Consider the following 245,706-nt stretch of genomic DNA (forward strand, 5'->3'; position numbering starts at 1 on the left):
GACATATCAGGATAACTTTTCACAGAATATTAGAATCCACCTCAGGCATGAAATGTCCTTTCTGCCCTTGTGTTTTGTAAAATAAGCCCCTTGCAAATGCAAATAGGATGGCAGTAAATGAGATAATTCAGCAAAACACGATTCATTACATTGAAAATGCATACTCTCTTCCCTCCTGCCATATATTCCAATGTTTAAATCAAGCTTCATGTTTCTTTTAAATAGTCTTTAAATTTGTCTCAATGGAAAAGTTATTTCAAAGTTTGAAAATATCCTCTGTCATATTATTTATGAACTCAAAATATTTTTCCAGGACCATACATTATTTCTAAGCTTGTTTCCCCAGGAGTCCCATTATTAAATGAACTTTAAAGCTACAGTTGGAAGGTGAATTTAATACCAGTCATATAAGATATAAAGTTCCAGTCCCACAAACACATCTGCGTCTAGCTTTAAGCCAGTGAGTTTTTCTACTGAATTCAGTGGAAGTATTCCCACTAAAGTTAAGTACATCTATTAAGTGTTTGGAGGCCTGGATCTGAAAGTACCACAGTAATATCATAAGTAAATATTTGTACAGCCTTTCCTTTCTCTAAATGTTTAATTCTCTGAGCATCTTTAGGATTCCTAGTTAAGTCTGTTTTGCAATATTAAAAAATCTGGAGCAAACCAAAAGCTAGGATTCTGCAGACCTTGCCAATTTTGATTTACATGGTTACCAAAAATTCTGGCTACTACACGTTCTGATTTGCATCCCTGCTTCAACTTAGTACAGACAAAGAAAATTTAGCAACTTCAGCTAGAGCATTATGAAATATAGATGTGTTTATTTTGGTTTTGATTGAAACCAGAAACAGGACAAATAGCTGCTTATTTGGAAATTCTTAAAGGTAGGTCAAATTTAGAAAAAAATAAGTTTGTTTTGGAGAGGACAATGTTTCCAACTTGTCTAGGCTTTAAAAAAAAAGAAAAAAAAAAACAGACCTTGACTGAAAACACTTAAATTCTTCTTTAGACAGAAATTTGAAGTTACATAAGTGTAAACACAGTTTCACACCTTTTAAAGTGTGTTTATTAGCACAAGCCCACATTTTAGTTGTAACTCGCACTTTGTTTTAAATATGACCTATTTTTCTTATCAGAGCCACAGAGAGACAAGAGGAAGGAAAAGGAGTATTCCACAAGTACACATTTCACAGGCACACAAACAAAATACCAGCTTTGCTTTATAAGATTCATTTTTAAGATGGAACTGTAGCATGTTGCATGGTCAGGAGGTTTAGAAATATGTATTCTTTTATCATATTCCATGTCTCTTTGTATTCTGGCTGCGCACAAGTGATGGCTGCAGCCTGTCACCATTAGAGATTGAGAGGCTGCCAGAAGTGTGCCGTAGACATACAATGCATGACAAGTGAAAGTAAGTACTCTTTGCCACTGTCCCAGCTACATTCCTGCGTAGGTCAGTACCCACTTCTGTAGAAGGTGCTTTGCAAATACAGAGGGGAACCGTACCTCACATGGGGCGTATAGAAGGTCTACAGATCTATAGGAATATCCTATCGCATGCCACACAGACGTGTGGGAGTGAGGGTCCATTGCTAACACAAAAGTGTCAAGACAAATGTAGCATTTTGCACATTTTGGGAAGGGGGGAGCATAGCTGCGGCAAAGGAAGCAACTTATTTTGGAACGAATGCCATCCTGATGGCAACAGGGTGTGTTTGTATATATGCAGAGTCTACTGATAGGTGTCATTGTCGGTGAGTGGAAGTTAGCTGTACCCGTCTGGCCAGGAGGCACTGATCACCAACAGGGACCAGAGAGGTCATTACAGAAGGAACTCCACCTCGGTCTGATTTGCTGAGTGTAGCTGATGGGTGAATATTAGGAAGCGATAGAATATGAATGGAAGAATTATCCATTAAAATTTGAATAGGCTTTGCAGCATAAACTTTTGAACACTTAGAGTATTTCATTTGTTGTCTTTATTTTTAAGCAAACTTGCACTTCACCTCAACATATAATCTCTCCAGAAGATCTTGGAAATCAGTAATAATGCTGATATTTTAAGCGATAGTAAGAAAGTTCAACAAAACATACTGGAAGTACTGTATGACTCATATATGAATTCTACCATCAGTTAAATAAAAAGCCACATTCAGTGTCTGCAATAAAGAGAAAATATCTGTTTGGATAAATCTAGACACCACTGCATTCTTAAAAAGAGAAAGAAAAAAGCAACAAATCCTACAGTTGCCACAGTCTTGCATAAAAGAAAACCCTTGCATTTTGAAAACTACAACAAAAACAGAATTAATTGTCCCAAAGCACTCCAAATCACTGCAGAATTCCCAGCCTCTTAAAGCATACACATGCCAGTTAATTCCAGATACCCCTTACTCTTCCAGCACAACATCACCTAGAAATCTCCCTTCCCCATGCAGGCCAGCGCACCTCCCTGCCACTCTTGACAGGCTTCTAAACACAATTTGACATTGGGCCTGATGGAGGGGGTGTTTTAGATGATCTGTATCTTTTTGGCAGGCAAAAATGTTTCTATTCCCATACCCAGGGTTACTGTAGTAGAAGAAAGGAGAAGAAAAACAGAAATGCATACAAGTCAGAGTCAACAAAATCTTTCTTTTTCACTTCTTGTTTTCCATGCTGAGCTGTGTTAGACCCTGAGACTGATTTCCTTTCCAAAAATGAAAAAAATGAGAAATAGAGGACAAGCATTCAGATGCCTTACATGACAAAGACTTATAAAAAAAAAAAAAACAACTGTCAAACCAACAAACTCTGGGAAATAGCCAAGGAAATATCATTTCTCCTAGCTTTATTCCTTATAATTGAACCTAATCTGTAATAGGTTTGCACTGGTAACAGAATTCAGTCTGCTGGGGTAAAGCCTTTCCTTGGAGCAAAAAAAGCTATCTTTTATCCATCTCTCGAATTATTCTTTGCCAAGAAAATCTACATAGCTCCAAAGTTAAACAAGATATTTTTGTTCCTAGCTACCCACGAAAGAACATCCTTCAATATTGTTTTGGAAATACTGCAGCACAATTAAGATAGAGCATAAATCATAGAAGGAATATTTCCTGTAGCCTTTGAAATGTTCTAAAGCAGCCTGAAGTGAAAGCAAAGACCTTTGCTGTTGCTTAATGCCAAGTGAATATTTCTGTCCAAGAAACCTATTTATGATTAAGATCTCAAAAAAAAATAAAAATTGTTCTCTTCTGTTTCAAAGGCAGAAGATATTACAGTGCTTGCTTATGTACTGTTTAAAGTGAAAGAGCATCCAGAAAGTAACAACCAAGAACAGCAAACAGGACTTCACGACCTGCTGGGAAACAAACAACTTTGGGCCATGCTCAGAACTCAATAGTCAAAGTCATTTTTAAGTGGAAAAAAATAATTGGGGTGAAGGAAGGAGAGTCATGAGAGAACAGGGGGAAGGGTACCAAGAGATTTAATAATTAAAGTCTCCAAATGAAGATTCTTTATTTCATCTCCACTCGGAGAAAAATGTGGGAAATCATGCAAGTCTGCATTTTCTCCCCTCTTCACCCAGTCAGATTGTCTGAAGGAGCTCTTGAAGAAATTGTTCAAGGGTCCTTTTGTGGAGGACCTTGATCTCCCTGACATCTCTCAGAGTGCACACTGGCTCAGCTTATTAACACAGGAGCAAATCCATGTCTCCGCTGAAGTCAATAGTCAAATTACCATTTAATTTCCTGACATTATTAAAGGTACTTCAGGAGTTTATCTCAAGATATTTGGTAGATGCACAAGGTTTCCACTCAGACTGTGGAAATTCTTGCTGCTTGCCTCAGCAGTTGTTCTCAGAACTGGCTTAAAAGATGGGAGTATCTCCCCTTGCATAATGAAGATTTATGAAATGCTGCTGCAGCTCCACGTACCTACTGCTGGTATTCTCATTTCTGGTCTTTGTGTATGTGGCAGTCTGTATCCACCAAAGGACAATCTTCCTGTCTGAGGTCAGGAGATATTATGTGAGTAAATAGCTGCACTGGATCCACAGAAAGGATAAGATCAAAGGGCAGACATACTTTTTTGTTATTTAGAAGGTGCTTCCACATCATTACCCCTTTTCTTTTTTTTGCTGAGACAGTTGTGAAGATAAAAGCAAAATAAACACCTGTGGATAAGAGGAGTTACTTCTGAAATTAAATGAAATTTTCAACCTATGCAAGCTGATTACCAATGGATAGATCTTCATTTGTTAGAAATGGAGGAAAGAGAGAAAATGAAGAGAGACACTATGTCTTCTTTACTGAATATATTTGTAATGGGCATTTGATTTTTAATAGCATCCTATAAACATGCACTGAAGTGATCAAAATTCTGACCTCAAAAGTCATCAGTACAGAAGCAACATTAATGACACAGATTCCTCAAATAGAGTTCTAGAAATTAGCAGTTTAGTAAATACAAATGTTCTAATTGAAGTGCTCCAGTGTTGGAGCACTTGGAAGCTAGACAGCTGAAACATCATTTAGAAAAATATTCGTAGCTAGATTCCTGACATTTTGAAATACAATCTGTTCTGTAGTTATAGTTGTGTCCAAACATTGCTACAGTGATATTTAAAAGATGTATAAACTGTGTAACATTAAGTTGATTCCCATGGAAATGGCTTACAGCCCCATAATGAAATTATCATGTTAGAGGGCTCTCTTTCAATAGCTTACACTGAACTACATTTTATGCAAAAGTGCACATTTCTTTCCCCAATTCCTGAAGAAGATAAGTAGCATATCAGAAAATGTGCCCCTTACACAATGCAAATGTCAACAAACTTGGAAAGATCCCCATTGGTGGCATTTTAAAGAAAAAAAAAAAATCCACTTAGAAGGAAAGAACATGGGAAAACATAGCTTAAAGTGGAGAGCATATAATGTAGGTTAGATGGACTAATCCAATAAAGATTGTTTTCAAGAGGCTTGCACCCAATATAAACACAATGACTAGGGTCACCAAAATCAACAGGACTAAGGCTAGCCTAATAAGGGACAGAGTGTTCAACACCTTGCAGTTCGACATCCCCAGTGAGAAATAAAAATGCAGAACTCAGCATTCACTTTCTAACCCCACCACCCTTTCCTTCATTTTCTTTATATTTGAGACAAAGATGTAGGTATGAGTGACATGCATAAGCAACGCATCTTTTCTTTATCACTTTTTCCATCTTTGAGAAAACTTAGAGAAATTACATTTGCTTGACACAACTTTTTGCGTGTTTGTGCTATAATTCAGCTTACATATGTTCTTTGCCTCCTACTTTCTCTGAATGAACATTTTCTTGATGACTCACAACTTGAAGTTGAGCCCAAATAAAATATATAAGAATAAATAAATAGATGACTCAGAGAAAGATATATTTTTTCTGAATGAGAGACTGTTTTCAGACAGCCCTCAGTCACTTTTTTTTTTCTCTTTTTTATTGCTAAGATTGCATATTTCTTCAGTAGCTCAAGAAACTGAAAGGGAATTACTTCCTCACTGAAGATCTGCTCTGCATGCCAAGTCAAGCGGTAAAAGAAACCTGCACGGATGCGTTATTTTCAGCACCTATAATAAAACAGTAAAGCATAGTCATAGTCTTCAACCTTGAGATCCGAATGCCCCTGTTTTGCTGTTCTGGCTCTGGTTTCTTGCCTCTTCTTGCTCCCTGGTCAGACGTTCAGAGACCGATGGCTATGACATGACCCCTTGCAGCCAGTCCTTTGCACTCATCCTGGAGCTGAGTCATTAGGCTTCTAATCTCAAGAGCTTTTTTTCATCTTTGGAGAAAAGGGCTGAATTTATCCTAAAGGCCTCCTCATAAACATTATTTTGTAGATTATTTTTCTATTTATCCGGAAAGTTGCATTACAAAAGATGATCTCACCAACCATTAGACTAATTTCTTAAGACGGCTCATTGCATTTTCGTAACAAGTAGCTTCAACGCTAGCCATTTAAAAATAGTTGCCTTTGTATTTCCCTGGGGTGCAGCTGTCTCACATCAGAAATGATATTTTGTGAGAGGTTTCTGTTGCTCTGGCAACAGCCTTTGACAAGTTCTATCTGTGAGACTGCAGAGAAGAGAAATTGCTCAGAGGAGAGGTCCATGCCCTTCTCACTGATGTTCTGCCTTTGGTACAAATGGTCCCGTGTTTCTGAGAGCTGCCAGTAAGTAGGTATGAAAGAGTACACTCCCTGACTGTCAGAGGGTGTTACAGGGAAAGGAATTTGTGAAATGACTACTCTAGTTAAGAATTAAATGGTTCTATTTCTGCCATACACAATACCTCAAGAAACAAAACTATGATATTATGCATCCTCTTGCCTGCAAATTTCACTTTAAAATGGTGGTAATAGAGCTGGTAGAGAGGCCCACCATGTACAAACACCATAAGAGCTGAGAGTACACAGACTAAGATGATATTTTGAAGAGGTAATTCCAGGCATGTTTATTAATTGTCATTGTTGCTATCAGAAAAGGTGATATTTCTTGCCATTTTCTTTTTTTTTTAGGCAAGATTATAATTATTCTTCTATGTTGCAGTATGTCAATCCAATCTGATTTGCTCTCTGGGTAAGACAGATGTTCTACCAAGGCCACTGTTTCTAAAGTTGCTTTCTGTCATGATCATGAGACAGTAGATCCTTCCAGATCACCTATTTTTCTTTGGACTTGGGTTTGTCAAAAAAGGATGATTTATGGAGCATCTTGCTACTGAAGTCCTGGGAGCTTCTGGAAAGAAGCCCTGAGCTTAACCCCTTCACTTGCTGAGTCATCTGTGTGCAGCCCCCAGGTCTCTAAAACCTGTGATGATCTTTAAAACTTTTTTTTTTTAATTTTTATTCAGAAAAATAAGACTGGCCAACATTATAAATTTAGTTTGAGCTAGATGACTGTACAAACTGGAGATTTCTACTCTATCTGTCATTGTAATTCATTTGCTGACAGAGTCAGGAAGCAGGTATCTTAAGAAAATTTGAACTCTCTGGACATACTAGGTAGCCACAGGATTTGGGTGTGACACAGAAAAGCCCATGACAAGATTAAGGAACATGAGGTCAGAGGCATGCTCTTGCCTGACAGCACTAAGCTGCAAAATTAGTTATTGGCTGCGGTGACAAATTTAGGAGCATGAAAAAATCAGATAATTTAGTAAGGAATCTGTAGGTCTCTAGTACCTGTTGAGGAGACTCTACTTACACTGTCAACAGCTTATGAAAGAGAGTTAAATGTAGGATGTAAGTAGCTACCATTCATCATTTTGTTCAGTGATGTTGCATAGAAAGAAAATACAATAAATGCAAGACCAGTGAGCAAAATCTTCCTGACATTTTCAAATGACGTTTTCCTACCACACTGTAGCTTCTTTCCCATATAACTGCACAACAGAGTTTGTTTGGGATTGAAATCACTGTGAATCCACACCAGATGTTAGTTATCCTGATCCTGCTTCCTAAGTACTGTGATGAAAGGTGCTTTTTCCCCTGTTCCTCTAGGATGAATTATTTTCCTAACTTGCAGTAACATTTTCAAGTTCTTCTTGCCACTATCATTCAGCTCAGTTTTCTCTTTGCTTTTAGACTAACTTTCTGCCATGCAGTGCTTTATGTTTCACAGTAAAAAGGCATGTATCAAACATTCCCATAAAATAAGGGCCAGATTCCCCAAGCTTTAGACTGGCTTTGAAATAAAATTTTAAACGCAAAAATATGAATAGTATTCTGGTTCTCTTTAATTGTTTCTTGCTGTCAGCATTTAAAGTTTCCAGAAAGCTAGAAGTTTTCCTTACTTTTGTTTTTACTTTTTTCTCTAATAAGAAAATCTGCAGTCTTTAAGTACTCTAGCTGAGAAGCTAGAGGGAACAACAGCAATTGCAGGACTGCTAAAACAGTTAAGAATTGGGAGCACTGGTAATTATGCTAATTTTATTAGGGCTGAATCCTTACAATTAGATTACCAATCAGAGGCAAGAAAAGAAGAGGTATAATATGGACTTTGTCTCTAAATTTTTATGCATTTGTATGTAAATGAGTGGCACATTCACAGTATGGTGATGCATATTAGAATAAAATCCTAACATAAATAATTCTAGCACTGCTGCTATATAATCAAAGCAGCTAAGAAGCAGCAGGAAGGAGGCCCCAATGATGGCAAAAGGTTAGTGCTGACAATGTGTTATAAGTGTACCAGCTATAATCAATGCTGAAAACTGTTATTTGCATTCTACCAATAGATTTTAGGAGGTGTAGTTTATTGAAGATGATATAGCTCAGCAGTGGTTTCAACAATTTGTGACAACTAAAAGCCTCAGAGAGCATGGAATTTACAGCAGGCAAGACGCAAGGTTTGCTTATTCATAGACTTAATTAGACGTAAATTGAAGACTCCCAACAAAGATTTTGACCCCACCCCAGGCTTCAGAAGCCCAGCTCACTAAAGGTTCTGTAGGCTGCTGCTGTGAAAAATCAGGAAAAATGAGCTTCTTTTCAGTAGGTCCGGGTCTTGCAAGGCCAGCAAGGATCTAATGAGATTTTTAGAGAAGTCACTGACAAATCTAATGATACACCATGCTGGATGAAATAGCAGTCCTGCAGGAAAAAAGTCATATATGATCTACTAATTACTGGTACTGCAAGTGTATGAAGGGGTGGGATTAAGGATTTGTGAACAATGTTGTTATTCCCTATGCCTGAGGCTATCAAAATGAAACTTCAGTGTTCTTTTATATAATTTTCACATACTTCTTACAATAGTGTGCTGTAAAGTATCCTCCATCTAACAGCTGTTCTACCGGTGTGGAAGTAAAATTAGAAATTATACAAGAGCAGATTTGTCCATTTTTCATCATAAGATTACATATGCTCATAATGATTGTTAAATTATTCCCTTTTTAAGGTTACATGTGTATAGTCAGAATAAAACTGTAGGAATGGTTACAATACTGACAGAAATATCAAAACAAACTCATATATGTTGTTTGAATAAATCTTAATGGTTATTTAAACATCTGAACTCCAGAGTGAAGTTTGAAGCTCATTAGAGCTAACTTTTTCTCTTTATAGGTAGACTTGAAGAAATTCACAGGGACTGTGCGTATACAGACCACTTAAATTTGTCAGTAGTCACAGTGAAAAAGAACAGATTCAGCTGATGGGTGCCATTCAGCTACTTTGTTGGTCCATGTCTCATGAACAATTTATTGCCTTCTTCCCAAGATATTCTTTCTGGCTTCTTGTAGCCCCGTTAAGCCTATGTAAGAGCTAGCTATGTGTTTGCTCAGTCACACCCCTAAAATCCAGAAACATCCTCCAGCATTATGAATAAACAAGTAGAGAATGTGCAGGAGAGGTAAGTAGACCACTTAGGTTCCTTTAAGGCCCCTTGGGTCTCAAATGTTTTGTGGTTTCAATTTTTAAAGAATGCCTTTTCATCATGAATTATGGCCCTGATGGCTGTGATTAAGACAAGAAAGTACCGTAAATACATATGAGTTTACTTACTGTCATCATTTCTAGAGATGCAAGTTTGAATTTAGCTGTAGAAGGTTTCTTGCTTTTCCTGCCCAGATATATACTTCATTTTTTTCTGACCAAAGAAGTGGACAGTGAGAAATCTATTGGTAGATTAGCAAATGAAACACCTGAGGACATGCTTCATACCACTAAGCATGCTAAAGCGTACAGTCATTCTAGGTATGAAAGGTTTGCAGCTCTCTGTTACAACAGGAGAACACAGGAGGGTTTCCTATTCCTCTAACAAGTTAGAACTTGCTGATACACATCCTTTGAGGCTATTGATTCTTGCCCATTATTCTCCTGTTCCCCTGCACTCAACCGAGTAAGAGATTTTTCAGCCAAAAGTTTTAAAATGCAGTTGTGGTATGTGCTGTATGGAAATTCAGTTCTGCTGAAAGCATCTTCATGAAAGTATCTTCTCTTATTAAATACTTCAGTTTTCCACCATTTTGCAGGAAGGAACTGTGCAAACCTTTGCCACAAACAGCAAAATTTACAGCAGAAGTTAGCTATTCCATTTTCAGTCTTAAGGAATTTTAAAGGACTTTGGAAATACATTGGGAAATGTTTTCTTCTTTTTCCAAAATGCTTATGCTTTAGCTATTTTATTTTATTTTATTTTATTTTGCAAGGTTTCAGTCTCCAACTGCTAATTAGAGCATTCTTGGGTGCCATCTGAAATAACAACAAAGCTGCTTTATGGTTTTCTTTATGGATGTGGAATCAAGAGCAGTAAGAAGGAGAGCATTTTTTCCATGTGGCTGATAATGTGACCTCGTAATAAGTTGCTGTGAGCAGTAATTAAGGTTGATTCTTCCTTTAATATTTCCTCTTTTCTTTTCTTGCTGCATCTGGTAACGATCCTAAAAATGTGAGTCACATCAGTGTCTTATACCCTAGCAAATGTGAACGTCAATTCAGCTGTAGAATTTATCCTAGAGATCCCAGAGAAAAATGCACATAGAAACTCCAGATAACATGTTTACTGTATTTCAGAGCCACTGGGAAATCATTCTGTTAGTCTCATAAAGCCCTAATTTTTTTAAATAAATAAGGCATTGATAAGAGATTAATCTTCTCCCCAGCTCAATGCTCTCATGTGTGGGAGAATTTATTTTGGAAAAAGTCACATAGTCTGTAAATGGGTTAACTCTTCAGTCCCCTGAGGTAAACTACTTGTATTCCATTAATACAGTTTTAAGTGGTTTCCTTTTATATAAAATTACTGTTTTCTCAAATATTCCGGTTTCATCTCTTACTATTTCATTTCCTCCTGTACGTGGAGTTCCTTGCTTGTGTGTCAATACACCCTGTCTGCACTGGGTGGCGAAAAGTTTCCAAACTTCAGGATTTTTGATTTCAGCTGTGAGTCTGCAAAACAAAAAAGTGAAGCCATTTACCTGAAAAATGTCTTTCTTCCCTCTATATTTTTAGGACTGGAATTTAATGAGACCTTTGAGCTTCGTTTTGTTCCCTTTAAATGATGGGCTCTGGTGTCTTTGCTTTCTCTAAGACAGGTCCTCATGTGCAGCATTCAGCCAGACCTCACTGCCCTCTCAGCCACCTGTAGAGGCTCTTTTCTCAGGAGCTTGTGGAGAAACTGGTAGAAGGATTTACAAAAAGATTCTGATTGCTCTAAAAGTATTGCTCATTTTTATTTCCTGAGGCATCTAGCATCTCATCAAAGTACCAGGGCATCCAAACAAATAGCCATCTAAGTGCCCAGTTCAGCCATTGAAAACAACACCCTGTTATAAAGACCTCTTCTCAGGAGCTCTTTTCTGACGGATGACAGACCACTGGACATCACCAAAGTGTCCACCCTGTGTTGCCCCTCTTTCCTCTGTCTCCATTTCCAAATACCAGTTAGTGTCTCACTCATACCTGACATCAGTGTCAGCACCTCTTTTCATCATTTTTTGGGGAAATGAGAGCAGACACATTCCTAAGCAGACTGATGGCACACACAGCGTGTGGTATTTGGCCTGAGGCTGTCACTTGGCACCACGATGCCCAGTCCCACATCCCCATTTTTCTTTGGAAGGAATTAAGGAGCTGCTGGGAACAAAACAACATTTAGCAGAGTGGAAGGCCAGCAAATCAGGACACAAAGCAAATGAGGGAAATCAATTATTCAATAACATGAATATACTGACAAAAATAGGTTTAGTGATCACACACATTATCATGCCCAAATGCCTTTCATTACCACTGCGTGGTAGTTACTCACTAGAGTGAGTGAACAGCCATGTTCATGGCTTTCTTTGGTATTTTGGAATAAAAATGTGTATGTTATAAGGCAATACGTATACATGTAGATACCTAAAACTTTTCATACTAGCCAGCAAGGAGAATTTCAGTCACAATGAGTAGCTAACTCTCCAACACTAAGGATCTCCAGGAAGTTGCAGGATGCTTTGCCACATTAAAATGTTTGACGCATTTCACATGTAAAATCCCAAATCGATGGGTGGTTGATATGAAATATTCTCTCTCAAGCATAATTTATCCCTACTTAAAGGCTGTTTTATACATTTAAAACAGCATCTTGGGAAGACTGGGAGGACTGGCCATTTGAAACTGCAATAGTTAGGCTGTCTTTTCTGTCTCTCTCCCCACTTATCTCTAATTTAAACAAGTCTGTATGTAGCATTGTCTCCGGGAACAGCAACAGTTCTGCTGAGTTCCACAAGTGGAAAATAAGAAACGGGGTATACAGAAGCTTTGGTGGTAAAAAAAGAGAAAGGAGAAAAGTGAAACTTGTGTTATGAACACAATTCTTTTTTCCAGTAAAGACGGAGATGTTTGAAGAAAAATGTTTTGTGCCTGGTCTCTTTTAACAGAGGTGTTTTGTACCAGTAAAAGTTCATGCGGTATTTACTGTGGATGTAAGCAGTCCTTCACTCCAAACCCAAGTACCCTTTGGCATCTCTACGTACTAAAATTATCCAAGCATTAAGAGCCTACTGGACTTAGGCTCCAGTGGCTCACAGCTTCTGGGTCCAATGCAGATTCAGTTACAATAGAAAAATGAAGAATAATATCTCTGAGGTAAACACCTTAAGTTTGACAGAAAAAGAATATCAGAACCAAAGGCATGATACAAACTGGATAAACTTTAGCTGTGCTGCATATAGACAGGAATTTTAAGGAGGAGCTCCAGAAAGCCTACTGCCCCAAAGTATTTAATCTTAAAAGTACTTAGAGATCTCAATTTAGACACCTAAATGTAGATACCGCACATGTTCGGAAGCAACCTAATCTGGGAATTCAGCTCTGTTGTTATCTAGCTCTTCGTGCCTCTTTACCTGTGGCCCTTCGTAGGCCTTATCTGAAAAGTGTGCCCAGAGGAGGCCTCGTGTATCGCATCTTCGGAGAGGGCAGAGCTGCCAGGCCCTGCCAGGAACCTGAGGAGGAATCGTGCCCCTTCACTTAGAGCAAGCAAGGGGGTTGCCCCCCTCCTTACAGCACTTGGATGAGAAAGAGAGAAACCCATTTCCAGGAAAGGATGCAGTTCACAGTGCATGGTTATTGGATGAAAGAAAAATTGAGGAAGCTGGAACTAGAGCCCATATGTGCCCACTTTCAGGGCTGAAGACCCCTAACACTGCAGCCTCTGGATCAAGGTTGTATTTTTTGGTTTCTTCCTGGCCTCACAACTCTTAAATTCTTAGATACTCAGCACAAAATGAAGGCAAGACATAGCTGCTCAGGAATTTGAATGCTCTGAGCAGGGATACTTTGGCTGCATGAGGCTCCTGAAAAAGTGTGTGTCTGCATGTGTGCACACATGTGCCTCTGTGTGTGTGCATGTGTGTGTGTGTGTGCACGTGTGAGATATGGCTTAGGGAGAGGAGGAGTGAGACCATGCTGAAAGAGAGAGAAAAAGCAGCTTTGGCAGCCTGAGCAGCTCTACTGTGCAGGCTTGTGGGAAGCTGGAGGGGTAGCTCTTGGATTAAGGTTCTGGCAGAAAGTCTTGAAGGGGTAAGTGAAGAAGCTGTCAGGTTGTTTGATTATTTTCTGTAGGCAAAGAAGCAGGATTTGTACATTCCTGTAAGTCAAGTTGCGTAAAAGACGTGTGATTGAATCCATGGCTGTTTTCTTCCCAATTGGCAGTCCTAGGAGGTCCTGACTTCTGAACAGCTGCTTAGATCAAAGCATGTTGCTAACAGCAGTAGCTTGTTTTCCTGCCCACTCGTAGGGAATGTGCAGATATTTTAAAGACTTTTTATATTTTCACCTTTAAGTGCTGTGCTTACTACTTACTCCTTACCTTATTACTCCTTTCCCTGTTTCATGGTATTCAAAGATGCTGTTATTTTATTAAACCAGTTTATAGTTCTTCATTTTGATCCCATCACTTTGAAATAAGTCTGATTCTTGAGCACTCCTTCTCTCCCAGGAAGGATATAGGCTGGCTTTCCATGTTGGCTGTGCTGCTGTGAAGTTTAATCAATTGGCTACCAACTGACATCAATTGACTCCAAGTTTGGAGTGAATCCTACAACTCAGATCCACCAAGCTACTCCAAATTTATACCAGAAATAAGTCTGGGTTGACAAGTATAGACCACAATGGTATACATGTATGTTACCTGCCTTTTCTAAATGTTAATTGCTTGGCAGGTCACCCACTGCCAATGAAGAGGGAGAGAGGCTGACAGGGAGATGTACAACTGGGAGTCCTAAATAGGCTGGGAGAGGCTAAGGCTGCCTCTTGTTCAAGGATGGTGGGGAAGGCAGTCAGATTTCTTGTGAAAGGAGCCAGGAAGCCCTTTTGTGTTTCTCTGGTCCTCCCTCTGAGGCAGCCCTCTGACTTTTGGAAGAAGGAACCGAGCTGCAGAGAGCTCAGGAGAAGTGAGTGAACTGCAGGCTGGCTGCCCTGCTGACAGCAGTGCTGGCTTCTGCAGAGATGAGGGAAGAAAGCAAATAGGTACCTGGTAGTACTGATGTCTTTTAAGATGCCCAATTTGTAAGTTTTTTCATCATGGATATAAGGTTAATGTATACACAAATGATGCACCCTGCTAGAAGTGAGGCAGTGCCTCACTTCTAGCAGGGTGCATCTAGCAGTGTGCATCTAGCAGGGTGCGTCTAGCAGTGATTCACGTTCCCAGTCTGCGTGAGCATCCAGGTGAAATTCCTCCCCCTCGCTGTCAGCGGTGGTCTGGGTCAGGCTGAGGCTTGGCTTCAGCTTCATCCCATCAGCTCCCAGTGCTGCAGACTGGGCTCAGTATGGCTGGAGAAAGCCAACACGAAATTTAACTGAATAAATAGTTTAGCAATGAACATTACAAAGTAACCTTTTAGTTGGTCTTTTTTTTTTTATTATTTTTTCTTTTTTTTTAAACAGGGGATGGATGTTTTGCTGCCAGTTTGTGTGTTTATTTTCCAGTTGCCATAGAAAATAATTGACCTATTTTCTTCCAGGAATAAATATCTTTATTCAAGCTCCCTAAAAAAAACACACAGCCAAGACTTGCAGCGAGGCCCCACCCATGCTGTCTGCTGCTACAGCCCACAGCGGACAGATTAAGCTTTGCCATTTTTACTGAGGCTTTTGAACTGTTGGACGAAAATGTGTTTCTTACAGTACATTTATCCTGCTGACTCCTACTGTTTCAGACCAGCGATATGGTTCTAATGAGAAGCCTGAGGAGATGCGAAATGTAAAGAAGTCAAGATGCTGAGCAGTGCCATTGCCCCCAGCTCATAATGATTTTCTTACCATTGCTTTAACTCCCCCAAACAGATAACTAAGCCACCTTTCCAAACGCTTCTCCCAGTCATTCCTGTGTCTTTTCCCCACTCTGGATATATAAAGGCTTGATCACAAGCCCACTGCATTTACAGGAAGAGTTGATTGCATTAGGATTTCCATGCTAAGTATGTTATCCTTTGTTTCTGGGTCACGTTCTGTCTTTTGCTCGTGGACATGAAATGGGTAGAGGGAGACCTTTGGAGATCCTCGTGCAGCTTCCCTCTGAGAACGGGGCCATTTGCTGGGTTAGCCTTTCTGTAACCCCAGACTGCGTGTGCTCAGGCACTAGGCTCTTTTTCCCCTCATGCTAGTCCCTTAATATTAATCCTCGTGCATATTTTTCATGTTTGCATACTGCTGTCAACTTGAGATCATTCTAACATTCTTTCTGCCAGATTATAGGCAGTGTTTCTATTTATATATTGTGGATTTATATTTTCATTGCTTCTAAGCGCTGCACTGAATCTTTGAGAGTTGTACCTATTGCCGTGTCCAGCAGCTTTTCTGCTCAATGTTCAGTGTGGCAAGTGAGGCAGGCTTGGCATGAGGGAGAGTGCCTGGAGCACTCCTGCCTTATTTGCTGAAAATGTGGGAGCGTGTGGTTAATGCAGCATAAGGGCACATAAAATGAAAGGACAGCCATATAATTCTGATCTGAATTTGTGTTCCTGTGCAGGCAGTTGTTACCAACAGCAATGGCCTCTTCTTCCATTCTTCTTGTGCAAAAGGACCAGCGCCTCGATGCCTGATTACTGGGCAGCTACAGATATGGCCCAGCACTGAGGTTAGGTAGAAAATCCCCCCAAATCATGTCTGTGTCCGTGTCCTTGGTAGGACCGTGTTTGAGCCCAGACTTGCTCCTTCATGTCTGAATGCCAGACCTGACTTGGTGGTGGGATCAAGCACATATTTTGGGAGAACATCAGGCCATATCCTGCACCTGAGCATCAGCTGAGGTGCACCTTCAGCTTCCCAGTGCTCCTTGACATGGCACAGAGCAAGGAGACTTCTGTGCCTGGTTCCTGAGCCCATCCATTGCATCTGCTCTAATCCACACCCGGCCTCCCACTGCCACTCACGTGGCATCGTGCCCGCTTCAAAATGCAGTTGTTTAAACCAGTCCGGTTTTATTTGTAAATTCCTTTTTAAAATATGCAAATATACCAGAATGCTTTCTTAGTGCACATTACAGGATTGTTTCGGATATTAAATTAAAATCGAGCATAGCTGGGATTCCTGAGGTAAATAAGATTGATGACCTCTGGGAAAAGGAAAGGGAAATTATTATTTACTCAATGTTGGCTGAAACGCCAAGTTAAAAAAGACACACTTTTGATCTTGTGTCTTCCCACTATGTTTTCATGTATAAGAGCTAAGTGATCCCAAAGATGCTCACGAGTCTCCCCACTCCAGCATTACAAATTACTTAGTGTTCTCCATGGATTGATAGCCAGATAAATAGAGGCAGTGTTTATTTTACCACTCAGCAGATCTTTCAAATATTATTACTGTGGCATATTTCCTTTGTTTTATTTTATTTCAAGTGGAATGCTATTTAAGACTTTAGGTCACTGCTTTATGCCCTTGGGCTGGGTACAGATCTTTAAGCAAGCCACTACAAATAAATGGTAGAGATTTTCGTGTGATTGTGGATCGTGACAATGCTGTTGGGAACATTTTATTTAAATGCCATGTCACTTTCACCTACTGCCTTCAGGCCAGTGCATGACATGCAGTAAGTGTCAGGCAAAATGTCACATCTGTAAGGAAGAGCTTGTGTGAATGTAAAACTGGAATGTGGAAAAATGGTGTCACATACCCTGTAATCTAATACGGTTCTGCCTTAAAAGGGATGTTTTCTCTATGGAGATGTGTGTTTAACCAGAATGACTTCTGCTTGAAGTTCAACAGAAACTAAACTTATCTGTTTATCCCCAGCTTTCTTGGGAAGCTCTTGCTACAGTGGTTCAATTCCAGGTCTTTGTATATTTTGCTGACATGATAAGAGCCTTTAACAAATAAACTCAAAACATGGAAAGAAGAGGACTGAAATTAATTTTTCTTATGGCATGAGAATAGCATCTTTCTCCTAAGGCTTCAGGGTAAAGCTGAGAATATATCAATTCCATGATGCATCATTTTCTACCTAGAAGACAGATGTTCTTCATTCTGCCCCATGGACTCATCATTCACTTAAGGAGTAGGTCCCCTTCAGGAGAAGTAATAGCTGAAAAAACAGCTGGAGAACCAATGGACGGAAAGACAGAAATGCTGTTTTCAGCCAGTGGCAGATGGCTCAGTACCCAGCCGGCGATCTTACTCTGCTTTACTTGACAAAATCAAATGGAGGTAGGGAGGTACCCACGCAGTCAACCAATACGATATTTTGTCCTTTGCCCATTTGCCAAGACCTTCATCCCTCACTATTCATCTCACTACCTGGAGCAGCATGCCATTCAAGACAGTGCTGTTTCACCTGTGGTGATCATTTTGCTTTCTTTCACCACAGCCAGAGCAGGAGCCCCAGTCACGCTCAGGAAGGGAATGTTTTCCTGGCAGTGACCAGGAGCAGAACCAATCTAAGAACAGGGCAAGCATCTAGCAATGTTTCCCTGGCACATACTCGGCTCAAGGACTGAAGAACTTGTGGTGGTGCATGATGTGTAGTATCTCTTTTCTATTTCTTTTGAATCTGTACCCTGCTAGGTCTTTTTGATATCCATAGGTCTTCTATTAAAAAAAAAAAAAAACATGGACAATTGCCTCTTACCTTTCTATTACTAATCTTTGGTTAACTGAAGTCTGTCACAGCATCCCTCCATTGTTTGTTTTTTGTGGGCTGTGTGCCTTTCTCCTCAGGGAAGTTAGCTTTTAATTTCAGCAATCCTTGTCGACCTTCTCTTTATCTTTCTGTTTTTACAATACACATTTTGAGATGAGGGTACTGAAAGTACACAGTTTTCACGTTTTGGGGCCACTATGGATTCATACAATGCCCTTTTCCAAAAAAATCCTCAGCATTTTAGCAGCTTAATTGATCATTATTAAAGAGTGACCTTTCAAAATCTCTCTCCTGAGTGATAGAAACCATTTCCAAGTCTAACATGTATATAGGATTGTTTCTCCCACAGGAGTGACTTTACATTTATGCATTCAGTTTCATTTGTTGTTTTATTATTCCCTTAGCATCATAAGGATCTCCTGCAAATCTTCAGAGTCAGCTTTCATTTTGATTACCCTGAACAATACAGTACCATCAGCAAATTTTGCCACTTCACTTTTTAACCCCTTTTCCATCTCACTGATTATATTCTCTGTCCCTCTTTTTACAGGTTTACCTGGTGTTTTCAGTGGTTTTGATTTCTTATTTCTGACAAACATATCAAATTCCATTTGCTTGGCATCGAGGTGGTTTTAAACAAGAAGTTATACTCAGCAGTTAATAGTTCAGTTATTTCAGACTTGTGTTCCTTTACAGTTTTGGGTATGGTGATTTGTTCCTATTCACTTTGGTGATGTTTGTACAAGGTCAGTGATGCATCCTCAGATACAGCCACTGTGAAGGAGTCTGATGGAGAAATATTCCTAAAGCCTCCAAAGAGAGCACAGCTACAAAAAAAAAAAAAAAAAAAATGTTTACCCTTTCTGTTATGACCTTATGTTCTCTGAGTACTCCCTTTTATGCTTGGCCATCTATTGCCCTGCAAACTTTTTGGCTGACTTTTCATTCCTCATCTGTTTGAAAAAGAATTTATGATGACATTTTATGTCTTTTTCAAGCTATTCCTCAAATTCTTTTCCAACCTGCCTTCCCATGCATTTACATTTAACCTGCCAGATTTTTTTATTATTTTCCATTTTCCTCCTTTCAGTGCAGCCTCAGATATTTGAAAACTGTCTTCTTACTTCAAATATCTTCCATTCACCTGATATTAAATCATGTCAACTGACTAATCTGGACTTAGGATGGAGTATGTTGTTGTTTTCAAATTCTATACATTTTAGCCTTTGATTTCTGGCCTATAAGTAGTATTCATGTTAACTGCAAACACTTATTCTTATAGTTGCCCCTTTTAGACATTTTTTCAACGAGATGTCTTATTTATACATACATACATATATATATATATTTTAATCAATGGTTACTGAAGACTTGCTGCTCCCCAGAATTTTGCTTCCTTAGATTCTATACATTATAGTTGGTGGTTCATTTTTGTCCACAAAGCGACTCCTCTTGGACAGTTTTTTTTTCCTATGCCATGTATTGTCTTGTCTGCTCACCTCTCTGTGTCTCATCTGGTGGCACATGCTGCATATGTTTTGAGTTTGGAGCTCCTTGTTCTTTTTACTAAGTAGCATTTGCTTTTTCCACATTTTGGCTGATGAGAGCTAAAACTGTTGCTGAAGGGAGTTTGAATGACTAGCAATGAAAAGCTTAAAATGTCTGTGGAGACCAAACTGCTCATGGATACCTATCGGTGATCTCACCAGCACTGATATGACATTCATTGGTATCAAGGGGAGCATACGTTATAATGATATTTTGCCTCCAAAACACCTATCTCCTTATTTTCCATTCCAGAGCCCTTGCCATTGCCTTTGGGACTGTGCTACCGCCTTCTCGCTTGTCTGAATACCTGGCCGTAACTGTTTGGCTTTATGTGCTCCTTTCAAATGTGAAGAGAGATTCTGTCCATGCCCTACTTTCAGCTGAGGTCATGCACCCAGCGATGCATTGCCTAATTCAGATGGGATTCTCTGCACTTCCACTGCACTTTCTTCCAGTGAAATACTCCCTTCTTCAATCTATTTAATTGCATCAACATGCAACTTGCCTGCTTATTTCTAGACAGAAGGATAATTATGTAGCGTCATCCCAGACTCTCAAATGAGCCTGTCAGTCATGCAATCGTGCCTTCTCACTGCACTTGATAAATCAGTCACGGGACTGCTCGTATATGCCAACATGTCAGCATCGTTACTCTGCCCTCAAAGTGATCATCTTTTCTGTATGCCCTCTTCATCTGTCTCAGACGCAAGTCTCTTAAACTCAAATTTTTCACATGATGGCATAGAGCAGGGCAGTGGGCTTACTGACCTCACTTAATAGTTTATTAATGAATAAGTAAATTATTAAAACACATGGAGAAAGAAGGAGAAAAAATGGAAACTATGCTATAAATAGAATAAGCTTGCTGCTTCAGAGTAAAGCAGTCATCCATACTCATCTTCTGAATTATTTAACTCACTGCTCTAATTCATAAGTTTTTTTTTCAATTATTAAAAAAATGCACTTGTTTCTATGGTAATCCTCAGAATTTACATTGAGATGTTCTAGAAAGCCCCTGATGTTTCACAGTCTGTTTTTGTTTGTTTGTTTGTTTGTTTGTTTGTTTTTTGACTCTTTAACCAAATCTACGAGCTTGAGCTTACTTCTAGTTTTTGAAGATAACCTCAAGGTTAGTACTGGGTCCGTACTTTGATGACAGCTACAACACAGTAGAAAAAATATTAAAGGAGGTTTAAATTGGTTTCATCGGGATGTTGCAGCCACAGTAACCTTGACATAAACCAGCTGCGAGTTTTTCAGGCTAAAACAGCCCTGAGATGAATCAGTTTTAATAATACTTTTGGCTTGTGCACCATTATAACTGGTCTAGAAGTCCTCTGGGTTTATTGAGTTCAAGAGATAAGGTTATTATTCAAACAGTTTTATTTGCATTAGTCCCACAAAACTCAAGCAATACGCTCTTCACATGCTATGTATTCTAGAAACTCCTAAGTGACCCGTAAAGGAGACTGTGGCAAACCCCATATCTCAGAGCTGGGCAGACAGGCCCAAGTGTAACCACAGAGCTCAGAACAAATCATGCATCTCTGTAAAAAAGGCCAGAGAAAGAAAATCTTCATTCTCAGTTGCTTCCTTTAGTTATCATTAAGAGGTGGGCCTGGAAATGCCAAATCCAGTAGGAGTTGTGCCACTGCCCAGAACCTTACAGACAGGGAAAAGTAATCCCATTTACCCACTCTTCAGGGAAGTCCACTTTAAGGTCAGTAAACGTATTTTCAGCTCAACTTTCCTAGAGTCCTCAGTGTTACTAAACCAGTCTAGGAGTGATTGCTATTCTGTTTGTTTATTGTCTCAAGTAACGCAAAGTATGCTTATTTTAACAAGCTTCCTTAGCGTACAGTGGACTTCTGCAGCTGTCACTTTGTTTAATGTTGATGAAGAGTGAACTGAAAAGTTTTGGGGCTGAACCTGTATTTTGGCTCAGTATGCACTGGGTCTCGCTTTGAAGACAAATATAGTTGGTTTACAGGTGAAGTTTGATGGTAGCAAATGTTTTTTTTTGATATTACCAGGACATTTTGCCTCTCCCTGCCTCATGTACTTCTTATTTCTTCAGTGGGGAAGCAAATCAGGAATAGCCTTGAAAAGCAAGTCCCATTAAGTTTTGATTTGTCTTGAGCCAGGCATTACTGAGACCTATTTGGATCATGAAATTCGAATCTGAATTTACCAATCATCTGAAATGTGAAGGATTAAAATCTTAAAATTCTAGTATACCAGTCTTTTTGCAGGCAAGAAAATTATTGAGGCTGATTCAGCAGTATTGCCCATAGGCTATTTTGCATTACTCTGAGACTCTACTTGGTGCAAACACACAAAACCTGAGAACTTCCATGTGCATGGTCTTGGTAGTAATCTTACTACTAAGGACTGCAGCATTAAAATAATGTGCATTGCACCACAGTTTTAAGTGGTTAAAAAATTAAATACAGAAAAAAAAAGAAAAAAATCCGAAGGCACTCCCTTGCTCTACCATCAGAATCCTTAGCCTTTGAAACAAAGGACTTAGGGTAAGGAAACTGGATGTAGTCTGTACCATATGACTAAGAGTTGCAGTAGTGGAATAGAAATAAATGTAGCTGAGAACAGGACATGTAGCATGGTAAGCCAAACAGGTAGTACTGCACACAGATTCTAAATATTCAAAGAGAGATGTTCCTGGTGAAGATCCCGCTTAGAAATATTGCAGGTGTTTGACTGCTAAATGTTTGGGGCCATGTCAGCTTAATCACAGCGCAGGAGGTGAGCTTCAGTAAACGCCTATTAAGTCTGTCTATGCCTACCTTACTGCACCTATTTGCCTTCAATCAAGACACAACGCATCCAGAGATGTTGTTTTTACATTTGTAGAATAGGGTTGTAAGTGTGTAAACACCTTGATTTCTTGATATTTGGCTCAAGGTAATCATCCTAACCTTCCTGTCCAAAAATTTCATCAACACTTGCAGTTTGTTGCATTTGAACAAATGATCTCACTATAAATGTATGTCTTTGGTGGTCCTTTTCCTCAGTATCCTGTGATTTTCACTTCAAGAAAGGGAAATTTGAAATGCAAATGGCAATTTTAAGTAGTAGCAAGACCCTTTGCAAAACCTTCTCACAGCTTGAGAAAGGTCCTTTTACAAAACCGCATGTGCTGTCTGGCAGGAGTAGATGATGATCTAATTCCTGTCACTGAACCAAAACAAAGACCTGACTGGAGCTGTTCAGGAATTTTAGGACAAAATGTAATGTCACTGGAAAATGCTGACCTGTCAAAGACAACATATTCTTTGGAAATAGTTTGGTTCCAGCTAACTTTTCTAAAATCACAGTCATATTACCTTTAAAAACTTGCCTCGTTTTCTGATGATTCATGTAAAGATCTGCTCAGGAGTTTGTGTTTCCAAGGTCTAAAGCTCTGGCCAGCTCTGGCAAAGGTTAAGATAAGTTGGGCTGGAGGGAGCTGAAGCCCCAAAGTTTACAGTTTCTGAACAGAAAGGTGGTTTGCAGAAGAGGACACTTGAGAAAATAGTCAGAAGAAATCCCTCTAGTTGGTTGTTGTTTGCTTCCCAGCCCCACGTCTGGGCTACAGCAGCTGATGAAAGCTTGTGCAGAGAGGGAGGAAGGTCCATTGCTTGGCCCTCCTGACAGGAGCTAGACCAGAGCAGTGGCAGCTCAGCACCTCAGGCTCTGTCCTGGCAGCAACAGGGAATTGTTTCTCTTGTTTCCATCCCTGTGGGGAAAGGGGAAGGAGCAAATGGCACCTGGCTCTGCCCAGTGTCAGGATGGAGGACAAGGGCACTGCTATGGAAGCTGTGGGAGGAGAGAGGCAGCACCTCAGAGAGCAGCTCTTCATAAATCTTGCTCCCACCCGTATAGACCTGATTCAGGGCTCAAGAGATCAAATTCATCTGTGGACAGGGGATGACTATTGGTGGGTTGGTGGCGGCCCACATACGTTTGCCCCATGTTTACAGAACACGCCGAGCACCAACCCCTGCTGTTCAGGCAGTCCCCAGGACTTGAAGCGTCCTTCTCCTTAACCCCCGGCCTGTAACACAGCGTGCGGCAGCACGGACAGCTTCAGGCTCTCGAGTTCAAGCAGGGGCTCTCAAGACTTCCAGTATCCCCGTGGCAGGATTTGGTGCCAAATGTAGACGCTGCAGTTTTTCGGCTGCCGGCTCTGGGGTCAGGAGCCGGGGGTGTCTGAGTGCTCTGGGCCGCTGCCAGGGTGCTGTGCGCAGTGCCAGCCCTCAGGGCCACGGCCGTGCTGCAGAGTCCTCAAGAGGCAAGTCAGCTTCGTCGTGCTTCTGGAAAAAATAATAACAGAGCAAGACAACCAGAGAAATCCGGGGGGATGACACTAGCTGAAGTTGCCATTCCAAATCAGGGGGAGATCATTCACATTTCAGAGTGTAAAAAGCTAAGTTTTAGGCAAGTCTAGCCACAATCTCCAGGCCTCAGTCTGTACAACTACTGAGGCATCTACAGACTCACTGGAGCAGAGCTAACCAGATACTTGTTCTGGTTATCATCTATTTGGTTATCATCTATTCTGGTTATCATCCACCTTCAATAGAACCTGCTGGTCTTCAAACTTTCTGCTCATGCTGGTGTTATGTCCATAGATGCTAGGAGCTTCTCACCATATTTTCATTTGAGCCTTGCGTGCTGCATGTAATCACTTGAGCAAGACTGTGAGAGATCACCCACATGCTTGGACCTTCCTGTGAGGACTTTCGAGGATCCTGGCACATAGGATGCAGGTTCCTGCTTCCTGTGATGGCCTCCACTTTACCCTCTGTCAGTCCCACAACAGCTCCTCAGCCTTGGCTCTGCACCACTCCACTCCTCACTGGGCCGGTGCTGTCCCAAGGGACCAGAAGTTAGCTTTGCAGGGCATGGTAAGGCTCAATGACAATTACACTTTGTGTTGTGAAAGCTGAAGAGTTTGTGAAGTACATGTATTTGGAGGGTCATAATATGTAGAGTGGTCTCTAAAGCCTAAAAGTCATCCTGGCCTTTGCTGCCTCAGTCAGAGTGAAAGCTGTTGGTGAAAGCGAGGGTTGGAAACCACAGTTTTGAGCTGTTCTGGGCAACAAGCAATCTTTTAAAACTGTTCACTCAGGAAAGATCTGCCTTCTGGAGCACACATTGTTTACAGGCTGAATTCCATCCTGCAGTTGATATTTATAGCTACTATGAATCTTTTAAAGGAGGAGGGCCTCTAATTGCCATAAGGTATGGGGTTTTAACAATATAATACTTACAAAGGTTGGATAAGAGATTAGATGTATGGCAGCCTTTTTTCTCCCCCCCTCCCCCCCCCCCTTGTTTTTCTTTTTCCTTTTCTTTTTGTAGCCAACGCATTGCAAACAAAGAAATATAAAACAACCTGCACCCTTGCTGGTTCCAGCAATCACAATAAAAATTGCATACAAAGCAAATTAAGATGTCTCTCTTTGTCCTAGGGCAACCTAGTTGGCTGTCTGCTTTTTTGATTGTTGGCTGTTCAGTATACAAGATGTCTTATTTTAATAGTTTTATATACACGAGAGAATAAGCAACCTGGCAGTTCCATTAGAAGACACAATAATTACACGCATTATAAGAAATTAAGATGCATTTGTTTCCTTTAATAAAGCAACCCCAATCTAGCTGTATTTGTAGAGAGACAGTGCCTCCCAGTGGTAGTTAAGAAATATAACAGGCTGACCCATAATTTATTTGACGTGCTGGATCAGATGACTGTTAACTAGCTCATATGCACACCAGGATCAAAAAAATAAAAATAAAAATCCCATGCATGTTGTGCACTGATGGAAATGTGAGTCTGTGTCCATCTCTATTTTATACATTTCATTGGAGCTCCTAAACCAAAAGAAAACAGAAATATACAGCACTAATCATGCTAAGCAAAAAACAGTAAAAAATGCCACAAGTCTCCATCTTCTTAGCTTACATTTTGTACTTTCTTCTGGAAAAATCCTTTAAGAAAATAAAACCCTACACCTCTTGATTTTTCCAGCTTCCCACACTTCCCTGAAGTTAATGTAATGTTTTCTCAGCACACTCACTAAATAAAATGCTATTGGCTTGAGTACAATTCAAATAATTCACTATTTTAATTTGTCATAACACTTTTGCTAAAGTCTGTTGGGAAAGCTATTTTATATTTAGGGCAGGAGATGAGATGTTTTAAAATCATTTTCTTCTTCCATCTTTATTTTAGCTTTCTGGCTATTGAATCTGCACTTACAGTTGAGAATGTGTGAACACCACTTCATATTTTCAAGTGCAAAGCTGTCTTTGCTCTACCTTTAAAGTGCAGATAGAAATTCTCTCGCATTTTTTTTCAGGAGTCGGATCAGGCTTCTAAATGGAAACTCAGTGCCAGGTTTAATTAAAAACAAATTGCTGTTGCTTCATGTTAACATAAATGAAAAGTTTGCTACTTGAAATGAGACTCATGTTGAGGAGTGTTTCCTAATCTAGCAATAGTAGAGTCATTGATCATTTCTGTAGAGCAGCAGCTCAGTAATTCATTTCTTTTCAAGGCAAAATTTTTGATTAACCTTTACTGAACATTTGCAGAGGTTATTCTTAAGCTCACCAGAATGAGTACAATAGTTTAAGGGTGGTTCTATGCCAGGCACAGACTATAACTGGTACACTGCAGAAGATGAGACAGTGCATATCCAGGAGCCAGACGAAGTGAAGAAGCGCTGAAGCCCAGGCTTTACTGAAGATCCAAGAAAAATTTGTGGTGACATCAGTGGAGCCTAACTGTAGGTAACTGCGTATAAGCATTGGTCCAGTTGAGTCATATTTTTGCAAATCTGCCAGTGAAAAATCCCTCAAGACTGGGGAATATGTGTGCCGATGAGTCTTCAAATATACTACAGTAGCCAAGGTTACAGATGGACTCTCTTTCCAAGCCATGGCTTTAATGAAATACTTGGCTTTGTCCTAAAGCCTCCTAGTCATCCTTACTTCCTTTCATGTAGTGCTGGAAAATATTTGCTTCCTAGCAATCACGCATGTTCACTCTCATCTGCTAATGTAATGTTCAGAACAGAGGTTGTTTAGGCCTTTTCTAGGCTTATCCATGAAATAAATTTGTAGATTCCCTTTAAATCTTCAATTGTGGCTGTGACAGGGCTGAGCTAAAGATGCTGGGGACAGCTAGAAAGATGACTCTGCAAAGTATCCTTATTTTACTTACAAAACTACAGCATATGGGATTTAGGGAAATCTTTAACTTCAGCTAAGTCACCCATGGAACAAATAGAAGGTATCTACTTTCTCATGTTAGCACTAAAGTTTCTTTCTCACAGTGATTTTGGCAGAGAGGAAAACAGGAAGTACTGCAGACTGTGTCTTTTAGTGGAAATTAAGGTGCCACTCTCATTTCTCATTTTGCCATACTGAGTAACCAAGGCTGGGAGGACTTGCAGGGCCAAAAGCTGGAGTCTTATATTCAAGAACCTCACTGAAGGGTTTCTCTCTTTCTCTTTTCTCACAAATGAAAAGAAAGCAGAGCCTATTGTAAAAGAAAAGAGAGAGATGTTGGTGATGATGTGATTATTGCCTTCACTGGAGTTAAGCCTAGGAACATGTTTCATGTACAAGACCATATGCCGTTAGGAATGGTGCAAGTACAGAACAAAATCTCCCTGCATCAAGGGCTCCTGCCCTCTTGATCTCAGTGCATGAGCTTCTGGAGTTTTCCCTAAGAGCCTAATGCTACCAGCAGTGCTAAGCTAGGTGTGCTCCACATTCCTGCATTCAAACCTTCAGTTGAAAGTGTTTTGGGGCAATTTTGAGGAGAGAACCTAAGGGATTGTGAGTAGAGCTTCTGAGACATACATGTACATATGCTATGAACCAGCGATAGGCCTAGAAGTAGCTAGGTTTCTGCAAGCATCTCCAGATCAACGAGATTTCTTTCTGGACACTGGTCTTAAAAATGGAATAACCCTTTCCTGTTTTCTCTGTTATATTTTTGTAGATTGGAGAACTTTTTCTGAGCTTTTACAGTGACAAACCCACTTTTGTTATTTTCTTAATTTTCAAAGGTGGCAAAACTTGATCCAAATCTCAAGCTAATTTTTGAAGTTCCAATGCAGAAAGAATTTGACCAGCTCCCACATAATAACTTGATCATTCTTCTTTCTCAGTTCCATACATTTAGATAAAAACCTCTTTGAATTAAGAAAAAAAAAAAAAAAAAAAAAAAAAAAACATTAGGAAGAGTCACGGAAGAAGAAAGGAAAAGGAATAGAAAGGAGTAAAGTTAAAGGAAAAAAGGAAAGCAAATACAGAGGAGTAAAGTTAAAGGCTTGCTTCCTGTATGTGAAGTTAGAAATAGTCCCAATCTCGTTTTCCTTCCACTGGAGCCCAGCATGTTTGCACACAGCAAAAGTAACACGATAAGGAAGTTAATGCTCTTCTTGCGTGCTAGCTAGTTATTAGAGACTCACAGTAAGGAAGGTGATCAGAGAATACTTGTCACATGCCCAAACTTCCCTAATTCAAGGAAACTGCCACCTCAGTGCATCATATGAGGCAGGTCAAGCCTCGGGTGAAGCAAGCTTTCTGTGTAAGAATTTTAATTAGCAATGAGCACAGTAAAATACATAAGCTGCTGAAAGTTAACAAGTGCTACTGTTTGAGATTTATGCTCAAATCCATGCCGTGGACTTCCCTTTCCTCACCGCCATAATGGATTAGCAGTATACTGGATAGTAATCTACAAATATTACAATCATCCTTCTAATCTTATGAAAAAACTTGTAAGAAGCATTAAGGACACATTTATACCACTTGTGGGAAACAGTCCAAATACAACGAACCCAAAGCTGCTTATCTGCAAGCAAAAACAGCATTATATGACTGAAGGGGGCCAAGTTAATCAGAACTATCAAGGGACTAATTCAGGTCCAGAGGGCTGGGAAGGCAGATTAAATGATCGTTCGTAAATCATTGAAAGCATACACTATACAGTATTGTAACAACAAACAATGATCTTCTGTAGGGTGCAGTTTCCTGCTTTCTATATATCTATGTTTTGACATTTTAAGTATCTCATCAGCATCGTTTTATCCCGAAGTTGTGAATGTGTAGCAATAGCATTATAGCTCAGCTTGTTAATCATCAGACCTTTAGGAAGGAAAGGGATAGACTGTAAAAACAAACCTTAAATTGGTCATGTTTACAGCCACTGCTACTGTGCTTAATAGAAGCATGTACAAAATGGAATATGATCCAAGATATTGTGGACAAAAACTGGGGAGAGCAGCTGAGGGACTGTGAAAAATCAGCTTTATATATACCTTAGGCTCCTTTGCTTTATAGCAAAGTGGGGAGGGCACTGCTGGTTAATTTTTTGCTTTTAACATGTTGTGTGGAAGTACTACATGTGCTGTTTTAGTTAGGAAATCAGCACAATAATATGAAGGCTTATCCACTGACTCCACTATGTTTGGCATAAGTTATCTTTCTTTACCTTTCTTCTAGTAGGATTGAGACTATCCACAGGCTATGATTACTTTTGACTCTTCTTTAAAACTGTCTTCCAAAGGCTCAGCTACCCATTTTTGAAAGTGGTTAAACCTTTTCTCTTTGGCTGCTGGCTTTTTGTCCCCTGTAACTAAAATAGACTTGTCTGCTACATACCAAAAATAAAGGATTCTTCCAGGGACTACAGGTAATAACGCTTAGTCCTGATCTCAAGACATGGAACAAGTTCCAGTTCTCTGTACAACATAATCTTCCATGTTTCTAGTGCCCGATTTTCCATTGCTCTATACTGTATGTATTTATTTACATCAACATATAGTGAGGGCAAAAGGCTGCCACTGCAAAGTGCTCTCTCTGGAGATGTGACACTCCAGGATAAAAGACAACACACTGGGGAGAAGAAGAGTAGTCCTTTAATTGCAGTAATTAAATTATGCATATTTTTGTTTGTTTGTTTTTTGATTGTTTCACAGAAAACAGAAGAGTCTTCAGACTGCAAGAATAAAGCTGAATAGCATGAGGGTCTAAAACAAGTCTGTGAAGACAGCAGTTCAATTACATAGCACTGTCAAATCAGACTTGTACAGATTCGTCCTGAACCCTATGAGCAATATCACTTGTTCGTTTTTATGACTTCATGGACTTGTTTTTTCCTTCTCTTCTCCTTTCCTTTTCTCCACTGAAAAACTCTACATATCCCAGTTATAGCTTTAGGCATGTGATTGCCTCAGTGCTGAGCACAGCTCTTTGGTTTTCAGCACAGCATCAGACAAGAGCCCTTACCTGGCTCTCTCCAGGCCTTAACTGAATCTGCCTCCTCTGTGGCTCAGGTTTCTAGCTTGGTCCTCTTATTTCAGGATGCCAACTGCCAATAAAATGCCACAAGCTCTTGGAGTATAAAGTAAATATTGTCTTGGTCATTCCCATTTCTCAGCATCTTGTCCTGGTTTGCTCTGAGCTTCTCCTTAAGGACTCTTAATAGTAATCATGCTCAAAAAAGGATCACAGCAATCCTTCATTCAAGCTTCAGGACTGATTTTTTTCCACCAATTATTTGCTTTCCTATTTTGTTTGTTTTCACAACTATGAATTAATTTATCTTCCTTTTTTTCTATAACCTTTACAATTAGAATTTATTTAAAAGTTTTATACACTGTCCTTGCTGCATTTTATTCCTGCTAACTGAAACTCATTGTGAACCAAAGCATTTCCAGCTTTATCCTTGTACGTTTGTGCTCAGTTTTCACTTCTGTCTTCTCGTACACAAATATGTTTTGATTTTCAAAATGCACATATTCAGTTTTAAAGTTACTATTAATATTCTTACCTAGAATTTCCACAGCATCTCTTGAGATACAGTAACTGGCTAGTTAGATTTCTTCAAGTTCACTCAGTTCATCAGAGACTGATCTTACATGTAGGTTATTCCATCCCCTACAGCTGCCAAATGACTCATGTATAATAAACATAGCTTTCTCAAATTTCTGATACCTTCAGCTATGAAAGACAAAAAAATAAAATAAAAAAATAAAAAATTAACATTACTAAGTGAACTATTCTGATATGTTTATAATATTTTGATCACAGCAAATGGATAGACAAGATTAGATGTTTCCTGCCTATTCCAGTGCATCTATTTACATTTTAGTGCCACCAAATATACAGTGGATTTCTTCTGCAGAAAATGATAAAAGCTGTCTCTTGCTCAGCTACTGTATCATGTAATTAATATAAACTGCACCTCAGCCCAGAGAAGGTAAGTCATAGAAGATCAAATGTGATCTTCCTGAACAAATCAAGAAGAAGCATTCTGTTACCAAGAAGCATATATCAAGAAGCATTCTGTTACATCAAAGGGAGCACTGGTAGACATATGAATTGCCATCTCCATTTCAGTTGCTGGGCTGTGTGGCCCTGGCAAGTATTATTCAAACTTTTTGGCCTTGGTATTCAGTGACTGCGTGTGCAGAAAGCTAACAGTAGGTCAGGGAAATGAACGGTATCACCTTTGCAACCTCCTGACTGCTTCATGCAGATTAGCCAGTCCGGGGATTGGTATGTCAGATCTCCGACTACAGTGTGCATTACTAACTTGAAAGGAGTACTCTAATACTTCATGAAAACCAGCATACAGAAGACATCAAAACCTCGATGCAATTATGTAAGAAGTGATTTCACTAAACTGTATGATAAGAATTCTAAGCCCTAGTAGCGTACAAACTTCACACCAACTTGTTAAAACATTCAGATTCTCAGCATTATATGCTTGACTATGGTGTGAAATAGCAGAAAGGAAATTACCTGATTTTTTTCATCACTCTCATCCATGCTTACATTGTCAAGTACAAGTCCTTCAGCATTAACAAGGTTCTTTATTCCATCAATAAGTTCACTTGCCAAAAAAGCATAGATTTATACAGCGTGTTAATTTAACACATTAAAAAAATTATTTCTAGAATGAAATACACTTCCGTGACCTTAGATTGTTGTGAAAAGTAACAGTTTTGTTTAGTTTAAGTAGCAGTTTTGCATGAAAATATGACTGTTGGAGACAACCAACCAACCAGCCGAGGTAGATGGACCTTTCATCTGAATAAGTATGGCTGTTGTTATATTCTTAAATGGTTCTCCCTAACAGTCTTGGCATATGGGTGCGTATGCAGGAAAAAGAATTATAATGTAATGTGGTTCCAAAATAATCTTGAGATAGATTCTATTCTATCATTAGATTCTGTCATATAATGAAAGAAAAAAAAAAAAAAAACAGGTTAGGACTTCTGAGGTCACCTAGTTCAATTTCCTGCTCCAAGCTGGGCAGATTTTGAAATTAGATGATCTGGTTGCTCAGGCCCTTTTCCAGCTGGGTTTTGAAAATCTTGGAAGTCAGTGACAAAGTGACCTCTCCAGACCCTCTTCCAAAGTTTGACCACTCTCCTGGTTAAAAAAAAAAAAAAAAAGAAACTGGAACTTCCCTTGTTCTTGTAATTGTTGACTCTTTTCCTTTAGTTGTGCATTTCTGAGAAAATCCTTCTCTTCTGCAGGCTAACCATGCCCAGTTCTAGCCTTTCCTTGTATGTTAGGTGTTCCAGCTCCCTGACCATCGTAGTCCTTCATTGGACTTTAACTAGATTATGAATATCCCTTTTATATGGGGCAGCCTGAAGCCATGCATAACACTCCAGCTGTGGCCCAATGAGTGCAGAATAGAAGGGAATAACCACTTCCCATGATACGTTATTGCTAATGCAGCCTACTATTGGCTTAGTCTTTCCCACTGCAGGAGTGCTTTGCTGACTCATGATCACCTGTCTGTGAAATTTGATATCATCTGTATTTCTGTTTCTCAAGAGAAGACACATTCACAAAAAACTTGAATGTTGAAAAGCTCAGAGCACAATGCAGTGGCAGATGCCCCAATCCTCCATTAATACCTTGCTCTAACAGTAGTGCTGAAGAATACTTGTTTGTGGGATTAACAGCACAAGGAAATGCATGTCCCTTATTGCAGAATCCTTCACTTCTGGTATGTCTGGAGCTTATAACATTCCTCTTTATTATGCCATTGTAATTTTTATATGAAACAAATATTCAGGCTAGAAGCATTTAATTAGTTATTCGAATTACTTATCCAAAGATACCTCAGATTTTCTGTCTTACAAAGTGTTAGCATCAACTCTAAACATCTTTCAGAAAGATGCTTACCCAGAAATTATGACTGGGATATAGGAAGCAATGAGGGCAAATTCCCATCCAATGTTGCAGGTCTAGATTAGGCTACATGAGCACAACACTCTCTGGCTGGTTGCCAAAAATAAATACCCCTGTTGTGAAAACTAAGTTGAACAGATGCTATTCTGTATTCCATCGCCCTTATAAAATTTAGTTAGCTTATATGTATAGTTGTCAGCTTTGTCGTTGCGATCTGTTGCTCATCTTCCACAGTAAGAGGTGTGGTATCCACAGCAAGATCATTTATCCACACTGGCTTGCTGTCAAATTAAAAGACTTTCTGTGAGCAGCAAATTGATCTTATGCTCATCAAAAACTGACTCCATATTATCTGTAGGTTTCTTTGCAAGTCTCCGATTACTTAATATCCTGTTTGCTTAAAGAGTATGTTGTACAATACCTTTCTGTTGCCAGAAATATGTGGACATAAAACAGCGTTCCGTGACCTAAAGCAAGTTCCAACACATAACTAGTTGAAATTTTCGGTTACAGCAGTTCTCAAAAGCCTAGCCTTTGGTCCCGGATTAACGGTCGAGTTAGTAAATCTTTCCACTACCCGTAGAAACAAGTGCATGGAGGAGGCATTTACATCCTGCCCTCTGCAAAGGCTCCCGGAGGGACGATGACTGTAAGTGAGCAGGGCAGGGTGTGCTGCGGCCCGTGCTCACTGCACAGGCAGGCCCAGGCAGAGGCCCGCAGCCCTGGACACAAACACAAAAGCCATTTCAAAGTGCTTGACTTGTGCTATTAGCATAAAGATTGGCCTAAACTGGTACTGCTCAAAGATGTTACCAGCAAGAATTGCCTGGCAGCTTCACCTGCTCCCGCTGCCACAGCAGCCGGCTCCAGGCTTCCCCCAGAAATCGGAGCAACACGCGTGCCTGACTTTTTTTTACAGAATCACAGAATTTTCACAGAATTTTCTAGGTTGGAAGAGACCTCAAGGTCATCGAGTCCAACCTCCAACCTAACGCTAACAGCCCTCCACTAAACCATATCCCTAAGCTCTACATCTAAACGTCTTTTGAAGACTTCCAGGGATGGTGACTCCACCACTTCCCTGGGCAGCCTGTTCCAGTTTTTTCACACATTAAATGTTACAAAATGCTCTAGTAAATTCGCATCCCACTCGATGCCATACTTCTAAAACTAAAATTAAACGGGAGCCTTTCCTAAAACAACCCTGCGTGGACAGACAGTGTCTGTGGAGCAGCCCTTACATGTGAGGAGCTCTACCAGCCCGAGCAGCGCAGCGGGCAAGTGGCAGCCTTCACGGTAGGAAGGGAAAAGGCCTGAAAAGGTCTGAAACCTATCTGCAGCATCCGGGCACAGCCAAGGACCTAAAAATCCTGATTTCTGTGTGTGTGTTTTTTTGTTTTTTGTTATTTTTTCCTCAACGCTCGGGCCGGGTCTCCCGGGCAAAAGCGGGGCGGGCGCGCCACCCGCTGGCCGCCGGGCCGGGGAAAAGCTTCGCGTTTGGGCAAACGCTGAGGAAAAGCAGCTCGGATCCAGGGTGTTTCTCGGTCTTTTCCCTTACATGACAAGAGGGAGGAGTGGTGTGTGGCTCGAAAAGCTGCCCGCCCTCCTGACTTTTGGTAAGCAGGAGCAGAACGGCTTCCTGCTGCCTCCGCCAGCGTGGCCTCTGTGGGGAACTGCGGCTGGATCTTAGCTGGCTAAAAAGGTCCTTGGAAAAGAAAGAACAAGCTTCTTGTATTATCAATGCCTTCTCTGAAACGAAGATAGTAAATGACAGCAAATGTCTTTATAAATAGACCATCAGAACCAGCTAAATAGAACTATTTATGTGCCCTACTTCATGTATAGATAGATCATAGCCAGGGTCACAGACAATGAGAAAATACAGAAAGTATTTCCAAATAGCAAACAAGATCTCTTCTTCATCAGGCATCCTGCGTGATGTTACAACATTGTCTTCTACGTCACGCCAGCCTGCACGTATTTCAGTTGTGCACAGAAAATGACACAGCACACACACAGCATTGAGCCTGCTGCATGACACAGTGAAAATAGAAGAGAAAGAAGCAGTCACTTACCATGCAGTCTGATTTGTCACTCCTATTTGGTGTAACTTCTAATAAAATGTGAGTTTGTGGCGTGACTCATCTTGTCACACAATATTCAGTCATTAAATATCATTGTTCCTAGTGTCTTCAACACTGATCTATTACTTTTGTCCCACACACGCCTTAAATCTTGTTCTAGTAGTGCAACATTACTGCTCTTATTAGGAGAGAGGTACCAAACCCCTTAAAGGTTTTGAGACCCAACATCAACAAATAAGGATTACAATGAAGCAAATTAAAATTTTACCTTAAGCACAAACCATTCTTTGACATGACACTCTTTGTTGTCATGGCTTTATGTTAGTCAATAATATAAAAACAAAGGAACCTAAATTTGTCCACTGACAGATGTGTCTGGCATGCTGCGGAGGGCACAGTTTCCAGAAGCATCAGAGATATCCCAGCAACAGCAGGGAACAGCACAAGCACAACTGTGTAGGTAAATACAAGTGTAGCTATAAAGAGGGAGACACATCGAAAATTGAAAGGAAGCCTATTGCAAAGGTCTGGTAACAAACAAGTTCCACATAATAGTCAAGACAATGAGTTACTCTTGCCAGATGTCTTGATTGCTCAACTATTTAAAGGGGGAGTCAAAATGCACGAAAAGCCGTAGGGCTATTTTGTATTATTAAGGTCTCAGTTAAAGGTTTTCAATTAAAAATAGTTTCCATACATTTTATATGTGATTTTTTTTTCTTGTTGCTGCAAGGAAACTGATAATCTCTTTAATATGTCCAAAGAGAACCCGAACACTTACTATATTTCATATAAGCCCAAACTTCAATTATCTTTGGATATGGGAAAAAAAAAAAAAAAGTTTCTGGTCATGCTCTCTCTGTGAAAACCAGATAAGCTTTTACTTGTTCAAAATTACTTGAGATGGAACTTGCAGTGTTTTTCTGTAATGGGACATGTATGGGAAAGGATGTTCCTTCTGCAAATCAAACCACTTCTCTAGTGCAATTTATCTTCTTTTAACTTTTTTGGTTCCAAATATATCAATATTTACAACATTTCTTTACAATGAGGGTAGTCAAACACTGAAACAGGCTTCCTAGCAAGGTGGTTGATGCCCCATGCCTGTCAGTATTTAAGAGGCATTTGGACAATGCCCTCAGCGACATACTTAAACTTTTGGCTAGCCCTGAAGTGGTCAGGCAGTTGGACTAGATGGTCTTTGTAGGTCCCTTCCAGATGAACAGTTCCTGTTAAATCTTAAGCCTTAAAAAGTGAGATCTTTGTTACTGATTCTTCAAAGTATAGACCACATCGAGAGCCATCATGCCTGTTCCCTTATTATAACAGGGACTAGCAACGGCACCTCAATCTTACTATTTTAAAACTACAGTGTATCACAGCAGTCTCATGAACCAGACTATGAATGGAGGATTTGGTGATGCTCTGCAAGTTATCACAGCTGCTGCTAACAAGGCCTGGCAAAGGAGCTATCAGACTGATGGACCCCTGGGGAGCCCTGGTGCAGCTGATGGCTGTCTGAAGACACCATTGATCCATGCAGGTGTGGGATGGTGGAAAATGAACACCATGGCAGCTGCATGTGGATACTGAGAGGGAGCAAAGCTGAAGGAATGGGCATCTCGTAGGTAAGCAGTGATAGGAGTAGAGGAAATGGCCTCAAGTTGCTCCAGGGGAGGTTCAGGTTGGCAATGAGGGGCCATTTCTGCTCAGAAAGAGCAGTCAGGTGTTGGAATGGGTTGCCCAGGGAGGTGGCGGAGTCACCATCCCTGAGGGTGTTCAAGGAGAGGTTGGACGTGGTGCTTGGGGACACGGTTCAGTGGTGACACTGGTGGTAGAGGATGGTTGGAGCAGATGGTGTGGGAGCTCTTGGAGGTGGGAAGCAAAACAACCTCCAGAGTTAAAAACCCTCCAGATTTACTTCTGGAGGAAACCTCCAGCGTTACTCCTGAGAGCTTTGTGCTTTGCCAGGACGTTTCTCCACACCTGAACTCCCAAACCCTGCTCCAGCACCACAGGCACCACAGCGCCCCCACCGCCCCCTGCAGGCCGGGCCCCGCTGGCCGCCTGCTGACGCAACCCCGGAGGGGCGGTGCTGTGAGAGGGGCCTCCCGCCCCGCCCACCGCCCGGCTCGCCCAATCGGCGGAAGCTTTATAGCGGGGTCGGGCGGAGGGGGCCGGCTGGCGGCCAATCGCGGCGCGGGGCCGCTGGGTGTCGCCCCGTGAGGCGGCTGCGCCGTGGCCGTCGGGCGCCGCTCAGCGCCGCGGCAGCCCCCGGGCAGGCCCCAGGCCAGGCCCCGCCGCCCGCACCGGCACCGGGAGCGGCCCCGGCCCCGGCCCCGCGCAGGGCGGGGAGATGCAGCCCCCGGGGCCACAGCCGCCGCTCTACGCGCCCAGCAACGGGGACTTCACGTTCGTCTCCTCCGCAGATGCCGAAGGTGAGCGCGGGGCCTTCCCTTCCCTTCCCTTCCCTTCCCTTCCCTTCCCTTCCCTTCCCTTCCCTTCCCTTCCCTTCCCTTCCCTTCCCTTCCCTTCCCTTCCCTTCCCTTCCCTTCCCTTCCCTTCCCTCACCCAGCAGTGCCGTGCTGGCACGCACCGCAAAAGCAAACACGCAACAGGCAGTGCTGTGCCGCCTTCTCTTGGCAGAGGGTGACCCTTTGGGCTCTGGCCGTTTTAAACAACAAACTTTCGACTTTGTGTGTTTAGTTTCAGTTGTAGAGAAGGTTAGGAATTGTGCACATCCTGGCCCTGGGGCCCTACCCTGGAGAAGAAGACTTAAAAACTACTGCAGAATGCTGAACTCCGAGCTTTGGTGAGCTTACCAATTGCTCTGACAAGGCATACTAATCAGTAGGTACAACCCAGGTTGCTTTTCTTTGATTTCCTTTTTTTCCCCTTTTTTGCCTTGACCTGAAAAGGGATCCAGGATCTGGATTCCGAGAGGTCCTTTGGTTTTCTCCCCAGAAGCATTTGCTGAGCACCCTGTTAGTAATCTGTCAGACCCAGTGTACTGTAACCACCTGCCCAGCAGGACATGTTGCATTGGACTCGGCTCTGTGTTTTTTTATGAGCACAAGTGAGGTGTAATCTCATGCCTGTTCGGTGTAGTCCTCTCTGCAAAGTGCCACATAGGCCTATCCTAACAAACAGACATTAGGAAAACTAAACAGCTTGATGTTTCTGAATAAAAACACTGTACGTTGCATTTTAGTTTCTTGTTATTCCCCAAGTCTTGATCTATACAAAGAATAAAACTTTTTTTTTTTAGTATTATTTCCATAGAGGTAGCTGTTTGTGGGAAAGAACGGCAGAGATGAAGTGGACACGTATGGGTTAAAGAACAGGCTGGTTCTTGTTTGTTTTTAACTTGTTGCGCTGCTTTGTTCCACCTGAGATATCATCTCACAATATAGACATAATGTGCTGTTAATAGGTTTCACAATTTAAAAGATGGTCGTAGGTATTTGCTAATTGCTGAGAGCTAACAGGAGCCTTGGTAAAAAAAGACGTGTGTAGAAGTTTTCCAGCCTCAGGATGGGTTGTTAGTCATTGCTGTGAAGACAGAAAGAGAAGGCTGATCGGACTGTTGTGGCTGTGTGTTTTGGCAGCCACAGCTGTGCACAAAGAACTGCAAGAACACCTCCTTGCCAAGCAGAGTTGTCCTGTAGCACAGCCAGGTAATTTTTAGAATGACAGAAGGGTCCTGCTGATAATAGAAAGCTTGTGAGGCTTTCCCTACCTCCACATTCAGGCATTAAGAATACATTTCTTACCCCAAGCAACAGCAGAAGGCTTTGCTTGCATCTGGTGGGAACAATGTGTATGTACTGATGTGTAAAGAGTGAAATTTCCTTCATTAAATAACGGTGATCTTTGTCAGGATCCTGTGCAGATGGTGTTCTTGGAATCGAAGCAACAGACCAGTAACTGTCACGATTATGAAATGGTTGAGAAGCACTAATGGGGAAGCTTAAATTTAAGCTGGCGTGGCCTAGCGAGCTGATCTGGGACAGAGCTCTGTTAATTTGATTGTGGTGCTGAGTGTGGAGTAAATGCTGCAGACATGCTGGCTGAACACTGTAGGACATTCTGTCACTGGGAGAGTGTGCATTCTGTGAAATTGTGCTGCATTCAGGTAGATGATGTCTCAAACATAATCCACAAATGTGGCCTGAATTTTCTGTAGGGGTGTTGCAGGAATATTTCAGAAGTACTTGCTGTAGGTAGGTATTTGGGGAAATTTGTACACGGGATTTTGTGTGTGTGTTTATAAAAACACACAATGATAACAGGGTAAAACAAGATTTTCTTTAGTGAGGCAAAAAACCTTGGGTAAGAAGGGAGTCTTTGCATCTTAGTATATTTGTAACAAGGTTTGTACAAATATTGGCTTACTTGTTTGTTGTGTGTTGTGTTTTTAAGCAAAAAAAAAAAAAAGGAAGTTCATGAATTCTTAATGGAATACTTACACTCCTTTCGTTTCCTCCTATTTTATTTCTTCAGTGTAGATTTTCATTTACTGTTTTGTATTCTTCATCTGTAGATAATCAAATAAAATGCAAATAAATCTTTTGACACAGACTGAACGTATATAAATTGGGGGAGGGGGGTTAACACTGTGATAGAGCAAGATCATAGTGTATTAAAGAGCGTTTCTTTTATCTCTCCTTATTGAATGGACTGTGGGGTTCTCTGATAGTATTCTTTTTTTCTACCATTTTTTAACCTGTGTTAAAAGCAGGCTATAAATCAAAACACCTGGGAATTTTCTGTTTGTGAGAAGTTGGATGTAAGGAGAGAATTTGGGTGAAACAATGCCAGTGTGTGTAGGAATGGGCTCTGAAAGAGAGAGTGTGGTAAGAAAAAATGGTAAATCCCCAACTGTCAGCATGATGAGACTTTCATACTTAACTCCTTTTATGCTTCTAAATGCTTAATGATAAAGCACAGATTGAAAGGTGTTGTGTCATACTGTTAAACTGTGTTGCCAAGACAAGTGCTTCATGCTAGAACTTGGTAATCTAAACCAACATGGTTACTATTCACAAAACCAGAAGTACCCTTTCAAATTACATTAATGTATAACTTTAAATATTTCATGGTGATGACCAGCACGTCTAGCTTTATATGTCTGTTTATCTTCCAGTGTTTTTGAAATCAGATATTCTTAGCAAGATAAAGATGTTTATCTTTCTCTCCCTTTTTCTCTAAGATCTTAGTGGGTCCATAGCAACTCCAGATGTTAAGCTAAATCTTGGAGGAGAATTCATCAAAGAATCTACTGCAACTACATTCCTGAGACAGAGAGGGTATGGCTGGCTTCTGGAAGTGGAAGATGATGACCCAGAAGATAACAAGCCGCTTCTGTATGTAATAATTATTTTTAGGTATTTATCTTTCTTAGTTGTGTAGGTAAAAGAAACAGCTCATAGGTTCTCAAATGGTCCCATAGCCTTCTGGAATTCTGTTTGATGAATTACTTGAGCAATGAGTCTCTTTTGGTGCAGGAATGAAAAACTTTTTTCATTATGGTGTTTTTTCAACTGTAAAAGAAAGACTTGTTATTGACTGTAGGGGAGGAAGGAAGAAGTAAAATCCAAATTTTATTAATCGGTGTAAGTACAGAACTTTCATGGCTTTTGTGCTCTTATCTGTTGATCTTGTCCTTTTTTTTTTAAAAAAAAAAAAAAAGACTGTTCTGCAAGAAGTAAAGCAGCATAAACTTTATATTCTTGGATGCTATTTTATATTGTAAAGTTGTGTTAAAAGGAATTATTGTTGAAAAACAGAAATGTCCCTAAAACTGCATATGTCTACATCCCTTGTTCTGTTCATAGAAACGTGATTGTCTGAAGACAGCTATATCTTAAGGATATGGCCCTGTGAGGCAGGCAGTCTGATTCTTAGTCTGTGTTCTGCACCTAAGCAGTTTCATTCTTGGTGTCTCGATGTTTTCCTGCATAAAAGAAAAGGATGCTTTTAAAAATGGAGGGGAAGGAAAGTACTCTGAAGAGTTCAAATGAGGGTGCTAGGAGAGAACAGATGCCTGGAGAGCTTTATGAAATTGCTACTTGAAAAGTACTTGAACTTAAAATGTGCAGGAGTAGCACCTGCATGACTAAGTCTATTCTGTAAACCTGTAGCTTTTAATTATGAAATAGGCTGCTGTACTGAGGTGACAAAACATGAAAGCTCTCTGTTGATGAATGTTGTATACCACAAAAAACAATTTTGTGAGCTAGGTGTTCTAGCTGCCTGTTGTGGAAAGTGGGAAGAACATGCCAGGGCATTGATAATTTTGTAGCAAACAGAAGGAATGTAATCTTGCTAACAGAGAACCTTCATCTGATTTATGTAGCAGTTTCTGTGCTGTTCTAATTATTCCTAGAACATGGGCTGTAATGAAGCCTTCTAGTTGGAATGCATTCATGGATTTAAAGAACAGCAGGCAGCTAAGACAAGTTTGCTGATGTGGTACCACACGAACGTTTTGTTCAATAATAGTGAGGGTTTTTCTTATTTGGGCAGCCTTGCTCTTCACACTTCTCTCTTGTTACAGCTACCATCTAATCTTTGATGAGATGACTGACAGCTTCAGGGGAAAGGCAATTTATTACACATGGAACTATGAGAAGCCTTAGGCAACGACAAGAAATTAATTCCAGAAAGAAAGTACTTCTGTTACATAACCTTCAGAGTAGCATATAAAAATGCTATATACTGTTTAGATAAACGCAGGAAAAATAGATGCTTTTAACACAACCCTGAATCTAAGGAGTGGGCTAAAGAACAATTTTCGGTATTTAGTTACAGATAAGTAACAACAATCCTGACATAGGCTGCTAATGGTGATCCTGAAACTACCTGGAGAGGATCAACCAGCAGTATTTCTGAGAATACTGAGAAGAGAAATTGCAGTGAAAAGTGTCTTTTTGCATTTATTTCTTGTTTCAGCTCTTCTAAGGAAAAAGATGTAAAGTAAAGCCCAGTACAAAATTTTCATAAACAGATTGAGAACGATATACAATTTCCCTACTGCTTTAGGGTTGTTACTAAATGTAGAGCAGAGCGATAACTGCCTGAAGTGTCTTGCAACTCTTCAGAGCTTCATTCATAACTGTGTAGGGGAAACACCAAGGTATGGTTCTGTCCCAAGGTTCTGCAGATAAACTTAAGCAATGGTAAAGGAATTGCCCATTGCTTGGCAAGTCTGCTTCCTTCCACCTGTGTTAGGAGAATCATGACAATTTACCCATTAAGAGCCTCCCTTACAGAAGACTCTTCTGGTTGATTTGTAGCTGCTTAGAGATGGTTTGTAGCCAGAGACTGGAAAAGGCAATTAGAGAGGAACAAGATCTCTTGCTAGAATTTATTGCCAGTTTAATTGGCTTTCATTTAGTTTTACTCATATTGGAAACAAGCCAGGGTTAACCAGTTGGCACAAACTGGTCTGTTGAAAACTATTGTTGCTGAAGCATGTGAAATGCCATTTAAAACAACAAAAAACTGATGTGCTTTGGTTCAGGAGTGGTGACTGGAAATGTTTTATTTCTTGTAGAATTGGAAACAAAACGTTTCTGTAATAAGTGTGCTCCTGGCAAACTGTTGAACACAGGAGCACACAGATGTCCCACTTCTTTGTGTGCATGTCTTTGACTTCGGTTTACAATGGTATGAATGTTACGTGTGTGGCATGCCAGAAAACAGATCTGCTGTCCTAATGTGGACTGCTCAGATGTGTTGTGGATGTTTGCAATTCTCAGTCATGTAATTGATTTTTGTATAAGGAAATATCTGTGTCATACTGGCTATTGAATGTGTGATGAAGGTAGGGCGCCGCTTCATGCTGGATGAACTGTTCCTTTGCTAGTCACAGCTACAGAAAGCCTTGTGGTGACAGGTTTACTTTACAAACCTGTTTGCCCTTGCCCTTACTTTTTATGCCCTATTTGATTCCTGTGATGCGTAGTAATGCTCCCTTGCTTTCCAATTTCAGGGAGGAACTTGACATTGACCTGAAGGATATTTACTACAAAATTCGATGCGTGTTGATGCCTATGCCATCTCTTGGGTTTAATAGGCAGGTAGTGAGAGACAATCCAGATTTCTGGGGTCCTCTGGCAGTTGTCCTCTTCTTCTCAATGATTTCATTATATGGACAATTTAAGGTAGGTATAAGCCGCTTGTGTAAAGGGAAATCTAAATGAAATGTGGGGACACAATTGCTAAGCAGTTTGCATTCTTAAGAAGGTAGAAAATGTTTTCCTCACATACTGATGTGGGGTGTTCTAAACACTGTTTCTGAAGATGTAGAAAGACAGCAGCAAGAAATGTATTAAATAACACACAGATACATTAATCATGGTTAAAATGTCAGGTTTTTGTATAAGAAAACAAAGTAAAGATGTGGTTTATAGAGGAAAGAGATTGATGCTGGTAAGTTTATAGTCATGTTAGTGAATATCTTAGTTTTAATTCTGACCTTTTGTTAACTTGCGTTTTACTACTAAAAATGTTACCCCAGAACATCCATGTGGATGCCATGAATTTTAACTTCCTGACAAATAAGGCTACTTGTTTAACTTGTACTGTATTACAACTGTTTAACTTGTGCTAGTTACGGCTGTTCTGTAGTATATTTGATCTTCATTAGTGCACATTGCTCTTCTGTCCTCCACGCTCAATTACAGTAACTTTCCCCTGGTCAATAGAATTTGTCCATAATTCCATTTGAACTCTACAGCGAACAGCTTTTTCAAAGGCACTGTGCAGATTTAATTGCCTTCCATAAGCACAGTTACCTTTTTTCTTTACATTCAACTTGGAAATAGAGAAGCGTTACCATTTGTAGTTTCAATTTGAACGAGAGCCTAGGTGGGCTTTTCCAGTAGTTAATTTTTGTGTACATGTTCTAAAGAGAACGTAGAATAGCAGTAAGCCATGTATGTAAAGTAACAGTGTGTGGTTATGCTAGGACTTCTGTGAAAGGTGAGGCAAAATCATTCCTTTTGTGGCCTCTGGCTTCCATTTGGTGTACCAAATGCTGACTAAGAGTTGGCTCTCAGTATCTTGTTTCTGTGAGGTGAGTAGACTAAACTCTGTAGTATTCAGGTCTTCTGGGTGGACCACATAGCTGTCTTTCAGACAAAGCAAGGACCATTCCTTGATCCCGTGGCATATCAATTCTCTGCTGTAGTTTGTGTATCTTCTGTACATGAACAATTGGCCTCATGTTTGTTAGGAACAGTGGATTTACCATGTAGATGTTAAAGTGCTGTACTTGTGGTAGGAGGGAAAGCTGGCAGCTAGCAACAGGATGAATGACAGCAGCGAGGCCAGACGAGCTGAATGGTGGCCTGTAAGCTGGAGGGATGAGTGATCCTGCTCTAAGACTTTAATCTGGTTCTCTTTTAGACAGTGGAGGAAAGCAGGATGTAAAAGGAGGCCATGTGCTATTTTCACAAATAGCTTAATGTTATTTACCTTTTTTTTTTTTTTTGAAGTGCTATGATTTTTATCTGTTCTCATTGATTAGTACTCAATTCATTTTTTTCCACTTATTTAATAGTTTCTGATTGACAGAAGAATTGAATAGGGGTAAAATTATTTTTAAGTGCAACAGTTGGAAATACAAAGAGGGGACTGAGATTGGTGTTTCCCTCTACAAACGTATTTCAGGAGAGTTTAATTTCTAATCTTTCCAGTAGCTCAGCTCCAAGAACAGCGATGTTACTTTGAAGGTTCTATTAAAGAATCTTAAAACCATGATGCAGCTTACTCCGTTAAAGAACAGAGCAATGAAAGAAGCATGAAAAATAATTCCAGACTATGTCCCAGGACTTTGGGTCTGTTTCTTATATCTCATCATGAAGTTCTACCAAGAATTAAAGGTTTATTTCTTCTGAGTGCTCTCAAATGGAGTAGGGAATAAAATTGTGTTTTGTGGACGAAAGAAGGAGAATCCCTTCTCCTTGCATTGGTTGGCTATGACTTCTAAAAACAGAGCCAACTTTTGGAACATGAGGATATGAAGATGTTATCTAGGGTGATCTTAGCTTTCCATTTAACTAATTTCTTCCTACTCCGATGCAGTATTATAATACATAGAAAATACTGTTAGAGCTTTCCATTTGCACGAATTTGCCATTACTGTGATTTTGTAAATGTAAGTTCTAAATTTTATTGTCAAGCTTTACTGTAATACTGAGTAAAACTATTCTTGCTGCAATTCAGAATTCATTGTTGTATGATGAAATTCTTGAGCGCAGTGAAAATGATTAATATAAATGAGTTATCCTTTCTCAGAGTGAAAAATATTAGAAATGAATTGTTCTTTCTCTTTTAAGGTTGTTTCTTGGATTATAACTATTTGGATATTTGGATCCTTGACAATTTTTTTACTGGCCAGGGTTCTTGGAGGAGAGGTAAGTACCTGTATGTGAAAAGGAGGTAGAGGGAGGTAATTAAAGTCTCTTGACTACATTTTTCAGTAGTTCTTTTGTGTTTTTGGTGCTTGGCTTTGGACACTGCAGCCAACTAAACATGGATGCAGTTGAGAACCTTAATGTGTATGTTTTAGGTTCCTGGCCTCCAGAAGTAGAATCTAAAACACAGAGGTGGTCAGCTACTCCTGTGCAGTGCATGGAGTGCTGGATGTGGTAAAGAATCTAGAAATACATGCTGCAAATCCTGGAGATTGGTACAGGTGCCTGTGATCCAGAGCTGAAGTCCTTTCTTGAGGACAAATGCTTTCAATTTTTTGGTAACAGAGCTAAATGGGGCCCTTTTTACTCCCTTGCATTGTCCTTTATTTCACTTTTTTTAATTGGGCTGACAGCAATTGTACAGCAGCATTGTACAGAGCACCCACCAGTGTTTGTTTTCAGCCTTGGCCTTACGCAGTTCAGACCCATTAAAGGATGAAAGTCAGTGTGTGTTTTTCAGCTGTGAAGCCAATTGAAGTCCTGGCCTACATCCCTGCCTCCAGCCGCTTGCATCAGCAGGGCTGTGTGAGCCAGCAGTGTTTATAAACTGAGTCACTGAGTGATTCAGGTGTGAACAACAGAAAATGCCTTACAGCTAGGCCTGCAAACTGCCACAGCGGAAAAGTCAGGAGGACAGAAACTTCTTAAAATGGCTCTGCAGCTTAAAACTGATTGAATCATCTTATAATAGGAATACTTCTATAGGTGTGATTGCAGGGTACCTTTGCCAGCATAATTCAGATACCCTTAAGTCAGTACATCTTGTGGCTCAAAATGTGAAATGATCAGGATGTATGAAGTGGTGAGAAAGGGGAGAGGCATCACTACAGAGCTGCAGAGCTCACTGTGAAGGATCAACTGCCGCAAGAGATGGGAAAAACAGTGGCAAAACAAGTAACTATCTTTCAAGCAAAGTTGAACCAAAGAAGCCCAGCTGGGCCAAGGGATATTCCCAACTGTAGTAGGGGAAAATCAGACATTTTAATGTCTATTTAATAACCAAACTAAAAGGATTTATGGAAGCACTTTGAACTAGTCTAAGATAATCAGTCATAATAAATTTAAGCTGGAAATCAGAAGTACCTTAGGGGGATCAGGTTCTAGGTCTTCTGCTAATGCTGAAAGCATTTAGGTATTTTGGAAATGGATATATTAATATCTTAATGCAGGAAATCATTTCTTTGCTGCCTGTGACAGCCAGGTCTATGATTGATGAATGAGAGGTCTGTTCTAGTTCTGTGCTCCTAGGTTTCATTTGCACACTCCATGGAGTGGCAGTTCTGAGCCACTTAAGGTGGGACATGACAATATGTAACACTACCCATCCTTTGTGTTTTTTGTATGTCAATGTTTCCTATGCGGGTGTTGAAAATGTCATTAGTTTGTTCTGTTTTTTTAATAAATACTTTTTTCCAAGGAATGATTAACTACAGAATTCTAGAGAATAGTATAGAAAAACAATTTTCATGCTAGCAAATCACCAAAAATTTCATGAATACCCAACACCTTATAGTTATTTGTACTTTTATAACATGATGAAATTGCTTGCACAAAGATTTTGTACTACAAAGTGTGTTTTTTATGTGCTTGAAAATTTCAGGTTGCTTATGGCCAAGTTCTTGGTGTGATAGGATATTCTCTACTTCCTCTCATTGTCATAGCACCTGTACTTTTGGTGGTTGGATCATTTGAAGTGGTTTCTACCCTAATAAAAGTAAGTTTGGTAACATCTATTGAGAATTTGTTTACAGTTATTCTAAGTCACTTTCCTAACACTTTAAGTATTAATCCCTGCAGGACAATGCAATGTGTCAAAATATTTATAAGTAGGACTTGAACTCTGATTCTTTTGGTTAACATGGGGGATATGACTGCTAAGCGAATTCTGTTTTAAATGTTTCTTCTGAGTACTTGGAGTATATATAGTCCCCAGGGAGATACAAAAATACCTGTGTTATCAGGTTAGCTTCTATTTAAGTATTTTGCTGTGTTATATTAGTTGTATTAAGAAAAGTAACTACGGCTATCACTTCAGATGCAGATGTGTAATTAAACATCAAACTGAAGAATCTGAAAGTAAGCTGTTCTATCCTTTCCCTCATCATCCAGCCTACTTTTAGTTATTGCAACACAAGTATGATGTTAGCCATTGTTCTGGGACCTTCCCGTAATGGTAGCAGTACAAATCTCTCAATATCCTTTGCAGAGTAGATGAACATTCCTCTGACTCTACAGATGTGGGGCATAGGGCACAAAGCAATACATTGCCTGATACCACCTGCTGTCAGACACCTTCAGTGAAACTAGCAACATTCCCGGATAGATCCTAGAAGTGCATAATGTTCTTGAATACTTCATACAACCCTTTTAGGTAGCCTGTGAAGTTACTGTTAAACTTCTGGAAGGTTGACTGAGAACAGTTACTGGCTAAGCTGTACGCTTTCTACGTTCTTGTTATGCTGATTTGATTAATTTCTGTCCTGTTGGCTTGCTGGTTTACAGCATAATTGAAATACAACTAAAGTATGATAAACAAGAATAGCTGTGTTTGTGATTTGTTAACTTGCAATTACTATTAAGTGATACATTCAGAAAGCAAATTATTAACTTGGCAGATAAGTAATATTAACTTGTATTTATTTTTAAGTTACTTGAAAATTCTGTTACCTGATTACTATTAGCAGTCTTACATCAACTTCAGGGCAAATCTGTGAAAGGTTCTTACCTTTGGATCATTAGTGGGAAGAGGCAGGACGAGCTGCCTATAGTCAGAACTGCGTGTGCTGTGACATGTACTGCTTCCTGTGGCTTAGGAGCTCTGTGCTTGGGGAAATGCTCCCCTGTCTTAAAGTTGGGGAACTGCAAGTGAGATTTCAATTCCAGTCTTTTTTTTTCAGTTGCAATCAGCAAAGTAAACTAGCCAAGTAATGCACCTTGATTGGTTTCATTGCTGCAGTTTTCCTAAAGTATCTTAGAGAATCTAGTCGTGATCCATCTCCACTGTCCCAGTTTAGGCAGCAAAATCATGAGCGTGCAGTTTTTTTGGTGTCTTCAGCAATGACAGTTAAACCAGTCGCATAATCCCTCAACCAACTTGAGCTACTCTGACAGAAGCATGGAAGAATTTTTTTGCTGAGATCCTATTGTCTGCCTTCTCCTGAACAGAACTTTGGTCTTACTGTTTGCAGGAGATTCATGGCTTTGTTCTCATTCAGTTTTAAGTATTTTTTTCTTTTTCCATTAATATTCAAGTTGCTGCCTGAGGATAATAGGTGTCTAATTACTTTTTGCTCTAACCTTGTTAGCTTGAGGCTTGAGTCAAGTTCACTGACCTAAAGACTTCTTTTTTTTTATAAAAAAAAAAAAAGTATGTGTAGTAACTTCATGTAACATTGTGAGTATTTACATGTAATAATACTTTCTACTAGTCCTTTAAACTAGTTAGTTGTTACCTGAGGAAGCAATGAAGTTTTTGCTACAGTTATATTTTGGAAGACTTTTCATTGTATCTGACTTCTCATTTTATCTGAAATGAATGGGAAGGTGAGTTTCAGTTACCTTGAGGTGGGAGCACTATAATTAAAGCCAGAAGTAAAAATAAATAAATAATTTTAAAAAGGTAATTTAACCCTCTGGTATATATCATTGGAGAAAGAGTCAAGTATACCGCTTGTCTCTTTTCTTAAAAAATTAAAAATAAATAAATAAATAAAATAGTGGGTTTTGAGTTGGAGAAGCTTACAGTTTACATTATGGTAACATCTTACATCACAAAAAGCTTACCATAGATCCTCAGCTGCTTAGCTCAGTAAAAAAAGAAAAGTCAAAATAACATGCCTCTCTTAAATACTTCCTTAGACTTGAATGGATATACATGGTATATTCTCCTCTGTGTGGAGGCAGAAGAATTGTTTGTGAAGCTTTTTTTGTACCACCTAAACTTTCTATGTTTCTTTCTAATTATATTGAAAAGACCTTTTTTTTTTTTTTTTCTGAATTGTGGTATTTAGAGTGATTTTCTTATGGTGTCAGCTAAGACTGTTCATCCTCTTTTTCAGTTGTTTGGAGTCTTCTGGGCTGCATACAGTGCTGCGTCCTTACTAGTTGGAGAAGAATTCAAGACCAAGAAACCCCTCCTAATTTATCCAATCTTTTTATTATACATTTATTTCCTGTCCTTGTACACTGGGGTGTGATCTAGTGAAAGATGTGGCCAAAAGCCATGTTTTAGTCACTTGCAGACTGAATACGTAAGATTAAGGAGGTTGCAGATAATACAAGTGACTGTTTTGTATCCAGTTGTCAAGATGTTTTAAGATTGAAGAGCATATTTGTGTATATTATTTAATGAAGTAATTGTAGCTATATAGATTTGTATTAAAGTTCTAGGTTTGTTTAAGACTCTTCAGATTTTAATGAACAAAATAAAAAGAATCTTGTGTTTTATAAGAAAGTGTAGCAGAAATACAACTCCGTACCTGTGCCAAAAGCACTAGGACCAGATTACTATATTTGAGGAGAAAAATGAGAAGTTAACTGTAACAATCTCCAAGTGCAATTTTTCTTTTGAGCTTAAACACAGCTGGCTTTTTTGGCACAGCAAATTCTGTAGATAATATATATATTTATGAAACAGTCCTGATTGTTCACAGAATAGCCTGTATAATCAAGACATGAAGATACTACTTTTAATTTAGTGCCTCAATTACTTTGATTTGGCTGTTGAGTTTTTATAAATTCCAATTTGTTTCAAAACATGTATATACTGTGTATTTTGTATCTATGGCTTGTGTGTAGCATAAGTACTCCTTGGTTAAGGATGTATATTGGGTTTTTAAAGTTTAAAAATTACAAGTATTTGAAGTCTTCACTCTCTCTGACCAAAGGAGCAAGACATTTACTGCGTGACATAATTAAATTGCTTATTTAGAGAATTGAATTAATTTACTGAAGTTTAAATTTACAGAGAAACAGGTGAACACTTCTCTCAGTTGTAGCTGGCTTAATGTCAGAAGAAAAAAAGATCCCTCAAATTTGTGTGACCTCTAAACAATGTTCTTTTCTGATGACAAAATAAAAAGAATGCTTCCCTAACTGTTCTACAACATCTTGCTCTGTTTTGTTTTGAGTAGCATGGTATATAACCTGCTTCCTTTTTTTTTTTTCCAACAGCTGCTAATCCCTTGCAAAAAGAAATAAGAGCTGTAAGGTCAGATTCTTCCCTTATAAGTAAGTTAGGACTGCAGCCTCAGTAACAATTACAAGTCTTGCTAATTTTGACTATCCAAGGATTATGTAATATGATGACATGTTAAATATTTCCTGTGTACTGTGTTGGTTGCTTATGTAATGGTCCTTATGGTAATGTTTCTTCGCAAGGAAACTCCACTGAAATTCACTTTGCATGGTACTTAGTCATTTGCAAGCTTCAGTATTTAGTATTGCCAAATAGATCATAAGTATCTTTTTTTGTAATCTTGTGTCTTGAGCGGGGGTAGGTGGAAAGCATTCCCTGTGTCTTTTTTTCCCTCTCAATGCTGGAAATAAAAATCAACCATGACAAGGTAATAGTAAGGGCTGTCTTTGATCCCTGATGGATGTATTTCCTTATCATAACTGCAGTTTCTCAGCTTTTTAGATACTACAACAGCAAGTTTTGTTAACTTTTACTGCTCACCAATTGAAAAACACATACTGAAATTCCAACTCTACCACAAGCCTTTACCTTACCCCAGCTGCTTTCTTGGCTGATGCTTGCATTGGTTTTAAACAGAACTAATTAAACTTGATCCTGGACATAAACTGTAAAATAACAAGCTAGCATATAATGCGTTAACGGAGAACAACTGGTTGAGTGACCAACACTACACCTGATTTTTTTGACTTCTGTGGAAGTTTTGGTGGAACTGCCATGGAGTCATACTAATCCAGTTAAGCTAAGCTGGCAGCCTAGTGCTTCTCTGGAAGTGTTCTGAGAGTATATTCATATCATGCTTTAAAAAAAAAAAAAAAAAAAAGATTAGTTTACCCAGGAATGCACATTGACTTTGGAGTCTCGTGTAAGAATCTGGTCATACCTCTCATGGCTATGCTTTTTTAACGGGAATGTCAAACTAGAAGACTCCAGCTACAGAGGCACAATTCATGCTTAACATCACTGACAAGGATGCATTTGGGTTACTAGGCTGCCAGAAAGAAAGCTTTCAGATGAGCTCCTCTTTGCATAGCTGATCATTTGATGTCCATAACAGATGTGTGTGTCTCAAATGATTCAGAGGGTGCAAGAATGCTCTACTTGATCTTGAAATATAATCTTGACATACTTTCACTTTCTCTCTACTAATGTTCTGTGAAATTTATAGCTGCAACTTACCTGTTCCTTCTGACAGATGTGGCATGTGTAATATGCAATGTCAATATGCACTTAACATGGTACATATTTTGTACACAATTGCAGATTTGCACCTTTTAATCTCAGTCTCTCTAGGGTCACCTTTTGCATACGCTGTGCAAAGAAATATGTACAAACAGCTCTCAAATGGTTCTCATAGTTTGTATTAACTTTGCATTCAATAAAGTTATTTTTAGATAAGGTATGTGTAAATATAAGATGCTTTTTATATATATATATAAAATCGAATTCAATTTGTTTACAGAATGTATGTTTACTGAATTCAGACATTCCTATTCCTATATATATATATATTCCTATTCCTATACCTGTCATTGATCTCAGGCTTTGGGCCTATGAATAAATTCTTGGGCTAATAAAGATATATGGTTTGGTATGCATGGAAACTTTATGTCCCTTTGGCAGAACGTTCCCTTTCTAAGATGAAACACCTGATTTCAAGGTAGGGAATTCTATCTGTAGAAGAGATTTGGACACAAGACAAGCTTTGGACAAGCTTCTGCATATAGCAGAAAGAAAAACGCACAAACCTGTCTCCCTTCGCTGTGTATCCTATAGGTTGTATTATCCAAAAGCTTACACCTACCTGAAAATTACGTGAAAGCACCTGTTTGGGCGTAGAGACGGGATGCAGGTGGGGGAGGTGTGCTTTGAACTTTGTCTTTAAGGTTTCTCCTGGAGTAGTGAGGCAATGCTTCAACGCTGCTTGGCTGTCAGAACAGCGTGGAGCAGCTCAGCCCCCACAGACAGCTGTGCTTCTGGGGGGTTTTTTACTCTTTCTTCAAATAGACACTTATTAATGTATTTTCATCCTCCTGAAACCTCTGCTAACTGGGGTCCTTTTACTAAACCCCCCAATTTGTAGGGGACCCCATTAGCATTGGAGCTCCGCCATGCCTGGGGTCAGCAGCATCCTCTGCTCCCTTCCTCCTCCCCTCCCCCTGCGCATGCGCAGCACCCCCGCTGCCCCCTCCCCTGCCCGCAGCCGCTCTCCCCCCTCCCCTCCCTTCCCTTCCCCTCCCCACTCGGGGCCCGGCGCTCCGTTCCGCATCCGGCGCGCTTGCGTCACTTCCCGCGCACGCTGGCGCTCTCCCTCTCCCCGTCTCCCCGGCCCCGGCTGCTGACTGGCGGCGGCGGCGGCGGCGGCGGCCGGGCCTGGCAGCGAGCGGCGCCCCCGGGCCTCCTCTCCTCAGGGCGGCGGCGGCCCGCGACATGGCGGCGGCCTCCTGCTCCTCCGCACCGGCTCCCCCAGCCGGGCCCGGCCCCGGTCCCGGCTCCGGCTCCGGCTCCGGCTCGGGGCCGGCCCCGGCGGCGTCGTCGGCGTCGTCCGGGCCGGGCCCGTGCGAGTGGCTGCTGCTGCGGGACGGCTGCCTGCGCTGCGACGCCGAGGGGCTGCGCAGCCTGTGCTACCACCCGGCCCTCAACGCCATCCTGGCCGTCACGGCGCGCGGCGCCATCAAAGTCATCGACGGCACCTCCGGGGCCACGCTGCAGGCGTCGGCGCTCAACGGTGAGCGGGGGGCGAGGGGCTAAGGGGGGGGGGGGCGGTGCCGTCCTGTGTGGGTGCCACAGGTGATCCCGCTCGGCAGAGGGGCCTTCCAGCTCCGTCCCTCATCTCTCGTGGCACAGAGTTTTTTAAGAGCAGAATCCATCCCAAAGCTATGTAGCTATTCATCTTAAATATACCTTTGCATCGCTCCTCAGGCTGCCACATATCTCGACTGCCTTTCATGCTAGTAGCACTCCCTCGGGTGTTATGGTAAGCAGGCAGGGTTGTGGACACCCCTGTGGACAACGTCTGCGGAGGCTAGACCCCAGCATCTCTGCAGCTGTGAAGCCGTGCTATTGGTCACCCATTTCTCTTTGTACCCTATTTACAGTCTAGGTCCATAGGAAAAGATCCACGTGTGATTGACACAGCTTTTCCCCCCCACCCCCCCCCAGTTCATTAATGGGTCTTAAGCTGTGGTAGTTGTCAAAATATTGTGGGGTTTTCTTCTGGTATGTTGTGAGACCAGTCCTTGGAACAGAAAGATTTGCTTTGTACTGCTTGTGTGTTTAGGCTCTCCTTAGAGTTGTATAGATGAGTGTAACTAAGAGGATCGGGTTTTGCTGAGGGATGTCAGTGAAGGATTGATGGTTGTCACCTGCACGGGGCACAGAAATGCCAGGAATGGTGCGGAGATGACAGAGTCTAGGTACTGCAGGTACTTCTGCTTTAAGAACCAGCAACTATTCTGTCAACCTGAAAAGAATAGAACAAAAAAATCTGTAATTTCTTTTCATGATTTAGAGTAGATGTATTTTTAAAAGGTTGGAGAAAAAATAACTTATGGAATTATTGAGCAGCTGTCGACTGCTTTTGTAGCTTGGTTGTAACGAAAATCAGACTCTTGTGTGGTGTTTCCCGCTTTCTTCGGAATTCAAATCACTCTGCTTTTAAAATTCTGTTTTTTTTTTTTGTTTTGTTTTTTTCTCTATCTTGCTTTCTCCTAAAGCGCTTTTATTGTTATTAGTAACTTAATTTCTTTATTTTTTTTAAACTATTGCCAGAATTTGAGAATTGCTTCTGAGCTCTGGAGGAAGAGGGCATAAATTTGGGGGCTTAATTTATAATTGGTTGGCTGTGTAGGAAATGTTTAATTCTCAGGGGCAGAAGAAGGCGTGAACTTTAAATCAGTCGGAGCTTTTTTTTTTTTTTTTTTCCATTTTACTGTGATAAAAGCCTTGCAAGGGATTTGATTTAGTATTCAAAACGCTAATGGTAATTCTTCTCTGAATAGTAACTATTTAAAAATAACTTCCTGCTCTGCTTCTGTTACGCACATTCCCCCTGTATACCTCCCTTACTGTCAGTCTTCCCTGTGACAGTCAGAGCGACTGCAAGAGGAGGATCCTACTCCTCCTCACACCAAACGGAATTGCTTGCAAGCTACCCAAATTTTTTCTGCTCCTGGGTGACTGATGATTACGTTAATGGAAAAAAATTGATAACCTCGGTTTAGCTTGAAGAAACTTGAAGCGAACATCCTTGCAGGTTCAGACTGGCGTGACTGTCAGAAGTCAGGTGCATCTCAGCAGTCGGTCCCCGAGGCTGTTATTGACTGTGTTCATTCCTGTTCTCTCCCTCTTCAGCCCTTCTCTGGGAAGAGGAGGAGAAGGGAATTCAACTGTTCTCAGATGTCCGCGTGCTCTGTACAGCACTAACTCTTTTCATGTAGGGTAGCAGCAGTTGAACGCTCAGACCTGTAGACTGGCTCTGTCCCCGTTCCCTCCACTGACATAAATGACAGGTCAAAGGATATTGTTGTTACAGGGACTTCTGGTGCTGCAACTAAAAATAGAGTCCCTAGGAATTAAAGCTGCCGCTCTTGGGAGACTGCTGCCCTCCTTGGTAACTGGGGCTTTTGCCCTGCCAAAAGTTTTCTGGTGGACAGAAAGGCTGTTGCTCATTACCTAAGGGAAAAAAAATAATAAAATATATATATATATAACCATTGCAGCTTCTCCATCTAGAAAGTGGAGGAAGAAGAAGGATCGCCTATTACGGGAAAGGGAAGAATAAAATAAAATACCACCAAACCCTGGTGTTGCTTTCATCTGCAGTTGCAGTTCACGGCACCTATATTAATATGGTTAGCTCTGAGCTCCTTCTTAGTGAAAAGACTGCACCTGTGGAGTACTCAGTCTGGTGGAGCAGCGGAGCCTGCCTTCATTAGGATGTAAATGCTGATTGCTTTATTCAGCGTGTTAAAGAACAAGACAAAAGACTGAGAGGCAGCAGGCAGTTCAGTTATAGATCGGGTCTTCCCTATGCTTCCGAAGATCCAGCTGTAGCCTCTGGCCTTAGTGTGTCAGTTTCTGGTGTTAACATCATTGGTCTGATGTATCGGATGAGCCAGAGATTGTTCTTCTGTGCCCAAGCTGTAGGAATTCAGTGAGGACTATTCACGCTTTTTGTTCCTCTCCCGTACTTTTATGTGATACAACTCTGAGCCTTCTTCAGACCTGCCTACTGAACGTGTGATCATCTTTCACTATTTCAGTCCGTTCCCTGGGTGGACGTTGCAGGTGTATTCAAGAGCACCAGGTCATTGCTTGGAGCAGCTCAGAGTTTGAGAGTGAATAAGAGCTAAGGGGAAAATCGGGTGATCCTGTAGCATTAATCTTTGTCTTACCTGGCTGTGTGGTTGTTCTTTCTGTTCTGCCAAAGCCGTTACATGATGGCTGGCACACGGTGCTCCTCAGAGAGGCCGGCTGGGAAATGCAAGGACAATTCCCGTGATAACTGGATGTTGGCGGTTCTGTGTTTGTTGGTAGTGGTCACTCAGGACTAACAGGAAGCTGTCCTGCGTGTCTGTCAGGCTCTTTATTCCCTCTTAGGGATTCAAGTATTTGTGTGCTTCCAGTTTCGAGTTGAACACTTGCACCCGAAGAGCACGAAGGGTCCAAATGTCAGTCTCTAGACACAGTGCTCTAAGGAAGAGCCTTCTCCTCTGCCTCAAAGAACAAACCAAAACAGACAAAAAGAACAACAAAAGTAAAGCAAACTTCAGTCATCTCAGGTGACTCTCGGTGTGTCCAAACAGATGTTTGATGGATCAGATCATTTTATTTACAAATCAAGGAAGAAAACTGCTTGAACTGGGAGAGTGCTGTGATTCCCAGGGAACCTTGACCAGGAGCCCGTTAAGGAACTGGAATGTACTGGCTGATGGGCAGTCCCCATCTTGAAGGTTTCTGTAGGTTTTTTGAGCTGAATTTGTCATAGTAATGGCTTCAGAGCCTTGTTTGCTAACATGCGTAGTGTTTCATGGCTCAAGTCTTCTAAATTACTCCAGAGTCCCTAAAAGTGATCAAAAAATACAGACTTCTGAATCCAAGTGCTTCATACAGGGCAGAATCTGGTCAGTGCATATACATAACAGTTCCAGCAGGGGAAGAAGAGGCTGCGTTATCACCAGAAGCTCCTTAGCCACCGGTCCTCCTACAGAAGAACTGAGAAGGAAATAGATCCCAGCCCAGGAGAGTCATCTGTGGCAGCAAACTGGGGAGTGCTGCTTGTCCTCAGCTGCGTTACTCTGAAGTACGGAGCCTTGGCAATCCCTCTGGGGATATCCTGTCCTGTTCCTTTTTGTTTCGTTTCCATGTGGTAGAAGAGGCAAAACTAGAAGAAAAGATTCTCCTTTGCAGTGCAGACCCGGTACAGCTTGGAAATTACAGAGGGAGCGTGCGCTTTGTGTAATCTCTTGGAAGAACCTATTGGGATACTCTGCCGTCCCCTTCTAGGCTTGGAGGAGTTGCAGGCAGCAGCACTTCCAGCAGTTCCAAGCTCACCGCAGTACCACTCACGTTGCCTAGGGATCTGCTGCAGCCCACCTTGCTTTTGAGTGTGCTTGGACGTGGCTGACAATGTTCATCTGGGAAAAACATTTCTCAAAGAGGTCATTCCATTGATGTATGTGATCCAAAGGTTATTCGTGGAGAGTCTTAAGCCCTAGAAAAAGCAGGATAGGAGATCTGTTGGATTTGAGTTGTGTTTAATACCAACAATGACTGTAGACCACCACGTGCTCTGTTCGTTTGCTAGCTTAATCAGGGGACATCACACTTGACACTCACCTTGCAAGACTATCAAGATGCTGTCAGCTGGTACTTCCAGCTCTGTGGGAGCACGTCTGGATTGTCTTCTGCAAAAGCTAACATAAAATAAAAATAGAGATCTCTTTGCATGTCTGTAAAGGAGTTTTTACATTAGGATGTTTATTGCAGGGATCCAGAAGTAACAACAAACAGTGATGCAGGCATATGCGATGTTGCCAGACAAGAGAGCAAAACTTGCCGGATTATTCATATCTGGCTGATGGATTCGTGGCTGTCATCACAACAGTAGCACTGTATGAGTAAAGGTTTCAGATTGCTTAAAGTCAGAAAATCAAAAATTTCCTAGACCTGTGCAAATGGACTCTGAAAAAGGTCTTCTGCAGGCAGGAAGATGTGTCTTGAAATACTTCTAGCTGACCTGAAGAGGAGATACTGTGCTCTGTGCCTGGGATTTGACCTTTGCCTTCCTGCTGTGTTCCATCCCAGGTAGTTGAGGTATTTCTGGTTGGTGTGAGAAGTCCCGACGTTTTCAACCTCAGTACCAGTTGTGGTCCATCTTTGGTCAGGACAGCTTTTAATATGCTTATGTGACAAACCCTACAGCCCAGCTCCCAGTCATGTCGCACACCAGATTATGCAAAACAGAGAAGAAACCTGGCAGAAGTACGTTGTGGCAGAGAGAACTGATCAGTTCAAGTCCAGAACGTTATGAAAGCAAGCAGATAAACCTCTGTTGGACCTCAAGTAAGGGCAGCATGAAGAAGGTTTTTGCTTTGGATTGCTCATCTTAGAAAGCTTATCTTTTGGTCTTTTGAATGCTGAGGTGCTCAATGATCTGGATCTGATAGACCCTCCTCTGCTATCACTGGTCCTGCCTAGCAGCTGACTGGCTGGGAAGGACACCTTTCTGAGCCCTTGCTAATACAGCTTGTAACTGTTTTTATGGTTCCTGCTGCATTGGTGTCTGTAACTGAAGTGATATGAAACATCAAGGATTTTGTAACACAGAGTATAAGAAAAATGTGTCCTAGACTGTAGATTCAGTCTTTGTTTCTGCTGATCTTTTAACAATGATTGTGTCTGGTTTTGGTGTGTGGCGTTGACCTGTTAGTGCAGGTTTTCTTGCCAAGTTACTTTCAAATCAGGAAACAAAGCTGTCTACCCTCACTGTTATGGGGATTCTTTAAGTCTCTCTGAACAGTATGACATCCTTCAGAAATGCTTCTTCAGGATGTCTTGGAAATGGAAATAAGGTTTACAACTCCAGGACAACCTTTGAGTGTATGATGCTGTGCCCGGGTGTGTTAGGAGGTAGCTCGTTGCATGTCGTCTGTTCCCCTGGGATCGGTAGCTGCTCACCAGTTCTGTATTTTTAAATAAAAGATTTACACGTGGATCAGCTCACTTTCCTGATGGGGCTTAAGTGATGCCCCAGGATTGCTTTCTGCCGGTAGAAAGCTGTGCTGTAAATAGTTAATGCTCCCTTAATTGCAGCAACCGCGTGCCGGCACCAGACGAGCACCTTGCACCAAGTGGACACTTGCAGAAAGAGCAGTCACTGCCCTCTGCTCTTCCTTTTGTGCTGTGCTTGTGGACGCCAACACCTGCAGCTTCTTTTGGGTTCTGTGGGGTCAGGTGTTGGGTTTGGTATTGGCCTGATGCCTTTGCTGTGGGAAGGCTGTGAGGATTTGGTAAGGCCCTGGTGCACACCACTAGGCAAAAAGCAGACGGGAAGTCTGGTATAAGCAAAACATTGTTTGAAGATTTGCATGTATGTCAGGGGAGAGAGCGCTGCGCTGATAAGGATGATGCACGAGAAGGGGGAAAAAGGCCAGCATTTGTTTTACTGCCCAGCTTAAAAGTGTAAAAATATGGAAATAACAACTTACCTGTCACATAATTACAAACATCATGATGCTTAAAAGTGTCTCAGGGTATCTGCTAAGGCTGTTCAGTGAATGTTTTACGGATATTTTTTGTGTTACTTGGAGGAGGAGGGAATTTGCATGTCAGTTAAGTGGTCTTGAAGGTTAGTATCATTCATGGAAACGTGTGTCCCTCCCCCAGTGCAGGTTAGTGAAGGCTTGCACAGCGTGCTGCCGGCCAGGCAGTGCTTCAGCCTGCTCTGCAGTTGGTGGAGGGAGAGCTCTTCAGTCCGCTGCACTTCCCTGACCTGAGTGAAGCAACCAAAATCCTGGCTGAGCATCTGGCAGCTGTAGAAGAAGAGTGTGATAAACTGTTCACTGGGTGACAGGCTACAGAAACTGGCAGGAAAAACTACTTCAAGAAAGTAAGGGTGTTTGTAGAGAAATGTTGTGGCAGATTCAATTGACCTCCCTTCTACTGGATCCTACATCCAGGCTAAGTTGTAAATGATGGCACACGGCACTGCTAGATAGACTTTCTTTTAATAGTGGATTTTTTTCTGTTTTCTATAGCTTTTGTAAGCCAGAATTAACAAACAGTTGTAGGTTTCCTCTCCAGGTAATAACGCAGAAGGCTGTACTCTGAACTTTTGGAGGAACTTGCCTCCCATTGAAGCAGCATGGCAAGCCCAGGCTTCCAAGGCTTAAGTTAACCTTTGGGAATGCCCCCTTATAGTGACAGTGAAGCTCAACTTGCTTGGTCACCATGTTCAGATATCCTTATGCTGTGTGTAGTTGTCTTAAAAGTAGTACAAGTTCCTTCATTTTTGCCAGTTCTTACGTAGCATTTGAAAATTCATCCTAAATAATACTTCCACTTGTAAATATAGCTTAAACACTAATGGATCTAGCCTGCTCTACTTCAGCTTTCTTATATGGAAGCAATTATCAGGGGAAGAAAAACTCCTGTGAGAATGCATTTAATTAATTTGAAGTCCTCATAAGAATTCAGCGGAGCCGGAGCCTGGTGTTCTGGGCTCTGAACTGACTCATAATGACAGAATGAGATCTTGCATTTGTGCTAGAAATATGAAATACCAGCTAAATGCTCAGCAGCGATCATGTAAGCAATTACTGGAGAAGTCAAAAAAAACAGTCAGAGAATATAAGTGCATCTCCGTGCTGTCACGTGTGCAATTTTGATTATTTCCACTCAAAAGGAGTCTAACAGAACTACAAATGTAAGGCAGGCAGTGGGTTACCTGTGCAAGACAACCCAATAGACCATGAATATTCAACCCAAAAAACGTGATGGAGAGTTGGAGGTGGGAAGGTAAGAGTGTGAGAGAGGTTTGCAAAGTTCTGGGTTTGTGGAAAACGTAAGTTTGGATTGAACTGTCTCTTCCAGCATGGTCTGGAGGGCATCAAAAGAAATGATCAGGTACCCAATTTAAACCAATTGCTAGAAACGGTACCACATGCAGCTCTTGGCTACAGACGATTGTGGATGTTAGATGTTTAGGTGGAATCACAGCAGCATTAGACAAAGAACATGTTGTACACGTACCTTTTCTTAAATGATTTACTGAACATTTCATTTAGAGCACAGTCTTGGATAAAATGTGCATCCTTCCTCCGACTCAGTTTGGTTACTCCTGTGTACAGTTATCTTTCTGCACGTGGCTTCAAAATCGTTGAGCAGAGCTACTGATGTTTGCCCCTCAACTCCTATCCCCTGTGTGGTGAGTTTAGACCCGTAAGACCTTGCACTTGTCCTTGTTGAAGTTCACAAGATCCCCGTCAAGCCATTTCTTTGGCTCTTCGAGGTCCGTTTAAATGGCAGCTCTGCGCTTTAATGCCTCAGCTGCCTCACTTCCCTCTCTCCTCCCATTTGGGGTCATCACAGTTGAGCTGAAGGTGCCTTCTGATCCATCGTCCAGGTCACCAATGGAGATAGCAAGCCCTGTCAACCTTTGAATGCCACCGTAGCTGTCTGCCAGCTTGGCGTTGAATCATTAACTCCCAGCTTCAGGCCTGGGAGTTCAGGCAGTCCTCCAGCTTGGTGTTTCGGAAGCTCTTTACAATTTGGGACTTGGACAAAGAAAGGGGGAAAAAACAACTAGACCTGTTCCTGCCAAACAGACCTGGAGTTTTAAAAGTGCCATAACTGGAGCTGTTTTCTCCCGTTAGAGACTGCAGGGTACGTAATGGGTGAACTCAGCTCCTCTGGCCATTTTAGTGACAGAAAGAGGAACTGGTTGTAAACATTTCAGCTGGCAACGGTTTTGTTGTGAAATGCTGTGATGGGAACCGCTCTAGAAGAATGGGGACTTCCCGGTGCTGACCTGCAGAGCGTTCTTTGCCTGTCTCTGGCTCCGTGTGGATGCCCTGTAACCTGCCTGAAATTTCCCAAATAGATCTTTCCTGAAAATCATAGTTCTTATTTGGAGAAAAACTGAAAAAGACACCATCTTTTTTTTTTTGATCTGGAAGCTTTTAAGAGTTATTGTTAACTTCTGTTATGAATTCCTTGATCGGACACGTCTGGTTAATATTCCTGTGACAGCCTCCCATGTTTTGGGCCAGGTCACACACCTTCCTACACCCCTTTAACAAGAAGTATTAAACCCTGCTCTCATACAGTGAAACCGATACTGAAACGATTCTGTCCTGCTTGAAGCTAAAGGAAAAGATAAACTGTAAGTCCCGTGCCTTGTTCTTGATTAACGAAATCCAATTTTGGCACATGCTGGAGTTGCAAATAAAGTGCAGGCACTTGGCAATGCTGAGCTGGGTGTTTCTGCCTCCTTTAGCATTCCTGCTGCTAGAGATCAATTTTAGTGTTTTTTTCCTGTTTCAGCTCTAAATGTGGTTTTGGTTTCTTCCTTCATTTTGGACTGCTGTTCCCAGTGATGTGGCAGATAGAGGTGTAAGTACGTAGTGGGATTTAAAAGTGAAAGCGTTGCTCATGTAGGAAACAAGGAGGTTTAAGCATGTCCAGTTCATTCATCTAAAATGGCAACTTCAACTTGTTTGCATCCAAGAGATTCCTTTCCACCCTTATCCTTCAATTTGGGGAGTTTTTCTCTGGGGAAAGAAGGGGTGCACAGAGTGTCTCCAAGGTGGCAGCAGAGTGCTTTGCTGAGGTGACGTTTGGTGCAAATCAGGGGCTGGAGCTGGACCTCGAAGGTACGGAGCGCTGCTGAAGTTTGCACTGAAGGTGCAGGAGGAATAAGAGAGGATTGACAGCTGCTAAATTCAGTGCTGATGAGCAGTCAGGGCCTGGTTTGTCCTGCCACATCCATATTCTTGTTACTGAGTTCCCAAATGTTCATAAGTGCTAGGTCTTTGTTTCCTTCTGAGCCACTGATGTAGAGCACTTCAGAAACAATCTTTTTTTTTTAAACCAGACCATTTCCGTGGTTTGCTTACTTGCTGTCCTTTTACTGTCTGTTAACCTGGCTTGTGGAAGAAGAATTTCACACAGCCTGTTCCCATGAGTGGTAATATCTCCTAAACTTAAAGCTTTACACCTACACTTGACAATACAAAGGGGAAGATAAAGTTTTGTTTTTAATTCTTATAGTAAATTTTAAGGACTTTGGCAGTTGTACCATTCTCTTCCCTTGAGTTTTTGGATTCTCTTCCTTTAAACAGCTTGAGATGTTGAAATCTAATGATGCAAAGTTAAAAGGACAGGCAAAGCTTTTGAACTCCAAACCTTTATGTGCTTTGATTCCCATGGCTGCAGTATTTTGAAGTGGGCGCTGGGATCTTGTTTGGGTGTTTTAGTTTAGATTGCAAGAGGAAAAAACGGTATCAGTGCACATGAAGTGTGTTTTGCTGAGCTGATGGGAGTTGTATTTCTGCAAAAATATTACTTGGAGTTCTCAATCAAAAGGCCTTGCTGCGTCCATAGGTAGAAGTGATGGATGTCCCTGTAGGTGGTTGGCCTTGGATCTTGGCATTATGGAAGCCTTGCTATGACGCATGCATTTACTGCTCTCACTTTATAGCTGTAGATAAGTCCTACTTGGCTGTAACTTAGATATTATTTGTGTTTTGTTTATTTTATTTTTTATTTTGCATGCTGTGCGTTGGGAGTGTCCTGTCAAGAGATTTACTAACTGCTATATGTTTTAGTGCCGTTCCTGACTAGCAGTATTCAGGGTGGTTTGACTTTTTTTTTTTTTTTAATATTGGAAAAGACCACAGGTGTTCCTCTCAACAGTAACCTGCATCTCTTCATGTTGGTGGCCACGCATGTTCATGTAACAGCCACTTTCTTTTCAGCTGTAGCCTCACTGGGGCTAAAACTCTCTATAAGCAGAGAAACTGCGAGAAGCTTTTTAGTTCTACTCCTTAAAAAGCCAGGCCAAATGGGTGCTTGGTTTGGTTCATCGCGATGCCTGCAGACAAGGGGGCACAATCAAAGCTGCTTAGATCTTTATGTATTCTACAGGCAAGCTGGTTTTCTCTAATAGATTTTTTCATAGGTCAAATTTCTGAGCACAGGAAATTGCTGGTCTCTGTTCTGTACCGTGTGACACACGGAAGGTGGGGGGGAATGTTCCCTTTCTCAAATTCTTCATTTTTTGCAATCTGTTGTTTGTTTGCTTTGCTTTCAGCTCCCCAGGTCACTGGCTGTAATGCTGCTGTAGGTGACATACCATAACTTAATGCGCTGTTGGACTCTCACTTCCAGCGTGCTAGCAGCCAGGTTTCCTTAAAGGAACTGACAAAAAGCTTAACAATTTCTTTGTGATTTGCAGTGGTATTAATCCTAGACAGATAAGCCAGAGATGTTGAGAGGAACTGCGATCTGCTTGTGCTAAGGCTGGAAAGCAGAGTTAGACAACAGTTCAGAGGCTACTCATGTTGTAAGCCAGATGACTGCAGAAGGTGTTTCCCTGGGTTTTGGAGCAATGCTCAACACCGATGGCATAATTTCCTTGAAGTTTCTTAGGCTCAGATTAAGGTAGCTTGTTTGGGATTTATGTGCTTCAAACAAAATGCAGCTGGCAACCGTAAGTAATGTTCTAGAGCTAGTTTAGCCAAAATCTTTCTGGCATGTAAATAACCAAAGTATTTGGAAGCCCCGTGAGAATCACAGCTGTTGGGACTTGGGCTGTAGTTAGAAGGTTTTGCTTTGTTTCGTAACAGTAAAAATAGTGTCTTGATTAGGCATGTTGTCTACCTCATAATTAATCTTCATTGTCTTGTAAAATTGGGACTGCTTGCGCAGAGGGTACTTGTTAGCCAGGTGGTGGTTTACACAGGAGATTTCTTTAACTTCGCTGCAAAAATGGTTTAAGAATAAAACAAATCTAGCCTTAAAAGCCATATGGGACCAGGGCTCCTACAGGCTGCTTAACTCATACTCATAGGGCATGAACATACTCCTGTGGTTGACAGGAAATCAGAAGTGGCTGTGCTGTTGGCACTGCCCGAAAAGGTGAGCTGCTTTTCTCATCTTCCCTAAAAAGAATAGGAGAGAAGTGATGGGTTAAAGAAAGTGTCCTGTTGTGATCTGGTAAGTTCAAACTTATATTTGAATTTTTGTAGAAACCATTATTTTTCTATAGAAGGATTTGTTTCCTTGCCTGCAGCTGTGTTGTCTGTAGAAATTCTTGTGTGAGGAATGCCAGGCTGTTGCCAAAAGGACCCTTTTTTAAAGGTGAGGTAGGACCAACAGCTTCTCCACTATCGAGTGATTCTAGGGCTCTTCAAGTGTTTCTGACTTCTGTAGCAATGCTTACAACTGAGTATACTTCATGCAGACAAAGGCCTATATTTTGTGTCCTATATTTTCAGTATGCGTGAGTCATTGGTTCAGAAAATTTGGTGACGAGGGCTGCTGACATTTAGTCTTGTACTGTTTTTGAGAGAGGATGCTACAAATGCAGCGTGGTCAGATTTATGTTTCCTCCATTCGAGAAGGTTTAATTTCTGTTTATCTGTATCAGAGTGTGGAGATGAAAGAATTTCGGATTGTAGTTGTCTTTATCTGGATGTTATCTACCAAAATTATGTCTTTTTAATTAGTTGTAATAAAAACAGCATCTAGCATCTGAAGAAAGAGGAGAACAGGGACAGGACTTGAAAGAGAACAGGGATGGGACTTGATTAACACAAAATTTAAGGAAACTCCTGTTCCTGTGCAACAAGAAGAGCTCTATGTTGCCTATCCAGAGGTTTCAGCTTTGCCCTTCGCATGATGTATCTCTGTGCTTTTAACATGTAGCAGCAGCTTACATTTTCAGTGAATTCACACACTTTGCTTTCTACACAGGTCGTGTATTACATCGCGTTAGTTTTACAATCCAGCCAGCCTCAGACACATGACAGCATCGAGTGTTTAAACATTTGGGCTCGTGCCCGTTGCCACAGCCTCTGTTTACATCTGCTGACAGCCACCCCTGGCAAACATCTCTGACCTCTCCCTGGCATCGTGTGTGCAGAGCAGAGAAGAAATAAACTACCTTAACGTCTAGAAGAACACATCTGTCGTGTGTCTCTGACGATGTACAGGTGGAGGCAGGGTGAAGCTTTGATGAAAGGTGTCGTAGCTAATATGCTAGTTTTGATTACCCTGGGAGGCAGAGATTTATCTGAGTGTTACATTACTTTCCAGAACAGATACTATAGGTCTCTTATAAAAGCTGTTTTCTAATAAGATTTTTTTTTTGTCTTTTGCTTTACAGCTAAACCAGGTGGACGGGTGAAATGTCAGTATATTTCTGCTGTGGATAAAGTGATCTTTGTGGACGATTACGCAGTAGGATGTAGGAAAGATCTCAATGGCATCTTATTGTTAGACACAGCTCTGCAAACACCTGTTTCAAAACAAGATGACGTGGTTCAGCTTGAATTGCCGGTTACAGAGGTAAGATACAGGAGGAAAAAAGTATGTAAATAACTGTCAATAATACTGAAACCAGATGTTTGTCCTGGGTTTCTGGTGTGCTATTAACAGCGTGTAATGGTTAAGTTTTTTAGTTATTGGCCATCACAGAGCAATAGCTTCTTGTGGTTATTCCTATCTCAAACAAATGATGCCTTGCCTCATCAGGAACACGTTATTTCAAACAAAGGAACTTCAGTGATCAGAAATAAGGACTCATTTCCAGAGTATTGTCAATGCTTATGTATAGCATATGCTCTTCTAAAAGTTGGTCTGGGCTGCTAGCATTCTTGGTCTTTTTTGATTGTTTTTTGTACAGGCTTTCATGGAAAAAATGTCAATTATAAAAGCAGTTAATATGACGTTGCCGCATGTGAAGAGTTAATGTTGGAATTTAATTTCTCTAATTAGGTCAGTTGGCCTGATTTGGAGGAAAAAAAAAAAAAAGGAAAGAAAAGACAAAAAAAAAAACAACACTTTTTTTTTTCCCCTGCAAAATATTTCTTTCTTTCATCTTTGGACCCCTACAGTTGCAGTAACATTGTTTGTGATTCTACCTGATTTGAGACAATATAACCCACCATGTAGTATCACTGTAAGGGAATCAAATGGATACATATTCCCTTAGGTGTATTGCTCAGGTTTGTTGCTTGGTTTACCTTGGCTAGTGAAGTGTTTATTAGATGAGGTCGTATGTACATCAATATTATGTTGCCTAATACAAGATAGCTGACAAGGTCTTTGGTGATGAGAAAAGTAGCTTTCACCTGTGGAATAGAGAAGGGATGTAGGTCTGTGCAACAATTCAAATTCTAAGCGAGATGAATTCTTTCTTTGGGAAGAGCATAGAGCATCTGCCAATGCTAATATTTAGACTAGTACATACAGTCCTAAAATACAGTCAAAAAAAAAAAAAAAAAGAAAAAGAGAACCAAGAAAAAAAAACTGGACTACTGGATCCGGATTCTGAATCTTTAAAGCACTTTGTGAAAAGCACAATTTCCAATTTGGGATGGGATAAATTTATACTGAACGATGCACTACCAACAAAACCGTAGCCTGAGCCATGATTTCAGACATTTTTGTGCTCTTGGAGAATTGAATGATAGGTGCTTAGTAGGAGTAACAGCAATAACCTGTTACTTCACAGAGGTTTCTGCAGAGACCTTTTCAGGTTCCTTACATTTGCTGCCACTGGCATCAATTTTAGACCCTTTGTGGTTACCTATGAAATCTTGGTGTGTGTGGCTAAATAGGAAGAGGGTGATAGGTCAGCATTTCCTTTTTTTTTTTTTTTTTTTTTTTTTCTCTGTTTTGCTGTCATTGGTTTGTAGCCTCACCTTTTAATACCAACTGTGTCAGTTTTAGCTAAAGAATCTTTTGGTTTTAAAGAAAAAATTGCAGGCCCTTATTTCAGGGTTAAGATAGTAGCATTTCTCTGTAAAGGTCCTTTCTGTAGAAAGAAATTGGAAAATATTAAAGTTTGGCAGGGACCGGCTGGGAGAGGTGAAGACCAAATTGGTAAGATGGGAGGAATTTTGTTAGCCATCTTTTAATTGTAAACAGGAGTTACATGGACCTCAGAAAGTTTTAGCAGATATTAAACATCATTCAAATGCATCAATCCAATTCCTTCATCACAGGAAGATTAAGAACCTTTATCCAAGCAAGAGTATTTTTTGTTAGTCTGTAGAACTTCTCTGCAAATCTTTGCTCTTTAAGATAGGTCTGCTGGTGATGCAGTGCGTTGTGTGTGCATTTCTAATCAGCGACATTGACAAGCTGTGATATTGCCTTTATGCTGTTTTTACTTCTCCCTAGAACACTGTAAAATTATAAACATTTACAGTTCATCTGTTGATCTTCTGTCTTCTGTGAGAGATTTGTGAAGTATGAGTTTGTTGAAATCTGAGGAACAGACACAGGCTTAGCTAGGCGGCTGAGTGGCCTTATTCTGCTCTTTCCCCCTGAGCTCCCCAAGCTTGTAAGCAAGCGGCCATTCTGTTTGGAGCAGTTCCTGAGTGTTTTTCAGATGTAGCCTACTTAACAACAGGTACAGAATGCTCTGTGCTTGGCCCAAAAGGTCTACCTTTAAATCTTACCCGTGGACGTGAAACTAACGCTTAGTGGGGCAAACCAGAAACACATGGGACATGGAAGAAAAAGAAGTTGTGTAAATGGATGTTTACAGTGTTCTTTTCTAGTTGCGTTAGTTCTGAGTTGTAAAAATTCTCTAGATTTCAAAACCAGCCCATTTCCTTCTGCCTAGTTTTCCAACTTAATTTATTATACTAGCATTGTAAGTAATTTATCTATAATTTTGCTAGTGTTGTTTTGCTCTGTATCATCTGTTACTTTCCTTTATATATAAAGATACTCAGAAAAATGTCAAAACTTGTGGACTCATTTTTTGTCCCTGAAGGTGAATGAATCATTTTGAATGAAAACCACTGGGTAATACGTGATTTTATTTTGCTTGGCGTTAATATGTGATGTGTTAATTGTTTATGTGACTGAGTTGTTTAACATTTGGTAATACAGTACCTGAGGGAACTTGCAATAATTACTGAAATTACTGCAGATATTTATCCATTGGTTGGGCTACAAACTAAAATCTGGAACTGCTTGCTCAACTTTGGGTCTTCTGTGGGATTATGCTGATATAACGTAAAACAAACTAGGTGTGCCAAAGTGCATTTCCCAGAATAACGAAACAGTTGTAGTTCTCGTCTGGAGCTATTTAACGTGGGTGCTAACTGCTCTTGCACATCTGCATTTTAGGCTCAGCAGCTGTTATCTGCTTGCATAGAAAAAGTAGATGTTTCTAGCACAGAGGGATATGACTTATTCATCACACAACTGAAGGATGGTTTAAAAAATACCTCACATGAAACAGCAGCAAATCATAAAGTTGCGAAGGTGAGAATTTGTTTTCCTACTGTCTAGCATGGATTCCCAACTCAAATTTGCTTGCATATCATTAACGAAGCATTCAGACTGCTTGACTTGGTGTGACGAATTTCTTTTGAAGAGGATGAAACATATTATGTGTTCCTTAGTTCTTCTGAGGGAAATTCTACTTATTCAAAAAGAAACTAGCAGGGTGTAAGCTTAACATTTTAAACACACAAAATTTCCTTGCATCATTATGTCCATGCTGCTTTTGTGTGTCTGTTCTTGTATTACTTAAATTAACTGAAATCATGAAAGAATGCAATACATGCATTTCTTTTTGCTTTTGACACCTTTGTGAACTATTTGTTGTGTACATGTTAAAATCTTAAAACATATTTACCTGTGCACTTTTTTCCCCCCTTAATTCAGTGGGCAACGGTTACGTTCCACCTTCCTCATCATGTTTTGAAGTCTGTCGCCAGTGCCATTGTAAATGAACTCAAGAAGATAAATCAAAATATTGCTGCCTTACCTGTAGCATCCTCTGTGATGGATAGGTTATCTTACCTCTTACCCAGCGCACGACCAGAACTTGGTGTGGGACCTGGTCGATCTGTGGACAGGTACGTTAAGACAAAATAAATGATGAATTTGACCCCTTAGTTGGATCAGGATAAGCTCTGAAATGACCTTATTCCCTGAAAGGGGGAAAAAAAATGAATTAGTCCTGCTCTGTATGTTCTTGCTCTTATACATACAGCTAATCCAGTGTTTAATGCAAAATGCACTGTACCTATTACTAAACTTAGAGAAACCTTTGAGTACCAGAAGACTTATGTTTGGATTCTGACCTCTGTGCCTATCAGATGAATTCATTTTGTTCTTACTCCCAACATACATGTTCAGAAAGGTGACATATGCAGCCCTACGTTTAGGTCCCCAGGTGGTACTATAGCATGTTAATATGTTGTGTTCATCCACGTTTTATTCTTCATAATGTTTGGTTATGGTTGTGTCTGGACAGTATAGTGCACGTGACTAGTTACTTGAGTTACTGGCTGTACTCAGGCTGGTACTATAAACCTTCGGAGGCTGCAATGTTAACATATTCAGAAACTGCATGGCTTTAAGAGCTGGTAGATGCTTCTTCTGAACACAAAGTGCACACATTTGTCTACCAAAGTTAGAGCATACACACTATGCTACATCATGAAATCAATTCCTTTTCCTTCATGCAGGAAGGAGTTATGCCCTTGCTTTGTGTTTTAGAGGATAAAGTTTAGGAAGTTGTTACCTTTGGGTGTAAATGCAACTTCTGAACTCTCTAGTCAACTGCTATGTGTTTGGGATCAGAGAAAATTTACCTCATAGACTGTTGCTTCATCTCTTTCTGATCCAAGTGATAATGTGTAAGTAAGTGAGTAACCTATTATTTTAACCTTCGTAAGCTGAGACTAGTTAGAATGCTGATAAATCTTCAAAGTCTATAAATGAATGCCTTCTTGAAAGTTTCTATATAAATACTGTTTTGCAAGTATATCATTATATGTTACGGTTCAAATAATTAAGAAAAAAATATATGATTGCATCTCTTACCTCCCCTCCCCAAACTTCCAGGTCTACCTGTACCTCGCCATATTGTATTGTTGGTTAGAGCTCTCTGAGGTCAGTTTCTGAAGATGGTATAATGTCAACTTACGACACCCCTTTAGTGGTTGTTAAAAGAATATTTTATTTCCTTGGTGGGAAATGTTTCATATAACCATTCTCTTGCAAAGCAGCAAGAAGCTCTTGACACTGAGGGGAAGAAGCAAGAAGTGAGGCACTTTTCCATTGAACAATGTTAGTTCTTACAGCCATACGTACCTTTCTGTGCAGGATGGCATCTTGTGGGATGATACTGGAGAACTTGAGTCAAGAAAAAATAAAAGATGATAGCTGTTTCTCACGTGCTATTTCAAATGAGAGATATGCACTGAAATTAAACAGGGAAGGTGGGGAAAAATTGTGCTTATTTTCCTTGTAGGTGTTGCATTTACAGAGGATTTCAGATTTTGTGATTAAATAGTTCGTAATTCTCAAATATTACAATATGCAGTAAGTGACAAACATTGGGAAGTTTGTACTGCATGTATTCAGTCAAGCTTAAAATATCCCACTGGGGTATTTTAAAATATGTATTTTCTTACCTGTTCAATTGATAAACCCAGATTTCTGCAGTAGTCATCATTTAAAAAAACAAACCACTTTATTCCACTTTTATTTATTCCACTTTTATTTATTCCACTTTTAAGGCCTCTAGGTTGTTGTGTACTGCTTTTGGTCCTTTGCTGAGGCACTTTAGGCACCTAAGTGAGAGAACTTTGTAACTTTCCTGTAACTGTTAATGATTATTTTAAATGTAAGTTATTGATAACTACCTGTGTTATTTCTAACAGTTGCTAAAGCATTGAAAATATCTCATAATTAGTTTACTTTGTTGGTTTTTATTTAGTTATTTAGTTTTGGATAATGTAGGTTTTTTTGCCTTTCTAGGTCTTTGATGTATAGTGAAGCTAACAGAAGGGAGACGTTCACTTCATGGCCTCATGTGGGTTATAGGTGGGCACAGCCAGATCCTATGGCTCAAGCTGGGTTCTATCACCAGGTAAAAGGCTTTGTTATTCGTAGTATTTGTTTCCTAAGTGAGGGTTTGGGGAGGAAAAAAGTAATTTATTTTTTTTTCCTTAATGGATTTCCAAAATAATTCAGAAGGCATAATGAAAAAATGTCATTCAGCTCTTTTTTTCTTACTGTTCCATATTTTCATGCCTTGAGGTTGCTTCTTTCTTGTACACATCACAGAAAACATTGTTCCAAATTAAGCATATAAAATGCTCATAAGTATCAGATAAATCTGAGTTAAATAAAGATGAACTGGGTAGTTAAACAACATCTCTTTTTCTCCTCATGAGATTGTTGAGTAAATATTCTTACTTTTTACAATACGAGTGAAGGAGAGAAAGCAGTAGGCCTGACACCAGATTTTTTTAACTACATTTTCCCAGTGGCACTTAAAGAAAACTATATTGTGACAAACAGCAGTCGTAGATCACATTACTAAATTATTGAGCTTACTGAATACTACAGCCTCAACATTTTACTCCACTACTCTTTTTTTCATTCCCATTTTTCATTTTCTGAGGTTATTTTCACTGTAAAATACTTACGTATGGTATGGATGTACATAGTACATGTTGTTTGACATCCATATTGTCTGCCTTATGTCATCGCAACATTTGATAGGTTCAAATGGATAATGTTTTTCTTAAGTGCTCTTGAAAAGAGCATGTTCAGGAATTAAAATACAGGAAAAAAATGTTAGAATTATATCTGCATGTTCCCAAGTGTATCTCAGTGACTTGAAAAGTAGTCATGAAAATGCTAAATTTAAGAGAACGGAAAATTCTATTCTTTTCCTCTGTCACTTCAGCTTGTAACAACCATCTTTGCCGAGGAGTTGATATCGAATGCTTTATATTTCAGCAGATTGAAGGCATAATAGGAAATGTTTTTTTCAAATTGTATTTTTACAAGCATGCAAATGTACAGTTAAAATTTTGAAGCTCAGCAGAATTTTTGAACCTTATGAGTTTTCTCCAAAGAAAAAAATGTCTTAGTAGTGAAGCTGTTCACTTATGTTCTCATCTATTTCTCTGTGGCTTTTAATCAGTGGCTTGGGTGTTGTTTCTTGATCTCTTCTATAGAAATCACAGAATCACAGAATCACAGAATTTTCTAGGTTGGAAGAGACCTCAAGGTCATCGAGTCCAGTTGTGTATCAAATTTTTTAATGTGAAATATTTCCACTTTATGTAATTTTTGTCTTTTTATAAATTTGATGTTGTGTTTTGCTATGCCACTAGAAGGAGTGGACTCGGTTACCCACTTAGTGTTTTGTGTTATATAGCTGTATGAATTTCAAGTGTTCCTTCTTATTTTTATAGCCTGCTTCATCAGGAGATGACAGAGCCATGTGCTTTACCTGTAGTGTGTGTTTGGTATGCTGGGAGCCTACAGATGAACCTTGGTAAGTTCAATAATATTTGAAGTAAGTAGACAGGTTTATGCTGAAGATGTTAGAAATCTTGGAGGACAAAGGTCTCCATATCTCAGTAGAATTTCTGATGAATTTAGGAAGTTGCACTGATGAGAATGACATAGTACAATAAAATATTTTTTGATTATTCCCATGGAATCATTCTGGAAATCCAAACTTCTGTATGATACTAAAACCCAGAAATTGCAGTTGTTTTTCTTAATTCTGATGTGGTATTTCATTTCAAAGTCTTGACAAAAATGGCAACCGACATTTCTTTGCCTGGTTCTAAATCCAGTCTTCTATACAATTGTGAAAAGAACGCAAGTATTTAAACTGCAGTGACCATGTAGTACATATTTGCCTTCTACATAAAGTTGCAAGCTCTGTTAAAAGTTGCCTGAATCAGCTAGAATCGTGCATACTGACAGAAGTGGAGGACCTTATATTGATTTAAAAAGGGTCCTTAATGTAATTTGTGTCATGGCTATTCGGTAATTTATAATCATTATTTCAACACATCAGATTCCTGACTTGCTGAAAACTTTCCTTTTTAACATGTTTCACAGTTGCCATCCTATTAATTTCCTTGTTAATTTCCAGACATTTTATAGTGGTGTAATTGCTCTTTGTCCTATCTCTGCTTCCTTATATATCAAGGTTAGAAATGTGTTGTGGTTTTTATGCTTCTAGGTCAATGTGTCATTTAGGGCTGTTTTCAATTTCAATTTTTGTGTGGGTATAGAAATAAAAATGGGACATTACAGCTTCGTATTAAGGCTACTTATAATATCTCATGGTATTGGAATTCTAATGTGTTTTTTTTGTTGTTGTTGTTATTCATGCTAATGTGATGAGCTACTGTGTGTAGAAGGTTTTTTTTTTTTAATGTATGATTTTTAGGACTAATTATGGGACAGATTCTTCCATTTGAATGTGAATACCCATTAATTGATCAGAGGCTTTCATACAGTTTGGTATTAAGAAATAGCAGGGGAAAATGTTTTAGTGAATTTCTTATATATTTGAGTACAATACGGTTCAAATGGTTCAGTTACAGGGCTTCAAGGGCTGAGTTTGTATATGATGTATATGCTTTTCAGAGTAAGAAATCAATTTTGATATGTTTTGTTTTTAATATGAAAAGGTCTGAACATGAGAGACATTCCCCAAACTGCCCGTTTGTCAAGGGAGAGCACACTCAGAATGTACCTCTTTCAGTCACACTGGCAACAAGTCCAGCACAATTTCCCTGCACAGATGGCACTGACAGAATAGCCTGCTTTGGGTCTGGAAGTTGCCCTCATTTTCTAGCTGCTGCAACAAAGCGAGGAAAGATCTGCATATGGGATGTTTCCAAACTTATGAAGGTATACAATATAACTAATTTTTATTAACTAATTACTTCTGATTAAGAATGTCTTGATACATGTCAAAGATCTCTTCTGCTTTTTGTTGTTTCTCAGGTCCACTTAAAATTTGAGATCAATGCATATGATCCAGCTATTGTGCAGCAACTTATGTTATCAGGAGAACAGAGCTCAGGGGTTGACTCAAGGAGACCAACACTAGCATGGCTAGAAGATTCATCTAGCTGCTCAGATATACCAAAATTAGAAGGAGACAGGTATGCCACTAAAAAAAAAAAAAAAATAGCAATGAGAAATTCTGCTTTGTAAATGGTAAATGCTGTTCCGTTAAGTCATGTTTCGTGAAATGTAACATCAGTATCTGTGGGTTTTTTTTGAGATTTTAATTCTTTTGTGTCTGTACACAATTCAACAATTGAAAAAAAAATCCATCTTTAAAGCTAGTTCCATTTTAGTTCCACTGTTTCAGGTATTTAATTTCCACTAATAGAGATACCAAATCTTATTGTTGCTCTATGCTGATGCTCCAGAGACAGAAAAGAGCAAGGAATACAAGTTCAGGAATAGCTTTTCATTTTAATTTTGGATTATGTATTTCAGGTTTTGAAAGTGAAGGGTACTTGCAGGCTTTTAGAATGTTTGTGTTTGTTGTTTGTTTGTTTGTTTGTTTTCTCTGATTGCTTCTCCTTAGTTTCTGCTTATGTTATTCTGAAAATAAATTACGTGGATGTGGTAGGAATTGCTTTCATTTGTACTTTTAACACATATATACAGACAATGAGACAGTCCTGTCACAAGCTTTTAAACAAGTTAGAGTATATGCTGACACTTAGTTCCATGTGAGAATAAGCAATATTCTTTCATTTATGCTTCTTACAGTTTGATACTGGAAATACATATTAATAAAACTCAAAGAAAAGAGTGAATCATTACAGGAAATCTCAGGACGAAAGTTGTGGGTTATTTTTTTTTGAATGTTTCTTCTTAAAAAGCAGTATCAGAAAGTAACAGTGCTGCTGCACACACAGGAGTATACTTTTTTTTTTTTTTTTTAAAGTTTGGTGTGATTCCTACAGTACTGAAGAGCAAATATGAAGCTTGCTGTTTTGAAGAGCATATGTAGAAACATGGGCAGCATTAGGGGATGCTGCCTATAGGCCTAACAGCCAATCATTACTAACAGCTGCTGAAACTTAGGCTCTTACTGTAGCTTTAGGGCTGTAAACTCCTTGAGAGTTAAAGAATTAAGCTGTTTTTAATCGGTGGTTAATGGATAGTACAATGGTGCTACTCAAGACTAGGCATCTTCCACTCTACTCAATCTTCATGAAGTTTGCTATCACTTTCCCACCCAAGGGGAAGCTGGGTGATGAAGAATTGAATCATTGCTGTCTTTAAGTGAAGGTTGATCAGGTTTGAATTTAAAAAGACTCTCTTTCTTGGGCCTGAGGAGAAAGCATCCGGTTTGTTGAAATGTGGGAATCTGACTGGTACTGAGAGTTGTTATACCCGAAGGTGCAAAGGCACTGCTGTACTTTCTGTATGAAAAGGTCTCGGAATAGCAAATCATTTTCTTCTATTAGGAAAGCCAGATGGGTTAAAGCTTCATATATTCTTAGAACTACTGAATGGCCTATTTCTCTTCAAGAGGGATCTTGACCAGAAACTGCTTTTGTGAAAACATGACTCATCTGGTAGTATTTTTTTTTTTTTAACAACGTGGTGTTTGTATGTTGTTTCTTTAAGGAAGGGGCTCTGAGGAAGTCAAAATTCATTCAGGTATTTTGAACCATGGAATGAATGCTCATAAATGGTTGTTGGTAGCTGCTGTGCTGTGGGAGAAAGTCAGTACATGTGAGTGGAACGGGACTACCCTGAACCATGACAGCTTCTGGGCTAGGCACAAAATTGCTTGGTAGAATTGGAAACCAGTCTGGCAGCTCCACCTTTCAGATATTATTTTGAGGAACTTTTGAAGAAGGTGTCATCGTTTTTTCTAAGTATTGAATGTTTGTTTGCTTTTGTGGTTTGTCTGAAAGATTTCTGAGAACTGGCTTTCGTTTTCATTCAATTTATGTCTGAATTATGGGGAATACAATAGTAGAATGAGGCAAATTGCAAACCGGTCTGCTGCCTCAATTACTGAGGAAAAAAATCATGATGTTTGTCTGACATCCAGCAATGGATATACAATACTGACTAAAAGAAACGCAGGATAATAACCAACATTTGATTCTCTTTACCCTTTTTTTTCCTAATTTATTGAAAAATAGGAATGCAGCGACAGTGTACATGGTGTCATTCATAAATTTTTTTTCAGTGATGACCTACTGGAGGATTCGGACAGTGAAGAGCATTCCAGATCAGAATCTGTAACAGGTAGGTTATATTTGCTCTGTATAGTACTTTAGAAATCAGAAAGAAAATTGTTTTTCTCAGGCTCTTAAGAAATCCCTGTCAAAAGCAAAGGATATATATTCATAGTATTTGGGGGGGAGGAAGAAAAAAATGACCTGAAACAGTGCCAATAGTTAAGTCATTATTTGTGTGGTGGAAGAGAGTAGATACAGGAGAGAGAAAAAAAAATCACTTTGGTTAATAAATGTCTTATTTGACAACAAGCATTGCTTATCTTGCTGTCAATAAAACACACAAACCAAGTTAAAGGAACTTACTTAGAACAGGAACAAATCAGAGCTGCACAAAACCCTTTAAATTCAGAGGACTGCTAAAGAAAGTTCCTCTATCTTGATTGTTTCTCTGTATGTATGGATTCTGATAGAAATTTATTTTTTTTCTCATCCTGAAGAAAGTTTTCAAATGGAAGCAGTACAAAGCTATATATGGTGTTTGCATTATTTTCTTAGAGGTTTAATCAGAAATTTTGATGGGTGGGACGATTGCATGCTTGCTTTTCATAGTTCGTTTACGCTGCTTAATCAAAAGCAGCAGGGAAGGAAGTAAAGAACATGTGCATGTGCATACACACAAGGGAAAAGACATTTTTTTTCAATGCAAGTATTTATGAAGATGATGCTTTATCATTTATGCTTCAGTCTCTGCTGGATTTTTCCTTTGTAATCAATTAAATTTTTGCATTACTTAATTGAACTCTTCTGATTCACTGTTATTCTTGCAGTGCTGTTTAATTTCATCATGCCTATCTGAACACTGTTGTGTTTTATAGCAGCTGAGCGAGCTCTTCATATTGTCTGTTACGTGGTGGTAACTCAAACTTCAGAGTAAAATTAAGTGTTTTACAGCTGAGAGTGGAGAATGAATCTGCTGAGCTGGAGATTGTACATGGTGCTGGGCTGGCTAGGAAGAGGGGTGGTACAGGGTGGAACATGAAATTAATCGACTGGATTGGTTGGGTTTTAGTGTGGTGGTCTAACCTGTGTAAAATAATTGTTGAAAAGATCTTACTGTTTACCAGGAGAGCTATTGTCCTGTTTTCTTTACTTTCACTCTTGTTGATAAAATTGGGAGAACCATTAGCCTATGTGGAAAGAATGTTTCTAGACCTTTTCTCTTGTTTCATGCCTAACAAGTCTTGATCTTACAGAATGTTACAACATACTGAAACTGTAGAGCAGAAACTTTTCCTTAATTATGAGAATAAGTCCATAATAAATGTAATGCGATTCCTTTTTATTTTGAAACATATACTACATTAATCATTTCTGTTTAAAGGGCATACATCACAAAAAGAAACTATGGAAGTCAGCCTTGATATAACAGCTCTCAGCATTCTTCAGCAACCTGAGAAACTGCAGTGGGAAATTGTTGCAAATGTTCTGGAAGACACGGTTAAGGATCTAGAAGAACTCGGTGCAAATCCCTGCTTGGCCAACTGTAAGAGCGAAAAGATGAAGGAAAAACATCTGGAACAACACAACATTCCCTTTCCTTGTTTATTAGCTGGAGGTCTCTTAACATACAAATCACCCGCTACCTCTCCTGTTAGCAGTAACTCTCAGCGGTCACTGGATGGCTTAAGCAGGACTCGAGGTGAGAGTGTCTCGGAACAGGGATCAACTGACAATGAATCCTGCACTAACTCAGAACTGAATTCCCCTCTGGTAAGGAGGACTTTACCTGTATTGCTGCTATACAGCATTAAGGAGTCTGATGAAAAAGCAGGAAAACTTTTTTCACAGATGAACAATATTATGAGTAAAAGTATGCATGATGATGGTTTCACAGTTCCACAGATCATTGAAATGGAGCTGGACAGTCAGGAACAGTTGCTGTTACAGGATCCCCCTGTGACTTACATTCAGCAGTTTGCAGATGCTGCGGCCAACCTAACTTCTCCGGACTCGGACAAGTGGAGCTCTATGGTTCCCAAGCCTGGGACTTTGGTTCAGTGCCTGCGTCTGCCAAAGTTTGCAGAGGAGGAGAACCTGTGTGTAGATTCAATCACTCCTTGTGCAGATGGAGTTCATTTGTTAGTAGGACTGCGGACTTGTCCTGTCGAATCTCTGAGTGCAATAAATCAAGTAGAGGCCTTGAATAATTTAAATAAATTAAACTCGGCACTATGTAATAGAAGGAAGGGTGAAATAGAATCAAGTCTTGCTGTAGTGAATGGCACAAGTATCGATGTAATCCAACATGAGTCACCAGCAGATGTACCAACAACTCCTTTAATAATTCAGCCTGAACAGAGAAGTGTTAGCGGTGGATACCTAGTGCTTTATAAAATGAATTATGCCACTAGAATAGTTACTCTAGAGGAGGAACCAGTAAAAATCCAGCATATCAAAGACCCCCAAGACACAATTACCTCAATGATTTTGCTCCCACCAGATATATTGGATAATCGAGAGGATGACTGTGAGGAGCCTGTAGAGGAAATGCAATTAACTTCTAAAAATGGCAATGGGAGAGAGAGAAGATCTGAGATTTCCACTCTTGGGCACCTGGTAATAACTACTCAGGGAGGATATGTAAAAATACTAGATCTTTCGAACTTCGAAATTCTGGCCAAAGTGGAGCCACCTAAAAAAGAGGGCACTGAGGAACCAGATATGTTTGTCTCTGTGATATACTGTTCGGGCACAGACAGATTATGTGCATGCACCAAAGGTAAGACTCTTTTTAATATGTTTTTTAATGCTTTATATTGCCATGTTTGGATTGTATTATAGAATGTTAGATGGCAGGCTATAAATTTCAAGATAGTAATAGGCAAATGCCATTGAATTTACCTACAGTTTACTTTTGTTCTAGAGAACATGAGCTCCATTCCTCCTCTTAAATGTGGATTTTCATGTCTAAAATGGGGATTACTCTTGGGTATGTCCTGGTTGCGTATTGGTTAATGTTGTTGTTGTAGCGTCACAGATCTGCTTAAATCCAAAACAAAAGGATTTTTTTAATGTAATTATTTCTGTGCTGGAGATAGATGTTTCAGAAAAATGTTTTCTGTAAGTGTTGGAGATATTCTAGAGAGCAGAGAAGGTGATGCTTTTGTACCTCAATCCAGTGACAAGTTAATAAGATTGTCTTCTTTCAGACAGGGCTGCTGGTTCTGTTTAGGCCTTTTTGCAATTGGAATTATTCTGTCTTGGCTCTGAGAGCCAGGACCATGTATGTGGGATTGTTAAATCATTTTTAAGAAACACAGTACATTTTGGGGGTAAAGGGCAGGTGGGCGAGGAGTCTAACTGAAGTCCAGCTGATTGCTGCTTCACAGGAGAAGAGATGAACCTGTCCCTACAACCCAGAATTTCTCTGTATGCCAATGTCCCATCTAGCTCTCCTGCACTCGAATGCAGCTACCGTGGAAATGCTTAGTCTCTTTAAGTGCTAAGCTGACGGGATGGTTCACACATTACAGAGGAACTCCTACCGATACCATGTTGAACTTTACCTCCACTAGAATTTCAGTTGTCACGTTTACACCTTTCTTGGTCGCATCATGTTAATTAGGTAGTCTTCAGATGAGTGGCTGTTAAATCAGTCCTACTTGTTTTTTCCGATAGTCTAGTTTATTGTAAAAATTTTGTCTGCTAAGGACTCTGTATTTATCATATACCTGCTGTGAGTTTTGGCACTGGAAACTTTATATTTACTTCTTTAATACGGTTGAATGCATTGAGTATTAGCAACTAGTATTGATATGTACAGATTGCCAATGGAAACATTTGGATTTATTACATTGTCCTCTTTTAGTAGAAACAGCTAATAAACTGTTTGAGCTTTATTTAATAATGCACATTTTTTCCTAGTTAAAACGGAACTCTAACCCAAAGATTAATTGCTTTTGAAAACTATATGTATCATGTAGATATTTCATATGTAAAATTATATTTATAAAAATATAATACATGTCATGTTTTTACCTCTACTGGTCAAACATCAAATCCCATATAAAAACAACCTTGCTAAGCATTTTCCCACAGGATGGTACTGCTATTCAGTTAATTCTCACATGAAATCTATTCTGTCTGTCTTGTGTTTAAGGCTAATGACAGAAGTTAAAGGGCTTGCTGTTCATGTGCATGCTTTTTTCCCATCCAGTGTTAGCGTGTATGGTAATGATGTTCTTGTTGAGTTTGGTATTATCTAAACCTGTTTTGGGACCTTGGATGCAAGACGCAGGTCTGTTGATCTGGGAGCATTTATTCTGTGTGTGTAGGAGTATTTGTCTCTTCTGCCTTTATAATTACCACTTCTGTTACTGACTGGAGTTTGTCTTACTCATAATAGGCAAGCACATCATTCTACTTTTTCAGTAAAAACCTCTTTCTTTTTTTTTTCTTTTTTTTTTTTTTTTTCTGAGAGTGCTATAGTGTCCATTTAGTAATTTATAAATACCTTCGCCTGCAAGTTCTTTTGTTCTTGCTGCCTTTAAGATGACTGGGATTTCCTTTTTGTTCTGTGGTCCTGCAAAAAAAAACACAGGCATTTGTTCCTCTGCCATCAATTTTCCCCTTTTGAATGTAGTATTTCAATAACTCTTCAATTTTTTATTCATTGATTATTCTTGCCTTTGATTTACACCCACTGTGCCTCTATTTAGAACTTGTTTTGTGTTGTTTTTTTTTGTTCTGCAACCATTTTAAAATGAATTTCAAAAATATTTTGGTTGTTTAAATATCTTTAGAAGTTTTCAATTTATATATATATATATATATATACACACATGTATATATGTATTTTGCATTTTGGTCACTTCTGCTTGTATAGTTTTTTCTCTTTTGAGAAATTAAGTACAAAGTCATCACAAATGTTTAGGGACCAATATTCATTAGAAGTCTGTATTTCAGGATCTGATACAAGATACATCTGAAACCTTTGAGTCCTTCATGCTGAAATTTGGAGCTTTTTAAAGAATGATCTGAAATATAAATAACAGTACTCTAGAAAACTCAGAAATACTAAAAGAAAGAGCAAACCAAAAAGCTCAACTATTTATTTAACTTCTTCCATTCTATATCTAGGTGTATATTTGAGTGACAATGTAAGGAATAGATTTCCCTTAATTTGCGTTCAGTCCTTTAATCCTGCTACTGTAAGTGGGTCAAATTGCTTGCTTATCTGCCAGATGGCCAAAAAGATTTTTCATTATTTTATCTGAAGTGCAGTTTTCTTAGGCTTCTTCCAAAATCCCTTCACAGTCTTTGCTCTTCTGTCTTAACTACCATGTAGGGGATGTGGCTGCAGTCAGACCGTGTAAGGAAGACTGGTGTCGAAAGGAGAATGTTAATCCTAGCAGGTAGCTCGCAGTGCAGTGACGCAGGTGAACGTGTTAAGTAAATGCTTTTGAACAAACATGCACTGGAAGTGCTTGGAGGTCATGGGAAAAGCATTCAAGAATATGGGCTGGGCGGTATGTTCTTTACTATTTACTTGCTCAGGTGGTGGGAGAAGGTACTTGAACATCTCCAAGTTTTGGATGTAGAAAAGCCAACTCTCTCCTGTTCCAGCAGAAGATGCTTGTTGACATGCCAGCATCCTTGGTAGATCATAATTCTCTCTGTAGCTGCCCTTAAGATATAACTGGAAAAAAATATATTTGTGTGAATGGGTGTTTCAGGCTTTGAATGTTTTTATGTAAAGATGTTTTCGACTTGCATTTGACGTCAATCATCTTTGTGGGTTGGGAATAATTATTCTTATCCCACTTAAAAATATTGCACCTTGGTGTCAGCCTCAGGTGCTTCTCCGTGAAGGAGTGTCTGCAGTTGACCTCTGGGGTGAGGTGGTGAAGTATATTCTTGGTTCCAGTTCTGTCAAGCAAAGAATAGGTTTTAATCTCTCTGTGTTTTGCTTTCTTCTCTTACCCTTGGCCAAGGTAAACTATGGTTAATATCCCTCTTAGCAGTGCTTTGTTATCACTTGAGGCTGTTAAACATTTTTGCATCGTGTCATTAATATGAAACTTGGCTTAAATTCAGTAGCATCCAAAATATTCTTTATTATTAAACTATGCAGCAGGCTCATAGCAGTGGAGTGGCCTTCCAGTGGTACTTGACCTCTATGATCTGGTGTTTAAGAGGACCAGATATAATTTGTTTTGGATGGGTAAATTTCAAGGGCAACAGTTATCACCGCACTCATAAATCTGTTTTCATCTAATCATTTTTCTTCTAACTATTGCAGGCCTACCAAAGATTGCTTAAGTAAACAGTCCACAGCATGCATTCAACTATATTCTTTTCTTGTTTTGGGTTGTTTCCTTAGTCTTTCATTGCTACCAATGTTAGGAACTTCAATGTTTGAAGCTTTCTCAAGAAATATTATCAAGTAGGAAAGTGGGGTGGCATTTCAAATAAATCAAATGCTCTCAGAAGTAGAAACTTTCAGGGTGGTGCTATGATAAATAAAGCAAGTACTTTTCACCCAGACTGTATGATTAAGTAAGTGCTAAAATCTGTATAGTGGCTTTTGAGTGCTTGAACACTCAAGTCAGTGAAGTATTCTTGGAGTGTGCTCACCTGAAGTTTGCAATCTAATTCTTTCACAAATCTACTTTTGAAATATCCATAGCAAGTGAAGGTTTTGCAGCAAATCATTTCCATATTGATCCCCTTGAAAATGTTAGTATTTGGTTTTGCATTTCATCTAGCAAAAGTCTCAACACAAGGTTGATTTGTTTTAAAAAATGATTCTTCAGTAGTTCCCTAAATTAATGTAGTTAATGTTTTCAGTTTAATTATTGAAGTAGTTTGGGGAAAAGCAGTGGGAAGAAGAAAGTTTTCTACTTGTTATCATCATAAGAAGGAGGAACTTTACTGCTTTTTTATTCTAGCAATCCTCTTTTCTACCCATGTTGCTTCCCAGCTCCATTTGCAGTTGCATAACCAGCTTCTTGCACGTCATGTTTTCTGGAGTACATTGGATCAGTTCTGGTGGATATTGTCTTTTTCTAAATTACTCAAAAAAAAAAAAAAAGGAAACGTTAAAGAAGACCACAAACATTGTATGTAACCCATCCTGCACATTAATACCTTAGCAGTTGTTTTATATGTTCATCTATAAGCACTTTTTTCTTTAGATGTCTATTTTGCCATGTTTTGGGGCATTTGTTTTGGGTACCTAATTTTGCCCAGTCCTTGCCTGCGGTGCTGCGTTTTTGTCACTCTCCTTTGTCGAGGAAATAGTGCATTTTTAGACCTAAGTTTGGTCTTGTCAAAAATGAGTTGTATGTGATAATATTTCTTGTAGCAAGCTTGACAGAACTGGATGGCACTTCCACACATTTGAGAACAAACGCCACCAAATCTTGTGCCACTCGGTTATAACAAATTTATTGCTCTTGAGCTGTATGGAGTGTATTTATCACTCTCTCTAGCTTTTTTTCTGTTTTTGTTTTAATGTCTTATTTGTCTCTGTCACTAGGCTTTGTCAGCCTTGTGCATTAACATATTTGAAGTTGAGGAATCAGTCAAGTGTTTTCAATTTTCTGCCTTCATAGGCAATGGGATCTAATGGGGATGGGAGGGGCTGAGGTTTTTTGCCAGAATTATTGTTGGAAATGATCCTAAGGAGATCATCTCAAGGTCAGGATCAATTACATATACCCTTTCAGAAGGAGATCAACCTGTTTTTGAGGTTCTTCTGCATTGGAGAGGTAACAGCCTATTCACAGAATTTCTTCTAATGCACAATGTCCTTGATGAATTCTTTTTTTCTGGTCTCTAGTCTGTATTATCTGTGCTGATTGGAGTCAGTTGTGCCATCCTTAATTGACATGGCAAAGATCCCTACAAAGGGGAGTGGGGACCTCAAGCCATTTGTTTTCATCAGCTCAATACCTCAGTTGTTTTAAACTTCCCTCGGGGGCTTTGAAAGAAGAAAAAAAAAAAAGTATTGCTCTCCCTTCCCAAAAGATCTTCTCAGGTCCACATGCTTCTTGACCCAGAAACAGCCACAGTAATCCTACAGATGTCTTTAAAGGAATTCTTCTTTTCTGTTTAATAACTGTGCTCTGTACATACTGTCTGTGCATGTACACACTAGGACGTTTGCACTTTGGAGCAGGAAGCTGAATCGGGTTCATCTTATGACTCACAAGAACCTCTTTTACAGAACTGCTGGCTAGCTGATTTTCCATTTTCCCATAATAATGCCTTTAATTATTCCTTGCCCGGCATGGTAGCTTTCACTCGTCTCTAGTCAATCACATTCTATTTTTTCGTGACCCAGGATGGAATTTTACAGCTGAAATGTCCAAGAATAGAGAAAATTCTGTTAGAGCGAGGCTTTGGGAAGTTTTCTTGGGGAAATCTTACAGGTGTTCCAAACTGGTATGTAGGAACCAACCCTTGTTTATTGGCTAGTTGCCTGTGGTATGGCTTAGTGGTCTTAATGCCCTTATCTTTGGGGTACTGGTTGATTGTGTGCTTGTGTTGTGATAGCTGTCGACATCTGTGTCACTGTTCCAAGTTCCTGCCAGGATGCAGGATACCTTCTGTGTATCAAACACTTCATCAGATTGGCTTCGACTGCAGTGGCCTCATCTCTGACATGTCCTCTAACTTGTGCCAACGCTGCCTTCCTGGAACTGATCGCTGGTTTGATGGAAGGAAGCTTGGGATTCATTTGGATGGATTTCTGATTTTTACCTTCCATATGTGTAACTAACCCACCAGGTTTTTAAGTCTGAGCAAGTTACAGATTTTAAATACAGTTCAGAATTAAACTAGAGGCAGGCACTGACCTATTCTCCTTAATCACCAGTGATGGGACCCACAGGAATGGTGTCACGCTGAGGCAGGGGAAGTTTAGGCTGGACATGAGGAAAGAGGTTCCTCATTGAGAGTGTGATCACACCCTGGAACAGGCTTCCTAGGGAAGCAGTCACTGCACCAAGCCTGTCTGAATTTAAGAAGTGATTGGACTGTGCGCTAAGTCACATGGTCTAACATTTTGGGTAGACCTGTGTGGTGCCAGGAGTTGGACTCGATGATCCTTATGGGTCCCTTCCAACTCGGGATATTCTATGATTCTATGACTCTACCCAAGTTTTTAATGCTCTACCTGCTATTTTCAGGAAATACAGTGATACTGTTTTCTAATTATTCTCCTTTATGATCACTGAGAAAGTCAGTGTAAGCTTTATGTCTCCTTGCTGGTGCAACAGAAGCATTTGTCATCTCTGTCCAAAAGTGATACAAGCATTGAAGTCTTCAGGTAAACTACTAATTACGATGTTTGCTACTAGAATTAGAAAGTACCAGATGAGTGAGTCCCTTTCAGTCTGGTAGTACATACCACGAGCAAGTAAGAACTCAAATAAACAAGTAAGCAAATAAATAAATAAAGCAAGGATGACAAATCAGCATTGACTTTTGCACAGATTTTTTTTCCTGGCACTTGACTACAGGAGCTATGGTAACACTACAACAAATAAGCAGGCATCGTCAGAAGGTCATCCTGAGATGTTCTGTGAGAACAACCACCTCTTTTGTAACACAGAAGCAAAGCCACCCGCCGGGTTTTGGAAAGCTTGCAGAGGCACTAATTAATTTATAGGCTAATACAGTATCGCTGATGTTCATGATAAAGTTTTTTTTACAGAAACGTGTTAAAAACAAGAAATAAGTGAGACATTTCAAGTTTAGCACAGAGATTTTCTTCAAAGAGTGGTGGAGTCTTCTAGGAATTCAGGGACTTGCTCTTCTTCTTGTAGTGTGGCTAAAATCATAAGGCTGTTTTATGCTGCTGTTAATTAGCAGTACTTGCTACTATTACCAATTAGCAATTTATTGGCAGCTAATTCATTAGCTAATGATCAATTCCAGCATTATCAATTCCAAAATGATTGTTGGTTAAAACAAAACAAATCCAACCACCTACAGATTGAGTAGACCTTGGCATAACGTTCCCTTAGACAAGCCCACAACTTCCCTGTCTCCTGCTCTGAGCCATACAACTGGTAAATGCCCGGGTCAGTCTGAACTTCCATTTCACTCGGCTGTGCTAATTTCCAGGACAGGAGATTGTCGGGTTTTGATCACTGAGATCATGCAAATCATGGATCTTTGGGCAGTAAACAGAATGGGAAAGAACTGAGGTTTGGCTTACCACCAAACGGAGCTGAGTTTCCTAACATGTCCCTAATTCTCATTGTTTAAGAAAATTGCTGTGTGGTTGTGAGCTATATAATGTTAATTGCCATAATTGTGAGCAATATAATCTTAAGGAAGTTCACCCTAAGCATTATTTACTAGAACTATTCTTTTTTTTCTCTGCTCTTGGCATCTACTGACATACTGTTCTGCATCGGGGTGGGTGTGTGGAGGGCAGAAGAGTTAGCGTGGGATCTCTGTAAGAAAGGCCCGACAGCAAATGACTTAGGGGTTTAATAAAATAGCTGTTTTAAAGAGATAAAATGAAAAATGTGGATAGTAAATCTTATGTCCCTTCAGACACTGAGAACCCTGTTTCCGTGCAGTATCACTCTGACCCCCAGATAGATTTTCCCACAGCATGTAGCACCAATTCTGTGTGTTGGGCAGTTCCTACTTTTTGGTGATTCAAGCTCTAATAGTCCTCTTTTTATTCAGTCTTGTTAAAACAGTAATGTTATTAAGGTGTTTTTAATGGGCCTTTCTTACTGAGATCCAGTAAAACCTTGCACCATCTCTCTTTGTGCCTTAGTCTCTGTGTGTTTCACTTCCTCCTGCTCCCCCAGTGCAAAACATGGACCTGCTGATTATGCTTTTATTTTGGATTTTTATTACCTACATTATCTCAAGTTTGTTTGTTTGTTTCAGTTGACCTGGACAGTTTGACTAGCAGGGTTTTTCATAATGAGTCAAGTGCTGAAGGGCATTCTGCTATCAATTTTCAGAGAAAAAAAAAAAAAAAAACATAGAAGGCCTTCCAGGATTTCTTTTTTCTCTATATATATTCCAGTAATTGGGATTTTTGTGACTACTGAAACGGTTAAAAACACTTTTCCATGACCTTACTTTTTTTCTCAGTGATTTCTCTGTTTACCACCAGTGATATGCACAGATGAGTTCTGTCATTTATGATGGGCAACTTCATTGAATGATTTCGGGATTTCACCAAAAGATTTTGGCCACTGAATATTTTGGAATTGCCCTTCTGACTGTTGTACTGATCAGTGTTGTTATTCGAAGTCTGATAAAAGATATGAAGAGCCCTTTATTTAGGAGAGTTCAGCGGGAAAATGACTTGTTCAATTCTCAGATATCAAACTTGGAAAGGAAACGTATGCAATGTGTACAAACAAAGTATGAAGGCCTTAGCTGACGTGGTGGAACAGTTTCTGTTTAACTCATGGTTTGGGTTATGGAAAGTATCACAATCGTTATGATCGGGGTTTCTACTGGGACTTGTTTAGTTAATTGCCGTTTATCCCCCTCTTCCCTAATATTTTCTTTCCCTTTGTGACATTCACAGCTGAAGTTAGTGTTTTGGTAGTTCACCCTGAAAAATGTCGTAGCAATAAAGCAAAATGAGTTTTCATGTTCCAGGTCCTGTATAATTATGACTGTAGTCATAATTGTGTAGCACTTTGTCTGGAAGCTTGTCTTATGAATCAAGTTTAACCATATGCCTGTCTAAATTTGCTTCTTTCATTGTCTGTGATGATTTTAGGTGGAGAACTTCATTTCCTTCAGATTGGAGGAACCTGTGATGACATAGATGAAGCTGATATACTCGTAGATGGATCCCTTTCCAAAAGTGTAGAACAGTCTTCAGAAGGCGCCAAGCCCTTATCTAACCCTTCCAGTCCAGGCATTACAGGTAAATTGTACATGTTTAAACATACCTAATTAGAATGCTTTTATTATTCTTGGAAGTTGCATGGTGAAGTGATTGTGAGTTATTTAATAGCATGTTGTTTTATACTTTGTTTTATTACCCTGCGGTTGAGTTCTGTAATTTTTATGTATATTTGCCAGTGCTTATATACAAGCGTAACATTTTAGCACTTCCCAATTCTCAAAAATCCTTTTGTGTAACTGATTGTTTTTCCAATCACTGCATGTTATCATAAGCAGGGCAAACAAGGAAAAAAAACAGGTAATTGTGCAGACACTGAACTTCCCTCACAATTTAAATAGGCTTGAACTGATTATTTGGAACAAAAATCATATGTTCATCATCTAAAGTTGTCTTAGTTTCTTGCAGACGACGTCCAGCTCTACTTAAGAAAACTTTGCAAAGTTTATTTGATAAGTATTTTTGCACACAATGAAGTTAATGGTGTCTATACTTGAAGGAGTGCAGTTGTTGTTGTGAAATAAACTTAAGGTATTAACTCTTGGATTTCTGTTTCTCATAGTTGATTTAGGTTGAGCCTTGCTCAAAATCTGCTGTCATTTACATGTCAGTTTGCTTCCTGGAAAGCTGTTTGCCCTTGGACTGAAAGAAACAATTGTTTCTAATTGTCCAAATTCCATTTTTAGCTTAAACATGATATTTAGGTCTTTACTGCAGTTCTTGTTCACCAGTTCTGCCATCTGCTTGCTTTTGTAGTATCCTGGCCCACTTGGGTAAACCAAGTGCTTTGGTGAGAGGTAATGTTCATTTAAGTAGTCACATAAAAAGGTTGAAAAACAGGAGGGTCTTCTCCTGCTTGTAGGAGAAAATGGTGTGTGTGCAGGTTATGTGAGCTCCTGTGGGGCCCTCATATCTTTTCTCAGTCCACATGAAGTATGCTTCATTGTAAATAATTTGGCACTAAGACTTAACAAATCTAATTTTGTTGGTTAAGCCCGAGGAAGATTTGAGTCATATTGAGGTTTCTGAAGTATAGTCTAGATGTTTTGGTGGTGGTTGTTTGGGGGAACTGTTGATGAGAGAACTGTAAAACTGTTGTGTTTTTCATTTTGATTTAACCTGCAGCTGTTGTTGATAGAGACACATTATTTCAGTTGGGTTGGAGTTTGGAGGTTTTGGTCATGTCTGTTGGGACAGACGTAGGGCTATGCAGGAAACCGATGACTCTTAAATTAGAAAAAAAAATGAATCTGTGAAGTATGAAGGCAAAGTAATGGTAGAATGTAATTTATTCTTGCGGCCATGACTGTCAGAGAAATGATGTTTATTTTTTTTGTGGGTGATGTGGGTTTTAACCTACTGCAGGTGCAGAGGACAGAGAAGCTGGGAGGGACTGAGTGGCAATACAGGGATGGTTCTGGATAATGAATGGCATCTTCACTGTCACCAGCCTACTTGCTGTCTGTCTCCCCAAAATCAGACTTGCATCCAGCCCTATGACGCATTGTTCTGGGCTCTGTTTGTAAGGTTCCTGATTTTACTTAGCAAGCAGGAAGGAAATCAAAAGGGAAGGAAAAGTTGATTTTCAGTGTAAGATTACCTCTACGCAGCAGTACAGCAGTTGCTGTCTTCTGCTCTGCACTATGGCTTTGAGGACTGAATTTCTCTTGCTGCTCCTCTTTCTGCAAAGGAGCCATTCCTGAAGTTTGAAAACTGCTCAGTAATAAACTGCTGTACATACATGAGGGAAGGAAGGCTGTGGCTTTCTTCTGCACCTTTCTTCTGGTAATGGCAAATAAAGCAGCAAACGCTTCATAGAGAATGTGAATATTCGGGACATAAATCTGCTTTATTAGGTACATTCTCTTTACAATAGCTTATCAACAGATTTAAGTGACTTCCACTCAGAGGGTAACTTTGACCAACCTGATGAATCAAAATGATGATAATTACCATTTAAATTCTGCCAGTAATGTGATGGCAAAATTATTTCTTTATTTTTTAACTGTCCTCCATGCAGTCTGCAGTATAGACCGTGCTGAAATATGACCTAATGCAACAGATTTACTTATGCGTGGACTTCTAAACAGTTACACATTTAAATTGCCCACAAGTTGCAGGTCTTCCTTTAAGCACTAATATAATTCAGGGAGTGTAGTGTTGCTTGGTCTTGGTCTGTGCTTGTTCCCAATGAGATGCTGGAAACAGCAGCGGTCAGACAAATTGAGTACTCTTCTGCTGTGCTCTCAGGCGGAGCTCCTAGAAGCTGTGCGAAGTTGGATAATCATTGGAAGCCAGCCCCCAAATGAGGGGCTAGGCAGGAGGTTGAACCTAAAAGATTGAAGAGTTCTTAGAGCTACCTGGGTTAACAATATTTGTGCCCATAATACTTGAGTCTTAATTTGTGTGTGAGTGATTGCTAGGACTGTGCAAACATCCTCTGAAGTAATGAAGCTGTCAGAGTGATAGGGATCATCCTCAGGCGTTGCCCCTAGCATCCATCACATCAGCGTTGCTTCTCTTTTAATCCAGGTATGTCAAGAAGAAATGTTTTTGTCCATTTCTGTGAATGTTATTCAGACAGACATAGCTCAACAGAAGGCTTTTTCTTCTGGGGAACCGAACTCCTAGGCTGATCTGACTGAGCATAAAGCCTTAACCTATGTCCCATGTCACAGTTGGTGGCAGACAGCATCAGGCGGTTTTTATGAAATCACTTTGGTGTTCTCTGAAACTGTAGCTGTGGTCAGGATAGAACCCCCAGTGACAAGCACAAGCTTTTGTCTGTCTATTGCACATATTGTATCGAGTATTTTGTTCATATGTTTGTTTTTCCACTGTAGGCACTCTGGAACGGTTGCATTTACAGTTTGGCTGCATTTTAAAGTGTATTGTTGTAGAAGGAAATGTGTTAACACTACCAGGTCTACCAGGTCATACATCTTGATTGCAATTTCCTTTTAAGGGAAGGGGTGTTTTTGTGGTAAAGTAATGTAAAATATGTCTTCTTCTTTTTTTTTTTTTTTTTTTTTTTTTTTTTTTTTTAGAAGCAACTTGAAACCAGTTTGAAACACCTTTTCTATTTTGCTACTAGTACTTCAACTTACTGTAACTCATTATTACAGTACAATAAAAATCATGTAATTTTGCAAAAGAAGATAATTTTCCAGTGCTGTCAAACATACTTAAGTCTTTAATTTTTCAGCTTCAGGGCCTGATGTATATGGTTGCTCTGAATCTGTAACAGTTTCTTTTGGAGGAAGGGGAGCAAATTAGCAAAAAAGCCAATCTATTGAAATACTGAACTGATACACAGTTTGAGCTATGATCTCAGTTCTTGTTGCAATATCACACAGTTAATAAGGTTCATATTTGGCAGTAAAAGATAAATAAAACGAAAGTGTTCTCTGTATTATTAAAATTAAATTTCTGCGGCATTTTTAATCTTTTTAGCATTTTCGCGCCTCATAGACTAAAAAGCAGAAGTTACAGCTTCTGCAGTATGAGTGAATTTTCTGCCTGACCCTGGGTCTCTCATCTTGAGCTTCTTCACTTTTCTGGAAGAATTGTGCGTGTTTTCTCCTCTCAAGCTAGAGGATGTGATCTTGTTACTGATTTCACTCATGCTTGCTTTGCAAGATAGTGTCTAGGTTCAGACTCTGCACTGAGGGTGTGGTATTTCTTTTGGTGCTGAGTTTTCCTTTACAACTAAAAGTTGTTGTGTTTTTTTTCTGAAACGTATTTTTAAGAGAAAATGCTCAAAATCTAAGAAAACGGTCATTATGCATATCTTATTTTCCCTGATGTTTTCAATGCTTTTGTTGGAGGAAACCTGATTATTTGTAGAACTCTAGATTATTATCCAGTGAACCTGTTTCCTCAGGGCAAGACTTGAATATGAAGACAAGATACTTGTTTAGGAACAGTGTCTTTTCAGTGCATTATATAAAGCATGCTTGTTTTTCCTTTATTCCTCTTTTAAGCTAAACTGAGAGCTTCCAAAGCATTCTACTGATCTACCATAAAATAAGTCTGCATTGATAGGCAGGTGCCAAAGCAATGTTTTAAACAACAGTGATAAAAATATTTTGACTGCATAGTAATTCCATGTGGCTGTTTTCATGGAATGTATTTATTTTTTTCTCTGAGTCCATAAGGGTATAAAAATGTTTTAATCAGCTTTATATCATCAAAGTGTAGCTGGCTAACTATTTATTGGGATGCTTCTGGTTGAATCTCAGACAGCATGCTCAGAGATCTCAGTACTTAGAAAACTTATTCCAAATTACTTAGCTTCAAAGGATACTGGCTTCAGCTTCAGGGCTAGCACTTTTTTAATTTTTGTGTCACACAGACGTTAATTTTACTTACAGCAGTTTGGTTATATTTCAAACTGTTTATAGGATGTTCTGGGAAATAAATACATCTGTATAACAAGTATATACGTTCTGTAATGATTCAGGAGTTGATCTTTTGGTGGACCAGCCGTTTTCCCTTGAAACACTGACATCCCTGGTAGAACTGACCCGTTTTGAGACCTTGACACCACGATTTTCAGCCACTGTCCCTCCCTGTTGGGTAGAAGTCCAGCAAGAGCAGCAGCAAAGGAGGCATCCTCAGCACTTGCACCAGCAGCACCATGGAGATGCAGCTCAGCATACTCGAACTTGGAAGCTACAGACAGACAGGTAAATAGGGTAATGGTACAAAGAAGAATCGTGTGTATTGCTTAACTAGCATGTGTAGCTGGTGTAATCACAAATTTCACGTGATTTAATTGTTTTTCAATAGTGTGCAAGTTTAAGAGTGCGTGTTTTCAAAGATACCCGTCCTTATTTCGTAGTTTGCAAGGAAGCTCTGCATGCTGTAGTTGCTGTAATGGACTTTGAAACAAATTGAAAAATCACATTTTGAAATCGTTTATTTTTATACACCAAAGTTGTATTTCCTTATATAATTAGACAAGCATATTTGCCAGAATTAGGTATTCTTGTTCTATTAAAAGTCTGATTTGCTCTTATGTATACGCAAATTCTTAGCAATTTTTTAGTCAGAAAATGCAAGCTATAGGTGCCAGTATGAATGTAGTCGTTGTCCTAAACCACATTGTGTTGCATTTTATCTTAAAATGTGAAAATAGAGTGTGGATTTATATCTGCTCTTGTCAAGTAAAATGTTTATATGTGAGACGTTTACTTGAGCCAATATAGTGCCTTTGCTGTGCTAAAATGTAGGCAATATTTCCACTGATATGAATTGTGCTGACACAGCACGTGTGTGAACGTGGAACTCTTCTGGGATTTTAGAGGCTGGAACAGCAGTCTCCTTGAGGAGTTGGTTAAAACCTAGCTTAGCTAGTTTTGTATGTGTGTTGTGTTTTTTTTTTTTTTTTTTTCCTGAAAAATACTTGGAAAGACAAAGTCTAAATATGAGTTGTATAGTGTGTTTTTGAAGAGAAGTGAGTAATAATGTACTACAAGGTGTTTTGGGTTAAGCTGTTACACATCCATCCCACTGATGTCTAAGTTTTAGATATTAATGCAGAATCTAAATGCTCATTGGATGGAAACAAAAGCCCAAAGACACTAGGGGAGCTAGAGTTCATTGGGAAGGGAAAGAAAGGTGTGAAATAAGTGAAAGCTAGCATGCGTTAATGAGACGTTTCAGATGGGTAAACAGGTCTGGAAGGTAAGGGTTGCAGGCATTACAGGGCTGACACCTAACATAAACTGAACTTGCTTTAACTTAAATATTCATAAACTATGGTTAAAAACTTGCAGTACGTTATAGGTTTTGAAAGCTGTCTTTATCTTGTGATTTTGCTTTGCGTGAGTGAAATACTCTGTGCCAAGTGGAAAGGAGGCCCTTCCGCAACTTCCAGTTACAACTATTGATTATTGTGTCCAGCAACGGTTGAAAAACTAAAAATCTACTGAAGTGAATTAAAATATGATTTGTTGAATTAGAAGAAAAGAATTACTTCTGATGCAAAGTAAAATAGGAATGTAAAGAGGTAAAGTTGAAAATTTTGTTTTAGTAATGGAGAACTTCAGCAGCTGCCGAATGACACATTTAGAAGATGATCAAATTACAGCCCCTTTGTAGGATAAAATATAGGTTCTTAAGGTTGAGAGCAAAGTTAGTTTTTAATTAAAAGATATCTGGGAAGAAACTTTGTGATTTCAGGGTTTGTTGACTTAATATGAGGCTTCTTTTATCTTTTCTTTGAGTGTCTTATGCTGATTCTTATCAAGATGCGGGATTACAGGTTTAGATGGATGAGTAATGCAACTTGATAAGGTAATTCTTTTGCTTCCCAAATAGCTAGAGGTAATTCTTTTGCTTCCCAAGTAGCTAGAAGGAAATAAAGCTATAAATGTGTTTCAGGGAAGGTCATTATGTTACACTTTTTCATTCCTACTTTGTTACTTTTAAAAGGCTATGTAACAAAGAAAAACTGAAAAAGCAGAATCTGTTTTACCATATGAATTATCATCTAAACATCAGTGTTTCCTATTCAGTGAAAATCTTAACTTGAATGTTAAATTGGGTGAATTATTTTTCAAAAATACATGAATTCCTAGGGTTTTTTGCTAAAACAGTGACATCTGAGTGTCCTTTTTTTTGGTCTCGATTTTTTTTGAAATGTGGGAAATATGTCTGTGTAGAAGATACTCTGAAAGTACGTGAAGGAAGGAAGAGTTAGCTATTCATGTGGTTTCCAGTGGTCATTGCCTGGAAATGGATGTGCAGCATAAAGTGGAGTTGTTGTGGAAGATCAAACATTGATGAGATGTTTTAGAAAAGGTATGAAGAGGGGTGTTGGAAAACATGTCGTAGTTAGTTGTAAGAGTGATGGTGCATTTGCATTTAGAACATAGTCTTGATTATGTGTTCTTCTTTATAAAAGATACTGTAAAGTTAGGAGGGTTCCAAAGGTGAGAAAAGTTGTTAAAGTAACTCAGGCTATCAGAGAAAAATTACATTTGGAGTGCACGTACTGAAACATTGAGAAAATAATGAGGAAGTACATGATTTTTTTGTCTTCTTTGAAAATTTGCACACAAATGTAAGGATGTGCTTAACAGAGAGATGGGGAATTCAGAAACTGGTTAAAAGGGAGAGTTTTTTTATTCATGACATTAGATTGTTCATTGCCACAGGTATGAGAAGATCTCTTTGCTATTGGAGATTAATGTGAGACCTACATGGAGGGTCATTATTCCCTTTGTGCCTTTTGAGAGATACTTAAAACTTCCTTTAGGGCATCTGCTACTGAATTCTCTCAAAAATATTTCTAGGGTAAGCAAATTGCCGTTCTAATTTGGTATGGCAGCGTGCATCTTCCAACACACTGAGTACAACAGACAACTGAGACCAAGTGATTTGTATTCATTTCTCTACTTGTACCACAGGTTTGTTTTGAACTGGATGAACAGAATATAACTTGGTAGTTCAGAAGGCTTTTGAGTGTTCCTTTGAATGTCTCATTCACTCCATGTTTTTACATGACCCCATAGGAATATCAAAACACATTAAAAAAACAAAAAACAAAACCTGCCTGTTTTGTAGTGGGCTAAGTATCTTAAAGGACAGAGGAAAGGTATGAATGATTCGGATGTGGTCTTAGTGTTAATGCTTGCTTTTCCCTGGAGTTGTAGGATGATTTTTTGTTATTTCGCATATCTGAGTTTGTACCATAGCTGAAAATTCTCGACTGTTGCTTCTTAAATCAAAGCCACAAGCTGTATACTGTCCGTTTTTGGCCAGCCCCCAAAATAAATAATTTCTGATACTGCTGCTTCTGGGAAGCTGGCATGCAATTTCAGAAGTCCCGTTGCTGGTTTTCTGTGTGATCAGCGGTAAGTTACTAGAGGTGTACAACAGTGTGGTTTGTACCATGTTTGTCTGAATTGCAAATGCTGTTTATGCTTCTTGGCTTCTGGTTTCCTCTTGGTCTAGAATTTTTCTGCCATAGCATAAATAGTGCTGCCTTTCTGCCTGCTTACTAGTTTGCCAGCCCTGCATTTCTGAGACAGGCTGCTGTTTGGTGCCATTGCAATGAAGCCCCTGAATTCTCTCTTCGTTGTCAGAGGTCTCAGTGCATCTGGCATTGCTGAGGTGGAAAGGATGCTAGAGAAGGCAAATGGTTAACTTCCAAAAAAGTCAGTGAAGGGAGAATGAAACCATTCGCAGATTTGGTGGTTAATTCTAAATTTCCACAATATGCAAAATGAGTTTGAAGGAATAATCTTGTTTACTTCAGCAGAAAAAAAAGTAAACAAAAAATATTACTTCTCCAGTGTCTTAGAGTTTTTTCCTAAGCCTCTTCTGATCATAAATCATAGAACAGCTTGGGCTGGAAGGGACCTTGAAGACCATCTAGTCCAATCAACCTGCTGTGGGCAGGGACATCTCCAACTAGAGCAGGTTACCAGGGTGTAGATACATGTTATGAACACCTTTGTTATCTGAAAGGCAATACGTCTGTTATATCTTCAGTTATTTTTAAAAATACATTTTATGATCCCATTTTAATGTTACTAGAAATGAAAGCATTGAAATTGTAGTCCCTTTGTATCACGTAGAAATTACTTCAGCAATATACTCTGCTGTTTTGTTGTAACACTTCTTTTTAACTCCTCTTCTTTGTTCGGTGGCATAAAATTAAGTAGATGTGGTTTCATAAGATTAAATAATTATGAGAATCTCAATTGTGACCTGTGGTATAATAGAAAGTGTTAGTAATTCATATATTTATATGCAAGTAGGCAGACAGTAGGAACATGCAAGTGTATGAGAAGTATTACACCTTGCTTTTTAAAGATAAAGCTTACAATTTCTTAAATGGATGTGTTCTGTAAAGTCATTTCCAGCCACTGGAGGAACTGGGCAAATGCTCTGTTTGTAAACCGGAGGAGTTAAAACTGAGCTTTTTATGTGTACCTGGAATCTGTTATAAGTGTGTTATACTTGGTAAGAAGCACTTCTCATGCTGTATAAATTATCAGATGTATTTAAAAAATAAAAATTGTTGGTTTTTTTTTTTTTTGAAAGTAGTATTTTGAGCATTCTAAATGTAGCTGTTGTAATACTGAAAAGTGACCATGTTTAACACTTCCCAGTACAGAAGACCAACTTGCAAGATTGCAACGCAGTTACTTTCATGTTTTTATACTGTTCAGCAACTGAAAGATCCTTTTTTAGTGTGTTGGTTTTTTTCGTTTAATGTTTTTCTAGAAACTGATATTTTTAGTAATATGGACTGTATATAGCAGGACTGTAACGAAGATAACAGGGAATCTTTTCACTGCTGCTTTTATCCAGTCTTTGACTCACCCTCCCTTATTTTATTAATTGGCTTTTAAAGTGTTCTTTACAAAGTGAAGGTGGTCAATCACAGCTTGAAAGGCTTTTATGTTAGAAATTGGTGTGTATGTTAACTAACACAAAGTAGTTTTTTTCTTTTTTTAAAGAACATATGCATAGATGAAGAATGCACTGGGTAAAGCTGTCTGCTTGATCTGAATCTTAACAGTGGCTCATTGTTTTCTTGTTTCCTGACAGCAACAGCTGGGATGAGCATGTCTTTGAACTGGTTCTTCCAAAAGCCTGTATGGTTGGGCACGTGGACTTCAAGTTCGTTTTGAACTCAAACATCACAAACATTCCCCAGATCCAAGTGACTTTACTGAAAAATAAAGCTCCAGGCTTAGGGAAAGTCAATGGTAAGAAAGCACGTAAGATCTCTTTAAAAACTTTGTGGTTTTTTTCTGCTCAAGCTCCTTATTCTCTGTGAGATATGCTGGAAGATGTGGTTGAAATTATGTAAATATTTTCATTTTTTATTTCTTTAGTTCTATATCTCAGGAGCATGTTCTTTTTTTCACTTAACATGTTCAAAGGTAAATTGGGAAAACAAACTCGATAAACAGTTTCAAAATACTGAATTTTCTACATGTGAAAGTGCATAGTTTAAAAAGGTTGAACAAGTCGTTTTTCTGTATTGCTTGAATCCTCCAGTCATTAAAATAAATATGTTGTCAATTGTAATTCATTGTAGAAATCGATAGCTGAAACAAGCGTTGCTCTTTTTTAAATATACATGTATCTTAGCAAAAAAGCTAAAAGAGATTATTGTTCTGGCTCACTGAAGGAGATTATTCACTAGTGCCTCTTGGATGTGTAAGAGAAAATTGTGAGGCTCTTTTTGATTACGCTAGATAAGACCTGGTTTCCTTGGGAATTCTCTCGTCATCTGGCTTATTAACTAAGCTGTGTGAAGACTGCAATGTGATTTCATCTTATGTTCCTTGCAGCCTTGACAGTGTAGACCAAAGATATGAATGCTCTTGCCTTGGGAAGACTTCTAGCTGGACTCTGCATCTTACTAGCTCTCAGGGAACCTGTAAAGTGGTAGAATAAAGTGCAAAGTCACTTCTTTGCTGTGGAAGAGCTTGTGCCTCCATTGAGATTTTCCTGTGGTGAGAGTATTCATTGCATGTCCTCTTGCTCTGTCTGCTAAAGGCGGAAGGTATTTCTTTCATTGAGGCGTTAATTGGTGATCTTTATCTGGCCACCTCTTTCTGAAAAGCTTCCAGGAACTTCCAGTATTTCAGAGGACTCTTGCTGTCAGATATTATTGGCTGCTGGATATGAAATGTTTTGGGGAGAAGAGCAATCATGATAATACAAGCTCTTTTTTTCCCTTTTAATTGTAACGCTAAATAACAGCACCCCAGTTAAACAAGCGTAACAGACCTTTAAATTTTAAAAAGGAACATGGGCGTACCAAAAATCATTGACATGCTTTCTTAGAACTACTCACTCTGTAGCATCCCCCAGCATCTAACAAGAAAAAGGTGTTCTGGAGAGCCTCCTTATAGAAATACTATAAACTGGTATTTGTGCAAGAATAAAATACTCTAACATAGTGAACTTCTTGGAGAAAGTGTATTCTTTCAGTGTACAGGAAGGTTTAGCAGTTTTATTAGCAGGGCTAGCTGTGAGCACAGGACAACAGTCAGATGTTCTTGCTGCTTCTTCCTCCTTTTAATGCTTGACGTAATACCTACATTTAATATGTAGCAGTATTTTGTTTTATCAAAGCAAAAATTAGGACAGACAAACCATGTTGCCTTTCTGTATGGATCCCACTTTGCTTTCAGCATGAATTTTAGTATTCAGTCCATTTGGTCTTGGGTCTGCAGATCTGGGTGTTGAAATTAGTCTGACAATCTTCAACTCTGATGCAAAATGCTAAAGAATGGTGACTTTTTTTTCGTTTTAAGACTTGACAAAACTCTTCCAGAAATCAACACTTCACTTCCTTACATGGAGTGTAATGGAATTTGCTTTTCTCTCTAATGGGTATGGTAGAGAAAGCATGGAACAGGGGGCAGGGTATACATATGCAACCTGGAAAGGGCTGAGAGATGTGAGAGTGCCTGCAAGGCAACCTTTGCAAGGTCTCTCTCTCTTCTTGGTTGGGAAGCCCCAGCGAACCAACATCCTCTTAAGTATTACTATGTGATTGTTTCCTATCTTGCCTTCTGAAAAAGGGCCTTAATGACATTTGCCTTCTTTCCATGCCCTGTTGAGTGAAGTAACAGGGTTCTAGACAGGATTTCAATATAAGGAAAAGTAAACCTAGATGACTTATCTGTGCTGGATATTAACCAAAATGTCCTAATCACAGCAAAAAAAAGTAATATTCAGAATACTTTGATGGCTCTTGAAAATGCATGAAATATTCAGACTGAAGTTCAGTTAACTCCCATCTCTCCCCCCATAAGGAGAGAAAGGAACTGAATTGTTAAGGTAGTGAGACCTAAGGAGGATCAGTAGGGGGAGAAAATTTATTCAGTCATTTCTTGTATGACAAGACCCCTGGAGCCAGTTAACTGTGCAGTGTGTAATAACAAGAAGGCCAGAGGCATAATTCTTCCGGGTTGGAACTAATGGTTTTGATCTGCCACTTAATTCACTGTATATGTTTCTTGTTTATTTGCTTGCATGTCCTCTTCATCTATGATTCATGAGAACCATTTAATTGAAAAAAGAACTGTACTCAGATGTTATCAGAACAATATACTGATGCTCAGCGTGAAAAATGCAGTTATTTTCAGTTTAGTTTATCAAAATTTCACTACTGGAATCTAAGTACTTAAGGAGTAATCTGCAGTTGATTATTAGAAGAAAATAACTTGAGTGGTGTTCAAGCAAGTGGTTTACAGGTCATTCAAATAAAGATTTTGTTTGTTTGTTTGTTTGTTTTTAACTATTTACTGCAACTTCATTTGCAATCTTAATATGAAAATCACACCTTTGTGTATTTGTTGTTCTTCCATTAGCAGTAGCATTTTGGGTAGAAAGCTAATGCATTTGCAATTTAAGCTACTGCTTCTGCTTTTTTGTGAACCTGAAGCAATGCTGACAAATCTTACTAATGTTTTTGTTCTTCAGAAGCAGCGGTAGACAGACAGATCACATTTCCTTTATCTCCAGCTCATAATATTGAAACAGAGAGAAATGGAAAGCCAGGACCAGTTGAATTCAATGAAGAAATGCAGTATATGGATGTAGAGGAACCACAATGTAAGTTTTACTTAAATTGTTACAGTTTGTTTAAAATAGGAGCTTTTTAAAATTATTTTTCATTATATACTGGAATTTCTCCATAAAGATTTCTCAGCCATTTGAAACATACCCATTTCTCAGCCCTGCTCAATGTTGCCTCTCTCACTGGTCTGTTTGCTGTATGACTTGAAAGTCAAAAAAAATCACTGCTCTGGAGTTTTTTGGTGCTTCAAAGCAGTTTAGTATTTACTTGAATTGAGAAATAAAGTTGATTGATATGGTATCTTTCTATCTTACACTAATACCTGCAGTATTTTACATGGTTTTCTTATGTAGTTGTGACAGAAGTTTACTTTGTCTACCTGGCTTTTACAGAGATTGCTGTGGTAAACTCAGAAAATTATAAACAACTGGTAAAGAGTTCATAACCAATCATGTTAACTTTCAGTCATATCAGACTTACTATGCCTGTTTTTATTATCATTTTTATTAATGAGTGTTCTTCCACAAAATCTGCAAGAGATGCTCTGAAAGGTAGTCATATTGGATCTGACTGAGGAGAGCTACTGACTCTGAACAGGAAAATTCATAGTAGGAGTGAATCAGTTCCAGAACTAAGATTCCTTTTCTTGGTCCTTTCAGCAGTCTTTCATTACACTTTTTCCTTTTATGTCCAAGTCCTTCTCTGCATTTATATTATTTATGTAACATACCTGAAAGTGTTTCGAAAACTGTCAGTTAGCTCTACTGATCTCACTGGGAAAAGACTTCAAGTGAACCTAAAGTAGTTGTCAGTTTTTCAGTGTAGTTTGTTTAGTGATCAGTTTGACATTGTGTATTTTTAATGCAAAGGATGAGATTTTATAATTTAAGAATTCATATTTCAGGTCTGTATTACTCATGTTTTTAAAGGTCTTAGGTTGTGTCCATTTCTGGAGGAACATAAAGAAGATATACTCTGTGGTCCAGTATGGTTGGCTACTGGACTTGATCTGTCAGGACATGCCGGAATGTTGACACTAACGAGTCCAAAGCTTGTTAAAGGTAAAATAATTTATTATGCTAATCACATAGAGTATGCGTGACTGAAGTGCATCTCATACTTCTGTAGCTGGACTTCAGTTTGCACTTATCTTCACATTGACAAATTCTGCTATATAACACAATAGGTATTACAGTAATGAGTCACAATTTCAAACTGGTGTGAAAATACTGTAAGTAATGTAGTTGAGCTTTGCTTGTGTACACTATCTGTGAAATTGAAATCTGTTACAACTTGTCCTAGTAACCTATATAAGTTCTCCTCCCAACATCCCTCTTTCCTTTTCTTTTTTACTTCCAGGCATGGCTGGTGGCAAGTACCGCTCATTTTTAATTCATGTTAAAGCAGTGAATGACAGAGGAACAGAAGAAATCTGCAATGGTGGCATTAGACCAGTTGTTAGAATACCATCCCTAAAACCTCAGACTAACAAGGGCCATTCCCTTGCTTCCTTGTTGGCAAAAGTTGCGGCAGGCAAGGTACTGAATAGCCAAGACATCTGTGTTAAAGTTGTAGATTTGCTATGGCTTATGTCATCTGAAAACAAAACAGCTGTTAGGGGAGTTAAGATCCATGGAAAATTACTTTTTTTTTTTTTTTTTTTGAATTTACACTGTGTTAATGCTTTCAAGAATCAGAGTTCAACATCTTTAAATTTTCTTCTGTAAAAGTTCAGTTGAAAAGGTCTGTTCTGCCACATTCCTATCGTGAGCATATTTTTTAAAAAAAACTTCTGTTTTCTTGAGTGTTTTCAGTAACTGATAAACCTCTTCCTCTTGTGAGGATTTGTTTGTGTGTATTCTACTCTTGATTGTTGTAAGATTGGATGACACGATGTGCCTCTTGTGGAAATGATTAGAATGGTTAGAAAATAGCAAATTTAACAATGTTTGCAATTTCTGTTCTGTATTAAAACAATTCACAAACAAAAATAGCCCATTTAAGTACAATAATGTACAATACTACGTTCAAGCTCAAAAAATCTTGACTTTTATGTCTGTGCTGTTGCTAACAAGCAGTAAATATTTCAGTACTCAAACTGAGAGGTTTTACTGAGCTGTATGTGCTGTATTCTGAACAAGATACATAGTTGCAACAATCTAAAAACAGTGTGATTCCTGAAATCTGTATGTTTTTTCCCTTCAAACATCAGGAAAAACCGTCTAGCAAAATTGAAGCCAGTAATTCTTCAAGAAAATCAGATAATCTTAGAGGCTGCGATTTACTTCAAGAAGTCTCTGTAACAATTCGAAGATTTAAAAAAACTTCAATTTCAAAGGAAAGGTTAGTAGGTGGTTTTTAATTCTAAGGAATATTAGCTTCAGATACAGTCCTCATGAAATACTTAGTTCTCAAAATATCTCAGTTCAAATGACAACTTGAAACAGTGATTTATGAAATGCAGTTTATATTAGAAGTCCAGTAAGTCATGAGTTTGAGGGCACTGTGTGGTGCAAGTTATGATAGAAAAACAGATAATTAATTCTTAATACTGAGTCATTATTTGCCTGACTTGAAAGGTAAATGAAAGTAATACTAATTTTCTTAATAATTTAGATAAATGATTTAGACAGACCTAATTTTAAGTACCATGTTAGACTTTTTTAAGAAATATCTTTGCTTTTTATTTCTACGTTTTCTCATTTCTTTCAGCATATAGTGTATTATTTGTCAAAATGTTCAGAATCAAATTCAGTTATCAAATTATCACTCAAAAACTGTGTAAGGTCTCCATGGATTGGTATCACAGACCTAAATATGAATAGTGTAGTTTTTAGTCTGTATTACCAACTACCACACCACAATGGTGGCACTGGCTGTAATGTAAACAAAGAGGCTGCAAGGGCAGGGAAAAAAAAATAATTCTGTACAACTTCAGTTACTCTGTGTGGTTTAGAAAAGACTCTAAAATTTAATGAATTGTGTAAGAGCAAATTGACAAGATGAACAATAGTATTCCTTACGACCGGTTTGCGTTCACCAAAGAATTCCAGGAGTATTTCAGGATGAAACAGCTGAACTTCTAATGGTAGTGAAATTTCTTGCCATGGAATGCTTTAGAACATGGGGACAGGAGTATTGTAACAGAAAGGTTCAGGTAACCACAGATGAGTAAGCCTCTTGGCATTACTAATCTTCCAGTACAAAGTTGTGGTGAAGAACAAAATCAGCAGACAACTGAAAAATACAAGAACAACCAACACGGCTTCTTGTAAAGAAAAATCTTGTTTTACAAATCTGTACATGATCTAGGTGATTTCTAAAAGGTTTCTGACTTTCCAGAAAGCCTTTGGTGATGGATTTTGTCAGAGCTATGAAATAAGAGGAAGCCCTGCATAAAGTAGCAAGTCCTTTAATGCGGCAGGAAGTAAATATACGTGACTAGTTGCCAAAGAATGTTGTAGACTATGAAAATTTGCCTAGGTTTAGAAGTTACTATACAACTTAATAGGGGAAAAAATCAACCAAGGTTATTAAATATATACAGTAACCTAGGAAGCTCTCTGAGCAGAAGATAGGAATATCGGGAATGTGTGCAGGGAGGGTATCATATATGCATATGATGGTTTAGTCTCATCTAGGCATCTTTTTTATTTTGTTTTTGGTGTAGTGGCGTTTTTTTGCTGTTCTTAAAATGTCTTTCGAGTCTTATATTCTGTCTTAATGGAAGAATGGCCATATTGGATGATTTTGTTTTTATCCCTCCCTCAGAGTTCAGCGATGTGCCATGTTACAGTTCTCAGAATTCCACGAGAAGCTGCTCACTACTCTTTGCAAAAAGACAGATGATGGTCTGACCACAGAACATGCTCAGAGTCTTGTGCTAGATACACTTTGTTGGCTAGCAGGAGTGTATTCAAATGGACCTGGCAGGTAAGAGAAAAATTGTGTTTAAGTTAGTATAACTGTTGCTCAGTATCAGTTCTGTGTAAAAACAGTTTTATATGATAGCCTGATACATGCAACTTGTTTTTACAGCTCAAAGGAAGGAAATGACAGCTTGCTTTCTAAAACACGTAAATGTGTCTCTGATATAATACGTGTTTGTTTCTTTGAAGCTGGACGGAGCATAGCTCACAAGTGTGCACGGTTTCTTGCATTATGCATCAGGTGAGTGCCATTTCATTTAAGGTGCATGTATTTAAGGTGAATAAGTGCTTTTTCTAAATACATATTTAGGGGTTTTGCATGCAGTCTGAATCATGTATGTTTTTGTTATTGTTTAACATTAAACGTATGAACAAGCAGTTCTAGAAGATTTTCTGTTGAGGAAAAATCTGTTAGATTATGACTGCAAAGAACATCAATTTTTCAATGTCATCCAACAGTGAAGATGACAATCTCCACCTTCATTCAGCAGATCTCATATTTTGTTCTTACTTCATTAAACATTAAAGTGTCTGGCTATGTGTTTCTTTATAGCAATGGCAGGTGTGACCCAAGTCAGCAGGGGTTTGGATCTGTCCTTCTAAAAGCTTTACTTGACAACATGCCTCTTTTGCCTGCTGCTGCAACAGGTGGTATGTATACAATGTTTGTCATCATACAAGTAGACCGTATGTTTGTTTGGCATGTTTAGTTTTACTCCCTTGTGAAATAGGAATTACATAATTGTTCAGTTAGTACTAACAGCTTCTTGGAGTGGTCTGGTCAGGTGGTAGATGGTAGAATGTTAAGCAAATTAGCTTGCTTAGAGCACTAAGGTGCCAAAATTTTTAGGAGACTTCATGTAAGTTTTGCAAGGGTTTTCAAAGGTCTTTAGCAGCCACAAATTCTGATGGCATGAGTCTGTTACTTTGGAAGATTAGCTGATTTATTCCATGGAGTCTGGCTATCCAAGTAACGTCCAACTAGAGCAGTTTGTGTTATTTCTCCACAAAAGAGACACAGACTAAATTAAATTACTTCCTGATCTGTATTGTAGAGAACTGTTAGCACCTTACTGAAGCCTTTTGAATGCTTGCTAGAATAAGGAGATGACTTTAAAGACTTGTTTCTGGGGTAGTGAGGCCTGCTTTGTGTTTTTCACTGTATGTTGTTGAATTGCATCTGGCCTGGCATCACTAAAGAGTCTTGAAGGAAGACTATTTGCATTCCAAAATATTTACTCTGTTACTAAGGTAGAAACATTTAACATTCTGCTCTTGAGAGTATGGAGTGTGCAGTGGAAGGAGAAGTAGAGAAGAAGGCAGAGAACTGTGTTTTCACACAGAACTCCTGCGCTATGCTCCCAGAGTTATCTGTAAGGAGAAGTGCCTGCAACAAATACGGAATAAGGATACAGCAGCCACAAACAGAGGGAAGAGCTGAAGCTGGAACGAGGCTTGGCTCTGGAGGGACCAGAACCCATAACCTGACATCTCAAGTGTCAAGAGCATTTTGGTTGTTGGCTTTAGTAAAAGCAAAGGACAGAAGCAATGGAAGAAATATATGCAAAATTTTCTCTTGGGAACCTTAGTTTATTTAGTTATGAACAAGCCAATGAGAAGAGTACTTCTACAAACTAATAATTACAGCAATTAAAGTCCCTCTCAAACAAAACAAAACAAAAATACTTCATCTGTCACTTCCGTTGATGCTTTTTGAGCGTATGCTTTTTGAGCGGAATATTCACATCGTGTTTCACCTGAAATTAATTTTTGTTTTAATGCAGGATCAGTGTATTGGTATTTTGTGTTGCTGAATTATGTAAAGGATGAAGATTTGGCAGGGTGCAGTACAGCTTGCGCGTCATTGTTAACTGCCGTGTCCCGACAGCTGCAGGATCGCCTAACACCTATGGAAGCATTACTTCAAACAAGGTACAAAGGGTTGTGGTTGTTGTAAGCTTAATGAAGCCGAACATGCAAAGTGTCTAATGCCACACTCTGGCCTTTTGAAAAGGGTTGGCTGCTTAAAAGAAAACACATTTTCCAGTATTTGTTTGAGCAAGGATTGATTTCATATAGCTCTAGTTATCAGTTTGGACTGATGCAGGGGTAAAGGTGAATTAAATTGCTATCTTGCAATTTACAGTGCACTTCAAATCAATGGATAATGTACGTAATGTTTGAAGTTGAGCAATCCTTAAGTTAGTATTTAATTATTTTAATGTAAGGATTAAGAAAGTATGATCTCTTGAGTATGGGAGGGAATCACATACACTAAATAGTTTCCCTTCTGTGTAGTGCTACGTTGTAGACTACATGTAAGCTGACAATACACTTAAAGAATTGCTACTAAATGCCAGATTGCTACGTGTAAAGACCTGGGGTATTTACTGGGAATGGAGGTTCTTATTCTAAATTATATAGCCATGTAATTTCTGGTTATGATGTTGCATCTTTTACATGTTGTACTGATTAGCCACGTTAACTTTGGATTTATGTACTATATCTAAAGGAAATCTCTGGTGGTTCAGTTTTTCATCAGTTTCCAAAGCCATATTGTGATAATCTGAACATGCTGCTATTACACAGCTCTTTCATTTGTGATTTATGGGCAAAACTTATCCCCCAAGTCAAGCAGGATCCAAGGTAGAAGAGTTCTGGTAGATATTAGTTCAGAACCAGCAGATCAGATTAAAATTTTAGTAAGCTAAATTCTTGAGAGGGGCTGGTTTTTTTGTTTGTTTGTTTCTTTTGTTTTGTGTTTTGTGTTTTTTTTGTGTGTGTTTTTTTTTTTTCTTAAGACTATAAATACTTGATTAAAACTTGTTCTTAGGTGTTATACTTGGATCCTTATGTTCCCTACCACAGCTGTTTCCCTCTGCCTATGTCATCTCTCCTGCTGCAACTAAAGCCTGTTAATGGTTGTCCTGTCTGCCTTGATGACAAAGAACAGATTATTTACTTCTTAACAAATTTTGGATGTCTAGAGGATGTTTGTATCTTGATCTTTTTCTCCAGAACTGTTGTCATTCTTATAGCATTTCCTTGAGCTCTTTTCTTTGGTGCTTGTCTTCTGTGAACTGTGGTACACAAAATTGTAAACATTTTCCCAGGTGAGACCTCTGCTCTGACAGAATACTTAGCAAGCTTATCTTTGACAGAACTTAGTGCAGTACATTTGAATTTCGATCCTTTTCTGTAAAGCTCTTGTAATCTCTTTTTAGTTTTTATCACCTACAAACGTAATAAATCAAATTCTCTCCTTAAATCATTCAAGTAATTGGTGTTAATGGCAAGCTGACCTAATGTAGTGAGTTCTCAATTCTGAAATGTAAAACAGTGTGAAGGTGCCCTACTGAATTTTGTCTTTGAGCTTTTGCTTTTTTCTTGTCACCACTTGACTCTAGCATGTTTTCTTACTACAGCCAAAATGTCAGTCTTGCTAGATGTGCTTTATGTGTTGTTTTTAATACAGGCTTGCAAAGAGCAACTTAAATTCATCTAACGTGGTGTTCTTTGGCTAAATTTGTCATTTTAAGTCTGCTGTCTTGTAGGTGCTTATAAGTAATGTGTTTCAGTATATCTAGGGGAATATATATTAAATGGATTTATTTGTAATTCCTTGATTTTCTTTTCACTCTTTTTGAAGGTCAATAGCAATTATTGCCCTTTAGTAAAAACTTCATTTTCTGACTAGTTAGAGTCTTAGCATTGAGCCCAGCCAGCCTGGAATCATGTTAACACTCAGGGTCTAGAACCTATCCTACCCTATGCTGTCCTGCTGGTGTGGAAGTATTCATGTAATCAGTATCCTTCTGTGACTTCTGGATCAAAAAAGACATTTGGACTTTGCAGCCTTCTTAGCGTTATCAACTATTACCTTTCCTTGCCTGCCATACAAGAGAAACTTTTCTCAGGCAGGGGGAAAACACGGGAAGGAGAAACTTGTTGTCACTGCTGGTGTGTTTATGCAAATATTTCCAACTTGACAACTGGCAATAGCCAGAATGAATTACAGTCTTGTGTGTTTCTCATTTCTGTCCCTATAGAAAAAAGACCACATCTCTACTACTGCATAATAATTTGTCCCGATTTCCATTTTTTGCTCCTCTTTTCAGTTGTTTCTAGTAGGTACTGGTAAATAAAATAAAATAAAATGCCAATTTTGTTACTACTTTAGATTTTATTTTTTCTTGGCATATAGAAGCCTAATTGGTTTGCAACCATCTTGTTACCTGAGCTATTGTCTGTTTTTTTTTGTTTTTGTTTTGTTTTGTTTTTCTCTACAGTACTGCCAGAGTAAGAAGTAATGAGATTTCCTGCTGCTGAGATATTTAAAGTACTGGCAAGTGTTAATTGATATCACTAGCAGCATTTCCCCTTTTGTTCTAACTTCAGCTGGAAGAACAGGCTGAGTTGGAATTTGTTGTGCAGTTCTGGAAAACTTCATTTTTATTGACTTGAGATAAATGTCTGATTTACCACGTGCAGGCATGCATATTGCTGTGGCTAATTGTCTAAGTTTGTAATTCTAGTTTTCATGTCAGAGTGTGGTTATAGGTCATGTTTTCAGGACAGTATTAGATCTCCAAAACTAGTTAGTAACAGTGAGTTACTTAGCATCATAAGCTGTATGAAAAGGTCACCTAATAAGTGATTTTAGTGGAATATTAGTAAATGGGAATTATTAAGATAAATCAGTTGCATGAAGAGAGTGGTTTGCAATATAGTAAGTTCTGTGTGAACTACTTGGTCTTTTTCTGTAAATAATTTTATATAAAATTCTTATTCTTTAAATAGTGCTGTTTGTCTTATTCTGTTTGCAGATACGGATTATATAGTTCACCTTTTGATCCAGTTCTGTTTGATTTGGAAATAAGTGGCTCTTCTTGTAAAAATGTATACAACAGCAGTATTGGAGTACAATCAGATGAAATTGATTTGTCTGATGTTCTATCAGGTACATATGTTTAACAGTAACCCTTTTATGGAAAAATTAGTAACTCTCTCTTATTGTACTGATTATTTTAGATAAGATATGTTTTTATACTTTCACCGTGTTTTATAGCTGTACACAATGAAGTTCTTAAGAGATCTCATGAAGCAAGAGAATCTCTTACTTACTGCGGATCTCAGAACAAGAAAAATAAGCCTTTTTCTGGAATAGGTGTTTTTCTTTTCCTGTAGAAGAGTTAAGAAAAGGGAAGATATTAAACAGAAAGGCTGCCATCATTTACTGTGTCAGAGTCACCAAGGGAAGCATTTGTCACTTCTATTGAGCAGCTTGTCTGAGATCTCTGTTATTATTCATTTAGACTTGCAACCATCCCCTGACAGAGAAACATAAATGGATTTTTTCAGAACTTGGGAAGCTTCCAGATGGCTTCTTTCTACTTAAATATTACAGATTTAATTAGACGTTTTTCTGTTTCAGAGACATTAAAATGTCTTAAATATTCTTGTATCTGCCCTCTCAGGTTAGTTCATAAGTGAAATTTGAGGCCATGCAATGTCCTAAGAATAAGACGTTTTTTTACCTCTCAGGAAATTCTTTTCATAGCAAACACATTTCATCAATCATAGCGATTCCTTTCCTTTTCTTGTCCACCTTCTTCCCACCCCTCCCTCAATACTCCACTGTTAGTAGATTGAATAATACTCTAGATTTTATATTAACTTGGTGTATTATCCTCATCAGTCTGTTACTTTTTCTCTCTTCCTCCCATAATTTCAGTTTATTTTTGCAAAGTTAACTTTCTGCTAGCGTAGAAAGAAAAAAACACCAGTATATAATTTATTTCTGGCATTAAGAAAGTTACATTTTACACTGTGCTTTTGCTATTACATTTGATAATTGGACTTAAGACAGTCTGTTCAGATTTGGCAACATTGTCTGCTTAAAAATATGCTCCCATTTATATTGTGGATGTGATAGTGTTAAGGTGCTTGTTCCACAGCATGAAGTAATAAAAGCTATGGATTATATTTAGTTGTCCCTTTCTGCTCTTTTGGATTTGTAATGTCGTTACCAAGAAAATATTAGATAGTGCAGATACCTATTTCTCTTCCAGGAAATGGGAAAATAAGTAGCTGTGCAGCTGCTGAAGGTAGTTTTACCTCCCTTACGGGGCTTCTGGAAGTTGAACCTCTGCACTTTACCTGCGTTTCAACAAGTGATGGAACTAGAATAGAAAGGGACGATGCAAGTACGTTTACTGGTATATACAATTTTTCATTTTTTCTACTTAGTATAATTCCATAATGTGATAATTTTAATTGGACATAATGAGCAATGTATGTCAAATGGATTTGTCTGAAGTATTGAAATATTTTTGAAATAATTTATGTCAATTTCTTCATAGAATTTAACAAACTAGATTTCAAATTTATGAATTGGGATGAATTTGTTTCTGTCAGTGAGTGAGTATAATCTACACACATGCATGTTCACCTTGCAGCCTATTGTGGCGACAACATTCCAGGGCTCTCTATAATGAAAATGTTGCACGTATACTGAATGTGTATAATCTATGAACCATATGCTTTGTAATTCAAGACGATAATACTTTGTTGCAAAAGGTCGATAAACGTGATACTTACCTTGTTTTTACATTGCTCTTAACAATTAAGGAAATAAAGGTGGTTTTTATCATTTCTGTTCTACATACATGTTTTTTTCTCTGTTTTTTATTTGTTTCATGCCAGTGAGTACCTTTGGGGTTACCCCAGCAGTTGGTGGTCTCTCATCTGGAACGGTTGGGGAAGCCTCGACAGCACTGAGTTCGGCAGCCCAGGTAGCTTTGCAGTCTCTCTCTCATGCAATGGCCTCAGCCGAGCAACAGCTCCAGGTGCTGCAAGAGAAACAGCAGCAGCTTTTGAAGCTTCAGCAACAGGTTGGAGGCTACTTGGCTATTTTTTAATGCTGTCTCTAAACTTCAAAAGCTGAGGAAAATAGTTGCAGAGCTAGTCACTTTTTTTTTCTTTTTCTCTTTTTTTTTTTTTCTTTTTTTCTTATTTTTCCTCTTTTTCCATAGTGTATTTGAGGAATGAGCAGCTCTGGACTGAACATCCACACTCATTAAGCAAAGTGATGAGTCTCCCATGCTGCTTCAGTCTTTCAGACTTGTTTTTTGTATATTTTGAGGGTGGGTGGGGAATTTGTTATCAAAACTAAATCTTAATACATAAGAGCATCGATTTGTGAAACTGAGAAAGACCACTGAAATGAAAAGCAGAATTGCAGATTTGGGGAAATAAATGATAAACCTATTATTAGCATGCGGTTCATGTTGACAATGTGACTGTGGTGTTCAGATTTTATTATTATTATTATTTGATTACTCCAGATAACTAATTACTTGTGTTCCTCAGCAAGGGAGGTGAAGTTGAATACAGTTTTATTTTTCAGCTTGTAGTAGGTAGCTAGCATGCCGATATTGAAGGTGTGGAAATTAAATCTAGCTCATAATGCAAACTGAACTTGTATTTCAATACTACTCCTGTGTTCACAACCAGAATTGTTTGCTACATTCACTGTTTCCATTTTTCCCACAGAAAGCTAAGCTGGAAGCAAAACTGCATCAGACAACAGCAGCGGCAGCGGCGGCAGCATCAGCAGTTGGTCCTGTTCACAACTCTGTGCCTTCTAATCCAGTAGCAGCCCCAGGGTTCTTCATTCATCCTTCAGATGTCATTCCACCAACACCAAAAACAACTCCTCTTTTCATGACTCCTCCCTTGACTCCACCTAATGAGGCAGTTTCTGCTGTTATTAGTGCAGAGCTTGCTCAGCTTTTCCCTGGTTCAGTTATTGATCCCCCAACAGTAAACCTCGCTGCACATAACAAAAACACAAGCAAGACTAGAACGGTAATTATTTTCATTTGCTTTTTATAGAAATGTGGTGATATTAGCCATTTATTTAATTTGTACTTGAGTGTCAGTAAATCTGTTTATTTGGGTGAGGTGTGAAAACTATATAACTGACTTTAGACAGTATGAAAAGAAAGAGTTTCTGAAAGTGAGGCAAGGTTATCACTCAAATGGTTTCTTTAAATTTGAACTAGCTTAACTGTATAATGAGCTATAAATACTTTAAACCTGGTAGTTAATGTATTTTGATGGTGCATGGTCAAATATAAATGTAGTATATATGTTGTCAGAAATTGGACATCTTTAAATCTTGAGGTTTTCCTAGAGTTTCTTCTAAAGAATAGGTTATTGTAAATGCGTAGATTTTTTAATAACTTATTGTTGTTTTTCCCCTTCTCAGAATCCACTTGGATCTGGTCTTGCTCTTGCAATATCTCATGCTTCACATTTTCTTCAACCTCCACCTCATCAGTCAATTATTATAGAGCGAATGCATTCAGGTAAATAAATAAATAAATAAAAATCTAATAATAATTTTGACAAATTTTCTAAGTTAAATATTTTTCAGTGAGTTTCACTTGGCTTTCTAAAGAAAAGATGTGTTTGAGTTTGGATTTCTATTACATCCAGAAGTTTAAGCCCCAGCTTCAGCGATGTTCACCAAGTTTGAAAAATCTTTGGGGAGGAGGGAGAGGTGTACAGAGGGGACAGTGTATGTTGGGTCCCCAGACAGAGCACAGATTCTGAAGTAATGTAGAAAAGACTTAACAGTGTACATTAATTTGAACCCCAAATTTTCTTTTCAATGGGTGAAAACTGTGCTGAGAGATTTTGAAACTACAGCTATTTCAAACCTGAAATAACCACTGTTTTGACGATATAGAAACAGCAATTTTGTTGTTTGAGGAGTAATATTTCTCACTGATTAATGTGCACTGGTATCCTGTCCTTCTTCCCTAGGAGCAAGAAGATTTGTGACTTTAGATTTTGGAAGACCTATATTACTGACGGATGTATTGATTCCCACGTGTGGAGATTTGGCTTCTTTGTCAATTGACATCTGGACTTTAGGAGAAGAAGTGGATGGAAGGCGGCTGGTAGTGGCTACTGACATTAGCACACACTCACTTATTTTACATGACTTGTTGCCCCCACCAGTTTGCAGGTTTATGAAGGTAAGAGGAGATGGACTGTACACTGTCTCATTTAAACTCTTGATTTTCGTTACTTTGTAAACTTCCTTTGAAGTTCTCTTCAGATCAAACTTCAGCTGCCTACACGTGAATTCTTGATTTAGTGTATATTTTGCCTGTTTTGATACAATTGAATTACAATACTGTTGTATTCTCTTTCAGATCACTGTTATTGGTCGATACGGTAGCACAAATGCCAGAGCAAAAATTCCATTGGGATTTTATTATGGCCATACCTATATCCTGCCCTTTGAAAATGAGTTGAAACTAATGCATGATCCCCTCAGAGGAGAAGGTGAAGCTGCAAATCAGCCAGAAATTGACCAACATTTAGCAATGATGGTTGCGCTGCAAGAAGACATACAGTGCAGGTGGGGAAAAAAAAAGCATATTTACTAGTTATTTTAACTTACAACACTGGAATATCAGAAGTTTTTTTTCACAAGTATTCTTTCTTCCTGTGCTGTTATTCAGATAAAATTGTTGAGTTGTTACAGTGAGCATCGTCATACAATTAACAAAGACTACTCTGTATTTTGTTTATATTTGTTTCAGTAATGCATTCAAAATGGACCAGAAGTCATCTTCTGGCAAGGTGACTGTCAAATGTATTGCTGTTTACTAATGCCTATTATATTGTGTTGGGATGTTTCCTTTTAGGTACAACTTGGCCTGCCATCGGTTAGAAATCCTTTTGCAGAGTATTGATCTGCCACCACTCAATAGCGCTAACAATGCCCAGTACTTTTTACGAAAGCCAGACAAGGCAGTAGAAGAGGACAGTAGAGTATTTTCTGCTTACCAGGACTGCATTCAGCTACAGCTTCAACTCAATTTGGCTCACCATGCTGTTCAGAGGCTCAGAGTAGCTTTAGGTGCAACCAGGAAAACGTTGAAGGAACAATCTGATCCAAAAGAGCTGATTCAGATGTCATCTACAGAGCAGTTGCGCACCATCATTAGATACTTACTGGATACTTTACTTAGTTTGCTTCATTCTTCCAATGGTTAGTATTTTTTCAGGTTTCAAAGCTTTTGTCATGTTTGTGGAAACAATTTGTTTTTTCTTTTGCTTTATCTGTACATTCCCACTATAAAGCTTTTAAACTGTATTGTTATGTTTTACTATGAGTTTAGCAGCTGGTAATATGCAGTGTACAGCTTGACCAATTGCACCAAGCTGACCTAACCACTTATTACTTCAAAATAAGGATGGGACAGGGTATCAAGTTCCTTCTGCCTTTTCTATACTCCTAGCTGCATTTTCCTTTGTTCAGAAACCATTTGATTGTGATACCATCTTGTGGGCTGATTCAGTTTGTTGAATATTGTGCCCAGGCACAATATTCATGTAGATAGAATGAGCTTGTGGAAGATCCCGGAACCAGATTAGGCAGTTAAGAGTGGGGAACAGAAGCAGAGACAACTGCTGTGGGAAAAAAATCATAAAATCATTATCTGTGCTCAGTTCTTGATTTTTAATATTTAGATATCCAGTAAGGATTTTTATTTCCTAAACTGGCCATTGAAGGTGTTCCTGGAGAATCAAAATTGAAGTCTGAGTAGGAATGGTGAAATAAAAAAAAAAAAAAAAAAAAAAAAAAAGTATTTAAAAATAGTAATTGGGGAACATTGTTCTCTAAATAGACATTTGTGTCTGTCTTGTAATTTTCTGTGCCAGTTTGTTGTTAAGCATAATGATGGTTTGGTTTTGGCTTTGCGTAGATTCCATGGAGGTATTTGAGGCACTGCCATAAAATTGATATGGTTTTGACCAAACAGACTGATCTTTATGGGTTACCTGCAAATTACAATCTCCCTATCTGGTCCTCTTTCTTCCTGCTTTCCCATGTGAATTAGTCTAATCATAGTAGTTTTAAAAACTTCCTAAAAACTTTTTCTTGTCTTGAAGCCAATGTAGTTATAATAGCATCATTCTCTCTCCTTAAACACGGTTGCTTATTCTCTTTTATTAAAAGGACACTCTGTTCCTGTGGTTCTTCAAAGTACTTTTCATGCTCAAGCTTGTGAAGAATTATTTAAACACCTGTGTATCAGTGGAACCCCCAAAATACGTTTGCATACTGGCCTTCTGCTTGTTCAGCTTTGTGGAGGAGAAAGGTGGTGGGGTCAGTTTCTCTCGAACGTATTGCAGGAATTATACAATTCAGAGCAACTTCTCATATTCCCTCAAGACAGGTAAGGTATAAGCTTATATTGATATGTCACCTGTGAATCACTTGTAAATAATTCCATGGTTCGTAACTTAGTATTTCAATTGGCAAAAATGTGGCTAAATAATACTTATCTGTTTATTCCACTGATGTAAGAAATAGTTCCAAAAAAAGCACTGCAAATGACAAATGTCTGTTTGTAGTTATGTTTTTTTTGCATGTATTTGGTACTTGCACCACAATAAGTTGCTCTTTTCCTCACTTAAAAGTGAATAGGAAGACATTTCTGGTGCTCTTCACATACCTAGCAGGATTGCTTTCCAGTGTCAAAAATTGTCTTCTGCTTTAACGGGCTTAAATACACAGAGCCATTCTAATGCATTTGGAAGTAGGAATGAGACTGAAAAGCACACTACTTGCATCTAATATAGAAGTCGTCTTTGAGATATGAGCAAACAAGCATAGAGCTGATTACTAGATGTTGGGATGTGTTGATCATTTCAGATTATTGCATGAGATCCTTGATATTCTAAACATCCCTCTGTTATTTTAATCTAACATATTTGCTGTTCTGTGGCTTTCTGCCTTCTTTGGACTGTAACATTTACATTGTCATACTTCTAAATGGATTAATGCAGTGTTACGAGAGTACATGTATTGAATTCTCTACTCCTGCTATTCAGCATATCATATGTAATAGGAAATAAAACAGATGAGCACTTGTTTCAGGTGTACAGAATGGGATGTTCTGCAAGTAACTACTGACCTCTTCAGGGTAAAAGAGAAAACATAACAAAATACTGCACTACCTCTGTGACAACAGATCTTGAAATCTAGTCCACTTGCTGGGCCAAAGTGCTGGTTTCTGTAGCAATCTGCTTGAAGGCCTAGGGGAATATGGTTCTAGAAGGGGTGTTTCATAATATTACTGAAACTGAAAAGAAAATGAAATCTTAAACATTTAAATTTTATTTTTAGGGTCTTCATGTTGCTTTCTTGCATTGGCCAAAGATCGCTTAGCAACAGTGGTGTTTTAGAAAGTTTACTCAATCTCCTGGATAACCTGCTTTCACCACTGCAACCTCATTTACCTGTGCACAGAAGAACTGAAGGTAGGCCTCTAGTTTGGGAAACTGTAGTTTCATATTAATTATAAGATAGAAAACTGGATAGAAAAATAGCTCACAGTTTTTGGTGTATTAAAAAAAGAGATTGGATTTGTTTATTATATTTTTGAAACACAGATGTCTTTTAAAATATGCTCAAATTTCTTGTTCTTTAGGTGCTAAGAGATACTGTTTTCCCTTGATTAAATGTGAACAAAGTCTATTTGGTTGCTTTCAATTCAGCTAGGTAGCTTTAAGGTTTCAGCCAAGTGGGAGGAACATCCAAGGTGTAGACAGCTCTAATGACTCCAGCGAATGACTTCGGAATTTAGTATTTTGGAAAGAAGCGTCTGGTTTTGCTCATAAGACCCTTTCTAAGTTTCAGCTTTTGTAGTGAAATGCAGCTATGAAGACAAATTTGAAACCATACATATGGTTTCTGCGAACTACATTTTTTTTGTTGTTGTTGTTGTAACCACAAGAAATGTACATTTTCTTAACACTTAAAAAATATACATATATACTGACATTATATTCTCCAAACTTGATTTTTTGGAGTGTTTTCTTAACCACCTGAAGTTTGAAGAAAATGCTTGATCAAATTCTACGTCATCAGTTCTGTACATGTAGCAGAACATTGTAGAAGATATGCTACTTGAAATTCGTAGCATTATAAAGTTGGTACATGCCAGCTGAGACTCTGTCCTTACTTTTTATCTTGTCTCCTGACGTAAACAAGCCTCAGGCTGGTGTCAGAAGCTGTCCTATTGCTTCCCCTTGGTTCTACCATGTACTTTCTCTATCTTGGCCATATCCTGCTATAGTCTCATAATGAGTCTGAGGCAAATCCAAGCTTACATCTCCTCTACCTCTGTTTGCACTCTCCCCACAGCTGCCAATTCCTTTCATAGCTCTTGCCTTACTAGTTGTCCTCACGGAGGACTTTAGGAAGCAGGAGAAGTAACTGATACTTCAGAGCTTTATTTGCTGGTCTTCCAGCTTCCTTCCTCCTGGACAGTACAGGTGAGTACTAGGGCACGATTATGTGTGATGGAAGCATCAGGTATGGCAGAAGAAAACCCTATTTGAGAACTACCACACATAATAAGGGCAAAGGGGTGAGAACTTACTGGGGATAAAGTCAGATAACAAAAATCAGAGCAAGAAGTGAGCATTATGAATAGAGAGAATTTAGAGAACTTGAGACAGAAGTGGGATATGGAATTCAGTCTGCAGTTGCTGTTGAGGTCATGTTATGGGAAGGCTGCCCCCTGAGTTCCACTGCCCCCCTGAGGTGGGCTGTTTTTGGCCAGCATGGATAGGACACTGGAGTAAACAGTCAGGGCCTACATCGTCTTGCTTGGGCTGCCAGCAACTAGGTGTGATTTTGGACAAGTTGTTTTTATGCCTTAGTTTTCTTCTTTGAGTGGAAATTAATAATCATTTGAGTTGACCAAAGCTTTTTTGAGGTCAGTGGATGAAAAGTATAGTGTAGTTAAACATGGCTCGGCGCTGTGTACAGATATGAAAATGGGTATGTAACCTCTAGTACTGTTGAGTTTGCTCTATTGATGCTACATGAAAGAATGCAATTTGCTTAATGACAGTGTTCCAGTGGTCATTAATTGTAGGTTTCTGGTCCGTATTGAGTACTCATAAGTTCACTTCAGAAACGTTCATTTAATCATGCACACACAAATTTTTCTTGCATGATGTATAAGATACATTTTTTTTTTCTTCTCTCTGTACAAAACCACTGAATTTGAAGTGTGAGACTGAAATAGGCTGTAACTAACTATTAGTGCCACCAGTATGGTTCATCTAATCTGAACTCAATCTTGGCTTTCCCGAAATTTGTTTGAATGGCTACATGAAAATACACTATAAAGGAGTAATAATGAAGCTATTTGAGTTCAAGGCTTGTTGGAGCCTTGGGTGATGGGAGGAGTTTCATGCTATGGATTAAGTCACATCTAATTTCTGTGCTTTTATGCAAGCAGTTGTCATTCTGCATTTGATATTTAGGAAATTCAGGCATACAATTTTAGTCTTCTTTTTAAATGCCACTTGGTTTCTACCTGTAACAGCAGAGGTGAAACTTTTTACTTCTGACTTGATCAGCCTAGAAGAACTGTGACACTTGCTTTTCTGCCGCAAGGCTACACCAAATGTTTGATTTCTTGTCATATTTATGAGTGATCAGAGTTTTATCCTTGTTTAAAAAAAGGCATCTTTGTGGCCTAGTGAAATTTGTGCCGTGTAATTCCTGTCATGATTTTTTTTTTTATATTCTTATGGCTTCCAAACTTTATTAAGGCACTCAAATCTATTTCTTTTTAAGGAGTGTTAGACATTCCCATGATCAGCTGGGTTGTAATGCTGGTGTCCAGACTACTGGATTATGTAGCTACTGTTGAAGATGAAGCAGCCACAGCCAAGAAACCTTTGAATGGAAAAGAGAGGGAACGTTTTTTGACAGGTAGGCAATGCTTATTTTTAATTAAATATCAAAGCTTGTTTCTGTGACTGTTTTGGAGGTGTTCAAATACTTAAAATATATTTTGAGCTCATTTAAAAAAATGAGATTTTTAAAGCAAATATTGTGATTGTTTTATTTACACTGTCGTTTGTTTCTTCACCTGCTTTTTTCCTTAGAAATATGTCTCTCTTTTTTTAAGGGATAATTACAAATTTGATTTGATTTTGTGAAATATCTGTATATTATTCTGTGACTCCTGTACCAGGCAGTTGAGAGTATACCACGTTGAGACCCTATTTGTATTGTGAGGAATGGCATTAGTATGACTTTGTTACCTGTTCTGGTGTTTGTTGTGGTATATGTACCTTTAAATGCATAGTTTTTTTTTAGTAGTGGTTTTATTTTTTTTGAGTGGGATAGCTATTATTTATTTGAACAGCTTTTCTAAAAATCAAAACTGGAAAGCTTTTGTGTTACCAAGGCTGTTCGGGCATTTTTAGTTAGGACGGTCTTTCTTATCTTCTTATGTTTTAAAAATAACAAAAGTAAACATTTTAAAATTACACAGAAATATTACCATCTGTAATTACAGTTGCATTTCACTAAGAGAATTTTATTTGGCTTGTTTCTTTAATATTTATTGTATAGAGATGCCAACCCTTGCCATATAAATGCTCATCTCTAGAGTTAAATGAGTTTTAACAATACTGATCACTATCTTTTTTTTTTTCCTTTTTTTTTTTTTTTCCATTAGGAAACCAGTGGAGTTTTATAAATAATAGCCTTCACACTCAGAGTCTGAGCAGATCTACTAAAGGCAACAGTAGCCTGGATAGACTGTATTCCCGAAAGATTAGAAAACAGCTTGTGCATCATAAACAGGTGACTTCTGGCACGGTAGTGGCTATTTTCACAGATAAGTCTGTATAGCTTGTCTCATTTTCTGAGAGAACAGCTTTGGCATTGGGACTCATTCAGCCTTGCTTTTGCATAGTCTTGATTCTGGAGCTAAAGGCTGCCTATCTTCTTTGATATTTGTCTCAAACTGTGGGGCATGGCATCTGCTGAAAGAACAAATGTTGGAATGTACTGTTGCGTTCTGTGACCCATATTGGATAATAAATAAAATTTACTTTTTAGGTAGGTCTGGGTACATCAGAGTGCAAGCTCCTAAGCTGTGAATTAACAATTGTCAATGCTTAAGACAGCAATTTCATTTCTAAATGCAACCATGCTGGTTTCATGACCCTGGGCATGTATGTCTTGAGCTCCTTTAAAATTATTTTTTTCTTAAACTTCATCTGTTCTGTGTCTGCTAGTGGCCCCTAAAGGTGTCTCAGTTAAAGATGTATGTAAAGTATCCTTAAAAGGCTCAAGTTACAGTTTGAACTGAAGATTACTATCATATGAAAATACTGATCCTTTTAACATCTTATTGCTTAAATTTTCATTTTTTCCTATTAACATTTTCTTTTAGCAACTTAACTTATTAAAAGCAAAGCAGAAGGCTTTGGTGGAACAGATGGAAAAAGAGAAAATACAAAGCAACAAAGGATCATCATACAAACTTTTAGTAGAACAGGCAAAACTAAAGCAGGCTACTTCAAAGGTATGATGCTCTGAAACTGTAATTGACTTCCTGTCCTATGTGTGAAAAGATCCATTCCTGCAAAGTCATTTTTGTCCTATGTTGACCTTACTTTTAGAAAGTGTTTCATGGCTGCTATCAAGGATATTCTGAGGTTGAATACAGCAGCCATGTGGAAATTTCTTGCATTGGGAAAAATATTTACCCTTCCACAGGGATTTTTTCTTTTTCTTTTTTTTTTTTTTTTTTAAGGTGGTCATAGCCAAAATGACCAGTAATCCTGCAGCTTTGGGAATGCTAGTCCTATCTTTAAACTTTAGATAACGTAAACCAATAGAAATGTAAATTAATATTTTATACAGCTAACTTTTATATGTGGTACTCTTCCAGATGCTGTTCTGGTTGAGTAATGAGAAAATAATCCTGCCATCTGAGTGACTCCCCAGACTAAGAAGTACAACTTTTGAGAATGTTTTCTGAGCTTCCTAAAAGTATTTATCATGTAGATTCTGGCTCCAGACTTACCTGAGAGTGGGTATCATAGTAAAAGAACTATTTTGACCATGAGACAAGGTGCAGAAATTCAGGGATCTCTGGAGATGGCAGCATGGACATATCAAGGAATACAAAAAACATGCAAATCTTTCTAGCTACCAAAATTAAGTATTTCCTTAAATATTTCTTGGGTAGTTCCAGCAGTACTAATGTCTTTTTGAATGACTGAGAGTAGGACTGTGGAATGACATAATAGAATAGTGGGCCTTAAAGGCATTCTGAAGAAAAATCTTACAGAAATTTCCAGTAACTGTGAAAAAGCAACCTAGAAGTTTAAGCACTCGTATAAAAGTAAAGCCCTAAGTTTTCACCAACTCTGCTTGTCATGAGCTGTTCTTTCCTGTTCTATCTTCTGCTTTATTCCAGCAGGTTATACGGGGCTGCTATTTCAACAGCTCTGCTCCAGCAGTGGCCCCCTTGAGACATCTTTTAATGACTCACTGGCTGAAATATGCTGTCCAGCTATTTAAGTTTCACTTTATAGCAACCTCGTTGCATCCAAAAATGCATGTTGAACTAAAGAGTTACCCCTTGAAATTTCTTAACATCTAGTTACGGTATTACTGTATGCTGGATAGTTGCATTTCATGCATTTTTTACTATTTTGCCTACTAATCACTTCCAGTTATGACATGGTGTGAGTAACCTAAAACATCTATTGCATTTTGGAGAAAGCTGAAACCTTTGTCTTGGTAAATAGTTTTTTTTTCTCTGGTCTATTTCAGTATCTAGTACTTAAGTGAGATTGTAAGAGGCCTTTGCATTATCTAATTTTATGCTGCTTTTGTAGCTGATGCAGTGAACTTCTGGAGTGTCCTAGGTGGGCACTAAGATTAATAAAAGCACCTTCTTTCCTCTACTGGATTTATAAACCCTCAGTCACACAGGTTGTAGTTATAGCCCTGATCAGGTATTGGGTTAGCTCGATTTATGGTGTTTGTTGGATGCTTTATATCTTGTAAGTATTGAAAATGTTAAAAATTGCTGATGATTTATCTAATGTGAAGAACCTAAAGACAGCATTCTTGTAGGGATAAATTTCCATATTAGCTATTTCTGTCTGCCGTTCACTTCATGCTAACAGTAGTTTTATATGCAGGTGTGGAAACAAGAAAGGAACTTCTAAAATACGTATTCTTGATGTGTTTTATGGCAAACATAAAGGCTTAATTGGCACTTGTGTGGAACTGAATAACCTGGTTATTGCTCTGTCACCTGAGACAACATTCTGCCAAAACAAATTTCTGCCAGTAAAACCTTAATTCCATTCCAGATTCGCATATATACTTAGACTCTCCTTTACTGTTATTGCTGCCTCAGATTTTTGCTGGGAGAAGATCCAGAGCTTAGTCTTAAAATGTGTAACTGCTGTTTCAAATTTAATTTCTACAGCACTTCAAGGATTTAATACGTTTACGTCGGACTGCAGAATGGCCTCGTTCTACTTTGGATACTGAAGTATCAACAACAAAAGAAACTCCAGAAATTGAACCACTTCCCTTTACACTGGCACATGAACGTTGTATTTCTGTAGTGCAGAAGCTGGCACTCTTTCTCCTGTCCATGGATTTTACTTGTCATGCAGATTTACTTCTGTTTGTTTGTAAGGTAAACAGACCATGGAATATCATTCTAAAGTTGCAGTGGAAACCACATTTCTGTCACTGCTTTTTTGCTTGCTAGCTGGTAAAAAAAAAATCAGCTGTAGCAGTGAAATTTGTGGTGAGGTAGTTTTTTCCTGATCTGTCACTTTTTGTGTAATTTACAAAATGCTGGCTTCAAAATGGCCTAAAAAGACTAACTTTAAAAAAAATATTTTCATGTAAGTATATTTATAAAGTTCTAACATTTCAACCTAGTAAAAATATCTGATTTCTTTGTTAAAAAAATCACGGAAATGAAAACTATTACTTATCTTCATGGTATTAAAATTGAATAAGCAGCAAGTATGTAACCATCTTGTTAGCACTCCATTAGTTAGTTGTGTTTTCCTTTAGCCTGAATTCAGGATTTTGAGTCTATATAGCAGTTGATAGTTGTGGGAATTTTTCTATACAGTTTGGGGACAATTCTTTCTGCTTATTTATAATGATTTTGCATGAAGTTGTCTGTAAGAACACACTTGCAACTTTGACTTCAGTTGTAGAAACATGTCATTTCTGAGGGATGTCTAAAAATCTTTATTGTAACTTCCAGTAAGGAAATTAGCATTGTTTTTAAAGTGTACTGTGAATGATGGGGATCTTTAAGTGAAGCTTCTTATGTACTACATTTGTTTCCTGCTTGTTTCTTGATACTTTCCAAGGGTTTTCTGGGATTTTATAATCCTAGATTGGGGTTGACATAAGTATATAAAATTTTGTGTTATGTCTTACTAGTTGGATGTGCATACATGGCACCCTTTTTTTTTTCCTTCTGAAAAACAAATGCAATTAGTCAGGTCTTGGCGAAAATTCTTTTCTCTCTTACTGGATTATCAATAGTAACTATGACAGAATATCTGTCCAGACCAGTGGTCTTTCTATCTTCATTTATGGATCTCAGCTTTTAGGTAGCAGTATGCAAAATCTTTTTTTTTTTTTTTTTTTTTTCAAATTCAGAGAAATTAAACATGGTCTGTGAGCTGGATTTCTTGTGCATTGCTTTTTGAAATGTGCAGCCCTCCAGTTTTCTTCAATTCTCCTTCCATCTGGAGAGGGAACTTGAGCAATGTTTGCTCGTATTGCTCTTTTTACAGTCTCATCTTCTCTATTGTGTATGTTTCCACTAACGTGAGTCAATTATTCAGATTTTGGTATTCAGAAGGCTGATTTAACTCTTGCAAACACATTTTTCAAGAGAAAATGAAAGCAAAAAGTTTGTATACACTTTTGGGGGTTGCTTTTTTTTTTTTTTAAATCCTCTTCAGCCTCAAGAAAAAAAATCCTGGCTGGTTTAAAGAATTAACTCTATAACTTACCTCCTGCTACCTTTTAGGAGATGGTTTAGAGTATGGTTGTCACAGGGTAAATGTCCTACAGACTGGTTATCATAGGGTAAATTTCCTAATGAAAAAGCTAAAAATAAATAAATAATAATAATATTAAAAAAATAGGTGGTTCTGGGACTTGGCCTAGAATCTTAGAACTAAAAGGCAACTGACTTTGGATCACAATTCCAAGGTGAAGAAATATGAGCTTTTTCTTAATCTTTTTTGAATGTAACATGAGGATGATGTTGGTCAAATAACCAAAAGTCAAGTCTGCTTTCCACCATTTGTCCATAAAATCTGTTACTGTGGAATGGAAAGCTCCTTTTTTTAAAAAAAAAAATCTTTTTAGCAAACCCAGATATTGCCTCTTATAGACAAGAGTCCTGGTGAACACGTTGGCCTCTGTTGTGAAATGGGAGGTCTATGCAGACAATTCTTTCTTACCACATGCAGTTACTGAGGCCAAACTCCAGTTTATTCATGAATTAATAAAAAATAGGTTGTAATAAGTAAGAAGAAGTTGTGGTCAGTTAAATGTCACATTCTATATCCAGTTCAATCCTGTAGCAGTGTAATTACTACTTTGTTTTTTTAAGTGTAATTGGCGTTTCCCTTTTCCCAGAGCAGGAGCTGTGCCTGACATACTAGGAGCTGGGTGTTTACTCCTTAGTACTGCAATTGCCAGGCTTCAGAATTGTCCAAATGCACTACAACAGCAAAGATGTTGCACCAAGGGAAGGAACATTGAAAGGACTTAATAATTCCACTCAGCTCTGTCATCAATTTTGAGAGTTATTTCTGATGACCCTGTTCAGCACTCTTATAAACGACTATATTTTTGACCATAACCTTTACCAAGAAGATTCTCGGAACTTGTATCTGAAATTAGATAAATGCTACTTATTTTTAAAGTGAAAATGATCTTAATTTGTAGTTATTTCAGACTGCCAGGCAACTTTGCCTAGTTTATTACAGCACTCTGAACTTAATACAGTAATTGTGAATTTGGACTCCGTGACAAGGCAGCTACTGCCTGATTTACTTTGGCTACAGGCTTTTTTTCTTTTTTATGTATTATGTCCAAGAAATTTTGAGTTTTATTGTTGTTGTTTGTGTAAGGCTTAGTGTGTAGGATTTTCCTTTATAAAGAAGATTTTATTGTGCTATTTAGTGTGCTATTTAGTGTGCTCTTCAGAACTGTTTTCATGCAGATATGAGCATTTATAGATGATCCATGACCTTAATAGGTAACCTTTTTAAATATGCTTGACTTACCTCTTGGCACTTAAGCAATGAAGTAGTAGTCCAGTTCCATTTTTCATTCCAAAATTGCTCAATCTTCAAAGATTGAGCAAGGCATTTTTAAGGTTATTTAGAGATATTTTTGTAGCTTTACATTGCTACACTAACACTCTGGAGATCAATTTTTAGGACTTTAAAAAAAAAAAAAAAAAAAAAGTTGTTGAGCTACACAGTGTGGGAGAATCGGGATTACAGTGTTTTACTCTGAGTCAGAAAAGATGGGCACTTTCATTGATGGATAGTGAAAATTTCAAATAATAAAGTGGAGAGGTGAATTTCATGGACAAATTGTGGTCCCTGAGTTCATCATATGGCAGGAAGACTGGTGCTTTATCAGTTGGAGTGTAGTTGTAGGGATAATTGAAAATTTTGTCTTGATTTTAATTGCTTCGTTCTTGGGATATGGGGGAGAATTGATGTAATTATATTTTCATATTTTTATAGGTTCTTGCTAGAATTGCAAATGCTACAAGACCAACGATTCATTTATGTGAGATTGTAAACGAAACTCAGTTGGAAAGATTATTGCTGCTTCTCGTTGGAACTGACTTTAACAGGGGAGACATCTCTTGGGGAGGAGCATGGGCTCAGTATTCTCTGACGTGCATGCTGCAGGATATTCTAGCAGGTTTGTTTTAAGTTCATATTCTTCGGTATGTAGCTTACACTGAAAACTGACTTTCTTCATAGCTTTTTTTTAATTTTATTATTATTTTGTTAGAATCTGCTGACTCTTAAGATAGTGAGGGAAAAAACGTATGATTCACAAGCAAATTGAGATGAGATTGTCATAAATAGAATTTAAAATCTTTTGATTATCAGTCAATCCTGAATAAATGACTTCTGCACTGAAAAGTAAAGTGTGCGTGTGTGTGTATACACGTTGTATACGTGTGTGTGTGTGTGTGACCCCAATTATTTGAAAATTATCCAGAACTCGTCCCTTTTGAAGAAGTAGCTCTTGGAGAATTTAGTTAGATGAAGAAAAACAGATAATTGGCCTAGATGTAGAGACGTTAATTTGTAATGGGAATGGAGTTTGAAATTGAGTTGTCTGCTTAATGTCATGCATAGGAGAGCTGTTGGCACCTATAGCAGCTGAAGCTATGGAAGAAGGTGCTTTAGGAGAAGATGCTGGAGCTTCAGCTGGGGATTCTGATGACTCTCTTCAGCAATCCACAGTTCAATTAGTGGAAACAATAGATGAACCTTTGACACATGACATCACAGGTACATTAGTCGATAATCTTGAAGTATATATGCATACTGAAAAGTTTTTTTTTGTTTGTGTTTTTTTTTTTAAAAAAAAAAAAAAGCTTTGCTGTTACTTATCTGTCAAAATATTAGTAAGTAATTTTTGATGAAATAATTAATTTCTGAAAACAAAGGCAAAATATGAACAGTTCTTCAACTGATATCTCTGATTAGTAAAAAGTGGTTGTTATTCTGAATATTTAAGAAAAGGCAGGTTTGATGTACGCATTAAAATTTTCCACTAAGAGCTATGAGTATTAAAAGCCTTAGTATTACCCATAAAGTATATGATATATCCCTGTTTCATAATTGGTACTTGGTAGTATTAAAACCATTTTAATCATTCAAAGGTGCTCCACCTCTATCATCTTTGGAAAAAGATAAAGACATTGACCTTGAATTACTGCAAGACCTGATGGAAGTTGATATTGATCCTCTGGATATTGATTTGGAAAAAGATCCCCTTGCAGCCAAAGTTTTCAAGGTATGATGCACTTGAGTTTTCAGGGTAGCCCTTACATGTGAAATAGTAAAAATCTTTCTCTTCTTCAGTTATGGTATTTGATCTCTCAGACCTGTTCTCACCTTTTTGTAAAGGCTTAATATTAGAATGATAGGAAAGAATGTAGGGATTGTGTTCACATCTCAGATATCCATATCTCTGTTTACCACACAATATTTTCCATGAAGATATCCATATAAACAGTATGCTTTGAGTTTAATCATAATTTCGTAATAATATGTTGAGCCTTTTCTCTGTGTCGAATAGGATGAAATTCTCATTTTGGGGTTTTCCTACCCCCTCAGTATTGACCTTAATACAAATGAGGCTGAAAGTTTTTTTCTAAATTGTTTTTCTTTCTACTTGATCGGACAGTACTATATTTTCTTACATTTTTCTATATCCTGTTGTGTCCTTGCACTGATTAGCTCTTGCTTAAAGACTTTTTTCCTTCAAATCTCACCCAGCCAAATTATTCCACCCACTCCTTATTTATTTTTTTTATTGTCTCCCTCCTTTATTGTACTATAATGGAATTTGGCATTTTCCCCAGTTCACTTCATCCATGGGTATATTCATGATCTTATTGCCCAATTGTCCTTCAGAATACAGCCAGAAAAATTCTTCTTCATTCTTAATATTTCTTAAAATCTGTTTCTGCTTTGTTGTTTCTGTGAACTGGTAATTGATACAGGATCTTCACATTAAAAAGATGCATATATAACATGCTTTTAAACACTCTTATATTACTATTTTTTATTATGATGCATGTGCTTTTTTAGTGTCTTTAATTATGACACTTGAGTAGATATTGTTCAAGTCTTTATTTTACAGAACCCAGTATAAATAATGACAGCCTCACCGAGGCCTCAAGGTACTTTAATAGTACTGTTATACTTGTAATGTATTCTGTCTTGATAAATAACATCTCAAAATATCTGTGTGAATTTGGAAGTGGAGCATCACAGGATTGTAGATGTGTGAGTAAATCCTGTTGATAACATTTTCAAACTGTTTCCCTCAATCTTTGAGACAGATAAATAAATTGCTGGATTTTGACAGTCACTAAGGATACAGTAGTTTATACTGCAACAAGAAATAAAAATTTCTAAAGTTATTACATCCGATATTCTGGGTTTTTTTTGTTGTTGTTTTGTTTTTTGGAACGACTATATTTGTTTTTATTAAAAAATATTTCTGCACTTGGGCAGTCTAAATAGTTGCTGATGTTTTCTTGTTTTGTTTTTTAAGCCTATAAGCAGTACATGGTATGATTACTGGGGTGCTGATTATGGTACCTACAATTACAATCCTTACATTGGAGGCGTTGGAATTCCAGTTGCAAAACCACCAGTAACTACAGAGAAAAATGGATCACAAACTGTGAGCGTATCGGTCTCTCAAGGTGAGCAATGAACTGTTCTCTCATACTGTATGCCACACTTCAGCCTGAAAGAATTAAATTTCCTATATGCCACATTTTTTCTGTGATAACTGAGAAAAATATTTCCTGAGGTTTTTATTTAAAATACAGCAGAGAATCTTATATTCTAAAATTTTTGAACATGCCCTTATGGTCAGTTAAAAATTACTCTTTTATTCTAGGTTCTTACAAATTTTGGAATCTCTTTTCTAGTTGGCTGATATTTTGTATAGTTGGCCCTACCCAATGGAATAAATCCATGCCACGCTTTTTTTTTGGTTCTTCTTTGAGAACAATTACTTCACAGAAAAACATAGGCTTAAACATATAGATTCAGTTGTATGTGATAGTAAGATGACTGTGAGAGGAAATCTGTGTGTTTCATGAGAAAATTGTGATTTTATTAATTATATACTTCATGTTCATAAGAATCTTATGTTCAGTTCAGAGTGCAAGTTTCTATGTTCTGCTTGCATCATAGGTAAAAGTGAATCTTCCTATCAGTGATACTGAGATTTTTTTCTTCAGTTTAGTGTGGACTGTGCATCTGTACTGCTTGTACAGGATGTTAGACACACTAGCTATGCAAGTCTTTGATATAATTCAGTTTTACTCTGTTTATTGCCTTGTGTAGCTTTAGATGCACGTCTAGAAGTTGGACTTGAACAGCAGGCTGAGTTGATGCTGAAAATGATGTCCACCCTGGAGGCTGATTCCATTCTGCAAGCATTAACAAACACATCTCCTACATGTAACTATATATTGTCAAATAATTCTCTTCATATGATAACCATTTGAAATTTGTACTGTTTATTTTCTGCAGTCACTTAGCAGCTTAGAAAAAATTGTATTTCACTTGAATTTTCTTCTTAGGCTGAGCTTCAGAAATATTTTATTTGGACTTCTAAATTATGTGGATAAGTTATTCAAGATATTTTCTGAAATTGGTCAGATAGGCAGGATTCATTTTACAAGCCATAACAGTACAATGGAAAAATTGCTTTTATTTTCTGATCCAGGTGCAAGTAAACATTATTTCCTATTTTTGTGAAGCTTCATTATTTGTGAAATGTTAGCTGCTGTGTACTTGTTTCATCTATTCAGTGATGGAAGTGAAAATGCTTTTCAGTACTTCTCAAGTATTTTGAACTTGACTATACAGTAAACTTATGTTGTCAGAACACCCATGATGCTGATTTAGTGTTACCAGGAGACTTATAAAACGCACGTTTAGTAAAAACTGTTAAAAGTATGTTTCTTTGGGCTTGCTTTTCAAGCAGTTTTTGTGAAGATGATGTCTGACATTGAAGTAGGGCTTTCATGATAGGGTAGTCAGCAGTCCAGCTCATATGAACACCACATGGAAGATGTTGTTGTAATTTATAAAATAAGTGCATTTCCATTAAGTATAAAATATGAGGAAATAAGCATGAAATTTCATTTAGCAACTTGCCCAAAATAAGTGGGGGTTTGTAATTTTCTTTATGTATTTATTTATTGATGTTGTTTTTGTTTGATTGTTTTAGTAACCCAGTCTCCTAGCGGAACAGATGATTCATTGCTAAGGGGATTGCACACTGCTAACCAAAATGCCCAGTTGATTGTACAGTTGTCATCTATACCAATGCTGAGTGCATGCTTCAACAAACTCTTTTCCATGCTACAAGTCCACCATGTTCAGGTATAGAAGTATGAACTTTGAAATGTTTTGATAATATTTCTCTCTGAATTTGAAATTTGTTTTCCTATATTTCTTACTACTTAGAATTCAACTAACCTGTTAGGTTATGTGCTTTATTGCTAATGAAGTCCTGGACAGCAGTACTAATAATGTCATAGATAAGCTGCTGAAGGCTTTTAACGATTAGGGACTTTATTGTTAGAGTAGAAAAGTAGGAGTACATTTTTCATATTTAAAAACAAGTCAATAGGTTCACTAAAGGATGGCAATTACCTTACTGTTAGTGAAGAATGTCACGAAGTGTGCAGTTGCCGTTTATGGAGGTTTTCAAAATCCATCTGGATAAGCCCTCATGCAAACCAGTCTGATGTCTTTAGTTGGCCCTTCCCTGAGCACAGTGTTGTACTGCATAACCTCTAGAGGTCCCTTCTGACCTGAATCATCCTGTGATCCTAAATGTTAAAATGAGATGTGTGCTTTTTGAGAAGTCATTGATTTAATGCTGTTCTTGATAATATACAAGGGAACATGGTATGTTGTATGTAAGTGCTCAGGTACCTACCTACCTGTTTATATTTTAATTGGATGGCTGACTGCATCCTGCATCGTTCTTTACATGCCCTATCCAAAATGCAGTTTGTGAGGTAGAGGACTTTGATGTTTCCCCAGAATATACAAGTAGTTATTTTCCTCAAGGGAGTTACTCAGAGTAAGCATTTGTGTCTCTCTGATATTAAAGAATGTTTCCCAATAGTAAAATTGGCTTCTGTGAATACCTTTTGAATAATTTCAGTTGACTTTTAAATGTCACTTGCCTAAATTGAGACATCCCAAAAGCTTACATGCAGCCAGTATTTCAATAAAAAGATTTCACAGATAATAAGAAATACACAGATTTTTGAGCAGTGTGTACAACTTTGTATTTTTAAGAAAAACTTAACCATGTTTTGAAAGTCCATAACAAAAGCATAACAAAATAAGTTGCTAGTTATGATTAATTTTACTTGAATATTTTATTTATCAGAATCTTAAGATCAAGTAATGGAGTGTGTATTTGTGTTATCAGTGGAACAGGAACAGTTGAAAATGTAGATAAGGCTTTTTAAATGAAATTTTTTTTGCTCTGCAGTTCTGGAAAAAATTTGAATTTGGTCTGATTTTCTTTTTTTCCTTTTTGCAGCTTGAATCTCTCCTACAGTTATGGCTCACATTAAGCCTGAATTCCAGCTCCTCGGGAAGTAAAGATAGTGGCGCTGATATTTTCCTTTATAATGCTAATCGAATACCTGTAATTTCCTTGAATCAAGGTAAAATACATGAAATAGGGGAAATTCATTTTCAGGAGGGGTGAAATTATTGCCTATTGGTATTTTTGTCACGATCAGTGACAGAATGATTTCTGTGTTCTTATTAAAGAATTCCTGGTCTCGTTACCTTCTTGACATGAAAAATGTATCGCTTATATGCAACTGAGGGATGGTTCCTTGAATTTGAATAATCTCCTCATAAATTAAATTTTAAAAGTTGTGCTTCTTAATCATCATTACTCTCCAGAAGACTTTTTAAAACACCTCTTAGTCTAAGGTGAACTGTGCACCTGTGTGCATTTTTCTGACAAATTTCTTCTCCTGGTACACCATCCAATGAACTGTTTATTATTACTATCAGAGTAATATCTGATATTAGGGGTAGGCATTGAGATGTTGTTTTACTTTTTGACATCAGTCTACTGACCTGTCAAAAAGATGTCTAATTTTTTTTTTATAAAGTAATTTATATAGTTTTAAAAAAAAGCAACTGTGGTATCTTGTGGTGAGGGTCTAAAATATTAAGGCCTACTATAATGAACCGTTTGAATTCTGTGAAGACCTTTGAAATACAATATTTCTTTACATCATTTTTTCTGAGATGGCAGGTTTTGGCACTATAGACAGTTCTGTGGGCCTGTTGCTGTGAAGTGCTGGTGTAAGCTTCTTTTCCTAATTGCTTGGAACAGTAGTTGTCAAAACAAACTAAATAGAACAAACAAAAATACAGCAATCAAAATGAGAAATTTGTTTAAATACCCTGCAAATTAATGCTTAGTAAAACATGTTTTTGTTGACAGCTTCAGTAACTAGCTTCCTGTCAGTTCTGGCATGGTATCCTAACACCTTACTCCGGACATGGTGCCTTGTGCTTCATAGCCTAACTCTCATGACAAATATGCAGCTTAATGGTAAGTTGTGGGATTTTTTGTTGTTCATTTTTACAATGTGCAAATGAGTGTTGATTTCCATCTGAAAGATTACCAGAAATTTCCCTTTGTCACAGAAGTACTACTGCTGGTTCTTCCTCAAAGAGTTTAAAAAGAGTTTATCAAGTTGGCTCCATGGACTGCTTGTACCATGAAAAATGAAACCCTAGTGGTAAAAGAAAAGGCTGTTACAATTAAGTTAGCATTGTCTTCAAAAGGGATTTTTAGGCCTACCTAAAGATCTTTGGGAGGGAGCTTTGTATTAGGGGTGGAGGTAGCAGAGGGTGAGGATTAAGGTAGTGTAAGAAGTATTTGTTTTTCTGATGCAGTAGGAATTTTTCATAAATAAGCAGTGACTCAAGTCTGCATATGTTAAGCTACCTGAAGATAAGTCCCTAAAAGCCAGATCTATTCAGAATGAAATCCATCTATTTCATTTCACTTCCCTATGCACAATAGATTAACTTGCGTTCTCCATATTGCTCCATAACACAGTAGAAATAATCTCCCATTGTGGATGAGGTATTGCCACAAGTCAGGTAGAAATTAAAGGATGTTATTTTTGAATGAAGAATTTAAGCTTCTTAATGGCTTACTATCATATGACAGCTGTCATGAGGAATGTGTTTGTGGCCTTGTCCTCAAGACTAAAGAAGATACCAAGAATTAAGAACTTGGAGACTGGAATCTCTGAAACCCTTCATGTTAGGCCAAATGAGAGCTCTTTTAAATTGTTTTCATGCCAAGCATATGACTAGAGGCAATAATTATAGAAGAAATAAACCCAGAGTCATCTTAAAATCATACTTTTCTGAAACAATTTGCCATTCTCTGGTGACACAGCTACTCTCAACAGTTTTCCACAAAGCTGCTTCTGAATCTTTTTCCCTAAACACCATTTGAAACCATTGCCTTACGGGTGCATTTTTTTTCTTCAAATTTTACTGTTTGTCCTTTTTCTGTGATGTTATTGAGAGATCAGTCTCATGAAAATCTACTGAAACTTTTGCTACTAAATTAAATGTTGGTGCTGAGGACAGATTAATGGAAGACTTTGTTGATATTCACAAAATCTTGGTGTTTGAGAACAGGACGTGGTCTGATTTGTAGGGTAACAGTGCCTAACATGCATATGTATTTTCAACACCCTAATTGTAACTGTAGGCTATCAGTTTCTAAAAATTTTGCTGTGTATACCACTGGTTATATGTGAACCTCTTCCATGTGGTATGAGACAGTGTCTGTGTTCTGACACTGATAGGCAGCTGTGCATATGTGGGAGTTCATTAGGCAACTGCCTGAGATCAGTGATGATCTGAATAAAAAGCAGCTAAGAAGCGACTGCTATGATCAAACACAGGTGTGAATGTGGTTGTGGATTTTGGTGTTTAGAAGATTTGGGCCCCAACTGGCTCCTTTTCCTGTACTTACCTATAGAACCAGAAGCTAGGTAAGTTTCAGCACACATCAGATAACTTCTGTGCCAGGATTCCTCAGTAGCTAATAATTCAAAATAATATTCTATTTTGATGGCACTGAGTTATGATATTTAAGAAAATACATACTCTCTGTCCACTTTGTGACAATTGAGGGTGGGAGCCATCAGAGCAATTCTCCTATCAATGACTTCGGTTTCCATGTGCTTTAACTGAAAACAGGGCCTAGCAATAATCAGTCTCTTAAGCCATTAAAGACAGTGCCTTGCAGGAGTTTCCAGCAACTTACAATTACCAAAAATGTGTTTGCTGGAAGAGACAGGGTTTCGATGTTGTTTATTTATTTATTTATTTTAGTATAAGCAAACAATTTAGAGAGAGTAGTTTAAAGACACATTGTTCCTGAGACTGATGAAATGTAAGTGATGTCGGCATTCTTTTGAGTAAAGCTTTTCTTGTGTACTCTATAGCTCTGTAATGATTTAAGATACGAAGTGGACTGTCAATTCTGGAGAAGTTCTAGTATTTAAAAACAAACAGGAAAAAAAAAACGCAGAATAAGGGTGCTGCTTGTCACACTGATTGTGGACATCATAGGTGATTCTCTGGAGGTACCATTTAACAGTGCAGGAAAGCACAAAAATATGTTACTTTCCCAAATAAACATTTGAGGAGTTTTTGCACACTTATTTCAAAATAAGTTTGGATACGTGGTAGTTTTGGAAATAATAAAACAAAATATTGCTTCAAACTAATGTTTGAGGCTGTTTCAGTGATGCAGTTACATAGAAACAATGAAAAGTTACAGAAAACAAGCATACATGTGAGAGGTATGGCCTTAGCAAGTTAGTGTCTTTAGTGACCTGAGTGGCATTTTCATTTTTAACGTGAACCATTGCAGATTCAGAAATGCCCCCAAAAGCCAACCAACCAAAAAATCCCACTGGCAACCTACATACCTAGTTTTCTTAGGGGGAAAATTAGTGTTTTGAGTATTTCACTTTAGGAAATGTTCAGGGGTGAAGCTTCAGGTGGTGGGGAAAATGAACTTGATCAGTTCACCCAGGCTGGTGTTTCCAAGGCGCATCCTGCAATGGAATTCTTCTCTGTGGTTCTGAAAAAATCAGTATTTTTTTTTTTTTCTTTCAGGGAACCAATGAAATTAGGCAGTTAGTTTTTATTTATTTATTTATTTCCACATTTCTCCCTCACCCAAACAAGGCCTAGCTTTTCCATTTTTTGCACTGTCAAATGTAAACTAGAGCAGGCTTATTGTCTACAGGACAATGGAGCTGTAATGCTTTGGTGTGCTTTATTGCTTTCATTCAGTTCCAGCTGTTCTCCTTCCATCAGTCAGAGCCATACATACTTATTCTAAGACTAATATTGATAAATCCAATGAGAATTTGTTTGTATAGCTGCACAAGAAATACTTTCAGCATTACTTTCCTGCATTCATCTAAAGGAAGAAATTTGTCTGCAATTTGAGAATAAATTGGCATTTGATAAGGGGAAAACTTAGTATGAATTATCTTTGTTTTCCACATCTTCCATCTTCCCATAGGGATTTCTTCTAATAGCAAGTCTCTTTCCAATGCTATTTTTATGTAATTGCTCTGCAAACTTTTCAGCTGAGATGGAAGTAGTCAGGGTTTAAATCTCATTTTGACGGAAATGTTTCTCTCCTAGTTGGTATTTTATTGTTTAATTTAAGGAAGTTACTGTGAATAATGAGGTCTGACAAACAGAATGACCAGACAAACTGTATCAGAGCACCTTTTTCTTTTGATTGTCTTTCTTTCGCATATGGAGTCATAGAATCATTACGGTTGGAAGACCTTCAAGCTCATCTGGCCCAACCATCCCCCTACAACCAATGTCACCCTCTAAACCATGTCCCTAAGCATCAGATCCAACCTTTCCTTCAACACCACCAGGGACAGTGATAGTCAGAAAGAGATCACATCTTCAGCATGTAATAACCTGGAGTTTCATTTAGATAGGTATAACATTATAAGAACGTCTTTTTGCTCAGTAGTTAGCTGTGCTTTTTTCAAGTTGTGTTTTGAGTTGATTTTATATATCACTACTGAATAAGGCTGCACATTTAATAAAGCTGATTTGTTTGATCATTGGAGGGTATATTTTAATTCTACTTCTGGTCCTCAAAACCCTTATCCTTTAAGCTCCCTGCAGTGTTAGTCGATGATGAGAAGTCTCTGAATGTGCCACAGACAACAATACCTTGATTGTTTACAGGATAATAGAACATGTGGTCTCCGCCTGTCAAACTAAGAAATGCACTTAAGCCTTATTAAAGTGGTAGACTAGCAAAGAAAGAAAAAAGTCAAAACAGCTCTAAATATTTTTCTTACAAAATGAAACTCTGCTTTTGGGAATTTTGCTTTAGCAACTTTAGATACTAATGGAATATTTTGGGGGTAGCTATAACTGTAACTGTATTTTTCTAATTAAAAACTCTTTACTCAAAATGGTAGTCCTCAACAACCAATTTCTGTTAGCTGATTCTACTGTGAATATTTGTGTATAATGCAGTAAGTATGATGGGTATACAGTATAAATGTTGGATTTACTCCTAATGTTTAAGATGAGAGATTTAATTTTCCAGCTTTTATTTTTAAGCTGGTCCAAGCAGTGCCATTGGAGCTCAGGAAAGTACTGCCCAACTGTTGGTGTCAGATCCAAACCTCATTCATGTGTTAGTGAAATTTCTTTCCGGCACTAATCCTCATGGAACAAATCAACACAGTCCACAGGTAATCACCAATTAAAATAACAGAATAAATTTTCATAGTAGGTTTTGAATACACTTGACATAAATATGCTATCCATAATGTATTATTCTTAGCTTGCTTTTGTTATTTTTTTATAGCTTTAGTTGTTTCTTACAAACAATCGTAGGGAAATTCATATCGGTAATCCAGTATGAATAGTAATCTTTCTTTTTTACAACTACATGGACACTTGCTACAGGGAGAGAATGCTACGTGAACGTGTTCCATGTTAGGATTTTTAGTAGTATGTGTAGAAAAATGACAAGAGTTAGCTTATATATACGCTAACAATAAGTTAGGTTATTGAAATCATGTTGGATAGGGATGAAGAAAACAAGGTTAACATTGAATATCCAGAATTTAAATTCCATATTTTTTTTAAATAAAAACCTCCCATGCCTCTATTTTTTACCTGTTTTCTGAATTAATGTGGTTTCTACTGTTTCTTTTCTAATTTCAACTAATGGTTTTCTCTTCTTTACAGTCTTTGAGGTATTTGTGAATGGTGGCAAAAAAAAAGCCCAAGTTAAATTATTTGTATGTAATATTTGGCAGTAGTCCCAAAACCAGTTTAGGAGACAGAAAACAATTAGAATTTCCAGTCTTTTCCAGGCTGTTCCAGAACTTAAACGTTGTGCAGGACTACCAGTTAAAGCACATATATGTAAATGTATAGTTTGTGAAAATCTATTCACATTAGTACAGCAATATGTTCTGTTTGAAACATAGTTTGCATTGCTGAAAAGATAAACTCTCAAGATGCTTAATTAGTTTTAGGCAAAGAACTGAATTATTTGCATTTTACTCATGGACAATAGTAGAAAACCACATAGTATAAGTTGATACAGAATAGTTCTCTTGTGAAAACTCTGTAAAATTTTTCATAAAGCAATGTGTAATACTCTTGTTCTTAGAAAATGTTTTTCCTGCTAGGAATAAATGTTCTTGAAGACATTTTCAGTTTTATAAATACTTTTAATAAAATACTTTTTCCTCTAGGTTGGGCCAACAGCTACGCAAGCTATGCAAGAATTTCTTACTCGATTGCAAGTGCACCTTTCTTCAACTTGTCCTCAGATGTTCAGTGAATTTTTATTGAAATTAATACATATACTTTCAACAGAAAGGTAAATCTTAACTTTTGTTTGTTCTTACACACTCTTTGTCTTTAAAATCTGTGTGAATGTGAATCACAACTGAAATGTGTACATTGCCCCTCATCATACTGGCAAGTTACATATGGATGGAGATCTTTGCAGCATTACCAGTGCATCTAGGCAGTTCCTGGAATGTGGAAGAGCTCACCTGGAATCCACACATAGCGGCCCTTACGTGAGGGACAGTGAATGAAAGCAATAAGCAGTTGGTTGGAGTTTTATAACATCTAGAGCTAAGATGTAGGCCTTTTTTCCCTGTTACAGTAATCCCTAGAATAAAAGTGCTGTTGATGAGCTTACCTGTTAAAAATAAAAAGTATCCTGAGAGGCCTGAATTAATGAAAAGCTAAGCAAATTATTCTCAGATTGTGAAAATAACATGATTAGCTTTTATAATCATAGATTCATGAAATGGTTTAGGTTGGAAGGGACCTTAAAGGTCATCTAATTCCAACCCACCTGCCATGGGCTGGGACACCTTCCACTAGACCAGGTTGCTCAAAACTCCAGCCAACATGAGAGGATTTACATACCAGTTTTGAAACAATTACAGCATTTCAAACATTATCTCAATCTCTGCTAATGGAGAACAGCCCCAGTATCTTGCTGCTCCCTCTGTGAGAGCAGCTAGTTTTCTAAGCTAGTCTCTTTCAAGCTCCTTCTTGTGCTTCCTCAATGGGCACATGACAGTTTTGTATATGGCAATACACTAACTATGTTGCAGTTGTTTGGTCTGGAGCACATCAGGAATTATTGATTTTGTTGATGTTCTGCATATCCCCAGACAAAAGCTTCATCTAATTAGGGAAGAGCTTTTTCTGTTTCTGGCTTCCCAGTAGGTGGCACTTCGGTGTTATCTATCCTTTAATCATACAGAAAACTGTTTCAGCCTTCTCTAAAAATTTTACCGCAGTAATTTGAATTGGATGGGTGGTGTTCACCGGGTTATATTAATGATCTATTACTTAGACAAAAAATATGATAATACAATAAAATCATTAATTCAAAGTGAATCTTAAAATGCATGCCTGTGTACCATAATCTACTTGAAATAAGCTGATGACCCCTCTGAAATAGCAGCTTTTGGAATGCGCTAGGGCTTTTTGAGGCAAACCAAAGGTGAGACTCAAAAGTCAAAAAATGAAATAAAAGCACCAAAAAAGGATTTAGATGGTTATTTCTGAGACCTCAGGCAGTTATTGAATTGCACTGTATCTGCGTGTACCATGTGTAAGATTGATGATGTTTTACTGTTAGAACTAATTAAATGGCAAATATTTTCTTAAGGGCAGTTTATTAAAAATGTTCTGTATTTAATGTTAAAAGTTATAGTAGGATTGATCAGTGTCAAAAGATACAGAAAAGTATTTTAGAAGTTAGTAATCCAACCGCATTTAAAGAATTAGCAGCTTTATTTTAAATATACTGATTCAAAAGACTTATTTTACAGTCTACCATTAAATATTTAAAAACAGTTGGGAAAATAAAAAGAGATCCCTTTAGTAATCAACCTACAAGCACCTAACTGTGACAGTTGGGAGTGTCTTCTTACGGTTTTACTTGTAGTTACTATTTGGATAACTAAAAACTGACCATTCTTTCCTCTACCATGGGGAAGAAAAGGACAGGAAGTAATTTTTAATGGTTTTAGTATTATATGTTCTTAATGGTTTTAGTATTATATGACTTCTTCCTGTGATGTTTCCGTGCAAGTACATTAAACTTTTCATCCACAAAAAACGAATAGGAATGTATTGCAAATCTGTACCCACACAATTAACTAGTCAATTAAAAAAAAGAAAAAAAAAAAAAGACTTTCAAAGGAGACTTTCATCTTTAGTGGTATCAAGCAAGTGATATCTTGAAGCGGTTCCACAGGCTGTGTAATGACTGGTATATAAAAAAGTTAAGAATGTTTGACCTATGTGAAATATCAGTTGATGCTTCAACATGCAATTCTGAAAATGGCTTCATTTTCATTTGTTGAATGTCTAGTGTGCTTTTCGATCCTTAAAACTTAGGCAAACAAAAATATAAAACTGTTTAACTTGTTGATGTTGAATAATGAAATATCTTTCCTCCTATTTTTTTTTTTTTCTTTCAGGGGTGCTTTCCAGACAGGCCAGGGGCCTTTGGATGCACAAGTGAAACTCTTGGAATTCACCCTGGAACAGAACTTTGAAGTTGTGTCAGTTAGCACTATTTCTGCAGTAATTGAGTCTATAACGTTCCTTGTGCATCATTACATTACATGTTCGGACAAAGTGATGTCTCGCAGTGGCTCAGACAGCTCTGTGGGTGCTCGAGCTTGTTTTGGAGGACTTTTTGCCAATATTATCCGTCCAGGTGATGCCAAAGCAGTTTGTGGAGAAATGACGAGGGACCAACTTATGTTTGATTTGTTAAAGCTGGTGAACATTTTAGTTCAACTGCCACTTTCCAGTAACCGAGAATATAGTGCCCGTGTGCCAGTAGCAAGCAGTACTACAGACAGTGTGTCTGATGAAGAAAAGGTTTCAGGAGGCAAAGATGGCAATGGAAGCAATCCTAACGTTCAAGGATCAACGGCGTATGTGGCAGACTTGGTGTTAGCCAACCAACAAATTATGAGCCAGATTTTGTCTGCCCTTGGCCAGTGTAACAGCAGCGCTATGGCAATGATTATTGGTAGGTATTTTGTAACCAAAATGATTTTGGTAGGGGGGATGGATTTATTTGCACAAATCAAACCACTGGATAAACGCAGAAAAATATTTTGAAGATGGATAGACAAAGACCTTGCACTCCATTTCAGAGACAATAGTTGTAAAATGTTGTGTTCTGTATTGTTTCTTGTATTTCAAATAAGGTATCTCTGTCCTTTTCCAAGCTGGTTTCTTTTAAGCAAGTATGAAACTATTTAACCAAAGCTATTATCTGAAAGCAGCATAGTCTTTGGATGAAAATGTGTGAATGCCAGACCAGTGATCTGACATCTGAGCAACAGAGAAAAATGTATTAATCTCCAGTAGTCAAATTAAACAGCAGGCTGCACTTTACAAGCCTGAATCGCATTGTTGGAACCTCCCTGAAATTAATTCCAGAACATCTTATCCTTTACTCTGGATAGTTGGTGTCATGTCACAAATATGCTGTGAATACTGAAAGTAGTTTGTTCTGGGAATTGTTGGTTGTTCTGAGTTTTTGCAGGGGGGAAATTCAAATACTCTCCTCAACTTTGATGTCTTTCTAAACTACGACTTTCTAAATTTGTTTAGAAAATGTTTTGTACTTTTAAAATTTGGAAAGATAGTGTTGTTTCAATATGTTTTTTGTAAAATTCTGGGTGCTGGGCCAGCTGATCCCTTCAGTGGATTGTTTCCCCCAAGGTCTTTTGATATAGGTTATTACAACTAATGTGTGTGTGTATTTTGGGAAGATATAATAACAAAGCTCTTAGTGATTTTCGTTCCTTCATGAAAAACTGCATTAAGGTCTCTCCAGACAATTTCTTTGAACAAAATGTTTTTCCAAGTCTGCGGCCAATGTTATAGATGATCCAAAAATCAGTTATCAGCATTTATTATTTAAACATGGAATGGCTAGTGCAGAATGCTAGCTACCTAGGGAAGATGAACTGGAAGACTTCAGCAAATGTGTGGTGCCTCTGGTATCAAAATTTCAGCTAATAATGTTGATTTACTGCACCTGGCACGCCAGTAGGTCAGGAACCACAATAACCTCAAGTAATTCACTTGTTGCATGAAGCTAAAACATTTGTTCATTTACCTTTTGTGACTGACTTGTCTATTTATTTCATTACGGTTTCATGCTTTGTCATTGACAGACTATGAAAATCACACAGGTTACAGTATTCCCATCCTATCCTACCCTCCCCTTGCTTCAAAATCTTCACAGCACCTTAGTTGGCTTCAGCTCTGTCATTAATTTTAAATTCTCTAGACCCTGCAGAGTCTGAGTCTTAACAGACTTTTCTCTCTGTCTCCATGCTTCCAGTGCATACCAGTATTTTCTTTCCTGACAACTTATAAGTGATTAAAGCACTATAGCTGTCAATTCTCTTGCCAAAATGTTTCTGTAAGGCACATTGCAAAGATCACTTAAACACATTCTCCATGTTATTATCTGTTAGTATAATTCCAGTTCCTGTAAAGGGCAGGGAAATGAAATCCATTCCCCCAACTCCAGTCTAAAAACACTTTTAAAAGCTCTTCCAAATTGATGTCATGTGCTTTGTGAGACAGTTATATTTACAGAGGTAATCTGTCTTTGGGAAGACTATTCTACTGCTTTCCTTCCTCCTTTTCAGTAATGTGGAGTCAATACTGCTGAATAAATCCTGAACTGTAACATAGAGAAGGAAAGTTCAAGGAGAGGTATTTCCAGTAGAAATACATATATTAAGTGGTCTAGGAACAACAATAGTAAATTATATGATCATGAAAACTAGCCTATTTGTTGTTTTTAATCAATGTGAATATTTAACTGAAATGAAATTTAAATGTCTTTAAGGTTTCCTCTGTGCTGTAATAGTATTTTAGGTCTCAGCTTCTAAACCTTGAACTGTTCCTGTTTTCACAAAGGTGCAAGTGGCTTACATCTTACTAAACATGAAAACTTTCACGGTGGCTTAGATGCGATATCAGTTGGAGATGGGTTGTTCACTATCCTGACAACACTTAGTAAAAAAGCAACAACGGTGCAAGTGATGCTTCAGCCAATTCTTACGTACATGGCTTGTGGTTACATGGGAAGACAGGTAGGTTTCCCTTACTTTGAAGTGCTTTAAGGTAATTATAGGTTACCTGTTGCTATGTAAAAGAAATTTTGACTTTTTCCAACCTCATGTCACTGTGGTGCAGAAAGTAAGAAGGCTTCGTCCATCGATTATGGTGAAAAGGGAGAGAAAGAGTTTCTCTGAGGGCATTTTGACATTCCTGTAAACATTCCTGGCTAAAGGCTTTTCAAGATGACTGTTTTGTTGTGTTTAAGTGGGAAATGCATTTATTGTGTTCATATTAGTGGGTGTTTTAAATGTCCAATGTTCTTATTTCCGTTTAACTGCGTACCTGGTGGTTTAGTCTTTTCCATATCACAAAAACTTCTATGTAGGAGTGAACCTTCTGGAGTGTGATACGGCGAGTTTGTGGTAGAAAGTTCAACTGTGGTGGATTTCCTCTCTGCGATTTTTGCCTACTAAAAGGGGAGACTAAGAGTAGCCAAGTGTATTTCATGTCATATGAATTCTGTATGAAATTGTGTATTTCTTAACTTTTTTTCCTAGGGTTCTCTGGCCACATGTCAGTTGTCTGAACCACTGCTCTGGTTCATTTTACGAGTCTTGGACACCAGTGAGGCACTGAAGGCGTTTCATGACATGGGTAAGAGTGCCTTTTCTTTGGGTGCATCAAGTAAAAGATTTATTGTAGATTTTTATGGCATTTAAAGAAGGAATAAGCTATATGTCTGGAGGAGCAAACTTACTAAATATACTTTTGCTTGCTTAGAATCTATTGCAGTCTTCTGAACAGTGTTTTTTTCCCCCACCATGTTATACACAGGCGGTGTTCAGCTTATTTGTAACAACATGGTAACGAGCACAAGAGCAATTGTTAACACAGCAAGAAGTATGGTTTCCACTATTATGAAATTCCTTGATTCTGGTCCCACCAAAGCAACAGACAGCAGTTTGAAAGCCAGAGTGCTAGCTTCTGAGCCTGATAATGCAGAGGGCATTCACAATTTTGCACCTTTGGGTAAGTGATACAACCTTCTCTTGAATTAATATCCAGTGTCCGCTTGAATCTTTATTATGTTCTTAACAGAAAGTGTTGTGTTAATGTTAAATGTTGCAGTAGTATTAAACCTTCTAAACAGAGGGGTACCGGTGTTTCAAGAAGATGTTGAGGGAGTAAACAAATTCTTTGCGTAGTCCCTCCTCCTGTCAATAGGGGAAAGAAGGGAGTGATCTGTATGTGATGTAGCCACTGCATCAAGGTAGGTCCCTTCCTCCCCGGGGTTATTTGGATACCCAGGTACAGCCCAGTTTCTGCGGCAATCACACTAAGACTCACTGACTTCACTTAACGTGCATCAGGTTTGATCCAGCTTTTACGGAAGTGTTGCAAAGACAGGTGATGCAAAATGAGCCTGAGCTAGGTCAAACAGAGTAGCAGATGCTGGAGCACTGGACTACTTTTGCTGATGCTGTTCTCATGCTTGCACCTAATTGCACCGATGGTACCTGCATAAATATTTGTTAGAATTACAGAGCTGTTTTTGTGTGAATACAGTGGCTGCTGCTTTCTAAAATGCGTGTGTTTTGAGATGTAGATGCCTTCTAATATTTTACTGAGTCTTTTTATTCCACTGCTTGTGTCTTAATGAACCATGTTGCTGCCCGCTAACCTACTGTAGCCAATGAATGTGTGTGTGTATATATATGTATATATATATATATACATACACACACACACACACACACATATATATATATATAAAATGTACAATGTCTCACTGTCAGAAGTGGAGAAAGATTATTTTTTAAAAATTATTTTTTTAATTATTTAATTTTTGGAAGAACTAGGATGAGAGAGAAGTCCCTTCAGTCCTCTCATGCAAATTTAAAAGAATCAAATAAAATAATTTGGCAAAATATGGGACCATTAGAAATCTTCTACTTTGCTATTCACAAATCTTGAAGAGGTAAATCTGATGAACCTGCAAATGTTGGTAGTTAATTCCTTTAAGTAGTAAGAGTCCTAAAGATATATCACAGTGGTATCTTGCTTGCCTCACCCCCAAACTTGCAAAGTGCTGCAGTTATTGGTATTCTTTTATGAGTGTATCTATCTTCATACTCTCAACTGAAAGTAAAATATTCTTTTCAAGTGTACCTTCTGATTTTCCTCACTTTCTGATGGATTCCCATCATGTGGTGTTCTCCGACACGAACTGGATACATTTAGGATAATAGCCTGTCAAAATGTTTACTCCAGGAATTCACCTCCAATAAGCATTTAGTCATGGGACCAGGCTAGAGTTGCTCTAAAGTAAAATACCCCACGTGTGTGTAATCAGGACAGCACAGATCTGGTCTTGGTGTGCCATACAACTTGCTAGAAGACATAGCTGATGTCTTTCATTCTTAACTCCTACTAAGATTTAAAAAATATATAGTTCATGTGGTCATAGGCTTTCAGTTTTGGTGCCTTATTTTAGAAAAAAGGTTTTCATGTTAAACAGAGCTTTTTCAGAAAAATGTTAGCAGACTTCAGTTATAAAAGTATTTGTTACCATTCTAATACTTAAACCTTGAAAACTTTCATTACGTTAACTATGAATTAACGGAGGTCAAGTTCTAAGCATACTGGTCAAACTGCATCTTTTGGTTTAGTTTGTTTTTGTGATTAGATCTTGATGGAAAGTTTAGGGTTTTGGTAGCAAATAGCAAAAAGTAAAACACTTAAGCAGTTATCATTATTGTATTTGGAATGTATGAATAAACTAAAACAGGTGAGATAGAAAAACGTTTTCCACAATTCAGGCTATAAGTTGATCTGGGATTTATTAATAAACATTAATAATGTAAATACTGCTGTTTTTTGAAGGTTCAATCACATCAAGCAGCCCCACTGCCCAACCTGCTGAAGTACTGTTACAGGCTACTCCTCCACATAGAAGAGCTCGGTCTGCTGCGTGGTCATACATATTTTTACCTGAGGAAGCTTGGTGTGACCTTACAATTCATCTTCCTGCAGCAGTGCTGCTCAAAGAGATCCATATCCAGCCTCATCTGGCCTCTCTTGCAAGTAAGTAGATGTGCTAACATTGATGCTGATTTGAGCATTTGAAGGGTAAAATTTAGGAATTATAGAACATGTAATCAGAGAAACTAAAACTGATAAATTGTTTGAAGAATGACAATAAAATTAGTTGAAAAGCTTGATAGTTCTGCATTTCTTGAGAATTGAAAGCTCCGATTCTGCTTGATTTCTTACAGCTTAGAATATCTTTTGTGGCATTAACATTAAATATGCCATGGAAATTGTCAAATGTCTCAAAACTTTGGAAGAACATGATGTTGATCAGGAGCCTTCAGGCAAACTGCTTTGGCATGGTAGTTGGAATAAACCATGAGAGAAGCAGTTTTTCAGCTCTTAATGTCATAGCCCAACTAGGGAAAATTAGGTATTTATACTGACAGGACTTGTTTTCATCTTAAATCTTTGGAATGAACTAATATAAACGATTTATCAAAATGCTTATGCATTTTACAATATGTCATCACACAGGACAAGTATTCTAATTGCAGTTCTATAGAGGTGTTTGCCTAAGATAATTCTCATCATCTTGTTCTGTATCTTTAACAGGAATGCATGTTTAATGTTTAAAATTCAAACTAGTACCATTTTTTGAGTAGTATTAAACGTTCTTATCTTACCCTGTAGCTTGCCCTTCATCAGTATCTGTTGAAATAAGTGCAGATGGTGTCAATATGTTACCTTTGTCAACTCCTGTTATCACAAGTGGTCTCACGTATATAAAAATCCAGCTTGTAAAAGCTGAAGTTGCCTCAGCTGTCTGTCTTCGTCTCCATCGTCCACGGGATGCTAGTACATTAGGCCTCTCTCAAATCAAACTGTTGGGCCTCACAGCTTTTGGAAACACCTCGTCTGCAACAGTCAATAATCCATTCCTTCCCTCTGAGGATCAGGTCTCTAAAACAAGGTAAGCCTCTGGTAGCAGTGGTCTGAGACTGGAGGAACAGTTTGTGGTTTTTCTTTTTGCTATTCTCTGCTCCAAATAGGAAACTGTATTCATGAGTAGCTGGCTTTGTATTTTAACATTTAAATTTGAACGTTTAAAGAATTTGTTATAAATATCTTAGATTTTTATTCTGTTGTTTTACAGTAAGCAGTACTTCTCACTTTTTTTGCAGCATGCTTAATCTGCACGTGTAAAAGGGTGTGTTTCATCCCTGTAATGATGAAAGAATACAAAAGATAGGAAAGCACTCAGTTCTGTTTCTTCAATGTGTAGATAGTTAGTTCAAAAAATTAACTGACAGCATATTTCTTATCTCTACTGAAGTCAGGAGACTTACATTGTGAGTATTGATGCAGGAATAGAAACAGGGCAGTAAAATGTATTGTGTAATTCATATCCAATATTTCTGTTCACAAACATTTGAGAAATACGAACTGAAAGTTGTAATTTTGGCATATCAGCAAGATTTTTCAAAAGCTTTTACTTGCTTAGGTGACATCTTGAATTTCTTCCCTTATCTGTAAAATAAAAGTAAATCAACTTTTAAGGACTGCCTTAAAGTCAGTATTTGAGTTTTCCAACTTTGAATTTAATTATTTATGAGTTAATGTTTTAGGTTTTTTGGTTCCACTAAGATTTAGCTTACTAAATTGTTAAAATTCATGACTTCGGAATATTTCACCTTTGAACTTTAATGTTTATAAATTTGAAAAGAGAGCATGGGAAAGTTTTAAAATATCGTCTTCCATTAGGAAAAATTTTGAGAGAGTATGGAAATTCAGAGACCATGAACATTCTCTGGTGTATATTTGATAAAAGCCATATAGCTGAAACCGATCCTTGATCTTGAATAGCAGTGAAACAAATTACTATAACCAATTATACTATTGTTATGTTTGTACTTCAAAAAAGTTAACTTACAGTTGCACAAACGTAAGCAGTATCTAAAAGAGTGAGTGTACATTGTGAGCATCCGGAAATGTTTTATCATGGTTTTCAGCTTACTTTAAGTATCCCAGTAAACTAATGTGAGTAATATGATAGATATATTAAATAAACTTGGTTATAATTTTCTTTTAGACATTGTCAGGAACTTGCTTTTTTATTAAATGATGAATATTTTGGAATAAATTATTCCTAAAATAAAAGTGTAAACTTCATTTAAGAGACATGTACAAGCTTCCCATAGTTCAAAAAAAAAAAAAAAAAAAAAAGAGGTGGATCAAGTTTGCTGTGAAGATAAGGTAACTTGTTATTTTAGAACTTGGTAGTGAAAAGGTGTCATTTGTTTCATGTGGAACTTAGATTGCAGTCTTGTTCATAAAGCTCATTTAAACAGCACTGTAGTGTATTTTTTATAACTAAATTCTAACCGATACGTTTCTAAATTGATCCAGTTACAGCAGCTTTGTTTTATTATTGAAAGGAATACTGAACAGCATTGTTAAAGAATAAGAGAGATAGGGTGGAAAATGCAATGTTTAACAAGTTTTGAATTTCTGCACTTTTTCTGTGCTTCTTATATTAGGTAGGACTCTGTACTCACTAAGGTTCACTGTAATTTATTGTAGATATTTATGACTGAAAAGGTGCATGTCTAGCCTTGCCATTACAAACTTCTAGTCCTCTTAAACGCTGCTATTTTTAGGGAAGCTATGCAAATGTATTATTTTAATGCCAACTACTACTGCAGGATTTTAACCTTATGACTATTAATAAATCAAATGGTGCCTAAGTGAGGCAATGAGCTTTTTCATCTTTCACATTTATATTGTGGTCAGCTTCTTTTAATGTTTAAAAACAAAAATTGCAAAAGCAAACCAACAATTAAATCCCACACCACTGCTCCAGAGACCCCACAAATCTGAGGTACTTATCAGCTGGCCCTGTTGGAAGAAATATGTAGTTACATCAAGAAATCCTGAGAAGCTTTAGTAATAAATCCTGCAGGCTAACTTTTCCTATCACATGTACAAGTATTGCAGGCTGTAAGGCATGCTTTCAAAACTAGAAAGAATGCATGTGGCCAAAAAGTTTGTTTTTATCCCTCTACACAACATTAGGTTAAAACATAAATGTATAAAATTCTACCTCTACCCACAAACTCTGCCTTTCTTACAACCTTAAACCAGTAGTTACAACAGCAATACTAGGGTATGTGATGTTCTACTCTTAGGTGCAGTTATTTTAATGTACTTTTCTCAGATGATGTCTGATTGCATCACAGCAGTTTTCTGCAGTACTTGTCATAGAATCTAATACAGGTAATTATTGATAAAAAATAAAATAATGAGAAGATGATACATTAGCTCATTTTGCTGTTTTCCTTTTCAGTATTGGATGGTTAAGATTATTACACCACTGCCTCACTCACATAAGTGATTTAGAAGGAATGATGGCTAGTGCTGCAGCACCCACTGCTAATCTGTTGCAGACCTGTGCTGCGTTACTGATGTCACCATACTGTGGTATGCATTCTCCAAACATTGAGGCTGTGCTTGTAAAAATTGGGCTGCAGTCCACCAGAATAGGCCTCAAATTGATTGACATTCTTCTAAGAAACTGCTCGGCATCAGGGAGCGATCCTGCAGGTGAGTGCAATGTCTGTCTTTTCAGCTGTTAGTGAAAAATCTGCTTGTGCAAACGTACAAATACAGAGTATATGTGTGTTACTTTTGGAGTCTGAATTTTGCTTGCCAGAACTTTCCGTTGTGTTTCTTGCTATCATGTAACTGGCTATTTTTGAGTATCACAGTATATGAGTAGCTCTACAGTAGTAAAACAGTGCAACCACTATCGTTTTGATTGGTGTAGAATATACGATTAGGGGAATGTTTTAAAGTTACAAGAGTAGGCCATGCAATATATTGCAAGTGCAGCTGTGTATATATGTGTAGATGCTATGTATAGATGTTTCAGCATAAAGAATGTATCAGAGTATTTTTAAGGAAAATAAGTACAGCAATATTTGTAACAATCTATAGGACAGAGTAAATTCTGAATTGGGCTAAGCGAGACACTTGGACAACTGATCTATGTCCCACAGTGAAATGCACTGGTTTTTGTGTTTATGACTATATCGCTTTCCTTTGCTGTTTTATGGTTTTGTAAATGAAAGAAATGTGAATTCTTACCTGTCCTTTTTTGGAGTTTCTGGTACTAGCAGAAAACACATTTTCGAAATGACTTCTATGGCATACCCCACCAAGAGTTAATGTTTCAGTGTAGCCCACTGTGTTTTATTGGAATGCAGTTCGATAGGAGAGTAGTTTCCTAAAGGGCGGGAGATGAACACAGCAAGAAAATGAGTAGGAACCAGTCCAAGGAATTCCTGGGCCTTAGTCCTGTTGATGGAAACTGGAGTTAAATAAGTTTCCGTATTGAGATAAACGTTTGTTTCTGTGAAGCGTGAGGTTTGACAGCTCTATTGGTATTAGTTATGTGTTTTTGGAATATGTTGAAGAAAATCCTGAGAGTTAAACCTGTAAGTCTTTTATCTGATTCATGCACTGATTATTTTTTTTTCCTTGTTAGTAAGGCTGATTGTTGCATTGAACATATAAAACGTGCAATATTGTGATAGTGGTGCATATAAGAGTTGTTTGTTAATGGCAAAGCTCAATTCAGTCTTAATAAAAATTTCATGAGTACTTTTTAAAGATACATATGTAAGTACTTCTATTATTTTCCCCTCTTCCCCTCCTCCTTTTTTTTTTTTTTTTTTTTTTTTTTAATGCGGCAAGATCTGAATAGCCCTTTACTGTTTGGAAGATTAAATGGTCTCTCTTCTGACTCCACAATAGACATTCTTTATCAGCTTGGAACAACTCAGGATCCTGGAACGAAAGACAGGTAATGTTGTTTGGATAGTCATAAGGAAGCATAAATAAAAATGATTTGCTAAATAGTGGCTTTGTGTTACCGCACAAAATTTAAAATCTACTTGTTGTAATCTGTTTAAAATCTGATCATTACATGATAGCTTGAAAGTGCAGAAATCTAAAGATGCCTTTCAGCTTTCCCTCCTAGATGTTTATATCCTCTGCACAGAATGCATCCCTCTCTTTTTTGCTCTTATGTAAGTTATAAAACTTAAAGTTCAACTGACTTTTCTCTGAGATACTTAGAACTTATTTACCTTCTATGTTTTCTTTCTCTGTACAAAGAAAGCTTACGTTTATCTGTCTAAGATGATATGTGTTTTTAATTAATCTTATCCTGTTAGTGATCTAAGGCTTGAAAAAGTGAGTTTGAGCTCGCTCTTGAACTCTGCTTCAAAAGAAGTGATAAATGTGTAAATCAGATTAACTTCCTGTCTTGGAGTAATTTGGTTTTGAGTGTTTCTTTGACCCTTTGTAATGTACTACATCATCTTGCCTTCCAGAATTCAAGCATTGTTGAAATGGGTCAGTGATTCTGCAAGAGTTGCTGCTATGAAAAAAAGTGGCCGGGTCAGCTACATTTGTCCAAATAGCTCAACAAGAGAGTATGGTCTTCTGATGCCATCTCCTTCCCATTTGCATTGTGTAGCAGCAATTTTGTGGCATAGTTATGAACTGCTTGTTGAATATGATTTACCAGCATTGCTGGACAGAGAGCTCTTTGAGTAAGTAAAGCAAGCAAAGTATTGTACCTTGTGTTTTTCTTAACTAAATTATTTTGTTCACCAAAAAGATACAACTTCAAGTGAAAAAAGTAGTGTAAATTGTCGCCATCCCCGATGCTAATTGATAAATACTTGAAGATGTCTAAACAGGTAGCTTTGTAATTCTAAACACAGAACTTCAGATACTGCAGGCATAACTGAGTGGAAAAACAAAATTAAAAATAAAACAGTAGATCTATGTATGTGCTTACACATGTTTAAGGTATTCTGTTACATGGTTTTGTTTCTGTTTTTTTGAAATGGATAAGTCTGGATTGTTATTGTTTAAAATTGAGCATTTGCAGTAATTTTCAGAATAACTGAAACTAAACTAAACTAAATCACGTTCTTCATTGGTACTCTGTTATATAAGCATCATTACTCATACATGCAGTATCTTTAAGTGATAGCTAAGTGCTCAGGTCAGAGAGGGCAGAATTGTTTTACTGGAGTCACCAATTTTGTTCCTGCCATAGCCTGATTTGAAAGAAACAAATTACAAAATCTTGAGTGAAATTTGAACTTTGAATTTGTGGGTGTTTGTTGCTTGATTCTAAAGAAAGAAAAAAAAAAAACACCCTTAACAACAATGTATTTGAGTCCAGATAAAAAATATACGAGATAGCAGTGATTCCTAATTTATATTGCTCAACTATTTCTTCTGTGTAAAGAAAACAAGAAAGAAGCCAAGATGGCTTTGTTTCACATGTATTATAGAAATGTAGCTGTTGAAGTCCTGTGTCTAGTAAAGAAAGCATCTTTCATTTGTACCTTTGAATTCAATTCCAATTACTGAAAGGAACTTTGATAGCACATAGTTTTTTGTTGCCCGTAGGAACCTTTTATATTTTCTTTTCTACCTTATTTTCTTCTTTAGGTACAAACATTCAAACACTGGGAAATGTCCAAGTTATGGTCATTGGTAAAAGCATGTGGAGCTTTTGTATATGTGCAGCATAGCAGTCTTTAGATGTATACTACTAACTAGGCCTTTTCCTGAAGTACATCAGTGTTACTGTCATATAAATAACTGTTAATTCAAAATGAGCTTGTTCATTTTGGGAATCAATTTCAGGATTTTAAATTGCTCGTCAATGAGCCCTTTCAGGAATAAGAAAATGCATTTTTATCAATTTTAACATTTGAAAAGGAAGAGCTGTAATAAAATAGATTTCCTAAAATGGATAACCCTTTTGGATTTGCATCAATATGAAAGTGGGTTTAAAAACTGACTTCCCATTCTTGAGAGAGAATGTGTTTTCATCATAGGATGAAATGAAGAAATACTAATAAAACTATTGCACCTAGTTTCAGTATACATGTTGCAATATAGTCCTGTTCCTCTACCTCCTGCCAACTAAAACTATAATTCATATCAACCAGCATATGGAGCAAATTACATATTTTTAATGAATACAAAAGGATTTTTGTCAGACATGGGTAAAATAATTCTTCTGATAAAAATAACATCCTCCGTGTATTCTTTGTCCTCTTTGATACTTTAACTTCTGAAATATTTTTGTTGATCCTAGCCATAACTCTTTATTTCTCCTTCATGTCATATTTCATTTCTCTTTTGGATGTATTTTCCAATCATCCCCATTTTTCATTTCAATATTTCTGTTTTGGACGATGGATGCAAAATTATTCCTTAGTTATTTTTCATCTAGTTGGAAAAGAATCTTATTTTTTACAGAGCATGAACTTACCGAGAAAATTTTGGCAGAAGGATTGCGTGAATATATAGTTGGAGAAGAGTTCAAGTGTGCCTTTATTGCATGTGGACTTTATTAAAAATAAAAATACTTGGCATGTGGAAAATTTTCCTGAAGTCACAGGTCCACTTGGTCACTGAGATGACTTGTTAGTGTTTTAGCTTAGAGCGTTTTTTAATCAGCCAGTAATAAAGCTTTTTTTTTTTGTTAGTCCCATGTTCTCTTTTGTACTCTTTGAGTCCCTTTGACTAATCATAAAATAACACTTCTGTCCAGAAGAGGGAAGAACAGTCCTTGTCTTCAAACAGGAAATGTAATACGTGATGATAGATCCAAACTTATTAAAAACTAACATTGTAGTGGCATAAGGTGTGCATCGCCTGTGGATGTAAAGGTTAAGATCATGTAACTTACTTACAGTGCTAGGGTAATGCAAATGCAGCTCAGAAAACCCATGGTTGTTGTTTTTTTTAATAAAGTACTTTACCTACTCTGAACACATTTGTATGAAAAAATTGTTTTCACTGATTCACAAATAGCACTTCAGAAGTATAAGCTAAATAAGAGGAGCAAAATTAGCTTTTGCATTCATGTGCTTTTGATTAACATTTCAGTTGATAGGATTTGAATAGAAGTGAAGTGAGTTCATAGAATTTTACTATCTCTCAGGAATAATTCCGTTGTTAACTTGTGTCCTAAGGAGGGCAAGGATGACGTCATTCAACCAACAAAAAGAAAAAAAAAAAAAAAAGAAAAAAAAAAAGGAAATGTATTAAAAACTTCCAGCTTTTACAAAGGATTAATTAAGAGAGCTTTGTGAAAATGGGCATGTGGTTTTTAGTAGCTGCATCTTGGACAGTTGAAAGCAAAGAGGGGTTATGGTTAGCTCAGAAATGTGTAAATGTAAATTATGTGACAACTATCCAAAGTCTGAAATCGGGTCTTTCACTTGCAGTGTGCCAGAAGAATCAGTTCTTAACTATTTTAAGTAAGGTATAATGAAGTAAATTCCAAGAGAAGGATGAGGAATGCCGTCTGAGTAATGAAAGTCCTGCTGACACTGTGACCCAAAAGAGGCTGTCAAACTTAGCTCAGAGCTTTCCAGTAGTTTCTGGAATGTTTAATGTGGAAAGATAATGTATAAACTGAAAAAAGAATGTGAGTGCAAGCTATGCCTTGATGTGATTTTCTGTCTTCTACAGGTCGCTGTTTAACTGGTCCATGTCTCTTCCCTGCAACATGGTTTTGAAGAAAGCTGTTGATAGTTTGCTTTGCTCGATGTGCCACATCCACCCGAATTATTTTTCCTTACTCATGGGATGGATGGGTATCACTCCTCCTCCGATGCAGTGTCAACACAGACTGTCCATGACTGATGACAGCAAAAAGCAGGACCTCAGTTCATCTTTAACAGATGACTCTAAAAACGCACAAGCCCCTCTTGCACTAACGGAGTCTCACCTGGCTACTCTTGCTGCCTCATCTCAGTCTCCTGAAGCTATCAAGCAATTATTGGACTCAGGTTTGCCTTCACTGCTTGTGAGAAGTCTTGCTAGTTTCTGCTTTAACCATACTTCTAGCTCTGACTGCACTTCACAATCAATGGATATCACCCAGGATAGGCTCAGGAGGCATCATGTTCCACAGCACTTTAATAAAATGCCTATCACGGCAGACCTAGTTGCTCCTGTTCTCAGGTTTTTGACAGAAGTTGGCAACAGCCACATCATGAAGGATTGGTTGGGTGGTTCTGAAGTCAATCCACTGTGGACAGCACTTCTATTTCTGTTGTGCCATTCTGGTGCTACTTCTGGAGGACACAATGTGACTGCACAACAGACCAGTGCAAGATCTAGCTTGCTTTCTTCAACTGTAACAGCAGGGTTGACCACTCAACAGCGGACAGCAATTGAAAACGCAACAGTTGCTTTCTTCTTACAGTGCATTTCTTGCCATCCAAATAACCAGAGGCTTATGGCACAGGTGAGAGAAAAAACAAATGCAATTTTCATTTCTTTATTGATAACTACAGGTGAAACTTAACTAGTCCAAAATCTTAAAACTTTTTTTTAAAGCTTTCTTTAAGGTGGTTGCTTGGTTGGTTTGGGTGTTGTTCTTTTTGTAAATTGTCATCAACTGAGTGAAATTTGTGTTAAAACTGTTATCTTGTTGGTCTGACTTTGTAAAGTATAAAAATGTTTCAGCGTGACTGTTCAGTGCTGTGTATGGATTTGTGTTCCTCTTGGCTGCATAAAGATGTACTTCTTACATTAATAAGGCACTTCAGAACAAAATCCAAAATACTATATATAAGTACATAAGATTAAACTCTTCTGAAGTAGAATTTGAAAATAAGGCTCCATACACATCTTTTAAATTAGAAACTTAAGGGAGATTTTCTGGTTAATTTGTTCACACAACCATACACGATGTGCAATTGGTGTTCAGGGATATGTGGACTATTACAGAACAGTTTACTATTCTAATGCAGATTCAGCTAATTTCTTCACAATTACTAACCTTTCAGACCTAGTTGAATAAAAGTACTTTTCTTTCAACATTAAGAATGTCAAGGCCCCGGGAACAGATAACTTGAGTGGGGAAAAAAAAAAAAACCACACACATTTCCATATGAATGACCAGTACTAATACTTTTATTGAGTAGAAAATGTTTGCCTTAGTAATATGAAAGCCATTTTTCTGAATGCTTTATCTTCAGCTCTCTCTTGTTGAGTAGTCTACATGTTCACAATTACTTTGATGCTGTAGTCAATATTTTGAATGTTAAAAAAAAAAAAACAAAAACAAAAACAAAATCTGCTGTTGATGCTTTCTTCAGTGGTCCTCATTTCTGATCTGGTTTGAATGATAACTGGAAGGTGGATCTTAGGCACTGCCTACTATGGCTGTGTAGAGCTATATTTTAGAGACCTAAATATAGAAATATTTTAAATAGGATGTCATTTTGCATTCCCAGGTTCTCTGTGAATTGTTCCAGTCCTCTCCTCAGCGTGGGAACCTCCCAACCTCTGGAAATATTTCAGGATTTATTAGGAGGCTTTTTTTGCAACTGATGCTGGAGGATGAGAAAGTGACTTTGTTTCTTCAGTCCCCATGTCCAGTAAGAGCTTTTGATATCTGTATGGTGACCATGGATCAAATGTAGCCTAAAAAAAATCTGTGTATTCAACTTTGAAAGGTCAGGCAGCAGCTTTTCCTACTATACACGTTTGAAAAGGAATGTTTTGGTGAATTGTAACTCAGCTTTTCAAAAGACAATTTAAGGCACTGCTGTGAGTCGAAGCTATCTTACTGAAAACATCATGATTCTGAAAGAATAGAAAGAACAGAAAACTGAAACATTTTAATATTATCCGTAAGCATTAGGAATGAATCCTGATACAAGTTCTAGTCCTTATACCAGTTCTTTATCATCAGTTTCATTGAGGAATTAGTTTTGAAGCTTCAAAACTGGCAGAGATCCTTTAACATTAGCCACAACACCACAGATACCTTCTTGAGTGACAAATACTTGAATTGATTTGTAAAGCTAATGTATGCTTTTATAATTCTACATGCTTCACCAGAACAGAGTTATAATCAATGACTGAACTGCTGTGCTGTCAGCTGAAGCCTGCAAATAAAGAAACCTTCTGGAAAACCAGAACTATTAAAAGATCTGATACTGCCAGACAAGGAAAAAATATTTTCTACTTTGATTTCTGCTGTTCTTTCTCTATCTCAAAAGTGAAGTCCTACATGAAATACTACAACAGGGAAACTTGATCAGGAAGTGTAAAATGAAAAAGGGACAGCAAATCAGTTTTTTGTGCAAACACATTTTAAATGCTTTTGTTTTATCCTAGCTCAGATTAATTGTTAATGTGAAGTTTGGCAACATGGAGGTAACATCAATTTTCTAATAAGGCATTTTACATAGAACAGGTTTTTGCAGAGTTACTAAGTAACTCTATTAGTAAGTAAAGACAAAAATAAATTATTGAAAATAAATTTTCAGATACTTCAGTTTCTTCTGTTAACAATGCCAGGAAACAATTTGGCTGTTTTTACTGAGTAGAAAAAGGTTTCTCTTTTAATATCCAAGGAGAAGTCTTAAAAATAATATGAATGTGCAAAGTGTGTCCAACAACATAACCTTGAAAATACTGTATTCTCATTTTTATCTCTTAGGTTCCTACCAAAACTATATTTTATAAGCCAAATTCTCATTGTCATAAAGTATTAAATTCATTTAAGAGTACTGCACAATGCTAAATTGATTCTGAATATGAGTATTAGCAAACAGCTCTCCTGATGATGAGGGAAGGGAACAATAGCTCTCTTTGTACAGAAAAGTCTGTAAACAGTTACTGCAAGAAAAGAACGATACAAAAATACAATCAGAGCTTAGGCTAAAATATATTACCATATTTGAAATGTTTTAACTAGTAATAACTTAGATATATCATCTAAAATAAACTTTATGCTTGTCAGAGCACTAGAGAAATAGCAGCTTTCTCTATTACGAGTATATTGTGATTTTTCGTAACTTAATTTCAGAAATAGTTGAAAGTCTCTAACACTTAGTTTTGTCTCATACAGATATTTAAAATATATTTAATAATAATAATAAATACACTGTATTGTTTCTTACGCTAAAAATGTTCCAGGCTTTTTCAGCAAACTCTTTTGAGTTAAGAAATTACGTTTATCCAAGTTTGATGCATTTTTACTGTACACCTGTGAAGCTGAAGGGTATATAAGGTTTCTATTTCAGCTCACAGAAGACTTAACATTATTTTGCTGAGGTGAGTTTATAAGAACTTAGTGTTTTAGCTTACTTCTGTATTTCAAATCATGTTAAAAGTTGACTTTTTTTTTTAATTTCAGCTGTACAAAGGTAGAATTAATGCTACTAGTCATGTTATTCAACATCCAATGTATGGAGCTGGACACAAATTTCGTACTCTTCATTTGCCTGTCTCAACAACTCTAGCAGAAGTTCTTGATCGTGTGTCAGGCAAGTTTGCAATATTTCTTGTTTTATTTTTTAAGTAGTTTAAAAAATAAAAGTAAAATAAAAAGGAAGCCTAAACTAAGTGTTTTTTACATGTATATTTGTAATGGTCATAGGTATTTGCCAGATGTAACACAGAGGTCTCAATTGTAAGCTTTTGCAAATGCGTTGCATGTTCCACTTCCATGTTTTCCTTCCATAGAACTCAAATTCTGGTAATTTAGCTACCATTTTTGTGGGGAAGGTTGGATTTTTGTTTGTTTGTTTTGTTTTTAAGTATTCATGTATAGTTGCAAATATACCTTGAGAGATTTAAGAATACAAGTGATACTGCAAATACTAGTCTTTAAAATGCCCTGTCTTTCACCCAGTCACTTAAATATTCCCAAATAATGGCACATGAATATCCCAAAAGGAAGATGAAATGATGTTGCTATGAACAGGACATAAATGAGGGATACTCTGTAGATACAGATTTGTACATTGTATAAAATTTTCAGTTTACTTACTAAATGGAGATTGAAAAGTATATCAAGAATATCAAGGCGTGGATTTATTGGAAATTTAAATAAAAATAAATACTTAAACTAGTTGAATACACATGGGACAATGAATCTATAGGGGGTTCTGTTGACCAGGCCTCCACATTCCATAATTAGCTGTGAAGTGTGCATTTAGCTGCATACATCTCTGACTAGGTATGTATATTCTTACATGTGGTTAGGTTTGTATGTGTTTTTGTTTTGTTTTGTTTTAACTCCTCAGTATAGGATCAAATTTAATTTTGGAAACAGATCTCTGGAGTTCAGAGGAACTATGGCCTTTTTATGCCTGCTTAAAATCTTTATATTTAATTAACAAATGCATTAGGGCAATAAATGTGTTACCTAATGAGTTGATAGAAGTACTGTAATGGTATTTGGTGTTTCCAACACCAGATAAAACAACGTTTGCTTCAGGATGTTGATCAAAAACAGTGAAGTCTAGAAAAATGCTTGAAGCTTATTTATCAGGGAATAATTTACTGTTTCACATGGAAATCTGTATTCACTTAGCATCCAGACATGCTCATGTGTGGATTGTTACCAAGGTCTCTAGTTACTTGTGCTATTTACAGTCAGAATTGCTCTAATGGGGGAGGCTGTCATGCACATGAGGTAAGGATCTGTTGTTGAGCCGTGACATAACCTGTACTGAATAGCTGCCTCGGTGGTGCATTGTGCTCAACTTGATAGCCAGTGCTAACAGGGACTGGGGTAGGGAATGTGGTGATGTGATGTGCGGTAATGCACATAATTGAAATCGATCAAATGCTGACTGCTTAAGGTGTCATAACTCTGCTTTATGCTACCGAATTGTTTCATTTTAAATTGGAAAAATTAATTCTGGGAAAGTTCAGGTTCTTTTATGTTTTCCTCTCTCATCTGTTGTGATTTTTCTGATGGTATTAAAAGCTTTGTGATTCTTAGATGTCATTCAATGAAGTCCATGGTTAGGGTAGTAAAGGAGTTTTGAATATACAAGGAGTAAAACTGTGTGCTTAGGGTGATGGAGGGAGAGAAGGGATTGACTGGGGTGGAAAAGAAGAAAAGACTGCCACCACTGCAACAGTAGGAAGTCATGAAGATCCTGTGTTGGAGGCTTTCCCTTGGATTATTTTTTCTTTCTTTAACTATGCTACTAATGTTTTCTACTATTTTAAGATCTCCAATTGATCATTTCGTATGTTCTGCAAATATAAATCATAAGCACATTCATTTTGTACTTTTTTCCCCTGTTTTAAGAAAAAATAAAGCAGAGTTTAAAATCATTGCTTAATCTGCTGCTCACATCCCTTTACCAGAGGAAGAAAATGTGCAGTGTCATGGTAGATAGGTATGCTTAGGATGAGTACCAGTTGTTTTGTATTCCACCCACCTTAGTTTTAATTTACTGGTTGTGAGAAGTCAGGAAGACTGAAAAACAAAGGTGGATATTACTTGAATACTAAAAATACCAATGCTTGAGCATCCTCAGTAGTTTAATTAACAAACTTTAAATTGTCTGTCACTAAATGGGCATTCAGTCCATAGGGACCAAACTAGAGCTACTCTGAAGTTAAAATAATACTAATGAATATTTTTTAAAAGTTCATACCGAGTGTGAAATATGTATCCACAAATATATATATATATATATATATACACACACCCATGTATACATAAATAGACGAAAATTTAGTGTAGACATTGAGTCCTCAGTAGTACAGCTTTACACTCTTATCTTCTCCAAAGCAATTGGGGAATGATTGTCAATTTTAATGGCAGTGTTGTAACTTACAAGGCGTAAAATAAACCATTGTTTTTCTAATCTCATTTTAGATGTTTGCAGTTGTGTTTTAATGTATGTATACTTCACCTGTCATGTAGTAGTTTTAACAGTTTTAAATTGACAGAGGACTTTTTTGGGGGAAGAGGGGGCCAGAATTACAATACCTTAATGTATAGATATTTGTAAGAACATTACTGCTTGAGATAGAAGTCTAAGTTATGTAAACAGTCGAGAATAGTAATTTTAAGAGCCTAGAAACTGGTAACAAAATCAACTTGGTATATTGAAACACTTCTCTCTCCTGCTTTTTTTCCCATGTAGATACACCCAGCATCACAGCTAAGCTAATTAATGAACAGAAGGAAGATAAAGAAAAAAAGAACTATGAAGAAAAAGAAAAAGTTAAAGCAGAAAATGGATTCCAGGACAATTACAGTGTTGTTGTTGCTTCTGGTATGTTTTTTTCTTTCATCTTCTGAAATCATCTTCTGAAAAAAAAGAATCTTTCTGACATTGCAAGTGAGGGGAAAATCGCGTCTACCTAATAATTCATTTAATTACTGATGCTTAGAAAAAAATACAGTGCCCAGTTCATCTAAGTGGCTGCTAAGCAGCAAAGATGAGTTCCTGGTAGTAGAACTGCTGCTTCTGCTGAATTATATACTTGGGCAAATTTGTACCTAAATGTGGCTGTGGTATGTTGTGGATGCTGTGGCTAGTGTAGGCACATACCTGGAGTATAGATTATATGGGAAGATATTAATGTTTGTGTACTATTAATAGTGGTTGGGTATTAGTTCCTCAGCCTTTGTGCAGTGTTTAGTGCATCAGAGTTTAACCACCTATTTCCACAATACGCTTTGGAAATACAAGGATTCACGTACTTTACATAACAACTGTGTTTAAAAACTGTCAGATGCATAAGTCATATAAGCACAAAGCCATGTTATTCCACTTGGAAACCACAAATAAAGGGTCTTCTTCCAAAGCTTTCACCTTGTAAAAAATCACTTGAAGGTCCTTCTGAAATCACTCATAAACCCTTCTTCAAAATTGCTATGGAGGTTATAGATTGAACACAGTAGTCTTGCAGTGGTACAAGAAGATTACAGTTCAGGTGATGGCTATAGAGATAATTATTCTTTCAGTTTGAAGTTTTGGTGTGTTTGAGAGATTATTAAACTTCAAACTACCCTTTTCCTGTCCAGCTTTCTGCCCTCATTAAGCTTTCTTAATTTCATTTACACTTCATGAAGCATGAAGAAGAGATGCTGATTTCCTTTGACTTCTGGCACCAATATTTCTTAAGCTTTTCTTTCCAGGATTTTAGATGTAGATATAATTCTAAACTCAACTGTTGAATTAGGAAGCAGTTTCATGGATCTTGTTATATATTTAAAACAATACAGCTGCTTGTTAATTACAGTATCTTTATTTGCAGAGATTCTTGCAGTAGGTGCCACTTAAACAGAATAAACGTGTTTTGATGAGATCTAAAACATTAAGAGATTTAAGTTAAGGGTTAAAACATGAATAAAGAATCTGGGAAGGAAAAAAAACAAAAACAAAAACATTTCAATATTGAAGATAAGGCATAGCATAACCAGCTGTCTCATCCCACTTTTATCTCTGATCATACTGCCCAATATAACCCATGGCCCGTTCAGAAAGAAACAGACTTCAGTTCTTCCTTTTTTTGTTTGTTTGTATTTCTTCTGGTTAGGTAAAACAGCTTAAATGTAAATTGATTTAATTTGCATTTGGTTCTACCGCTTGTTCATGGAACCTTTTCTTCTTTTGTTTATAGCTTTTTATGTTTCCTGTTTTGTACATTAGTCTCGTCAAAAAGTCACACAGCCACCGTTTAACTTGTTCCCTATTGGCAAAATTATTAGAGAGCAGAGATGTTATTTGCAGCCTGATCTGCCTGAGACAAGCTGTTTTAGTGGACTGAGATTGAGTATTATAGCTGCTCCTACTGATCAGCTGAAACCAGAACATATTACAACGTTTCAGGTCATGATGATGTTAGTTTGCCAGCTGCTCTCGGCAGATTATAATGCAGTAGTTTTATGTGTCTTTGTATTTGCATCTGTTAACTTCTTTACTTGATCTATTGCCTGTCTGGAAGGGTGCACAATGCAAGTCCAGTTTTGATGTACCTTGAGTCAACTTTGGCTGTCTCAAAATATGGCAGTCTTGAAAGCTCAGTAAGCTTTCATGGATCTATTCTGCCTCTTAGTTTTCACATGCGCTTACTAAAAAAGTTTTGACCAAGGCAACTTTAAAAGCATGTTCAAAGATGCCATTCTTCGCTTGTGTTACTGCCAGTAATACAGTTGAAGTCACCTTGTAGGTGACAAGTCATAGGTCAGACAAACGTTTCTTATTTATAGGCTGTGTGCTGAAATGTGTGTCAATGTAGAATTTTTTGCCTTAGGTTCTTTCAGTTGGAAAAACAACCTAGAAAAGTTTTACCATAGGACCCATTGATAGATGACTTAAACTCAGTTAAAGAACAGAATCAGGGTAGTTGTTTCCTTCTTCTTTGGATGATACGATCTAGTACAGTTACAGCTTGGTTTATGTTTGGAGCTTAAGAGGCCATGCAGCCGTACAACAGTAAAAATACTGGGATTAGATCCAAATATTTTTTATATATGAATGTTGTTCGGGTATTTAATTTGTTGGTACTGAAAATTTTAACTTTTTTTGCTGGAACGGAAGGCATTGAGTGCATTGCAGCTTGGCTAGCTGAAGTTACAAAATACCATAACTTCAAGTTTTATTTTATTTTTTTTTTTATCTCTGTACTAGGTTTGAAATCTCAGTCAAAAAGAGCTGTTTCATCCACCCCTCCACGTCCACCATCAAGACGAGGAAGAGTGATTGCAGATAAAGTGGGTACCTCTTCCTCAGGAGGAGAATCTTCCAGCAAGACTATTAGTGTTCCAGTTTTCCATCTATACCATAAACTTCTACCAGGTGATTTTAATAGCCGTTTTTCGACTTCAAAAAATAGTCATTTTCAGTGGCTGATAGGTCATTAGAAAGTAGATATAAAGATGATGTACATCTTTATCTTATTTGGTCTCTTGTGGTGTGGAGTACTTCTGGGTTGGTAACAGGATGTGGAGCATGGTAACCATTAGCTTGAAACATTTATGTAACAGTTATAACTGTTAAGTATTAGTTCCTAAATAAAATCTTAAAAACATTTCTACTTTCACTTAGGAGTAAGGAGGTTGTTTTTTTTGTCAGCTGACATGCATTTTATTTGACCTGCAAGGCAATGTTAAACTGGCATTCGTGCCCTGTGATTTCATTTTCTCAGTGGGCAGCCAACTGGCATCCCACTCTGGAGGGCTGATTTGCCCCTTCAGGAATATTCCTGAATTCCATAATATTTGCGTTTACAAAAACAGCATGTCTAAGTAGTTAGTTGTGTTTTACGTATAGCAGATATGCAATCACATTTTATCAGTTATCTGGATAAAGCTGGTGGTGCAGATGTGTTTGAGGGCATATAGGAGAGAGGTTGGGGACTGGAATTCTTAACCTTAGATCAGTGATAAAGGACAAGAACGTGCATAAAATATTTGAATATTGTGCAGAAGGGATTCTTATCTACTTCATGCTATAAAAACAAAGAAGCAGCTAATAGAATTAATAATTAGTAAATCTCTAATCAAAGTTGTTTAGCCCTCACTGCCCGTTTCAGTATCTAGCTGGTAAAAGTTGACTGTCTACTAGTGGTGCTGTAGACCATTCTGTATTAGTGTAATGGTCTCACTGTTCATATTTCTTGTGCAAGTGCCAAATTGTCACACACACAAAAAAAAAAAGGCAGAATCATTGATGGAAATGGCAGGAAACTTAACTTCACTTAGATGATGTAGTAATATAAACACTAGCAGAACAAAAACACTTCTAGTTTTCATTTCTTAAGGCACCATCCTCCATTGAAGAAACAGATTGCTACTAAAGGCCTTCCTGGGATTTGTGCTTCTTGATCGAGTACAGTCAAGATGAAATGAGCGTGCTAAGTGTATTAACTGATCCAATTCTAAAACATTTCCCTTTACATATAAAGTTTAGTAATTATTAGGAAAAAAAATTTGTTCTCACTCAAGAATAGCTTGTAATTTTAATGAAGAACATACTCTTCATAAACAGAGTGGCCAAAGTCCCCATTTCAATAATCAATTTGGGCTGTAGTTGCATGTGTATTTCAAGTCTCCAGGGCTGCTGAAAAAAGTATTCCTTGCACTGCCATTCGTTTTCTCTTGTTGAATTACTGTGTCTCAAGATTAGCGTAGTGAGGTTAGAGCTTAGGGTTGGGACTGATAGGACTGAAAAAAAAGAACTGTGGTTTTGTTTTTTTTCCACTTTCTTCCACTTCAGCCTTTTTACCTTGTGGTTGCATATTTTTATGCCACCATAATTCTAGGGGTGGGATTTAATTGTGGGGGGCAGGCAGTACCTGTTTAAAATGCACATCAAATTACAGCTTTAGCCATTTGTTAAATATACCAAGTGCTTGGGCTGTCAGCACAGAGCTGCTGAAGGTAATGTTGGCATAGTTCTCTGATTCTCTGTTCCAAACTGATGGGGCCCCTTTTCCCAAGAGAACAAATATTAAAAGTCAGGCCTTGATTTAGAGCCAGATAATTTTTACTCTACTTGGCATCTGTGGTACACGTAACAAACAGCACCTGGACATGTATGTTAAAATAACCCAGTCATAATTTTCAGCTCTGACTCAATGCCATTGTTGTTTAGGCCAGCCGTTACCAGCTGAAATGACACTTGCCCAGCTTCTGACTCTCCTGTATGACCGTAAACTCCCTCAAGGATACCGATCAATAGACTTGACAGTTAAGCTTGGTTCCAAAGTCATCTCAGATCCAAGCTTATCCAAAACAGACTCATTTAAACGTCTTCACACAGAAAAAGGTGAGGGTTTTTTTCATTCTGGTTGTTCACTTGGTTTTGTATGTTTTTGGTTACTTTGTTTTTAAAATGCTTTTTTTTTTTTTTTTTGAACAAAATGGATTTAATTGTTTTGTTAAGGAACAAGAGTTTCTTTATTCTCTTGCATGTAGTTCCTGAGCTATTCACTATGATGCAAGTGCTAAACTTCATGATAAATAACAGATTTACTTCTTGTCTTCAGACTGTTTATGCAAGGTTCACCAGTATGGTTGTTCTGGTTTCTCTTTTCTTTCTTTGCTGTATTGTTGTATATGATGTGATTACATGATTGTGTAGATACCGTGCGTTTTATTTCTTGACATGTATGCCAGTTACCATAAGTAACTGTGCTAATAACCAGGGCAGATTAAGTAATGCAAGATCTGTGTGAAACCGTATCAGTTACAGGATGAAGTTATTGTTGAGCATTTTGGAGGAAAAAAAATGAGCAATTTATGTAAGGTGGTCTTTTTCAGCTATAAACTCTTCATGAGCTATTAACATACTCTTATCTCCTAGATGAAAGACATTAAAAAAAAAAAAGTGTTGTCATACTTCTAATGTTAACAAAATTTGAAAGGTATAGGTAGAATTCTAATAAAACAAAATTCTAATAATTAACATTTAAACTTGTGTAAATGATCCCCAATTCTGGCACTGGATTTGCAGTTATTGCTAAAAAGCACTCTTTTTTTTTTTTTTTTTTTTTTTTTTATATTCTTGTACTTACTTGTTTCAGGTTCTTGACTCAGATTTTGCTGAAAAAGGAGATGCTACTTTTGAAGTACACTTTTAAGTGAAGAGGAAGAAACAAACACCGTGTTGATGATGATGTACTAATTTCTTTTATGCCTGTGTTTTTTGTAGAACATGCAGATTTACTGGGACCTTGCCCTGAAGATGAAGCAATCAGTCCTGGGGATGAGTGTATGGATGCAGTGCTAGATGAATCACTTCTTGAAACATGTCCCATTCAGTCTCCGCTGCAAGTTTTTGCAGGAATGGGTGGATTGGCCCTCATTGCAGAGAGACTCCCTATGCTTTATCCCGATGTAATTCAACAAGTGAGTGAAAAAATCAGCATAGAAAAACACGCTAACACTTCTTTTGTTTGTTTAACGACAACATTTTCTCCGTATTTCTGTATGGTTCAGTTTGACATCTCAGTCATATGGGGAAGCTACTTTAAAATAGGCACGTGCATGACTCCACAGCAGTCCAGCTGTACATGCTGCTTCCCTGTACTTGTTAGTTTGCTTGAGTAGCCATGTCCCTGTGAAACAAAAGCAGGAATTGAGTGTTGCTTCTTGCTTTGCTTCTGTTAATTCCTAAAATATTTTGGAGGGTAGTATAGCACAGAGTTACTGATAAAACCATACTTGCTTATCATTCAGTTGTTCATGTAAATGTTCTCTCTGTGATGTTTTTGTGGTTAAGTGAAATGCAGTTCTTGGTGTGGATTATATAATTTTTAGTTTATATATTATAATCATAAATAAGCTTGCAATCTGAATTAACTTTATTGTAATAAATAGTATATAAATTTCACAGTAAATATATGCTAATTTACTTATATATTTATGATTATAATTGTATGTAGAATTTCTGTAGAGGTGCTGCTAGGCTTTTCAGAAGTGTCAGCAGTGCCATTAGTGTGGAATTACTCCTTTGGCTGCTCTCCTAGGTACAAAAGTAATTGTTATGAAACATGGAAACAATAAGCCACAAGTTGTTCAAATTCTACTTGTCTGTATATTTGAAATTTTTTTGGTTGTTACTCCTAATAAGAAAGATGGTGAATATTTATTCCTTTTGAAACGGAGTTAATCATGAATGAAGGGTGCTGTTCAGTACCCTGACTGCAAAACTATGGCAGGAGTGGGAACACTGGCATGAGACCAGGTAATTAGTATAAATCCTTTGTAAATAGGAATGCAATTCAGGACGAGCATGCTAAATATTGATGGCATGTAATGTGAGAGGACAGTTATTCCACAGGTCTTTCGGAGGTCACTTACTAAGCCTGTACAAGACCTAAAAGTTGAGGAAATGTGTTCACATAAGCTACTACTGTATTCTGAAATGCATGTAGTCTGTATTGAAAAGCACTGATTCCTGGAATTCTGCAACAGATGAAAATCAGCTTATGACCATAAGAAATTTGAACCTATTTTTCCCTTCTTTCTCTGTTGTCCTATATTTTCTTTCAAAAAAAAAAAAAAAAAAAAAAAAGCACCACAAAACGATGATAATTTGAATGTTTGGATTCACATATTGAATAAGAATTCTGTGATCTATAAAACAAATTAAGTATGCTAATGCTAAATAGAAGATTCAGAGTTAAAACTAATGAGTTCTCCAAACTCTTTATTCCATGATTTTACTCCTATCTTTAAACCACTGATACTTGCCATTCTGCAGATGCTATGTTTTAAGATTTTCATGATTATTCTCTTATTATGTAGATAATTGGAATCAATACAGACAGACATAATTTTGACTTCTAATTAGGAATTCAGCATTCTGAATAAATTCTGCGAGAGCTTTTCAGATTAATTTTTTCCACTTTAGATCATTTTGGTGATAAGTACCAACATTTGAAATATGATTGCATCAGTTGATCTGAGTATCATGAAAGCCTGGAGCTGCTGTGATGTTTACTCATGAGAGGGACCTGAGTGTATCCATTGGTTTTATGTGGCAATGTTTTGGTAGCCAAAGTGCGTGGCTGTTTGCTGGGGAACTGTACAAATGTTATCCTCTGTAAACTCTGATACCCATCGTAATGCCTGGCTGCTTAATCACCCATGCAGTGTTAGTTCATAAAACAGAACTACAGACTAGCGCATTAGAGCATAATTGTAATAAAACCCACCAAATCAATCAAAAGCCTGAAAGGAACACACGAGTTCCTACAAGACTGCTAAGAGATCCAAATTCCTCCTTAGTTGGTAAAGCAATTAGGATGAGTTGTTCTTCTTTTAGAGTATGTAATTAAAAATTAACCATTCTTTGTTTACATATTTAGGTGTCCAAAATAAACGGCCCATTTCTTATTTAACAGAGTGATATATAAGATAATCTTTTGTATCATTTATCTGGTGTAGTTTGTCTCCTATGCATCTAGGTTATAAACTTGTTTCAACTGAGGATTTTAGGTCGACAAAATATAGTTGCTTGTATATGTAGATGGGACTCACTAGAACTGTTTTGAAAACGCAACAAGTTTTCAAAACCTTATTAACCATTCAGCCTGGTCCCTCTCTCTGTAAACTGTAGTGTATTTAATGTGATTTTTAATGGTGTCCTTTATTAAGATTTCAAGATCCTAATTTTAATATTTTTTTGTATAGGTGATTAACAACTACCAATTTTTTTTGTTGTTGTTGTTCTTTAAGGTGAGCACTCCAGTAGTTACATCAACCACACAGGAAAAGCAGAAGGACAGCGATCAGTTTGAATGGGTTACCATTGAACAATCAGGGGAACTGGTGTATGAAGCACCAGAAACAATTGCTGCAGAACCTCCACCGATCAAGTCAACAGTTCAGACTATGTCTCCCATACCCGCTCATTCTTTGGCTGCCTTTGGTTTATTCCTTCGTCTCCCGGGCTATGCTGAGGTGCTACTAAAAGAACGGAAACATGCTCAGTGTCTGTTGAGATTGGTGTTGGGAGTTACAGATGATGGTGAAGGAAGTACGTGCTGCAATTACTATTCTTTTTTTTTTTTTTGTAGACCACAGCTAGATTGTTTTACTTAAAATTATTTATATTGTAATACTTTTAGCAGGAAGTTAGAATTGGTTTGTGCAATTTGTAAAGAGCTGTGTTGTTAGCATCTTTGATAATCACTTCTATCTAAATACAACGTTCTTTCCGGTGAAGTTTCGTTGCAATCATCCGTATTCATATATTCACATCTAGATGTCAGAGTAATTGTAAAATAACTGCTGATCAGACTTACAGGTGATACTGTCAAGATGCCAGTGCACTCAGACAGAACATCTGAGTAGCAGGACATGCTCAATTAATTGAGTGAATTAATTGAGTGAATGTGTATTTCTGCAACCAAATGCAGAGTAACATGCATCGGAGCATAGCTACAGCAAATGTAGAATAAACTGTTGGGAACTGCTTTGCAAAAGGAGATCTAGATTATTTGCTGAGCAGGAACTCTACTCAAATGGTGTGAGTTCAGAAGGATAAAGGGAGTGCTCTTGGATGAATGAACAGATGAGCAGAGACAAGGTTATTTTTGTAGTAAGTCTTTGGAACCTGGAATAATGCATATAGTTCTAAGATTTGTATTTCTTAGGGTTTTGAAAAACTAAACTGTTTGCAAAAGATGCTTTAGTGCTTTCAGATTTCTCCTTTCATTAAGATTTTAAAAACAATGCTGTTTTTCCATACAGCAATCAACTGGAGTTAATCTCCACTCAGCAAAAGAGTCTTTTTTACTGTCCTTTCTGTTCATCTTTTTATTTCTCCTGTATTTTGGTACAGGACGATAGACAGGAATAAACTGCATAACAAACATACAGCCTTGTTGCTCACTCCCAACTCATTTGAATAGTAATTAGCTAATGGACTGTGCACATTCACTCAGACTACGATGTCTGTGAGTGATTTACTTTTGCAAAAAAATATTTGTATGTATTTTAAAAACATACAAAGAGGCTAACACAAACCCTTACTTTTCAGGTTGCTTTTCTTTCTTCTTGTGTGCTTCCACTGTTGCCATTGGAATTCATTTCTAGAACGTCATTTTTGTGATTGGTGTGGCCTGTCTTTAATTTTCAGGCTAAAATTACTCATATGCAGTTTGTGCCCAGTTACCATTATGCCAGCATTGTTCTTCATTGTAAATAGCTATTCCTTCTTTGATGCATTTGTTGACAGGAATTGTATTCTTTCTTAGACTTCGGTTTTGCTGGACTAAATAGTCAATTTCTCCATTTGCTAAGCCAAAAGTGTGAATTCAGCTCTTTATCAAATGTGGAATAAATTGTAAACAGTTGTCCACATTAATTCTTTGTATAAAGTATTATTGTTTTCCTTTTCTGTTAGAAATGCATCTTTTCATACACCTAGAATCTTTTCTTTCTTGTGCAATGCAAAGAATACAAATTAATACAAATACAAATTCTGCACTTAATAATTAATGGTTTATAGGTTAAATATTGATTCCTTCATCTGTGAAGGTAAATCATTGGGCAAATGTTTAGTTTAGTTTTGGTTTTTTTTTTTTTGTCATTTGGCTACACCTTCAGTTGTAGAAGACTGTAAGATCAGCGTTTTTTCCAGTTATTCAGTTTTATTTATGAAGATACAAGTCAAAAGATATCTTGCTTTCTTCTTGTTGTTTTCTTTACAAAGAGTATCAAATGGACACAAATTAACTGTTGTGTTAAGGCTGAGAGAGAATATAAATATTATTTTATAAATATAATATATATATAAATTATATAAATTTATATAAATATAGAAATATATAAATTTATATAAATTAATTATATATTCATATATAAAAATATGAAGCAAACTTCTGAACAGAGTTGGCTATTTGGAAGTACTTTCAGTGTTTAGATATCTTCATTTACATACACACTGTAGAGGGAATGTGAAATGCATTATTAAACACAGAAAAAATTGGGACACCTTCCTAAATGTATGTGTGTGTTGCATTAGTAGGTCACTCCATTGTTCATAACTTGGCTTCTAAAAAAAGTAGCTTTTGCTCATAATACATAAGGGTTACATTTTTTAAACTGTTCTACTACAAAATCCAAACATGCATCTCATCTAATTAAAATTATGTCAGTATTTCACGATGCATTTGACTTGAGTCATATCACACTTGGATTGTGCCAGTGGTTTCATTCACAATTTGGTCACATGAATTTAAAAAAAAGTAAATTCCTACATCATGAAAAACTACAGCTCCTTGTCAGCTGAACTGCTGTTTGTTGACCATATGCATTCCTTAGCTTGCTGTAGTTGCAAGTCAAAGGAAAAAAATAGTCTGAGCCACATTTTTTCTCTTCATTCAGATATACGACCTGCAGTGTAGTTAAATAGAAAAGAGTATTGTGATTATTAACAAATTTTGTTTTTCTCCCTGGAAATGGTGAATCAAATTTTGTAACTTGTTTTTAATCAATTCCATAAAGGAAATAAACATTCTTTCTTCTATACTCTTCTCCTCCTTAAAAGCTGTTGGTAAGAGAAACCTACTATTAGATAGCCTTACTATATCTGAGTGCTTAAGTCCTTAGTGTATTTCCATGTTTTGTTCCATAAACTGTTCCATAGATTAAAAGACTATATTGAACTATTGAAAGAAAAAGTGATTTTGATTATTTTCTTCTTCAATCTAGGTCATATCCTGCAGTCTCCTTCAGCAAATGTGCTTCCAACCCTGCCCTTCCATGTGTTGCGCAGTTTGTTCAGCACTACACCATTGACTACTGATGATGGAGTACTGCTTAGGCGGATGGCACTGGAAATTGGGGCTATACATCTTATCCTTGCTTGTCTGTCTGCTCTAAGCCATCATGCCCCGAGAGTTCCCAACGCTAGTCCCAACCAGGCAGAGGTAAGTTTAATAGAAGACTTTAATTGCAACTGAGAAGCAGGAAAAGTTTTTGCCATAATAAAGAAAATAATCAGTGCTTTCATTAAAATCTAATTTCTATGTAGCTGGTATTTGAATGAAGAACAAAAATAATTAGAAAGTACTTGATTAAGTAATCGTTCTTGCGTGTTGCAAATAAACATAGTAATCATGAAATTTAAGCAACAAAGACTTGTCAGGAGGCATTAAGGTGTAATCTGTTTCTTTCTCAGGACCTTCTTTTTCAGCACATGAGAGGCATAATACTCAATGGATGGTTGTTCTTTCTTTTTTAAATTCTCATTAGATAGCATGACCTCATTACCTTATTTAGCATTCATCATCTAAACAGAATCACAGAATCACAGAATTTTCTAGGTTGGAAGAGACCTCAAGGTCATCGAGTCCAACCTCCAACCTAACGCTAACAGCCCTCCACTAAACCATATCCCTAAGCTCTACTGACTGCAAATTATTTCCTCTTAAATGCTTCACAAACATAAATGAGTTGTGAAAAGTAATGAATTAATGATTTTTTTCATCCCCTTTTTAAAGACAAGAGTTTTCCAGTGTTCAAGATCCCATGTGAATCTCAAAAATTATTTTTTTTTAGTATACTTACTGTTTTATACTACCCTCTATTCGGAACATGTATCCCCAAATTTTTTAGGATTATGAGTTGCCATTTCTGCACAATAGACTGATTGTCTCAAAACGTGTTTGGAAAACAATAATGACTTGCCCTCTCTTATAATTTTGTGGCAGAGGCTTGCATAAAAATGTTCTGGTGGATAAATATGTATTGGTAAGCAGCTGCAAAATATGGGGTTGTCCATATTTTAGTAGCTTCTGATACTGATGGGGAGTTGAGCAAAGAAGAAATGAAACTATATGAGTATAATTCACTTCAATGGCTAGTGAATTTTGAAGGGGAACTGAGATACGCTGGTCTGAATTGGGTATCAGGCTGCTGGCATACTAATGACTTAAGATAATTGGGCTTCTGGAAGGAAAGGGTAAACATTAATTCTTATCTCTGCTTCACTACCATGCCCCCTGAAAATAATTCATGTAATTCATAGCTATCGGAAACTAGATATTCATCAGGCCTGCACCGAAGCTTCTGTCTCTGAGGCAGGGCTTTCCCTTAAGTGCTTTAAGTCAGTGCTCATGACATCCTCTTAAGTGTTAAAGGCACAGTGTGTTTATGAATGATGATGTCTACAGGGGACAGCTGTTTCGTCACCAAGATGCATTATATTCTCAATGCAAAAGTTAGATGTTGATTCTGAAGTACTATCAGTAGGGTACGTCACAGGTGATAACATTTACCTTCAAATATAATCTCTAACAAAATCCCTGAAGAAGATCTGGACAGAAATTGAAACTTCTCAGAGCTGTAAATCAAATAATACAAATTAAAGTTGGGCACCTACTCACATAATCTAGCTTCAAGTAGGGCTAATTGTCACTGAGTAGCTATAATGAAAGTAGCAAACACTCATGACTCTGGAAAATACATTCACTTGTTTAATGTTCTCATTGAATAATTAGGATAGCACTAGTTAAAAAATGCTCACTGGGATTTTTTATGCATCATTTTCATCAAAGGTCTGGTAAATTTTCAAAATTACTGTTAAGTACTTAAATAGTTTTATAAGTGCTAAGAAATTCAGTATTGAAGTTAATGTTAGTAAAATGCAGTGATGCAGACCATTGGAATAAATAACTTGTACCTTTTGCCATTTGGGTACATTTATTCAAAATCAGCACAAGCTTGAGCATCCTAGCATTTCAGTTGTGTACTTTCAGTGACATTTCTACTTCCATCCCTCGTTCTAATTATGTTATTAAATTTGACTGTTAAACAATAATAATTAGAGAGCTGTATTGTTTAACATAATATTGATTAAGTAGCATTTTGATATCTTTCATCATTTAATCAGTAACAATAGTTTAAAAGAGAACAAAAATGGGCTTGCACTAGTAGTCAAATTAAAGAACTACTTGCAGCAATTTATCACTGACCTGGACTGGATTTTTGTGGCAGGGGGATTTCTAGCTAAAGCTTCGAGTTCCCTTCAATCCTGATATCTATATTAAGTTAATAAATTGGGATTACATTGTTTTGCAGAACAAAGGCTTTTTAAAGAATGAAAAGATGAAAAGTGTAAAATTATTGTGACTTTATTTTCTGTAACTTAGCCACAGGTGTCAAGTACCCACAACAGTGCATCAACAGAAGAACAGCAGTTGTACTGGGCTAAGGGTACAGGCTTTGGAACAGGCTCCACAGCTTCAGGCTGGGATGTTGAGCAAGCTTTAACTAAGCAAAGGCTAGAAGAAGAGCATGTGACCTGCCTTCTACAGGTGAGTAATAACGAAATGTTGTTTAATGATAAGTAGTTGAAACATTAGGGCCTGGATAACAAAAACAGAGCTTGTGTTTTTTTTCAGTCATGTAGTACAGTAATTATGGTATTTTGGGGGGAAAAAAACAGAAGTTTACTGCTTCCTGTCTAAATGAAAAAATATAGGGATTGTATTTGATGCTTTTTTTAAACTTCACTAGACTGATGCATAAAAAAAGATCCAAATGGGCAAGCCTAGGTGACAGTTCTGAGTAGACTATGAACAAAGAAACATTCCAGTAGTTCCCTGGAGGTATCATACATCTCTGTAGACATAGCAGCATTCAGTCAAAAGTAAAGACAGTCTGTTGGGGAAAGAGGATGTGGGAATAGACATTTTGTGTGTCAAAATAATCTTACCTATTCATTTCTCACTTAATGTTGCTCTGTTTTAATAAAGCATCCAAAGTGGTTACCGAAGTGTCCATGAATGTCTTGTATTCCAATGTAACAAAATCTCACTCAGACATACTATCAAATCCTGATAATGTCACTTAAATGGCAATATTAAATCACCAGTGAACGACTGGACCTTAATAAAACTCTGATGCCTTTCAAATGCGTTATATTAAGGACAGAAAAATCCTGTTCAGTTAAGCCTTTAAGTCCAGTTGTGAAATGTAGCCAATTGGTTACCTTAGGTCAGTGCAAGAAATTCTTCCTAGTCATCAAAAATTTCATTCACAGAACTGTCAGCTCAAATGCATTAGCTAACCTCACCACTGGGGTAGTGCGCAAAGGGGATGAAATTCTGAAAACATCCATGTCCTGACTGATGAAGATATCATTTTGATGTAATCATTTATTTCAGTCACTGTAGATTATAAGGCACAAGCATCATGTCCCCTTACAAAAGCAAAATGAATAAAATCTGAAACAGTTCTCCTAAGCACAAAAAAGGAGAAAGCACCTGAATTACTCCTGGCAAAGCTTCCAGGCAGTACTCTGCATTATGACATGCAGAGGTTTGGCTATAACTGTCAAAAGTCATGAGGAAAGGAGGCATTCGCTTTGAGCAGTCAGCAATTGGAGGGGAAAGTAGAAAACCCTTCAGCATTTTGCTGAAGATGTCTTGTCAGTTTTACAGCAGACTTTCCCTGATCACTTCTCTGGAACGGTTCTTTAGGAAAGTTTTATATGAAGTGCTGGTAAAATAAGATGCTACAGCAAAAGATGATGGCTAATGGGGTTAGAGCAAAGGAGAAGGAAAGAAAGAAGAGACTAAAACGGTGAATTTAGCACCTGAAATTCCAAGTCAAATTACTTAATTTGAAGGAACAACCACACAAATCAGGCAGTTGGCAATGTGTTGGGTTGTGTGTGCTGTGACCCACGGTCAGGGCCTGTGAGCTCGGCTGGAGCCATCACTGGGAGCCACGTGAGGCGGCTTCCCGCCTGTCCTGAGGGGAGGGCTGCACCCTGCTTACTGAACCACGAGTGTGCACACAAACGGTGCTTCAGAGTCAGTGTTATGCTCACGCTGAGCTCTTGTCTCATCAGAAGTCCTGTCCAAAAGTAAGTTACAAGTCATTTTTAAAACATTTACTTTTAATTTTTTATTCTATTGGCTGTTCTAGAGGGAATGGCGAAACCCACTTATCTCAGTAGTGACCTGGCAATCTTCAAGATTCAAGTAACTCTAGCAGTTTATTCAGAATTCATATTAGTTGATCTCTTGAAGTCATTCAGAATTAAAATAGCTATTTAATTTTATCACTTCCCCAGAATTGTAATTATAACCTAATAAACAAATAAAATTCCTTCTGAGACATCTTTGGGCCTACTGAAATAAACAGTAGTGAGTTAGCAAAATAGCTTGTGAGGTATTACTGAATTTTTTCTTAAGGAAGGAAAGATAGTTCTTTTGCCTAAAATACATCAGTTATGATTAAATACTTTTCTGTATTTCAGGTTCTTGCCAGTTACATAAATCCTGCAGGGAGTACATCGAATGGAGAGACCCAAAGTAGCCATGAAGGTAGAGGACAGAACAGCAGCGCGCTCCCATCCGTTCTTCTGGAGCTACTCAGTCAGTCTTGCCTCATTCCAGCAATGTCGTCATACCTCCGCAACGACTCAGGTAACATGCCATTCTCTCCTTCTACATCAGAGATATCTTATGTCTGTCAAGTAAGTGTCAAGAAAACAGTGCTGTTTATATGAACAGCAGGTAGCTCTGGCTGGTTTCAGTATGTTTGCCATTTTAGAACTGTACTAATGGAACATTCACTTCAGCCTTGGGTAAGAAAACAGCATTCACAATTGTTTGTTGAAATATTCATTTGTTCTAAATGCCTACACTTGGTTGGTTTAGTATCTTTAAATTAGAAATTCAATTCTTAAACTGCTGAAATTTGGATTTTTGTTCAGATGCTTTGTAAAGATGGATTTACTCCATGAATAGTAGAGGCTGTTCTTCCAAATGTGAATAACTTGGTTTTGGACCTTATTTTGCCTCCCCTGACAGACATATTGTCATATTATTGCAGTTCTTTTGGATTGCAATTGTGTTTTGTGGTGAGATGAATTTCTTGAAACAATGTCATAGCTTCTTGGTGAATTACATAGTATGTTTCCTCTCCAGAGGTAAAAGAGAGATCTGTGTCTTAAGTGGCCACAAAACTACACAGAACTAAAACAAGCACGTGGCTCTTTTAATCTGTGGTAACTAGGGCGTTACATAATCTTCTATGATGGAGTAGAAGTAGTTCAAAAAGTCTGCTGGGGCCTTAAAGGAAAAATAAAAACACAAATATATTTTACTTGCCAGTCCGCAGTTTGACACATCTCCCTGATTTTATAATGAATTTGTTGGTTCTGTTTTCCACATATTACAGTGAGGAAAATGAACTACGTAGCTTATACACCAGGCCCATTATTGCAAATGAAAATCTAATGTAAAACAGTAAAATAAATTATAAAGTGAAACAATAAAGAAAAGTAATCTTTTTCACAGACATTCATAAAATTGTCTGTTGTTGAGGTAGAAATGAAAAGTCATAGATAGACCTAGCAGAAATAGTCTGTTATCTAAAGGATGAGACCATTGGTTCAGAGTTGTAGATGAATCACAGCTGTTGAAATTGCTTTTTGCTGTTTTCAATAGAAAAACGTATCTGTATAAGTCACCTTTAACTGGGGAAGAACAGTCAGATACTGATAGAAGAGATTGAGATATGTGGCTAGTAGAGAGAAGCTGGGACTAGTTCAGCTTTCAGAGACAGTTTGTTTTCCCAAAGCACAAAGAAAAGGAACAGGCTCAGTGAGAAATGTTTGTTTTCAGTGTTTTATTGGACTTTCTGCTATGGTGGTTGTCGGGGATATTCCAATGTTATGGCTGTGAATTAACAATTAGTACAGAGGGAACAACGTAGATGCTTCCTGCGTTTTCATAAATGGATGTGTAGGTCTTAAAGTAGCCGCTAAGCTAATGTTAGAGCAAATCAAAACCTTTCTCTTTAGAGAAACGCCATTATCTACTACTCTAGTTCCAAATTTGCAAAGGCTGAGATTATTTCTATTGGAATTTAGAACTGTAAAATCTCAAGGCTTGTTATGCTTAATGCATTGATCCAAGCCATATAGTCTTGAAAGCTTCCTGCTGTATTTGATCAGTGTTCTCTGCTTAAAACTATCATTATCAATGTTCTTCTTGATTTTAAAAAAAAAAAAAAAAAAAAAAAAAGTTTTGCAGGCTTGTATCAGTCAAGCTTATCTTTGAAAGCATAATGGGATACCAGTAAGAGAGGGAACTGTGGAAGTAGGCACAACTTCTGGAAAGAATGCCTTCTCATCATGAATAGTTGAGTCAGATGCATTTAGTTTGAAAGTAATCCCTGAAAATGGTTTGTCTCAGTGATAGCCAGGCATAATTCCAATGCACTAATTGCTGTTTAGTTCTTACATTGAGTGTGAGTTGCAGGTGATGCTGGGGTTCTAGATGTCACTAGCAGGGTGTCAGGAGACTTAGCTGACAGAGAGAGCCTGGCTGTTGCAAGAGACATGGAACTTGAGAAGCTCTGGAGCAGTGTTAAGCTCTGATGCAATGCCCGAGACTGAAAAAGTACCTTAACTAATGTATTTATAGCTGAAACATTGGAAATGTGGAAGTTTTGACTTGTTTTTAATTAAATCTTAAAGGCTAGTGTGATGTATTAGAACAGATTTGAGTCATTTGTGTTAGGTTGAAATTAAATCAAAAAGGTCTTCTCCAGGTTGAATTCTTAGCTATTCTCTAATGGAGATAGGGCTGAATGCTTACCAAGTAGGAGTAGAAAAGGAAATAGTGTTAGTAAAGCTCATGAATGTGGCCTTCTAGTTTTCAGACCAGTGTACCTTCTGCTATCAACTGTACTTTCATGTGGAAAAAGCAGGTAACTGTATTTTTCTTGTAACTTGCTGGACTGAGAAATTAGGACACTGCACGCAGAATGCTAATAGAGTGTTCCCAGGTTCTGGCACCCCATCAGGAACAGGCTGTGCTGAGGAAACTGCTGACAGAAAATAGCAATTTTCAGCAACTCTGTAACTTTCTGAGACTTGAATGGATGCTTGTGGGACCAGTTAAAGGTTACCCTTATTCTGGAGGTATTCTTTTGGTAGATTTTGTGTTTTGCTGGAGATCATTGAAATAACAGTGATCTTCACATATACCTCTCCATACGCATAAAATTACGTGAGGAACTTTTTTATATAAAGAAATACATGCAATGAAGAGTCTGGGTTTGCTGTGTCCCTTTGTTGCACAGTAGGCTGATAGCACCATGCCGATACAAGATTGTAAGTATTTTGGTATTGATGAAAATTTTGTAGTGAGCTCACATATGTCCAGCTAGCTACCGGTATGCTACATTCTGCTTGCAGAGTTGTTTTGGCAAAATTCTTGAACAGGTCCAATATCAGAATATAAAATTAGCCTTTAATACATTTAGAAATTTATTTCGGGTTTTTGCTGCTTTAAATATATTTTGCCATCCCTGCTCAGTTTGTCCAAAACATACAGATAACAATCGGACTAGATTGTTACCTAGATTGCTCTAGATAAAAGGAATATTAATCAGATGAAGAGTGCTTGCGTATCATCTAATCGCTTAGAAACCTCACCTTGAAGCAGATCTTTGCAAACCAGACTGCTCTGTCACATTCTGCGGCTTCATCTGCATCAGAGTAAGGTGATTGTGAAGTCCTTGAAAATCGCGAACTGACCACTTGCATTAATTTCCATAATTGCTTTTTTTTTGTCCAGAAGGAAGGTTTATCTGTCTATGAAGGACTTTTCCTTACTGCACAAGACAGATCATATCACTAGTCACAAGGAAGAATATCTGCTGTGATCCTCACCCTGTTTCTTGAACATTTTTTCCTTTGTGGCATATCTTATGGCATTATTGGGGTCTTTGTTATCTTCCATTTCATAAATGAAAACAAGTTTATCACTGTAGTATGGCAAGATTTTTCTTACTACACTTGTGTGCATTCCTAAAGACTTAATTCATGTTCACATTTGTAAAATTGATGTAATTCTTAACTTCTGTGTCACGGAACATCTAGCATGTATTCATTACTGAGCATTAATGCACATTTCACACCAAAAGCTATCATGCAAAAACCTTTTCACTGCTGTCTTGTATATATGATGTTTCATTTGAACTAATTATCATTTAAGAACTTAAAACATGACCATTTCTCTCCTTGAACACGATGCTCAACAATAAAATTTGCACCCTACAAGAGGTTCGCAGCAAACATGACCATCAGGTTCTAACTGGAGTACATGGTTATCTAGAAGCTCTAGACTTGGCTGGTAAAAGTGAGTTACTTGATTGGTGGACTTAGCTTGTATTAATCCTCATAAACCTATTATTTACTGAGAAGGAGAGAGTGAATTACAATAACAGGTAGATTCTTCTCGCTTAGAAATGCGGTCACACTAGTTTCTCCCTAAACCAGTAACTAGCAAGCCCCAAGATGACTTAACCTTGTTTAAAGCCCAGGGAAGTGATTTCTTACCACCTCTTTCCTGGAAGACAAACTTCATGGTAAGTCACAGAATTCTGCCTGAATTATTTGCTGGAATTGCCAGGCTTGTGAAGCAGGTTGTGCTGTGCTTTTTAGCTGGCATTTTCTTGCGGCCCTTTCTTCACGTGCCCGCCTCTTAGTCTCCTTTCCTTCTTCAGTGGACAAAGATTCCATGTGATGTGGTTAGCATGGTGGTGTTAGATCCAGCTCAGTCTTCATGGGTTTGACTGCAGAGGAGAGATAACATATTTCTATGGGAAGGCTTTAGGAAAAAGATTGTGTTCACAGCCTGCTCCACTTTGTAACAATCCAGTATTTACTTTTAATGCACCTTTCACTATTAATCAAGTACTGTAGCATCCTGGATTTGTGGATTCATTAGCAGTCAGGCTATTTCATTCCACTGTCAAATACCTTATTTATGTATGTAGTACACACGATGTACAAATCTGTTGAAGGTGAACATACTGAATTCATTTTCTGCCTCTTGATATATCTTTGTTGAGGCTTTGTCTATTAAAGTCATTCTTTTCAGGCCTATCCTCCTCACCTTAGAGGTTGAATTGCACTAGATTTCCTGCTGAAGTATTTATTTTGTATTAATCATACTTGTCTTCAAGACATTATACGGTGTTGGTTTGCTCTCTGCAAAGTAGTCTGTTCCTGCTCAACTGACAAGGCTGAGTACCTTCAGAAGCCTGTGTTCCCTAATGGGGCTCTGAAGTTGGTACATTGAGTTCATTCATTCAAGAGTACCACGTCTCTACATCTTTATTCACAATCTGACAAAGGTGTGAGGGTACTACTGCAGTGTAAGCATTGAATCTTCATGAAATTCTGCTTTTCCCTGACAGTATATAATAAAAGGTATTGCTGTTAAGATTTATTTTTTTTCAGACTTTTATGCATATATTTCATTGAAGTTATAATCACTGGATCTGTAAATCAGAGCTTCTTGACGTAAAACTAGACTTAGGTCTGCATGAGCACGGAGATGTACGATTTAAGAGATGGTATCAGACTACTGTTTCGAAACAAAATGTAACTCATATGCAGGGGCAAGCCTTGTGATCATGTTACCCCGTACTTTCCTTGAAAAAGACAAGGCCTGTATAATACGCAAAATCAGAAGCATAATGACAGCTTAGCTAGACAGTATATAATTAACCAAATTAAAAACTCGGCTAGTTTTCATTAATGTTAATGAACTCGTTCATTGGTAAAGCAGTGATCCTGGACCTCTGCCACAGATGGTTCTAACTTTGGGAATGCTTTTTATCTGTTGTGCTGTCGAGATGCTTACAAAAAAGGTGCAGTGTCTCACTCCAGCAGTGGTGTACTAATCAAGTCACAATTTGGAGAAGTGTCATGCGCTGAAATGACATGAAATGCAAGTATTTGTTTATTTCACAGAACTGACAAGTTTTAAGTAACTTCAGGATCAAAATAAACAGTAGTTTCTCCCTGAACTTCTGTCCAGTTTTCAGGTTCTCCTAACTTCTCATTTTAAACCCCATCTCAAATAACCTTGTGTTATGAGATTATTGTGGTAATATCCACAGATATACTGTTTAAGTAGTACATAAAAAATACTGTATTTTGTAGATCTAAATAAACATGAATAACCCACATAACTTCTTTTCAATACATCTTAGTTTTACAGAATACTGTGGTGCTTCATATACTGAAAATGAATATACAACACCAGAGATTTTCTGTGGACTATGGACAGTGAATAAGATTTTTGTCTGCATGTTCCCTTCCAGTGCAGCCTCAGCTCTGTTTGTCATTTCTTCTAGATGAGCCAGTATTGACTCAGAGTAGCAAAACCAGAATATACCATCTTCCACCTCACTCCTCTATAAATCAGTGTGTTATAGTATAGTTTTGTAACTGACTGAAATACCACTGCCTAGCTCTTTCTGTTAAAGATCCCTGACCTCAGTCTATGCATTTGCTTGTTAAGAACTGGTTTTCAAAGGCTCAGTTGGTTAAGTAGTTATGAGGGTCTATACAGTAATAAGCTGTTATCCATACAATAGATGTATTTATTTGCTGTCATTTTTATGGAGGGATGGATTTAGCTTTGCAGAGCTGACTTTCAGAAATGCAGCTCCTCTGTTCTTCTTGTGGCACGTGTAATACAAGAACAGTAGTTATTAGCCTCCCTCCCCCCCCCCCTTTGTGTGTGTGTGTTTTCTCTGTTGTATTTTTAATCCTAAGCCCTCAAAAGTAGCTTTTCTGTTAGAAGAAATATGTGGGATATATTCATGTATACAAAAATTCCTATGATCTCACTGTCTGCAGCTTTGGATTTAGTTCAAAGCCATACATGGCCTTAATTTGAAACGTAGAACTAGTGTAATGAATTTCAGTAGACTAATGGTATGTACCATGAAGTATGCATGAGAGTTGCACTTCTGGGCCTAAACCATTAGCCGTACAAAAAGGAAAGGATCTGGTCCAGAGAGAACATGTTCTTCTGGGAAATGCTGTTAGGCTGTTTTCCATACAAAACCAGGAATCCTTTGTGATACGTTTTATTTTACTTGAAAATAAGCAACAGGATAAAAACATGGAAGTTGTATTTGACTTACATTAAACACATTCTAAAATCGGCGATATGGAAAATGTCATTTACTTTTTTTTTTTTTTTCTTTTGGAGAATATGTATTAGAGTATCATTGTAAATTATAATATTTCTTAAAAGAAGTACTAAAACTCTTCTTTACTTTTTTACACCACTTTAAAGGATTTTTAATTAGAAAAGCACATCATCAATATAGCATGATTTCAAATACAGATTTGATAAAGGCAAGAAAAATCTAACCTTTTCCAGCTTTCCACAAGACTGACAAAAATGCTGCAGAATATAGCTAGTAGTTAAAATTTTGCTTATAGTATTACAATTTTTTGGTATAACAGTGTTCCTGTTTCCACACTTATTACACATCAGTGTAGATTTTAAGCCTAAATTATGGTGATTTAAAAATAAAACCCTTTTGTCTGTTTTCTGGTCTCAGCTATGAAGAGACATATTGCACAAAACTACAGAAAGCATCACGGGGCTTGCTTGTATGTATTCGTATATTTAATTAATCTCTTTCTATGTTCTGATTGTTCTCACTGCTTTTCTGCTTGTATTTCTTGTGCCTTGCGTGTTTGTTGGCAATAAAATAGTGCCATCTCGGTTTCCACTATTAGACTTTCATCTTTTATCAGTGAGAAATTGAATATTGTCTGTCTTCATTTACATAATTTAGCACCCTAGCTGGGCTCACAGATACATTTAGCAGTCATTGTTGCAGTGCCCTTAGCCAGGCACTTTGCTCTGGAATGTTATTGATATTATTGTCAGACTGTTTTGGTTTGTTTTTTTTTTTTTGCTTTAAATTTAGAAATCATCCTTACTGTCGCTGGTCTTTGCACTGTGTGCTATGCAGTTAATGTTCAAAAATGCCATCAAAGCGTAGTGTAGATGTACACAAAAACAATAACAAATAAATTGAGCACAGTTCCAATAATTCCAAGCAGTGCTAGAATAGATTCTTCTTTTTCCTCCTTCTCCTCTCGCCTTTTTACATCCTCCAGTGTTGTGATGGCAGAGGTCCCCATTTTTCCTGCAAATATCTTCACCAGTATTCTGGCAGCTAGCTAGAAGAAAGAAAACAAATGGTAAATCTGGTCTGATGAACGTGCAAGCTTTGATCTTTTTAAATGCAATTCTGTACTTCTTTACAAAATATTTATTATTTCGGTGTTTGTTGAGTTGTATTTATCTTCTGTTTCTTTATGTATGGCCATGTAGGCGTTAGAAGTAATTGTTCTGGAGATGCAGATCAGGTAGGAGTGAAAAATAGCTTGATGCTTCAAGCTAATTAATATGCCTGATTATAAAAGAAATTTAAAATTTGTCTTTAAACAGCTAATTTGTTTCTTTCTGAAACATCACATAGATGAAAGCAGGTATGTGGGCATTGTCAAATGCTCTGAAATGCCTGGAGAGATGATGTGAATTTTCAGCTGTTAAATATTTCACTGTCACAGTACAAAACCAGTTGCAAATATTCATGTCTGCTGCTTCCGAACATGGAAAACATGCCTCTTTAACACAGTATCTCACTCTGTTTTGACCAGTGAGCCATAAGCAGGCAATTGCAGGTGAGGTCTTCCCCTTTTACTTGTTTAACAGATCAGCTTTTGGACATGCATGCAACAGCAAACATTGAACAGAAAACGTCTGTCTTTTCAAATGTAAAGGTTATTGCTATTATATATGCTTATTACTGCAGTATGCCAAAGGACGGTAGTACTTTCATAGTAGCAGAATACTGTGCAGCCTGAGGACTTCAGCTAGATATTTACAGATGCGTGTATGATTTATTACCTTTTTTGTTGAAAAAGTGAGGTTGACAGGTCATCTCTATTACTTAGCTGTTCTTGTACTCTTAATTGACAGTCAAATATCCTCTAGAAATACATTCCATGTAAAATTATGCTGTTTGGCAGCTGAAATGTTGACACTATCTATAATTTGCTCTGCTATTTTAGCCTTATTGATCAGAAAATTCTAATCTTAAACTAAAATTTGATTGGGCTTTCTACTAGTTCAGATAACTCACGTTTAGTGAAGCTTTGCAATCACATTTTATAGTGCTACAGCGTTTTTCTCTTCTGGCAAACATCTTTAATCATTGATGATAAACCTATTTCTGCTGTGAGTCTAATTAAAGCCATCAGCTTAGAGCATATCTTATACCCAGAAAGGTAACAAAAAAAAAAAAAAAAAAAAGATGTTTCTTACCCTACATTGCATCAGGAATAAAATGTCATCAGACATGCTTCTTACTCGTAGATTCAGTGGCAAACCAGGCTTTTTTCTTCATGAAGGGGCTGCTCTCCTCACTCAGACAGACCAGCTAGGAGCATGAACAGTTCCTTGATGAAGAAGTTTAACGGCGAGGATAATAACGTTGCCGAATCTTCCAAATGACTGGCCTTCTGCCTCGGTAATCCACTAACGCCAAGTGTAGTCAAAAACAGCAAAACCCTTTCTGGTAATGATCCTCACTGTTGACTAATTCTCATTAAAATGAGGATTTTTTTTTTCCTGGATGATGCAAAGCAACGACATGCATGCTGTTTGCTTTTGCCTTAAAAAAAAAAAAAAAAAAAAAAAAAAAAAAGGAAAAAAAAAAAAGAACAGCTCCTGCTTTATTCAATTGTATTTAGTTATTTATTAAGACTTCAAAAAAAAACCAGCAGCCTTTGATTTACTCTCAGTGGCAGCCGTCTGAAGAGGCTTCTCACGTTGCCATGCTGTAATTCCGAATGCAGCGCGCTACGTGCAGTCACACTATGGCATTTTAGTCCAGGCTGAGAAGGGCTGAGAAGAAGGAGCCTGTTCCAGTGGCGGCCGTGTAAACGCTGTCACACACCTGCATTCAGAGGCTCTGCAAATAATTCCAAGGTATTCTTCGGAGCATTGCATAACTTAGCCCGGCAAATCTGAAGAGAGGAATGACAGCGGCTTCAGTTGCACACTGTGGCGAGCTGTGACATTGATTAAACATGCACTTGGCACTCGCTGAATAAAGAAGGAGCTACGAGGCACCCTTGCAGACGGCGAGTTGCATAACAATGTGCGCTGGCTCTGCTGGTTCATTGTCAGGCCGGGCACATTTTCATCCTGCAACAGCAGCGAAAGTGTGCGGCGTGGTGAGGAGTGGAGTTAACTGTACTTCGGGGTTTTCTGATGAAGTGCTGCATGACAAATAGTGACATTAAGGCATTCAAGCTGAAACAGTGTTTCTGCCTTTTGTCTTTTTATGCTTTGTTTGACAGGCAATTGTTTCTAAGGGAAATGCTGCTTCTAAGGCTTTCCCTTTTTGTATTCACCACCGAAGAATGCAGGTTGGTGCGTAATTAATGAAGGCGCAGACTTGCAGACAAATGCTCCTGTTCTGATTTCGCAGGAAGCAGTAACTCAGATTCTTCCTAGGTAAATCAAAGAGGTTTTTTCGCCTGTGCCATTGCAGAGGGAGGGGGAAGCTCTCTTCTTCCCAATCTCTACAGAGGATAAACCACATTCCTAATCGCCTCTGCAGGTAGCTGTGCTTCAAATGACTTTATCAGTCACTTTGTTCTATGAAGGCTAATAACACAATGTATTTTTCTTGAAACAGTGCATAGTTTCTTGATATGAAGGAAAATGTATTTTAGCTATCTTGAAAAGCCTACTTGAAAAAAGCCTTTGCAAAATCAACCACTTCAAAGTTCCAACGCTCAAAAAAGCTTATGCGTATGAAAAATCATAATTACACGGACTTCAATCAGTAGGAATGTAGCTGAAAACCTCAATCACTTTCCAGAACAGCATCTTTTAGAAATTAACAAAGCATTGTTTGAAATTCAGTTTTCAATAATCTTTGTGAGTTTGTATAGAAAGCAAAAGAGGGGAAAATCATTGCTTTTAAACGCTTCCAATTTCAAATTAATATATTCACATATTAAATATTTTTATCATGTTTCTGAAGTGTTTGAGTACACTTGTTTTCTTGGTTTCTTAGTGCTAGACAAAAGTTCACATTTGACATGTGTGTGATCTTAATGTTAAATACCATGTTCGAAGTACCATGCATGGTGTGGCAGTGGTACTTGATCTGCCCCTTATCCTGAGTTTAGTATTGCCTCAGTGAAACTGTTTGACTCTAGATGAAAGGTTTAAAGTATTAGTTTCAATCTCTCCAGCAGAGCTTCTTTAAAATATATTCTAGTATGTATATATCGGCTTGCCTTTTAAGCTGTATTCTGAAAGCCTGCTGCAGCTTCAGTTGTTCCTGGAATTGTTTCCTGTCAATGTTTCTTGAACATATTTCTGTATTCTTTGAGATCCATTTAGAGATTGAAAGATGAGGAAAATTTCACCTGTGTGTTCTGACCGTTCATGTTGCTGAGAGCACCTAACTAATTTAATATTTAAGCCATTATACCACATTAACCCTCACATGTTAAAAACCAAACCTGTTGTGAAAGCAGAGAAACTGTGCAATGTGCATCTTTTATTTAAAGATTAATGATCTACTTGGAGGGTAAGAATCTGTCACCTTGTCAATTTAATATGACTTGGTTTAAAGGATTCAAGGTCAGCAGAAGAATTTTGTGCAATATTGTCAAGTGTAAATGGTGACAACGAAGTAAATTCAGCAGCTGCACTGCCAATAACCAGCTAATTAAGACGTATCCACAGAGAACAGCAAAAGACTCACAAAGTATTTCTTGGCCTGGTTTTTGCCATGGTTGAGCTCTCATATCAGTCTTCCGTTTAAAGAGTTGTGATGCAGCTGACACTTCAGGGGCTGCACAAACCCGGGGAAACAAATCTCTTTAGGCTCTCTCTGCAAGCAGTCGAGGGGGAGTGACAGCTCCTGCACACTGATTCAGATCCAGCATTCGCTTGGACCTTGGTTTGATGGCCCGTCCATCCTTCCTTTGTATTGAGGTGCGTGTCTGTGCAGAAATGTCATGGTTTGGAGAACAGACCCAGCCAAAAATAGTTCAACAGCACAGTAAGAGGGACGGGGCAGTAGCTGCTTCAGTTGTCAGTGCTGTCAAAGAGTTGCTGTTTCAAGGGGAAAAAAGAAGAAGAAAAAAGTGTCAGTGCTAACGTTTCTTAATTACAGGAACCTTGAGGAGTTCATCTGTATGGGGTGAAAGCTGGTATTTACAAATAATTTCCTTATAGCTACAATGCATCTTCAATGGGAAGAGAAAATTTCACGTGGGATTTTTCATGTGGACTCGAGTGAGTAATACAGGCTTGATTTGAAACGGCCTTGATTTATGCATCAGATTTGATTGTATCTGGAAGATCGGGGAGATATTTTTCATAAAGTAGCATTAGAGTCAGTACATCTTATGTGAGTCGGTAATAAAAGCACCTGTTTTGGGGTGAACATTAAATTACATACTAATTGGGTTTGGTATCCAGAAATACACTAAATTGAATTGTTATTTCCATTTAGGCAAAGCTTTAAAGCACTTGGTAAGACTTTTGGCGTCTAATTTATGTAGCATCCCAGAGCAGAGCAAATTCTGTTGATTAGAGGTCATTCTGTTCATTACTGCTGATGTTTGAGCATTTGTATTGCATGGAAATAGACCTCAGGCAATACAAATATATGTCATATTTTAAAGATACTCACACTACAAGAGGGGGTTGCCAGGCCGTCTTGTAAAGACTCAGTGGTATAGATTCAATGATTTACAGTCTTGGACTTTAGAGGATCATTATCCTGCTATACACTGCTGCTGTGGGTAATGTGTCACACCCATAACATCACACTTACAAAAGAAACAAGTACTCTTAACCAAGGTACAATTTTTCTTTTTTTCCGCATGCATTTTTATGGATTAATGTAATTTTGTTGTTCATGTACCCTAAGATAATCCTGTATGCCGTATCTTCATTAAAAATGCATATTTTGAGTCAGATATTGTTGCCTTTACAGAGAGCAAATGCTCTGTAGAAGATTGCTAATTATAGCAAAATGTAAAGAAAAATTTGAAGGAGAAAATGGAAAGAAAAAAAAAATTAAAAATGTCTAGACTTAAAAATCTGTTTAGGTTAAAAAGCTGTAACAAAATCCAAAAGATCATTCATACATCATTTATCCTTGAAGATTGTTTTCTCTTGTAGTTGTTCCATGTTTTCCCTAAGATGCAGGAAAATGCTTGAAATGCAGCAGCAAACGCATCCAGTAGGCAGCGCGTTGTGGTTTTCTTCTGTGATGACCTCCACAAACTCCATAGGCAGTTATGAGATCTGATACTTTTTCAGTTTAAATTGCAGAACAACAGAGCAAAGTTATGTCTGTTGGGAGATGCAATAATTAAGATGAACTGGTTAGCCTAACGTGAGCTAGAAGGGGCTATCCATGCCACTTCATCCTCCTTCCTTAGGTTTTGGGGGTTTTGTTTTTTTTAATTCTCATGAGAACTACCCATAGCTACTGTTGTGTGTTTTTTTTATTTATTTTGTGGGAGTTCCTAGCTTATTTTTTATGATGCAGGTGACAAGCAATGCCTTTGAGTCAGCAGCGATGGATGGTGTCGTTAGTTTGAGCCAGTTTTCCAAGTCTTTATTTACCCTGTTGAGAAAAAAAGAACTCAGGTCCTGCGTCCGTAGCAGTGCAGGTTGCTTTTAGATTCCTTATTGTTCTCATTCTCAGCTCTTTCATGTGTTTCCTCTTACCACTGATTGGATGATGTTTACGCTTCACCTATGCATCTACATCTTGTAATAATTTTCCTTCTGACTGAGGAACTTCAATGACTTTTTTTTTCTGAGCTCATAACTTAGTTACTGACTGAGAATATCCTTGGAAAAATACAGAATTCTCTCGGAGCGAACTACATAAATTCTTCTAGTTTGTTCCCACGTATCAGTCTTCACTCACCAGAAATTTGTTTGTTGTAATCTCTTACGCTTGCTTCAAAATAGTTCGTTATTAAGAAAGCAATTAAAGCTTTATAAATGCCACCCAAAGTAGTTTGACCCTGGCAGTAATACCAGTTCTTCTGTCACAGCCTTTTTTGACAGCAACTTCTCTTAGCAGCAGTCAAGATCAACTGCTGCTTTGCTGTCTGTGAATATGGTCAGAATGGATACCAGTATTTTATCAAGTGGTAAGTTTGCTAGCTCAGCCAGCCTGCCTTTGGAGGGTGTCAAGTGATATGTCCCATATTAGGTTGGGGGGAACTATTTTAATCGCTCTCTTGATGAATGGAAACAACTCAGGAGTCAGTGACTGATGAATGCTACTGAGGGTAGGGGTGAGGGTTTCAGCCCCAGGCATGGTCTGGATGTGGTGGAAAGAAATGATGGAGAAAAGACAAGGTTTTTTGTTGTTTCTCGTCTCACATAGGACATCAGGCATCTTCATTTTTATCTTTGCCGATATCAAAAAGAATCTCTTATACCTTCAAAAAGCGATTAGTTAATTTTAAGATGCTTCAGTGATGATTCAGGGCTGTTCTTTGCTGCTCCAGACTTTTTTTTTGTGAAAAGTATCGGGGACTGTTTCTTCAAATTGGTTTGAGTGTAGGCTGCATGCTTCTGGAGGATAATTAAGGCTTTCAAGTACCAAATTTTTCAGCTGTCATGTTCATAAATTTTGTTGTGTTAGAGGAATCTTAAGTGAATATTGGTCCCTCCTCATGGGCAAGCCAGGAGAGCAGTGAGAACTGATCCTAGTCCAGCAGAGAACAACAGTACCAAAACAAATTCCTCTTTCTCCAAAGGCCTTAAAGCATTTCCCCTGGTAAGTAAGAACAAATCTTGTCCATATGAGTTTCCGGATGACTGCTCTTACTAAAAAATAAAAAAATAAAAAAATCTGGAAGATACCACCAGTCACAGCACCTCTTGCTGCATCTCTTTCCTCTGATTTTTCATCTGTACTTGTAAATGGTTTTGCAACAAGACCATGATACGCTCCTCATGAAATCTCTTATTTTCTCTTGCAAAAGAATATGAACGTATGCTTACTGTCTTTTAAAAGCACTTAAAGTATCAGGTTATTTTGTAGTAGATAGTGCTTTTGAAGTAGCACTTCATGAACAGATATTTCTGAAAGTATCAGAACTGATTATTCACTTGAATGCTTAATAATATCCAATATTTATGAAAGGAAAAAATGTAAAGTTGTTTTTCTAACTCATCTGTGTTGCAGAACGTTATTGTAATTTATGGGGAGTCATTAAGAAGTATGTATCAAAACATGGTATTGAGAATTAGAGATGTAACTGTTACGAGGAACAGCGTATCCTGGCTTTCGTTTCTAATTAGGTACTGGATTGTGTGGCAAATAAGACACTTAGTCGTTTGAAGACTAAATCTTACTAGCTCCAAAGAGCTAATTAGATTTTTTTTTCCCAATAAATTATTATTTAGCAAAGATCACTGACCAGTTGTAACTTCTACTTCAATCTTTATCTGTTCCAGTACTGCACATTGTTGTAGATTGCTTTTGAACATCAGACCATTAACTAGAGAGCTCTGCACTGATTTACACAGCTGCTGATGACTTCTGCAGCTGTATATGTGGAACATACTTCAAACTAACTTGCAACCTCTGGCCCCACTCACTTGATCACAGTGAATTAAAGTACATGTTAGATTTTCCACAAGGAAGGGAGTTTTGTGGGCAAAATGGTTGAAAACTTAACAGGTGAGAGATAGAAGGGGTTAAGGCTGGATTTCAGTGGGGCTTCTCACATCACACCTTGTTCTTCTTTCTGCTTTTTGCCTATCTATTTGCTGCCTAATTTCTGTGGAGTAATTTTCAGAAAAACAGTTCTCTGGAATTCACTGTTGGTTTGGTTTGTTTTTTTGTCTATTTTTGTGTGCCTTAAATCACAAAGTTTTTTCCAAATGATGACTTAAGTTCCTGAAGGTTCTTTACAGGACAATCCTGATAGCATAAGTAAACAAGGTTGCTTTCTCATTTGGAGACCAATATGAAGTTCTGGACCTCTGTGGTTACAGGATAGTATGATTGTCTTGAAGCACAAGCAACAGACTACTTACGGATCTGTATCTGTCTGCCAAGAACCTGTAATTTTTTTTTATATCCCCTTTGGATCTGCTTAAACATTACTCTTCTGGTACTAATGTGCGGTATATTTTTCTGGCAGACCTTGATGCCTTGCACTCTGCTGTGCAATATGTTTTATGTAAAAGGAAACTAAATTGTGGTGTTTGCCTTCCAAAGATGAGTTATCTTTTTTAATAAGCTTCCTTGATAGAAAGATGTGTAGAAGCTAACAAATCATACTTGTGATGCAGCTGGTGTTCATTTCATTACTGAAGTTAGTTTCTGTATTTTTGTTTTGGGTTATTCACTTGAGAAATAAAAGGTAGGGGCTGTTGTGTGTAAAAGTATTTGGTTTTGGCTGTAAATGTTCCATGAAATTCTCTCTTCACTAGCTTGTGATACCTGCTTAATTTACAAAACCTGATACAGGTCACTGATGAGACTGTTCAAGGGATATGGCAGGAAAGTTTCTGCCTTGTTTAAAGTGGAGGGAGTCTATCCCTAAGCTTTCCTGGTCCATCTTATCTCATTACTAAGGCCCATGAGTGTTTAATCCAGCAATTTCTTGTTTCCACTTCATTAATTGGAAGCCCAAACTGGTTGGTATATCCCTGCCTATGGGAGAAGACTGGGAGCCTCTGACTGCTAAATGTTATCCTTCAGCACTGCAATTGGTAAAGACATTTGACAAGAGCTTTAAAATTTGAGGTACAACATCGCATCTTTCAAAATTTCCATGGTAACTATTATTGGGGCTCCCATTTTTTCTAATTTTACTTCAGTCTGAACACCTCCAGTGGTTTCATTTAGAGCTGGTAAATGTGGCTGGGAGTACGAGTGCTGGCTGTCTGGAATAGATTGCTCTGCCGTCTGCCACGTGCTGCCAACACATTCACAGATTTTTACTGGAGGCATTAAGAATTAAGATGCCTTTCATCACCTACAGCCTCAGTGCTTTTTTGAAAAGAGACCATTGCATCAGACGACTACATCACGCTAGTGTCCTGTAGTTGCATATGATACTGCAGAAATGTTGGGGCCACTTCCTTCAGTTTATTTTCATCCTGTTCTGTTCGTTATTGCTTACTGGGCCATTGTGGTATGCGCAAGAGCCTCCCCAAAGGACAGGAAATAATGCATTTTTAATGTGATTTTTTTTTTCCTATATTAGTGGCTTAATCAATCACATAGCATAATTGAACAAGGTTTCTTGACCAAATTAGCCATCCCTTTCTTTCTGTTGATGTACAGAGCAGCTTGCCATGGTTAGTTTTAGGTATTTTACTTCAGCTTTCCTGAGAAATAGTTCGCTGTACTCAAAGGGCAGAGTTTTAACAGTTCAGAGGCACGTGGCTCAGCGTGCATTTGAAGAGGAACGTAGTGCAACACTGAGTGCTGGCTTTCATTTCAGCAGTTGAAAGTCTCATTTGTTTGGTGAAGTGATAGGTCTTGATTATTCCAGGCAGTAAGTCTCACTGTCACAGCTGTACTTCGTGTGTGGTCTCGTTTTCTCTCCTCTTTTTAAAAATAAAATGTTATAAGCATATCTGGAGTTTCCTATAGTCATATGCAGGCACTTTCATAGTACCTCTTTTCTTAATCTGAGTCTATTTGTAGTATTGAGTGGAGGTCACAGGAAACATCTCTGTAGCTGAAGCAGTTAGTCTAGAAGACGAGTTGATCTATGATAGCTTACTTCAACACACATACTCTGGGTTTTTAAAAGTGCTCATATCTTCAGGTCCTCTCTGAGGACAACCTCAGGCTAGCATTCTTCATTAACAAAAGCATATGTTGATTGTTTTTGAGTTAGGGGATGATATGCAAAGGCTCTTGCCATCATGGCCAAGCAAAATGTTTAGATATTTAAGGCAGAATAAAGCAGTCTCCTTGCTGCCACCCAAAGGCACGATCTGGTAGGTGTGCCCAATCGTACAGAAAGTTTGCTGTGAAGCACGGAAACTACACTTCACTTCATCCCAATGGGAATGTTGCTGTCCTCTGCTGATGGTCTAGGAGTTTGAAGAGAAGACCTGAGTCTTGGCCTTTCTCCATCTGCTGAAGTAATGTCTTTAAAAAAGAAAAAAATATAATCCTTCACTATCTAATTTTGAATTTCCACGTTGATTTCTGCAGCATGTGCTATGAAATGGCAGATTTCCATCTAATTTTCAATTTCCATCTTACCCTACAATACTAGTGACTGTTTTATGGGCTGGAAGGGGTAACAGTCAGACTGAGGACCATTTCAAGGTGGCTGCTTGCCCACTCGTCTTGCCAAAAATAGTGAAATCACTATTCCTTCTCCCAGCGCAGGGATGATGAAAGCCAGATTAACTTCCTCAAAAATCATGCTTTGTGTTGTCAGAGCAGTAATACCTTTGCTTTCATCTCTGCGGAGTGCCTGCACTTGAGAATTAGCTTCAGCACTTGAGAATTAGCTTCAGTTATCTTGCTTAACTCAATGGTTTATGATTTAGGAATTCAAAAGGGGGGAAGCATGTATTTTGTGCTCTACTAACAGACTCTCAATGACATCTGGGCTGGCAGCAAATGAACGGGCCAACAAATACAGTTACTGTGTAAGAGCAAGAATTTGAGCAAGAACTCGAACAGGCTTAACGTGGGGTGGCTTTTATTGATTTTTATTTATTTACTTAGTTATTTGTCAAGAAAGTTTCAGTCCACAGGCTATTTGTTTAAGCCAGGTAATTTCTCTTAGGAAAAATGTTTTTCTTACCTCCTTGGTTAAGTGGAAAATTAATTTTATGCTTTTAGCTTACCTCTAGTACTAGATTTATTTCATTATGTCTACTTCAAATATAAATTATTGGTCCTTTTAATCTTATTAAAGCCATAGCAAAGAGGTGTATTAATACTGGAGGTTTTTTTCATCCTATACCAGGCAAAAAACCCTCATTCTCAAGCACTCACTGGTTGCCGTTATATATATTTCCTCCTGTCTTTTATTTTTCTTTTTTCATTGCTGATAATATCTCCTTGTGTATGTTTGTTGGATAATCTAAAGCTATCCTGCAGCTTTACATTGATGCTTCCTTATATTTGTTTTCTGGATTTGGATGCAAACATCGTTTGGTTAAAGCTTTGTCCTTTACTTGCTTTTCTTCGTATTTTGTTGGTTTTTAAAGAACTGATATTGGGTAAATCCAGCGATCTTTGGGAGGGGAGATTTTTGGAAGCTGGAGTGCTGGATCTAGTGGCAGGAGGAATTTCCTCTGCAGTACTTTGGTTAAATCCCTCCTACACTGATGCTTTACTGCACCATTTAAAACACAGCAAGCAAACAAAAAATGAAAGCTAAAACAAAATTGCATGTGGAATGTTTCAATTTTAGCTTTCATTAATTATTCTTACATGGTAATATGTTCCCCACTAGCCATGTTAGGTGGCTCTGTAGCCCCCAAGAAACATCCCTCCGTTAACTTGACTGCCTTTTTAAGACTGAAGTATGAATGGCAGAGGGGAGTATCTCTAATGGGTTCAATTATCTGGGATGTGAGTGTGGCATGGAAGTTGTCATATCTTCAGTTCTGTAGATAACGCATGGTTTTAGTAGCCGCTTATGCTTTAAAAGCTGAGATTCTCTTTTATATCGTTCATATCAGTTGGGCTTCTTTTTCCTGCTCCTTTCAAAACACAGGAAATCGTGTCTGTTTACTCAGCTGTACGCGCTGGCTTCATGAAATAATGCCTCATGCTTCTGGCAAAGGTGGTGGGGTTTTCTTCTGGGTTCATGGATTATTACAAGTTTTAAGTGAGTAACATTGCTCAACTTCACTAGTAAACAAAACTTTCCTGAAAATACTTATTTTTAAAGCATATTTGATTTTGGTGAAGTTAAGTGAAGCAGAAATAGTTAAGAGCAATGGTCTGCTCCCTTGAGCAGCGTTCCTGCACTAACTCGAGATGACTGACCGACTTGAGCAATGCATGTTGCCTCTGTAATTGAAATACACTGTTTCCTTTTTCACTGCAGTTAACGTGTTGGGTTTTCCACATTTCCTAGAAGAAGCTTATAAGAGCAGCAGTGCCAAGACAGCCCACGTTTGTTAGCCTTTTATTTTTATCACCACTAGGGGATAATAACAGTTGCCTACGGGAGAACTACAGGAGTGGGGCTGAAATACCGGTGCTGCCCTGCTATTCCTGCTGCATTGCCAGGGCTTGTGTCACCTCATTTAGTCCTCGGTGTGCTGTTCCTACATGAATTTACCCAATTACTTTTGAACCTGTAACAATATTTGATGCCATAGCATTTAGTGCAAAGCTCAACAGCGATGCACCGTGTAATGCATCCCGCTGCTCTTTCACAATTCAGAGTCTTTTAATGGCATGCCTCGTCCTTTTAATGCACCAATCAGCCCTATTCATGGTGGGTTTTTTTTGTTTTGTTTTTGTTTTTTACTAATAACTTAGAAAAACTTTATCATTCAGTTCATTAGTCACTGAGGCTGCCAAGTCTTCATTTGTTTCATTTTACATAGCACAGAAGCTCAATTGTTCAGTCGCCTCTCCTCCCTTTGCCAGTTCTGTCCTGTCTTTTTGAGACAAGGGAAAAAGCACATGGTGTGGAAGTCATACTATTGATTGAACGCAGTCCCAATAACTAATTTCTAATTTCTCTTTCCATTTTCTGACATTTGATGTGATTTTTTTTTTTTTTTTTTTTTTTGGACAACTAATGAGCTTGCTGCTGATGACACCATAGGAGCAAGGACTTAGGGCTGGATCAGAATAATAATCATAATCAACCTGGAGCCTGACACTGCACGTGCTGGGAGACACCCACCCACTTGCCCCCTTCTTGCATTGTTTTACTCTGCTCTGGCAACAGGGTTTATAACTCCGTCCAAAATGAGGTTTAACCCCTCCTCCTGTTGCAAAAGGACTAGGCTTTTCTGATGCCTTTGTTAAAATATATAATCAAAAATGGTTCTGTGAAAATGTTTGTGTCGTTCCTACCATGAAAAGTGAAGAAAAAGTCAGGCTAATTAAATGATTACAAGATGACAATATTTAGAAAACTTTGGTTTTATTTTTGCCCTAAGGCTAATGATTTCTTAAAGATCTCTGATTTTGAAGCATTCTGCAGGCAATCCTTTTTTTTCTATGAAAATGGAGCAGAACATAGGGTGCTAATTAGGCCTATTATAAAAGATGCTTGCACTGGGTTGATTGTGAAACAGAAAATCAAGAGGCAGTAGAGCATGATGCATTTGGAACTGACACTATCGCCTGCAGCGTGGACTGCATTCATAGATCATATGTTTGAGAAGATGCAGCAAAGGGGGCTGAGGGATGCCTGCACTTGTAAAATATTTAGAAAGAGGAGGAAGAAGAGGGGCCCTGTTGGAAACACCGTGTCTCATACGTACGTTTGGCAGTACCTGTGGCCACGAGGCTGTGTCTGATGGTTTTAATTACAAGTACAAAATTAGTGTTTCCTTTGTGTGGCATTTTTGAGCAGTGGTGTTTTTTGCTACTGAAAGTCTTTAATAGGAGAATGAGATCCTGAAATCTTCAATTTAATCACAGCTGTGGTTTTTAGGTTTGAATAACATACTGTAGCATCAAAAATACATCCTTGCTAATTACTAAGCATATTTTAGGAATGGTATAAAATTGAAAGAACTTTAAGAGCTACTTGTAAATGATTTGGCAATTAAAAAAAACAGTGGCAGGCGCGTGTTGTACTGCAGTCATGATCTTAACACTGGACTTAAAGTTTGTAATAAGTGGAATCATAAAGAGAATGTCTTATTTACTTTCAGCTTTTTAAATTTTTGTGACCAGAGTCTTTTAAACTTTACTACTGTAAAAATACAAGATTCTTGGAATACAAAGGTATTTGCTTGTTTTTGTTTTTTGCAGGGGAGGTTCAGTTACACTGTAGAAAGTTTTCAGCATTTTTGTATGATGTAAATAGATGAGTTTCTCTATGTAACTGTTACTGGTTTTCTTTCACATTACTTAAAATAGATGCAGGATTTGACAAACACTAAAAAAAGAACAACAAAAACACTTCATCTTTCTAGGAAGATATAAAGTCTAATTGAAAAAGGAGAAAAGTAGATCCAAACCAAACCAGGAAATAGATTCTTGGGTCACTGGAAACTGTGCCCCATGCAAGAAGCAAACCTCTTGGCATGGGAGATGAGTGTTATTGCAGAATCAGAATTCAAATTTATCTTGGATTGTAGAAATCAATTTGTTAAAGTTTTAAACTGTTTTCCCCGCTTTTCTGATCTATTAAGTCTAAGCCATACTTGTAACCATTTGCAGGAAATTTTAAGTTTAACTTTGTTTCTTGTTTCTAGATCGTGCATTCTCTATAGAATGCCTTTTTCTTTTCAATGGTTTATTTTTAGATGTGCATTCATGACCATGCCTCTCATGTCTGCATGGCAGAGCTCTTCAAGAGAACAAAAGAAATGGCTGTAAATTGGAAGGAGTTTTCCAGTGGTGCCTTCTGTGGTGGCTGCCAGCACACCATCATTTCCTTCAACAAAGGCAGAAAAGCGGTCATGTGCTTTGTTCAAAAGTAAAAAGAAACTGCACATACAAAAAGTAGTTGGAGAAAGTCATACTTTTGTGGGGTTCAATTGAAATTTAAGACAAGTCCTGAAATGAAGCAAGTCGAATAAATGAGAAATGAAGTACAGAGGATGGATTAGGAACAGCTATGTGCAAATTCCCTGATAGTACAAAGGCCAGGATCATACGTATTTGTCAGTGTGTGCTGTATTTACAACTGGTTTGGGGTTGTTCTTGTGTGTTTTTTTCAAGTGGCTATTGTTTTTCTAAAGCGTTTGTTTTGCCTCATGCAAACGTGATGTTTGCAAGCACTTCAAGATAGGAATTCGTAGGTGAGTCGTGCTAACAAGCAGCGGGAATGCCTTCACATTAGAGGCAAGTAAAGCAGAACTTTTCATCATTTTCCTAGAAATTATTCTTCTCTATTGGTTTCTTCAGTCTGCTGTAAAGTGTGGAGACTTTTTGATGTAGTGGATATGCTATATTAATGGTTTCCTTGTATTTTAAGATAAATGTTTATTCTCGGTGTTATGTTTTAAATGTCCATTGCAATGGAAATAAGTATTATAATCTTATTCATACCCAGTTAAGTTGTACTGAGGATGTTAAATGAATTGCAGAAAAATTTATTGCTGCTCAGTATTATCTATTTAATGGGCCATTAGGCCTGGCTATTCTCTGTTTGAATATTGTATAATATTAAAAGAAAGCAAATGCATTAGACTCAGTTGGGGCATTATCTTGTTACAGATATTTATGCCATTTAAGGCAATACCTTGATCCTATGAAACTACCTGCTCTCATGTGCTTTTTTATATACCAAGGCTAAAATTGTGTATGAATGGGCTTTTTAAGAAACAGGTCTGCATTGGTGATGAATAAATAGAGGCGTGGAAAGCAATCAAAATGTTTTTTGAGATCACAGCTAAGGTTTGAAATTGCTCAGTTATTCCCTGGGGGTAACTAGACTCTGTGGAACTTCTCAAAAATGTGATCGGTGCCATGGTATCTCATGACCTTTAGGCATTTCGTAAAGTCTGCATCTTTCAAAAGGACCTTGTCCCTCTGAAGCATGAGGTGCTTTCCAGATGTTTGCCATCCCTACCTGACTTAGTAAGTAGCACTGACCTGACTGAGATTTCTGCTTTTCCTAAATGCAAGAAAAAAAAAAGCAAGTTTAGACCTGAGATGCTTTTTTGATGTGAATTGAGAGGATAGATCACAGCATCGCAGAACGGCTGAGCTTGGCAGGGCCCTCTGGAGGCACCTGGTCCAAGCCCTGCTCAAGCAGGGACACCCAGAGGAGGCTGCCCACAACCACATCCAGGTGGCCTTTGAAGGTGTCCAAGGAGGAGGAGATCACTGATCTCCGATCTCCTCAGGTGCATACTGCCTATTGTCCAGAAAAGCTATAGTGAGCTTACTGCTAATTATCAAGGACAATAAAACATTGGTTTTTGAACGTCTGTTCATTTCTGCAATGAATAGGACAACCTTGGTAATAAAGATGCTGCTGTCACTTCCCTTTACATCTGCTGTTTGTGGCACCACCATGAGTCCAGCCTCCATGAGCGCTGCTCTCATCACTTTGTGATCCACCTCACGGTGGTGTTGCCCTTCTGCTCTCTAAAGAAATCTCTTACGCCTCTGTTTTGGCGTAAACATGCGGCTTGGTTCTGGGACTCGCATGTTCCTCAGCAGCTCACAGCCGTGTGCAGCCAGAGACCTCAGACAGCACCGAGGTGGGCAGAAGCGAAAGGGTGCGGGGTTTGTGTGTGCCCAGCATCCTGGCAGGTCCAGCTGCACTCAGTGCAGGGGCTGAGGGCACTGTACAGGCTGCTGTCCAGAACAGATACTTGTCGTTATTCAGTAACTGTTTTGACTTTGGGATAGCAGAGTCCTGGATAATGTATCCATCTGTCACTTATTGCAAAGCCAGGAATTCGGATCTCCTGTTTCCATTTTCTTAGGAATGCTGTGTATTGGCAGTTCGGTCTGCTTATGGGTATGCCAGCATAAACCAAACGATTTTAGTACCTTCTTATACAACTTCAGTACCCATATAAAAATAATTCTGACATATTTAAGAGGTGCTAATACTATCCAAATTTTAGCATTTCTCTAAGGAAAATTACTTGTTTTTATTTAGTGATGAAAGTCCAACACAAGAAGGTGTTTATTTAATATGAATGAAATGTTATCCTCCACTTGCATTGCCCAATTCAGTAAGGCAGAGAAAAAGTTGAGTATGTTCCCAAGGTATAGCATTCTTAATAAATAAATAAATAAATAAATAAATAAATAAGTGTATTTAGCATTGAACTTTTAGCATTTGTTCTTCTTTGATGTTTATGTTTGCTTAAAATTCAAATGGCTGTGGTCACAGTTGGTGAGGTAGCTGTATGTAAGGACAGTAGTCTAAAGGTTCCCTGTTGCTTCTGTTTGATAGAAATAGGTTTGTATTTTATAGTTTTCTCCATGTTACTAGTATTTTGATGTGGTTCTTTTAAAGGACTTCATTATGGGATCCCAATAACTTTTGTTATAAAGCTGTATCTTTTATATTTCTGAAATGCTCTCCCCAAATACATACCTAATGCTATCTAAAGGGAAGACGTGTGATAGAAGCCTAACTAACTAAATTTGCTGCAAGCCCTGAAAGAAGTAAAGGTGATGCTGGAGTCCGAGTGCTGCAGGACTTTGGTTTGAAAGCTGCGGGACTTGCTGAGCCTCCACGTCGGGCCGGTGCCGTCCTGCAGCAAGGCAGGAGGAGGTGAGCATGTTAGCAAACAGCAGCGCTGCTCAGGCAGGCAGACACTGGGCAAAGCAGCAGCACAGAGTCCCAGCAGCTTAAACATAAGGACTTAAAGACCGAGTGCTACCCAGTCTGGAAGCGTAGAGATTTTAGAAAATGCTTGAGTCTTCTATTTCAGAAAACAGAGATGTATCTGCAGAAAATATATACTGTAGTCAGTCTGGCGTTAGCTTTCAATTGAAAGTAAAGTAGGCACAAGGAGTAGATGAACTGCCAAATAAAGATAGTAAACAGAAGTTTGCCAATGTTCAGCTTTCTACAGTGAGTTTTACACTTAGCCAGATATCCAATCTTAAGAGAGAGACATTTTTTTCCTCTTTTTGGCTTTACACTGGGGTCTAGGGGAAATTCTTTCGGACAAATAAATATACTTGCGTGGGTCATAATCTTTAATAAGTACAATAAAAGCCTTGGACAAAAGCAATGCAAGACATGATATCAAGGAATTGAGTTAGAAGAGTCTAGAATGCAGTATGTAAAATAATAATAATAATTAAGGTTAAAAAAAAAAAGTTTCAATTGAAACAATCTACTTTGGGGGAACAACTACCAAGTGAATGCATTTCATTTGTTCCACAAGGGAACGATTGCAAAGCAATGTGTGTTAGCTGAACCTGCTAAAAGAGTAAATTCTCTCCTGCCTTTCTGCAAAACATTTCCGTTTTAAAGTCACACCAGTTCGGTTTCCCTCACAACTACTTTTGAATGTAACTAGCCTTTCAGCAAAGGAGGAGAAGGCAAGCAAGCACTGAAGGATTGGAAATGATCTATTCTGGCCTCATGAAACCTTCTTGTTTAAATTAAAGGAAGAAAGAAAAGCTTTCCAGGCATCAGGTGCACCAGCTCATCTCAGACCTGTTCACCTCAAGCCTGTTCCTGCTTCTTTTATGGACACTTTACACGTTGTGGGGATTTTTCTGTGGGCAATCGGGGTTCACTAGAATAGGCACTGAGCATAAGGAATGAATGTGTGTGCAGCCGCACGTCTTACGGCTAATAAAATGTAAGAATTGACAGAGAAGAAACTGATTTTCTTCAGTGCCAGTGTTTAAGTTCCATGACGGTTGATTTAAATTATATGGTTTATTTCAGCACAGGATGTTTTTAGAGCCGTGATACCAGACCTGTAAAATTAATGTTTTATTTTGGTAAATTTCTTTGTACTCAACACAAAAATTATCTCCACAGTTGAGAGTTTGTGCTGTTTTAATAGTTTCAAAATACCAATAGCAAACTAGATCAAAGAAGAGACAGAAAACCTTAAAACCTGGATCGACTTGCTTGTTGAATTGCGGCTGGCTATTTACCCTGTCCCGTCATGCTGTATTTAGAGCTAAGGGATTAGTAATGGGACATGAAAGTTTGTGATATGCTTTAGCTTGGAGGGTGAGATGTGCTAAATGAAACATTAAAGAGTTCTTCTGTGCTTCATTCTGTCTTAACGTGAGTTGTCAGTTAATTTTTTTATTTTTTTCTGGAAAAAGTTGAAATGTATTTTATCAAACTCAGTCATTTGTAAAGACTTTGAACTAGAGCAATGGCTTTTTTTTTTTTTCTGCAGTTAGGTTAAAAATAGTATATCCTAGGGACAGAGGAAGCAGCTGTGTTAAAATATCTGCGTATTGCTACGTTTTCAGGATTTCTATTAATGATATAAAGTCAGTTGAAATGACATCCATTACATATTTGTCCAAGCAAGTGGAAAAGCAAAATAAACAATGTGGTGGTAGAGAATCCATTGGAATCGTGTGTGTTGCTGCGTGTCTGTCCTGGAGGTGATATCTGTCCTGTGCCCCAGTTACTGCTGTGATGCATATACCTCACGCTGAGCAGCGCCAAGACAGTGAACTCTGCCTACCTTATATATCTTCTTACTCATCTTTACTGGCTTGTGCTTCATATGTACGCAGATAAAATAGGCATCTTTTTCAAAACCTTTCGACGCTCTGAAATACCTGGTAGTTTTTAAGATACTTTCTCCATTGAAAGGAGAAAAGCTAGAGCTCTTAGAAGATAACTTCATTTATTTCACAACCATAAGTATTCTTGCAGTAATGTAGACAAATTTTCCCAAAGGAAAGAAGGTAATTATAAATAAAATGGATGATACTTTATTAATGCTTACACTATTAGAATACCAAATGCTACACTGCTACGCCATATGGCTTTTGACTTTGTCTTTGATTAAAAGGTTAGAATTTTTCCCCTGTACATGTTTGTTCGGCATTTCAGCATACACCTTGAGCCAGGATTGTATATTAAGCTCCTAGAAATTAATACAGAATGTGGTAATCCTGTTGTGTACCTTGTTAGCACTTTTTCTTTGTCCTTTTGTGTCTTTTGCTAACCTTTGTTTTCCAGTTATCTTATGTAATTTATTCTGGACAAGTCCATTAAAACATAATTTTAAATGGCTATTACAAAATATTGTGTTTTATAATGAAATGTCATTAATATTTTAATAATTATTAAAATCTAACTTTTCTATTTAAAAAAAAAAAAAAATCTGTTGTAAGGATCATCTTCAATTTTAGTAATTTCTGTAAACTGTTTTTTCTTTTAGTCTTGGATATGGCCCGACATGTTCCTCTCTACCGCGCGCTGCTAGAATTACTCCGTGCTATTGCGTCCTGCACGTCGATGGTGCCATTGCTGCTTCCTCTGTCTGGAGAAAACAGTGAAGAGGAGGAAGAACAGCTGGAGTCACAAGCTTCTGTTGGGACCCTGTTGGCTAAAATGAAGACCTGTGTAGATACCTACACCAACCGATTGAGGTAATCATTTTTGTCATCCCTAACCTTTCCTTGGCTGTGTTTTATAATTAATGTGTTAAGAATATAAAAGTGAAAGAAAACTCAGTTCCATATCATTAATATATATACAGTCCTGCAGTCCAGAGTGAGAACATAACATATACTTGATCTAGGTTTGTGTTTAATATGCATATTTTCTGTTTTATTATGCTACTTACTCGTAAGCGTAATAATTTTCTGCTGATGAGAAAGAGGAGTACTGCTCAAGGATCTGGGAGCTTCAAATCTTTCTAAAACTTCTTTCCCTCTTAGGGAGGTGTATGTCTTGTTTGCAGGACTCTGTATTTCCTGCTGTCAGTCTGAAAGCAGGAGCATTCCTTGGAAGCACTTACACGTGCCTGTTCTGTAAAGAATAGAACTGGGGAAGGTGAAACCAAATGGTAGTTCTTACTGGGTTTCTTTTATATGCTATTATGCTGCTTTATCCATCGATAATGGATTCCCCATCAGAGGCTGACTGGTTAGTAGAGGAGCCTTTTGGGTTCTCTCACAAAGTAAAAGATTCAGTTGTTACTTGTAGTGAGAAACCTAACTGCACAGTGACAGTTGAGAATTGTTGACTAGTGATATTGGTTGGTGCTAAATGTGAAAAGCCTGTTTGTACACATGGCAACTCTGCAACAGTTAATTTGTTAATGCACACGTCAGAGGTGAGCTGGGACACATGAAGATGATTTGATGTTACAAACGGATGCCCTGGAGCCATCCGTGCCAGGCTTTTCAGGTCTTCACTGCCTTCTGAGGAACTTCACATTTGACATTTCTTGTCAGGCACTCTCGCAGTCTGGTACTGCAATTAGAGAACAAATGGAGAAGTGTCTCAGTCCCCCTTCTCTGCGGTGATGCCATCCAGCTGCATGAGGGATGCAGTATAATGTCATCTGCACAGGCTTGTTCTGCATGTTCTCTGGACTTCAGCAGACTTTTCAAGCCTGTTTCTCAAGGAAACCCATACAGACAGAAAAGACATGAGGACAGTGTCTTACGGTAACCATCGACTACTTTTTAGGTACCTCCTCTTATAAAATGAAGGCAATAATAAGCAGATTCTCTTTCAGGGAACCTGTGAACCCAGACTCATTGGTAGCTGCTTTTATTCCTTGATGATTTTGGTGTAGTCCATAAAAAAGGTAGTTTTGCTTTGTTAAACCTGTTACCTGTCTCAGGCTGGTTGGGCCATAGATCTTGGACAATAGTAAGATTTAGACCAGCCATCTTTTTCCTGGTCTGTTCGGTAACAACCAGTACCACCAAATTGTTTTTTCCTATAAATGTTCAGTCACCGAAAATTCAGAGCAGTCACAGACTGGCTCTGACAGAAGCAAGGAGCCGCTGTGTGCCTCCCAGCTCCTCGTGCCTCTGGGAGGTGCTGGAGTTGGCACAGATTTCACAACTGACTTTTCATCTCTGGATGTCTCCAACCTTCCTGGTTTTCAGACTTGAGGATTTGTGTTGGTTTTTGTTTTAATGGATGAGTCAAGTTTTTCTGCCCAGACTGAGGGTATTAGAAAAGCAAATTCTGCTGCAATTCAGATTTCCATTCTTTTGATCATTTTCTGTCTCCAGGAATTAACAGGTTACTTGCTTTCAATATCAAGCTGACTTGTAAAGAAACAATATTCATCCTTAACTTAACTCCATGGACTTAATTGCTTGTGAATTTCTGGAGTCCTTTTTAACTTTGATTCCTAGTCTTGCATATCAAGCATGTAATACCCATGGTGGGAGAAACAGAATTAGGAAGAACAAGTAACATTTCTTTATATTGGTTACCAATCCAAGAAACATCAGCTTGTGCTTTGCTGGCAAAATTATGTAGATCACAGTATATGTAATCTTAAAAGAAAAAAGAAAAGAAAATCATAATTGACCTCTGTGTAATCAGTTTCCAGTATAAATATATGTGTAAATCTCTCCACCATGATTACTTCTGTTGTTGTTGTTAATCTGGTCATCTGCTGGACAGCCTCAGATTTAATGAGCATGAAAACCTCTGTCTTCTCACATCACTTTCTGAAGCTGAAGTCTGAAAAGTTTCTTTGTCAGAATGGCACATGACCATTGCTATTTGTAAGCTCTTTTTACTTCGGCAAAATAAGATATGATGGTACTAGTTCTTCAATGTTAGCTTAGGATCTGAAAACTAAGAATAGCTCCTCAGGCACAATCAGCATTATTTTAATAACTTATAAATTTTATTTTAAATTTATGATTGGTTCAGTTACGTATTTATATAACTTCCTTGTGTTATTTTGATATATCAGCTCAGAAAAATACCTTGTCTTTCCCTGGGTGGTTTAAGCATAATAGCGTTTGTCTTTAAAGCAGGGTAGAGACAAGGATGGAAACACCAACAGCCTGAACAGCCTGGAGTCATTGGGGTGGAAGGTTTTAATTCTCAGCCTTTTAGCTGAAGGTTTGCCAGCAACATAAGCAAGTGTTGGCATGAATTTCTTAAATGGGACAATCTGCTGCCCTTTTTAGGTCAAACGCCAGAAGAACAACATAATTAGGGGATCTGCTTTCAAAGACAAAATTTTCCTTTATCTGAACAGCAGCGCAACTTGCTTGTCTACCAAATGTCACTTACATGTTGGAACAAGACTGTCCACTTTGATCAAGGGGGACAGTTCGGTTTTGGATTCCAGTTAAGCATTTGGTTTTGTTTACTTTCAAATGCCATAGCACTATGGGAAAATCAGGAAACCTCAGGATAATGGAGAAGACGTTTAGGTATGAGATGCTCATTCCTAAATTTGATGAGGCAGGTAGGGTAGATGAGGCATTTTCCTTGCTATGGCTTTTCATTGTCTTCACTGTTACGTTGCAGAACTTCTTTGAGTAACAGTGCATTTTGCAAACAGTTTCCTTTCTAATTGGATCCTAAGAATCCGTATTTTTTATTTTTTTTATTTTTTAAAGACAAAGCCTCTGTCACTTTTTTTTGATGCACTCTCAAGGTCCTGTTCGGACTTAATGGTTGGTTGCAGGGACCAGTCCTGCAGCCTTTACTGGTTTGAAATGCTTCAGTTTAGTGTCTGTAAATACAGTGCTTGAAGCTCCAAGGAGTGTGGGGAGCCACCTCAGAGGAGGCTGCTTGCTTTTGTCAGTGCTTTATTTGCAAAGGTATATTCCCTTGCTTGTTTTGCCTAATTTTAGTAGATGGGTCTAAGAGTCTGTGGAAGGAACATGCATGGTTGGTGCATGTGGAAGCCTACGGAAGGTGGGGGGCATAGTGCTGGTGGCTGCCATGGTTGCAAACCTTTTCCCAGCAGAGTGACCGTCAGCATAAAACTGAGTGGAATTGCCTTACAAGCAGCATCTCTGCAGTACAGAGGGGCTGAACGGTTCGCTGCCTTTACTTTGTGAATAATTTGATAAATGTATCACTCCATATTACCACGTTTACCTCTAAGTACCTGGCATGAGTGAGTAACTATAAGTATTGGCTTTAAAAATTAAAGTTGCCTTGGGAGTGTATCGTTCATTATTCATTTATCACAGCGTGAAAAGAAGGCTGTCATCTTCCAGCACAAGCTAAATTAATGGCTTAAATTATTAGCATGTACACTGCTGTCTCTTCTAGCAAATATATTAGTTACTGTCATCCCTTTAAACACGAGCTGACATGAGTTTGTCTGCATTTCTTCAGTGGTTGAAAAGCTGCAAAGGGAAGGTTTTAAGTCCTAAGTAAATACTTGGCTGCTCCTCTACTCTGAAAATTGTAACATTTAGATAAAGGCTTGGCCTGCATCAAATAACTGAGACATTTTGCTCCACGCAAAATCTTGGAGGAAAGGAATACACGGTATAACAAAGACTTGTAAATATTTTCTAAAAATAGAGAATATGTACAGCAAGATAGTTACATGGTTATATTTTCTACCCTAGTTTATTATTTATGGATATTATTTGGTTTTGTTTCTTTGGAATACCGTTGAAAAACATGTAATTGGAGCTCAGGAATTTGATAATGCTGCTAGTTTACCTGCATACATAAATTTATATGCAGGCTGCTACAGTGCGGGGAAGACTAGAAGGATCCTACTGCCCTTATCACTTCTGTGAATGAGGAGATGAAATATAATGAACCAGGAGATGAACCAGAGTGTTTTTTTTTTTCTCTTTAGCATACAAAATATCATGGGTTTCAGATTGTGCTAAGAAATAGGTTTGGGGACCAAAATACCGTATTTGGTGTTGCTGCAGATTTGTCTCAGGAGTAATGTTTGCATGGCCCTGAAAGTCCTGCTTCTCACCTCCAAGACCAGACCCGACAGAGCCGTGTTGTACACACACATTACTCAGGATCCATCCAGCAGGCTGCTAGACCACAGCAGGCTTCACAGGCTTTCTCTGTGTGTACCGAGATTCTTCTGTGCACCAGTTGTATGTGAAGCCTGCAGGGCTTTAGATTGTTTGTCTCACCCATTTCATAACCATCTTTGGATGGAAACTATATAGACTTTTATATTTTCCACACCAAGTTTATTTTTAACCTCAGAGGTAGAGTCAAAATATCCTTTGTGTGCTCATGTGTTCGCTGTCAGTATGTCTGTAGGAGGTCTTATGCATGTGCTTAAGCATTTTGTCTAATGAGACCAGTACCTTAATGTTTTGCTTCTGAGACTAAGAAGGAGGAAAAAGCTGGTAGTCTAAATTGTAAAACCACAGGGCAGATGAAAGCCTTACAAGATAACTGGAAAATAAATTTGTAAGAATGAATACCACTTTCTGTATCTGGACCAATTACATTTTCATTGCTTTTCAGGCATCTTTCTCTTCTGTAAGCCAGTTGACGTTTCATTTTAACCAAAATTTCTCTAAGGGTTCTGTAGCAAAGAGCTTAAGGATTCTACATCAATAGCAAGCAGTACTAAATCCATACACCTTTCTTGGAACTGATGGCTGTAGCACATCTCTGACTGTCATGTCAGGTATCACTGAGGTTTAGTGGACTTAAATATACATACCAGACCTTAATAGGCTATTTAAAAAATCTTAGCCTAGATTTCCCCAAGGGAGAAGACAGCGATAAGGATTTAGGAAAGTGTAAATGGGAGAGGCAGCTGCTGCTTCTTTTTCTTCAACTGTTTCTTAAACTCTGCACTGTTTGGCTTTGATGCTTTCCTCCTAGCTGGGAGTACTTTGAAGTTAAGTATTGCTTGAAGTCAGCAGTGGGCTGACATCAGGTTGGATTAAATCTAGAACAAGGAAACTGGACCATGCTGCAGTAATGAAGGTTGTTATTAATGTGCTCTAGGCAATTCTCATTTGAGTAGGTATGGTACAAAGACGTTCATTATTAATATAATCACCTCTACTGAGTACTTTATTTATGCATGTTCATATATTGAGTTCATTATTTATGCCTGATGTCAGTCTAGATCAAAATACAGAAAGCATATTGTAGTTGATAGTGGCTAAAATATAAGTTTGGAACATCAAAGCATTGCATTGCTAATTCTTCTTGCATAGATAGCTTGGTTTTGCTTCTGGGTATGGTAATGGGAAAGAAAACCAGTGCTTCTTGGCAATTTATCTTGATTGGATCTTAAAATGAACAAGTGCTGTTAAAATTTTACAGAAAGTGGGGGAGGGGGAGAGGCTTGTTAGCATAAAAATCTCTATAAGTTTTGCAGGATAACAATGTAAATTTGTGCTAGCTCTTAAATTCCCAAATTCTAAAATAATAAGGTGTTTAAATTGACATTTGAATTTGCAATGCATCAATTATAAATATATAATATAGAAGCCATCTACATTTGTAAGACTTAGAATTATGCTACATTACATTGCTTGATTAAAGAAAAGGTCTTATCTTTTATAGTCCAGAAGAGAACTGCAGAGAGAGAGAAACATCATTTTTAATTCTTGTAATGCCTACCTTGTAGTTCATAGGCACAGTGTGAATTTTGACTAGAAGATCAATCTCCTAGCATTTTACCATGAGCGTATTTTAGAGAATTGTTCGTGTATTGTGGAATAGGAAAAAGTACCGTATTATCTATTTAAGTATTGACTTTACACCAGGATCTGCGTGGGTGGATGAAGTGCACATTCATGACGTGATTTTTGTTATATTGATTTTGGAAGCTTCTCTAACACTTCATGAAAGTGTGCAAACATAAAGTCAGTATGCAGCATAACTACCGGAATTACTAAATGGTTGTAGCAAGAAACTAGTACAGTTCTACAATGGGCTTTGTCTTCACATTTTTCCTCTTCATATCAGTTGTACTTTGTTTGTCAAATCAAGACCGTATGTTCAGTATTGTCACAGCTGATTGCTACATTAAGCAGCATTAACCTGGATTAATTAACCTGGATACCTGATTAACCTGGAGATACATAGAGACATTCCATTTCAGAACATTGGCTTTTAGCTTGATCTTTGATATTTTCCTTGTTGACATGCATTCTCAGTACTGTCTAATTTGTTGAAAAATTTTCTCTCATGCTATATCTTTTTTTTTTTTTTCCAATATTAACTAAAAAAAAAAAAAAACAGGTCTAAAAAAGATAAAGCTAAAGCTGGAGTAAAACCAGATGCATCTGATCAAGAACCAGAGGGGCTCACACTTTTGGTACCAGACATACAGAAGACTGCTGAGATAGTTTATGCTGCTACCACCAGCTTGCGCCAGGCAAACCAAGGTAAAATAGAAATACCTTTAGAAATACTGTGTAGTGATTATTTGTAATGCGTTCGTGAGCAGATAACTGAAACATTGGGTTCAAAGCAAGAGAAAAAACTTCCTCCTGCCCCCAGTCACCGACTACATTTTCAAATGTAGTCATTTGGACCCTTGTGTTAGTCTTAAATGTTAAAAGCTGAATATAGAATAATTCAAGTAAGTCACACATCTCACATGTTTCAGCACAATTAAGTAGTGTGTCTTTTTTCTCATCAGAAGATGAGGTATGTGACCATTAGTAGTAAGGCTTTTGGTATGAGAAGCAAGCCTTCTGAATTAGTATAAGTAAATGCACAACAAAAATATAAATCATGGATTGAACCTGCAGACAGTCAAACAACCATCTGGTTGTCTAGTAAAGAAAACTAAAGATTAAGTAGCTTAATTAGTAGGAGCAGATATTATCAAGGAGTATATAACCAGCTCCTAATTTTGGAGAGTGCATGAAAAATACTTGCGCGAGTGTCCATCCACACAAGTGTATGTCAGCCTTGCTTAAGAAAAATCATTAGAAGAATCAATAAATGAATATTCATAACAGCAGTAGTCATTAATTATTTCTGAGCTGAGATAACGATCTTTATTTACTTTAAGCTGTTCAGGTAATGAAAAGTTGTAGTTAGAAAAACAGATTTGTATGCTCTGAGGGATCCCCAGTTTTCAGAATTCTCTGCAGACACTATCATGAAGTGTCATTTCAAGTTAAATAATCCCCAAATGGTTGGCGTACCTGTCTCAAAATTACATTATTAACTACAAATAATCATCACATTTCATATAACAGAAAAGAAGATGGCTGAATACTCCAAAAAGGCGGCTGTGAAGCCCAAACCTCTGTCTGTTTTACGCTCTCTTGAAGAAAAGTATGTGGCTGTCATGAAAAAACTCCAGTTTGGTAAGTTGAGAAGTGTTAATGTTTGTATTTTAGAAAGCAGATACCTAAGAAATATGTAATATTTTGCAATTAATCTTTTTTTTTTTTTTTTTTTTTTTTTTTTTTTTTTTAAGCTTTTTGCATATGTCACGACCACTGATACTTTTTACACATGGAAAATTATACAAGTCTGTATTTTCAGGTTACAAACTAATGTGCTCATTGAACAAATATGGAACACATTATGCATACACTAGATGAATTCAAGGGACCAGTCACAAAATTCAGTGATGGTGTCCATATTTTCATTTCTGTAATGATTTGTGAGTTTTTCAGTCCTCAAATTCTATTGCAGTATTAGTAGTGGTTTTTTAAACTCTTATATGAGTTTATATAGATGTTTGTTAAAAGTATAACTTTTTTAATGGAATAGCATTCAGATCAAAATGTGTTTTTAAAGTAAAATGAAACTGTTGTAAACTCCATTCTGTCCTTTTACGAAGCTTGTTATGTTGTATTTGGAAAACATGATGAGAATTGGTTCTCATTTTGGCCATAAAGGGAACGTGTTCAAAAAAATTCGAGAACTACTACTAGTGTCTCATCTAAATAGAGCTATAAAATTATTGCAGAAACATGTTTTACAAATTTTTTGACCTGCAGTGCATTTGCAATCACATTTCTTTGCTGTTGTATTTGTAAGGGATTTTCCTCCCAAATGTTTTTGGAATTGTATGCCAAGAATACGCAGGTAGGAAAGTTTGTAATGGTAGCCTTGCACCCTGACAGCCAAGCTGTAGATTTTGCATTGTAAGTGACTAAACAAAATTAGCTATAAGTTTTTATGATCTTTTAATAACATTGCAACCACCACACAATTAAATACTGCTGGTGCTCTGTTTCACGCTGGTTCTATTATTAGCATTATTTTGTATTCATAAGTATCATTGTATGCCTGGTCTGGAGTAACTGGTAGCTTTCCAAATCGGAAATGGCGTACGTTGGATAAGTTGCATATGAATGCTTGTACATTTGCTGCAGGAATTCATTCGACCCAACACTGGTAATGCTTTGTTTTCTGTGAGCACTGTTAACTCAGAAATACATATTTTCATGATGCAAATTAAACTTTGCTGATTTTAATACTCAGAATGTTAAGGCTGATCCATTAGTAACTTCACTGTTTTCCTGATGCAATAAAATTTTCTTCTCTTCCAGACACATTTGAAATGGTTTCTGAAGACGATGATGGAAAATTGGTTTTTAAAGTAAATTACCACTACATGTCTCAGGTAAAAAATGCAAGTGACGCCAACAGTGCTGCCAGAGCCCGACGTCTTGCTCAAGAAGCTGTGACTCTTTCAACATCACTGCCTCTCTCATCTTCATCCAGTGTTTTTGTACGTTGTGATGAGGAGCGGCTTGACATTATGAAGGTGAAGTTATTTTTATTTCCCTCTTTCAGCTGGGTGTAGAAGAAAAACCAGAAGTATTTCATTTAGTCTGATCCTGATTTCCCAGTAACTTGGTGGGAGTGGGGGGGGTCCATCTACCAACCAAGGACACTTAACTTTTGTTAGCCAAGGAGACTTAACAGGACACGGTTCATTCTTCTGCTGTTCTAAAGTGAAAAGTTTTGTTTTGCTGCTCGATTGTGGTCAAATGGTATCTTTGCATGCTACAGTTTAAGTCAATTAAAAGCAGTAGGTATGGAGAAGTACACTGAATGTCTCTGGGCCTGAAGTTTGAAGACAGAATTGAATTAGTAACACGCAATAGGAGGTAGAGTTAGCTCCTTTCAGTTTGCTTTCCATTTGTAGTCTGTCTGAAGAAATGGACATTAGCTGAGAGCTTCACTTACCCAGAATATTGAAGTGAACAGACTGATAGCCTGAATGTGATGATGATGCCTACAATGTTTTCTGCAAAGTAGCATGTGGAAATTAAATGTTTCATATAACTTAGAAAAATCTCAACAGGGTTACAAATGTAAGGGTTCTTTTTAAAAACTGTCTTCTTTTTCTTACAATGGTAGGTTCTCATTACTGGTCCTGCAGACACCCCTTATGCAAACGGATGCTTTGAATTTGATGTGTATTTTCCACAAGACTATCCTAACTCCCCTCCACTCGTGAATCTGGAAACAACTGGAGGTCACAGTGTGAGATTTAATCCAAACCTCTACAACGATGGCAAGGTAGGTCAACTTTGCTCTTGTGCACAAGGAAGTGAAACTGATGAAACTTGTCTGTTTTTGTTCCTTTGTGGTTTTGTGTCTTAACCATGATAATTCTGAACTTCCAAGATTAAATAGTTTAAGAACGGGGGACCAAAGGCCTTCCTAGTCCAGCATCTTGCCTTTAGCTGTAAGGAAGAAGTCATGACCAAAAAGGTGATTTTTCTAGAGCGAGGCATATTTTGTACTCGATTTGGTAAACCTGGCAGTGTTCCCAAATGCAGGTCATTCATCTGGATGCTTTGTGGTAGTGTGGAGACTGGGCTTGCCATCTTACAGCTGCAGCCAGGACTGGCTGCCTGTGGGAGAGCATTAAGAAAAGGGCAAGTGCTGAGCAGCACGTTCCCAGCCTCCAGCAGTGTAACAGGCCCCTCAGTGAAAATGGTGGCCACTTTGTCCAGTGACTTTTGGCAACCTTGCATGTCTTCATCTACAGTGCTACATAGGAGTGAGTTCTGCAGCTACCCACTAAGTGCTATAGTAGCTCCTTTTTTGCTAAAATTCATGAAAATTGGCTCTTAAATTACTATTAATTAAAATACACAGGTATGGGTATTAGGCTGAGAGAGGTGCTTTGCACTCTCTGATTTTAGAGGTGCTCGTTTGTTTTTTTCTTCTTACAGTCAAATGAACAGCCACTCCTGATGTACTGGAGGAAGGTGTTTTGTTAAAGCTGGTCTTCAAACTGAATTGAAAAGCAATGTAACTGTTTCAAATGGGAATGACCTCTTTTCTGAATTATTTTAGAGATAATTTATTTTGTAAAGCCTTTATCAGCTGGACTAGACCAAAAATCAAGTAATTTTGACTTAGAAAAATGTTCTTTTCCACCATCCTTGATAAATTAACCAGGCAGAAATCTATTTTGGCTAGCTGAAGTAACCAGAATCCTTTCCATGGGCAAAGTATGCTTCAAATCAGCTGCAACCAAATATACTTGCCAAGTGCCTTGTCTCTCTTGCCATGCAGAAGTGATTTTTCTTAAAAGAAGAAAAAGGGATTCCTTAATCTCGGTATCCTTTTAAAAAAGAAAATGTAACTCTAAAATAAGGATGGAATAACTGTTTTGCTTAAAAAATACTAAAAGAATATTAAAAGCTGAAGAAAATTAGGGGTCCCTCCCAGCACTCCAGTCTCCTTGGTATGGTACAGTTCATTCTGAAGGTTGCAAAAACCTAACAGAAAGTCAAGCACATACCAGGGAAATGCAACTTGTATTTATACAAAAAATAAGCACACAGGAAATTTTATAAAACTACAGAAAGCTGTCTGTATGTCTGCTCTGAAGTCTAGACCCACAAAACAGCTTTGCCTGTACCAGCGTAGCATTCCTTCAGTCTTTTTTAATGCAAAAAAAATATCTGCAGACCAATGTTTTTTCTCATTTTCCACTCTTTCAAGGGTTCCCCTTGCTCACTGTTTTCAGAAGCTCTCATGTTCCTTTTGAGTTTTACAATGGGTTTTCTTTTAATGCAGACACAGAATGTAATTGAGACTGGAGAGTCATGGCGCATACTCTCCTCTAAATTTCTTCTATTTTGTCTCATTACGTTCCCTCACTTCGATTGTTCAATTTTGTGATAAGGTTGAAGGACTCTGTAGGCTTCACTGCAAAAATCCATATCGGTCATAAGAGTTAATGAATATTTTCAGTTCCTTGTTAGTCTGTGCGAAAGAGAGCACCTTTGAAATGCTTAAGCAGAATGATTTTCTTTAGAAACAATAATTACAAGTGTTAAAAAAGTATTGAAACAGGAATGTAAAAAATCAGATATTCATGATTCATTTATTTTTTGGAGCCACTAGAATCAGTAGGTTTTACTTGAAGAAAAGTAATTTAACTTGTTTTGTTCATTTATTAGCATGCTGTTTGTCCTTATCCACATTATTTTTACGTGCTTTCACTTCAAATTAGTATCATAGCAAATAACTTAATTCTAAAAGTCAAATATATGCAAAAGATTGTCCAAAAAAAAACCCTAAAACTTAATGTAGTAACTAGAACTAGTTTATTATATTTGTCTATGTTATTAATAATATCACTTTTTCAGGTGTGTTTAAGCATACTTAACACGTGGCACGGAAGGCCAGAAGAGAAATGGAATCCCCAGACGTCAAGTTTTTTGCAGGTGAGCATTTCTTTCTCTTCAGTGATCTGTCAGTCCTAAGAGTTTCTCTTCTCGTGCTTTTAAACCTGAATTTTCTTTCTCAAATAAGCATATATATAAGTCCAGAAAGTGTCCTATTGTGACATCGTTTCTGTCACTGGTAGCAGCAGTTTCATCTGAAATTGTCTAGGACATATTTTTCAAATGGACTTGAGCTTGGTCCACCTATATGTTAGGTCAACAAGCAAGGTCTGATCCAGCAGCTGTTAGTAAGAGTTGCCATCTGGAAGGTAAAAAGCTGCCACAATCAGCCTGATTTCCAAGGAGTCCAGACCATGGGAGAACAAACTCGCATCAGATTCACAAGTGAGGGTAGATGCATTTACACACTAGTCTTCAGTGAAGAGTGAAAAAACTGTGGGGAAGTTCACAAAAGTTAGATGTCGTTTAATTGTGCTATTACAGGGATGAAATTAATATGTTGCGAATGTCCAGCACTGAGTCATTCTCAGTGCCTCTTTAAGATGTTTTTTTTTTTTCTTCCTCATGTAAACGTCCTTTCATTGTACCAGCAGCTGTGATGGGATCTGTATTTACTTACGTCCAGGCAGTTATATTTAGCAGCTACAATCAGACTATACAAAACAGTAACATGAATTTGTCAGGACCTACACTGAAAACACATAATATACAAAACTTCCGGGTCATGTCCTTGTTCAAACTTTTTCTTGTATCTGCAAATGATTATGGTGCTGCAAGGTGGAGAAAAGCTGCCTCCCCCCTTCTTATATTTAGCGCTTGTATTTAACACAGGAAGTAGAATTTTTGTGACAGATATTTAATTCTCTTTCTAAGTATTGTTTATACTGCATTAGTAGTTTTCAAATTTTGCCCTTTACACATGTACTGATAACGTAACGAAATACATAGCTATTTAACACAGCATTGCAGGTGATTTTGGTATTCTGTGGCAGTAGCTACACGCTTCCAGTTTTTAACTCAGGGGATTCACCACCACAGACAAAGAAGGCTTACGTAGGCTTATCTTACCACAGAGTTTCTGTTGGAGGCATGTAATCTTAAATGATCTTTATTACCCAGAGATCCTATTGAGTTGTATTGAGACCTTGCTTTTGTAAACAGCTTCAGTAAAGCCAATCCTGAAATGTAGCAGTTCTGAAGCCTGCCGTGAGGAACATGTAGCAAGTACTGCAGTCTGATTTCACTGAACTGTTGTTTTTTTTTTAGCTCTAGTTGCACTGGATGCCATTTTATCAGTAACAGTTCTGCAAAACCTCAAAATTTGCTAGAAATTGTTTGTTTACTGCTGTAAAAATCTACAGTTCTGTCTTCTCAGAACAATGATAAATCATCAAGCCTTAGTTTGTCCTTAAAGCTCTTTGCAAGCTATGCTGGTGAAACAGCAGTGTATTCCTGTAGATCATACCTGTTATTGATGTCTGAGAAGATTTTACTCATTTTTTTTTCACCAGTGCTTTCTTCAGTTATAAACGGTTCCCTATTGTCAAGTCTTACCAGTTAGTTTCTCTAAGTTAAGGGGAGTACTGTCTTACTTGATCTTTAACTCTGGGCTTTTGATGGCAAAAGCCTATTTATGAGGAACTTCAAGATTCTGCTGAAGAGGTTGCTAGAGCAGTAAGCTTCCAAGTTGAAAGACCCAATGAGTCTTTATAAGATCAGCCGTTATCAATGTTCTTAAGATTATTATGATGGGGGGTTTTGTGACAGTTACTTTGTAACGATGTAATTGTTGTACAAACTGATCCAATTGGTTGGATGGTGCCTTGTTTGCCACCTTGTTTTTGACAGTGTGACAAGCCACTTCACATTACTTAAAATACATCCAAACAGCTATATAGTACTTGATTCTGATTGTTGGTGTGGTTGGGCAGGATTACTTTGCTAGTAACAACAAAAAATAGAGGTGTGTGCTAGCAAACTATCAACTCAGAAGCATGTAGTCATTTGATTGACTTAGTTGTCATGTGAAGCAATATCTTACTTGCTACATGGAGAAATCTGGACCTTTGGATTTCTTTTAGTTTTATCCTAAGGTGGCCAGTGGAGGTTTCTCTAGTGGGTTACGTCCCTGCCCATGGCAGGGGAGTTGGAACGAGATGATCTCTGAGGTCCCTCCCAACCCGAGCCATCCTATCATTCTATGTTCTTTCTATAGCAGGCAAAAGATCCAAGTGTGCAGAAAGCATGCTAGGTGTCTGAAAGTAGCTGGCTGGTTTTGTGTGTATTTGTAAAATAGAAATACCACCAACCCCCCCCTTTTTTTTTTTTTGAAAGACAACTTCACTGGCTGGCTACCTTAGGAGAAAACCAAAAGACATCCAGAGGTCTAAATTTCTCTTTCATTATTATTCAGTATAATGAAGACAATCCTTATGAAAACATTTAGAAAGACTGCTCTGACTGAATGCTTTAATAAAGAGCAGTGGCTTGTGGCTAGTAGTATGATAGCAGTATAGTGTATGAAGAAGCCTTGCAAGTACTTTTAAGTTTTGATGTTTTATGTAACACCTTTCTATAAAAACAGTGTTTGGGGGACAGGAGCTTTTTTTTTTTAATTTCTGTTTTGCCAGGTACTGTAGTTTTCCACAGAGCCATATAATTAGCATTTGGAAACGAGTGCAAAGCATAGTGCCAATTAAGATAGCTTTCACAGGTATAACAGATGCAGTTATGTCTGTGAAACAGCTAAAACTCTTTAGTGAAACACAGTCTGCTGCATTTATGGTCTGCCACCAGTCCTCACTTTGGTGCTTGGCTTCTTTACATTTATGAGTCTTAGTAATCACTTCTGGAGGTCTTATAGGGTGAGTTACAGGCCAGGTTCACTCTTGTAGATTAGAGTGATGGTTTTGTGGCTCTGAAAGCTGATTTCATTTTTCTTCAAGACTTTTAGATAGCCTTGGCACACCAGAAAAGAAACACAGTACAGTAGGCAGGTTCTTCAAAATGTTCTTTCCAAACAGTAATCCTATTGGTCATGTCTTAAATAATGGCTATTGATTGTCCAAAGTCCACGAGGAATAAATCTGAAGAGGGTTAAAGTGTAGCTATACTATCTTCAGTAACAATCAGGGTTAAATTAGTCCAGAATTTATCAGGACATACTAAGTTATGATAATTGACTAAACAGTTCTTAATATTTTCAGTTTTATGCCATAGAAATGTGTTGGGCAATAAGCACATGCTTTAAAAAAAAAAAAAAAAAAAAAAAAGAATTTGCTGTGATGTTTTCAGGGTCCCTATATCAGTTTCTCAATTTATTCCTTGGAGCAATAATTTCATAGGACAAGGTACATTTTCAAATCCTAGAAGACTGTACAGTTTCCGTTTCCGTGTAGTAGAACTGCAAACCTGGACTTCAGCAGAAGAGATTTCAACTTGTTCAGGAATTGGCCTTAGGGAGCTGGTTGATCAGTCCCCTAATGGTTCAAGAACAGTCTACTGCAGTGTGGGGAAGTTAAGGAAGAGTGGTAAAAAGCCAGCATGGGTAAATAAGGAACTTCTGCCTAAGCTCAACTACAAAGAGGAAGTCCACAGAAGGTGTAGGAGGGGATGGGCTACATGTGAGGAATACCAAGACATTAGACAAATTTCTTGGGAGAACCAAAGCTCAGCTGGTGTTGAAAATTGCAAGGGATATAAAGAAGAAGGACTACTTGTAAGTATGTTGGCAGCAAAAGAGTCTTTAGAATGTGGTCCTGCTGCTCAATAGGACAGGAAGCCTGGAGACAAAGGACATGGAAAAGGCAGAGGTAATTGGAAGAGGTTACCTCTGAACTGTGGAAGCTTTCTGATGGCTGGTAAATCTCACCTCTGATTCAGTCTCCTTCAGAACCCTTCTAGCCAAATTTGTGAGATGTGGATTACAACATATGGTGTAAAAGGGGCTGGAGCAATGGCAAAGAGATGAGGAAAATGTAAAGAAGATGGAGCCAGACACCTCTTAACGGTGCAGAGCAACAGGAAAAGTACCCGTTGTCACAAGATGGGACATGGGAAATTTTGATCAAGTATTAGGAAAAAAATTTTCACTATGAGGGTAATCAAACACTAGGACAGATGTCCGGGAGAGATTGTGGAATTTCCATCTTTTGCTCTCCCTACAAGGGACAAGTATGATTTGGAGATCTAAGCTGTATTTCCTTACATAGTGTAATTCTCCCAAGATTCAACCTTGTAATCAAAGTTTGGAATCATAAAACTGATGTAGAAAGGTAGTAGGAAACTGCATTTTCAGTGAAATACTTTTTCTTAGATTAATGTTAGATTTGGTTGTTAGAAATCTCGTGCAGCATTTAAGTTTAAAATGCTAATGCTTTTTAGGACTTGAGATTGAAAATAACAAGAAGGCTATTGGAAGAAGTCCCCCCCACGTACTGGAAGAAAAAACACTTTGTAGCTTTTAAATAGAAAACAGCTGGAGGACTAAATAAATTGCTTGGAAAGAATCAAGTACTACATGTTTTTTCTGGCTCAAAGATTAAACTATTGTCAGACCACCCAAAATGCTCCTGCAATTAACTTTTCTGACCCAAATGAAATTGGAAAATTGGTTTAGTTTCTCATTCATTACAATTATAATATAGAGTAACAACTGCTTATTAAGGCTAAGAAAATACAATGCTGCACAGTGTCAAATTTCTCTACCATAGCTATTTTAAAATTATATATTTAAAGTATAAAACTCAGAAAAGCAACAAACTAGTTCTAGATACATGTAAAGGCCGCAGATGTCTCAAACTCCCCAGGTGTATCTGAAGTGTTGGACCTGAAGTACTCTACATGGGCTTTGCATGTGTACGTTACTCCTCTGCCTTTTAGTGTCATAAATGACTGCTTTCTTGCTGGGACCTGATTTGCGAGGAACATTTTTCTTATATTTGACTATATTTCTCTGCATTTTATTTTTTTGGTGTAATGCAAAATCGCCATGGCTGCTGCTAGTCCAGTGCATGGCAGGCAAGGGAGACAACGTGTAGCTCTCTATCTCAGCTCAAAGGGGGATGCAAGTTCACATTTCCCACTGCACAAGCATGTGCCCTTTCCATTAGGATAAAGGGCCAGATGGCCCTTCTGTGCTACAGTTAAGCCACATCAGCTACACGATTACAAACAGAAAGAGTCATGGCACCAAGAGAAACAAGAATTTGGTTCTGTGAGGTGATGGTGGGATTAACCTGGGTCATTCAACTGGTTCTTGGCTGTTGCTTTGAAATGACTTACTTGTTTGGCAGTGTCTGTGTAGTGAATAAACACGGCAGAGAGAGGAGGGAAAGCTGGAATGTTTTTATGCTGGCATTGCTACAAGAGAATCTGAGAGAATTCCGCTGTTAAGCACAGAGCAAAACTAGCTAGTTGTTGGGACACTGCCTTGGTCACTGACGTTGTGTCTATCTGATGTAAACTGTGTGTTCTGCATGTTCCAAGAAAAAGAATGACTCTTGTCATTCACATCCAAATTCACAAACTGGACTCCTAAATCAGGGGATGGCTCCCAGCTTTAAATTGTATCTAGGCTGGAAGGACAGGCAGCCCTAGAAACAGGTGCCCTGAGTTGTGTTTTTTTTTAATCTTCTGTAGTGGATATCTTACATCTACATATGCTGTGTGCTGGAAATGCCATTGTTAGCACTTTCACAAAAGGATACAATCAGAAGTCTCCTTTTAATGTTTTCTTCTGCTTATATTTGTATTTTTGTTTGTTTTTTAACTTAGTTTTGTCATTTTCTCAGTGTTTGAACTAAACATACAGTCATAGGTCTTAATTTTTAACCATGTAGTAATGATTTCAGTCTGGAAGCATGGACATTTCTTACTTGCAAGTAGTGTGTATTACAAATGACACTATTTAGTCAGAGAAGTGTTTTTGCACATGAGGTAAGCAAAATTAGGCATATTTGTAAAAAGCAAATGAGTAGCGTTTTAAATACTTATTTTTCTCTCTTAACAGGTGTTAGTGTCTGTCCAATCCCTAATACTGGTAGCAGAACCATATTTTAATGAACCAGGTTATGAACGTTCAAGAGGTACTCCAAGTGGTACCCAGAGCTCCAGAGAGTATGACGGAAATATACGACAGGCAACAGTCAAGTGGGCAATGCTCGAACAAATCAGAAATCCATCACCGTGTTTTAAGGAGGTAGGTTTTGTGAAGCTAAGTAAACTATACCTTGTTTACATCAGAATAGTCAAAGAAACTGATCTTGTAAGCATTTTTCTTGCAGTATGTTCCTTTTCACATATGCTTTATAGTACAAGCAAAGAATCATTGTTTAGTGGAGTGTGGAAAGTAATGCAGATACTTGGAAGCATGCCTTGCACAAGATGTCTGTTTTATCCTCTTTAGTCCCTGGGGCAGCTGACTGTAGAGACTGAAGTGAATAAGGATTTACCTGACTTCACAGATCCCTGGGCAATGCACAGGAACTGGGACTTCTAGGCAGAAAGCTGTAAGGAGGGCTGGCACGCAGGGCGATAAGAGGTTCCTAGGGGTTGGCTCACTCTTAACACCAGGTAGTGCCTTTTACATCCCAGTAAACGCTGTTGGATCAGCCTTACAAATGGGCATTCAGTGTCTCTTAATCAGCTTAGCTAACAGCGAGGTATTTTTCTAAGAAACGTGAATTTGAGTCAAGTATTAGGAAACACTTTGGATATGCCAAAACAATGTGAATTGGAAAAATACTTTTAAATGAATTCCAGCCTTCACATTATTCGTAAAAGGATCCATAAAAGACATCTATTCTTTGAAAATAACTGTCTTGATAAAACCAATACTAACCTTCACCCATTCACACTGCCTTAAAAATACTTGCTTAAAAGAAACTAATTTGTTTACATGCCTGAAAATGGACTAAAACTCAGACATAGTATTGTAGGATAATTTAGGAACCTCTCTCAATATCTCTAGTCCAGTTCCTTTCTCAGAGCAGGTCCAAACAGACCAAAGGAAAGAAGAGTGGAAGGTACACTAAGAGAATCTGTGTGAATATTAATGCAAACTGGGTGATCAAACATGAGTCATCTCATGGTACTACCAGCAAATAGAGAAAAATACATTTTGCTCTAGGCTATTGAAACTACAGCCATTTCTAAGTTGAGGTTGAACTTGTGTGTTTTCCATTGTTTCCTTTGCTTTCTATTGTTTTCGTACTAAAATATGGAAAAAGTAAACCTATTCTAAGATTATTCACACTGCTAAGTGTGGTATCTGAGTAAGAAAACGGTCCCCTGTCCCTTTCTGGCTGTTGATTTAAAAAAAAAATCCTTTGGGATGCAAAAAAAAAAAAAAATCCATTTAAACTACTGTGTCTTGTGGAATGAAAAAACACTTAACCTGCATTCCAGCAGTTAAATATTTTTTTCTCCAGGTGCCTTTTGGCATGTTTCTTTAGGATAGTATGATGAAATCCTCAAGATTGGGAGAAGAAATATGAAGATATGATAACTTTGAGGGAAAGTTCAAGGCTGAGATAGGTTGCTTTTGTGTTAAAAAATAGTCATACTAGCATGGAGTCTGACCTAGTGCTTTTTCAATTTATGATAATTCCAATAATGCTTCTGTGAATACGTATTCCTTATCATTATGAAAAATGGCATTTATTTTTATTGAAAAAAAGGGAGAGGGAAATTGTGCTTTAGAAAACATTACTTTTGTTTTTCCCCTGATGCAGTAGCTGAATTTGCACCCAAATGAAAATATGACTCTTGAGTATTTATCTAAGACTAGCTTGCTGTTAAGATCTTCAATTTGTTGTAGGGTTGTGCTAGGAACCCTACCAATTGGATAATCACTCACTAATATAAATGCAAAGGCATCCCAGAAGCTTAGGTCTCAAAAAGAAGTTGCATGCTTCAGTTCTTGCTACCTTTTGTCTTAACGAATCTGAGCTGTCTTCCCTTTGGTGTCTTAAATGACAAGTAGGCTCAGGGGATCTAAAGTGCCAGTCTGTGGGAGTTCTTCCAAACTCCATTAAGGATACAAGGAATGCATCCAGAATTGAGGCCTATTGTGCTTTCAATATGCAGTTTTTCTTTAGTCAAATAGCTACATTCTCTAACCTCTAGAGAGAGAGATGATTTTGTCAATTATGTTGCAATATTGGCAAGAACCCTCTGTGCTCAATAAAATTTCTTTAATTTGATTGTTTCTTCCAACAGGCAGAGTTCTAGAAAGCTATTAAGACAAAGGCAACACTAAGAAGAATTTCACAACTTTGTGTGATTTGTAGTTTGTTGGTGTTTTGTTTGCTTTTTAAACTATATAGAGGCCAACCTCCACCTCTTGGTTCAATGCTGAATTATCCCCGTAGTGTTTGGGTTTTTCTCCTTACATCCATTTAGACTCACGTTTGGTCTTGCAGGTTTTGTACTGTTAAAGTATATGGTTCTTAGATAACAACGCTATGTTCTTTCATCCTGGATCTTTCCTTGCAGGTCATCCACAAACATTTTTACTTGAAAAGAGTGGAGATCATGGCTCAGTGTGAGGAGTGGATAGCAGACATACAGCAGTACAGCAGTGACAAGCGGGTAGGCAGGACCATGTCCCATCATGCAGCAGCTCTTAAGGTGAGACTCACTTTCAGAATTTTGTTAGGTAAACCAAGATCACAACTGTTGATGACATTGAATAGCAGCTGAGTTTTATAACAACAGTGATTTAAAAACAAACAGCAACAAAAAACACTAACAACTTTAAAATGTGTAAACAAACTGAAGTTTGACAACTGTCACGAGATAAAGTGAATATGCAGGCCCCCTTTCTGGGTATTTTTTTCTACAAGATTTTTCTTTAGTTCTTATCCTACCTATTTTTCCATAAATACTTATGTAAAATATAAAGGGTTGATTTTTGTTTTAAGAATTGGCTTGCTTTTTGTTTATGATAAAATTGTTTTACAACTAATCTTCACTACAAGTAGAGCTTAATTCCTTGCCAGAAAACAAACTTTTGGGATAGATAAGCACAGTCATTAAACCATGATCCATTACTTTATGCATAATCCTTTATGTTTTATCCTGTGTCCTAAAAAGTTTTATCAATACAGTTACAACTATTTAAATGTTTTCCTCCTTCCTAGCCAAGTATTATCATTTGCATATTTTGTGTCTTCCATGTGGGCAACAGACCTATATACAAACCTTTTCATGTAATTAAAATTGTAATTTTGATTTTTTTTTTCCTTCCCTTGAGGAGTAAGAAAAATAGTTAAGATTTCTTTTTGCTATCATTATACCTTGTGTCCTTTGAATGTGACTGGTCTTCAAAATGGAGTTACTGTGAGTTACAGGAGTTACTCTGATCACAGAGCATAGATGTCAGTCAACTGCAAGAGAAATAACATAACATTTATACTGATAAACTTATTTGCTACCGTTCCGTTTGCTGCCTTGAATTTGTCCCCAGGAGCACCTGCTGGCTACTGTCACTATAAAGAAAGTATCAATCTGTAAAGGTAGAGAACTATGAGAAAAGATTATCCAAGCAGTGAAACAATACATTAAAACCCTTCCCACTTACTCCTTTTGTTGCCTTCTCTCCTCAAACATTGTGAAAGCAATGTTGTAACTTTGCTCTTCAGCACTGATTTCTTTTTTGTACATTCAGCGTCACACAGCTCAGTTGCGGGAAGAACTTCTAAAACTTCCCTGTCCTGAAGGACTGGATCCAGATACTGATGACTCCACAGAAAAATGCAGTGCCACAACAAGTTCAGAGGAGACGATGTTGCACGAACAGGTTAAACCCAGCAGCAGTAAAGATATCCCACCTGATTTCAAGTTATGAGTTGCATTGACATGGACTTTCTAGACACAAAGGCTTTGAAGCACAAGCCAAATATGTCAATATTTGTATGTAAGAAGCTAATTATGTAATAGGCAATGAAATTGAAACTATACTATGCCCTTAAGGATATACAGTTTAATTCGAGATGATCTTTTATTTACCTGTACAAGAGTGTAAACTTTTTTGTGCTTTTATTTTTCAATTGTGAGAACCACTGATTGGTATGTTTAAAAAGTTATGTATACAAGAAATGGATAAATCACTGATATATAAGGGAAACTACCTTAGGAAAGAATGTTTACTGAATGTTTATTATTTTTTTTTACTTGTAGAGTGAGGGCGGTTGTAACAAAGAATATATATTGGTCATTCTTACAGCTACTATTTAAAGTCAGAAAATTTTCACTGAATTTGATAGATTTTACGTTTGGCCATATATTCATGCTCATATTTGATTCTAAAGAAAACCTCCTGTATACTTCAATAAAAGTTAAATGGACATGATCCCTCTTTTATGATTTACTGGTACATTTTTTAAATAAACTGCCATAAAATACGTTATAGCTGAAGACTTGCACTTGTATGACTGAATTCATTACAGTCAACGTATTTAATTTTATGCTTACTAATTCTAAAATGCAGACGAAATAAATGCACATGGTTTTACCTCATGCCAAAATCTGGACTTCTGAATTCATCTTTTGTTTAGCTAATTTATGCAAACTAACAGTATTCTAAATTTCTTAAGGGCTATTCTGGAACAAAGTCTTTTCTGTTAAAATGTCTGATTTTTACGTAATAACTGTACTTTAAGTACTGACAGTGGCTAAGGACATGCCATGCAGGAATCTTACCGTGCTGTAGTTCCTACTGTACAGGCTTATTTCCAATTTGATACTGGCAGCCACGGATCCCTACCTAAAAAGAGTGAGGGATTTGGTTGATTCAATTATTGAGTCTTGCTTTTACCATAACATACATTACTATCGCTGTTCTTAATTTTTAAGTAGTCCTTGAAGGACTAAAAAGTTCATACTGGTATTACCTCAGACTAATGATCTGTTGTATTATTAATAGTATAAATCAGGCAAAAAAAAAATCTTTTTTTGTTTTCTATTTGTTCTTTGTTTATAAGTATCACGCTGGAATCTTTTCACTTTTTGTTTTACAATGTATTATTTCTAATCATTAAAAGTGGCACCAACTGAGGTCGTGTTCTTATGCTGGTGGTTAAAAGACATGCATAGTTCTGACCAAAGTACAATTTTTCTGTTTTGTTCATACGTTGTGTTATTCCAAGGCCTAACCTGATATCACATACCTTTCAAGACAGCAACTTACGCACTTCTTTGTTACTTCAGGGACTCCTCCTTAGAAAGCAAAACAAGCAGTTCTGTGCTGTTGTTACATGGGTAAGTTTATAAAACAGAGTTTATGCCACATAGTCAACATGTTAGACCTTTATCAGTGTTAAAATAGCGCTGCAGTTCTCTAGATTGGTTTTTATTTACCTACTACTACTGTACAAAGGGACTGCGGTATTCTTGTAAAGGCTCCAGAAGCAAAATTACCCACTAACTTGCAACTACATTTAAGTTGGTAGGTTCTATTAAAGCTCTTCATTTAGTACTTAAACTGCCTGCCTGCAGTACAGTCTTTTTATAAAATCCTGGCATTTGTACCAAAAAGAAACGTCCAGTATAAGATCCATCTTATACTTAAAGATGTTTTTAATCATTAAAAAAAAAACACTAAAATAAAAAATACCTAGCTTGCATTGATCAGCCATTAATAGGGCAGATAACATGATTCTATCTTTTTCTCTAGGCTGTATTTATGGGACCATAGCGATGCTAATGTGCAGTCACTGCTGTTTACATCTGCCTAATTAAACAGCTGCATGGGAAATTAAACTCTAATTTGTATCCACATACCAACTTTTTTGCTCCAGCCTTAGTGCTACAGAGCAACATTGTACCAAATTAATTCAGTGATTCAATCCTTAATAACTTGCAAATATGTGAGTAAACTGTAACCCTGACAACAGATGCCAAATAGGTATTTTCAGATATATTTTATTTTTTTTTTTAGGTATAACACAGTGTTAGCTACATTACTTTGCAGTAAAAGCTTTCTAAATTCTGCAGCATGTTGACAAAAGACATGGCTAGTTCTCATACCTCTCAAAACATCAATTTAGGTACTTCTGTGTTACTTCAGGCAATCCTTAAAAAGCAAAACAAGCATTTTTTTTTTAATCATTTATCATCAAATTCAGTAGAAACCTGTACTGAGAGGTCACAATTTCTAACCATCACACTGAACTCTGTTTTTATTATGTTTTCTTCTAGAAACTCTTTTTTAAAAAATAAACAATATTTTCAAAAGCACAAAAGGCAGCAAACTGCTAATTGGAGCCTTATGGAATTTTTCCGCTTGTTTTGGTACTACCACAGGCCCAAGATCCACCACAATCTACCAAAGAGGGAGCAGCGCAACAGCTACCCGTGAGATCCCACACGCTGTGAGAGCAAACCAGTCATTACAGTCATCTCTACACATAAACAACTTCTATTTTGTAGCAGTAAACACGGTACAATTTGCATACAGACATGAACGCTACCTCTGACAGATGTATTTCCTTCGAATGGAAGGTGTGCTCTAACCGCATGGCTTAATGCTCCTCTGTAATTCTACCACACCTGTGTAAAAAGGAAATAAAAAAAAATCCAGAGACAAAACCCAGCAAAAGATAAACATAAGAATGCTGTGGACAACTTCCCATTTCACTCCAATAATTACACTTCAGATGTTTAGGTACTAAGAAAATAAAGTATGTGTGAATATAACCTGTCTGGGTCTATGTCAGCCTGTGCAGTGGCGTTGCTTGGTTTTCCTGTTGCTTTTTGTGCTCTCAGCCTCTCACATAAGTTCTGGGTAGTGATTGTGCACTCGTACCAGCCTGTTAAGGAGATGACTATGCAGGAGGTAAAAATTATTCCAGCACAGGTAAAGCACTGGACTACTGATAGCAGGTAGAGAGCTTAAATGTGGGCCTGTCATCAGAACTGTAGTTGAATAGTGATCTATTAAACAGCAGAAAAGCTTCAATTCTTTATTTGGAAAAAATAAGGAAGCTCCAACACAATACAGTAAAGAAATATACCAAGCAGAGGTTAAATTGGCTAAAACCATCATAAATAGTGTAGTATATCAAATAGAGCCCTCAGGTTCTGGCAGGAACCACAATGTTCGGAAAACATGGCTCCAAAACAGTATTTTGCTGTTTTATGCTGTGCAATTTATACATAGGATGCTTATTAGGGGAGCTTTTCTTCCCCAGCATTTCTGCTGTTACATAAACCATGTTCTATTTTACATCCTCAGGCAAATGACTCGATAGGCAAATGGCCATATTATTAATTTACTTTGTTTACCTGTAAGTATCTGAACAAAAATCCAGCTGACCTACATTTAAGCCAGGACTATGCTGTGTTACGCCATTCCCTCTAAAGAAAAGTTATTTAGGCTTAGTTTTTTACCTGGAGTTGCTCTGGCTTGTCTTTCATTTTCTCCTCGACACTGCCCATGTGTTAGTGGGTTTTAGAAGTGTTCTTTTCTTCTGTCCCCAGAAGCCAGTCACCATCATGTGGACTCCCCTCCCTGGACTGTCAACTCCCTATAAATAGAAATTAGAAAGATTTTTCAATGGAAAGCAAAGATTTACATTTTCCTTAACCTAAGGAACAAGTATAAGGCACATAGGCCATTTCAGGTATATGTACTCAATTTATTACTTTTATCACACGTATATGCATGTATATACTTATACCTACGTTACGTTAGGGAGTTATTTGTGATCGAAAAGCACTTTTCTGAGCATTTTCCCTCTCTTTTCCCATAAATGCTCATAACATAAGGAGGAAGGCACAGACATTTATAGTGGAACAGGAGCTTTCTGAAGTATGGTAAGCTGAATGTTGTAAAAGTAGTTTCCACATTTACTAAAACAAATGACAGGTAAAAACATTTCATTTTCCTGAGATTTTGTTGGTGCTGCTGTTTTATTCTCTGGAACACAGGTGTAGAAAATACAATATCTACTCACTGAATTACTACAGTAAAGCTCCAAAATAATCTCACCTCTGCCTCTGTTTCTGATAAGGGCCCAAAGAAAACAAGTTGCAATATACAATGCTCTATCTCGATTAAGAGGGTTCTGCATATCGTTACCTGTCATCTTTACAGGCAATAACCTCTAATCTTCTATGCTTCTTGCCTCAGAAGCAACTTTTTGGTCTTTGATAAGTGCTAACCTGGTCTACTCACCTCTCTAGCTATATTCATACTACTCCTTTACATTAAAATTATGCATACTATCTGTATCATTTAATATGATGATCTCATCCTCAAATGTCTAGATAGAGTATTAATGCTAGAGCTGGTAACATTTCTGTAACTCATACAGCAAAAGCTTTTATTTAAGGCTGTCCAGGTAAAAATCTGGAAAGGAAAGAGACAGATTCCTGTTTCTGATGATAACTGAATTAATTTCAGGAACCAGTGCAACAGAGCCCTAAGAAAAATCTCCAAGGAGTAAGAGAAACACAAGTTTTTGTCACCCTCTAAGACATTCAGAAATGAGGTAACCACGGTGAGACTTGCACACAAGTTAAATCTTGACAACAATGCTCAAACCTATACCAAATATATGTTTACAAAAATAAACAAGCAGGTTCATCTGCTGAGGTTGCTAGAGCAATGAGTCAGACGTGTTTTTACATGAGGAACAAAATTAAAACTCATCAGGAATGGCAGAACTGACATTCCGAAAACCTTCAAAGCCATTTGCACTTCTCACTGGTTCTCAAAGCTCCCATAGCTCCCTGTGTTACGGTATAAAAACCTGGGCGTGCTGCCCTGTTCCCAGTGTTGTGCTCCATGCTTGCACCTTAAGGACCTGATGCATTTTTTTCCTATTTGCCCTGGACCTCCACTCATCGTTCTCTTCCTCTCCTCCAGCCCCAGCCCTGCAGCTACGCACCAAGCCTTCAGTGGTTCTTGAACTCTTTGCACAAAGCTCTATGGCTATAAAGCAACCAGATCCCACGCCCCCAACAGCAAACAGAGGAACACAGATTTAAAAAATAAATAAATAAAATAAAAATTAAAAGTATCCCCCCAATGAGAAAATTAAAGAAAACTAAAATCTCATAATTAAAAAAAAAAAAAATCCCTTTACCATCATTATAGAATGCCTCTGTTGCTTCATTAAGCATTTTCTCATTTAGCAGAGCAAATGGGAAAAGCATGTGGTCTGTTTTTTTTTCTTTTTTTCCCCATTTTTTCCATTATCTTTCAGATATTTAAACAAGTGTGTGATTCAGGAAAAAAAAAAAAAAAAAAAAAAAAAAAGAAAAAGTCTAACAACCTGCTCCTAGATAATTATTTAGAAGTCTCCAGAACTTCAGTTCTCTCATCTTGATATTACAGGCTAGTTTTCAGATACTGGAAACCTTTGCCCTTAACGTAAATTAACAATAACCATAGCGATGGTAACTTCCTGGCCAGCACACTTTCCGTCTGTCCAATTTCCTTTGTCAGAAACCACGGATAATAATTATTATTTCCACAGTTCAGTTTTAAGCTGGCTACGAGAAGGCAGCAATGAGCTGGACACCTCACAGCCATAGGGCTGCAGTCTTAGCAGCACAACTCAGCCTGGAGCATGAGGGCACGTCTTCAGCACTGCATGAGGGGTACCAGCACGGTTTGTTTAGGACATAACGAGGCCATCATCATTACACACACACAGCCAGCCTAGCCAAGGCTGGGCCTTCTCATCCCGGCTCTAGCTCCAGTTCAAGCTCTCCCAAAACCTTGCAGATGTTTGCTGGCAGCATACTGAGCGATGGTTCAAGAGGAGACAGAGGTGGCACGGCACATCAAAGACCAGCAGCCAACAGCAGGACTGCTGAAAAGGAAAGGGAAGCTCCAACAACTGGAGGCGTCCTCTCTGCTCCCAGGTTGTCACCGCAAATCTCTGCTGGGTTTTCAGGCAGTTTCAGTGAAATTTGTTGCAAAATACAAAATACAAAATTCACAGGGGCTGGTCCCCAGATCAGCAGCAGTCACACGAGAAATCATCCAACCATCTGGCTGGCTGAATTTTGCCATAGCATGTGGGATTCTGGATAAGTCCCAGAGCATTGCAGAAACCTCAGACCAGGAAAAAAAATAAGTTCTTCTGGATATAATTCAACACATCTCCTGTCTGCCTCTTGGTCACTGAAGGCAACAGAGTGTGCAGCCAGGTCGCCCGCTCTGAAACACCTGCTGCCATGTGGCTCCCTGGGAGGTTTTAAGCATTAGCAACATGATGGGTTTAATAGAGACCAGCTGATTCACGTGGCAGAACAGGGAAGGCAAGGGGGGGAAATTAGATCCAAGTGATTATTTAGCTCAATACAGACTTCACTCTGGCTTAAAAAACAAACAACAAAAAAAAATAAACCAATAAACCTACACATATACACTCAGTCACAAACAATTGCTGTTGATGAAGCAAATGGAGACCGAAACAAAGGTACTTGAGAACAAAATACCTGCTTGTATCTGCACTGCCTACAGATGTGTTAAACCTCCTTCCACTCTTTTCTAGCTATTCCTCTAAGGAAATCATTCTCATTAGAAAACAAATAGCCAGATGAACAAGTGACACATAGTAGGGAACTGAACATCAATAACCAGAATCAGAGGAGAACCCAAGCCATTTAAACAAAGAATAGGAGAACAGAACATGGCTCTTGATAAACAGCTATGTAATTCAGGAAAGATGTCTTATCCTGTAGAGCTCTCAGAAGTCCACTTCGCTGGCAGAAATCAGTGAAAGGCAGCACTGAAATTCCAGATTGGACAGAGAGAAATGCAATAGCATCCTGTATTACTGGAGGTTTTAATGCAAGACATGGATTACTCATCTGAATAACAGAGATGCTACGCTTCCTTGTAGTTGCATGCTGCCTCTGATAATGCTGTCTTCCTGAAAATGGCAGTCTGACTTGTGTGAGTGTGGTTTTATTACTTTAAATACACTTTTGCTTTTACTTGCAAATGCATTTTCAGAATGCAACAGCAAGTGATTTTCCATTGCCAGGCGTGCCCTCAAAGACAGCTGCCCAGTCAGTGTCACAAAGGACAAACTATGACAGTAAATTCATCCAGTTCTCATTTTCCCCTGCTAGTTCATTTTCCACATTTCACCACGCTGACCTTCTACGCATCAAAGCTCCACTGAGGCGCAAGGAGAGCACTCGGTGCCCTGGCATTCATTGCACCCTGTGACCTACCCGTCACAATCTGGGGTCCCACAGCAAAGCGTGAGCTGTTGTACAGAAATGTTCTACATCCGTTCCCAAATACTACATCCTGTGACTGATGAAGGGTTTCCATGCAGAATGAACTGCCAGAGGTTTGCCTCAACCTTTGCTTTCTTTTTATCAGACTGAACTCATGCCATAAGCCTTCTGGAGGAAACACCACTATTTACATTTTTCCTAAGCGTAAATATTCCCATGGTTAAAAAGCTTTTGCCTTCAAGTCCTTGGTTTTTCAGTTAGCATATGGAAAGAAAATGCTTTATTTTAACACTTTAATTCAAGATCAAAAAATTGACTGGTGGCTGAAAAAGCAGGAGAGTTTTTCTCAACCTGGCCATAAACCAGATAAAATGGCAAGTTCTAACTCTAGAAATCTTTAGGCCATAGCCCCCCATTTTCAAACACACTGTCACTTAAACACACAAGTATTTCAAGGGTATATTCAAAAGCATTTAAGCAAATTGGGCTTACCTATTTGTTTCCTTTAGCATAGTTCACTTTCACACTTAGCAATGTGGAAACTACTCTTTCTACAGCAGGGGAACTACCCGAAATCCCTTTCAAATCAATCAACTCTGCACAAAAGACAATTGCCAATCACACAATTATCACTTTGCAAAGCTTACTAAAACAGACTGATTTTCTTCCATCACGTACCTAAGAATACCACAGAGCAATTAAGCAGAGAAAGCTCCCTGGGCAGTTTCAACATACATCCTCCACCGGGAGGAAACACACTGCAGTAATTTTTCTTTTTGTGTGAACGTTCATACAGCTACCAGATTGAGTGCAAACAAGAAATATTAACCCTTAAGAACTTTTAATCTTCAGGCTAGAGTCCTTCATAGCAATGAAAAATCTTTCTGCTCCCAGGAGCTTATTTGCACAGATAAAATAGAAACCAATTCTCTTACCTAAAAATGCTCTTTTTCAGCACAATGCCAAGAAACTGACAGAACATACAATACTTCCAGAGGTTTTACTCAGCATCATTTTCTCGTCCTAGCTTACGCCTTTGTATTTAACTTGTTATTTATATAACATTAAGGAAGAAGACAGGTCTGTGTGAAGGTAATAAAAATGTTACAAGTGCCATTTTAAGGTACATATTAGGAAAGATGATTTGCTCTGTTTTGTTTTTGTTTTGTTAGAAAACAATTTTGCCATTCACGTGGCCATCCTGTATACCAAGTCCTCTGCCCAAAGCCAATTGGATCATAGAATCATAGAAACGATGACCAGGAGGGAAGGCCAGAGGTGACTGCCTGCTCTTCCCCAGCCTGAGCATTCAGCTCCCTCAATGACTGTTCACGGCGTATGTGATGGAAGTCCCCTACAATCCTCAGCCCTGAAAATTTAGGCTCTGCTTCAAGCTTATTGCTTTCTCCCTTTTGTCTCTAGTCCCAGTTACGTAGCAATGTTACTATGGATACCCCAGATTTAGAGCTTACTCCAGTTACAAGATGGAATCTGAACATTTTAATGTACTCAAAACCCAAACCATTTTACAATAGGTGAAGAAAACAGGGAGGAAAACTGAGTAAAGGTCATGTGTCGCTTTACAAAGGCTAGCCACTTCCAGTTTCTCTCATAGTTTCAGTAAAACCATTAATCATAATAAACTCATTTTGTCTAAAAGCAGAGGTAATACATTTTTCCATGTAAATCACTTCATTGCCATGACAGAATGATGTCAGAGAGTCTAAATAGGTGATCTAATAAATTTTCCTTTTGGAACATTGTTTAGCACTAAAGGTTACAGCAGGGAGGGGCGGAAAGCAAGGGACATGATTGATGTCAGCTGCTGGTGAGAAAAATTTCATTTTAATTTTCATAGAACGGACCTAAATATTATATTGACATAGGAACACTGTTATAGACTGGGGAAATATATAACTATAACAATATTGGAGCAGTGAGAACCCAAGACCTTTCTAGAACAAAATTATTCTTATAAAAACAATTGGAATATTTATAAAAAACAATTGGAATAAAAATTAACTCTAAATTGTTTAATATCATTCAGCTGTTTAAGGGCTATTTTTGAGCAGTAATTCTGCAGTTCATGTTTACCATTTGTGCACATATATATTAGTTAAACATTATTTATAACTAAAATTAGCTCTGCCTCTAGTTTGGCTATGTGCACAAAAATTTTTCACTAATGAGTAGTACAGGAGAGAAACAGCATTTTATCCCCCCCAACAACAACCAACAATAAAAATAAATGAATGTGCATGAATTGCAGTTTATACTTTTAAAACTGTGACTATTTAGTGAAATCCTGCAGTAGCATGGGAGAACAAATACATATAGCCTCATGGAGATGGAAGGACTGTGGCAAAACCTAAAAATCAAAGCTGCTCATCCCAATTTCTTTGTATCAAATCTCCCCGAGTCAAGCTTTGGAAGAAATTACTGATTTTGGTTTGATACAAACTATTTTTTTCTATGTGTTCTTTTTTTTTTTTCACTTTACTTGAGTAACCAAATGGGAAAATAGAGGAAAAACTGTGTTTTATGTAGCCTTAATCCCTGCTCTTTACTGCAGCAGTGGGCATACTCAACAATCACAGCCCCGCTGGGTAAAGAACAGCAATTCTTCTCTTTCCACACAGTCGATCTAATGAGAGGTGCACTGCAGCCCACGCAGACTGGCTGCAATGAGAGAATCAAATCCCCTTTAAAACAGCTATTTCATATACAGATGAAATAGCAAACTGGATAACCCCTCAGCATTTATCCAGCTGTTAAAATGTGTTTCACCACCTCTAATGAGCGCTGTGGCTGCAGGGCTGGTGCTCTATCTGCTTCCCAGTCTGCTCCTTTAAGGCCAGCTTTTTGCACAGAGGACACTCACATCTTCTCTTACAAATCAGACACCACAAAGAAACAAATACCATTCTCCACCACAACTAATCTGGGCAAGAGAGAACACTTAAAAATATGCATTGGTTGGTTATTTGTTTGTTTTCACATTTAAATTATACTTCAACACCTGACTCCAAAAGAGAAGCAGTTTTGTCAGGGCTGTTTATTTCTGTTAAATGCTTAGGAAGGACTGATATTTAAGACAAATGCCAAAATTGTCCATTTCATCCATCCACGTCCATCTCATTTCAAGAAATCATTGCTGTGGAAATGGCAATGGCCCCACTCCTCCTCACTTCAGAGCTGCACTCCTACAGCTGAGCTGCCAGAGGAGCTCTGGTGCCCATCTCCCCTCTGCCACCACCGATGGTGGGATCCCCAGCCTGGCAAGACGCTGCCTGTACAAAGAGAAACCTGCCAGGAACCGGAGCCTGCCAAGGAAAAGCTCTCCTTGGCATCAGAGCAGCCTCCAAGGAAGGGACAGGGGAGTGCAGGTGGAAGCAAGGCAGGTCTCACCACCCTCCCCTCCTGCCCTTTTCAGAGGCCACGAGCAGTTTGGCCAGCTCAGCTGCTCGTGCAAGTGCAGCATCAGCTCTTCTACCTTGCTGATTTTTAATCTCACTCTGTACCTGTCAGTTTCCTTCTCCATAATGTATATATAGAGAGTGAGAGGATTTTAATAGATCCTTCAAGGACTTTGATTCATTGTAAGAAGACAGTTTCTCAGTGAATTCAACCTAATCCCTTCACCAGTGATATTTATTCATTTTTATTCAGTATGGTTAGTTCACCAATTTTAAATTCCTCTAAACGCACTCTGAAATTTATATTTTGGGTAAGATGTCCTTGCACCAGGAAGACCTTAGTACATAGTAATTCTGCTTTGTTCTGATAGAGATGACGTGGTGCCTTTCCTTTTGAGGAACTCTGGTAGGTTTCATTGATTTGTCAATACTGACACGGGAGAAGGGAAAGGAAATACATTAATGCATAATATCAAGTGTTTGGGATTATCTGTAGCTGCACCTTGGTTCAAAGATGTCTTGGAGGATGCCACCTTAAATGAGAACTCAGTCAGGATCTGGGTAGAATAACTCCCCAAAACATGGTTTTTGTTGCTCAAAAGAGCCGCAACACAGCATCAGATCTGAGAAACACTGACTCAAGTATGAATTCCTCTAATAAATTTAAAACTGTAACTCACTGCTCTCGAGTGCTGTTGCCCTGTATGACTCCTTTTATCAATTCACAGATTTTTTCCATTCACTTATCTTACTTTCACTACAAAAAATATTATCAACTTTTCGAACGTTTGCATTATTTTTCCCTTCTATATTCTCTTTGCTCATGCAAAGCTTGACTTTTTTCTTTAAAAAATGGTCTCTTCTGTTAATGTGAGGGCCCCCACTTCAGACTATTTATGTAGTGTTTAGTAATTACCTCATACTCAAATACCCACTTCTCTTACTTCATGCAGCATTTTCTAGGTTAACAAAAGAACCTCACAAATTTCATGAAATCTGTTCCTTAGAAATTGTTTTTCAAGCTCTTCACCTTTCTGCCCCTCTTAAGAAGAAACTATAAAATGGAATTCAGTAATTGAGAAACAAGGATTCTCCTGAATAATATGTTAATGTAATGTTTAAGTGATAATGACAGAAGTAACACAAATGAAATGGGAAATGTGCTCAGACATTTTCCATATCACATTCAATTGCAGAACAGACCGCAGCTGCCAACCTTGTATTTTTTTTGTACTTTAAGAAAACCAAGCATTCATACTTTTGTACTCCTCAATGTTGATAAAGGCAGTTTATTTTTAAAATTCATACCGAGGGTCATTATCATCTAAAGCCACTGCTAAAAGCTGACAAATTAAACCTGCCAGCTATGGATATATTAAATTCTCCCTAATTCCCTCAACTTACTACATGCTGAAACCAATTACATTCTTTTTTAAACTCACAGTACTTTTGTGTGCCTATGTGTCTCACTTCAATCATTTTCTGTCAGATGCACTGCAGCACGCCAAAGAATACCACCAACCAATTTGCAGAAGTGTTGTATGCAGCATCTGCTGAAGTAAAATTTCTCTTTCCTCCGTTTCCACCGCCTCAGCGACTGCACTGCAGAACTGCTCCAACCACTCACCAGTCACAGGTGACAACTTACCGAGACCTCATTGGAAATCTGCAAGGATGCCATCTCCCTGTACGTGTCCTTGACCTATCAGGCTAAAATGGTCTTTATTCCAAAGCAACCAAAGAGGTCTTCTGGAGAAAAAGGTGTACACAGGGCTGTATGGGGGAGTGAGTAGGCTTCACCTGCTTGGAAAATTCTTATGGTCTCCAGTGAAATGAAGTAGACTTGAAAGCAGAAAGACAGGTGTACTTTCTTGGTCAGCCACTGATCCTCTTGCCCAGATGTTAACCTCTGCCAGCAATGCTGCCAAAACTGATCAGGCTGTTCTTATGGATACTTACATGGTATAAAATGGTACATGTAATAATTATTTTCCTCGTCAGTAACAATAATGGGTCAAACCTCTTAAATTTTCACCTGCTCCCCTTATTCACCACATCCTGAAGAAGATACCAGAGTTCTTAATACCCACATATGTAAATTGGTAGATCCTGATACCTCACACAACTACCAACATCCACTTCTATTGTCTATTTACCCTTTCCTCCACAAACTCACTCATGCTACCTTTCACATAGCATTACAGACAAAAGAAAAGAAAATCCTTCCAGGCTTGTCTGCAGTGCCACTTCTCTGTACTCTCTCTCACCAATTTTCAGTATCCACCATGACAGCTTCTGCAACATACTGATTGCATATAGACGGAGGATTTGTAGCAATTTCCATTATTTATTTATCATCCAGAGCTTTTTATTAAAAAAAAAAAAAAAAGATAAAATCAGACAAGATGCAGCTGTTCACACAGCTGGTTTCTGAAAAGAGTATTTTCTCTGCCATTTACTACATTAGCCCTCCATGGCATCTCCAAGTATGTCTTATAACCACTCTGTATTCCCATCCAAAACACTGAAAGAGTTTCTGTCAGGCCGCATAGTGCTCTAATAGGCCTTAACAGCCCTGACCAGCCTCCACCAAGGCCCCCCCACAAACCTCTCCCATGGGCTCCAATGCTCTATTTATGGCCTGACCAGAGCCACCAGCCTCCCTTGTCATGGTGTTGGTCTCCAACTCAACCACGGCCATGCCCAACCCACAGGCCTGGCTTGACCTTGGCCCTGCCGCCGTGAGCTTTCAGGGACCCTGCCCTACTCTGCCACCTGGGGGATCTCCTCAGCTCACAGGCCATAAGGAGCAGCTGGTGCTTACTGTGCCCTGACCGTCCTGGGGAAAGGACTGCAAGCCAATGCTTCTCCTCTGATTAAGATCTCTAGGCCCTATTTTAATACACTTCATTATAAACAAGGAGCTAGCTTTCTGGGTAACAGGTAAATGAAGCAGTTACTCTGCAATACTGAATTTAGACTAGTAGTTCTTGGTAAATAGGCAAACGTCTTATGCTGAGCTTGTACAGACCCTGCTGTGCCAGTCAGTGTGAGAGGCTAATCCTAATGTGGGTAAGTAACAATTCAGCTTTGGAAATTCAGAAAGGAAGGGCCTCATCCTCTGCTTTTGTGAGCTAGCAAAGCATTATTGAAATGTCCCCTATTCAAAAGACTATCCACAAATAGGAAAAATTGCAAGCACTTGTTACGTGAGCACTCTTTGTTTGCAAGCAAAGCCCAAGCCAGTGGCTCTGAACCGCATGTCAACATCACAGAGAAAGCTGTTGCTGTTTCCTCACATTCAGTGAATGCAGATGAATCACTTAAGAGAAGTCATTCTTGGTTTTGATTTCATGCTGTAGCATACTCACAGCTTGAATATTATCCTGTGTTGGACTTGCCAAGTTTCTCACATTTGAAACGTACCAGCTGCCAAAATTATGCCTAAGACCAATGCCTCACACTATACAGCAATATTTATCAACAAGATGTCTCCTTCGTTTTTCATCTAGTCATTTGAAAAATAGGTCCAAGGTTCACTCACAAAAACTGTAAGAAAATTTAAAAGTAGGTACTCCACCAGAGAAATCAGGAAAATTTTTACAAGGGCAGATACCTGACTACAGCAGCACTGAAGCATTTGGTGCAAAAAAAACAGGCTACTACTGCATTAGCACAAAAAGAAGTAAGCTTTATGATTAGCATTCTTAAAATTTCTTCTATATTTTACTTTATCTTCTTAAAAAAGATGAAGTTGTGTTCATCTTCACACATTATAGAATCTGTAAATTCACACATACCTAGGGAAATCATGAAGACCATCTGTAAAAGTACTGGGACATCGTTATTTCTAGGAAGTTAGCCTTTTCCTGTGTCTCAGACTACTCTTCCATCTTGAATTGTACTGAAACACATAAATGAGGACACACGGTCTCACTTCCAGTGAATAGATAAACATCATTAGAATGATAAAATTTGGGAACAGGGATAGTGGTTTTATTTGTTCATTCATTTATTAAAAGACAGCTAACATCTTCTAGTCATATTCAGCAAATAATTTTTCTATTAATTCTGAACAGCTTTGAGATTCCCACAGTGCATCTTTTGTAGCAGCTACTTTTGGCCATGGCTGCTGCTTTTTTGCAGTATGAAGGACAAGGAGGAGAAAAGCTTGACTGGTCTCAAGCCCTTGGTGGGCTCCTTTGGAAGAGAGAGGTTCTTAGTGTCACCTACAGTCACTCTTGCCATGAAAGCTGAATTTCACATTTCTCTTGAGTTAAAATGTGAAGCCACCTACCAACTGATTTAGGAGTCCTTCAAGGCATACAAATGAATAAACTAGTAATAAAGTATTATTTATATTTACTCTTATCTATGTTTCTAAAGAAAAGCAACAGGACAATGTTTTAAATTTGACTTCATCTATCAGTACAGCTCTGATGCCTGAAAGTTTTGTAAATAAATGTTCAAAGGAAACTTAACACTGATTATTTCTGATCGGCTTTAACCCACTACTACTGCCACAAATTATTGGTCAGCAGTTTTAGTTAGTGTGATTTGAAAATAACTTTAACTTCAAAAAATGAAATCCTGGCCTCAAGCACTCGCATGCAGACTGAAGTCCTTTCCTCCCTTGTCAGTACTTTTTAAACTGTAACTTATAATTGACACCTCTTATATAGTGAGGAACAAGAATCCCTGGAAGTCACAACTGTTGTCCTGGGTCCAGACAAAACATTTTAATGTAAAAAGGGAGCAGCCAGTGCTGTTGAACCTGGGAACCACCAGAAAAGTGCCACGTGGCAGCAGCAACTCCAGCAGCAACTTTCAATTTCACTGAAATATGTAGTAGCTAATGGCAACATTCAGCTGATCTTCACAATGCTAAGTGTGGTGAGAGAATTTTAAAGGCACTATTTTAATTTTTCTTCTTCTTCTTTTTTTTTTCACATTTAAATTATAAAATTTACATGCCTATCAATGATACTACAGATCTTATTCATAAATTTCTCTTAAGCCCTACTAACAAAGAGGTTTCATTAAGAATATATATTGTATCCAACAAGAAATAAACATCCAAACAATATCATCCTCAACTTTGCAATCCAAGGATCTGGGCAGATCTGACTCAACAATGAAAACATAAAAAGAGTTTCATCTCTTGCCCTCACACTTTCTCTCTAGCAAGTACTTTTTTTAGAAACTTCTTGTCCAGACTGTGCTAGTACCCGAAGCAAAGCAATACATCCTCCATTTTGGAAACTCCAGAGCACCTTGACAATAGCTAGCAGTACAATGACAGACACAGAAAAACTTCACAAAGAAAACAGCCTTAAATGGAACAAGAACAGATTTACCTGAGTGAAACATTATTCATGACAGACATGCAGTAAGCCAAAAGCTAACCTGTTCCAGCAAGTGATGAAGACAACACAATGAAGGGATAACCTCCAAAATTTGGAATTCCTGACAGCATATTCCACCTGTTCATAGCTAAATTCTAATAGGTCTTTTACTCAACACACTGCCAGAAGACAGACAAAATTGTCTAACTAGAGAAATGCACCAAGAAATGTAAAGGTTTCTACAGAAATATCAGCATCGGAAGATAATGATATCAACTGACAGTTCAATGCTCCAATAGATACCAGGGTTAAATGAGTCCGACAGCTTCCTTCTGCACTCATATAATTCCAAAGCACTTAACATAAAGAAACAGCAGAATATACTCAGATTCGAGAAAGAAATAACTGCAAGTTTCAAACAAGTAAATATATAAAACAGAGAAATAGATTAAATTACCACAAATGCATAGCGCAAATTGCTAGTGAGGGATTGTAGTACCATGTAAAATTCTTGAAAGTTTTGCAAACATGAAATGTAAGACTAAGAAGTTTGTTTGCCAAGAACAACTTTGAACAGTCTGAAATCATTCTGACCCAAAGTTCCATCTGTTTAATAAATTCCATGAAGGGCAGAAAGACTTAGTCGACCTCATGACCTCATAGCGAGTTCAAATGAGTAATTCTAGGCACAAGCACAAAGCAACAAGAACGTATACAGCAACCTAACTTCTCATTCCATGATCCCAGGGCCAGCCAAGTCGCTGTACATCAATCCAATCTTCCTCATCCTTCCCCAGAAGACATCAGCATGTTACAGTCACAAATTCTGTCTCAGAACTGAAATCTGGAGATTTTAAGCTATGCATGTTTATTTATAAAAATTATACCACTAACTGCAGTACAAGACAAAAGTAAACTCTGACAGTGACTTACATTGCCAATGATAACAGGTTTTAGCCTAGAAGTAAATACATGGATGCTATGGCACTGGAAAAGCAGTAATAAAATTAAGTGCAAAACGCCACATCACACAAACAGAAATTAAGAGACAAGAAAATATACCGGGAAAAGTAAACACTTTGAAAATTTGTGTTCTGTGAGAGGAAATTTTAAGGATCCTTGTGATAAAACTAAATCAGTAGTTCTGCAAGCACAAGAGTTGGTGAGGTCTGGATTCCTATTGATTTGTGTCTCAACTGACTGCAAGACTGAACTGAAGCTTTTCCCGCTCTCAGGGTATTTAATGGTTCCCCAGGCCCTTTGTCGTCCCCTTTCTCCCCTGCCCCAGGTTGAGTTCTCTGTTATATGACAATACAAAAGTTTTCATGCAGAACACGACAACTGTGGGTGTCACGTTTCTCTCCTCATCTGTGCACATTTTCACAAACCTCAAAAAAACTTAAATGATCTTACAAACAAGCTATACCGCTGTTTAAGTTTGGCTGAATGTGGCCAGTAGGTTCTGAATATATCAAACAGTGAGAGTCAGCAAGACCAGACTGCATAGATCTATTTTCCCTAGGAAATCAGGCTAGCAAGAGCAGTACAATGGGGGCTGGATAGTTTCTTTCTGCTCCTTTATGTTAAGTGGTCTGTTTCTTTTCAATCATATGTAGGACTAAGATGTTGGTATTATCCCATTATTGGGATTTGTCGATATGCTTTTATATATCATCATCCAATAAACTGTAAGGTCTATTTATTTAGGCAGTCAGTCTGAACACTCTGTTATTAGTCCAAGTTTCTGGCAGGATCTTTTCCTGGAGGTTAAATGGCATCTTTCCAAATTGTACCTTGGCAGGGATTTTGGCTGTATTTAAACCCATGAGGTTTCCCTCTTTTTGTATTCCTAAGTCATTACGCAACAATAAAATTTTTATGATACCTAATGTCTTTGAATTTTGCGGAAATTATTTTCATAGTCTGATGGTACCATAGTTTATAATGTCTTTGAGATTTTGTTCCTTCATACTACATTACTTACCAACAAAGCCAAGGCTTTACGTTGTGACAACAGGTACTCTACATGCTGAGTGTGGAACTTTCCTATGATATGACAGTGTGTGTTATGATATCAGTCTTTACTGTAAGTAATAGCAGAGCTTACGGTAACTGCTACATTTTTTTTCAGCTTGTTTGCAAAAGTTAGAATAATGCAGTAATATCTAAAACCAGCTGAGGTAAGAAAGACTAAAGTTTTGATTTGTAGCAGTTATATAGAAAATTCTAGAAATACTTCTAGGTAACAGAGGCAATAAAGAATTACATTTTCGGTTCTATGGTTCCAAGGCCAGTTGTTTAAATTAGCTGCACTTTCTCTTCCCCCAAGAGCAACTGTGCAAGTCTGAAGCAGTTAAATGATTCTTTGTTTGGAGTTTAAGTCTGAACATACTTACAAACATTTAAAATTACCTATTTCTGACTGCCATAAAACAGAAATGTACTATACACTACACTAATAAATATGAAGCTTCCCTGCTATTAGGCCTATGCACTTGAATGCAGAGACAGAACAAGGGGGTTGGAATGCCTGCACACTCAGTCATTAAAGTAAACAGGGGACACATTCAACACTCAGTTCATTTGTC

The 245,706-nt window shown here is 37.9% G+C and overlaps 2 protein-coding genes and 2 long non-coding RNA genes across 12 annotated transcripts; 2 read left to right on the forward strand and 2 right to left on the reverse strand.

Moving 5' to 3' along the window:
* Positions 1-37,186: 37,186 nt before the first annotated feature.
* On the forward strand, positions 37,187-52,031 carry YIPF4 (Yip1 domain family member 4). 3 transcript variants are annotated; one of them, XM_084512707.1, is made up of 8 exons: positions 37,248-37,393; positions 38,836-39,090; positions 39,697-39,824; positions 40,168-40,321; positions 42,952-43,123; positions 45,302-45,379; positions 47,040-47,153; positions 49,498-52,031. In XM_084512707.1, the coding sequence occupies exons 3-8, from the start codon at positions 39,770-39,772 to the stop codon at positions 49,633-49,635; spliced, it is 711 nt and encodes a 236-aa protein (XP_084368833.1). In that variant the 5' UTR covers positions 37,248-37,393; positions 38,836-39,090; positions 39,697-39,769; the 3' UTR covers positions 49,636-52,031. The 3 variants fall into 3 exon arrangements, with proteins under 3 accessions (XP_084368834.1, XP_084368832.1, XP_084368833.1); XM_084512706.1 differs by lacking the exons at positions 38,836-39,090; positions 39,697-39,824 and having other exon boundaries at positions 37,189-37,393; XM_084512708.1 differs by lacking the exons at positions 38,836-39,090; positions 39,697-39,824; positions 47,040-47,153 and having other exon boundaries at positions 37,187-37,393.
* Positions 52,032-52,960: 929 nt separating this feature from the next.
* Positions 52,961-227,678, forward strand: BIRC6 (baculoviral IAP repeat containing 6). Of its 7 annotated transcripts, none has more exons than XM_084512709.1 (74): positions 52,962-53,361; positions 66,025-66,206; positions 69,006-69,143; positions 69,549-69,742; positions 71,655-71,766; positions 73,106-73,188; positions 74,345-74,567; positions 74,664-74,824; positions 76,888-76,946; positions 78,261-79,658; positions 88,653-88,802; positions 93,244-93,469; positions 98,349-98,509; positions 101,247-101,378; positions 102,273-102,404; positions 102,703-102,881; positions 103,556-103,686; positions 105,115-105,276; positions 105,382-105,513; positions 105,826-105,923; positions 107,057-107,204; positions 110,099-110,232; positions 111,344-111,490; positions 111,978-112,165; positions 112,827-113,141; positions 113,545-113,644; positions 114,105-114,319; positions 114,500-114,708; positions 114,998-115,344; positions 116,317-116,536; positions 117,490-117,623; positions 119,959-120,096; positions 120,851-120,993; positions 121,574-121,705; positions 123,632-123,847; positions 126,957-127,140; positions 127,587-127,742; positions 128,117-128,250; positions 129,520-129,673; positions 130,326-130,442; positions 131,218-131,372; positions 132,553-132,679; positions 133,480-133,590; positions 137,688-137,821; positions 138,839-138,966; positions 141,101-141,663; positions 143,580-143,755; positions 144,281-144,377; positions 144,558-144,752; positions 146,607-146,807; positions 147,447-147,726; positions 150,100-150,356; positions 151,509-151,617; positions 152,150-152,371; positions 155,328-156,108; positions 157,103-157,246; positions 159,016-159,145; positions 161,774-161,905; positions 164,270-164,437; positions 166,235-166,408; positions 167,294-167,490; positions 169,825-170,125; positions 172,807-173,024; positions 175,248-175,412; positions 177,365-177,533; positions 205,002-205,212; positions 211,763-211,908; positions 212,734-212,844; positions 214,042-214,259; positions 214,859-215,020; positions 217,111-217,188; positions 223,160-223,348; positions 225,646-225,780; positions 226,820-227,678. In XM_084512709.1, the coding sequence occupies exons 1-74, from the start codon at positions 53,064-53,066 to the stop codon at positions 226,997-226,999; spliced, it is 14,646 nt and encodes a 4,881-aa protein (XP_084368835.1). In that variant the 5' UTR covers positions 52,962-53,063; the 3' UTR covers positions 227,000-227,678. The 7 variants fall into 7 exon arrangements, with proteins under 7 accessions (XP_084368841.1, XP_084368835.1, XP_084368839.1 ...); XM_084512713.1 differs by having other exon boundaries at positions 151,569-151,617; XM_084512711.1 differs by having other exon boundaries at positions 120,851-120,978.
* LOC311433517 lies at positions 184,791-186,416 on the reverse strand. The gene is made up of 2 exons (XR_014690803.1): positions 186,276-186,416; positions 184,791-185,125 (listed from the first exon to the last, which is right to left on the reverse strand). It is a non-coding gene; the product is annotated as an uncharacterized lncRNA (long non-coding RNA).
* On the reverse strand, positions 217,050-241,678 carry LOC311433518. The gene is made up of 5 exons (XR_014690804.1): positions 241,574-241,678; positions 230,542-230,678; positions 227,854-229,701; positions 226,449-226,538; positions 217,050-217,582 (listed from the first exon to the last, which is right to left on the reverse strand). It is a non-coding gene; the product is annotated as an uncharacterized lncRNA (long non-coding RNA).
* Between the last annotated feature and the right edge of the window lie 4,028 nt (positions 241,679-245,706).

The sequence above is a fragment of the Aythya ferina genome (genome assembly GCF_964211825.1).
Source record: "Aythya ferina genome assembly, chromosome: 3".
Taxonomy (NCBI): Eukaryota; Metazoa; Chordata; class Aves; order Anseriformes; family Anatidae; genus Aythya; species Aythya ferina.

Excerpts from the sequence above, each read along its gene's own strand:
- YIPF4 (XM_084512706.1), top strand. The coding sequence starts at position 37,312 with ATGCAGCCCCCGGGGCCACAGCCGCCGCTCTACGCGCCCAGCAACGGG. Across the intron at positions 43,124-45,301 it reads CATTATATGGACAATTTAAG|GTTGTTTCTTGGATTATAAC; the intron begins GTAGGTATAAGC and ends TTCTCTTTTAAG. Across the intron at positions 47,154-49,497 it reads TGGTTTCTACCCTAATAAAA|TTGTTTGGAGTCTTCTGGGC; the intron begins GTAAGTTTGGTA and ends CCTCTTTTTCAG.
- BIRC6 (XM_084512709.1), top strand. The coding sequence starts at position 53,064 with ATGGCGGCGGCCTCCTGCTCCTCCGCACCGGCTCCCCCAGCCGGGCCC. Across the intron at positions 112,166-112,826 it reads TTTTGAAGCTTCAGCAACAG|AAAGCTAAGCTGGAAGCAAA; the intron begins GTTGGAGGCTAC and ends TTTTTCCCACAG. Across the intron at positions 137,822-138,838 it reads CAAATCAACACAGTCCACAG|GTTGGGCCAACAGCTACGCA; the intron begins GTAATCACCAAT and ends TTTTTCCTCTAG.